This window comes from Aythya fuligula, chromosome 2, assembly GCF_009819795.1.
Source record: "Aythya fuligula isolate bAytFul2 chromosome 2, bAytFul2.pri, whole genome shotgun sequence".
NCBI lineage: Eukaryota > Metazoa > Chordata > Aves > Anseriformes > Anatidae > Aythya > Aythya fuligula.
The window spans coordinates 36,316,449-36,604,806 of NC_045560.1; the positions used below are offsets into that span (position 1 = coordinate 36,316,449).

Here is a 288,358-nt window from a genome sequence, read left to right on the forward strand (position 1 = left end):
TTTTTGCCTTGTGCAGCTAGAGCTAGGGTCTTCCTTGGCTCCTAACTGTATTTGGTGCAATGAATCACCGTTCTAAGCCAGGTTTTGGTAGAGGTGTCTATACCAAGAACATCAGATGGTGCTAACTAGCAAGCACCTTTAGGGGTAGGGTCCTTGAGGAGATTAAAGGTGAAATAAAAATCGGAGGGGATTCTACACTGGGAGTCAGTGGAGATGGCAAAGGATGTTCTGCTGCCTTTCTTTCCTTTGCCTGGTCATAAGTAGGAAAATTATTCTCTGTCTAATGCTATCCACCAGAATAAGTTATAATTAAAAGGAAAAAGAAAAGTTATCACCCAAAAGTTTTGTTTCTTTGGAAAACTTAAATACTGAAAATACTGGGCTGATGTTCAGGTTAAGAGGGGAATGCTTACTGGAGATGGTGGCAACTCTTGGGAAAAAAAAAGTGTATCTAACAACAAAAATAAGTGTGGGAAAGACATTCCTGGTAACTGGAAGTGATAAACTGTGGTTTAAAAAAAATTAGATGTTCAGATTAGGTTTATAAAAAATAGCAGAATGGAGTGATTTCATCACTTGTCCTGCAAATTTTTGTAGCTTCAGAATTAAATTCTTCTCCACCAGGATATTTGTTTTTGTTCATGACAGATTCACACAAACACTTCTCAGGTATTTGTCTAAGTGGGGTTGTGGTCAGACTGAATTTTAAGGGATTTAAAGTGTACTGTCATACATCGTGCTTTAAGGTGGGTCACCTATTATTTTCCAAATTATAATGCCAATTGTAGCAACAGGCTCAAAAGTCTCAGAAAGAAGTGACTTATTTAAGTCCTAGGCTGTTACTAACAAATGATTTTTGCTCATGCTGGTCGGGGACACTGCTGTAATGTTGACCCAAATCACACAGAATCACAGAATCACAGAATTTCTAGGTTGGAAGAGACCTCAAGATCATCGAGTCCAACCTCTGACCTAACGCTAGCTGCATTACTGCAGTCTGAGGGCAAATGCTTTCCTCTTGCTATGTTTGTTCAAGACCCAGGGGCTCTTCCCCTGGCTTTAGGGCAAAATTGCAGGGCTGTAACTGCTATGGGGAAGCTGCAGTTTTAGGTAAAACTTCTCTTCTTGAGCTCCTTAGGATCTAGTCTGTGACTCTGTTATTTTAAATAGTGTTGTTTTATTTAAGACACAGCTATAGTAAATTAATTATAGTAAATTAGTCAGTCTTTTAAAGGCTGTTGATGCACATTTGTATGGTGCATATACAGAGCCTGTATGTAATGTATTTAAGTTATTAATATTGAACAATAAGGCTGAAGAACTTCAAAAAGTGGGCTCTTTCTCAGAAATAACCTAGACGTCTGGTTTTAATGTGATTCAGCGGGAACCAAAGAAAAAGAGGTAAAAACCCTTAATTCAAAATATTTCTGAACAGACACGGTCTTATCTAATAACAACACTGAACATATGCTTTTTTTCCGAGGCAGGATTTCTGCTGTGAAAGCCTAATGGGGTTTTTTCTTCCATCAGAGTAAATATGTACTCAGGAAGGAGTAATAAGAGCTTAAACTGTAGGGAGCCTGCTGAATATTAGCAAATTTAGTACTTTGAGGATGAAACTTTGCCCTGGTCTGTTTTGGGAGTTTGAAATAAAAGTAAAAACTATGAAGACTGCATGTTGCATGTGTGTGTGAAGTTCAGAATGTGTATATTCATAGGTTCCCTTTCTTTCCCCCTCCCCTTTTAACATGTAGATTTATGAGGAATCAAAGATGAACTTGGAGCAGGAGAGGCCTTTTGTCTGCAGTGCCCCAGGCTGCTCACAGGTGAGTGGAGTCAGCGGAGATATTAATTGAGTCCTCAGCACTAGCTCTGGCTTGTATAATGCCTCCCGATATATTAACACATGTCTAATAATAATGTGGGTGGGTTGTTTTTTTTTTGTTATTTCTTTAAGTCTTTTCCCACCCCCCAATTCCCTCCTTGCCCTACAAGATATTACTACAAAATATTTAAAACAGACATAACAGCCATTCAACAGTGAGTTGGTAGAAGAGCTTCTCATGCTGCTTCTTCCTCATTCCTAATGCTAATGTTTCAAACCAGGTATTGCAAATTCATTAATAGCTAGCAAGAGAGGCCACACTAGGCAAGATGCATTTGTATTTTTTTCTGCTCGTACGTACAAAGCAATGTCTTACATTTCTCACTAGGTACAGAAAATCTCCTGATGATTTTTAATACGTAAATAAATGCCACCTTATTAGCTATTAAAAACAAAACAAAGCAAACAAACAAACAAACAAAAAAAAACACAAAACACACACACGCACAAAAACCACAAAATCTTTGAGAGAAATCTCTACAAAATATTCTATATTGAAAATGCAGCCTGTAGATAAATTCTGCTCCTGTTGGAGATTCCTTTTGACTGGCAATCTGCCATGTGCCTCTGAGGATATGATCTGACCTGTAACGTGGTGTTTTATATTGAAAAAAAAAGAAGTTTTAAAAGCCTGAAGTGACAAGTATTTTACCTGCTGAGATTTTTGATTGGGACTCATGTGTTTCTTCTAAAAAAAAAAAAAAAAAGCAAAAAAAACACACTGTGATCTCTTCCAGTGGCGAGGGAAGTTCTGTGTGTGGCACCTCCCACCCTAATTTGTTTTAGTGACAAGCATTTGCAAGTAAAATCTTCGGGCAAGGACATCTTTAGGGCTTTTGCCACAGGCTTCCTGTATGCATCTGTTTTAAGTGATCTAGCTTACCTATTTCTCAGATTCCCCATCTCTTAATGAGGATATTTCCCTCTATGTTGAAAATTTTCAACTGGCTCATATTTTCACAAATCTTTATGTTCCCATGGTGGAACAATGGGGAAAAAAATATTGTGTGATTATCACAAGAGCGTAGATGTCGTTTTTGTTAGGAACTAAAATAAGAAAAAGAAGAATTCTAAAATCCTGTTAACAAAAGGCCATGAGCAGCTTTGCTGTTTTACTAAGTGGGAGCCTTTCTATAGATGCTGGAGTGCATCTTTCTGATTGCCTCTCTGACCAAGGACTTGTGCCTTCAGACGTCCACAGGCAGAGTTAAAACCCTCACTGGACTACTCTATCACAGAGGTAGTATAAAATGAAAATATCCGAGTCTTATAGTCAAAGTTTGTTTAACTTTTGTTAAATTCTAGAACAAACTTCCACTCATGTCAGTGGACTTAAGTGTTCTCACTCAGTGGAGGGAAGCTGATCCAAATAAGTTCACTTAGGTGCTCAGAGATTTTACTTTGTTGTATGTTGTTACAGTTTGGGAAGGTGATAAGCGTAGATGTAACTTCATCATAAAAGGCATTTAATTTCTCATTCCAAAACATGATCTCTTTTTATTATAAAAGAGGAATTGACAGGAATCCACCTCAGCTGCCTGGGGAGTTGCTTGTCCATCAGCCAGTGCAGATGTGTGTTCGAGGCTGAGAATGTTGGTATTCTGCGTGAGGAAGAAAGTAATTTACAATAAAACACACAGAAGCTTGAACTGAAGGAACAGCTTCTCCTCAGTCACACAAGGCCCTCTTTAAGCCTGGCTGATTTCACCCTGAAGACAAAGTATGGGGTTACATGAAGGAAAATCCATTTCCATGAGAAGAAACATGTTTTCTGTCTCACAATTCCGTTGAGCGAGGTCTTTCACAAATTCCGTTTGTTCTTAACTTAAATTTCTAGTGCTGCATTTCTTCCAGATGAGTAAGCAATGAACCAGGATTTGACAGTGAGGAAAAGTTTTTTGGGATACACATATTTATTTATTTATTTCCAGAAAACTCATTCCTATTATTTATGCTGCCTTGTCTATGGGCTTAGAAGTCTTAGAAGGTGTAACCTATTGCAGCTATTTATACCATAGCCACAAGCAAAGTCACTTAGCCAAGAATATGCTGTGTTGAAAGCCTTATGTCGCTTTAACTCTGTCATTGCCAGTTTTTGACAGTTTTGTCCTATTGTACCTGTTGCTTAAAAAAAAAAAAAAAGTAAAATAATATTTATTTATCTTTCCCAAAGGCATGGTAAACATCTCTTGGTGTTCGCTAGTCCTGAAATAACCCTGTTAAAACTACTACAGTAGTTTGTAATAAAGGTCTGTATATGCACCTTCTGGTGAAGAAAACAATTTTGCTCTTAGAGCACAGGTATTCAAGAATTTCAGCATTTTTTTCAAGCATCTCTCTTCTCTGTCTTGTTTTAAAGAAACTATTTGTTGTAAAATTATGTTATCAGATTGTAAAAAACAAAAACAAACAAAAACTTTTAGCACACCCGTTAGTTTCTTCCAAAGCAGGACTCCATCTTCCCCGTTTGACAAAGGGAAGAAAGTTAATTTAGTATCGTAAAGGATCGTAAACAGTTGTTAGCTACTGAACACCATTGCACTGGCAGTTTTAATCAAGTTTTCTGCAAATAAAAATGATTTTTTTTTATGAATACTTTTGGGTAGGGGAAGGCTGGCTTCTCTGATTATTTTTATTGCTGTTCAGCAGATAGAGGTTGCAGAAATACTCAAAAGCAGAAAAATACAGTGAAGTGATTTAAGATATGCTGTATTACTTTGCATTTGCCGTGGGCTAAGAGTGTACACAATAGCAGTTATCACAGTTCCTCAGACACGTGGTGACCTGTGAGGTGGTGGTAATAGAGCATGTGTCCATGACCCTTAAAAACTAAAACTTGGTCTTGCAACTTTTTTAAGCAAATGCATAACCCCTTTCCGTTTGTAACCCCAAAAAGCACTGCAGCAAATATATTTCTGAGTACAGATATTAGTTACTCATATTCACTTGCTGTTCCTGTGCCATTTGAACACATTTCTGGCAGGATACATTTCTTTCTCTCTCTCATTTTTGAAATTCTGTCTAATGCCAAAAGTTTATTAGAGAATTAATTTTTTTTTTCTCTCTCTCTTTTTTTTTTTTTTTTCCTTTCTCTCTCTCTCTGTGTTTGCCTGACAGCGTTTTCCAACAGAGGATCATCTGATGATTCACAGGCACAAACATGAAATGACTTTGAAGTTTCCTTCAATAAAAACAGATAATATGTTATCAGGTAAGAAGACACAAATTCAAGAGTCAAGATAACTATTCAGATGATGTTGAAAGCATGACTCCTACTGGAAAGCTACTGGCAAAATACCTCCAAGATTGGTTTAAAAAAATCCAGCTCCAGTTCAATAACAAGTAGAGGTAGAATAAGCTAGAATGTGTATCTTTGGACAAAAAGACAGCTGCCATTCTTATGCCTTCCCACAGGTTTGGCATAAGAGGGAAGGAAATTGTTGAACCTCAGCCATGCTGGCAGCTCTATCACTGACTCCCTTGTCAACATGCAAGTGAAATACAGGCACTTAAGCGCATGTCACCTGGGAGCCCAGCAGTGAGCGTGTTAATGAAGTGCCTTTGTACCATTCTTGTAAGACTCACTATTTTAAGTATGACAGGCTCACTTCAGCAGCTGTAACAGGCCACCTTTATGTGAGCCACCTTCATAAAGGCCTGGCCACTGTAAATAGCTGTAAATCCTCCAGTTGAAGAAAGGTAAACCTTTACCAGTGGGTAATATCCAGTACGCTTTCTCCCTAGAATTAACCATTTATCTCCACACTCCCCACCCCCCACCCCCCACCCCACTCCCAAATCACACAAAGTTATTGGATACAGAACTATCCTTATGTGCAATTGCGGCCTTTAGTTTATGTGGTTTTCTCATACTCTTGTTGGAGTAACAACACATTGGTGGCTTGCTGGCATTCAGCAACTGCCGGGTAAAGTCAAACTAACCCTAATTTTACCATTTCTCTCCTCTACTATAAGCAGAAATTCTTCCACCTCTGGCTGTTTTAGATGCCCACATATCACAGTTAAGAGGTTCTCCAACAGGCTAACTCTTATGTATTGACCACTTCCATTTTTTATGAAAAACACGGTTCAGTAGCAATTGCTTGCAGATACTTGATTTGGCTTTTGTTTTGTTGGTCTTTGTATTTGGGACTTTAGTTACCAGTAAGAAATCAGGTAGACCTCACCCCAAATTGAATTTCTTTTCCTCTTAGTTTCGCAGGTGCCATAGTGGACTAAGATTAGAAAGAACCAGTATGCAGTATATTGAGCAGGGCTTATAAAGTGTGTGTGTGCTGGCTATGCCCACAGAATCCTGTGTTTGCAAGCACAAATGAGAAAGTGCTGCTCTTGCACTTGGCAGTTACCTCTGGCAGTGAAACTGCTTGAAGACATCTGTAATGTGAACCCTGCAAAAGTGCTCAATTTTGTTAGAACTTTCTGTTTGGCAAGAGTTTGGCTCTAGGGTGGTTTCTAAGGAGTATATTTGGTCATCAAGGGTCCCATGAGTAGATTAGCTCCGTTTATGTTTGGTAACTTCTATGATACAGCTGTCCTATTCCTTCTGATTGATTACTTTTTGCAGCAAAATGGACTGGCTTCCACCACTGCTGCTGGTAGCAGGGCCCCTAGATCTGCAGATAGCCAGCTAAGTGTGTAGAAGTGCAGATTTTTGTGTTAATAGGGTTACACATTGTTTCTGATGGATGTATTATTTGCACTTTGTGTATGAATATCCTCTGTAATAATGAGAGTGAAAAGCTGTACGTGTTCTCAAAGACTGTGGCAAGCATGTCTGAGCAAAATGGCCTGGCAACCTGATGCTGTAGTGTATGTTTTTTTGTTTTTATGTTCATTTGGTGGATGTGTTTGTCATTTTGCAGCATCATAGATCTTCCCCTCACTGAAGGGAGACAAATGGTTGTTTCATTACCCAACTAAACCCTGGGGAAATCTAAATACCTTAAAGTTTAAGATGCTTTATTCTTAGATTTTGTAATGAAAAATTAATGATATATGGGAAAAAGAGACAGAGTTTTTTCTTAGACATTTGTCTTCATGTCTTCCTTTTTTTTTTTTTCTTTCATTTTTGCTCATTTGATTTTTTTTTTAATTATTTCTGTCATCAGTAGTTTCAAAGAATTGCAGCAGCAATTGCCCTATAATAAGCCAGGTGCAATGTTACTGAGTGGTGTTGTTTTTCTTATTTTTTTTTAAGCTGTCAAGAAGTCAGTCTGTCCGTTTTTTTCCAGTATGTTGTGTTCTATCTTTTAATGTGTCATTTTGTGTTTGAATCCATTCATTATTCCAAAAAGAAAGTGAAAAACTTGTAACTAGTGTGTGCAAAATAATGGGTCGTATGTTTTCAGGTAGCCATTAGTATTATCGTCTGTGTTTTAAGACATAACTAAGCCCCAGTCTGGGGTCAATATAACATCAGTAATATTTAGTATGCGTTAAGCACATCTTACATGAATGATTATTGGAGGTAGACACTAAAATTAATGGGGTTTGGGTCTTGTACCAATATAATATCTTAGAAACTGACCAAAATATTATTTAGGAAGTAGAAATATGTTTTTCATGTGAAATCTGTGATGAGATCTGAAATATCAATTTGCCTGTGGGAGGTAAAATTATGTGCTATATATAAAGGTATATGTTGTTATGTAGCCAGGGTCAATATTTAATAAACAAGGTTCCATGACCCAACTGAAATTATTGGTGTTATGCTGATTAATATGGTATGTCTGGCCAAGAGCTTTCATTGTTATCAACTAGCTCCACTATATTTACTTCAATTCTCTGATGCTGACTGAAGAACAAGTTCTATTGTATCTGGCAAATCTTGAACTAATTCAGAAACTTCAGGTAGGTTCACTATACAGGTTTATGTTCTCTGATGAAAGTCCACAAGGGTCATTTCATTAAAACATAAGTGTTTGCTTTGTTGAATAAAATGATGTTCATTTAAAAAGAGAGAAAAAGGTTAGTAATATTATTTGTTCCTTTTCATGTGTGTATTTTGTTTTTGTTTTAAAGCCTCCCTGTGAGTATGGGGAGAGAGTCATTGACAATTTCCATTTCAGCCTTTCTTAGCCAAAGGAGAGCCATTCAAGTTAACACAGAGTATCTTGTGAAACTTCTGTGACTTAGTCATCCTTGTAGGAAACTTTATAGTTATGTTGACTGAAATAAATGTCATTTCTGCTGTTGTAATGTTCTAACTGAACATTACATTGCTTTGAAACTCAGTAGTTTGTTAAGCACGTCAAAGCTTTTTGTTGTTGTTTTCACAACACTGAAATATTAAAGTCTGTGGGACAGATTGTTCCCTCCAGGTAAGTACTAAAAAGCTGTATGGAACTGAACTTTGGAAGGGAGGGACACCGAGATTCCTTATATATTAGATTTAGAAGGGAAGAAGTGAAACCTTACCATCTTTGAGAGGGGAAAAAGAAGTGCCCTTCCAAAACTGCTGAGAGCAGAGGAAAAGGACACTAGGATTATTCGTATGGAACCCTTGTTTCTTCCTCATTCTACTTACCAAAATCCTATCCTCTATTTTATTTTATTTTATTTTATTTTATTTTATTTTATTTTATTTTATTTTATTTTATTTTATTTTATTTTATTTATTTATTTTGTAGCAAAATGCACTGTAGAGACAGAAAATCTTTAGATGTAAAAGAGTATCTGCAAAAGTGCAAACGCATTACTTATCCAGGTACCACCTGTGTCAGTGAGGTGACATGTCATCCTTGGTTGACTCATTTTCTGTCTTGTTGTGACTTATACAGGGAGGTTTATCTAGAAAAAAATTTTGTAGATTTCAAAATGATTGGATATAATAGTTTTTGATTTCTTTTTCCCTTCTGTATCTTTCTCTTTACCAAATAATGAAGTTTCAGTTGCACTCTTTTCTTCTAAAATTTGAGCAAACAATTTCCAAGCAACCAAAAGAGATTGAAGATGTGTTGCACCCGGTACGTATACCCTCACAGAAAGCCCAATCAGTACATTAGGCAGTGAGTCTTCTGGAAGTAAAGTTCTTGGGAGCACACAGTTGTGAGCCCCTTTGTGAGAGCAGTTCCACTAGGTGCACTTCTTTCTTCTTTACTCCTCTGTCACCTACCTGAGGTCTCATGACCTTGAACTTCTTGATACACTTGGGTGGTATCCTGCTGAATCAACGAAGAAACTTTCTTGACTTTCTCAGGACATTCCTCTTCTCTTGTGGCTGTTTGATGGGCAGCCCTTCAAATTTCAGTCCTAGTCCTGTTATTCTGACTTTGTTATCATTGCCTGAAAGTATAACATGGGTAAGTATATAACTTCAACAGAGCCCACAGCTGAACAAGCCAAACGGCTGTTATTACTGCACATCAGACTAAACATTTTAAAGATGAAGAATCAAGTTACACTTTGGAACTGTGCTGTTAGATAGCTTTTATTAAGGATGAATAATGTTTGCAGTAGTTTAATGGTCAATACAAACTCTAAGAATATGGAAGGTTTTTTTTGTTGTTGTTGTTCTATTTTTTTTCTTAACTGGTATCATCTTTTAAAGTTTTCATTCATGCTTTGACGGATGAAGTTTAGGGATCTGAGGTAGTTTTACAAAATAGATTCAGGATGATTCATATAAAATCTCTATACAGCAAGCTAATGTTGCATTTGATGGTATTGTACTTAGTAAGGCTGTTGGTTTGAAAGCAGTATATTGAGACTTAGTGTCCTTTCAGAGGCTGTTTCTCTTTTTCTTTATTGAGGACTTCAGATTTCCCATAGCCTTACAGCATATTTTCAATATGCCTGGAGAAGCAAGATGCCTCACTTCAGACGCTGAGGGCAGATTTTCAAAATAGTCACCAGCCAAAATATATTCCGTGTATCAGGTTCCACTCAAAATCTGATTGCTGACTTTCCTCCTTTAATACACAATAGGTTGAGTTGGGATCTGCACAAGATTATACCTTCTGATCTTGCTCTGGGGCTTTTATGTTGTCCATTTACATTTTTGAGGTTTATTTGAACTTAATGTTTCTTGCAGCCTTTCTGGCTATGACTATGTAATTAGAGAGTCAGATTATTCATCTAAGTAACAGGCTGAACAAAATATTTATTGCCCAGTCTGAAACTTGGTGGGTTCTGTCTTCAACCTAATGGTAAAGGTCAGATAGAAATAACTTCTTAAGTAATTGTCAGATGGAACAGGTTAGCTGGAGCGAGTTCCCTGAAAACACAGGAAACTAGTGCTGGTGGCAGCTTGAGATGGAAAGATCTTTATTTGTTGAACAATAGGATTGGATTGGGATGGCTGGTAAACATAACAAACAGCCAGATACCTACAGTTAACCCAAACTGAGCCAAATCCCGAACTGCCCAGTTCAAAATGCAGCTTAGGTCATTGAAGTCCTGGGCTGCATGCTTAACAGTGTGCATGCAGGACAGTTTCCTGCAGTAACTCATGTCCTCAGCAGGAATGCTGAGAGTGGTGCTAGCTCTGTCTGAGTTTTGGTCCAGATGGGTCTGGCACATCCACTTGCTGAAGTACAACAAACCAGAGCCCTGTTCTCAGTGAGCCTGCAATAGTTGTGGGCGCTAGTGATAGCAACAAAAGGTTTGTTTGTACCAAACAGGGAACAGTGAGGTCAGGCACAAGCTGTTGGAACTATTAATGCATTTTTAAGTGCTGAGAATTAGGAATATTTTGTTAATTCTAGGAGACCTGAATGTGTAACTTATGCTAGGGTCTCCTTTGTGATACTGTTCCCAATTAAAACATAAGAGCTTGCCTAATTTAGGTTAAAAAATTACTGTGATGTTGAAAGTAATCTCTTCTAAAAAATTTCCCTCCTTCTGAGGGAGAACTTGTTTTCTAGGGGCAAAATAGTTACCTCAGGAGCAAAGTCCACTGGGTTTGGTAACCCTGAAGTCCTGGAATCAGTGGATGCAGTGTAATTACTATACTATGTATAAAGTCTCAACATTTTAAAGTTGGGATCTTTATCAGTTCTGCTCTCATATAAACACAGAGGTTTCATGGACTTCTGGTTTCTATGAATGTTGAAGGATGAAGTATTGCAAGGCAGAAAGAGCTCTTGGTTTACATCTGGCTGAGCTGGCTTCCAGAAGGTTTGTGGATGGAGTTCAGGGCATTTGGTTGGTGTTTTTTTTTTTTTTTTTTTTTTCCTCTCTGCCTCTCTGCCTTGACTGGGAGGAGAGGAGGGAAGGGAGGACTCTGTTGTAATAAAACCTTGCTCTGAATTCTTGCTGGTTAGATTCTTGGATCATAGAAACTACACCAACTGTATGGGGAGATTGATGTAGTCATTTATGATCACTGTGTCGATATGTAGGTAATGTAAATAGTGTCATTAATCTACCAGCTTTGATACTTTTAGATAATAAAGCAGTTAATTGGAAAGACTGACCACAGCTCGGTGTGTTTCAATGTAGGTAACACAATGCATTTCATTATTTCAGTCTGCTTATGGCACAGAAGATACACTTTTGGTACACATAGAAAAAGCAGTATGAAACCTTTGTACACTTCCTCTGGATTGTTTGTTTTCACTGTTAAAGTGGATTTATTTCACTGAGATTTTTTTCTGTCTTACATTCATGGAGTAGATTCTGAGCAGATAAGGAGCAATCATACTGACTTCAGTTACACCTATCTTATAATTGCTTTGTTACCCATCAAGTTGCCTCTGACCTGATGTATTCTGTTGTCGTAATGCCTGATTTCTTGATGGGCTGTGTGCCTTAATGAGAAATAACACAAATAACAAGACTTCTTCTATGTTAGTGTATTCTTGTCCACCCTGTTCCCTACCTCCCCCCATGTCCCCCTGAAGAAAATTTAGGACTTTTGGTTTTGGTTAAAGTGGTGCTATCTGCTTGCTTATTATGAAACCCTAGTTTCTCATCTTGGTCAAGAAAATGATAACTTTCTCATTTGATATGGATATACCACTTCTAAAAAAAAGATGTTTTGTGTATTTGCCTCACATTCAAATACCAACATACCCTTTATGACATACTTGGCAATGATTAACTTTCTGTTTTTCTACAAAGCCATTGTGGTGTTTGCTATAGTAGTATTTAATCCTTTTTGGATATAAAATCCTTTGCTCCTGCTTTTTAGTGCACTGAATTTCCAGTGCAAATTCCAGTCCATGGTCCAAAGACAACTCTGGTGAGAATCTACTGAGTTCAGTGAGGTTACCCCAGAGATCAGTTTGGCAGCCCTTGTTTAGGGTATGGACCTGTGAAGTGCTGAGTGCCCTCGGTCCCCATCAACGTCAGCACTTCGTTGACTTGGTTCCTTATGCTGAGTTTTTGCGAGAGTCTTGGAAAGTCTTGTATTTCTGACTCTGGTAATACAGTAGTCAGCTGTGAAAACTAATAGATAAATATGTGTGCATTCCCAAATGCTTGAGATTTGTTTCCCTTACGCTCACAAGTATAATGCTCAAGCCAAAAGAAATAAACCAGAACTTTAACATTAAGGACTTGCTTTCAATGTTACATCAATATATTTCTGATGGAACATAAATTCAAACCAGTGTATTATCCCTTAGATTACTTAAGAAGGTCAAACCTTTAGTATCATGCCTTCTACAGGTAGAAGTCAGCTTCACTTTGATTTCGCAAGGGAGGAGACTGATCCCTCCCACTCAGTTTCCAAGTGGAAACTGCATTTTCTCTTGTGTACATTCTTTTTGTGCTACCTTTTGTTTATTGTTTGCTTTGTTTTTCTATCCTGATCATGTAATGCTCATTGTGTCTCCCTGTACTGGAAATTGACCAAGATTAGGTGCAAAAAACTACTCTTTTTTTCCTTCCAGAACTCACTGAGGTGTGAAGCTCTCTTCTGAGGTCAGAATTGGCCAAGTATGGGCAACTGGGATTAGTTAGAGTTTTAATTCTTTAAAGAATTAATTTCAAACAATAGGATAGTTGTCAATGACTGTGCAGAAGATGAGTTTTGAAGACAGTCCAATTTTTCCATGAAATTAGGTATTACAAAAAATATTGAGCTACAATAAGAAACTAACATGCAGGAGGAGGTTTTGTTAGTATAAGTTTGTTAACATGGTTCTGTACTGTAGTTTTGGGGGAGATGAGGAAGCTGATGTGGAGTAGTGAAGATCTTGCCTCAGAATTAGAGTTGCCTCAGAGCTGGTCTTTGAAGAGTTGCTGGCTCCCAAGTTTAGGCTTGATTTCTCATTTCCTGGAGAAAGACTAGCTGAGGGCATCACTGGAGCAACAGTCCACAGGGCAGTTATGCTCATCTGTCTTGCAGGTTTTTGAAAAGAAGGCCAAAAACCTTGTACCTTGACTCCCTCCAACCTGTGACGTTAAATAGAATCTTATCCTTCCCTAAAATTTTTGAGAGGGCAAAAAATTCCTCAAGATGAAGGCATGCATTAAAAATTGTTTTACTCCAGATCTCACAGTTTATATGTATTATCAACACTTTTAGGTAAAAAGAATACCTGAATGCTTCTTTGTGGTCAAGGTTTAGCTTTACATTCCTTCAAAAATCATATTAGACTCAGACCTTCATCATACCATGGCTAACTCCCCACATGTTGCAGAGTATGTGCATGTTGGAGGTGGTTTCAAGCACTGAAGGCATTAACTACTGCACATCTGCCACATTTACCTGTATGCTGCAGTGGAAACATGCATTGCCATGCAGACTGTGCGTTGTTTTGCATGTGCCTATTTCTGGAGGTTTATGCGTGGTTAAATGACCATTTGCACATGTTAAGGATATATACTTGTGTTACATGCTCTGTGAAAATCTGGCCTGTTTTCTTTCTGGTTGAACGATGACTGCTGCCTGTTTTCAGATGCTGCTGGCAAGCGTTGTCTGTCTGCAGTTCATAGTCAAACTTCAGTACTGTGTGGTTTGTTTTTAATGATGATGTGGTAGGAGTGGGATGGCATGAAGAGGTTAGCTAGCGTCTCTCTTCTTCTGGCAGACAGTTTCTCTTTCTTTTAAATGTTAAATATCAGTGATCATTTCATTTCATATTCTCAGATCAGACTCCTACACCAACGCGCTTTCTGAAGAACTGCGAGGAAGTGGGCCTCTTCAATGATATCGATTGCTCCTTAGAGCACGAGTTCAGGAAGGCACAAGAAGAAGAGAACAACAAAAGGGTGAGTGTTAGCAGACTGAACCTTTCCTTCCCCTTAAGGACACCGTGAAAGCAGATTGAGCTCTATTACCTGGTAGTAACCTTTTGGTTAGAAACTAGGTGGCACTCTAAGTTGTGACATGCTTTTCAAACTATTGAAACAGTTGACAAAAGAAACCCCAGACCAACAAAAAAAACAGCATTAAACTTCTAAAAGTGTGTAACTGTGTTTGCCAGGGTTTGATTCCAAGTCTCTGCTTTTAAGTAAACTATAATAAAAACCACACACCTCTTGAGGGAGAGGCTTGGGAAAATTATATCACCTTTGAAGTGAGGATTGCAAACTTGCTGAAATACAGTACAGGGAAATGTGGATTATGAGGAGGCATTTACTTCAAAAAGTTGTTTTTCTCTTACCTCTGCAACAGAGTGTCTTTATTTGTCACCAAGAATTCGTGTTGAAGGGACAAACTTTAACTTGCAATTCCTAGTAGATAATGTATCCCGTTTCCAATTAGTATTACATTACTCTCAGTATCTCTATGTTTAGGTTGAATTCTATAGGCCACTTTGAATGGGGTTAAGTAAGATCACATGGCCAAAGATTGTTACGGTGTTTTGAGGGATCCTAATGAGCTGTTAAAACTTTCAGAGAATTGTGAAATAGCTTAATGCACTATAGATGTCAGTGAGAGGTAATGTGTGAAACTTCAGCTTTTCAAGTAAGCATCCAAAGTTCTGGTTGCTTCTGAGAACTAAAACATGTAAGTCATGTGGGGCTTCCTAAAGGAGCATACTGCTTCCTTCTTCCTCCTTGCCATTCCTGAATAACCTGAAAAATGCCTCCCCTTCACAGTGTTCCCTTTTGTGCCTTTGTTTTCCCCTTTCCCATTTCTGCAACTCCTGGGAAATCTTGTGTGACATGTCCCCTACCATAGGAGTTCTCCAAGTATTGGACATTGTGTTATTTGGGTTAGTTCTCCCAGTAAGCTCTATTTGTCTATCTTGAGCATTAACCAGTACCATAGGCTAAAAGAAAGAAAAGAAGGCCACAAAGCAGCTATGGTGCTAAAGCCAGAGGGCACTTCTTAGCTTGCCTCAGCATTATTTTGCCTTTCAAAGTGCTGCTGCCTCCAATTGCAAGTGCTTTCCATGTAGGTGCTGTTTCTTATGTCTGCTGCATTGTCTTTTGCTTTGTTTGTTAATGATCGCTGTCCAATTAAAAACTCATACAAGTGAAATGTGTGAGTGTGGCTGCTGTGGCTGGTGAAATCTGGAGATAGCAGCATTTTGGGATCTTGGAGGTACTCTGATGTCTACAAAGTGAAGGCACTAGAGGGCTTTTTGGAAAAAAGTGGTGAGACTGATTGCTGAAATGCAGAAAGGGAGAGGCGACGTGTAAGAAAAAAGATGAGAAGGGAGTCTAGGAATAATTTGTGGCTTATAAGGAGGGAGATTGGGACAGATACGGAAGAGGAGAGAGACTGTGACGTAGCATTCTAAGTAAGGGAAAAGAGAGTCCAAATATGAGAGTCCAAGTTTTGGTCAAGGGTGGGGAAAATATCCAAGACCAACCTTTGCAGCTTTACATGCAAGATGAATGTTGGGAAACACTGATGTAATGAGATAAATATATCTAATTTTAGATTTAATTTGTCAATACTTTTGCTTCTTGTGTGCTGCCAGGGGGATAATTGGCCAAAATTAAGGAGAACATTTTTCTGTTTTCCTATGTCTTCAGTACTGATAATTTACAAAGAGGATTCCTAAGTGGTTCTTGCTGCTTTGTTTTTAGGAGTAGGAGATGAGCAGAAATTTACAGATGTGGACTTCTGTGCAACTAGCCATAAATTGCAAGGTTTGAAGTTGCAGAGTCCATTTCAGTTCACTAGAGGGTAGCTGCGCAATCTGATTGAAGTCTAGTCAAGGGTATCAAGTTACCTGATAATACCAGGTGTTGAGTGGCCTCTGGATGTCTTATTCTGCCCTCCTTCTACTAACCCCTGCAACTGCCATTAGTGATCTCCAGGGAGCATGATGGGAAGAGGGAGAAATTATATATATACAAAGCTAAAGTCATACTGTCTTGTTAACCTGTAATGTTTTTCTGTGTTTCCAACTATTCTGCTGTCTGTTCATTCGTATATTACTGACTAAAAGATAGGAATCTGAAACAGGCCCCAGAAGGGCTTTACACAAATGCAAGAAACAAAGGCCACAACAGAATGGGACTCCTCTGTAACTACTGCTAACAAAATACTTCTAACAGCCTGTACCTGGAATAAGTGCAAAGTAGCGTTCTTGTAACAGATCTACCAGCACTGAGAGACCAATATTAGCAGCATGAAAGTCTTACTCATGTCTCAGAAAATTCTTCCAAAAATATTTTTGGTCAGGTTAATTTCTTTGGACTCTGAAAGAAAGCTTTGTTTATTTTAGTATATCACTGTGGCTTAGCACACAGCTTGACATTGAAATCTTATAATAGAAAAACATTTTTTCCCCCCTCTTTGAGAGTCATCACTTGAAAACTGAAAGAATACAATCCAATTAGCTTTTATTTCCCTCATCTTTCCCTCTTCTTTTTCTTTCCCTCCTGGGAAGTGGGAACCCACAGGTGATCCATGAGAATTTGTTGTGATTAAGCTGGTTATGCAGACTGGTAACATTTCAAATTAGGTGTGACTTGCTGCGTGCATATTTCTAGGAACACTGTATGTACCCTTTTTGGAAAGGTAGTATTGAGGGGAAAGCACTTACATTATTATCCTAGCTGTTTAACCTGGAACAAATCATTATCATTCTGTCATGGTTGCTCATGTGTAAAGTGGGAGTAATGTCTCTTTCTGCTTCCCATACTTGATATATCTTATCTGTGAAGATTATAAGTTCATCCATCAAAGACCATCTCTTAAATTATATTTGGGTTAGCCTTTTTCCTGGGGACTGAATAGACTCAAGTAATAGTAATGATGAGGATCTCCAGGCCTTGAACTGAAATGAGAAAAGGAAAGTTATAAATGGAAATGAGATTGTCTATACCAGCAAATATTAGCAAGAAGTCTCTTCTGAAGAAAGGCCCACTCCCTGAAGGCAAAGGATGCTGTAGATCAGAAATAAGCATATCGGTAATCATATGAAAGAGGCTTTTTGCATCCTCTTGATGGCACTCTTCCTGACACAAGCATAATCTCAAATTCACCACCAAAATTAATACAGATAAAAGCATACCTATACTATCCTTCCACATTCAGAAGTGTAAATATTAAACCTCTCAAGAGCTCTCAAGTTGACAGCTCTGCCTCAGACAAAATTTGCAACCCAAGTCAGCAAGGCAGGAAATGCTAGCACCTTAACCTGCTAGCTGTAGGTTTTAAGTTTGCACTGCTCTGAGCATTAAGTACCCAAAGCACTTGCGATGCATTTTACTTGCAAACACATGACCTTTGCTGCTACTGGATAGGCCCTCCTGTCACATCTTGTTTTTAGCATTAAGGTTGGGTCTGATGGAGTATTGTCAAGGATGGGAAGAGTCAGGATTCATTTGTGAACTAATTGGACCTGATTCATTAAAATGTTTCTTCTGACCTCCCTGCATGAAACAAGAATGTAAATGCACTCAGCATACCATGTAGAATAGAATAGTACATACAGTAACATTTAGAAGCAGTGAGTTGAATATTTTCAATATGAAGGCATTTTAAAAATCACATTCTGCTCATGTTAGAATTTGGATACATCATTTCCTCAGACTTATCCTGCCATTTTGAAATCTTCTAATCAGCACTCAATGTTGCAAGATAATAAGTAAACTATGCAAATGAGGCTGGGAAACAACTATTAACAACTAGAGCTTGCTTATATTGTAGGTAGTTCACTGTCAGTCCAGGAAGCTTGTAGCCAGCAAGTCTTCAACATGGCTTAATGTTCCAGTTCTAATAGACTGTCTCACTGTAGGCACCTTACTGCTAGAAAAGCATCAGCAAAGTGAAGTAGTCCACTGAAGAAAAAAAGACAAATATGATGGTTGCATAGGTTCACACGATTAATGTGCAGCACGGAGTCATGTTTCAAGAATATGTTTTATTTTATTTTTTGTCTATTTTTATAGTAATGCAGGATAGGAGATCTGCAGATTGATTTCCTTCGAAGCATGATCTTGTGGGAGGTGGTGTCAATGCTGCAGTGTGCCAATGTAAAATGGTATAACATTTGAGTGTGTGCCCTTCCTCTACAGCAACCCTGTTAGCTCCATTCTTCCCTTATAAATACACTGAAACCCCAGTGGGCTGTTTGAGATGAAACAGAAGAATATTGTTCTGGTACTACACAATTCAGAGGCAAGTGTTGAGAAACAGCTGTATTTCACTCATGAAGTGATACAAACCAACAAACTCATAAGTCTGCTCCCAGAGTACTTTTGATTCTCATTGACTGATATTTTGTACAGCAGAAAATGGCAAAGGCCTAGGTTTAAATACCTTTTATTTCAATTATTTTTAATTATGCAATCATTAATGCACATGCATGCATTTATCTAAACATGTAAGAATGTTTATACTCTTTTTTTCAAGTCAAAGTTCCCTCTGACTTCTTATTTTGTTCCTGAGATTATGTGGTGGGTATGTTGTAGCAGAAGAAAAATATGTGTAGAATTGATTTATGTTAATACAGTAGCTAAATGACAGGGTACCGTGGCTGCACTTGTTTTAATAGCTTCAACCTGTTACTTTATCAATCACTTAAGCTGTGGTCAAGGTGATAGCTCAAACTTAGTAACATAGAATAGCCAAGTTGGAAGGAACCAAGTCCAATCAGGTCCAACTCTGGGACCTCAAAGTACCACCCAAAAAATCAAACTGTGTATCTGAGAGCATTGTCCAAACGCGTCTTGAACTCCAGCAGGCTTGGTGCCATGACCACTGCCCTAGGGAGCCTGTCCCAGTGCCTGACCACCCTCTTGGTGAAGAACCTTTCCCTAACATCCAGTCTGAACCTGCCCTATCCCAGCTCCATGCTATTCCCTTGGGTCCTGTTGCTGTCCGCGGAGAGTAGAGTTCAGCGCCTGCCCCTCTGTTCCCCTCATGAGGAAGTTGTAGACTGTGATGAGGCCTCCGCTCAGCCTGCTCTTCTCCAGGCTGAAAAATCCAAGTGACCTTAGCCAATACTCATACATCTTCCATATAGTGCTTTATAGTCCTTTACCATTTTTGTTGCTCTCCTTTGGACACTCTTTAACAGCTTTATGTTTTTCTTATACTGGGGTGCCCAAAACTGCACATAGTACTCAAGGTGAGGCCACACCAGCGCAGAGTAGAGTGAGGCAGTCACTCCCCTTGACCAGCCAGCAATTCATTCATTCTTAATTCTTAAGTTCAAAGTCCAAAATATTACCCCATATTGAAAGATGGAAATATAATAGTTCCCATACTTTACATATAACATATGTTTTTTTGCAGATGTGAGCATCTTCATATCATTTCTTCTGGGTGACACAATTGTATTGAGTTTTCAAATGTTCTAATTTTGTCAAATTAAATAGACTTACTGATCTGCTTTATGGGCTCACTGTTGGATTATAAAATCCCTTTTTTTCTTAATTATTAACTTTTGCAACATTTCTGTGGAGAATGGGAATTCTTTCTCTTATTTTCTAAGGAAGAAGAGATTTCAAAGAATGTTGTTTTCCAGAGCTCCTTTGTAGTGGGACACCAAGCTCCTGAAGAAATTGCAGACATGGAGTGATATTTCCATGGAGATATTTCCCCTTCACAGTTCTGCCAAGCAAGCAGTTTTCTGTGTCTTTTGGATCCTAAATATCTTTAGCAGTGTGGCCCCAAAAGATTGATAGAGATCTTCAAAGGCATTTTGGTGTCTTGCTCTCACTGAAATAAAGCAGGAGTGAATCACTGAGCTACCATAAAGGATATGGACTCAAGTGACTTGCTAAAAATTACACAGGAAGTCTGTGGCAGAGCCTCGGATTGATTCCATATCTCCTCAGCCTCAGCACAGGGCATCGCACAAACCATGTGTGTTAAAGATTTATCAGCTGTTGTTCAGTGTTGCTAAAGACAGGAAGAATGCTCTCCTCCTCTCTCCAGATGGGTAGGCCTGCTGTATTTTAACTGCTTTTCTTAACTTGTGGAGCTCTCCTGGTAGCCACGTGGTGATACATTACTTTTTACATGGGAATTCTGCAGTTGGTACTTTGGTCCATTGACTTTGAGAGTCTTGTTTTGAGTATATATCTGCAGTTGAGGCACTTATTCCAGGCACTTTGTTATGTTGAACTGCTACAAAAGGGACTGCTTCTGCATAACTGTGCAGAAAAAAAAACAACTGTCAAGAGTTCATAACATGACCTTGCAAAAATATTCAGAGGAATGGGCTTTAACTTGGGCTTGTTGCTCAGTACATCTTGTCTTCTGCTGGCAGGCAGGTCTGTCTTACCTTCTTCTGATGCAATGGACTGTGCTTGAATGGATTTATGTATATAGATTCTCATAGTCTGAGGGAAGACCTGAATGCTTTTCCATCAGTAAGTGACTATAGCATGCAGAAAGGCAATATTGGAGGGCATACGGTTTTGATTGAGCTAAACCTCCCTAACCATAATCCTTCCATGTTCTTCTAAATTCCAGCTGATGAATCATCTTGCACAGCTCAGTCAGGACAGTCCACTTTCCTTCTGCTTTATATTGTCTCTGTCCCAAAGAAGTTGAGTCATCCTTCTGTAATGTTTGGGTTTTTGTTGTGTTTTGTATATTTTGGCTATGCCCAAAAAGGAAGTCTGCCTGATTTCATTCTGACATTTCCTTCACAACAACATTGAATAGTTGTTGTGCATTTTGCCTTGGTCTTCCTACGAGTGTTTTTAATGGCACAGCTTTCTTGTTACCTGCTCAGATTTCAGCAGCATGGACTGGATGGCACATGACGAAGGGATAAACCTTCCTTGTAGTAGTGTTTTCGGTAAGTCTATCTCTTAGGTAAAGCCCCTAATTCTTGGCAATCTCTCTAGAGTGTACGCTCTGCCATTAAACACAAACTCTGCTTCCCAGAGCTGAATTTTAAGTGGACTGCAGCATATATGGTTGGGTGGGTAATAAGATACTGCTGATATACTTCAGAGCAAGGTGCACTTTTACTTTATTTATGAAGATAGACATGCTGGTTGAGGGCTTAATCACAGCTGATAAATCATTTTAAGAAAGCCTATTAGAACCATATGCTTATTCTTTGTATTAATATGGTGTGTCTGTTTCTAGTCTAATAAGCCAGAGTCTCTTCCCCTTTCCCTTCCCCCTGCCTGGTGTGTGAACTATTTATCTGTTTAACTGATATCACTTGCCTAGGGGCATTTCTCTCTTTAAGAGGTATCATTAATAAAACAGGTGAGCAGAGGAGAGAGGAATTCTCACTCTCCAGAGCAAGTAAAGCTTCACGATTTTGGTCATCTGTGTTTAGATGGAATTCAAGAGCAAAGGTCCAAAAGCTGAGAACAGGAAACCTATCAATTAAAGGGTGGAGAACCACGGTATGGCCTTTACTCAGCATAAGGTTGTCATTTTGGCCCAGGTGGTTACAATCCTGGAGCCTGAGAGCTGAGAGGGGGTGGGTACACTGACATTTTGGTTACCTCACCTTCCCCTCCCTCAGCAAGGACTGCTGCAGGAACAGGTTCCATGGCCATCTAATGAGATCCACATTGGTGAAGTTATTCTGTGCCAAGTTCTATTTATCATTAATTGGTGGGTTCACTTGCAGATCTTTCCTATTATTTGCTGATTATACCCCTAAACATTTTATTATCTTGCCAAAATTTGGATGCTAATAATTTCTTGATTTATTGTTTGTTTATAACTGTCTACTGTCTAAGTGAAATGGACATAGTTAGAAGATTTCAAAACAGCAGCGAGCTCTTATGCTGACTGGGTTTCTTTCACATTTTGCACATGGCAGTCGTCTATTTATAAACCTCCGTAGGGACTCCTAAACCTTTACAGTTGGGTTCCTCCCACCACTTCAGCCCCTTTTCTCCCTTGCTCCCCCAAGGCAAGTCTTGTTTTTTTGGCATAAAGACAATGATGGTGATTGTTATATGGAGAAAATCCACACGCTATGAACTGTGGGTAAGGTTTTTTAATTTGTACCTCAAGCAAAATAAATTGGAAATTAAAGACATCCAGGAGAGTAAGGGTATTTTAACCATAAGAGATCTTGATCTGAGTTACTAGTAGTCCACAGTGTTACAAAATGAGAAACTGAAAATTTGCTGTACACCAGTTGTGAGCACTCTCTGTAGCAGAACCATTTTCAAATACTGTATGAAATTAATGTATTTCTAAAAGCCACTGAACCAGACTGTTAAATCTGAAGTACTTCAAAGTAACAAAAGGAATAGTGGAGAAGAGAAAAGTCAGAACAACCAAGCATGTGCCATAGTAGTTAATGAATGCTACAGTTGGATGTTACAACCTCATACATCTCCGGGGCAGTTCCATCAACTATAATGGAAGTAAAATTTCTAGCCTATTGCAGCTAGGCAAAAATTTGAAGGAAAAAAGCCTGTGCTCAAAGGCGAGAAAAAAAATCTCACGTCATGAAGAGATGTGAAGAATCTGGCTACTAGCTGATATCCTAATAATACATAAGGGTCTTTTAAAAAGCCTAATAGGGTCCAAAAATGTACATTTTCACTATTTCCTTATTCTGTTTTCTCTAAGATGTTTCTTTACAGAAGTTTCCAAGTCCTGTCTGATCAGATAAATATCAATTTACTTTCTTCCCTAATATGCGAGTAAATTGTTTGTGGCTTGGTTTGGTTCCTGGGAGGAGAACAGACATCGGTTTGCCATCTGAATGTACGTGTCAAAGTGCAGACCTGCCAGCGAGTCTGGGGCTGGGTGGGGAGAGACACAGGGAGAATGAACTCAGTGTTACAAACAGTCTCTTTTGAATTTCTACAACCTATTAGTCACAGCAAGCTGCCCTTATTGATTTTGGTAAGAGAGGTCACTTTTAATCCTCTAAAGTGGAGAGAGCTGCATGCACTCTCTATAGCATGACATTAAAATTGACACAGCTCTGCATCACTTCTATGAAAATGCCCTAAACCTAGATGGATTATGGCCTTGCCTTTCAATGGTTACAAGCTGCTAGGCAGAACATGCTAACCTAAAATTGGTATAAAATCTTCAAAATACTTGATAAGGAAAGCACAACCAAAAAAAAAAATAAAATAAAAAAAAAATCTGAGAAAATACAAGCAGCCCAAAAATCTGCCCTGCAGTAATAGGCCATTTGTCCTAAGAAAGTTTAATTTCTTTTTTTAAAAAATACAGAGGAGTCGAGATTATCGTATTAAAGAATAAACAAAATTGATCTTATTCTATGATTATGAGGAAAACTTACTCTGGTTGATGGCCCTTGCTAGTTTTGTTTATGTTCTTTAACTAACTAAATCTTTGAATACAATCAGAGTAGTCCCACTTGAATCTTAAGTGTGCTTCAAAACAAATAGCAGAGGTGAACTCTCAGCAGTTTTCTTTTCATCTTTGTTATTCCTGTCCTGACCCTTTTTTCCTGCCTAGTGATCATTTGTGACATACCGTTATTAAGAGAAATCTTCTTGAGGGAAAAATGTGCTCAGTGAGGACAGGAAAACTGTTGTGATCCCAGAGAAGTATTTTTTTTTCCTTTGGAATTCTGGAAAAGGACCAGTGTCCAGAATAATTTTATGCCAGATGTTATTTGGAAATCTTTTTTTTTTTTTTTTTTTTTTTTTTTTAAGTGGTCATTGATTTTTTGAGTCTCAGTAAAGGTGTGCAGGAAAATATGTTTCCCTAAAGGTGTTTAGGGAAACACGTTGCCTGGTCATGTAAGCCTTATATTCTCCCTTTTCATTAGATATGACTTTTATTTATTTATTTTTTTTCTTTAATCCATTTCACCATAACAGGGGAAACTTATGATTTTATTCATATTCTCCAACATCTGACTGCAGTTGGTATTTTGTGCTGTGCCTCATTTTTCTAAAGGCAACCATTATTGACGCCAGCTGAAAAAAGCTGGAGTTCAGATAAAACTACTGAAGTTACAATTACAAAACCAATCATATTCTGCATCTGTCTCTACCTCCCTCTCCCTCCAAAAAACCTATGAGGTGGGTTAAGGCTGATGAAAACAGCAAGCTCAAGACCCTGTTCACCAACGAAGAAGAAAAAAGCACAAGATCAAGACTTCTTGCTTCTTATTAATAGTTAGAAATATTCTTTATAAACAAGAGATATCTATAAGAGGAACTGCTATAAAATAATAAATAAGGGACAATGGCACACTTTAAACCATATAGTCTGTAAGTGTAATGCATGTGATGACTAAGGTGCTTGACTTCCATGCCACAGCACCTTTCACTAGGCTAACAGTACTCTACAGTTGTTAGCTAAGTAGGTCTCTCATCTCCTTTTCAACAGAGATTAAAGTAAGTATGTGTGTGTCTATGTGTGCGGTGTGCCTTCCCCTCCTACATTGAGAGAGATTTGCTTTTTTCCTCTTCTTTCCTCATTTGAGGGGGGTGGGGGGTGGTATTTTCTCCCTGCTGTACACGCAGAAAGGGAACTGGCTTTTGGCTTCACCACTCTCACTGAGAAGTGGCACAGCAGCAGCACAGCAGGATTAAAGGTGAATACTGCTTATCTTGTTTGCTTTGATCTGGCAGTTTTTATTTTTATTTTTATTTATTTTTATTTATTTTTATTTTTATTTTTGACCCAGTCCTAATTTTTCTCTTCCTAGCAATGGAGAAATTAAAATAAAAAATGTTGCCAGTTCCTCCTCCTTTGTGTTGAAAGAGTCTGATCTTGGGGTCCTCCCTAATGTCCTAACACTGTACAGAGTAAGGGAGGAACATTCACACTGAAGAAGAGGAAAAGCAATGCCAGTCAGGCAAGGAGAGAGCTGGAGATGTTATGAGGCTGTACGGAAAAGCAATGCCAGTCAGGCAAGGAGAGAGCTGGAGATGTTATGAGGCTGTACGGGGAAAAGAGAAAGATGAATGAATAAAAGAAGGAAGGAATAGCACTAGGCAGAAACTAAAAAGGCAGTTCTTAGTTTTCAGAGGAGTGAAGTATTAAAATAATGCTGTGATTTTGGATAAGCAGAGAGAGAAGAATGTGAAAAAGTATAATTCTCCTCTTCCCCATTGAAATAATATATTTAAGGATGAATTTGGTGAAATAAATTTTGCTTCATGGAAACTGAGTCAGTGTATCCTCTTAATGTTGAATTTAGATGTCAAAAGATGCAGCTGTACAAGAAGAGAGATGGAGATGCTCAATTGATGATTGGTATTATAATATTTTCCTCCTGGAAAGGAGGAGGGGGTTGGGACTGAGCCTGGATGCTATTGTTTCTGTTTTCAGTCGTCTTTATAAAATATTTTCCTTTCCTCACAGTCTTGTTTTGTGTCTGAAATCTTTGTCCCATGGGATGTATGTATCTATGTAAGGCCCATTTCTCTAATGAAAAGTAGTTACCGTAGTTCTCTCCCATTTATATTATATTTTTGTTCCAATACTGTAAACTCATGCAAACGTGAATGCCAACATACACATTTTAGGACAACTAGAAAAACTATTAAGTTTGTTACGCCTCCACACATAAGTTCTTATTTTGTGGATTATTGTTTGTCCTGAATCTTTTTCAGGTACACTTCTCCTACCCTAGTTTCTTCGCTTTGCTTTATCCATCTCAGCCAGTTAAGTATGTATATAAATGCTTTTCTGAAATGGGGCCAAAGACCACGTACTTCAATAGTTCTTAATCATGTGTTTAACTTCAAGCATGTGTGTATTCAAGCTTGTTGAATAGAGATAGTTTGCGAAACCAGGGCTTCCCAACATTAGGATTTCAATCGTCTGTTTTAATGTATCTTTATTATTGCCTCCCATGGACTATAGGTAGCTATTGTTACTTGAGTCCTGCAGATGAAGAAAGTTACAGTTTGGATGACAACCATTTAAGGGTAAAAACAATCTTTTGGCTACCCTGCTATTACAACTATTTTTTTTACTTTCTCCTAATAACTAACTAGATTATGTTCCATGAATGGAAATAATGATTGGAATTTCAAGTTATGTTTAGAAACTTACTCATTTCTCTGGAGGAATAAAAATGACCTGCCACTTAAAAACAAACAAACAAATGAAAAACTATAAGAATTTTTTGAGATTTGTGTATTTTCTAACAAAACTTGGTAACAAGGTGGTAGTGTGTATATATATATATATATACACTATATATATATATATATATATATATATAATATATATGCACCATTATTGACAAAATTAATGCAAAGCACATATCCAGTCTTCTGGATACATAATTTTTTGTGATTTCTTGAGAAAGTACTTTTAAATTACAGTAAAATTAAATTAAAATCCCAATGACTTTTTCATTTACTTGTATCCTTCTGTGTGCAAATGGGGTAAGCAAACTGCACTATGTTGTTTTGGTTTTTCTCCATCCAGGATCACAGGTAACATGGGATGGAAAGTAGATTCCATGGAGCAGGTGATGTCTCTGTTGGAAGATGCAGGGGAGGAGAGAAAGGCAGTGAGGGAAATGTTCCTTTCAAAATAATTCTTAGTAAACTGTTAGTGATGAGGTAGTCAAATGGGCTTCCTGATGACAGTCTAAGTCATCAAAAAACAACAACAACAAACAAACAAACAAACACAATCATTTTACTATTGTAGTTGAATTGCTTAGTAGTGTTTCACAACAAAGTGCACTTCCCTTGTTTTTATGTAAGGTGGTAAGACTTAAAAATATAATTGGGCTTTCTCTCTCTTTTCTTGCTGCTTTTCAGTATATTCACTTCCTCGCATTCCATCTTCAAAACAGCTAATCCGTATCCCCTTCTTCTTGAATAGCATTATCCTGACAACACAGCAGTGAAAAGAACCAAGACTGCAGGACTTCTAACAATGCCGGAGGGCCCCAGGAACAGGAATGCCCTGAAAAAAATGTGCTCCCATCCAGCTGCCCTTCATATTGTTGTCTCCCTATCCAATTTACTAGAGAATTTCCCACTGGCTCTTGGCTCGTTCCCAAATGAGAATGTAATCTTTTAAAGATTACACTGCATAATGGAGGGACAAGGAGCTCTTTATTAACTGGGATGGGGAGTCACTTGCTATTAGGAAAGGGAGAGGGATGGACTGTAGCAGTGTTTTGTGAGCTCTGCTTTCTGCCCCTTCTTGTCTCCTCAGTGGTAGGATGGCAGGTTGGGAGGGGGAAACCACTGCAGCTGCATTGTAAGGAAAAATAATTGAATGTAGGTTATGATTATGGCAATTACTTTTATAACGTGAGGGATTATGCCATAACTATTCTGTTGCCAACAAGATTAAATAACGAACTGAATGCCACAGCATTTTTTAATAATAATGAAAAAATCTCTGCTTGTTTTGAAGTTGATGTATTCAAAGACTATTAATACAGTGTGAAAGAACTGAGAAACTAAGGAAACGGAAGTGCTGCCTGTATAGATATTGTTTGTCTCAGATTCTTGTCACTGTGACTTCAATGAGCTGTGCCAGCTAGACACCCTCACCTCCCTTTCACCATGTAAAGCCATGTGATACTCTGATAATTTTCAACGCTCCCTCTCCTATCAAGCAGAGAAGCTTCCACTACTTATAATCAATGAAGAGTTAATAAAAAGTTATATTTGCAATGGAAAAATTTAAAAACTATACAGGGGCACCACATTCTGCTCATTTAAAACTTCTGAACAGATTGGAAAGCTTCAACAGAAAAGTATTTTCATACCGTGCTCTCCATTTACTATATACTATATATGTATATAAGATAAGGTAATGTTAAGCCACTTCTAATATGAGCTGAGTATTGATGAAGTAGGTGGAGTCTGCACAGTGTGATTTCTGCTTGTATCCATAGAAAGGTCATAGATGAGACACAGTACACAGTCACATAGTACAGATATAGCCTCATATAGACTGTTCATGGTAGGAATATAAGCTAAGTTAATTATGCAGGAAGAGCAGTTTCCTTTTGTTCATCATCTGGAAAATGAGTAGAAAATTAAATTTTGTAGAGTTCAGAAATATATCACGTGTTGATCATTACCAGAAAATTAACTGGCTTCATGGAGGAACCAGCATTCTGACTCTGAGGAGAAATGCAGGTGAACAATATAATTCTATAATTACTTGTGATAATTTGTTATTAATTTTTATATATTATGCACTGAATGGTATCTTTCACTGCATGTACACTTAAGTCTTATCACACTATTGTGCTGTATGAAAATACCTACGACTACAAAAAGCTATTGGATATGTTGGGAAAGACTATGTTTGCATTTGTAAGTCAACCATTCCTTCTTCCTTTTCTTCTGAAGAACTGGAGTCATGGATAACAAATTGAAGTCCAACAGAAACAGTTTGCTTTTTTTTTGAAACCCCGGAATGGCAGACTATACCTTATTTTTTCTCCTCTCCCTCTCCCCTCCATCTTTAGCATACAGAAAAAGAATCAAATCTGATTTCAGAATGCTCGTATGTTGAATCTTTGTCCCATAGGTTGTAGATCTGACTAGTACCACATGCAAATTGTTTGACTCCATGACACAGACTATTTGTTTTCTGGCCTTGCTATTCATACAAGGTTAAAAAATTTATTTTAGGCAAAAGATGCTCTCAGTTACCTTCTGTGAGGTACCAAAGTTACTCAGTTACCAAAGTGTACTGGGCACTTTGCAAATGTTAAGAAGTTGATATTTACAGTTGGATTCATAATTTCTCTGTGGTCTCTGAATAGGCTTGCAAAGTTATACCTCTATTCCCTAACTGCAAAACATGTTTTATGCTATCTTTCCATTTCTTCCATTGGCTTATATCACTTCTGGATACAGTTCACAGAATCACAGAATTTCTAGGTTGGAAGAGACCTCAAGATCATCGAGTCCAGCCTCTGACCTAACGCTAACAGTCCCCACTAAACCATATCCCTAAGCTCTACATCTAAGCGTCTTTTAAAAACTTCCAGGGATGGTGACTCCACCACTTCCCTGGGCAGCCTGTTCCAAGTTCTTACATTTCAAGTGAAACATCCTGTATTAATCTCCTATAAGGGATTTTTAAGTTCATCACTTTTGCACTAGGTCCTCGCTGATAGGAACAGTTGCACAAGGAATCTACTTTTCCTATGTCTTATTAATTCTTTGGTTGCTCTCTTCTTTTAGAATGAAGATGAAGAGCCAGAGGTCAGTATGGGCTTCATGTGTATCTGACAGTATGTTGCAAAAAGCTAAATCCACATAGCAACATATGGGCCCAACAGGCAAGTGTTACATTTCACAGACTGTGCAGAGGGAATCATAACCCATGAAAAAGGGCAGACCAGATGCCTGAGGGCTACACTTCAAGCTGTCAAAGTAGTTTCACCAGTTCTTGCTCTTCATCGGCTTTCCTGACCTCTGTGTACCATGTGCTTAAGCATCTTAAAATTCCCTACCAGAATAGGGCTCAGGGCATTAAATTCAGGCTGTAGTGCAATGTGATCTGCTTGAAATTTCTGAAGTCAATGATGCAGATTTGTATGTACTTCTGTATGTGCCCTCTCACTGTTAATAGGTAATAAAACACTAACATTTTATCATGGTGGGGGCTTATTTGTGTGTGTGTGACCTTATATTTGACTGTCATAAAGACACAGGTGTAACATTTTTCAAGTTATATGAGAAGTACTGTAATACCACCTAGATACCGGTGTGTTCAGGAGCTCTTACAGAACAGTTTGGGTGATTTTCTTGATGATGTGAATGCTAGAATGTTAAAAGGATTGAAAATAGTTATTTTTTTATTTCTTTTCTGTAAACACCTTGCTGGAATTTTTGCTGGAAATTTCTGTAAGAACTTCTCATAAACTAGGTTTGGAGGCTTTTTTGTTTTTCTATTAACTGTAACTTAACTATAACCATTTTTTTTTTAACACTTCCATTATTTTTCCTTTTTGCATATAAGTTTTTATGTAAATTGATGTTGAAATCAGTTTTAAAACCACAAATGGAACCTCTATTTACTAAGTTATTTAGCTTTCAGCTTAACCTGGCAAAAGACTGTATACACAAGACTGTATACATATAAGATAAAGTAGCCCAAAAAGATAACTTTTTTTGCCTTCTCTGATGTTCAGCTGGTAACACAAATACTCAGCTTGCCCTAAATATGAAGGAGAAGGTGTTTCCTTAAACCATCTTTACAGAGGAAGGGGAGAAAAACATGTTAAGGTCAGTTACTATGGATTACTCAATGGACAGGTAGCATATTAAACTGCTGTGAGTCAATGTTTTTTGATAATCTGTTTATCATGTCTCAACTGAAACATGTTAGGGAAGCTTCTGATCTTGCTAGCAGTTAGCAGAACCAGATCTCATGAGTTTTTGTCATGATGCAATATGGACTGTAAACTGCTTGCATGAAGTATGGTATTTGCCATGTGTCGGTAGAAGACCAATATTTTGATTCCATCTTTAAATAATAGTGTGGTGTATGTAACTACTAACTGATGAGCTTTATTTTTACACTGAATTGTTTCAGCTGGATGACATTTTTTGTTGCTTTAAAACAATATGTATTTCTGTAATACATGACTATAACATAGAAAACGTATTTCAGTTCCTTTCATTATTTTGTTGCTTGATATAGTGATATGGCACTGGTGTCTAGCAAGCAAATACATTCCTGCGGTGTTTTCAAAAGCATATGAGAAACCATATGTCTTCATAGGAAAGCAGCTGTTAGCAAGCATATGCTTTGTTAGATAGAGTGACAGTTATTAAAACAGCAAGGTATGACCATGGCTTGTCTTTTTAAGTTGAATAAAACTGGCATTAAGTGTTGCTTTGAATGTGTGCAGTCGTGCTGCATGTAGATATTGCCATGTAGAGTTGTAACTGGAAGGAGAAAGAGATTAACGTTCATAGTCTGTAGCTTGGAAGAGACAATATAAATCTCTGTCCTGCTTTGAGCTGTGAATGCCTCTGTAGGAGTTATAGTAACAGACAAATTAGCATAATGTAATTGCCTGGCAAGGTCAGCCCCTCTCCAGGAGCATTAGCAATGTTTACTGCAAGAAGAGACAGACCAAGTATTGTAGGGTAGTACGTTGTCTGTCCTTTTTGAAGGAAGAATAATCATTTGGACTCCTACATCACAGACTGTTTAACCATATCTTATTAAAATTCAAGCTATCATATTTCTGCCTTAAAGCAAATCATCTAGAGGAACAACAAAGAATATTCTGTACTATCACACAAATCTTCATTCTTTTTTTAAATTATTTTATTTTTACTTTGAACTTTGTTGAGTTTACATCTCTTTCTCTTTTTTTTTTTTTTTTTTCTCTCTCTAATGAATAGTTTGTCTCTGAATGATAAACTAACATATGTATCCCTGCCAATACTTAATAAATCTTGTTGGTAGGATTAAAGTTTCTGGTCTTACTGTATAGGGCATAACTAGTAAATTCAGACAAACTCATCAGCTTTATTATTTGGATTTTTTGGAAGCATGAAACTAGGCAAAATTCTGGGCCAGCACAAGCAATCCAGCCTTATTGGCTTCAGCTTTGCAAACCCTTTCACAACTGTGTGTCAGACACAGGAGTCAGTGCCCAATGTTTTAATGGAGACCTTGTGCTGAGTCACAAACAGCACTGGCTTTTTAGCTTTTGATCTCAAATCTGGTAATTTGCGCCAAGTATTTGAAAAGAGTTCAGGCATTCTGTTTTGAGATATTTGGGAAATGGCTCTTAAAATGTCACTTAGAGGTTATACTGCATTTTACTATATGCTAATTATCAGGAATGCTGAAGGCTATTCTATTTGGTACCTATCTTCAGGTTAAGTTTTTAAAATACTGTCTGTGACCAGGAGTTGCCACAGTAATTTTCCTAGAGAGCTGGCAGACAGTATGAACATACATAGAATCACCTTCGGACTGCTATCTTACTGGAAAACCTATTTCCTTGTGCTTAGGCAGTCTGATCTAACGGATTTCCAGAGCACAGTCCTTTCCATGGTCTTCTGATGATGAAGAAAAACCCGGCAACAAATCCTGTACTCCACAACAGTTGTGCTTTTTGTCCTGTGTAGTAATAACTTCCAACCTTACATTGGTTAGGTGGGTTTACAATGAGTAGGATTGTTACTGTGTTCTGGAGTAAGATACTCTTTTCTAATGCCAGTACCCTGTTAGCTAGCCACTTTTTGGAACGGGGACGTGGTGTTACTCATTCCACTGTGGCCTTCCTGACTCTTTCCTCTGTTTCTTGACTTTCAGGTATTGAGTCTCTTTGAGTGTAAACATCACATTGACGTTCTCTTTGAAGGCAAAAGCTGCTGTGTGGAGGAGAGCATTCAGGGAAAATAACGTTTCTCCACGTGCACCAAGCTTGCTCCTCAAGGATGCATTCTTGCCCAATTTCTTTCATGGCTCAGCTGCAACTCTTGCTTTCCATTACCTATGTTTTGCCTCCTTGTATAATGCTGTCCATTCAGCTGGATTACATCATTACAGGGGGACCGGTTGTATTTTACTTAGGAAAGTAAAGGAAAATGAACATTATGGCTCCTCAGGTGGAGTGAGGCCTTGCCCAAGCATTTCAGAAGTGTGTGGTTCTCTAAAGGAACTGTATGTAATTTCCCCAGGATGGCTCCACACAGCATTTAATTAGTGTGACTGGAAGCGTGTACATCTGGATGATTGTCTGGTAGCATTATCCAATATAGTGCAGATTGTTTGCTGTTCTCTCCATCACTCCAGTCAGAAAAGAAGATGAGCAAAACATGTCCTACTTTGAGAATTCAGCCCCTCCACAACCACTGCCATATAATCTCAGTATGTTTTTTAGCTTAACTCCTAAAAGGACTTTTGATTTTTAGCACACAGATTTGGTTGTACAATCAGAAGTGATTTAATTAGATACAGTTTTCTGTAGATGATCTCTCCTTGTCTGAAGATTAGATCCTGCAATGCTCTATGGACTTGACCACGCAGCATTGCTTTTACTAATTTATGTCACTCTCTGCTTTCTTGTTTCTGGTCACCAAAGAGCTGTTCTTTTGCCTTGATATTTTGCTTAGGTATTCATAATATACTTCTTTTATGAATTAGTTACAAGTATCTGAGTTATGATCTTGTCATTTCTATGAAGCTGGAATTCAAATGCATGCTACTCTAAAGTCCTGTGGAGGTGTGTGTTTTGTTGGGTGTTTTATTATTATTATTATTTTTCATCTCTTAAAAACCCTTTCTGTTCTGCAACTTTGCTGTATTATATTGCCTTTCTAGGTATATTGTGTTGTCGCTAAAAGCTGTTCTCTTCTTGTCACTTCCAAATGCTCTGTAGTTGTTGAAGATTCTCATCCTGTTTTAGATGTAAGACAGAAGAGTGTAAAACAATTTGCTCAAAGTTATGCAGTAGATCTTTACTAGAATGAGAATGAGGAGAAGGGTGGCTCTGCAGTTCTCAGCGTATCTGACCTGCACAGCATCTTTGGAACCCAGAGTTATATTTCTGACCTCTTTCTGTTGTCCTAAGAAACTGTATGTCCAACCCCACACCACTTTGCTTACCAAGCTTATTTCTTGTTTTCAGTAGCTCTTCTCTTAGCAATCCCAGCAAGCTGTGCCTTAAGATCAAAGCTGCATGCCTGTCTGTGGACAATCAACCCTGTTGTTTGCAGGACTCTTCTGTTGGTGTCTTGTTCTTCTGCTCTTCTCAGTTGTTTTTCTTGCCTGTCTGTGGCTGCAGAAGGTAACTGCTGAATCTGTCCATCTCTGCTCAGTGGCAGAGATGGACAAGGACAGCTTATTTTTCCTTAACCAGGCTGCGAAAAGTCAGAAACCTCTTTGAGGAGAAAACAAAAAACATAACAGTTTCTTGTAATACCTATTGCACTGTCTGTGGCCTTTGCTGTACTTACTGGAAGTGAACTTTTCTTAGCTAGAAGAATGTTTAACTTTTTAACATTCTACATAGGCAGTCTGATTGCCTACAGAGAATATTAATTTTGTCTGACTGTTTATAACTGATGAACCTAGTTCTCTAAGTTCTTTCAGTCCAAAATCTAGACTACACTAGTTCTCATCTCCTGAAACATCAGCCTAAGGTTGATTGAAACAATTATGGATGCTGCAAACTGCATGCTTGCCTTTGTGATTGCTTCCTAGGAGGTTTGAGGAATTTGAATTTGGGGAAATTTGGGGAAACTTGATCCCAGCTTGATGCTTTTACTTTCCTTGTATGATTTGCACTGATCAAAACTACTTGTTTCCCACCAGTTTACTTGCCAACCCAATCCACTGGTTAGACCTACGATCCCTTTCATGGGGCAGATGGCCCATCTACGTGTTTTTTTTTTTTGTTTTTTTTTTTAACATTGGCCTTGACTGCTGAGCCTTTCCCAGTATTTTGTTTTAGTCTCTATCCAGTACTAGCCAGCCAGGCCCAACATAGCTGAGTGGGTTAGGATTAAAAGAATATTTTGGAGGTGTATTTTATTACCAGGGTAGCGGCATTTCCACTTGACTTCTTAGCAGAAAAGTTAAACCTGCTGGTTTTCTGCTTGAAACTGCCTGAATGGAAAATCACTGGTTGTTTTGTTGCTACCATCCTTGCTCTCCTTTACCAACTGCTCTGTCTAAAAAAATGTTCTGGTTATTAAATGCAGTCAAGCAGCCACTGCTGTAACTCATGCATGATGCCAATAACTTACGCCAGTGAAATCAATGATGAGAATTTCAAAGAAGCTTTAAATAAAATATAGCAAATTTAAATGCCAAAGTGCTGTCTATGTGAATTTGCTATTAACAGATTATAAATGGTTTGAATAATGTTGAAAAGCCTAGTGCCTTCAGTTAGTGGTATCAAAGGCTTGTTTAAAGCAGTTCCTGGAGGATTGCCCCCCCCCCCTTCCCTCCAGCTTTCTGTTTCATGATGGATAAAAACAAAACTCCTTACAATAAAGAAAGGAAAGCCAGGTTTTCAGCTACCCTCTGACTGGCCTCCAGATCTGGCAGCTGCTTTTGGATGTCTAATTGCCTGTCCTGCAAAAGTTGACACGCACCTACTTTGAGAAGGTTCTTTGAGTACCCACTTTGTATGTACATTCTCCGATTTACAGAAATAAAATGATAATGCTGGGAAAAAAAATCAAAGTTGAGCATATAATACTGTTTTTTATTTTTTGTTAACAACAACAAAATGTTTTCCTTCTTTTCTGAGTCCATAGTCCATTTACCATTAGATATGGTAAAACAGTGCAAAATAGCAGCTATGACACTGGGTTGGAAGGAAAGAGCCCTTCCATTGAGTCCTGATTTTTGGCTGCACAAATCACTTTCTCTCTTTCCTCATTCCTCTTTCCTTGCTTTGTGTCTGGACTCTAAGTTTTGTGAGCAAGTGTAGTCCATCAATGTGTCTATACAGATTTCAGCACAATAAGGCCTTGATTTCAACTGAGGCCTCTAGGAATTACACCTACTAAGTGTACTAGCAAACCTCTTTCTTCCTTTTAAAGTTTCTTAGTTGCCCTTCCCCATTTGAAATTCATGGCAAGCTCTCTTGTTTACAGCAATCTAATGAGAGCATAATTGGGTCCCCAAGATAACATTACAGATATAAGCGAGTTTTTCCTTAGAAAAGTCCTATAGAGAATGTATTTTCTTATAAACATGCTCTTTATAAAAGGGCTTGCTGTTTCGTGTTTATTGGTGTTCCATCTGCTCTAGAGAATACATTTGAGAAAAACTAGCTCCAGCATGGCATATAATGTTTCATTAGCAGGCATAACCTTGTTTATTTGCTTTTTAAAATTGTATTTAGAAAAGGAAATCAGTTTGCACCATTGACATGCTGCCAGGTTCCTGTTTATAAATGTCACAATAGGCAACTTGGAAGAAACGAAATAGTCAGTTTATGGATTTTGCATAAAGTATGACAGAAACTGTGTAGAGCCAAACAGCCAGTTGTGCTTCGCCTATTTTGCAGCCTCCCAATTAGCGGGATGGGGCATAGTGTTAGCAGTACAAAACACCCTGAGTGACCCGAACTGGGCTATGGACACTTAGTGTTACTGACGCTTATTTGAACAGAAGAAGCTCTTTGTGCTATGTTGCTTAAATGGCTATCTTGGGCAAGTAATTGTGTATGAAACAAGCAACCCTGAGGAAAATGCGAGATATCTGAAGGAAACTTCAAGACATAAGCATGCAATCTGATGTCATCTTTTCCCTCAGAGAAGCTATTTCCTTTCAAATTCTGTTGAGACCAGTCTTCCAAAATTTCCTTCTCCTTCAAAATACATTCATTGGATTTCCTTTATATCACTTTTTTCCTTTCCTATAGTAAATGGTTTATCATGGATACTTCTGGTACACGCCATATATTACTTACTGTGTATGTAAAGAAGGCCTCGTGTCAGAAGGCCTCTTGACAGACATGATGAAGAGGGCATGAGGAGGGTAGTGGGGGAAGAGGGGAGGGAATCCTGGAAGACAAGGGTAATCTTTCAGTATTCATTTCTACTGGTAATTAGAGGGCACCACTGAATGTCTGTAATTAGATCATGTCACAAAAATTAAGATAAAAGACCGAAAATTCTAAATCTCCTGCATTTTGTTCATAATACCAGAGGAGTCAGAGCATTTGCTTAAACCACCAGCCAAAGTGGAGGACAGGCACAGAGGCTTAACATGCCCCTGGAAGAAATTCATATGCATTTCCCTCAGAAGGTGCAAGGAAGAGACCAGAGGAGGTAACTGTGCACTTCAGTGACCTTACTTCATTCAACTGTGCCTCTGCCCATAGGGCAGAGTTAAAGTGGAAAGGCACATCAGAGGTTAGTTGTGCTGTGGTCACTCTGTGCGGGGCTATCACCCGTAAGGCAGTGGCCTTAAGAGGATTTGTAGTGCTTAAATGGGCCCTTCGGGCTTCAAGCTATAGTGGTGACTGCTGCAGCCTTAAGATGGCTTATACGTGGCTTAGCACTTTGTAGCCTGTCCTGCGTCTTGTGCCATGACTTTTAACAGCACTATGTGGTTTGCTGGGGATTAACAGGCTGAGATTTCATCTGAATCACTCAGGGTATCTTGGAAAGGCTTGCTGATCACATAATAACAGCTACTAAAAGAAATAAGAATAACAAGAATAAAAATGTTATTTATGAAGTTTTTTTTTTTTTTTTTTTTGGTGCTTTTTTAGTAGCAGCCATCATGTCTACATTAAAAATAATTCCTCCTAACTTAAAAGAAAAAAGAAGTTTCCCTGCATTTTCCAGCATAGATATTTAAGACAGAATTTTACAAAGCTCCTGCCAGTGCCTGTACACAAGCCTGACCTATTAATTAGCGTTAATTATCCACTAAAGCTACAAAATACTGAAAAAATATATATATATTAAAAGGACAGGCTGCTTAATTCCACAGACACTTATAGAATTGTTATCTTTATTGTCAAGATATTCTAGTCACGGTGCTCTAAAGCAGTATGCGGGCAGCGGTTAAACTCTGGTCTGCGAACTGCTGGTGGTCGAAAGGCTGTGCTAAGTCATCTGCAGCTGGTCTGTGGAACCATCTTGCCTTAATTACACAATTTATGATAAGAGTGCAGGCTGCTCTGTGAGAAATTCAGAGGGTTGACAGAGGTCTGTGATCCAAAAAATTGGAAACCAGTGGCCGAGACTGATAAGTACAGATTCAAAGCTTTATGATTTCAGTGAGAGCAATGTTTCCCTTCTTTCCCCATCTGCCTATCATTACCTGTCATTTTTGAGTAAAGAGTTTAACTTTTCTTTAAATTTTTACCCCTAAGGAGATCAGTGTGATAACATTTGACTGAGCAGTGGTGCCTGGGGTTCAAGAAGTCAGAGCTGCTCTCACCACTGCTGGCCTTTGAGTCTCCAGCATCGTGGGGGTAGCTGGCTGTATGTAGTGTGGGGGCAGCAGCTGAGAGGGACTTGAAGGCAGGGAAGACGCCTTCTTCTGCATCCTGGGATATATCATACCTCCTTTTTTTTTTTTTTTTTTTTTTTTTTTTTTTTTTTTTTAATGTGTGTGTATGCCATTTTTATCAGGTAGCTGTTAAGTGAACATTTGCCCACCTTTAAAATGTTTTGAGAAATAGATCCTTTGGCATCACTTTATATTTTTGTGTGTCAGCCTTGTTCAGTGACTTCATACCTCTCACTAAGTAAGAGAGTTAAATGGATTCTGAGTCTGCAATAAGATCTTCCTAATGCTTTGTCCCTGTGCTTAATGTTTCTACACAGCATTTTCCGACAGTTCTTTTGTCCTTTTTCCTGCCTTAGTGCTTTTTCTCATTCAAGCTATACAGATGTTACAGTTTAAAACAAGAAAAAAGTATTGCATTTCACTCTCCAGCAAGTTTACTCTCTCCTATCTCTTGCATAATGACCTCCCTCCCCCTTATTTTTTTGTTAAATTTAAATCTTTGTAATACACCTTCTTATAATCCTTCAACTGTTTTTGTAATCTGACTGATTTTTTAATCTCTGTTTTCTTCCCTAGTTACTCTGCTATGTTTACTGGCATTGTGTGGGCAATGAGCTTAGTTCTGTGCTTATTGCAGTTTAGCAGGAGATGAAATAGTTCTGATGGACTGGTGTGAGGGTGTTTTCCGTGCACACTGATTTGAATAATGTGAAAATAAATTGGTTAATGCCATTTTGGGGGAGTTTGATAACTTTTGTTTTGAAATGATTTTTCTCTTTTGTCAGGGCAGAATTCATTGAGGCTCAATAATTTTGATACAGATTGTATACGATTAAAATATGTTAGAGGTATGCTATTATTTGCCATATTTATCCTATAAATTTCTTTATGGTAATGACCTCCAAGTTTTTAAGCCAACAGGTTCTTCAATTGTGTGAGCAGCATGTGCAGCGGAGGAGTATATCACCACTGGTTGTTACTATATTGATTTTAAATTATTGCTATATATTAGATTTCTATCTTTAAATGTTTTTTCAACTTTTTTTTTTTTTTTTAATATGTAAATTAATTGTTTGGGAAAATAGGTTTTTTTTTTTTTTTTCAGAAAATTAAAAAAAGTGCAAAAAAGTGCTTTTGTTTTTGTTTAGACAAACTGGATTTTTTCTCTCATTTTTTAATGGCAAATACCTTCTGACTTTAGAATTTATATAATAGTCTGCAAAATGGTTTTTATGTGCAATTGGTTTTAGGTCACAGCTCTATTGATCTAAAAGCTCTCAGAACAATCCCGAATGAGTCATCAGTTTATATAGAACTGGTATTTGCAATTTTCATTAAACCTCAGTTAAAAAAGAATAGTAGGAGAACATAAGCTGGCTTCAGTTCAGAAACCAGCTCTGACAGTTTGAAAACAAAAACAGTACGAAACTCAGAAAAGCTACAATGGATAGGAAATGGTAGATCCATTTTCTTCATCCTTTGCCTTCAGTTGATGGGGATGTGTGATCCAGGTGGTGCCGTGTGGTATGGACGGGTGTTTCTCTGGAAGAGACAGGGTTCAGCAGAAATGGTGACTGCCTAGAGTCATGGGGTGTATTTTGCCTGTGTCTACAGAGCTGTCATTGCTTGGCTCTGCTTGCCAACAGGGTGTGTGTTCTTGTGGAGTGATGTGTAATTCTCTCCACGAGCACATGGAAGCATGACTTCAAGAAGATTTTAGCCTTAAAAAAAAAAAGTGTGTTGCCTATGTACAGTTAAATAGTTGCATGTGGGAGAAAATGCTTAAATGTTCTCTTGGAAGTCTCTTGACTGAAGCTAAAAGGAGAAATATTCTGAAACCAGGGCGAGGTTAAGCTGATGATGATCTATTCCCTTTCCTCTTGCAGTTGGAATGGTTGAGAATGAATACCTTGAAGCAGTCTGTGGTTATGTCTTTATTATTATTATTATTATTATTTTTAACATTATTTTAATCTGAACACTAAAGACTGTTGGGAATATAATATGGGCACATGAGTAAAGGAACATTCCTGTAAAAGCTCTTTAGCGTCATAATCCTAGTTTCAGTTTAAGTGGGAGTGGCTGGGAACTTTGGTGAGGTATAAAACTTAGTCCTAGAGGAAATAAATTCCCATGTATGGATCTTGAGGGTGGTGGATACCTCTCTTGTCTCTACATCTCCTGTCGTGTGGGTGGCCTGTTCCCTGTGTGAATATTTGGGTCCAGTTGTAATAGAGTGAGTGAAAATAAGCCCACATGACCTCTTCAAGGAGAGTTGTGAAGGTCTCTGAGAAAATTCTGTATCTTGTATTATGGTCAGGTCTCAAGAGTGTTAAGGCAGGGGGAGAGCTCTGTATCATGGCTCCTGTTGACTCCTCCCACCTGGTGTGCTGGGAGCTGTCCACCTTGTAGGAATTCGTCTTAACCATTGTCTCATTGGAGGAGGATGAAAAGGGGAGATAATGTGAGATATTCTTCATGGATCCCTGGTGGAAGAGCACACAGAACTCCTTAAAAGTAGAACTGGAAGTAGCCTAGTCAAATAACAATTCAGCTGTGATGGGGTAGGGGTGTCTCTGTTTCACTCAATGTTAACGAATTTTACCTTTTTTAATAAAAGCCCAAAGTCATGTCTCTGAGGAGCCCTTTAGTATCATGTCCAGTTCCTCTAAGAGCACATGCAATGCAACAAGGCCATTTCAGGAGTTCTGAAGACCATCTGCAACGAGCCTAGTCTTGCTGTGCCGGTGACGTAGTGCCATTCTGCATGTCATGATGCATATGGCTGGATCAGATAGGCTTAGTGTCAGTGCTGTTGTACATTATCTTTCTGCCATCTTTCAAAGCACAGGCCTTGCCATTTAGGTATGAACTTGCTTGAACTTTTCTGCAAATTCATAAGCATCACACCAATGTAAATTGTTCTGAGATTGCCAAATCCCTTTCTTGTGAACGTGGGAATCATACCGAGTTAGATATTTTGTTGGGAAATCTTGGGCTTTCTCTTGGCAATTCTGTAGATACTAAGTATAGTTCCTGCCCAACAATGGCACTGGCATTACTGAGAAGAATGGACATCGGGATGCATTGAGAGGTTTTCACTTTGTTTTTGCTTTCCATGCATCTGAAGTTCAGCCTACTCTCTGAAGAAATAAAGTGTATTGGAAATAGTTAAATTTTTGAGACAGCATTAGAAATTTGTACATGTATGCTAGCAATTACAACATCTTATGTGCTATCAACATTTTTCATACCCACATAACTCAAACCCTTTACACCTTAGGGAGGTCTGGAATTATAGAAGAAAAAGGAAAAGAGAAGGGGAAGAAAATGAAAACACTGAATGTAGGAGCACAAGAATCTGATGTTAAATCTTTAAATTCTGCCTTCTGTGTTCCACCAAAATCCAGCCAAAATTTGGAAAAATGCTGGGGTACTGCTCATGTAAAGTTCACCTCAGATTTGCATCCTGTCCCTTTCCAGTCATCATTGACTTATGACACCTTCCATGTTTCCTGTAAAGATCCTCCTGTGTGGCAGATCACTGCTCTGTGGCTCTTGGAAATCTGTGGTCTGGAGTCTTTAATCTAGAGGAAGGCTTTCTGAATCCTAAACATCTTCACACCAATACTCTATCTTCATGCAGACTTTGGAAGGAAGTTGTGTGCAGGCAGAAGGTGTGTGCCGTCAATGGCAAGGGACAGCTGTGCAGCACTGCCGGGTAAACTCATTGTGGGCAACTGATGCTTTTCTTCTTTGTTGTTCCCCTATGCACCCAGAGGTACAAGACCTGTGAACCTCCTTTGCAATTTAATATTTGCTCTAGTAAGCATACTACTTAAAACAAATAGGCAATACAGAAATATTTGGAAGAATTCAGAAACTGTGGAGGCATTGTAAAGGAGAAGTTAAGAGGGTCAACTTTGTAACAAGTAAATATCACATATAGATAGGTTATTAATTAACATGCATTTAATATAAGGCATAAGCTCTAGGAAGTAAGAATACTAAAATATTTACTTGAAGTTCAATACATATTAGACCTGTTTTTGCAAAATTGTGTAATGGTCAAAAAAGTCAGTCCAATTTTCAATCATGAACTAGATTTGGCTGTGGTTATTTATTTATTTATTTCAACAGAACCCTTTTCATCAGAAAACTCTAATCCACTGGAGAAGGGACCTTTAGAGGAATGTGCCAGGTTGGGAAGAACTTATTTTGGAAAAGACTCCATTTATCTCAGGTTATTCTCTCTTACCACATCACGGTAACGATATACTACTGGGCTATGAAAAACTGTGGTCAAAGTCCTTGATCTAGATTCCTCTTGAAGTCCATGCTTCTAAGTGAATACTGGCAATTCTCCTGCTGGACCTGATACATATTATGTGAATTGTTTACTAGAACAAGAACTCAGCTGGGTGAACAGTCTGACCATGTGGCTGTAGGCAGCCCCTCTGCGTTTTTTAAAATCTGTCTACCTATCTTTTCTATTAAAAAAAAAAAGAAAAAGAAAAAGAAAAAAGAAAATTGGAGACAGGGAGATGGCCGCTATACTTCCGTATTGTTCCTTTATTTATTGTCTCCTTTTCCATGGAGAAAGTCATCCAAAGTCATCCAAAGAATTTATTCTTATTTTGGTTTGGAATCTAATCTTTTGTTTAGATCAGGGATTCTATATGTTGTCTAGCTTATGTATCCTCCACATTTCAGCAGAGCTTTGACTTTTCTTTCTCACCAGCTTTTCTGTCATTATCCTAAGTTTTGTGTGTTTCCTAAGCAAAGGGGTCCTAAACTGGAATTTTGAATGAAATTTAATTGTAGTTTTAAATTTTGAGTATCGCAGTGGTCAAGATGTTTTCCCTGAATCTTGGTGGCAAAGTGTGGGTGCAAAGGTGTTTTTCTTTACTTTTCCTTAGACTAGCATTAGGTTGGAATGGAAAGTTTATTTTCCCTTTGCTGCTAACAATCCACAGATTAATGCCTGATAGGAAAAAATGCTCCTAAGGTTACCGTATTTTTCATATGTATACATTATGGGTTATCTCTGGCTTGAGATTTTTGTTTGTTTTTAAATGCAGGCCAAGTCAAACTCTGTGGTTTAGCAACAGTGTGTATTGTGGATATAGGGATAATAGAAGTTTTATTCCAGAGTTCCTTCCTAAGTAGCATCCTGGGCTCCCGTGGCTTGTTCACTTCATGGATATGAATTATCTGTGATATTTGTTTCCATAAGAACTTTTGAAGCGCTCCAAGTTACCTGCAGCTGAGGTTATATATGTGAAAATACAGTGCAATTATTCTAGGCCCCTGGGATATTATTGCTGTACAAAATATATAGAGGCTAATAGAAATGGCTGTTTCATGACGTGCTACGTACTGTTTGTTACTTTAGGCCTATAAAGCTTGATTTGCTTGTCAGTCTAAGCAGACCTAGTACACAGTAAACAAGCTACGTAGTAAATCAAAGTGCCATGCACTCACCACAAAAGTCATTTTCAAACAAAATATATATCACGTTCAGTCAGAAGAATGTGTGTTAAATGTCCTCATTATAAATCACAAGTCTCAATCACAGAAGAGTGATTAGTCAACTTGCAGGTATTCTTCCATTTATATTGCCCAGTAAAAGTAAATATTTATTTATTTATTTATTTATAGTGGTTGATTATAAAAAGATATGTTGATTTAGGATTTGCCAGAAGTCAGTAACTTTTCATATTGTTGGTGCTTTCATATTTCTAATTGTAGTCCTATAGATCTCAAAAAGGAGATTTGGGATAGATAGATATATATATATCCCATATATATATATACATATATATATTTAATTTCCTCCACCATCCCTCTTTTTCCTTCCTTTCACAGAATATCTCCATGCATAACACAGTTGGAGGAGCAATGGCAGGACCTGGATCTCACCAGCTGACCAATACACGGATGCCAAACCATGACACCAGCGTTGTGATACAACAAGCCATGCCATCTCCGCAGTCCAGTTCTGTCATTACACAAGCACCTTCCACAAATCGACAGATTGGGTAAGTCTACTTCAATTTTTCCCTTTTTCTGGCTCCAGCAGCTGCATGCAGGACCAGATGTTGTCCTTGTGGTTTCTAAGGAGCTTGTACTTGATCCTGTTAGAATGGAGCAAGAAACTCTGTAATGTGCATTGCTGTCTGTGGGGAAATGGCCAGCATACTCCATCTACTCCAGACCTGTCACTTTGGTTTAACAGGGACAGAGTGCTGTACTTACAGGAAAGTCCTGCTTTCTCCTTCCAATTTTTTGTTTTTATCTGCTTACATTCAAAGTTCCAGTTGTTTCTATAAATGTTCTGGGAAGGCAGACGTAGAATTTCTGAAGCTGATCTTTCCAATTCCTTCTGGGTGCTCAGGGGAATTAGGCTATTTCCTAGGTACTCTGTACATCTGAGGAAGGCTACAAGACAAAATAAAAAGGTTGTTAAGTTAAATGGAGTTTGGCAAAAAGACCTATGTGAACAGTTGCTCAGTTTGTGATGGATCTGTATTTATTCCAACAGATTGACAGTATGGATGCTTATTGTATTGGCTTGAATGTCAATTGTGTGCTCATGTTTGGAGAACCGTGTGTATAAAACCATACATGTTTTGTATAATCGGTTACTTCCAGCAGACGTGAGGTCTTCATAAATCATGCTAACTTGCTTTTAATTATACAGAAACTACATGGATAGTTTGAGGGTACAGTTTTTAATCACACAACTCTGAGAAATTGCACTTTTTTATGTACGAAAACATATGGATAAAAAGATAAATCAGTGGACTGAAAATGAAGCAGCAGTCTAGATTAATTATCTGTCATTTGTAACTTGGTCACATCCATTATATGATAAGTGCAAAATCAGTCTCTGGCCCCGGTCATTGTCTAAATAATTGATGAGCAACTTGCAGTCTCTTCAGATTAAGACTGAAAAGTGAAACCCTGGCATTGAAATCTCAAAATACACTTGTTTTTGAGTTGTTTCTCTTTTCTGATTCCCTGTGGTGGGGGCAGAATATAGACCACAGGCTCTCCATGTCCCAACACCCTGGCGGCAGGGATGATTTGTGACACTGACTGCTCCAGAAACGTTATCCAGCCACACACTCAACAAGGTTTTCATCTGCAGCCTGTTTTGTGCTCTTAGCAAAGCTCCTTTACTTCCCTTTTTCCTGATGTTTCATGCTGTGATTATTAATATAGAAATCTGATAGTATGGGTAAGGTAAACATGTCTGATAGGTGTGTCTTTGCATGTGTTACATATTGACAGAATAGTGTTCATGGAGATTTCACATGCAATGTTGTTCACTTGTGAATCCAAGAAAACTGTTGTCTTCTGTATGTCCCAGTCTGTCTGAAGTTGGGCTGAGATGGAGCAAGGAACAAACAGTTTTTGTTTGTTTCTTTGTTTGTTTGTTTTTAGTTTTAAAAAGAAAACCAGCTAATTCCATTATTTGGATTAAGGATGATAAAACTCCTGTTCATGTTGTGAGTTAATAGGTTTAGGGGTAATTATAATCCTAATTGAAAATAACAACAAAAATAACCAAATTTTAATACTCAGTGGTGAGGTGCTTTATATGGGACTGTACTTGGCTTCCAAACAATTGTTTCTATATAATGAGAAAAAAACTGCATGTGGTTTTGCAAGACCCTGCCAGTCAGGTTTTAGGTTTGCGTTGGTTCGGGGCCATGGTGATTAGAATCTCCAGAGCTGGAAGGATTGAGGATAAAAAGGCCTATTTCCTAGTCAGTGGTGAGTGCCTCATTTGGGAAACTTTGTCATGACATATCTTAATTCTCCCATGTGACCGATTCCCACAAATGTTTCCTATGTCTAAATCTAAAGCTGCTCTATTGGGAGGCAATTGTCAGCATTTTAGTCTCTGTGTGAGCTGGTGTGTGAATGAGACTTATGGTGTGACCTCCAGCATACTCTCTTCCCCATTCTTGCCTCTTCCTAGGAGGTTTTGTTTTTTTTTTCATGGTGTGTCCTAGGAGATAATTGCCGCATTTTGGACTTCTTCTACTTGCCAAAGTGTTGAGCATCCTTGTTGTTTGTCATCTTTTCCTTCGGTCTTTTCCCTGTGGTGCCTGCTCTGTTTATTCAAGGAACATATTTTATCATTTCCATTTATCTTCATCTTATTCTTCTAAACATGCTAAGAATTGTATCCAAGAATCATTCATGAGGAATATGGGCTCGACAATGGTATTGATATTAGGCAATTGAAAACAAATTCAGATGGATTCAGAAAATGTTTGTAAGTTCTGCAAAGTTCGGTGGTTTTGCTTTGGCCTTACAAAATTGAGATATTTCAGCTTTTTAACAAGCCTAAATTCTGAGGTGCTCAAATAAGTGGTTTTGGGTTGGGTTCCCCCTCTTTTTTTAAAACATCTGATGTTGCCCCAAAGGGTAGATGAGTCTTTACCATGGAGAGTTGTGCCAGGGCATATGCCTTTTTAATGAGCAATAAAAACAGCAGAGAGCAACTGGAGCACCGAGTTCTGTAAGAGCAGGATCAAGCCCTAAAGGTTATATAGAACCATCTTGTAGCAATATTCTGATTTTTATCACAACCACAAATATTTTAGAGTCAGACTATGGCCAAGCCACCTGCAAATGTTTGTGATGGCCTTACTCCAATGAAAACAGAGAGCAGCAATGAAAGTCTTCATTGAGACCCTGCTTGTAGGCTGTGCTCCAGCAATAGAGAATGGGACCACCTGTGCCCCCACACAGCCTGCTTCATGGGAAGCAGTGGGTGAGTTCAGAGCAGCTGATGTTCCTGAGGGATGTCATTTTCCCTTCTTTTCTCTCCATACCTCTCTCTCTCTCTCTTTTTTTTTTTTCCCCGTCCCTTACCCTGGCTCTGGGGAATTGCATATTAAATGAGATATTGACACAAGGCATGGGAAAACATGACAGAATGAGCACTGTTGGGCAAGCCTTACTGGCACACCGTATATACACACATTGTTTCAGGTATTAAGCTTCAGCTACTACTGAACAGGCATCCAGCCAGATTAATCAGAGAAAGGGAAGACCATGAAGGGTATAACTTAAAAAACAAGACAGGATGCAGTCCCACTTTCCTCTCACCATGCTCCTCGTTGAGAGAAAACAGCAACATTATCATTACAGCAAACTGGCAGGTTGGTATAAAAGTCCTAGATAGTATTTATGTGGCGAGGCAGTCTCTTAACCTCCTTGCCATCCTGCGTCCCTCCCCCCTTAAGATTTTAGCATGTGGGAGGAATGCTGTAACTAGTAACTACTTGTGCTGATGACAAATCAGTTGAGGAACACTTAGCAGTGAAGGGTGTCTCTGGCTGATTAATAGCACATCATTTGGAGATAAGATACACAGAGGAAAAGCAGTAAGACATATGAAGGAGAGGGAGAAAAAATGATATAAGGCATATATTTGTCAAAGGTATAGAAAGGCAGATAAGCTGAATCAGCTCAAGATATGGGACTCTGAATTAGTGTGTACAATAGCTGTGTTTGTCTCTCTAAATAATTCAATTTCTTTTCAGTGGCAGAGCATTCAGCAATGGATGCGAAAATTATGGTCAGAAAAATTAGTGACAACACAGCACACCGGTTGCTTTACCTGTGTGCCTTTTGCTAGGTAAGATGCTTTTTTAGACCAGCAAAGACTTTCTAGGTGGTGGCAGCCTAACAGCTCAGCTTTCCTGGAGAAAGTGAACTGCTGCTGTTTTTCAAGCTAGTAGCAGACACAACAACTGATAATCATTCCAGCTTAAAACTCACTGGTACAGCTTTGTAGCTGAATGGGAACACAGGAGGATTCACAGTTGTCACAGGTCCAGCAAGTTGTTAACAGTGTACTAAATGCAGAGGGAGATGTGAGTCCAGTTTCAGTGAACTCAGACTCCGAAGTGGACATAGAGCATTAACCATGTGATGTAGATTATCTGTTTTCAAAGTGTTGTAGAGCATTTTAATCAAGATAAGATGGTCTTTTGGCACAGCATCAGAAAGAAAAAATTGCAACCACATTTGGTGAAATACAAGCAGGTAGGAGAAGGCAACAAGAGGAACCTGGGAGATGTTTCTGGTTCCTTTATATACTGAAGAATCATGGTACTGATGGTAGGGCAGCCTTGCAGTCCTCACATGCAGCACTGATTTTAACACCTATGCACTTCCTTCTTGTTTCTCTCTCTTCCCCCTCATGCTGCCATATATCTTTCTTCATTTCCAGTTCATAATCCCAGGGAACCTGGGATTATGAGCCTCCATTCCAGCTCATGTATTTGAACTGAAGCACCACAGTATGTTGTGAGATGAGCAGAAATACAGTGAGAGATGAGGTATTGAATGTTCTCTTGGTTACTTGACCAGGTCCATTCTGTAGCCTTGGTTGTGCAAGATGTAAGAACATCCAGCGGATAACTGAAAGGAGAGGAAAAGTGAGAGGTGGGGAGGGAGGGCATCTGACAGTGTCATTCTTTACAAGTATATATATTTTTTCTGTCTTTGTACTCAATGTTGAGCTATGTTTCATATTTAATGCTCCTGCTTGTTTTTATTCTGCTTATTTATGCTAAGATACATTTTTTCTAATTCCTTCTACTACACCGACCTCATTCAACCTTAATGTGGAATCCCATCCCACCACATACGCACAATAGCCACAAAATTGTGAAGCTCGGGTGAATTGCTTCGGAAGTTATTGCAAGTAAGCCATTCACAAAAACAAGTTGTCTCATTGCTCAAGGCTAGTCAACAGTGATGTGAGAGAAAACGTAGTCTGATGGATGGATCCTTTCCAGTCATTTCTTCCCTTTTAGCCAGCCACTGCCCTGGTCCACACATTTACCTGCATGCTGAACTGTGTTGGTCTGTGTGTGATGTTTGGAAGCTCTGTCTGCTCATCAGCTTATCCTGCTGCTGTTTGCATCAACATGTTCAGGATCTGCTGACTCAGTCTCTCCTGACGTTGCTGAGTCAGGTAAAAAAAAAAAAAAAAAAGAAGAAACAGCACCAGCCTGTGTTTGAGACACAGCACAAAGGGGCGATTGTTAATGACATCTCTCTTGTATCCCAAACCACATTCCCCCATGCCCTCCCCAAAACTGTTTCTTGCTATAAGGCCCAGCAGAGGTTGGAAGTACTGACATATATCAAGATGACTTTCAGGGGACTGAAAGGAGGATCATTAACTGTTAATAAATAGCCTGCCAACCAGGAGTGGAGACAGTTCAGTATGTTTGTTATCTGGCTTTTGAAGTCAACAGTTATCCGAAAAGTCACATGCTTGTTATACATGTTGTTTAAGTTTATTAATGAATGAAGGATTACATGCTTCATGCTTTCTATTTAACAAAAGGTCTAAGCTTATTAGAAATGTTGCTTGTTCACAGCAACAACTACAACAACTTTGCCAGGGATATTGTGTGACTCCCTGGCTACTGACTCAGTATTGTCATCTGTTGTGAAGAGAAGTTAGCCAACTCCCACTCCCAATAGTTTTTTCAGACAGGTAGTGATGGCACACTCCAGACTAATCTCATATAATCATTGTATAAGAAATAGATCATGAAGGTTTGTCCCATACAATAACTATAGGAGAACAAGGTCAAAAAAACCTACTGCGCCAGTAACTGTGTCTGAACAGAAATGCCCAGCGTTCATAGGCATAGTTTGGCTCTCACCTCAGAATAAATCATAAATAGGACTTAAATATGATATACAGAATTTGCAGAATACAGCACTGATTGCTTAATTTTAGTGGTTAGTATCTGTTACGTACCTCCACTGTGTATATATATATTATAGACAGTGTATAAATCTTCTTTAAAGGTGTCATCAAAATTTATAGCCTGAGCTTCTGATTTATATGACTCTTTGAACTGAAACAGATGTAAAATCATTTTCGGATGGAAGAGGATCTCAGAGTTGCAGTGGGTTTGGTGCAACAGATCAAGCTTTGCTAGAACAGAAATGATCATTAGAGTTCTGCACAGCTGAATCATAGCTCTGCTCTTTATCACAGGTTTGCACTTAACATGCCCTGATGCGTGGTTCCATTATGTGTTTTATCCAAGTGTCAGCCTGTTTGACAGGTAACTAAGCTGCAATAAAACATTAACTCAAACAATATAGATCTTGTTTGGTGTAAGGTTTTCTCTTCTTTTTATTTAAGAGAATAATTTGCAGGTTCCAGAGGAAGAACTGACTTCAGAGATGCTGCCTTGTGCCATGTCATTTCAGAGAAAGGGCTTGAATGTTTGGCATGGTGGCACAATGGCTGTAATAAGTGATTAAAAAGTGAATAGCTTAGTGTGTGAAGAACTGCAATAGAAATGTCACTGCTCACTAACAGGTTATAGTTGTATCTGTTTCAGTAAGGGACTTGGCATCAGTCTGGTGAACAGAATCCACCTCTTTTTTGCATGGTTTGTCTTGTCAGTATATTTTTGAATGCTTTCAAAGAATGTAAAAACAGTCAGTAAAGCATTAGTAATTCTTTTTTTCTTTGATTTTTAAGCTGGTACTTGGCTGAAAAGCAATGACAATACTTCTGAGAAAATTACCTGCAGGAAAACCCAGGAATTATAGACTTATGTGTAAAGTATATGCAACCTATTTTACCACTTTGTGAATTTAGACCTCCCTATTAATTGATCAGTTGAGTTTAGAAATCAATGACATGGTATGGTCCTATATAAGGCATACATGTATATACCGTTTTGGCTATACTTGTGGACAAGCCAAATATGCACTTGAAAAAAAAAAAAAACACAAACAAATGTAAATCAAAACCATAGATCTAAGATGACGGTATTACCAAAATGACTTATTTTAAACAAATGAAATAACACTTGATTTAGAGGGAAAAATCATTTAAATCAATCTGTCATTTCAGAGAACTTCTAGAAAAATTCCATGTGATAAATCACACACACACATATATGTTTATCAGTGTTTAGTAACAAACTGTGCAGATCAGCAAAGAACTGGTGATTAGTCAGAACCAGCAGGTAGACTGAGAAGTGCTCACTTTGAGTGCAGGAAGAGTGCTCCTTGGAAGAAGGAACAATTTAGAGAATGTGCTTCAGAAACATTTACTGTTATGAGCATCTGTATTCTGCCAACAGAGACCTTTATTCTGAGCTCATATAAATGAAGTGGAATTTTGCCAGTAAAAGAAGGGAGTTGTGTTAGTCCAGTTGTAGGATCCAGGTCCTAATTGGTTTATGAAATGAAGGGGGCAATCTTTGAGCTATTACCAGTTTCCTCTGCTGCAAGTGAAGTGAATCACAGCTGTTCTGATAGGGTCTATAAAAACTTGGCAAGGTAATAAAATGTTTTCAGTGGACAATTCTCCAAATGAGTGAAATCTAAATCTCTAGCTTATTTGACAGTCTTAAGAGAATTGTATATACTTCCTGGGGAATTCTGATTTATATTTATAGTACTTTTATCTAGTTCATTAACCATAGCATCCAGGCTGACCAGTGCTGTTAAGTGTAAGGATTCAGGACTCTTTTTTTTTTTTTTTTAACCTTACAAATTGAGACACATTGTGTACAAATGAAACATGATATAAAGAAAAAAAATGTGCCTTTTTTTTATTCTAACCTTTCCCTGCTTACGTCTTTCTCTGCTTATGTCTTTGTACTTTGTGACCCCATCTTTTGCCTTTTTTTCTTTTGAAATAAAAACAAAAACAACAACAACAAAAAGACACAGCATGAAATGATCCTAGACATTTTTTTTTTCTAGTGTTTTTAACCCTGTGATTTCTTTTATGTAAATGGTAACTTTTGGGCTTTTTAAAATTTCTCCAAACAACTTCCAGTTTTCTGGAGCTGTTCAGGTATCAGATACATCCGTCCTTACTTCTTAGTAAGGATACTGTTCTGAACCATTTGTTCAGCTCATGGGGGTTTTGAGAATGATTATGTATATCTAATAGTCAAAGACACTATCCCCTAAAGTTGCGTGGCACAGCTTGAAGTTCAAGATGATGCTTTTTGTATTATTGTATAATTATTGTATATGTTGAAGGATTCACAATTTTCCATGAAGACTGTTCAGAGGTTGTTTAGAATTCTGTATTACTTCTCAGTTTTGCCAGCATTAAAATATATACATGTATATTATATATATATATATATATAAAAAACATATATATATATATATATATAAATATTTAGGGAATGTATGCCTTTAAATATATATAAACATGTATTTTATTCCCAGAAATGTCTGTAATTTCCCAGGCAAAGATAAAATGACCCCAGCTTTGAAAGTAGGGTGACCAAAAAAATAACACAAATAGAGAAAATAATTAGAGGTTCCTTAAAGAATAATGAAGTGGGTTTCCATCTTGGTCATATATCACCTGGCTGAGCTTGGAGCTCATGCTTTTGTGAGCATCTGCTTTCATATCTGTAGCTATGCATTTATACAACATATACATTGAAGCTTCTCCCTGTATATCAGTCCTCATATGTTGCTTTCACATCTTGCTGGTGTCTAGAGAGCAACCTTTGCACTGCACTTCAGCTGCAGGGTGCTGTCTGGAGGGGCTTCTGTTCTTAAAGGAATGCAACTGGGAAGTAAGCGAGTATCTGACTTCCCTTTCTGACAGGTGGTTTCTCATAATGGGTGTTCCTGCCCTGGAACATGCTGTAAGGTTGTTTGATGTATTACGTTGGAAGAAACTTTAGACACACACATATTTGAATGGTGCTGTCCTGGTGCATCTGGACAGAGCTGCATGCAGAAAGCTTCCCTGATGTACTTGTGGGCAAAGCTTGTGCTCTCACCAAGTGTTTCTGCACTATTGCTGGCAACTGCCACTGGAGAGATAAACTGCTGACTTAATATGCCTAAAGGAATCTCTCCTTGGATATGCTGGATTTCATTAATTCATTATCACTGCAAGGTGCTGATGTAACTTCTTGGGGCAGCATATATAAATGAGTATTCGGAAAGTGACGAAAGGCAGCGATAGTCTTCAGGTATTTGGTCAAACACGAAACTGTTAAACCCAACAAGCTGTAATGACTGGCTGGCTTGGGTTGAAATAGTGGTAAAACATTTGTAGAAATGAACTGGGACTGATAAAAATTTAGAATACTTTTGATCCAATTTCCTATTATTTCTCTTGCAGAATACTCTCAATCTGTGCTTGTTTCAAGTGGTTCCATTTGCTTGAGGTTACATGGCACAGGCATTAAAATAAGTCTGTACTGAAGATACATGATCAGTACAAGTAAAATTGGAAATGGTTAATATGTATATCAGATTGAAGGGTCTTGTGCAAAACTTTACCTCCTTACAATTAATTTCCTTTTTAGCCTGTTTTAATTTCTTCTTTTCTGTAGTCCATCCCAGGCTCAAAGAGGAAGGAGACCTAAAATGTCTTTGAATTTTTTGTGACCTGTGGGGAAATAAAATAGGAAGCAGAACAATATTTCTACCGTGAAGTAGCAAAGAAAGCTGGAAGAAAGCAGTCAGTGAGTTTGGTTTGTGCCATACTAAATGGATGTGGAGAAAGACATGGATTCTGGGCTCCATGACAGGGAAGAAAATCCATACTTGCTTCCAATTTTTCCCCTGGCCTCTATATAGTTCTATTGTTCCAATAAGAAATTTGTGACTCAACGGATTTATTCAAAATCTATATAAAACATAATAAGCAAAGTTTATTCCAGAAGCCATCAAGTGAAACTATATTTCTCTGTGGAGAGAGCTGGGGTCCCTTCCAGTCTGGTCTTTTTCTGTACACAGCCTAGTAGCATGGATCTTTCTGTTGCATGTTAATGCAACATGAAGGGTTGTGGGGCCCTAACTCCCATAAAGCAAATTCTAGAAACAATACTGGACCCAAGCAGAACCCATAAATGCAGGGAGAAGGAAAAACCTACATATAAAAGAAAATGGGCTGAGAAAAAAAAAAAAAAGAAAAAAAAAAAAAAGGAAGAAAGAAAAAGAAAAAGCAATTTAAACCTCAAGGGGAAAAAGTCAACTTCTGTTTTGAAGGAAATGTCCTTGGAAATGTTTAATTTTCCTTATGACCAAGTTGGGAAGCTGCTAAGATGTGCACTTGAAGACAGTGTAAATAACTTCAAGCCAAAAAACTATTCCATGTTGACAATAAAAACCTACCACTGAGGTATGCATTTCCTTCTTGCTCCTTCTGCTTGCCCATTATATGAACATGAAAATAGAGACACCCCTGACATGTTTACAGGCCCTGCCTTGTTATTTGTATGATGGACAGAGAGCTGAAAGCTGTATTGCCAACACTGCTTATTGGAAAAACCTGGAACTAATTAAGGGACTTCATTTGGTAGTGCTCATGTGTTCGCTGGTGGAAATTACTTGAGAGAACAGTTCTACCAGTGAAGAACAGTGCTCAGTAATAGAACGAGAGAAAAATGACAAAAGCAACAACAGCTTTGGGGCATTAGGATGAAAAATAGTAACTTGAAAGAATTTATGACATTGGTTTTGAAAGATTTTATTTTATTTTATTTTTTTTTGTCTTCCAGTGGGTATAAGAGAATGTAATTCGTCTGAACTAGATGATGACTTGCAATATTTTTACTTGTTAATGGTTTACTTTCTTGAATGAAACTTATGAATTGCAGTGGAAGTTTCAGTTGAGTAATTTTCAGTATTGGGTTATATCATTTTATTACTGGGTCTGCTGAGTGTTCCTTTCTGTGATGTTTTCTTCAAGCAACTATGAGCACTGCGTATCCTTTTCATCCTACTTTTTCAAAATCTATGCTGTGCATTCCAAAAATAAGAAAACAAGCTATGCAGGTGAAGGGACTAGTATTTTTGTTGCTCCTTTTCTCCCTACAGTTCTTTTGAGCTGTCTGTTTAATTTTGAACTCTAGCGGAGCTGCTCCCACCAGCTGGTGTAGGTCTTTGTTTACAAGTTTGGTCACAGGACACGAGGTGAGAATACAAACTCCTATTGTACGGTGCCTTCCTTATTGTTGCTGAGATGTGATATGGTTTGCTGGGAAGTGGCAGTAATGTTGTTTCACTCCAAAAAGGCATATGGCACAATGTGGTGCAACAGAAAGGAGAGTTGATGAGTAAATGATGAGTCATTGTCATTAAGGCAACACAGTGTATTATCACAAAATAAAAATAAAATCTGAAATCAGTTGAAGGTCAGTGTCTGAAGGTTTCAGGCTTTGTTGTAATTTCTGTTTGCAGTTCCTTCTGTGATGTGTAGTGTGTCCTGGGTGCATTCTCTGTTTCGATGTTTGATGTGACAGTGTGAAGTGTATTTACGTACACTTATTCATGCAGGTTTTTTAGGATACATAAATATTTAAGGTTGCTCCTGGATGCTCTCTTCCCCTCCAGTTCTCTAGTTTTGCAGAGTTTCAAGGGGATGTGATCTTCTGTTGCAAGTTGTGACATTTTCTCCTAGTTCAATGGTGGCTCCAGAGTTCAGATTTGCAGCCTCGAAATGAACTAGACTAAAGGGCTGTTACTGTCAAGAATAAAGCCATGCACTGTAACTGAGAGTAATCAGTTTGGATCACATTCGCAGATTCTTTGTATTAGCTTTATCAGGTCGGGCCATCAGAGAGCAGATAGACAGGTAAGACCGAAAGACCTCTGAACCCAATTAAAGTTGTACCACAAAGAAATCAAATTCATGTGGTTTACATTTCAGAAAGTTACATTTGGTGGGCTGTACTTACTTTTATTCTGTAACCTAATGCAGACCATGTGAACATTTGAAACGCTTTTAACAGTTAAACCAGCTCAAATAACACAGAACCAGAGCAGCAATAAAGAATGAATTAAGACTGATTGCAACTACAGCCAATTTTTTTTCCTCTTAAAGAAATATAAATGAGTGATATATTTAAAAACTACCTTATATACAGTAATTTTGTCCTCAGCTTTTAGCACTACAATAGCCATTCTCTTATTGTTTAAAATAAATGTTTTGTTTAAAAAGCAATTCTAAACCCACAGACTTTTATTTGCAGTGTTTCAGGGTGAGTTTGGATGTACTGTGGAACCCCTGATATTCCCACTGATGCACATAGTTTGGGGATTGGTCATACAGCTCTGAGATAATCCTTAGGAGCTGACATTTAAAATACTTGGCACAACAAGAGCACAAGTATGTGAGGATAGGAAAATAGGTGCTTTATTTGCAGTCCCTTTTCTTAAAACCAATAGATGTATGTGCAGCTTTTCATTCATTAACAACACTCTTAGCTTGCTGACAGTAGATAGGCCTGATGTGCGGAGCAAACAGACATTGAGCTGGTGCAGACTGCTGTGTGTTCACTTTCTCTGTTTTCTGAACAAAGAGTTCTGAAGACTTCAGAATATCTGGGTGGAGGTGGACAGTGCCAAATGTGCCTAAATACTGCATCTAACTTCAGGAGAATTATGCGGTTTATGTCCAGAGGGAGCAAAATGACTGGCTTAGTTAGCACCCAGATCATTCAGTGGATCAGTTTTCTCATTGTTTGCTCCGTAACAACAATTTTCCAGGACATTGGGAGGTCTTCCTGGCATTGAGGAAAGAGCTCAAGCCAACAGCTCTTGTCTGTGTTGTATTCTGTCCTGGAGGAAGAACTTTCTAGGGCCCCAACCCTTTCCCTGTGTCTCCAAGAGGCTGAAATGCAACCCCCGTGCCATTCTGCTTTTTGGCACAGAGCCACCTGGCTATCAGCAACCAAACCTGGCTTCCTGCAACTGCTGTCCTGAGTGGATACAGCTCGTTTCCCCCAGCAGCTGTCCTGATGTGTCTATACAGCAGCTTTCCTCACTGCTCCTTGTGCAGAGCTGGCTGCTCTGTTTTCTTTGCTGTCCCCCTTTCCCATAAGCTTTTGGGGCTGTTGTGGCAGAGCATGTTCAGGCATGGGGCTCTCAATTTGGCCTCATTGAAACCTAACTTTGTGCATCACCGAGACTTTTTGTGGCTGGTGTTCTTTCCATGGGACACAGAAAACAATCAGCATTCAAAAGCACTCCTCCCCTCCCTGGGGGTGAACAGCTTGAAGATCTGCTGTCATGCATGTTTTCCAGAAGCAGACAATTAGAGAGGAAAGATCTGTGCTGATTTTTATTATTAAATTATTATTATTATTATTTCAATCTCAACTGAAAGTGTTGCAAAGTATTTTTTTTTCTCTTCTTTAAAGAAATGTCCCTTATATCACCATTCCCAGTCAGTGGCCAATGTGTTGCTCCTGAAAGGCAAGCTATTTCAGAGTGTTAGTGCGGGGAGCTTGGGCTGCTGTTGCTGCTTCTCAGAAGTGATGGGACTGGAAGAAAATCTCCATCTGCGCGGAACAGAAAAACAGACACTGTTCTACTGTATGGGCACCAAAACTGTTAGAGTGGAGGGTGGCCTACTGCTGCTCTCTCACTTTTGTTCAATCCTGGGCTTGGCAGGTAGTTCAGGATGCTTGTGTGGATTCCATGGGAGCAGTATTTCAGTCCCAGAAAATATTCAAATATTATTTTTTTAGTTGCTGTTATTGTTGACTTGTTTGTTTTAATCTTTTTTTTTTTTTTTTTTTTTTTTTTTTTTTTTTCCCTCTTCTGTAGAGAATCGTTGGGTTACGTTGTAAAGATTTTTCTCTGACTGTAAGGATTTCAAAGATATTGAAAATGGGAGATAAACCTTCAGTTAACTAGGAGCTATTCTAATTTTATTCCCTTTAATGGTAACATGAAGAACAACAGGGCTACTTTGAAAGAAAAAAAAAAAGGTGTGTTTTGTAAAGCAGTTTGTGGCAGTTATTTTCTTTCTGAAAATAATGAAATTAATGAAGGGTTCTAAAGACTGTTTTACGCTTGCATTGATACATAAACAAATGACTCTTCGCAGTGTCCATATAAAGCAGATAGAATAGTGGAAGTGAGGCTGGATTCAGGCCCAGAGCATTGAAATGAGAAGGCCACACAACTAGCCATTCAAGTAGCCAACAGCGAAGTGGCACTGCAGCATTGCAGCCTGTATTTATAAGCTCTGCATCTGTTGTCCTATGGCTCTTTCTGAGCATGATCACTTCTCATACACTCACGCTGGTTTACTATTTCTGTACAGCACAGAAATAGACAATGGACCACATTCAATCCCATTGTTTTTTGAGCGAGCTGACTTTGGCTGATTTCGTTGAACTATATTGGCAATTTTACTTATTCAAATATAATAATAAATAGTGAGAACTTAAATGATTGATAGCAGTGCTCATTGAAACACTTACAGTGTTAGGAATTAGTGTGTTTTCTCCCTACTTAAAATGATCCAAAATTCGAGACTGTGACAAAGAACGAGCACGAGGGAGGATCTGGCTCGTGCCTTCCTTTTCAGCAGATGCATCCTTGGGGATAATTTAAATATCATATTTCAGCCTTGTTTTGCAAAGAGAGCATTGGAAAGTAACTGCTGTTTTTGTATTGAAGGCAGGGGGTACGGTGGGAGAATAGTTTTGCTAATCCTTCATTTCAGTCTAGCTGAAGCTTCCTACGTCCATGGGCCCAGAAAGTACTGCTGCCTGGTTCCCACACTGAATGGCTTGGCTCTCTGGGAAATCTTTGAACTGCATCTCTTTCAGCACCTCTCTGACAGTGCCTTCTGGCAAGTTGTCCTGACTGAGACCTAATGCATTAGGAACATTGCAATGGGATGTGCAGGTTCCTATGAAAGAAGGAGGCTTCCTTCTCGCCTGGATGCCTGAGCTCAGCGTCTGACTTTATGTGGAGGGAGTGGTGATAGGGTGGAGGGTGAGAACCGATAAATGCGTTGACTGTGAAACATTTGGAAACACTTGAGCATGAGCACTTTTCCATTCTTGCCCATCTGCTGCGTTCTCTGAGTGCAGAGAAGTGATGGATGAAAGGCTGAGAGCAACTCCTGAAGTTTCCACTTAGCAAAGATGAAGAGACAGCTCCAGGGAAAGCCGAAAGAAAACATTTTTCAGCTTTTTTCCCTTCCTTTTCTCTCCCCTTTTTTGAGCTTGGTTATCACTTTATCTTATGAAAAGAAGTTTGGTCTCATTGTTCTTTCCTTCTGCCAACATAAATCTATTTACTCCAAAGTTAGCATGTCAGTCCCCTATACTTCCAGTACATGGGACCTGTGGCTCCGTGGTACTTGAAGCTGTGCCTCCCCACCATCCTTCCTGAGTGACACAAAGGAAGACCACGCTTTCCTGCTGGGCACCAGTGAAGAGTCAGCCTTGCAGTTTTCCCTTTGCAGGAGCTGGTGCTAGGCAGGGGGTATGGGCTGACTTCTTGCCCTAGTTTGAAAGGAGTGAAGTGCAGCTGTCAATGTCTGGCTTTCATACCCAGTGAATTCATCTTACTGCAAAGGTTATAAGTTCACAGAGTTCAAACAAAGCTGTCAGGTAATGTGTTCATTTCTACTTTGCTACTTTTTTTTTTCCTTTCTTCCCTTTTATTTATTTATTCTTAATTGTCCTTTCACCCATCTTTAAAAAATAAAGTGTGCTTAACAAAGCAAATGCTAGACAGCGATGTTGCATCACTCTGCAGTCTCCTAGTGTTGTAATGTGCAGCAGTCACGGACAGGCAGATACAGGTTTTTAGAGTCTCTCAGGGATGGAGGGAGGGCTGTGCAGAGAACCAGGCCTATACTCCGTGGTACAAAAACAAAGCCCCCAGAAACCTTAATGTAGAAGGGGTTCAGTAATTTCTACTTGGGGTGTATTTGGAGTAGACAGAAGATAGAAGACTTCACTTCAATGTCTTACTGAAATCCAGGGCTTGTACCACTGCAACATATTCCATCTGTCCCAAGCCTAATGTGCACAGTCAGCAGTGAGATTCACTCCAAGCATGGGTGGGGAACTTGAACCCCTTGACCTGCTGGCCCAGAGAGAAGAGTGCAACCAAGTCACTCTGACAATAAACAGAGAAACTATTAATAAGATTAAGTCTCTGGCACAAGCAATCCCAGCATCTGTTTTAGACAGAAAGAGGGTGCCTGGTGAGAAGAGCATAGTGGTGACAAAGGGTTAAACAAATGTGGACTGGGCAGGATCCTGATACGTGATTCTTTTCCATTGTTTGCTGATGAGGTGCAGACGCTTGGCTGTGTGGAGGGAGAAGTCTTTAAGCGGACCCAGAATCTGGGAATACACTGCTTTTAAATGGGGAAAGCTGATCTTTACAGATACCTTTCTCTACCACTTCATTTTTGAATACTTCGAAGTATCCATATTTTATGTAATATCAATTTTAATGTCAGCAAAAGCTTGATCACAGAATTTCCAAAGTGAATCTGCAGTAAGAGAAGGAGTAGGGGACAGCGCAATCTGCTTAGACTACTAAAGTAGTCCCCAAGAAATCAGGTGTGGGAGGGACTGGCAGCCACAGAGCTAGAGGCTGGCAAGGAAAATTGCTGCTAAAGAAGGTTCTCAAGGTAGTGTAAATACTGTGCAGACTGTGTGACCTATCTGACTGAGGGCATCTTTGAAAGGGTGCCTGCTAGGAGGGCATTGGGACAATACCTATTGTCACAGAGTGCTTGGCTTTGTTCCCAGGATAAGCAGCCTGCTATTCCACGTCTAATATTGGAAGCTGTGAAGGGCATAGCATTAAAGCTTGTTCCTCAGAGGTGAAATCTGCTCTCTCCTTATATTGTTACGCTTTCCTAGAGGGACACCCAGTAAAATGGACTGGGTGACCAGCAAAGGCACTCTGACAGTCAGCATGTCTGAAAGGTCAGATTAGATTGAACACTTAGTCTTTATCCATTAGCAGAAGCTAATAAATCAGAGAGACCCGCAATGGCCAAGGAATAGCTATGTCTTTGTAATATAACCACATCTTAAACCAGATTGAAAGGGCTCCAGGAAATCTGAGGGCTCTAGATAATACTCTAGATAATTTGAGAGCTGCTTCTCAACGACCTATTTGATAACCTTCCCCACATAAGGATGTTTACAGGCTGGGTGGCAGCTAAGATGTTTAGTTATGCTGAGATGACAACTTTATGAGGTAAGAAAAATAGCGCAGCGTTTTATTGTTGTTGTCGGATGTGGGTGCAGCTTTGAAAGGTTGCTGCAGCCCTTCTGTCAATAGGATTTTTTGGAAATAATGATTTTCTGGTTAGGCCCCAGGCTGAATTAATCTTTCGGAGGGTGTTATTCTTCATTTGTTGTTAATAGCTTGTTAAAAAAGAAAAAGACATGAAGTGTTCTTGGAGTACTCTGTTCTAATAGCCTAGAAAGTACACCAGGTGGAAGTTATTTTAGAAAGGTTTTACTTTGAAGGGCTACAGGAGAATCCAGTGTTTGTGTTTAGTTTGTCCTGCTTGTTGAAGCTGGATATTTTCCGGATATGGCATAATGGATTTACTCTCCTTTGTCTTGAGATTAGTATTCTTGTATTCTAATTAGAACCTCAAGTTGGCTGATACGAGAGCATATGCAGTGCTTTTCTGTAGTCTCTAAACATCTTTTCAGCTGCACTTTGAGGCCATTACAGCTATCCATTAAAGGCCATGGAATTCAGTGGACTCTTTCCATTAAGGGGAAGTAGAAGGGAGTTCCTGTTGATCTAGGGGAAAACCTAATCCTCTTCCTTTTCAAAACACTTAATCTAAACTGAGTAGTCTGCATGGATATACCTCCAATGTTTGCAACAGTAGTGTCACAATCATATACAACAAATCTGACTTGCCTCATGGAAGGAGAGTGGTTAAGGGAGTGTATTTGATTTTACTTCTGTTATACAGGCAGTGTGCACACAAGCAGTATTTCATAACTGTTATTAATAGAATTAGGATGGAAAGCTTTCTCAGAGTGTATCTAGCCTAGTCTAGAGAAAACAAGGAAAATACACACAAAAAGAATGAATGAATAGATACCTTCTAAAAAGATAGAAGAAAGCATGTGATAGAGAGATTGAAGACAAGGGAGAGAATTGTAGGCTTGTACTTTTCTTGATAGGAAACTCAGTTTTCGAGTATTTTGCAAAGAATGGAGTCTTGATTTAAAGTCTTTTAGGGCTACTGTAATAGAAATAATTAAACGGAACAAGAAAAGAAAAGTGAAACATAATACTTCAAAAGAAAAATCAGTGTTTGCAGCATTTGTGAATATCTGATTCAACAGGATGTTAATGACTTTATTTTAGCTGAAAAAGAAAAAAGAGAAATAAAATGAAAATCTTCCTGTACTTGAATGTGTTCAACTCCTTTGAAATAAATCTAATGTTTATTAGCTCTTGTTACATTTTGATTTTGGAAAGTTAAAGGAAATGTCTTTTAGTTATGTTTCTTTTGTGTATTAGAATTCTGTTGCCTTTACAAAAGGCAACTATTTCTGATAGTTAACTCCCATTTCAATTTCTTTTTCTGCAAATTATCATGTCTGGAGAAAGTCTAGTATAAGCATCCTGATTTTTCTCACTCTGTCTGAAGCACTTTCTGCAGTACATTTTAGCTTTCAGCAAATTCATAGTACATTATCTTAGACATGTTTATATACTACTATCATTCTTTATTTCTGTGGCAAAGAACTCTATATTCAGAAAAAAAAAAAAATCTGATGTTTAATTACATCAAATGTTCAAGACATTGTATCAGGGGAACCTATGTACTTTCTGCTCCTGTATTACCCAAATTCCTTTTAAAATTCCTGTAATGTGAGGGAGTATTACTTTTCTTGTTTCACAGTTGGTGAACTGAGGCCAAGAAAGGCTGAGAAATTTCCCAAAGATCATAAAGAAATCAGTGGTGAACAAGAAACCAAAGAGAACTTTCCTTGGTCCCAGGCTGGCACTTTAATAATTTCTAACATTGCTTTCTGTCTGACGTCCAGTATCCACTTGAGTTGTTCTATTCTTTGATAGATTTTCTGTACTTTTAGAGAGAAGTTAAATATTTTCCATGTTTTCAGTGTCTTGTCTCTAAAGTACTTGATGAAGTCTTCTGTTTTTATTCATCAGTGAGTGATAGAGGGCAGTGTTAGAAGTAGCAGCCATTTTCCCATTTTAACCTTCTTATCTTGAGGACATCTGTTTATCAAAAACAGGAGGTTTCTGGAATATGCTTTTCAGTGTTCAGACTTAAGATCAGCTTTTGGAGGATTAAGCTATTAGACGATTGAAATCCACTTGACCAGAAGCATTTTTGTCTCTTGTTGTTATAACTGGACATAGATACTGTTATATATTCTAGAGAAGCCCAGCTGTGGAAGTATACCTGTAGCCCAAAAGAAATTCAATTTGGCTCCAAAGAGGATCTGGCTCATTAACTGGATTGGTTGTTTGTGCATATCTGGAGCTGATTCTGGCCTTATATCTTTTTCTAATCCCCCCCCTTTTTTTTTTTTTATGCTTCCAAAATACATAGACTATGACGTTGACCAGCACCTGATGTATGTCCATCCCATGGTGGATAGCTTTTGAATGCAAACCCAAAGATCCCACGTCTTTATTCCATCATCTTTTCTTTCTTGTAGTCTTCAATCTTAGCCTAAAAATCTGTATTTGTTCTTCCAAGCATGTTCTCTATATCCTCTACTTTGTCTGTGACTTAGTCAGACTGTTGCTGAGAATGGAAACTCTATCTCAGATTGCATTTTCTTCTGTAGTGCTGTGGCAGGACCTAGAATTTGTTGCGTTGGTAATTTTTTTTAAACTCAACATGTTTAGGTTTCTTTAGTGTCCATTTTTATTTCTTTAGTCTTCTCTGTCAGTTTAGAGGCAAATCTATTAAAATCTATTGTAGCAAATCTATTAAATTAGGATGAATATTTTACATCGGAAGACTCAGATTTACGGCTCTAATCTACAGTAAGGCACAAATATTAATAAAATTGGTAATAAAATAGGTGCTTCTTTTTGTTTGATATCTGTCTTTTGATACTGTGCGGATATGTTGAGACATGCTTTCAAGTCATGCTTCTAAGGTTTTCTCTGTGTCTGTGAGGGCTAGTAATGTAAGTTTTCTTTTTAAATAGAGCATTAAAGTCACTTGCTTCCAGAACCAGTATTTTAAGAACTAAAAACACTGTGAGGTTCATGGTCATTCAACCTGAATAGATAATAATGGGAGGATAGAAAAGGTCTCTTGCCGTCTTGGCAGCACACAGTTCTCTCTTTTCTCAACACCTGTCTTGCTACTGTAGTTACTTTCCAGCTCTGCTTGTATGGCTACTCACATCTTTTGAGCAACTGGCAGGACTAAATGATCTATTGCAGATAAGTGACAGAGAAAAATAGATTGAACGATTTGACCTAACTCAGATGTCAGAGTATCAGTCTACAGTTTTGGGGTGGGCCTTCCAGAGAAGTCTCTGGGTTTGCTTTCCCTGTGGTGGCAGCTGCCTCTATTAAGCAAGCTGTGCCTGGGTGAAGGGCTGCTGCCAGGATGTCTGGTTTCACCAGCAATTACTTATGCATAAAAGAAAGCAAGGAAACTTCTGCTTGTGTTGCAAATGCTGGTGTCACTTAACTGCTGATATGGCTGTAAGTACAGGATGTATATTTTTTTTTCTTTGTCTCTCACAGTGGTAACAGTTGTGTATGGGGTAAAAGTAAGTAATGGTAGCTATTGTCAGGTACCTGTCTGTATCAGCATGGAAGGTAGCTCACACTGAAACTGGGCACTTCTTCTTGTTGCAGTTGCCTACCCCAATTAAGCAGCTTTCCACCCACAGGAGATGACAGAATGGAAAAGATGGTGACCCTTCTTGAAAACGTGCTCTTTCAAAGAAAAAAAATAAAAAGCTGGTAACTAATCCTTGCCCTGGCGCGGTGAGTGCTGCAGCGTGAGCACACTCTGCCCCTTTGGGCAGGGAGGGACTCAGTCTGGCCGACATGCTGGCACTGGCAGGCTGCCGAGGAACCTGCGTCCAGCCCTCCTGGGCTGGAGGGGAGTGTTCTGTGAGAGTCATAAGGCCTTTGGGGATGGGTGGGAGAGAGGAACAGCCTGCTAGTGAACACATGGTAAAAGACTTCCACCTCTCAGCTTTGGAAAAGTCTTGGAAAGCAAAGTCCCATGTGTTCGCATAGTAATGCATTAAGAAAGTACAACAGATTTGGCTGGGATATAAATTAATATGTCTTTTAATGAATATTTGTGTTGTTAAAACTTGTATGGAGAGTTTGGATGATAACTAATGTAGACCTAATAAATATCTCAACATTGTCTTGAAGAAATGATTTGGAAGTAGTCTTCTTCAGCTCGTTCTTAGTCGCAGTTAGGCAAAAGCTTTTATTCATTTCAGCATAGCTAAGACTTCTCTGTTGCATACCACATCCTTGAAACCTTTTTTGCAGAGCAAGCCACAATAGTCAAATTTACCCAGACTGTCCATTTTCACTAGACCTGAGCACTGACACATTAACTATAAAATAAAGTGCACCTTTTCTTTGCTGAATATATATATTTTTTTAATATTTGCTTCCTTTTGTAGAGTCTAGTAGAGTGATATTCTCACCAGTCTCTTTTTGGTCTTGAATTCAGAATATATTTTGTGAAAAAAACAACGTAGCACAGGATTTTCTGGGCTATGTCACTGGTCAAGAGCAGTATTTATCAATTCTGACACAGAGGCATAGAGTTTTTCTTAAATTTCTTCATCTTGTCCTAGGCAGATTTCTCTGAACCCCTCTCTGCTTTTCTTCTCCATTCTGGTCTGATCTTCCTCTTTAGCTGTAATCAGGATGTGGATTTCTTCCAAGTGGCTTTAATTTTTGTTTTCTTTTTCCCTTTTTTTTTTTTTTTTTTTTTCTTTGTTTTGTTCTTGTTGCTCCTTAAAAGGCTGGTAAATCTGAAAGTTAGAAAAGATGAGAATATTGGTATTAAACCATATTATCCCAAGCAGAATGAAGGTAAATTATTTGGTTTATTTTTTCAAAAATGGAAGGTGAATTCTGGAAAATTCATTAAATGATTTTGATGCTAACAGATTTGGGAACAGAATAAGAAAGTCTTAAAAACCAGCCAACCAAACACAAACAATGCATTAAGTTCCTCTAAAGAATTACTTCAGAACTGTGACTGGGTTTACTGTAGCTGATTTCTTCCTCTCATGTCATACTTCAGACCTACTCTCTCCCTTCCTCGGAGCTCAGGTCAGGGACTGGCACGTATGCTGCTCACCAGGACCTATGTCTGAAGATTGAGACTAAACCACCACATCACTTCATTCTCCCTTGTTCACTACTGCTGCTGAGTTAACAGCACTCCTCTGACCTTAACTGTGCCCGCTGTTTTTGCCTTGAAATCTATAACTGAATGTACGCTTTTTAGTGTTTGTTTCTTGCCTGTCAAAACATTAGTGAAGACTTCAAAATAATTTTTTCATGGGCTGAAACTTGTCAAAAAAGGGGAGCAAGCATGAAATGTTGTAAGTTTTAAACTTAAGTTATAAGTTTTAAAGCCTATTTTTGAGACCATAGCAAACTTTCAGTCTTATTGGGGCTTTCTCTTTCCAGGCTTTCCCAGAGCTAAGTCTGTGTGCAGGTCTTATGCAGCCGAAATAGGCTGTTTTAGTTTCAGGACACTGCAAATACTTTGGGATGTGCAAACTTCACATGTTTGGTAGTTCTGCTGACTATGCAGCACTACGTACGTGCTTTTAGTGAAGCACAAGCTGAACTAACTTATGCCTCAAAGCTACATCCTACTGTTTTGCAAGAACTTAAGATGTGCAGACTTACTTGTGAGTAGTCTCATTGCCTCAGGTCTTTCAAAACACTGAATTGAAGGATGTTCTTAAGAGATGCTTGACAATTTTAAGATTTTTAATTTCACTGAAAATTAATTATGTTCCTAAATAGCTTTTGAAAAGGAGTTTACTTATGCCTTCCGTAATGCTAATCATGCATATGCCTGATCTGATGTGTATGTAGTCAAGTCTACTTCCACGCGAACAAATCCAATGCAGTTGAAATTACTAGAACTAGAGAACTCAATTTAAGTCAGGCGGCTGCTTAACCACCTTCCTTTCCACAGCAATGAAGAAAGCAAACCCTCCTGCCCCTGACATGTCTGTGGGTTGTGTACCTAGGTGTCTGAGATGACAGACAGCTGCTGTAGAGCCCATCACCCTGTGCTGGGAGTGCTTTCCTCCCCTCTGCTGTCCTTGCTTTCGTGATAGCTAGGGCAAGCTCTTGCTGTGCAACATGCCTTATCTTGCTCTGTCAGTGCCAGCTCTGTAGTGGTCTCTGACCTTTTCCAGACCTGATGGTTCTGAGCCGACAGCAGCCTAGGCCTAGCTTGTGCCAGACAGGTTTGGTTTTTTTTTTTTTGGTTTGGCTCAGTGATGATGGACGAAACACGATGCGGTTCAGCCTTGCTCCATGCTCCTCTGATCTGTGCAGTGAGTGACACTGAGCTTGTCAGAGGTCTGAGAGCGTTGAATTGATTTGCAAATAATGGGAACAGTTATTAATAGATATTAAGTACTGTCTTTACTACAGTTCCCCCTGCTCCACTCAAAACCAGAAACTGGTAAATAAGTAAAGCTGCAGGTTTCTGCAATACCACTTTGGTCAAAAGCATCCTGTACCTGAAGTCAGCTATCTTTAAGACATTGGTTGCCTTATGAAACAGTCAAGTTTATAGCATCTATTGACATAACCTGTGCCCAATGTGAGCTTCCTCCTCTTGCTCTGTAATCTGCCATGGGGGCACAGTGGTGCATCGGGGATGCCTTACTCCTGCAGGCAGCTCTTGGCATTGAGCTGTAAAACCCCATGTCCATGGGACACGAGTGCCCAGGTGGGCGCTGGCAGTGGTGGCCGGGGGCCGAGAGCAGTGATGCGGTGGGGCGACGCTGGTGCTGGCTGCGGCCATGCTCCGTCATACTGCAGGAATCTCTGCCCTGGGTGACAGGCAGCACCGATTAGGAAAAGGCTAAATGTCAACATTGTTCTGAACTGCTAACTGGAAATATTCCAAGAGCATTTTAGACACAAGACTTTGGAGGTTTTCTCCTACCAGGCTGCTTTCCCTCCTCCTCCTCCTTCCCCCACCAATGGCAGTAACTCATTCTGTCAAGGTCTGAGTGCTGTCCCTTCAGACCTTCAGATAAATCCTTTACAGCAACGACTTTAAAAGCTGCCGTAGTGTCTCTTTCTGTCTGTCTGTCTTTCTGTCTTGCCTTCCTCCTCACTAATTTATACGGTGGAGAGTGTCAGCCTGGCAAGGGGATGTTGGCCTTTTGTGCAAGGTGGGGGGGACCAGAGAGGATGGGTGAAAGCCATGTTTTGACACATGTGGCTTTCCATTTTTGCAGAAGTCATTAGCGCTCTGCTTGGTGACCACAGCTTGATTGCAAACACCATGGAGCGGTGTTGCTGTGCCAAAACGTTTGGAGAGGAGGCCTGCATTTTTGCTCTCCTTGTTTGATTCATTTTAAAATATATTAGTACCAAAAAAGATTTAAAGAAAAATTTATTGCTTGCAAAGAGGGACCAAAATCCCCAGGGTAGAATAAATAAAATAAAAACATGAGAAGTGCATTTATAGTCCTCCTGAAAATAAGAGTGCAGTCTTAAAAAGGTTTCCTTAAAATGAAAAATGAATGACTGAGTCGCCAACTGCTACTAATCTAAAAGTTAGTGCTTTTGATAAAGATGGCTGTGCTGCTAACTCTTCGTTAGCAAGGGTATTTAGTTGTAGGATAAGAGGTTTTTATAAAACATTTGCTCCCCTGTGGTTTAGAAGTTAGCTCGTGTGTGGAATAAGTGAGCGAAGATGGAACGTATTTTCCATTGCCCTAGTTATTCCGATGCGTGTGTATGTGTGTTGGTGTGCGTTTGCATGTGTGCACACTAATAGCTTTGTGGTGATGATGGAGATGATCAAGATGATATAGAATGGAAATAGTGTGTGATTTTCTGGAGTCAGTCTTTTAGGGCGCCCTTTAAATGGGAAAGGCAATGATTTCTGGAAAGCAGGTTTGCCAGCAGGCTGCAGTTAAGATCCTCAGATGGTATTTACTACAGAAATGTATGTTACTATGATGTGTTTGAATCTGGAAATAATTTTTCCCAGAAGGGAGAAAACACCTTGTCATAAAATGTCTTGTATTTTACTTGTTTATTCAGTGTTATGTCTTTCTAATAAATTGTGGACTTAGTCTTGTTTGCATTTATGTTAGTGGAAGATTTTCACTTGACTGCAGTCTAGTAAAATCAACTGTATATAGCTCAGATGCCCAGTGTGAGACTTGCCTTACAAAGCTCATACTGGTATCTCTGAAAGTCAGAAGCTGCAGCTGTTTATCAGGCGATCAGCAGCATTGTGAGTCCCAGCAGCAAACGTGTAAAACAGTTTCTCCAACCTTAATTGCTGCTTTTTTGGCCTGCATCGTATTTTGCCTGAGGGATATATCTACTCTCAGTGGTCTCTAGAGAGCAGGAGCAAAGACACCGAGGTAGGATTACACGAGAGCTTTCCTTCAAGTCTTGCAGAGAAGTAATGCACACCAGTGGGGTGAAGAGCCAGGAGAACCCCATGGGCAGGACTTTGCAGCTCAGCTGCCAACTTTTTTTTTTTTTTAAAAAAAAAAAAAAAAAAAAAAAGAGTGGCTGGCAATGGGGAAATGAGGCTTTCAAGGGTCTGGCTTATACTCTAGATGATGGGGCTATTTGCTTCTAACTGTGGCCTTCTGAAGGGAGTATTGTTTCCTGCTCTTCCCTGGAAAAACATCTAGGATAAACCTTTTTTTTTTTTTTAATTTTTTTTTTCCCCATATTGATTGTTGAGCTGTTCTCTCTGTAGGTGAAGTCCTTCCCTGTGACACTGTACACTTAACTCACTTCACCCCCTTTTTGTCAGTTGTTTACACAGTGTTGGACCGATTAATGGCTTGTGCTCCTGAGCAATTTCTTAATGCTATTAATAAGAATCCTTTATGCAAAATTTATATTTTTAAAACTGAGAGTGCTGGTAGCAATTAAGCAAACCACTCATTAGGAACCGCGGCAGCGTAAAGCCTCAGGAAGTACAGGAGGAAGTCTCTTGGAGTGGAGAGTGTACAATTTTAGGCAGGCACCATTTGCTGATTTCAGTTATTTTGTCTCAGAGTAATGCTGGACATCCTTGGCAGAATGACAGTACCAGCCTTACTCGTTGAAACCCTTCCCAGCACCCCGGCCACGAGAACACCCCAAGTATTTTAAGTTAGCTACGTAGGTCCTATTCTTAACTTTTCATCTCATCAGATACTTTTCTTATTAGAGCTCGAGAGCCTTCCCTCTAAGGTAATGACGATGTATGTTAAGCTTCAGCGTTCAAGTCCTAGCTTGTGCATTTCTAATGTGTTATGACTGTGATCCGTGCAATAGCTGTGCTCGAATCTTGTTGGGCCATGTGACTTAATGGTGGTTTTAATTTCCTTCATCCAGTCCCATAGTCTGTTCGTATGTAGGAAATTACTTTGTTTTTCATGTTAATTGATAGCACGACCTGTTTCAGCAATTCACCATCTCAAAGGTATGTCTGAGATCTCCAAATGACTCACTGACATAAATGCATATGAGCTAAAGCCACTTGTGTTACAGAAGGGCTGAAAGCCAAAGCAGAGTATCTTGATATCCAAGATAGCCTTTTAGCCTGTAGGACCGCGAGCCCGTGGCCCTCTTTGTTAATGACCGCACTGAAGTCTGGTGGCAAATGGTAGGTTGTAAGAGGCGGCCTGCAGGAATAGTCATGTTAAATTCATGGCCTCTAGCTCACTTGATCAATTGCAAGCTGGTAGACGTTTATTTAAAATTTATACCACATGAATGTCTGAGGTAATAGGTGAATACTGTAAAGGGTTTATTTTAAAAAAATATTTTACCAGTAGGGTCTTTGGAGATCAAATATTTTATTTTCAAGGGTGTCCTGAGTATTTGAAGAAGAGGAGGGAGAAGTAAAGAGGGATTTGGATAATGCGAAATACCACATAAAGCAAGATTTTCCAAGGAAAACACCAGGAAGCTTGGTATGAGCGTTTAATGTATGCTGGAGTTTTTAAAAGGAAACATTAATGGTGAAACATGCCCTCAAAGGACAAGCCAGCAATAAATTTTGTGTCACAAAATTACCTGTCAGTGAGATTATGTTTAAATAAAGTAGAATTGTTCCTGCTTCTTGAGGGGTTGGGAGAAACTTCACGGGAGAGTGTTCAAAGTATTCAGAATTATGTGCACAAATCCCATTAACAATAATGGGATTTGTGTGTTCAGCCCTGCTCAAATGGCATTGAAAAATGTGGCTGTTGCTTGTTCTTCCCCAAAGCATAGATATAGCAAGGGAGCAATGAAATCCAAAATATTTTTTCTCAAGTTTTTTTTTTATTTTTTTTTATTTTTTTTTTATTACCTTCCAGACACAGGGTATCTCACTAGCAGCCTATGTGTACTGCATCATGGTTAAAGCCTACAGGCACTTCTCTTATTTTCCCTTGGTCAGGAGTGGGGTGGAAATAAGAGCAAAAAAAGAATAAAAATAATATATATTAAAAAATTGACGTGTCGGTGTTCCCATTGTCGGTGACAATGGGGAATGTTATTGCCTACAAATTTAATGCGATGGTGAGCATTTTGAACTTCTGGACTCCAGTAAAAGAGTTTTCTTTTTTTTTTCTTTTTCTTTTTTTTCTTTTTTTTTTTTTTTCTTTTTTCTATCACCCTAAAGTCTTTGTTCTGGACCTGCTGAAAAAAATCAGGTTCTATGTTTTGATGTATTGTAGATGAGACTTGAGTCCTTATAAATTAGCAAACAGAATAGGGAAGAGAATGCTCCAAAGGTGGAAGGCAGAGGAAGAAAGGAGAAAAATGCTCAATTAAGACTTAAATATGACTGAACATGTTGCCATGGGATTTGATCTTATCCTATTTACAAGAGAAAACTTATGACTCATGGGTGCTAAATGATCTAGCCATTACTCATTTATGGAATAAAAAAAAATGGATACCTTTTATGGGATTTTTAAAAATAGTGATTACTTCCCCATATTTGTGAATACTGAGCAAGACATACTGCAGTCATAAAGCTCATTGCATGCTCAGCTTCTGTGTAGACCTTTTGAAAAACATCGAGCATTAACTGATTGTTTCTCTCTTCAGAGCTTAATTCTGTCTTGTTTTGCTCATTGCCCGTGCTGGTTTGTAACCCTTATTTCACCAAATCACAGAGAGAAAGCAGGATAAGATTAGTGAAAGTCCAGGTAGGATATATCTGAAGACCCTATAGGACAGTTCGGGACAGACATGTAAAAGGTACTTTTGAGCTATTTTCTTCCTATCTAAGCCTGGGGAGGGCTCTGCAGGATTCCAGCAAGTAACCAGTGGTCTCCTGTGGTGGTCATGGTGCTGCTCACCACTTTTCCTGGTGAAGACTTTTCAGCTGTGCCTTAGGAGCTTAAAAGACATTAGCCTGGCCCTGCACCCTTTCCGGACACTCTTGACTTGTGGGTTATCACCCTGTGGCTATCTGGTCAGGCCACTTTCCCCTGCTTGTCAGTGCTAGGTACAGTTAACATTCTGTTTTATCACTATCACTTTGCTTGCTTACAGGGTTATTAAAGGTTAAAAACTTCAATCTGTTTCTGAACTTTGGCTTTCTGCACTGGGAGGGATCCATGCTTTTATCATGGTTTATGTAAAGTGTTAGCTTTCTGTACTACTAACCTTCTTATATGGGTTTTAAGAAGTGCATGCAATCATTAACAGGAAAGAGATATCTGTATATGAAATTATAATCTGTTTCAGTGACAGAGAAATCTGAGAACTTAGATAGTGTAGACAGTCTCAGAAAAAAACTATTGAGTTTTGTTGTATGGCAGCTGGGCATATGCACTAGGAAGACTGATTTTTTGAATGGACTATTTTTTATTTTATTGTTTGAGGCAGACCCTCTGAAGTAGCATGTCTCCTTGAGTAGTTACTGATGTTGTGATGGCCCAACCCAGCTTCTGATTGAACTCAGGATCCAGAGTGCTTGAGGTCCTAGAGGTCAAGCCAAACTATAAACTCTGCATTAGAAGTAATGCATGCTAACCTGGGGGTTACAAATCTTGGGGTTACAAATCTTGGGTTACAGTCTACTTATAATACCTTTCCATTTGCATATCTATTTTCTTCATATCTATGAAAGTATCTCTCTGAAAATCAGACTCTACAAGAAATTTGAGGATGTGAATTCCTGAAGCAGCTGGCCATAATATGGAGATATATTTCTATGGCTGTACTTAGTGCTCTGGAGAGATGAAACATTTGGAAGAGAGGTATAAAATCAGTCTGTTCATTCAACAAAGATGTCCCATAGATGTGGACATGAGAAAACCCTTGGTCTCATTAATTCCCACCACCAGTCTAGTTGTACAGAAATGCCCAAGATGTATTTTTAGGTCCAAATTGACACTGGATGCCAGAAGAAAGTGGCCTCTACTTTCTTGTTAATTCTGCTCCTATGCCAAACTGTGTAAGCGTGTGGGGGAGATTATGGCTTTTAACATGCTAGGCAATAAAACCTAGTGTTTCACTTGGTATAATTCTAGCTGGCCTATGACATCCTAAGTGTTACAATAATATTCACACATTTTAGTGGTTGCTCCAAGTCATACAACCAGGCAAGGAGAGCTACATGCTGCACAGTGAGGCTGTTTCTTCTTAAAATGAGAATTAGACATTTATGTTTTCTCTCCTTTTCTGTCCATATACCTGTATCACATTGGATTGCAAGCTGTATTTGCAACCTCCTTTGAAGTAAATGGAGATCATGAAAAACAACACAAAATATGATACATTTGTAGAGAAGGAGGGAGAGAATACTCGCAGCCTGACTTGAATAGAAGATATATGAGACATTCATGCAGACTTTGCTGCAATTTTACTATCAAAAGCCTGTCAACACAGTGTTCTCTTCCATGGACACATCTATTGTCAGTTCTATGATTTTTGCTGTGCTAGGTCATAAAACCAACTGGAGCTTGTTGCACTTAACACTTGTAGCACTTACACAGTGTATTGTTCGTACAGCTGTTGATGCTGCTGATAGCTCCCTGTCAGAGATGCCATCCTGCTCTGTCACTGTGGCAGGTCTGACCGATTTACCTAGAGAGCTGTCCTGGCTGGTGGACATCGCCTTTCTGAATGCAGAAGTCTCCAGCAGCTGCATAATCTCCATTAACAGTTAGGTGAGAGGAACACATGAAATTCTCTACAGGAAACAATATGGGAATTGGTTGCAATGTGGGAGTAGAGGGGGCCCACCATTTCCATGAAGGAGCTTCACGTTGTGGGAACTGTGGTGTGACTTGGAGATGTTATCCAAAATTCATTTGAGCTCAAGGGGTTTTATCTGGACAGAAAATATTGAGGAAGCTCCTTGTTCAGTGTTGGCAGGACATCATTATAGTCATGTCATCTGTAGATCAGAGGCCCTGAGAAATTATTCCTTAGCAAATGCTTTTTAGTTCTAGTATTCTTTTGCTGGCACTACCCAGTACTCAAAGAGCCTTTTTGTAAGTAAAAGAAGCATTAAAACTTCACACATGCTTTAACTTGAAGATGTGGAGGGAATTCTGGATAGCCACATTGTTCCAGTGAATGAAGCCAATAAACTATTATCCAAACTATTCTTCACTTCAGTGTCATACAAGGAAATCAGCCAAACTGCTGGACTTATCTGGTCTGTATTTAGTATCAGATATGAACAAAAACTTGATGCCAGCTACCAGAGTCCCAGAATCATATCTCATATCTGCTTTCAACAAGTTAGATCAAGAAAGCTTTTTTTTTTTTTTTTTTTTTTTTTTTAATCATTCTACTCTGTGCAAGTGAACTAATGTTAATTGCATTCTGGATGGCTGTTGGATGTTACAGCTGTAACAACAAAAAGTAAGATTTTCTTTTTAACATCATACTTCAAAAGTTAAATTAAAAATTCTCTTGCAAAAATAAGGCTGTAATAAATAGAGTGTGCATCAATAAATGTACCAAAGAAGGGCAATCTGCACCTGATATAATAAAAGTATTTCTCATGAAACCTTGGTTCAAAGAAGTTTAGCATTTAATATAGTGATGGGTGACATTTCTACAGAATTTTAGAATTCACCTACAGGGGTGAAATTTCTGTTATGTTAATGTCTCATTGACATCATTTTGCCTCCATAAAAGGTGGTCACATATACATGAAAATCTGGCCTATAGAACATTTTGTGTTCTTAGATAAAGTCTTTATTAAGTTTTGCAGGTTACTATATTTTTACCTCTTTCTGTAGAATTTAGAAGTTTTAATAATAGTTTGTGTAAATATGACACCTGTTGCTTAAATTCACAACAAAGCATTTAGCTCTCCCAGTTGTATAATTATATTTAGATTTATGCTTACAACAGTACAGAAAGATGCTGAATTACCCTGCAAATGCTTGGCAACATCCGAACTATTTTAAACAAAATCCTGCTGGCCCATCTGACAGAGGGCAAGAAGTTTTCTTCTGACAAACTTCTTCTTGGTTGTAATAACTTAACAGGGCAGTAAAATGACTACCTGGTTTAGAACTGCACTTGTGATAAAGGTATCTGACTTTGAACCTAGTTGGTGTTGTAAGCTAACTTTTGTTTTCTCTCTGTCTCTTTTGGTCTCCCCTCCTTTTGGTTTTCTAAATGCTTGTATGTAGCTCAACAATCATATACAATAATATACCAGTTTATGTCTTTTATAAACACTTTGGATTTAAACCTATAGGTTGTGTATATGAATGACTGTCTATTTTACATGAGGTTTCCAACACCCTTATTTATAGAGAAATTATATATTTCCTTATAAATGAATGCATTTTGTTATTGTAATTTTAAGATACTAATATATTAGCTACTGCACCACAGTCTGCTGTGAACAAACTGCAGGTGTTCATGTTATGTGATCTGAAAAATGTCTTTGTAGAGTTAATGGGGTGTTTTGGATTTTGAAACTACACGTGATTCTGCAAAGTGAACAAGAATGATCTAGCACCTTTTAAGCAAGAGTCACAGAGCAGTCATATGCAATAATCACTCTTTTCTGGTAATTATCAGGTGTGCTGTGTTGTCTCCTGTAACAGCATTAAATACTGTATCATGAAAAGCAAAGAAAATTTTGATGTGTTATTGGAACAAGACATGCCTTAATAACAGAAATGACTTCTCAAGTGTCATGAGATTTGGGTTCTATTTATTGAACTAATAAAGCTGGAGAACTATTGCTTTTTAATAGCGCTATTGCCCGTTTATGTGGAAATGCCTTACTTGTGCTCCTTAGACTGGAGCCATTGCTACAGTAAAGGTGCAAAAAAGCATGATGTTCTGCAAGCCCAAACCAGATCATACATCATCTGCTCACCCCTTGATGTGCTTGCAATCTTGCTTGCACTCATTATTGCCCATTTTGAAGAGGGGTTTTCTGAGACAGGAGAGGCAAAACTTTCTCAGTCTATCAGCCAAGGTAAAAGGTAACAAGAAGACATAGGCTACTGTTAGAATCAAAGAGATTACCCCCCCAGGCTTCTGCCTCATACATACATCCCTGTGTCTGTTATGCCTCAACTCCTGCCACAGTATTGCCTCTGTTCATCTCTATAACTTCAGTTCTAACTGAATTTAAAGAACTTCTAATTTATTAGTTATTATTACTATTAATCATTATTATTCTTTTTCTAATATTGCTGCATCTTCATCACAGAAGAGCAAAACATTGCTCAGAAGATGCTGGTTTTCCTCCCTTCACTTCATGATTTCTCTGTCCTTCCTCCTTTTCTTGTGTCCCCAAATTATTGTGCTTAGAAAACTTCTCTCTTATGTCTACAGAGAGAGTCTTTAATGCAGGGTAAGGTTTACTTCATAGCCTAAAAATGGCTCTTACTCCTTGATCTGACTCACTGTGTTACAGTGCAGTCACTTATAGATCAATTTATTTTTAGAATCTTGAAGACAGATTCTACGGGCAGCATTTGTTTCTGATCAAGAGAGGGCTCCAAACTGAAGCATGCTGCTGGAGGGAAAAGCCTTTCAACTTGACCCATGATATAAGGACTCTCTGACAGTGGTTTTGTGCCTTTTGAATGTCTGTTGCACTCTTATACAAACTTTTTGTGATCGGCTTAAATACTAAAGGGGCAAAAGTAGACACTACCATATCTGAAACATGACTTTTGTGCTTGCTGTTTTTCCCCCCTGTATACAGGGGAATTTCATCAAGGGTGGAAGATCTTGTTCCTACCTCTGAATTTTCTTTTACTGAGAGGGGAGCTGGGTGTATGGGGAAAGAATCTGAATTAAGAACCATGTTTTCATCAAGTCTTTACTCAATAGTTAGCAGCTACTGTTTGTTTTGAAGGTGGTTTTCTTTGCTTTTCTGCTCAGAAGTGGAATGGTTGGGAGCACTGCAGTGTACTCTGTGCTCACTCAGTCCTACTTAACAGAAGTGATGAATTAATGCTTCGTTGTACATTATCTGACATTTATTGGTTTCTGGATGGGCAGTAAATACTGCAAAGAGTTTGTATTGATGTATCATCACTACTGCCTTAACATGTTAACTCTATGTTCCCCTTAATGTTCTATTCCTTTTTGCTTTATTTTATTTTTATTTTTCCACATTTTAGAAAAGTTAATAATTAGGAAAGGTTAGCATGCAGGTTAGTAAGGTAACAATCCAGATTAGTAAAGTAACAGTAAAGTCACAGATTAGTAGTGAAGGTTAGTAAAGTAACAATCCAGATGCTAATAGAAATACCCCATCCAGATGACAATCAAATGTTTCTGTCTGATGGAGTCCGTACAGCCAATGAAACTCCCATGCCAGGCAGTAGAACCACTGAGGAGAAAAGATACGTGTACATCTATTAAAACAAAACAAAACAAAACAAACAAAAAAACACAAAGCAAAACAAATAAACAAAACCCAACTAAACGTGAGTAACAGCCCTGTGACACTTAGTTTTAGCTGAGAGATTTGTGCTGTTGGAGTTTGTAAGGCGTGTTGAGCAGTATTTGTATTACTGTTCCTCTGGATGGGCATATGCTGTGCTTGCTGCAGGTGATGTTGTTGTTACCCTAGGCTGTATTAATGACAAAGAGAATTACTACAAAAGTGAAATGTAAGAATAACTTCTTATGACCTGGCAGCATATCTAATTATTATTCTCACACATTAACATTATTTTTAAAATGTTATTCACAGTATGGTATGGGGCTAACAGCAAGACAAGCAAATTTTGCCTCTTGTGGAAACTATTGCTTCAGTGACCTGTGAATACTTTTTTTTTTTTTTAATAACAGGGAGACATTCAGACAACAACAGCCTAAGCTGGTTGTAGCTGATTGAAAAATAAATAAGTAAATAAAATAAAGGGAAGAAAAACTAAAGGGGATGGGGGGAGAGAATGGGACCATCTAATCTACAAATGTAATCTGCACAGGAAACTCTTCCTCCAGATCTTCCAAGTGAATGCCCATGAGTTGTGCTTCTGTCAGGGAACACCCAAAAAAATGAAGCTCTTTTCAGTTCAACAGCTTCTATAGATGGGTTCAGTCTTCAGGAAATAACCTAAAAGGCAGCATTTTGGTTTAGCTAGAAGTTAGCTTTGGAATGTGCTCTAATTGTTGCTAGGCATAGCCAGTAAATAATGAGTAAATCTGGCATGTCCTTTAAAACTTACCATCCTTCAAATGGAGATTAAAGTTTTACTTGTTATAGGGCACTGCTTTGCTTGGCCTTGAATCTAAGTCATTCATAAGTGATCTCTGCACTACTGAAGATTAAGAATATGAGATGCTAATGTTATTTCTAGAATTGCCTGGTTAAACTGTAGTAGCTCTCTCAAAACATTATCTTATAAAGACAGAATTAATCCTTGTGTGATAGTATATCAATCTTCATCAATAGTTAATCGATTCCTCACTGTATTAAATTTTAATCTCAATAAGAATATCAGTGATTCTGTAGATCTTTTGACCACTTTTTAAGTGACCAGAGAATGTAAACTTGAGATTTTAAGCAAGTAAAATTCTTCTAACTACTGTACTTACAGTAGTACAAGGAGTATTTTACTGCCATTTAGTTTGATTGACTAATAAAATTTTGAATGAAAACCTAAATTGCTCTGAGAAGTGTGCAATGCCGGTAGTAGTCTTTCTTTTCTGTTTTTTAGCTATGCACTGTGGGGTATCGTCTCTTAGTTTATGAGTGGGATTACTTATTATATGTACACATTATATGTACTTGTCATATGTATGTACTTATTATATGTACTATGTACTTATATGTACATATATATACATATTATATATGTCTGCTTTATTATTATTATTCTTATTAAAGAAAGAACTAGAAAGGGAAGGAAAAGAGGGAAACAAAACCAGCCATGCCTTTTCCTCATGAACACAACTGCAGAGACACATTAGTCTGATATATAGAACTTAGCGTTTGTTTTTCATATAAAGGAAAAGGAACAAAACACCTACATAATGCTGAGTATGTAAGGGATAGTACATGTGGATTTACGTTCTTGTATGCGGTCCTTCTGCATCCCTCTAGCCTTCCTGGCTAATGCAGGAATTACACCCTCTTAGTTGACCTGGTATTGAGTACCCAAATGTTTGGATGGATGACCGTGCTGGGGCTGATCGTGCTGACAAGCAGTCAGTGATGTTAGAATGGAGCATCGTGCAACACGTGCACCACAGATAACCCAGGAGGAATTTTGGCTGAGTTAGGGGTGTCCTTAGGCTATCCCTGCAGTTTACTCCCTTGCTCTTTTCAGCTAATCGTAAGAGATAATGCTCTCTCCAGGCTTTTAGTCTTTTTGTGTATCCCCACAAGAGAATCTAATTAATACCTATTACAGCATTGCCTCTGTGAGAAGTCATTTAAATTAGGCTATCAATCTGCTGTCCAGCTGTTACTGATCCAAGCTGAATGTGAATTGACAGCATAGCTTGAGAGGAGCTGTTTATCCCTTTACCAGCTTCTTATGCATTACTTTAAAAGTGTGCGTGACAATACATAGGGTTCCCAAATCTGTATGTAAGGACTTGACTTCCAAAGGAGGCAAACATCTGCAGCTCTATTGAGTTGTGTTGAAATTGCAGATGATGTCTCTGCAGATCAAGACCATTTGAATTCTTGAAACAGGATTTCAGATGTATGCTCTGTGGGCAACTACTTCCAGGAATCCTTCTTGATCACCATTGCCTCTCACGTACAGCAGCAGGCCTACCACAACCACCTCCTTCCTTCCCTGCAATTAAAAATGGGAACTGATATCCCCCAACAAGCAATTCAGCTTCCCCTTCAGATGACTAAAGCTTCTGTGATGCAATGGTTACATACTCAGAGAGTAGTGTGACCACCTTCCTTCCTTGCCACACTTCATTAAGGACTCCTGCCACATACTGTGCTAATTTTTGAGTTAAAAGGAAACTCACAGAGGTTTAGGGAGGTCAAGGCTGTAAGCCAACAACTGTAGTAAATATAACTCCAACCAGGGGCAGTGGAAAGGAGATCCAGTAGGATGTGAGAAATAACTCGGCAATGGAAAGCTCTTGGAAGTTTGAAACAAGTTAATGCAGTTACAAGGTTGCCTGTATTTTGAGCAGTAGGCAGTGGGAGATAGGAATGGAGGAGATGGAAGGGTAGGCAGAATGTAAATCCTTTAAAGAAGATTTTATTCATTCCAAGACTATGGTACTTTTCAGTCGTTGTAATTCAGCTACCATCCATGTGCTAGTGCTTCAAGTATACGGCATTTATCCTTGTCTATTCTAGTGATCCATTTTTTAATATCCATGATTCTTTTCTGCCTGTGATGTACTTCTAGGGTAACAATAATAGGCTGTGGGAATTGCTTAGGAAAAAAGAAAAGAAAAGAAAACAAAACAAAATTTTAATATCTTCAAACTATGGACAGCTTTTGAAGTGGTGGCGGTGGTGGTTGAGTCTTGCTACTCTAGTTGTGATATAAAGCATACTGAAGTGAATGGGAGTCTTTCCACTTACTTCAGTACTCTTTAGATCTTTATCCCTCTGTAAGTTGAACTAAGTCTAAAACATGGAGTATTTGGAAGAAGATAGCAACACAGCTTACATTTTCTGGCTCTGGAGTTTCCTTTATGCTATCCTTGGGTCAAAACTTGTCTTCAAATTCTGTCTCTGCAGTGTTTATTCCCACAAAAGGAGATAAAGCTCTTTGTTCCTCTAGAAGTCCCTAGATGACTAGATTGAACAAACAGAGCAGTAATGTTCTCACTGTTTTCCATCACCTACTAAAGCGCAGAACCTTCTGCCTCCCCCAGCGTTTCCATTTCCTCTACTTCCTGTCTTTGCAGATTGAGTAACAAATGCTGAATATTTCCTGAAGTTGACTAATGACAGGACATTGATGTCTGCAGCTGAGCAGTCTGGTTAATGCTGGAGTGAATTCTTGACTGAAAGGAGGTGCTACAGCTGTGTTTACAGAGGCCAGGAAAAACAAATACACAAATAAACAATCAAAAACAACAAAACAAACAAACAAACAAAAAAAAACACAACCCAATCATATGCATCTGTGATTTTTACCTTTAGGGTATTGTATCAGCCTCTGCAGCACTCTAAGCACTCTGCAGCAAATGGACTTAAAATGTCATTTCATTTAGTGTGACATTACTATTGCCTAAACAAAAACAACATCATAGGCCAACTCAAGATAAGGTACTGTGACTATAATTTATTTTCCCCATGTTCTGCTCAATGAATACCGTTAATGATTGGGAAAATCCATTATTTGACATGAATGGCCTTTGAAATTAAGAGGATAAGATTCTCTACAGGTGGTAATTAGTTTGGGTTCAATTTACACAAAGTTAGGATATGCACCCGCCCCAACTGAGAATATTTAGCACTGTGTTTCCTCAGTCTCCCAGCTATCATTTATATTGAGGGTATAACTGCCAAGAGAGTAAAGGAATTTCATGAATTTTAGTTTATAGCTTAGGCTTTTCCTCTGAAATGGCTAGACTATATCTCCTCTTGGCTGGGGGATTTCTTTCTCATTATGTCATTAAAACTTCAATTGCCTTCATTCCTTTTGTGTTGACTGAGATGAACAGATCTGTGTTTCTGTATGTATCAAATTATAATGATGTTCTATAACAAAAAGTCAAATATCCATGTATGGTCACTATACATCCCTCAAACTGATTAGTAAGGGTATTGATGTGAGCAGAAAGAGTACGGTACCAAAGAAAAACAGACTTACAAGTTGCTTCCTTAGATGATATGCAATGGCTGTTGATTCTAATGCCCTAGAGTGCTGTTGTTTTTTCTTGCTTTGGAGTTAGAAGCATCTTGTCAAAGCTGGACAAAGATCAGACCCACCCCACCCCCCCCAAAAAAAAAAAAAAAAAGTATATATATATATGTATGTATATATTTGTGGGCAACACAAAAATTTAAGCATCTGAATAAGGAAGATGACAAGATGGAAGAGAAATTAATTGTGTAGTGACATAAGGGTTAAGAGGAACAAGGAATCACTCCCATGTGGTAGCAATGCTATATGGATCTTCAATACAAAATCACATTATTGCTTTGTGTGTGAATCTAGTTGATGTAATCCATACCCAAATAAAGAAATATGCTCCTGAAAAAGAAAAAAATCTTAAGTGGGCTCAACTACTGAAGCTGTTTCTTTAACACATATGCTTAGTTTGGTGACATTGGCTTGTTTTTGACTACAATGGGGTCTTAAACTTGTTTGGTAAATGAAAGTAGAAGACAGATGTGGGTTTTTGTATAAATACTGAAAGATGAAAGCCCTCTGACTTTGTGATACATATTAGAACCCTTATGACTACTTCTGGCTGCTTCTGGGGCATGTTTTTACTTGTTAAAACCACACGTTATTTTTAAAGTTGAATATTATCTTTGATTTCAAAGAAATGAAATTTTTATGTGTCGAATATTGCAAAACTAGGAAAAATGGGCAGTTCAAAAAAAATAAAAAATAAAAAAGGGAAACCAAAAAAAGCAACATGCCACATAATCCACAGTTCTTCCTTTTCTCCATCTCTTCCATTACTGTTATTATTTTTTTCCTTTGCTGTTCTGATTCTCCAGTGTGGAGACTTTCAAATGAAAGTTAACAGATGCTATTCCACATAATCTGACTGCTCCTGAGGGGAGCTTGTTCCCACCAGACATTTTACAACATCTGTTTGAAGCTGACTTCTCGCTCCTTCTGTTCCATCTCAAATTGGAAGCCCCGATGAGAAGAGATGAGAAGGTACATGTACCGAGGCAGGGCTTTGATCCGCGATGCCACACACTGACTGACATTTCCACTTACATTGAAACATGCTGCTCTCGGATACATGGTAATAAACAGGACTGTTCAGCTGTCTAACAGAGATGCTGTTGAGACAGCAGGAAAAAGGCTTCACCTTTGTTAGTAGAAAAGTCTTGGTTTTTATCTAAAACTCAGAAATACGTTATATTATTTATACAGACTTTTGAATCTTCTGTATTTTATTCACCTACAGCATAAAACTTCATGATTTTATTAATATGCTAGCACCTTTTTTTTTTTTTTTTCTTTTCCCCATGGGACTTAATGGAGTTCTGGGCAGAGCTTCAGGAATTTTCTGTATACCTGGATTCGTCACTTCAAATTTATGCTATTATCATTGTAAATATAAATTTTTATTCATTAGAGAAATGCAAACCTCTCTGTTCATATTAAACTTCATCATCCTGACAATTCTTTCTGTTTTTAATTAAAAACTCTTGCCTTTGAAATGAGGCTATTCAATGCTGTCCCTTTAAAAAGAAAATAGGGAAACAGATTTGTATTTTACAGAGGGGGGAGGATATTGCAAAATTCCTTTCCCAGTTGTTCAATAAGTCTAAAAATAAAAAACTGCAGAAACAAAGAAATGATTTCATTTCAGTGACATAATACTAACAGATCTGAAGTTAACTCATCTTTATCTGCTAATACTGATGTACAGTCCTCTAGAGCTCTCTCTCTCCCTTTTTTAGTGTGTTATCTTTCGAATGCTGACTTGAGAGAACAGTCTTTTTATGCAGCAGTTATAAAGCTTTAATAAGATGTAACTTCTTTTCCTTTACCCCCCCCCAAAAAAAAATAAAAAAAAATGTATAGATTGTTATTTTAATCTGTAGGCTGAATGGTGAGAAACTTTTGTGCTATACATATTAAGTCAAGATGCCACAGTTACATGAAAGCTTATATAATTTGAAAATCTTTAGGAAATGTACCTAAAGATTTCTCCCTGGCTAGTGATTGTGCAGTCTTATTCTGTTCTGGTTCCTCAAGGTCTCATACATTGTTGAATCTCTAGTTCTCTGAGATAGGACTTTAGGAATAAATTGGGTCATCTTTCAAAGTAGTAGTGTTGACCAAGTAATAATTTTGACAGGATTTCAATAATCCCTCATGAGAGTCTCTAAAACTATGTTGAAAATGTGGATTGCATTCAGATTTGGTTTGTATTGCTTTAGATAAGATGTCCACACTCTGCGGGATAAGAAAAAGTAATTGGAAGAACAAGAGTATCGTTTTTTCAGAGTCTAAGTTTCAATGAAATGTCATAGCCAGCTCAAGCATTTTAGCTTTTTATGAGACATTGAAAGGGAAACACAATCAGAGAGTTTTTTCCTTTCTTGCTGAACTTGAAATATCTTACTGGAATACAATTTGGGTTTTTCACTGAACATGCAGAAAATAATAATGTTCTATGTTGGTCTATTGTACTCTTTATTCTTTTCTAATATCAGTCATCTTCCTAGTTTATAATCTACTTCATCGTACTGTGTTAGTGGCTGATGGAAACAGGGCTTCCCACAAGATTGGTAGTGCCAAATCACTGAGCTAGTCAACTGGGGAGATTTCTCCCAGTTGAGAGATCCCGGTACAAGAACTCCTCTTTAAAATTTTATGCTATTTGCATTTATTTTCCACCTTTTTGGAAAGAGTCTGAAGCTGGGTTTTGAAGGCACCTAGCACCTTTGTGGAAATTTCCTACAAATTGAGGCCTGAGTGAATTTCCCCATCATCCCCCAGGCATCTTGTGAAGCATCATATCATGACAGAGAGAAAGTACTTTCTCCTCAAGACTCAGCCTCTGGAAGCCACAGCTCCTTCCCTTCCTCGATGGCTGACTCCAAGAAAGCTTGGAGGTTTAGACAGTCTGGTCACATCACTTCAGATTCATGGTGGTAGGTCTAGCATCAGTGACATGGATGAATGACTTCAATAAAAAAGTACAGTGGAATAGCATCTTCCACAAACCTATTTGTACCATATGTTATGCCCCCAAATGCTCTTTTAGTAGAACCCCCAACCTTGGGGCCTTCTGTTTGTTATTAGTAACATTTGCTTTCAGTTCCTCATCATTTTTTCTTGAAGGGGGGGTGGGTGGAATATCTGAAAACAATAACTCTTGTTCATTGACATAAACCGGCTGTCAGTTCCTTGTGGGACCCGGGCTGATAAAAAACAGGGAAAAACTATTTTATTTGCAATGTAAGGAATTTTAGCCTGTGGAGGTTTTTAGTTCAACAGCAGTAAAGGTAGGGACAGCAACCAGTGAGGCTGTTAAAGGTTACATTCCCTCCTGCCCTCTCTTTTTCCCAGTCCCTTGAGTCATAATTAAAACTGCAGAAAGTGAGAAGCTGTTACTAATACTAACATACAGTTTGGCACAACAGAATCATGCATTTACTGACTTGTGTTTTTTATTTCATTTCATTTTTTATGGGTCATGCTTAAATTTTACTTTACTATTTGGTTTACAAAGGGCTTTTCTGAATCTGAAACTTTTAATTTGATTTGAGAGTTTCCCAGGTATAACAATTATGGAAACAAACACCTTGTTCAGCAGCCTGACAATAATTATCTCCTAATGGAACAATTAGGCACTTTAATCAGATGTGAATTTAGTGCTCTCAAGTTGAAAATGCTGGTCTCAAGTTGAAAATGCTGGAGATGGTCTCTTGTGCTTTGTACTGCTTAGGATTTCTCCTAAGAGATTAGCTGGACGCAGAGCTGAGCTAATTACTCTTCATATATTTCTGAGAGCTGTCCAGATTTGAGGGAGCAGTTACATAATAATGATACTTATACACCATCTTTCCTGGGACTGAAACAGCATACAGGGTTACTTAGAAGACCCCTACGCAGATAAGACTTAGTGAATTTGGTGGATAAAGACTAAGGAATTTAGGATTTTGTAGTACTGCCATCAGTCATGTCCTTTATGCTCAAAAATGTTTTGTGTGATTCATTTGTAAGAAGGACACTCAGAAAGCATGGGGCTCCTTTGAGTACCTATCGTGGAGGTTTATTTACAAGTCCACATCCAATCATATCTTAAGTAACTACTCACAGGTCTTTGAAAGCCATTCCTTATCAGAAGATTATTTTATTTTTAAGACAAGTTTAGTTGGAAGGGTTTTGATTAGTCCTGGGGCTCTAGTGTATGAGCTTATACTTCCCTTGTACACATACCAGTGAGGCAATTTAAACTAGCCAGTGAAATCCTTGGAAAATCCCTCAGTGAAGGAAAAAGAATTATTGGCACCTGTTGGATTGCCATTGCCATTTCTTAAAATACATAGCCCCTTTTAAGGTCATCTGTTTAACTACTGGCCACCCCTGACCTCGCAGTCTGGTATTATTTCAGCCTAAGGTAATATGAACTGATAGATTAAAAAAGAAGTCTCCCTCCTTCTGCAGATACATTTCAGTGCTTAATAGCCATTTGTGTTATCTTTTTTTTTTCCTTTCTTGTCTATGGGGTAACAGCAGTCAGTCTCAGCAAGCCTGGAAAGCTTTGGGTCTTAGTTCATATGAGGTTATACTGTACACCACAGTTCTCAATTCTTCCTGAGTGTAGAGATCACAACGTTTAGATCAGCCATCCCCCCTTCCCTGGTGTGATGTTGGTGTGCAAGATGTGGCTTACTGTGAGGCAACAGTTTTTTTGACTTACTGCAAGACCCCTTGCCCATGCAAGAGCTCAGATTTGTAGACAAAACAAACAAACAAACAAAAAAACCAAACCAAACCAAAACAAAAAATAAACAAACAAACCAAAAAAACAGTGTCTCTTGAAACACAGCTATAATCCTCAGACAGTACTTCATCAGCTGCTGTCCTCACAATATTTCTTGGCACTACTATCTGTCCAGCACAACACCAGAAATGCAAATTGTGGAGAAAGCTTGCCTTGTTTTCAATCAAAGAATAGCACAGAAGTGCTAAGTCTTCTCTGTAAATTGCAAGTAACTGAAGACTATTAGATCAAACTGCTTGCAGAGAACAAAATGTTGCAAATTGTCAAATCCAAGAGTACTTCCCCTCTAGATAACATAACAGAGTGTATCTGTTGCCATATTTAATAAGGTAGAACTGAAATTTTGCATTCAATTATAAGACAGAAGCCTGAATATAAGTGCTTTTTATTAGCTTAGCCACTAAAATTGGAAAAGAGAATAGAATTACTTGAGAAATTTACCTGTGCTGTTGCTTCTTGAAGTAGTATTTTTTATGCTCATTTTCTACAAATATCCTTCCATCCATTTTTAATAAGAACAAAATGCAGACTGAGATACCAACTTCCAGATGCATTTTTGCTATCCTGGGGAATGTTTATTTTCATTTTGCAACAAAGTGAACTTTACTATCTCAGAATATTTTAAAATAAAACAAAAAACTCTTGAATAGTGTATTGACACAGTGCACTTGTTTCTAAAACCTCAGAATAAGTCAAATAAGTATCCAGACTGAGTAAACAGCTTATTTACTTTTTAAGTATTTTTAGCTGCTGGTACTGCCCCCAGTTTGATCTCTGGCTTCTTGATTATTGAATCCTGAGGGTAGGGTCAGAGAACCAGATGTTCTCTCTCTTGCTTTAGGTCAGGAGTTGGGAATACCTCTTTTATGTCTTCATGGTTTGTGACCTGTAGACATCACCATAATTTAAGTAATAATAAACACACTGGTGTGAGCCTGGTAGAACTCCTCTGAAGACAGTGGGGTTATGTTATTATACGGTGAAAACAAGGCTGATTATTTGCCTAGAGGCATCCTGCATTCTACATATATGTAAATATTACTAATAATTAATATATAAGTAGTATTCAGAGTTTCTCCTAGGATGTAGCTGCACAAGCTTTTTCTAATGGTTTTCATCTTTGTCTGTGTCAAAATGATATGTAAACGTATGCCATTGTGGAGGAGTATTAATGCACCCGTGGTATTGCTGAGCACCCTCTTGTTTTCTAATGCAGCAGCACTATAGATGGCAGACTTCAGTGCCATTTACAGTAGTGCATCCTAAGTTCCCAGGGCTGTTAGTCTACATGCTGTGATGGGAGATGATTGACATTCCAACACCTTTCTTGTCCACACAGCAAAGCTCCAGCACTGCCAGCTGACACTTTCTTTTCACACTGGAATTCAGTAGTTATAACTCAGTCTCTTTGCACGTCTCAGCTTCTATTTTTAAGCACCACTAATCCTCAGCTAAGGGCCAGCCTCCATCTAGCCTTACAAGGGTGCGCAGTGCACAGAGGGAGGTGTAAGTAGCCTTCCCAGGCCTTGCACAGCCTGCCCCAGGGCCAGGAGCAATCCCTGCCTTAAAAGCAGGGACATCTTGCTTGGTTTCTCCCTTGAACACAGAGACAGCAAGTGTCTCCCACAGCATTCTCCTCAAGAAACTGGCTGCTCTTGGCTTGGACTGGCGCACGCTTCGTTGGGTTAGAAACTGGCTGGATAGCCGGGCCCAAAGAGTCGTGGTGAATGGAGCTAAGTCCAGTTGGAGGCCAGTCACTAGTGGCGTCCCCCAGGGCTCGGTGCTGGGGCCGGTCCTCTTTAATATCTTCATCGATGATCTGGACGAGGGCATCGAGTGCACCCTCAGTAAGTTTGCAGATGACACCAAGTTAGGTGCGTGTGTCGATCTGCTTGAGGGTAGGAAAGCTCTGCAGGAGGATCTGGATAGGCTCGACCGATGGGCTGAGGTCAACTGCATGAAGTTTAACAAGGCCAAGTGCCGGGTCCTGCACCTGGGGCGCAATAACCCCAAGCAGAGCTACAGGCTGGGAGAGGAATGGTTGGAGAGCTGCCAGGCAGAGAAGGACCTGGGAGTGATGGTGGACAGTCGGCTGAATATGAGCCAGCAGTGTGCTCAGGTGGCCAAGAAGGCCAACGGCATCCTGGCTTGTATTAGGAACAGCGTGACCAGCAGGGCTAGGGAGGTGATCGTCCCCCTGTACTCAGCTCTGGTGAGGCCGCACCTCGAGTACTGTGTTCAGTTTTGGGCCCCTCGCTACAAGAAGGACATCGAGGTGCTTGAGCGGGTGCAGAGAAGGGCGACGAAGCTGGTGAGGGGCCTGGAGAACAAGTCCTACGAGGAGCGGCTGAGGGAGCTGGGCTTGTTCAGCCTGGAGAAGAGGAGGCTCAGGGGCGACCTTATCGCTCTTTTTAGGTACCTCAAGGGAGGCTGTAGCGAGGTGGGGGTTGGCCTGTTCTCCCACGTGCCTGGTGACAGGACGAGGGGGAATGGGTTTAAGTTGAGCCAGGGGAGTTTTAGGCTAGATGTTAGGAAGAACTTCTTCACTGAAAGGGTTGTGAGGCATTGGAACAGGCTGCCCAGGGAAGTGGTGGAGTCACCATCCTTGGAAGTCTTCAAAAGACGTTTAGATGTAGAGCTTAGGGATATGGTTTAGTGGAGGGCTGTTAGCGTTAGGTTGGAGGTTGGACTCGATGACCTTGAGGTCTCTTCCAACCTAGAAAATTCTGTGATTCTGTGATTACATCCTACCATGTCCCATGTGCATGGGAGGTAGCATGTTCCCTCTCTGAAGGATGCTCCACAAATGGCAGTGTGCATCTAGCTCACTCTCCCACCAAGCTTTGTGTGAAGTGTGCAGCTGAACTCTTAGTTTTTTTAAAAAACTAGGAAGGCCCTCACTTCATATGCTTTTCCTCAAGTTAATAGTTGACAGCTCACTCAAGGAAATTAGGGCTGTAGTCACTGCAGACCTAGCCTTGCGTTTCCCTAAACAACAGGAAAGTAGTGATAATAGAGTGGAAGTCCTGGTGCAAGGCTGAGCGGTGCCGGAATGGGTAAGGAAACAGACTTCGGCCTGTCAGAGGAACACTGTTTCTGCTTGAACACTGTCGGGAAGGAGCCAGGGCACCAAGATGGGGACATGTTTTTCTCTTGTTTTTCTTCTGTGTGGTTTTGCAATCCGTCTCCTCTACCGGCTCAGTGAGGAAGTGGAAAGAGGCTTTCCTGCCGCAGATTGCTCTGGCTGCCCAGCTGCTGTTGCATCCAAATAGACCGTGGAGACTGGAGGGCTGGTTTTACAGTCTTTTGAAATAGCTGGCTTATTGAAGCAAGGCAGAATCACGCCTGCTCTATACTTGCTCCTGGGAATGTTGAAGACCATCCGGAGAGCAACTACAGATAGGGAATTATGTTACATTTTCCGAAGAAAAGAGGGTTAGCACGCGTAATCGCTTCCTGTTGAAGGCTATTGTCTGTTAAATAGCCAGCAGAAATATGACCATTACAGCTTGGAGAGGACATGGCTTCAGTGTGCTTTTACAATCAAAGTAGCTGAGAATAATGTGGTCTTTTGGGATTTTTATTCACCTTCTATTTACTTGATATCCTTTGCTCAGGTGTTGAGTAAAGAGTTGGCAGCTGAATCTGACTCCCGTGTTTTTAAGCAGCCCAGCTAGGCCTTGAGCAGCGTGATTCTAGGAGGGCAAGGTCTTTGGTTAATAGCAGTTGGAAAAAGGATGGTGGCTTGGAGGGCATGCACAAGGAAGTTCTAACTAATAGTAATACCAAAGAATGTCAGTGGCTGTAAGGCATCAGGCTCACTGTGCTGAAAAGGCCTCACACAGTTGCTGTGCCTCTAGGTTTAAAAGCTTCCATCCACTGCCATTAACCTTTTGCACCAAAGTAAAACAAGTCTGGTTAACTTTTTCTTTAATGTTAGGATTCACGATGAAATGGATTCTCATTGCTCTTTTTATTTATATATGCTAGGGCCCACTTTACATCTTGTGCCTGGATCCACAATATCTTTTAACACCAGCTGGGGAAGTGTGCCCCAATGCACACTTACCTATCATGTGTTACACCTGATGTCAAAGAAAGAGGGGCACTACATCCTGTGCAAATTAACCCAAGTTGGTTTTCCAATAAATACCTTCTAGCATGCACCAAGCAAATATCTTGAGAAATTCTGATTCTTCATTTACTCACTTCCACAAAAAATTCAGCAGGAAGGTAAAAGTTGTGGTACTGCACTTGTATTGCTGCTCTTTTGTTTTACTCATTAGCTTCAGTTATGTTACTTCCTTGAGTATTTTCGAAGCTGGTATGAAACTTTCCAAGTTGAATCCTTAATGAGACATGCTTATTAGTATCTGCACCAAACCAGTCTAAGCAGTGAGTTGCGCACAGTGTTCTGAAACCACCAAGTATTTTAACTTCATTCGTTCAATGTTAATAATACAAATGAGAAAAATAAATAGTTGGCACTCTGTGTGTGAAGAAGCTATTAACATTTTTTTGTTGTTTATTATTTTACTTAATTATTAGAGAAACAATATATACTATATATTTTGCTTTGACTAAAATTATATAGGCAGTAAAAGTTTGTGAACAAAGAAACATACATGCATTTTGCACTAATTCCACAGCACTTCTATTTCATTTTATGATATATATATATATCATTTTATGAGATATATATATATATATACATGTATATGTTTATTTTGCTTCTGAGAGTATTCTGTTGAATTCAGGGAACAGTAGGAAACCCACCCACCAGCTAATTTAACCTGTAAAAATTGTTTTTCTGCTAGTGAAAAAAAAAAAAAAAAGAGAGAGAGAGAGAATTAGCCTACTGTCTATTTTATATATATCATTTCTGTTTCCAAGATTGTTCATTCAAACCCTGTTGAATTATTTTTTTATTTGTTAATTTCGTAATGTATTTCTGCTACTACTCTAAACTAGGAGAAAAGAGCAAAATGATATATGTGCTTAGAAAATCAATCAACAACTTTATAAAAATAAAAAGAGGTATACCTACAGATGTGGGATCTTTAAAACAAACAAACAAACAAACAAAATCCCCCCCACCCCCCCCCCCCCACCCCCCAGACGTGAGGGGGGATGCTATAAACCAAAGCATTCTAAAATAAAGGTATTTAACCCTATTTTTGTATGGTCGGTCTTGATGTTTATATAGTGAGCCTTTACTGGCCTGCCTGCTTATCTGGGTAAGACATCTTTATATGGCTTAATTGCCCTTTTATCAGTTGTCTTTGAAACCCCTACACGTTGACATATTTTTGATCAAATTTGTCTCTTCTGTTACAATCCTGTTCAATGCTTATCTGAAAATGTTTCTTCTTCTCACTTGGAAAGTCTAACTGGAAGGTGTCTGCAGTCTTCTGTTTTACTTCACGATGATTTTACACAAATGTTCGGGTTACTTCTTCAGAGCTGTTTTCTTCATTCAGTCACTGTAGATTACGATAATCAGACAGTCACGGTTAAGGAGTTAGAGAGCAAAAGGATGTTTTATTTGAATCCAAAAGAGAGTAAGGACTTGAGTTTTGCATCTATTTGACATCTTTACACATTCCTTTTCTATTACTGTGCTTTAGTCCATGATTCCAATTCATTTAATTTATCATAAGAAAAAAAGTACTTTTCGTCCTTGTTCTGCTCCTCTTAGACACATGCATTTTTAAGGCTCTGAGCCATCCTGTCTCTTCACATTATTTATGATCTGAAGAAAACATGCTTATTTAGAAAGAATAGTTATGTGACTTAGACAGAAAACACTGTACAGTATCCAAATAATAAGTTGTAGAGGCAAAAGCATTCTGATTTAAGAAAGAACATATTTGAAAGAATATTTCATTCTTGAAAAATATCTTTTCATTCTTTTCATTCCTGAAAAATTCTTGTTGTTGGGTTAAATTAAAGGAGAGTTTGTGACAGCATGTGGATGAAATGTATGTGAAAATATACAAGTCATTTACATATGCAGTTACTTCGACCCTGCCAACTGACTTCCATCTATGCTTGCATTGAAATGGAGAGTTAGATCCTGTATTTATTAGTGCATGCGCAACAGGTGGACGATTGACCCAATCAATTGCACGTGTGATATTAATACAAGTTGGGCTCTGCACCGAACTTTTTACAGGAGTAGGGAATTTATTCTTGTGACAAAGATGTATTTCAGGGTGAATTATGGCATGTCCCTGCCTAAGTTTTATTCTTTGTTTTTATTGTGTGTCAGGTTTCTTCTCTTGACACTATAGGACAGCCGTGGAGCTGGCTCTGCTACTTTGACTGTTCTTGTTTTCAGCCCCACAGGTAATAGTTCATGTTTTGTTGATGCTTAAGTGTCTGGCCTGGCAGACATGGCACAGAAAGGAATGGTATTTCTCCTTTATCCTGGCTGTCTGCCCTGGGCTTGGGTCAAGGTAAGCTTAGGGTAATAGCAAAGGAGCCTTGCAGAAAAAAAAGAGTCCTCTGCTTTTCCATACAAATGCTGCAGAGCAGTGGTAGATTTCATGTGTAAGTTTTGGCTATCCACTCCATCTGATGTATATAACTTATTTTGTTCCCCATCCCTCACCTTCAGTCCCTTCTGTTTAGTGTTGTACAGAGCATGCCTTGTGTGCCTACTCTTTGGCACAGCAGATAGTAGGTCACTCAACATCAACAGTTTAAAATCTGGGATTAAGGGCAATGTTGTACCTAATTAATCTACAGAAGGATTGTGTGAATGGAAAAAGTTATGTAAACTGATTCTTAACATTGAGAATAAAGTCATAATTCTTAGTCTTATGAAAAATGATGGAGGAAGAGCTTAATTTCCACTCTGAGTGGTGTGGACTTCAAATGTAATCTTGCAGAGCCCTGCCAAAGAACTAATACCAGTACAAGGATTGGACTTGTAGTCAGTTGACATTCAGCCAGTTTTGACTCAGAGGGTAGAGTGCTACTGACTGAATTGTTAACACTGAGCAGTTGGGTTTTCCTAGGAGGCCACTAAGCCAAAAATGTGATCTTGCACAGCAATGCAGTACCTAATGAAACATGATGAAATCATAATTTTATATGCTGTGATTTCCTCGTGCCTGATCACTTTTACTACTTAGTTGGCCATCAGATCTGGGCTAATTAACTAAGCTTTCTAGGCTATGAATTGTGATGATTGCAACATTTGTTTTCCCACTATTTGCAGCTGTTGTCCAACTATGACTGTTATCTGTGGGCTGGGAACATCCATTCTGTAGTTCATGTCACTTTCAACAGGCTGGCTGAGCTCCTGTTATCCCTGCAGTCTGCAAAGCATGGAGGTCGAGCAAGTACTCCAAACTAACCTCTTTCTGTTACGACTATGTTGCTTCCAGAGCTTGACCTACGTAGCATGAAACCAGCTTGGCATACTTGGGAACTATAGTCAGTGCAGTACAGATTTAATCCATGGCTATGGTATGAACTGCTTGGATGAATCCCAAACCCAAAAGAATCCAACACTGGGATCAGTGTAGCTTGTTACCTTGACATACTCACTTTTAAAACCAAGTGTAGTGGCTTTGCCATGTTTAAGCTCTTTCTTTAGTGCCATTTTATGGCATGCCTTTTCAGCCATCAGTGCAAATGAAGGCCATGTATATGTATTATATACTGACATATATTCAATACCTCTTCCTTTATATGGATTCCCTGTCGTTGCAGTGCAACCTGTTTGGCAGCGTACACATTTTTCTACACACTGCAGAATAAATAAGTAATATTCAGGATCAGCTGAACATTGATCTTCAACTACAGCTTGCCAGATCCATAAGTAAATGATCTAAAATAGCGCCTAAACTCCTGTCTCCTACTACTTTACCCTTAGTACCCAGAGGTCTGCTTTGGGATGTGCATCTGTCTCATGTTATGGTGATGGTGGGATAGTTGTTATTTGAGGCTTTCAGTTTTTGCTTGAATAATTCATTTTGCAAAATTCTGGCTGGTCAGTCTCCTTTGTAATATAGTGGAACCAATCAGCCATCTTAAACCGGCTGGTTAGATACATGCTGGCATAGCTATTAGTGCAGCCACACACTCATTCACTGAAATATGCTGCGAGATGTTTTTATTGCTTTATTATGTTTGTAAATCTCTTTGTTTGTGCACACTGAACACTGATTGAGCAGAATGATCAACTGCTAGTTATAATTTCCTGGCCGTTTACTGAGCAGGTATAATAGCCTGGCTTATGACTCTCTCAAGCTTTTAAATCAGCTCCTGCTGACATCATTCACTCTGCACCTATCTTTTCTGTAATGAATAGACACAAAATAAGGGACGGGGACAAGACCGTGTCATGTGCAGCTTGAGCACTGCCAGTAGTTCCTGCTAATGAAATAATACATGATGCCAATTTTCTGGCTTGCCACCAACTCTGTGGGCAGCTTTCCAACTGCATGCTTCCCTGGGCCCAGATACATTGATTATCTCATGTACTAGGAGTCCAAAAGTAAGTTTGATTTCAAAGGCTGAACATTTTGCAGCCATGGATAACAGTGGCTGCCAATTTCTGTATGTAACATTTTTGAAAATACTTCTCAAATGTGACCCGTTGTCATGTGTGACCCCTGATTGCCTTTTGCTCTGCACCTAGTGTGTGTGTGTGTGTGTGTATCTTTTAATGAATCTTTTCTTTTCTACCCACTCTGTATTTTCTTTATAAAAGATCATTCAGATCTCACAGCTGTGCTGAAGGGCTCTGGCATGCACCAAAAAAAGCACGTCTGCACTGATTCACACAGAAATGTAGAAGACAGTATCAGATAGACAGCTAGAGGAGGTCTAGCCCACTGGCCCACAAGCAGCTCACAGTGCTCCCAGGAGGACTTAGGCTGGGTTTCTCAGGCTCCAAGCTGATTAAAACAAGAGGTAATGTGAAGGCCATATCAAGTCTTGATTCTGGGGTTAGGGGAAGAAGCTGACAGCTGTCTTGCAACTGGAGGTAAAAGGGGCACAGATAGCAGCCGCAAGTATGGGAAAATCAGCTTTAGGGAGAGATAGTAAAGAACAAATTAAATCCTAGTATGCCTGTGTTTTTCTTCAGGGTATGCATATATTCACAAAATAGACATTAAAGTCCTGAGTAGACTTAGAAAGCAAAAATTAGGCACCAGAGTGCGGTGCTTACTGTCTCTTAAAACACGGCATTTCAAGCTAGCTAACTTTAAGTATAAAAATTACTTATATTGTGAACACCATGAGTGCTCACTGCTGAAGAAAGCACATGATTTAGACAGCCCCTGTACTAAAGGCCCATTAACATATGCAGCCTCTGACCAAAACAGGTGGAACTCAGTGGGAATTACTAGGATACATACTTACGTGTGGCACTGTTTATGTACTTGTGTAGTTGTGATTAGGATTGTCACAAGAGATCCTTTTGAAAAAAGTTGTCTCTGTGGCCTGTCCTTGGCTGCCATGTGAAAGAATCACTTTGTGAGCGATATGGGTAAAGATAGCCAATGAGTTAGGAAGTGGAAAGGATGTACTGCTACAGGGAAACACAGAGATGCTAGCAGGACAGCTAGGCTTGGATCTTGGTGCTGTTGGTATACCATAAAAAATAGAGATAAATGTCACTGTAGAAATAAATGCACATTATCACAATACAAATCTAAGTCTCATCTCTTCAGGCTGTGAAATTCCTATTTGAGATTTGTTAAGGTCTTTTTGACTTCAAAACATAAAAGCCACAGAAAGCTTAGGTCTGAAAGTTTACTGAGTATGATGTGATTTTTTTTATAATACCATTTCATTTTCTGACGTCATTGTTACATTGCAAAGTGCCTGAGAGCAGTTTTAAAACTCTGGGCAGAATTTTAAACCTGGTACTGAAGCTTGTTGAGAATGTATGAATGAGATGTTATGTCCAGCTCAGGTTAAACCCTGCAAGGTCAGAATCTTTTTGAGAATTTGTAATGTGGAATCTGAGGAATATAGGAAGTTCAGAGACTTTCAGAGAGGATGTTGATTCTATAATGTTTAGGATGCAAAACTAGTAAATCCTGTTTTTCAAACTTTGCAATTATATACTTTATGAAAGTATCATCACTGACTTTAGCCAACAGGATTTAGACAGTTAAGCAACTCTGAATTTGACTCGCTCACCTGCCCTCCCCCGCCCCCCCCTTTTTTGTAGTAGTAGTTGTTGTTGTTACCAAAAAGTTGGCATCTTGAGGGACATTATATAGGTGTATAGGTCCTCCAAAAGCACAGTGTTAAGTGTAGTGATTAACAGCTTGCCAGAGATATTACTTTTCTGAGTGTATTGTTTACTAACTCTATGACATTAATTTGCCAGTGTCCTTTATATTCTCTGCTCTGAATAGAATCTTTTGGTGTTAATATGGGGACTGTATGGCTTCAGTGACTTTATTGCACAGTTTGAAGTTAACTCATCACCCATATAGTCCAAGTTTAACTAGATGAAAATTAAGAAATGCATTGTATACTTTATCATCTTCCTTAATTATCTTACCTGGTCCTTTAGCTGACTATATAAGAGAAAAAAAAAGGAAAGATACTGACTGCCACCTCTTTCCACTAACCTGTTGGTCTTTTACTATTTATTCTTTGTAAAATTACGTGCTTTAAGTTAGTGAAAATGAATACAATACCTTGAATGTCTTTTGTAGTAATGCAGATCAGTAGCTGTTCCATCAAGTTACAGGGACTTGGAAGGGTCCATAAAACACTTCTTTCTCCATCACCACATAAATTATACTGAACTCCAGAATCACTCCACTGGCAATTAAGCTAGCTTCATGTCAGTTTTTTTAAAAATAAATATATTTTACCAAAAACAAAATCCATAATCAACCCATTAGACTTAAAGATCAGTTGCTAGTGTAATGGAATGCTGATATTAAAAGACAAAAATTATGTTTTGGTAGATTTGGGTGGAAATTTCTACTGTACTCTCCATGTATTTGTATTACATACTTCAGGTTCCAAAACTCTTTTCAAACTGCAGCTGAGATTTACATGTCTAATTTAAGATCTTTCTGATATTGAAACAGAAAAAAAAATGGTGCTGCAAGCTTTGTGGTAAGATCACTATTAGCATCACTGATGCATCAAAGTAGCATACATGACAGATAGTAACAAACTCAAGTAATAACTTGGAAATTTTAGAAGAATTTATTTCAGGAGGTTTAGTTTCCTTAGCTGGAACTGAGCTATGTTATCAACCATGGTGTTCCAGAAAAGTGGGGTAACAGTGGGGGCTATTTCTAAAAAATGCTGATTTTTCTCAGGAATAAAATCAAGCCAAAAATTCTAGCGGAAAATATTAGACTTCTCATTTAACACCCCACAATATTCCAGTGTGGATTTTCTGTTGGACTGGGGAAATAAATCAGGACATTATTGTGGGAAGCAATTTTTTCCTGTGAAAATGAGTAATCACAAAAATTCTAATTTCTCAAAGGCCTCCTCTTCCACCCAAGTTTAAATATTTGTAACCACCCCTCACCTGCTTTTATTAATATTGGCATGGATTATTTAGAAACCACAGACAGACCACAACGACTAATGGACAACGTGGATGAAATACATTTTTGTTTTTGTTTTTGCTTTTTTTTTTTTTTTTTTCCTAATTAGTCTCTTTTCTGGTAACTTAGTATATTTTCTGATGCTCTGTTATGAAAGCACACTGAATGTTTCTGCCCAGTCTGTGCATGTATGAGGCTGATTGATGTAGCTGAGATTTCTCTCAGAAGCAGATTTGAGGAATGGGAACTATTGCTGATGAGAACTGTTGCCGGCAGGGATGGGATGTACATATTCTGGGGATAAAGGAGTGGCTAAGTTGCTTGCTTAAAAAGGAAACTGTACCCCAGAGTGATTTTTACAAGCTGTCATTCTGAAAGGAGTCATGCCTCATTTAGGAAATCAGTCTTTAATAAAAAGCAAGAAACCTGGGGGAAAGACTACACCTTAGACTTCACTTTTTATTGAAGAAGCCGAAACAGAGCTGAGAGGCTGAATGCTGTTTTGAAGAGCTTGGGATTTTTTGCTATCAGGGGAACTTTTCTAGAGGCTGAAATAAATCTTTCTGTGAAAGCCCTTCATAATTCTGTCAAATAGTAGGATCCAGAAGTCTGCTGAAGCCCTGTGAAAATGTGGTTCTACAAATATGGTCTTATTTAATCAGCAGGTCCTTGGGAATAAGAAAGACATTTTCCAAGTTGCACATTGACATGGGATATATCTGGGAGAAAGTAATTACAGTCATGCCTTCCTGGGGGTGTAACTTCACTGCTAAGTTGAAGGAATAAAGGGTAGTCCCTATTTCTTTAAAAAACAGGAAGTACTAGAATACTTGGAGTTTTTTTAAAAAGATGCTTATTTTAACTGAGGCATCATATGTTGAAGTGTGGAAGTATGGTCAACGATTTTTCAGTATATAGTCAGTCTTGTACAGCTGTGTTAGCTGCTCCTACATGTGCAAGCATTTTAGGCATGCTGTCCTGTTTGCTTTTGCAGAGGGAGCAGGCGGTGGCATTCCCACACATGAACTCCATCCCTATGAGCATGATTGATTGTCCACAAAACTGCAGAAAAGACACGAGCATGCATGCTTACCTGGCTGATTTGGTGTCTTTAATAATATCTGCAGAGGATTTAGCCAGTATGTTGAGATTAGTCCTCCTCTGACTTCCCACAAGGTGCTTCCCAAAGTGTAATATTGATGTTCTCAGGTGATCTTTGTGCTTATTTTTAGGGTTTCCCCTCACCACCAACAATAGAAGGGTAACACTATCCTACAGGGCAAATTGCATACATGTTGGGAGGGAGAAAATCAGTTCAAGGGCTCATAAAAATCAGAATATTATTGAAGTGAGTTTGAGTTACAAATTGTAAGAACTTGCCTTACACCTTTTTGAGTATTTTATTTATATTAGTACCCAACTAATTGATTTATATTTATGATAACATTTTATGCTGACTGGACTCAACTCTGTTTTTCTCACTAGCCTGGCAGCCCAGGCCATATCTTTCTTTTGTCATTTTTGAATTGCTACCCATTGTAAGCTACAAGCTTTCCATGGCACACTGTAAGATAAACCCTTTATAATAAAAACCAAGCAAGGATCCCACATGCATATATGTGCATATAAAATGCACTGAAAAAAGGAAAGTTATGAGCACATGATAGTTGCTGCTGAAACAACAGGCAAACCAGCCAGCTGTGAAGGAAACTAACATGATGTACTAAAGCAGAAACACAATATAATGGGGAAATGCGGTTCTTTGTTCAGATCCGTTTCCTATTAACACTTATAATGTTATGCTTGTGCATGCCATCCCCTGAGGACCACTTGGTCAGCCTTAAATGAATAACAGTGGAATATGTAAAAACTGCTAGATGCATAAAACTTCTGTGCACCCATAGCCTGTTGTGTGTATGTGTTCCTTTAAAGGAAATCTGAGCTATTTATTGCATGGAAGTTTGAGTTAAAATACTGTTGTGTTGCCAGGGGCCAGCCACTAACAGTGGTTTTAAAAGGTGAGAGCAGAGTGAGATGAGGGCAATTTGAGCATGATGCTTAAGGTCTCTCTAGCTATTAATGAAGGAGGAAATTTTTTAGTATCAAAGGAGGGGAAACAGAATTTAAACTGGCACTCAATGGGGCTGGTAGCAGTGAGCCAGTCTTCTGCAAGAGGGGCTGCAAATGGGATGCCCTGCTGAAGTCATGCTGAAGAGGATGCTAGGTAGGTGCATGATGGAGGTTCATGGGGAAGGTTGCTGTGAAACACTTTTTCCTGCTGATAAGAAGCAAAGGTGGAAGATTTAAAACAACAGTACATACGTCAGATCTTATATCCTTTGCCTAATTTGGGGATAGTTGTTGAAGCCAGAGGAGAAAACATGTCTGATTTAGGAAGATGCATGCAGTTGAGGGAGTGAGGGCATGCACACAAAGAGAAAATAATGTGGATAGTATGTTGGGACTTGATCTTGAAGGTCTTTTCCAACCCAGTTGATTCTATGATTCTAGTGAACACTTTAGGTGCAGAACTTCCCTCTGTATAAAGAGATCATTGTTTCAGGCATTTAAGCATCTAGCATACATTACAAAAGTAATATGGTATACAGTAAGATTGCAAAATAATTATGATTGAAGCTGTATGTAACAACCCAGACTGTCATTGGCACAGGAGCTGGCATTTATATTCCTGAGAAGTAACTGAGTTTGTTAATTAGCACATGGGTGCTGAACAGTGAGGACATCTCTCTGGCTGTGGACTACTTCCCAAGCTCATTCAGAGTTTTTTGGACTGGCCCACTCAGGGCATGACAACCACTCTTGATCCAGAGCTGTAGGCTTCCCTAAAGGCCTCACTGATCAGCACAAGAGGATATGGCACCCATGGTCTGGATGCAAATTGGTATTAAAAGGAGAAGCTTTTTCTTGCGTTAGACAGCTGTATGGCTTACTCAAAAGAATAACTGCTGGCCTTTCCACCTGGGATACAATGAATTCATAACATATTAAAATAATAAAATCTCATTTTGCTGTTCTGTCCTATTCTAGTGAGGGAGAGAACTGGGAAAGGAAGCGAGACACTAAACAAAACAACGCCCCCTTTGAAGTGTAATGAAGCAGACATCTCAGAGTCTTTAAGGCTAAAAGAAATGCATTTTGTGTCTCAGCTTGTTAGCCACCTTATTTATATTTCTCCCAAAAGCACAACTTCGATGTGGCTATAAGTAAGCAGAACTACTCCCCTAAAACTCTCCACTACAAGACGTTGTCTCAGTGTCTCCCTGTATAATATTTCTGAACACTCATCATGTCCGTTTTCCCCACCCTGAGGTCTGACTGGTGGAGACTGATGAAATCTGAGTGCAGACTTCGAAGGATTTCTACCGGGATGATCAGGAGGAGGGTGTTGAGCTTCAGCACATAAGTCATTTCAAGGCTTCAGTTATTTTAAATCCTAAGGGGCATCTTAAGGATTCCTAAAAGATTAGTGAGCAGGGCCTCCCAAATCTGTGCTAATGCTCTTTTTTGACAAAATTGACAGCAGCATCAAGAACCTGTTGGGCAAGAGAGATAAATACAATGGAAGAGCAAACACGGGGAGAAAAGAGAACTTTTGTGATAACATATTCCCCCTAGATGTCATAGACCATGTACAAATAATGAGCACACTGAAAGAAAGACAGAACCTGGTTAAGTATTGTGTCAGAAAAGCCTGTGATCTCAGGCTATTAAATACTACAGCGCTCTTTCAGAGCATCATAATTCAAAAGGAAGGTGACAGTGTGGTAGCTGTGGGCTGCTGCCTAGCAAGAGGCTGGAAGGGAGGGGGGACACACTCAGAGCATGCTTTGGGATGAAAGGAGGTTATCTCATTTTCATAAGGAAGATCGCTCAAATACCTGCCATGACCTCTTGTGCTGGAGCATGAATTTCAATGAAGGGATAAATGGTGACATCTCACCCGTTCTCCAGTTCTAAGGATTGGGTTGTGTTCCATTAAATCGTGCTTGGAAATCTCTGGTTAATACATTTAGAGAAACAGCTCTCAGGAACATCTACCTCCCTTCCTTCCTCCTTAAAACAGTAATGAATCTAAATTGCTAATAAAACATAAGAGCTCAAAGATGTTGTACACAGACCATGTTTCTGGGCTGGTTATTTTTTTAATGTCAGTTTTCCCACAGCTGTTAGCGTGTTACAGTCATTAAGGTATCAAAACTGTCTAGCCAAGAAGAGGAGAGACTTTTCTTTCTTTAGGCTGTTGAATTGTTTGAATATTTGTTTAGCAGGGCTCCATTCTTTTTTTCTTTCTGTGGAGAAAGTAAAGCTTGTAATCTGTCTGTACTGTAAATCTCAGTTAAGAGCCATTCATTGAAGAATAAACTGTGCCTTCTCCTGTGAGGCTATTTTTCTAGCAAATCTGATTATGTGCCTGCAAACTAACAAAGGCAATTAGCAGATATACGTAGTCCTAGCTACAATTTGAAACTCTTCCTAAATTGTAGAAAAGATGCATTTTAAAGTTCATAAGAAATTTAATTTACTAACATTCATGGCTTCTTCTGGTTTGACACAGGTTGCCAAGCAAAAATGTAGGGACTGTATTGTTGTTCTGAATTAGAAAGGGAATTGTGGAAGGGATCAGGAATATTTTGTACAAATACTTACTGCAGGAAATGAGGTCCTTTTCTCCTGAGCACGGGGAGCAATCAAAAGACCAAGGATGGCTTCCCCTCCGCAGCCCCAGCCCCCTGTGCTCAGCATCCTGACCCAAAAGCATGTTTTTTCTCAGGGCCACATGCCAGTACTGCTCAGGCTGTGTTAAACTTTCTTCTTATATATGCGGCTTCTTCATCTCTTGCCAATATGACAATGGTCATATGCACACGGTCTTCCCAAAAAATAACTTGGCAAAACTTTTCCACCCATATCATCCAAATTACTGAGTAGTTTCATACTTTTTTGCCCTTGTTCAAAAGAGAGAGAAAAAATAAAGAAGGGGGCTGGGGGGAAAGAAGGGAAGTTTCAGGGATGTTTAAGCTGGACTTTAGCAATATATTCTCTGGAGTTATGTTTATCCTTAGTTTTCTACATGCAGGTTGCAAGAGGCCCTGTCAGCTAAAAGGGTTATGAATTAATACCACACTGCAACGTTTGTGTAGGGGGGAGCCTCAAACTGTCTAGAACTCGGCTGCTCAACAGGTATGCAACAGATGAGGAACCTCCAGGAAAGATGGTGTGCTTGTTGAGGTCATGCTTATGCTTCAGGGAAGGTCTCTCTCCTTCTCCCTTTTCTTTCTAAAATAAAAAAATTATCTGACACTTCTTCAAGCTTTAGTAGAATCTCCATAGTTCGTGACACTGCTTGTTAACTCAGATGTGAAACTCAGCTTTTCTCTGTAACTTTTCAAGGAAAAAACTGTTCACATTTTCTGAAGTGTGTAATTTTAGCTGTAATTCCCCTAAAATCACAGGCACAGTTTTCTAAGGATATCAAATGTGATATGTTTTAAGCTTCTTTTTTTATTATTATTATTTTTGTGGGGTAGAAATGTTATTATTTTAAACTTGATACAAATAGGAAGAAATCTGTAATGTCAAAGTTATAAATCTTTTGCTTTCATAAAAATTATGGAATCATTGAACTATATGGCTGGAGGGGACTTCAAGTGTTCATCCAATCCTCTTCCCAAAGTAGGATTAAGTAACATCTACATCATTTCTGACAGAAATATCTCTAATGTGTTTTTGACAACCTCCAGAAATGCAGAGCACACATCTTAACTGTTCAATTGCAGTGCTTAGCTGTATTTACTTTGAGACAAGTTTTTCTTTATGTCTAATGTAAACTTTCCTTGATGCAAATTTAAGTTCCTTTTATTTTTGTTCTCCTCAGTACAGACAGAGAGAAATATGTTATTTCTTTTTTTTCTGTCCTCAGGAGCCTCTTGTATTGTCCACACTCTTCTGGTCTTCTGTAGACTAACTAACATGCTCAGTCTGTCCTTACTCCTCTTTTGTGGACTTTCAAGTGTTTCTCTAGCTCTCCAGAGGGTTATCTCTGGCTGCCTAAAAGTGGATGTGGTGCTTCAGATGGGAGCTAGTAGCACTGAGGCGAAGCAAAGGATTCGCACGCCGAAGGAACTCTTATAAGCATTATGTTTAACAATGTGGGTGGGAGGTAAAAAATTCACTCCTTATTGGTGAGGACCAAGAAGCACAGCAGCATTTACACATGGTTCCCATTTGAAGTGAAACATTTTCAACTGAAAAAAAATAGAAATAAATTCTTTCCATTTCTCCAAACTAAAGAAGCTCTGTAGTGAAAGGGCTGCTCAGCAGCAATGACTCCTTATCTTTTTTCCTTTCTCTCTCTCTCTCTCTTTTTTTTTTTTTTTTTTTTTTTTTTTTTTTTTAATTGCAGAATCCATAGCATCACTAATAAATCATGACAGTGTGACAAATGACCAGTCTCTGCCCAAAATCCCATTTGGTTAATTGTATTGCACCTACCAGCATTTCCTTTGCAGTTGTTGCTTTGGTGCTGACTCCAGGGGAAGTGTGCCACCTACTGAATTACCAGCTCTGCTTCCTGAAGCACCCTGGGATTTCCTTGGAGGGCTCCCAAATGCATTTGGCCAAGACCAACCCTGCTTAGCTTATGAGAGCAGACCAGATCACAGCCTGAGGCTGTTATGGCTGCTAGCCATATTACTCATTGGGGATGTTTAGTCATGTATCTCTACGAAGGGAGACCATATTGCATTAAATGTCTCAAGTTAGTTCTGCATATATTGTTTGTAAATTGCTTTGTGACCCTTTCTGAGTGGAAAGAGCTGCATATGTATAAAATATTAAGACTTAATGGAGTGTATATAACATGTATGGATACTTTCAGGTCATTTTTGTAATAACCTTTCGTGTTATAGCTATATGATTGAAAATGTAATAAAACAGACTGAGAAGGCAACCTCTTTTAAGTCTGGCTGTTCTGGTACTGAATTATTCTGATTTCATTGTTGTAAGTCTATTTTTGGTACTTAAATATTGGTAAATTGTCACCAACATGGTTGTTTAAACTTAACAGAAGTGAGCACTAGTATCAACACTATTCAGCCATCGTGAATTGAGAAATGATTTCATTTGCCTACAATAAGTCCTAATGGACATTTTATTATTAATACATTTACAAATGGCAGATAGCTTTGCATAACACACCTCATTTTCTCATTTGAGGTCAGATCCCCCAATATGTAGTTATGCAGCCATATTGTGTAAGTCTCCCAACATTGGGAAGGGTTATAATCCAAAGAGAGTGGTTGTAGCTAAATTGTATAAGGTATTTGCTCTAATTTTTGTAGGGGATAAGATCTAGGTAAAACAGGCATTAGTAGCTGTGCATCCTGACTGTAGTCTGGGCTAGTATAATTGGTCTGGTTTCAAGAGTACAAACAAAATCCAAATGACCACAAACTGGCACGCTTCATACCTTTGCACAAATGACTCAACTCAATCTTTGTCTTCTTTTTTCTTTTGAGGGTACTGTTATGTGCCTGGGATCTTGTTCTCTGTCAATAGTCTCTGATCCTGGCATTAATACTCCTGTGACTTTCCTCCCTGCAGTCTTTGCCACATTGTACCACTGTTTGAATATATACAACAAGAATTGAAAATAAAAAAAGCATTAAAGAACTGCTGGCACCTTGTGGTAAATGTTTGAAAAACATTTTTAGCAACAGTTTATATTGTAAAACATATGAATTCTGAATTTTCTCCGTCATTGAGACTATTTTGATAAAAAATGGATCTTTGTTATTTTATTCTATTTATATCGCTTTGACCTGCTAGTCTATTTTCAGCCTGCTGCCTGCAGTGCTATCTGGCACGTGCTAAATACATGTTTCCTAAAGCAGTTTGTAAAGATACATTGGAACTGGTTATTTCCAAATGGGATAATTTTGTTAGCAAGACTCCTGAGTAAGAGGCATGACTCCTGAGCAGGAGAACATTTGTGCACAGGTGAGATAACTTATCTCAATATTTACATGTAGACAGAGGAGATAACTCACATGGTCACTTGTGCTGGTTCTGCTGCTTATTAGCTCAGTGCAGGTAGGCACTATGAAGTATATGAGCTGGTGGGATTTGAAAAAAGATGAATAATAATTTGGTGAACTGCATTGATATCTTCTTCTCAGGGAAAGAGAGAGAGAGAGGAAAAAAAAAAAGAGAAAAAAAAAAAAGAGAGAGAGAGAGAGAGAGAGAGAGACTTCGAGACCTCAAGGACCTGGTATTTTTACTAGAAGGGAAGAGATGAGTTGGGGGGGAGCAGAAAGACCAGGGAGGTCACAGATGTAGCCTGGAGTATGTTGAGTAAGTGAGAACAGGAAGAATAAAATTGGTATCGTAGACTGGGAGAGCCAGCAGATTAGATCAAATATATGTGTGAAGAAGACAAAACAGAAAGCTCTTGTATGAAAACATTTCTTGTGAATTAGCTGAGCTGAGCTCCAGACTGCATATCAGACTGTCTCTCTCATCTGTGCTTCTTTTTAAATTCACTAACACTGCAGTTTACAGCAGTTTACAGACCTTTTTCGTAGTCCCTATAAATATTTTATAGAAGCCAGGTTAGCTGAAATGAAAAATAGAGTTGTTTTTCTTAGGTGCATGATTTAAAAGCTTAGCAAGAAAACTTGTGGAAAACATAATTGCCCTAAACAAAACAGAACTCTGAAGAGTTTTGCCAAATGAAAACTAACTTTTATCAATACCCTCTAAAATATTTTTTTTTCTTTAGTGAACTGTTTTCATGGCAAAGTTCAACTTTCAGTTCCCAGGGTTTCTAACTGAAGAACTCTTTACACTTTTCACTGTCCTTATAAAAGACAGACAAAGTGGTTTAAGGAAATATTTTTTAAAATATTCATTATCTGGCAAAGACCAGGCCTGCAGTATTTCAGCCTAAAAAGGGATAGTTTTGGAAGGTTTTAAAAGTATATGAAAAAAAAAAGGGGGGGGGGGATAGAATGAAAATGAAAATGCAACTATAAACATAAGTTTTAATGTCATTCATCCTGCAATAGTTGTTTAAGCCATCTTCTTCTTTTTTACATAGTTACATTTATAATAAATATATAATGTCTTCTGTGTGATACTATCTATTATCTCAGTGTGCGTTTGCAAGATACATGCCCCTACATATGTGTATTATGAACATAGCAGTAAGGCAGATGAAATCACACCAGACACATCCTGGAATTAACTCTGAGTTTGCATTGTGTTTACCTGGCCAGCTACCATTTGTTTAAATCCCTGAAGATGCTTCTGGGTATCTGCAACTTCCTTTTCTTTTAATCGTAATTACAAATATTTAATACCTTTTGTTTGAACACTGTGAAAACATTGACCAGCTAGGAAATCAGGTGAAACTAAATAGAGGTTTCATGAACTGGTCTCTAAAATATAGACGAACAAGATTATTACTAGCCAACCTGGGGAACAGTTAGATGACAATTGTGGTGGCTGCCCCTGGCCCATCCTTACCTTGCTTCAGGCTGGAGATACACACTAGGCAACGCTGACAACTAAAGCAGAATTAAGATACAACAAAGTGGAAACATATTAACTGAACCAATAAAAATAAAAATATTAATAATAATCAAGCAACCCAACTGCAGATTGTGCTCTGAACTTTGCCAAATTTGGGGCTGCTGGCAGGCCACCAAGAATAGTAAATACAACAGACAAGGGCCCCTCATCTGAGAAAGCCTTGCCACAGTCCCCAGAGAGCTTTGCCCTACGAACCAACAGCAAGAGCATCCCAGCCGGTCTGAACAGCCACCGTGGAATTACAGCATGAGATTTCTGTGAAGTGAGATTAAGCTAAACTTGCATCTTGTGTGAATTCAGATTAAATGAAGGGACTCAGTTGTTATTTAGCAAAAACAGTTCCCTTGGTTACATTGGAGTCATTTTTACTGTGTTGGTATGATGTAATCGGCTGGTTTAACATTTAGAGCTAGTAAAACATGTGCGTATAATTTTTTTTTTTAAAGTATGTGCCTAATCACTTTCATTTTGCACTCACTTAGCTCAATATTAATAGTTTGCATTGGCTGAGAATTTACAAACAGGCTTAGGAGCGAAACAGTCTAGATTTCTACATGTGATGGCCTGAAAGTTACAGGGAGTAAAGAGTCTTGTCAGACTCCTAGATCTTTCCTCCCACACATGCTGGCCACCAGATAAATCATGTGTGTGAGTTTATAGTGGAGTCGGTACTGGATGTTAAGCAACACCCAGAAGTGAAGTTCTTGAAATAATTTCCTGTGAAAGCTACAGTAGACAGATTTGTAATCATAGATCGTGGCATTAATCAAGTAAACAAACCATCCATTTTTGCTGTGGCATTCCTGAAATCTCTTTTAGGAATGCCAAAAGTTCTGCATAATGATACTTCCCAGTAATGAGTGTGGTAAGCACAGGATAGCATGACACAGAGGGCTTCTCGGTTCTTTGGGGCACGGATGTAAAATTCCTCTGATGCAGCAGTGAGAGTCAGAAGACATCTGAAATGTGACTTAAACACTTCGGTAGTATTCATGCTACTTATTTACATTGTAATTAATACATTTCTCCTCTTAAAACCTTTCCGAAAGGTTGCTTATCCCATTGTGTCAGCTAAGAGAAATTTCAGGCATGGCTGCTCTTGAAGTAAAGGATGAATTGATAAACAGAGGCAAACTCTTTGTCCTGCATTGTTACTCATGCTGACAAATGTGCATTCAGTAAAAGCTGTTGACAGCTGTGGGCTGCTCAAGAACCACAGCTAATGTGGGAGAATCTTCTCTAGGAAACAGGGCAGGTATGCTTCATATAGCTTGTGTAAAAATGGGGTTTGCTGAAGGGGAAAGAACCAGGATGGTTTGAAGAGGAAGGCATTAGTTTGGAGGAGGTTCTGTTTGGAACTATGTGGTGTGCAGTACAGACCTGATTTTGTTTCACATTTTCTTTAATGACTGTAATGTAAGTATAACAAGTACTGCTGGTGACGCAGGGTTTGGAGACATTGGCAATACAGAGAAGGACCTGGATATCATACAAAAAAGGAGGGAAAAAAAATCCAACAAGAAAAAACCTGGATGAGCTTTGAGTACTGAACTAATGGCGATGGAATGAAATTCAATATTAAAAAATGCAAGACTGTGCCTGGGGGGACTAATAAAAATTTCTAGAAGCGGCAGCAGTTCATCAGCCCAATACGGCAACGTAGAAGGAAGGCTTGAGAATAGTGGTAAGTGGTCACAGGCTGACAGCAAGCTTCTGCAGTGGTCTGCTTGATTTCAAGGTGCAAGCACTCTTAAATAATGATGCGTCAGGAAGGTGTCTGGCTATCCAGAAGCACTGAGAGGCATTAGGATGGCGTGGTGGACTGATATGGAGCTGACTTTTAATATTAATGAAAACAGGTTAGGGAAGGTGTGGGGAGGATGGTTACCACAGGTCATGAAAATGAAAGTAGCTTCTCAGGAGGAGAGATTGAGTTAATTAAGGGACATTGAGACAGCTGGCATGTTCAAGGCAAAGGGTTAGCAAAAAGGTCTTTGCAGCAGCAATCTGGACAAATATGAAAGAGGTAAAATTGTATTGGTAAAAGCCAGAAAAAAAAAGATGTTGCAACTATTGACGTGCAGGGTGGTGAGACATATGTTCCAGTTATGAAGCAATTACAACAATATATAAGCCCTGAAGTGGTTTCAAGCTGAATTCAGATTTGCATCTCTGTGCAGAATAATTAACACACAGAATCATGAACATGGAGGACAAAAACAGTAGAAAACTTCAAAATCCTAGAAACTAAATTCACTTTGAATGGAAGGAAGAAACAAAGGGAAAGTTTGGGGGAGAAAGGAGAGAAATGGTAAAATCCCAGGGTTTGAAACATAAAGAATGCAAGTAACATCCCAGTCAAGTTGGGAAACTGATCCAGGTGCTGCTTCTTTTGCATTAAAGCTATTCAGCGGAATTCACAGTTGTTTCCACTCAGGTTAGAGGGAATCTTGGGCTATAAAGTGAACTCTGCAGGTTCTCAGATGAGTTAGTCATCATTGTTTTAATTTGTTTATCCTGTTTCCATAATAAATCCCTTTTTTTTTTTTTTTTCTCATTTAAATATATTAAAATCTATTTTGTTGGGATTTTTTAAAATTGAGCTTACTGTTGTTCATTTTTCAACAAAAAGTTTGTCTTCTACCCTTATGTGAAAAGTCAGCAGGGATGCTAGCATGGCAGTGGTATTTTTCAGTAAAGAATTCACAGAAGTGCCTCATTGACATGGGCTATAGTCAGTGAGGACAAGCATGAACCCTTTGGTTTTGCATAGTGGAAGGAGCAGGCTCTACACGTTAGAGGGTGTCCCAGAAAATGACTGCTGCCAAGTGTAAATCCAGCAGGCACAATTCGTGTAGAATATGTTCTTACTGCAATGTATTTTCAAGCACATGAATGTTTTCTAGGTGGATTTGATTCTGCATTTGATGTCAGATTAGAAAAGCTGTGCATTTCAATTCTTAGAAACTAGTCTTGAAAGTAATGCAGTATCCTGCACCACAGAATGTGGAAGTGAAGTTAGAAATATTTTCTCTTTCGTTTATCATCACAGCAAAACTGATGGTGTAACTATGGCTTTAATGTCAGTAAAAGGCAGATATTTTCCTCTTAGAGTCCTGAAAGATCTGAATGAGTGTGTGAGAGGTCTGTTTGTTTTGAGTATGTTTAGAGATAATAGATAGTCATTCTTTTCCAGAAGAAAAGCATTGGAGGACTAAACATAGTATGTAAATCCTAAAAACATAAGTGAGTACAGATGGACCTCACTTGGTTTCAGAAAGGATCTCTCAGATAATGAGTCTGTGGCTGGAGAAGTTACTCTGAAGGAAATCGACCTAGGATTTCCTGTTGAACTCCCATCACAAAACAAACAAGAAAAAAAAAAAAACAGTAGTTTTTTTGTTTGTTTGTTTGTTTTCAATTTTAAAATAATATATCAAATAAAGTAATAGCTTTATGTCATTAACAACAGAGTTCTAATTCTTATGGCTGACTTGTTACACTATAAACATTATGTTGTATTTGTATGGGAGTCTGCAAATCAGGGAATCACATGCTGGCCATGAGTTGTGGCTACATCTCAGTCTCCTTGCTGTAGCCTCCATTGTTTTGTAAGAAACATAGAAAAATTCTAATCTATAATAAAAGAGGCTGTAGTTTCAGTGTCAAGGTGTTGGATGTTGATTAAATTCAGACCTTTGGATAGAGCCAAGTTAAAATGGTACCAATTGGGTAATGAATTCTCATCATCCTGCTAGTGATTTAATGGTGTAAATTGTGTGCCTGAGGATGAGCTGGGACCCATAGAATTGCTTGGCTACCTGTGCTCCTTCATGGAGTTTCAAAGCTAAAGCTAATTTATCCAGCAAATGTTTTATTTCATTTAATTTTCATGGAGGAAATATTACTAGCTGGATTACTAACAAATGTGGACACATCTTTAAAAGCAAGTGACCGCGTGTGTGCGTTTATCAAATAGCACTGTGAATTGATGCTGCTGTATTGAGTGTGATCCGAGTTCCAGAAATCTTCTCTTCCACATGGAGCTGAGTCCCAGAGCTTTGCTTATTTTTTAAAAGTTTCATTTGACTATTAATTATTCTTATTGTGCTGGAAAAAATAAAGATGAGGGCTAACAAAACTGCATGATGTTGACAATTTAAGAGAAGACTAAAATTTGTTTTAGAGTTTGTGTACCATTATTCAGTGCTTACCATACTGTGCTCCACAGCACATATTTCATTTCAGCATATGAGTTTGTTCTTTTAATCCAGATTTTGCAATTTCAGCCTACTTTTCTGTCTGTTAGAAACACAATGGAGAAAGAACATCAAAACCAGACCCTCTGTCCTGTTATAAGAGTCAAGATGCAAGTATATATAATGCAAGTTTTAAGCTGGGTCCAAGATAAAACTTACGGACTTTCGCATTGAAGTGTAAGATATCTGGGATGCGGGATCAAAATATTTAGGGTATACAACTGAATGGCAAAGCTTCTTCATGCAACACTAAAAATAGAGGTGGCTCCAGCCTTAAACAAGCCTGTGCTAATTATCCATTAGAGTAATCAGAGTCACAATGAGGGAAGGGAATCTCCTGATCGTTATGGATGAACATTAAAGATTACACAGCATTTTAAAAATAATTGCAGCTGTTTACTTTTGTCCTTAGTCAACATCTCCCCTCTGCACTCCTGTGCAGTTGGCTGGCAGGCTGCCATCGCCCATGTCAAGGGTGATTGCATTGTGTTGCTTTTTATGGCTAGCCCTAGAGGTGCATTGGGATCTTTCAGGGCAAAAGGTTCTGTAGAAATGTAAAGCATTATTTATTATTTTGCATAAATTGCTGCATTATTTGTCTTCAGTATTTGTGGTTTACAGCTGTAATAAAATAGCTGGCTCCTCAGACTGGATGACTCAGTGATATGTAATTGGGTATAGAGCTCTTCACTTCCAGGTCAGCCGCTCACTGCTGGCCCACAGCTATTTGGCGAGGGTATAGTAAGTAGGCAATGCTTCATTCCATTTCCTAGTGGTTTAGTGTCCCCAGCACAAAAAATGTGATTGCAAGGGGCATTAACCTGCTTTGGAGCATCAGCTGAGAAGGTGTCTTGTCATGAGATCATTCCTGAAGTGGTTTTTATTTATTTATTTATTTATTTTCAAGATTCATTGTAACAATGTGGGGAAATCTCACTGCCATCATGCCCATTGCACATCTGTATGGTTTGTTGCAGAGCACCCATCTCCAAAACTTTTTGACCCAAACTTCTGCAAGTTCTTTTTCCCTGTCAAAAAATATCTATCAAAAATATTGAGTTCTTTTTCCCTTGATATTTTTGATAGTGCCATTCTAACTTAGCAGCACATTTTGGGCGTATGACTGAGAGGAGATTTTTGTTCCAGAAATCATTTATACTTAGCTCAACGCAGTTTCATATAGAGTTCATGTACGAGAAATCTGGGGCAGTTCTCACAAAGGACATTTCTATATATTCTATTTCATAACAATTTGGAGAGCTCATGGAAAAACCTGCTCTACCTCTGCTAGAGCTCAATGCTGAGCACTTGGATCTGAGTAGTTTTATCCGAAGCACCCAAATGACTTGGGAACTTGTGTTCCACTCTCTCATTAATAACTGGAAAAATGCACTGTTAGTACTGGCATACTTTAGTTCTGATGAACTTGGTGGATCTACACGTTCTTATGTCCTTACTTGTGACAGCTAGTATGGTCAGGTCCCACAGCCTCCCCATGCAGGCACTTGTACAGATGGTCCCTCTGTCCACTGCAGGAACACGGGACACCCAAGTTGAACTGAAAACTGAATAACACCACATGGGTTTGCAGTGGTCTGTAACTGAAAAGGTTCACTGGAAGCAATTTGCAAAGAAATCCTTAGGAAACCACCTGGATGGTTATTTTAAATTAAAAAAGGAAGAGATGCCACTTTAAAAAAATAATTTTTAATACGAGGTTTAAGGTTCCATACATGTGATAGTCATTAAAGCTTATTTAACCCTGAAATTATCTGGCCTCTTTAATTCCACAGGGACTGTAAGGCTCTTGGGTTAGAAATGAAAAATAATGTCTGAATGAAAATGAGACTTTCCTGAGTGTAGGACCATTATTGCAGAATATTTTCTTAATCAAGCCTCTTTAAGAGCCAAGTAGTGGAGAAAAAACTAATCAGGCAACAGTGCTTTCATCCACAGGCAGCATCTTATCCGGTGCTTTGGGCCACTGATCGAAATAGACACAGGTCAGTCCCAACGGCTGCATGCGACACACTCACCTAATGTGCAGGCAGAACTGATGATTTGTCTACCAGCAACCTCAGCTGCAGTACACCCAGTTCCTTGCTGCAATACACTTGTGAGATAATCCCAGTGTGCTCTGACATTTGGGCTCTCGAACATCAGAGCTTTCTGGTTGATTGGACTGGAAACTTTCAGCAGGAGCAGTGATTTTGTGGAGTTTCTGTTACACCAAACATCTGTGGTGTGCCCCACCACCCTTTCCCTAAGGATGAAACATGCTGCAGGGAGGGTGTTGCAAGCATTCCTGAACAAGACAGCTAAGCTGGAGTCATAACTGTGCTGGCCAGGGCGCTACTTTGAAGAAGGCTCCCATTAGAATTAAAACATCCCACAACTCCCATCACAACAGCCCTATTCTTGAGTGTGGCTGAGCATGGAAATTTAAGGATGGGGGGTGGAGAGGGGGGGAGAAAGAAAGGACAGACAAGTAAACAGATAAAGAGGGAGCTCTTGCATGCAAGTGGAATTTCCTCTGAGCACAGGACATTCTTTATCATTAACTGGTCTGTCACAGGAAGGAAAATGGGAAAACAGTGCTTCCTGTTAGAGGGAAGAAAAATCAATAGGCCTTGGAAATACCTGCCTGGAAAGAACCTCTTGTATTCCCACCAGCAAGCACAAACAAAAATTTAACTCCTTTGGAGCATGGGCTCTGCTATAAAGCAGTTTACTTCTTGAAATGGGGCTTTGGTGTAAATACGTTGTTTAAAAATGATGGGCATTTCGGGCTGCTTTGATCTTTCTCCTTCATTTCAGAAAATCCTCCAATTCCCAAAAATATGTTCTATAACACAAAGTCTGTTTTCAAGGCACTTAAATTCTTTTGTGGTTGTGTCTATGTAAATGTAACTAATAATAACTAAATTCATTACAAATACATTCACTCCTCTAATATTTTGATTGAGATGCTCACAGAAGGACAATGGCTCTGCTCTTCATAATGGTAAACAAAGTTTTCTTTTGGGAAGGGAACACTTGCCAGGCAAGTGCTTGAAGCCTCAGGAGGACAGTGAACTACCATACAGCTCCTGAACCGTCTTTTGGGTTGCATTTTTCTCTCAGTACAGCAGGGTGGTGGATATGTGGGTCTTTCAGAGGAGTGGAAGAGGCCAGTTCATTAACAAGGGCTGCAGGAGTGGATGTATATGGACAAGCAGCCCCAGGATAACCTCAATTTTTCAGGGCAATAGTTTTTCTCTGTGGTGGCAGCTTCCTTCCTTCCAGAGGTGGGTGATGTGATCTATGTTTGTGCGTAGGCTGTAGCCACATTTCCCATCAGTTTCAAGCTGTTCTGAGCCAGGGATCTGTCCTGGGCTGATGAAAAACTTTATAGCAATGCTTATGGCATAAATGGAGGGTGAACAGTGAGCTGAAGCTGTGTACTCCAGCAGTGTAAATGTAAGAAGACAAAATAAAAAGAAGATGAGAGGGAAGTTGATCTCTTAGACATGCCCAGAAAAAGGGTAGGAAGTCACTTTTTTTTTTCTTTAATGGAGAGGGAGAAGTGGGCTGAGCTTAAAAAGGAACTATCAGCAAAGCTAGAATTAAAAGAAAGCTTTACGAATGATCTAACTTTTATTTTATTACATTACAGAAGACAAAAAATCAATAGCTGGTAATTCAGACATAAATGAGTTATACGGGCCATTGACACAATGGACCAAACTTTATAACAACCACATCTGATGCTGTCAAGCCACAGGCTTCAGTGGCGCCAGTAATAATTATGGCCGATCACCTCTAATTCAGAGCTGCCTTGCTTGATAAAGGTGTCACTCTGAGTGGCTGCAGCATCAATATCAATTGAGGATGTCATCCAGCAGGTCAGTCTGCTGTGGAGATCTGCTGTTTTTTTAATCAAATAGGATAAACCCTTCGTTTTTCTCCTCCTCGATCTATCTTTGAAAATCATGAATACCTTAAAGAAAAATCGTTTGAATTCAGTACTGAGCCTACTTGAATTCAAGATTGAAACATTACTGAAGCTAACTGTGTTGATCCACAGAAATACATTCTAAAGACAATTTACAATTGTCAGAGCATCCTGGGGAGAAAACTTTGCTACTTTACAATAATCTCTGTTGCTTTGCTGTGTAAGGAGCATTAAAATCACTGCTGTGATCAATTAACGAATCCCTCTCCAAAAACTTGTCGGTGAAATGCTGATAGGCAATAGAAATTACTTTTCTGTAAACTCACATCTTTATAAGGAAGAAAAGAATAGAAAATGCATTGTTTTATATGTTTTCCTTTTTTTTTTCTTTTTTCTTTCTTTTCTTTTTTTTCTTTTTTTTTCCTGAATTTGGAGATTAGATGTATTCATTGACTATCCAAAAAATGAATTTCACCGTGTGACACTGTGTGAGGTGACTTTGTAAAATCTGCTGAAATTCTGAATCTGAAATTCTTGAAGAAAGGAGTCACTTTTAAATACCTTTCCAGTGTTTCAGGTACCATTAATGCTTAATTCTCCACAGTTTGGTAATGCAAACTGAAATACTTATCAGTATGTATATGTGTATTGAGATATTTTCATGAATTATTGTTATTGCTTAGGCTTTGCATTCTTTTGTGGAGCGATTGTTTTCTACTGTGTTGACTACAGTTAATTGTAGGTAATGAACAATGCAAAAAAGCTTCTTTGGGGGAGGACACGTGAGGTATTTCAGCCACAGTTACAGCAGCTTTTAACGTTAGCAGGACTTATGATCTGTGATATGCTTTAGTGCGGTCCGCACCAGGATAGCTGATGTTTGTGCACCTGAAAAGCTTCTGTTTTGAAAAAATTTTCACTGGTTCTACTTAGAAACATTCTCTACCCCTAAAGAAAACTCATGATTGTCAGACTTGTGAAATAAACACCAGAGAGGAATTGTTTTAAAAGCAGGGTAAACAATAGCAGCACCGCAGCGTGTTGGTTCATAAGCTTACAGCGCTGTATGGCTTGGGGCTTTTCTGCTACTTCTGAAACAGCAGAGAAAGAAAGCGCCTTGCACCTGTAAGTTTGCAGACGCACCAAGAAAGAACCCCACAGTTCTCATTTAAAAACACAGGGCTCGATTCCAGCCATGCGTATGCCAGTTCTGTGTGGTTAAGGGGGAGAAAGCTCAGCGCAGTGGCATAACCTGTGAAATCAGTGCTGTTCATTCTCCCCAGACCCAAACAAACACACTGCGTACACCTCGGAGCTTCTCTGCCGCATCTCTGCCTTTCCCAATCGCTGGATCTCCTAGAAGCCCGGAACATGTGGGCATTCGAGCGCGGGTGCGTTTGTGTGTAGTATCTTCTGATCAGCCCCCGTCAATCATGTCAGCCCAGTCCCTGGGCTTTCCTGTGATCCTGCAGGCAGCTGCGCAGGCCGTTCAGAGGCGGCACTGTTTCTTTCTCTGTTTACTCGTTTCCAATGGCAATTGCACCACCAAGTCTCAGTACGTCTGGAACTTGGCCTGGGGCTGTTTTGGTTACATTGAAGTTTTTGCTTCAGCTCTGCCAGATTTAAATGGTGACTTCACCAGCACTGAGCTAAAAAGGAGAAAAGGGGAGGAGGGAGGTAGTGCAGCGAGCGGGAGCGAGCGAGGGAGAGGGCCAGCGCATTACATCATCATTTGGACAGGAATCAAATGGGAAGGATATGACTCACTCGGGCTAGTTAAGCTTTGGCTCAAGTTCTACATACACTCATTCCAGGGCTCTCATGTTCTGCACCTCAGCAGGGAATTCAGGCTCAGTGATGTCCATGAGGTTTGTTTTTAATTTTCTTTTCCTTTTCTGATTCCTATATACTTTTTTCCCCCCGTCGCCTTCCTCCATCTCTTCTCCTCCCTCCTCCTCGTCCCCCTTTCCCACTCTCTTCCACTTCGACAGAGTTTGTTTTCTGGTGCGTGTAAACTCGACCGTTAGCAGCAGAAGCTGATTCTTAAACCAAACCAAACCCAAACAAGGAGCACAGCAAACTTGAGAGAAGTTTTTTTTTTTTTTTTTTTTTTTCCCTCCTTTCCCCCCCCCCCCATCATTGTGTCGCTCCTAATCGGAGGAGACAGGGAGAGAGTTAAAATGCAGGAACCAATCGCTTCGATGGTGATGTAATGCTGGAACTGCAGGGTTGTTAAGTAATGTGAGAGGAAGGGGGTCAGGGTTGCAAAGCATTTACCTGCTGTCAAGGGGGTTTAAGTTTATTATCAATTGCAGTGACTGTAACTGGCTTCAGACTGCACTCTCTAATTATTCACAGACTCCCCTTTTTTATCTTTTATTATTAAAAGTAAAACTATATTACGGTATTTTTAAAAATGTGATATTATCACAGCTGCAAATTATTTTCCAGCAGGGTTTTTTGATATTTTTTAAATGGTTTGAAACTGGGTGTCTCTTTCACAAAAATCCCAGAGAAAGCAGAAAGAAGAGAGAAAGGCAAAGAGAAAAAGGGGTGGTTCTCCGAGCGTAGCTGGCGAATTTGAAACTGCATGAAGAGAGCAGTTCAGTCTCTGCCTAACAGTGTGAGTAAAAGTTCCCACTGCCGGGGGTTCACTGTAGAAAATACAACATGAAAGGAGGCGATTTGTAGAGCTCATCCCGAGGAGCCCCAGCTCTAACACTTGTCAGCAGCCTTCTGCTCGTTAGCTCACCCCGGGCTCACAGCTTGTTTGATGGGCTGCTTTCTCACCATGTCCGGGACCGCTGAGGTCCCGATCCCGTATGGCAGATCAGGATGTAATGAGGCTGCCCTCCAGAAGTACCTGGGAGTTGGGACATATGCACACAGGGGTTTCCTTTGTAGGACAGAGCACGGTGCTTGTCTTATTAAATCTTTCTGTCTCCCTACAGACTTTTAAGCCTCCTTTTCCACATTTCTAACAGCCTCTGGGTTTGGGGGAGGGAAAAAGTTGCCTCCTCTCCAAGCTCACTGTGAGTACATTAGCATTAGAGTGGGCAATGTGGAGTGTAACACTGACACCCCTCTCGGATGGTGCTTGTGTTTAGATGTGGGATGAATGGGAGATGCCAGGTGGCTGTTGGTGTCCTCAGGACACCCATTCTGTCTGAATCAGGTTTCTGTGTCAAGAGCTGTCTGCTTATAAGATTCTGGTCTCGGAAGTGCCCCCTTCAGGGAATTTCTGTCACAGAGCAAAGTGCAGTATTGGTGTCCACTGGATCAGCAGAGGACCAAAGACTTGCTTGAGTAACTAAAGATAGTCTTAATCATGCTCCTGAGGGTTTGGTGATTTTTTTTTATTATTATTTTTATTTTTATTTTTTAAAAACTGTGTTGGTCCTAGAGTAAGCAAAGTATCCTAAAGTGTTGTTCTGCTGGGATCACAAAACCTCACCATCTCAGTCTGACCAGGACAAGAGCCCCTGCCCAGCCCCTGCCCTCCCTTCCCTCTGCAAACCACCTTGTGTCTAGCTGTTAGCGCCCTGCACATTACTCACAGGTTTTCCTAAATGCCCTGATTTCCAGGCTCCTCAGTCAACTGCTCAAGCACAAACAATTGCTCATCTGCCAAACTTTTATCATTCGAGAGCCGAACGTAAGGCCGCACCCGGCTCTGGCCCACGTTTCAGTGCAGATATACCATATGGGTTAGATTGCGCAGTGCTCTGCTGAGGATGTGTGGGTTGTGGAGGGAGCTGCGTTGCTGCAGGAGTTCCCGTAGGATTTCTGACTCATATTTTCTCCTAGAAATGTTAGGAAGTGCAGCTCCATGAACCATCAGAGTAAAGCAGTGTAGATTCTTCCCTTTGCCTGCTTTCCGATGGTGAGGTGGACTGGTCTTCACTCTTTCCCTTCCTGCCTTTTCTGGTGGGAGACTTTGTGCAGGAAAAGCCTGTCAGTGTTTTCCTAGGGTAGGTCGGGCAAAAGATGACAGGCCTTGTCATGCTCCGTCTCTGGATACACAGAAATACATCTTTTCTACTTCTCTTATCAAGATGCGCACAAAATATGCTGTGCAGCATGGCCTGTGGGCATCAGGTTGCATTTCACAGGGGATCTGAGACTACCTTGTCTGGTTCTCATGGTATTCATGTTTCACCTGGCTGGGAGGGCAGCAGAGGAGAACATCTGGGTGCTTCAGACAGTTTGGACTGACTGATGACCCTGCCTTGAGCTCATGACCTTCACAAAGCAGCTACATTTTCTCCACCTGTCTGATTCGCGCTTTGTGAAGTTAGGTAGAGGGTGTAAAGAGTTAAGTCCTTCTTCCCTTCCAAAAGCGCATTGCATCTCTAACTTACAATTCACTTCTGCTACTTAACTGATTTCAACACAGTACCGAAGAAAGAACAGATTTAAAGACTTCTTTCAAAAAGTTGCAGTTGCAAATGCTGTATGCATACATATGCATGTGTGTATATATATATATATATAAAATTCTCCTGTGTCTATTAAAGCAACAAAGCATAGAATTAATGAGGTATAACTGTCCTGAAGAGAACCAGGCAGCTCTGACAGGTGTTTTTGAAATGCACATTCATCTTGGAGAAATATATATATATAAATATATACACAGTTGTTGCCCGTTTCATATTCTTCTATATACGCTTTCATATATGCTAGCTGCCTGTCTTGCACCACCTTTGAGCCAAGATGTAGGTACGCCTGTGGACTTACAGTGCTGTGTTCAGAGGTCAACAGCTCCGACTGTTGGCCTCGACGTGTTTGAAGCTAGGCCTTGTGGCAAGAGGATTTTCTTATTGAAGGATGATATCTTCAGGGACCTAATTTTTAAACAGTAGCCAAGAGAAATGTTAACAGCACTCAGTAAATGAGCATCAGAAGATATATCCAGAAGCACATGTAACCTGTCAAACAAACCAGAGGCCAAATGCACCAATGTCTGTAAGCGATGTTTGCACTGGAGGCTGACCACGCGTGGTCAGCCTCTGAAGAAAGGCATTTTGCTCAAAGCAGGGCCCGGCTGGAAAAGTCCCAGTAAACTTTCCCCACCATGATCCCAAGTAACATTTCCGCCTGCGTCGTTTAATGTGTGCATTGGCAGACTATCCTCTCTATAAGCTGTGTGATTTTAAGCAGTAATTTGGTGCTCCTTAGCTGGTCTCTGCATGCACAAAGGAATTGACTCTGTAGTTGCTGTACAAAAGCATGAGGTAAAAGTTAGAGGATGTATTTAGTTCACTGACTGTGATTCCTCTGTCCCTGTGCTCTTCAATTTTCCTGGCTGTGCAGTGGGACTATTTCCCTTAAATAGTTTAGGAAGGCTTAGCTGATATTTGTGAAGCAGTGAAATTTTCAAACACAGGGTACTGAAGAAAACATGTCACCATCAAAGGTATTGCTGGGCGTTTTCACTGTATATCATACGTGTTCAACAGGAATCATAAGGAGTGGCGGACAGCCTTCCCCTGGTGCAGTCCAGTCATAAGGTCTGTGTGCTTTATATGCTGCCTTGCTTGGAGTTGAGTTAGGTGTGCCACCCCCTTGCCCCACAGTGGGCCTTCTTCCAAGCTTTGTGCCTCCAAAGGGAATTTCATGCAGCTGCCAGCTCTGGTTTAAAAACGTGCACCAGGACCTGCTCTTTGCCAGGTGTGGTGGTGTGGTGAGTGTTTAGGTCAGAGCAGGACATTTTCTGGGGAGAGGTAGTGGCCCTGGCAGTGCTGGCCTCATGGCATGAAGACCGAGCTGTCCTGTGCTCCGCTGAGGGTGCTGGGGCAGGAACGGGCCTGGCCTGCCCTTCCCTGTCTCTCTCTGTTCTCCTTCCCACCCGTCCTTTGTTCGTCCTGCACATGCCCGGGCCACGTTCAGCCCAAACTGTTGAGATCAGCTTTGCTGAAAATTACACTTCAGATCAAAATGTGAGTTAGGTTCCTCCAGTATGAAGTGAATGCTGGGTCTTTCTCTGCAGCTATAGATAAAGCAGATATGAAGGTAATTACATCTCATTCCTATCTGACTCTCTTATTTGCCATAATCTCTTTTAATCCCTTTGATACTCATCATAATAATGTTAATCTTAATGAACTCATTTGGTATTAATGCGGATGTGATTTGTAAGTTCAGAGCAGGCTTGCCATCCTTGTTTAGTGTTCATTAATATCCACTTAACTGTGTTTATGCTCTCTTTCTCCTGCAAATGGACTTGTGTATCTTTGTCTTCCACCTAGCTGATGTGGCAATTCCCTTAGTGGAACTCTGTTTCCACACTCACGTTTTTGTTTCCTTTCTATTTCTCTTCCTATTTGTACAATCCCAAAGAAAGGAGCTGTTGGAAACACTGCATCCATCTGCTAATGACTTTCTGTACCCCTTTGCTTACTCAGTTCTTCCACTTGCAACACAAAATTGAAGGAATCCTTATCCTCTTGGTTCTTATTCATGTGGCATTCCTTCTCAGATTGCCTCAGAGATATTACCTTACTATAGCCTTCATTTTATTGTCTCAGAGGGTGAACAAGGAGGAGACACAACCCCTACTCTTGGCAAAGAGACAAATTATTTGTTGCTTACTACCATTTTCTCCCCAAGTGCTCTGTTTATGGGTGGGGTGCCTTGCCCAAACGGTTTCCGATGTGACCAGCCAATTCTAGTGAGGGAGGACGACGTTTGGATTTTGAGCCTGATCCAAAGTTTATTGCAGTGAATGGGAGTGCTGCTTTGACAGGCTCTGGATTAAGTCTTTAAAACTATACTTTTTTCACTCCTTCGAGCACCCACCTACTTTTCAATGTCTCTAGCTTTACCCTGCTGAAAAACTGCCTTTTCTGCCACAGTGATCCCAGGGACTGATTAATCTTGGATCCTTTTTAAGGGGTGACTTCTTCCTTATGTGGGTGTTCAAGTGTTTTTTAAATGTGGTGTGGAATTTCTGTGTTATGGTGCTTGCTGTCTTGTACCTCCGCTTCCTTCATACACATTTTTATGGCCTCAATAGTCAAATAGCATTAATTGCTTTTCAGCTCCAGTGACACACATTTTGCTCTTTAGGGCTTTTGGATTCTGAAACAGCCAGGAAAGTATCATTTACTTAACAGAACATTGTGTATTCCATGCCTGCCTCCATTCTGTATTTAATGTCCTGATATTTCCTTGTAGCATGAGGTTTCTATGTTAAAATGATTAACTCTACTGGAAACATCTAAATTCCAATTTATCAGAAGATTTCTGCATGATATAATAAAACCAGCCATTGACTTGGTAAACTTACTAGTCAAGCGTGAGAATTGTAGTCTCTCAGATCAACACAAGCTGTATGTGTGTGGTGGTCTTTATTTTAGCATATTATCCTTCATTCAAGGGCATCACAGGATCGTTTTAAAATTGCAGCCATTACTCAAACATTAAGTCAAACATATTAAAGCACTTTATTAGTAAGAATACAAGATGTGCTCATATAAATAACAAGGTGGAGGGTTTTATTACAGGTATCTACAGCTCTTGAGCTGCAACATGACCATAAAGAATACAGACCAATTTGGTTCACAGGGGCACTGCTTTCTACAGATCAATAAATCTTTGCCCACTAGCAGTAGCAAAATAATAATAATAAAAGTTCATTACATTTTCTCTAAATGTCAACTAATTATCATAAGGCCTGTCAAAAATAATACTGGTAGAATATTTTACCACACTGGAAAAGCCTATCAGCACCAGTAATTTTATATGTCAGTTTTAACATGAGGTAGTTTTTTCCAAACTAAGTCTTATAAACCAGAACAGAAAAAACTTACTGGACCAGATCCTCTCTTGACCTCAGTTTGAGCGCACTCAGTATCATATTTAAAAAAAAAAAAAAAAAAAAAAGTTCCAGTACTCTTTTCTTTGTTGTCATTCAGTTTCCAGATCTAAGTGAACTTTCTTTCACTGCAGCTTAGGACGTGAACCATATTTCTCTTGTAATGTCACTGCAGGATTTCTCATTTCTCTGAAAGCTATTTAGTTTTCTGGCATAGTTTTTATAGGCGAGTTTCTTTTTAAATTCACATCAAAATAAGATTGACTGAAAAATCAAAATAGAGGACTAAATTAAGGTTCAGTTTACAGATTGACTGAACAAACAGATTCCTTGCCACTGGAATCCTGTGTTGACAGATATCTCCTGTGGCCATTTGTATGAAACAGTCATGTGTTGCACAAAGCACAGATTAGTACAGAAATCTCTGTGTATGTGGATCTGTGTATATGCATATATAAACACACACTCACACAACTGTATTTGAGGATGGAAAGTAAAATTGATTTCCGTTATTCCTAAGCAATCCTATTAGAAACAATTTATCACATGAATAAGATTCCGAGTTGAGTGCCTTAATGCAGTGATATACGTATATTCTTTTTGAAATTGAAACTGTATTAACACCCTTCAACTCTACCTTCCACTTTAAGTTTATGCAGAATGAGAAATCAGGTCTTAGGCAAATATTTAAGCAGCTAAAGGGGGGGCTTCTTTTTTTTTTTTTTTTTTTTTTTTTTTTTTTTTTTTTTAATCAGTAAGTGTTTTGTTTGGGTTTTACTTGTTAATTTTGTGTAGAATGAAACTTCCTCAATTCAGAGCAAAATCTGATACATCTACTGCAAATCAGTAGATGTTGTAACATATTGAATGAACAAAGAGATTATGCAGCAAATTCCCTTTTAGTAATTAATTTTTTCATTTTCTAGTTCAGTTTACTATCTTGACAAGACTTTGTAGTGCCCTATGAAAGTACTGCAGAATACTTAAGGAAAGATTCAGAACCTTACCAGCACCAGTTATAAAATTATAATTAGAAAATAAATTAATATTAGGGGGGGGGGGAGGGAAGAGTTGGAAAAGCATGGATTAATAAAGATCTATTTAGAAAAGTGAAATGTGGTTGATTGAAATGTTTCCATTTAAGTTCAACATTGTTTAAATTTGGGCTTTTGACAAATAACAATTGTTTCAGGGGAAAATTTTCTCTCTTTGCTAATTGGGAATTGTTATTGCTGAAAAAAATATATATTTCGCTTTAAAAAGATCTTGAAAAAAAGTACCGTTCAGATTCTCACTTGCTGTACACTGAAAGAAGATTAAGCTTTGTACATTTTATTTTCTGCTTGGTTGCCAAGGTCTCTTCTAAATATTTCTATTACTTCTGTTTTATTTATTTATTTATTAATTATAATTATTTTTTCATGTCTCTATGGGTAAATGCCCGGGAAGTGTGAAGAGTAACAATGATAAAATAAGCAATACTATTCTGTCAGTTGCATGTGTTACATTCTAGAGTTTTAAACTTCAATCTCAAACTGTTCACCTTGTGCCCGGGGACAAGCTCCTGACTGATAGCACAGCCAGCAACAGCACTATCTAGTGTCTCCTTTTCTCCCCTTAAATGACAGTTCTTTATCTCAGGGAGACTTGACTTAAGGAAACAATGCTCTGATAAGGGGACTTTTTTTGAGTGAAAATCTGATTGAGTTGAGTTTGCTGCTTCCCCACACAGCTCCATGCGCATGGATGCTGGATATCAGCAACACATCTGCATTGGCATGTGTCTCTCGTGCACAGTAATTTTCAAATAGGACAAACATTAGATATAATAATTAACTGATTGGCTCAGGGTCAGATATTTAAGTTGGCCCAAGCAATCCCCAGAGGATTAGGAAGATCTCAGTTGTGGTGAGAATAAAAACACTGCACTCAGCCAAAATCTTGTTAGTTTGAAATGAAGTCTGCTTTGACAGTTGAATAGCTCCAAGCAGGTGGGTACCCCCAAATGGTGCACATGCCCCTGAGTGAGCCTGCAAGGGCTTGTGGCACTGCAGCAGAGGTAGGCTGGAGAGTTGTGTGGAGGACAGATGATGTTACTGACATCTTCCCTAGGCTGAAGGAAGAGAGCATTGGGAGATCATTGCTTAGCATGGGGAAGAGACAGATAAAGCAGGATCTAAGTGCAACCTTCAGCTACTTACAGAGTAGGTACAGAAGGGACAGGGTCTTCCTGACCTTGCAGCATAAACACAAAAGATAACAGACACAAGTCTTAGCAAGAGTAGTTCCCATAGGACCTAGGAAAGGAAAGGCACCCACGAGAGGATTGTGGCAAAGCACAGCAGCAGGCTGCAGAGAGCTGGTGCAATCTCCATGGCTGAAGGTTTTCAAAATTTGACTAGAGAAGGCTCCAGGCAATCTGCTGCAATATTGCAGTTAGCTCTGCTTTGAGCAGAAGATTGGACAAGGAGATGTTCAGAGATTCCTTTTGACTGTAACCCTTCTCTGATCCTGTGCTAGGCAGAGATGGCAGAACCGATTATCTGTACGGGGTGGGGAAATGGGAAGGATTTTGGTGTGAAATTAGGAAATAAAAGCAAATGGTGAGACAGGAAAATAATCCTGCTTGTGCTTGCTTGTGTCCACCTTTTTTTGAGAATTTCAGAGTATATGCACCCAACAGGAGTGCTGTAACTGTGGACGTGGCATATCTTTCCAGTTTGCAAATGGAAATTGTTCTTTATTTCACTAGGCATCTGTATTTTCTGTTTGTAGTCAAGATTTGCAAAAACAAAATCTAAAATACTATCAGAAAAAAAAAAATCTTTAAGGTACTTTCAAACCAATCAGCTGTTTAAAGTACCTTTATTATATTTTATTTTTTCTCACAAAAATAGGGCACCTAAAACACAGCAAATGAAACTCCGGGCCCCTGTGGTATTTTTAAGCATGTTTTGCAAAACGAAGAGACAAGGATAATTTTTCAACCTTTTGAGCTTTGTCCATGTCTATGTGGGGGATGCATTTGCTAAAATCACTGTAAGCTCAAAGGTATGTTTTACAGGAACTTAGCTAGCAAAAGCTGTTCCCACTTTAAAAATAATGGCACATTAGTGCCTTTTTGCAGTGAACTCCCTGTATACCTTATCCTCTGTTCATATTTATCCATTAACTAATGACTATCCAATATGCTGTCACTAATACCACAGTAAAATCATGTCTTGCCCTCCTGAACGCTCCGTTACTTTATTATTGCAAAATTAATTATTTATTATGGAATATAATGTAAAGACTGAGGAACAGTCACTGGACATGAGTGTTTGCTGACAAGCCTGTGCAGTCATGCTGCCTCAACCTCCTATTAATCTTGAGCTAAAAGGCTTAGAGAAAGATATTGTTCATATTTATGAAAATCCAAAATGTGCAGCCCTACAGCATGCAGCCTGGCTCCCAGTACACCTCTGTCCAATGTTTTACTTCCAGGCATTCACCTTGTTTGCATCCTTTTTTTTCCTGTGATTGGGGCAAGCTTTGCTCTTTTAAAGTAAATGTCAAAGATGGTTTTGTACCGCTGTTGGAGTGAGGCTGTCGGACCGAGAGCAAATTGGTCAGTCTGGATGTGTGGTTAAAAACTTCCTGGCTGGAGGAGCTAATCGCTGCGGAAAACAAAACAGAAAGTCCCATACTTTCCTTTAGAATATACTATTTCCCCTATTCACTGAAAATTAAATTCCTGCTCAGTTAATTTATTGAGGAACCTACTCAGTCTTTAAGTAAGATAGTTTTGAAAATATCACATTAGATACATTTTGATTAATGCATAAGTATTGATGTTCATGTTTTTCACTAGCTGTTTGAATCATTTAGAAAAATCTGGGGGAGAAGACAACAAAAAAAAAGAATATTAGCTTGTTTTTTGTAGAACAGGAAATGGAGGAGAATTGATTTAAGTGTTCTTTTGTGTCTTGGGTGTGCTTGTGGCAGGTGAACTGTAATGGTAGTTAGCTCTCTGTCAATAATGAAGTTGTTAACTTAGTGATGGAAATTAAAAATTATAATTTAGTTTAACTCAAAATGACTTAATTTTGTATTTACTTTTATTTTTTTTTTTCAAATAAAATAGAGGAAAAATAATTCAGCTTAACAAAAACATTAACTGTATGAAATGATTTAGAGAATTTTCAAAATTTCCTTCACTTCAAAATGGAACATTGAGAAACGTTTTAAACCCTTGATTTTCCGAATATAAATTCCTCTCCATGTATAAGATTTACTAAGTAGTATTTTTGTAGTGAATTTAATGATTTTGGTTATTCTGAAAGTGCTGTATTTGGCAAATTTTGCATTTGACAGAGAAAAAGAAAAATCCTACTATATCTTTTGAGCTTTGCTTTGTAAATCACATTTTTACAATGCAAGTGAATTCATAATGATAGAGTATGTTTCATTTGCACGTACTCTACAGATAACTGATGTCTCTGTTCTAATATAACTTTGAGTTGACACCAGCAGCCTGTAGAAAATCTTTTTGTTATTTCTAACGCAAGCACAGCACCATACATGCTAGCAAAAGTAAGGAGGTTAGTGCAGAAAAGGCTTTGCAAATTATTTTTTTCCATCAGATCTTTGTCCTCATCCAGTGTGGGGCTGTAGAGCCAGCAATGCTATACTGTGCTGTACTTTGTCGTCTTTTCTGTCGGTAGGACTGAGTTACGATGGTTGAAGAAATGTTGCAAGGTTTGTAAGATTCAAGAATATTAAAGGAGGGCATGTAAATTCATGTAGCTAACTGCTTGCGGGATTGGAGACTAGATGTCCACAGAAGATGACTGAAAAAACTTGTTTTCTTGCCAGTGACAGGTTAAAAATAACTCTCTGCTTTAAGCTGACGGTAATCATGCAGGACCTCTGGGAAAGAGCTTCTTTTTGCTGCAGCAGAAACCTTGTGCATAGTGACCTAAAGAGTTAAATCTTCTGTTTGGTGCCAGTATTCCCTGGAGTTTTGGTGACTTATGATTTTGTCTGTCTGAGTTTTTGATGATTTGAAATACCAAAGGGAGTTGGAAGTGGTTTCATTGAAACATAGTCTGAAGGACTGGTGGTCAGTAGGGCAGGTATGACTGGATGCCCAAAACGTTCATCACATTTGAAAATCATGTTTCTGTTCTGGTGGGAAAATTCTCAATTATTTTTTCTTCTATTTTTCATCAGGGAAGGGTCAGCAGTTAATAAAAAAGCCCATAAAACCCAATTTTAAGGTTGCATTCTTTAAGTCATAAAATGAAGGTCCTTATGGGTGAGAGAGATGAAATGTATTAAATATCAAACACAGCATTCAGGGTGGATTTTTTTTAATGGACATTTTCCTTGGAAAAGAACACAACTGAAAAATATGTAACCCTAAGTCTAAGAGGAAATCTGTCAAAACTTGTCAAATTTGTAGTGGTTTTCTTGTTTCATGAGTAGCATGTTTCTGGCTGTGATACACTTTGAATTGCTATCATTTTTTTCCAGTAATGTGGTGTTCTCATGTGGTTATTTCTCCTTGCACTGATCCTTGATATGTTGCTTAAAAAAAAAAAAAAAAAAAAAAAGAAGTTTGAGTAGTTGAACCATATGTTTATATCATAGCCCCTAATGTCAAAATTTTAATTGATTTTCCCATATTCGGGGTTAGGAGGGGGCTGTATCATGTTCCACGACGTCATAAAAACAAAAATATCTAAAATATGTTTCAAATAAAATGAGGGGGGAGAAGAAAAAATGCTTAACTTAGAAAAGATGTGGGATTCATTAACAAAGGAAAATACTGGCCACGGACCAACGGCAAGCCAAATGTTTTGCCAGCAGTTTGCAGTTCACAGTCATCATTGCATGTCACTCTGCCTCCTGCACCAGCCCCTCCAACCATATATGCCTTCCTTTTAAAGAGAAACCTGTCTGGTTTGAGTTGAATAAATTAATTTGGGTTTACTTAGTTTAAAAACAAAAATATAGAGGGTCCAATTTTATTTCATTATGCCCGTGGGTAAAGCAGTCCAAGGTAATTACAACCACAGTACTGGTTGCTCTATCTTAATTAAAGAGGGGTTTTTTTGCACATAGGTTTTTGCACAACATAATAAAATAGTTTGTGGTCTGGCTAGCCTCAGTGTCACAAGAGCGTACTCACTTGAGAAATTGTCCAGCTTTTCTAAAAGCTGAGGCCCTTCCATGCAAGAGGAAGCGTGGAGCTGCTCAGCAGAGTACAGGTAGTTTTCAGTCCTTCCTATTTAATGTAAGGGCACAATCATAAATCATGCAGTGAACTACGTTTCATATACTCTCTTGCACTAAGTAGCCTGCTTGTCAGCAGCAATGAATGTAGGCTTCAGTGAGTCTTTAAGCAATTGTGTACTCTAGGAATGTGCAACATTGGTTACACACCTGTGACCAAACCTCTAATTTCTGTAAACTTTTCTAGTAATGTTTTGGGTTGCTTGGGATTTTTTTTTTTGTCTCCTTTGCAAATAAATATGATTTATTGCTTAGTGAATCCATTTACAGAAAAGGCATCAAAGACTTTTAAATAATGCACTTGGGATGATGATTAAAAAAAAATAAAACACAACTCAAATCCCAACAAGCATGTCTAAGATGCCCTGTTATTAGAAAAGTCAAAGGAGGCATGTTTGCTAGTTGAATAAATCAAATAGTGTTGTAAAAACACTGTCTCAGGGATGATTAAGGGTAAGTGATTTTCATTACTACATTAAGTTCTTGTTTCTGTTGTGGTGCTTTTTATATCACATCAAGCTTTGCTATTTACTTACACTGCTTTAAAAAACTCCAACGTCTCAATTACTTAAATCATGACCCAGTGCATTGATTCTGGAAGATGGCAACATAAGCTAGCTTTATTTAATGGTCATGAATCTGATTGACTTGTTCTTTCTTTGGATGCTCTAGCTTATGCAGTTGGTAAAACTGATTTAGTTCAATTTTGTAAATAGCAGTGGACCATATTCTTGGGTTGCTCAAGTCAGTAGGATTCCATTGCCTCCAACAAGTTCCCTCTCCTCGCCTGGTGCTGATGCTGTCATACAAGTTGCATGACTTTCCCTTTTCCTGGATGCACATACTCATTGTTTACTTGACAGCCCTGTCTGACTTGACTGAGTGTAACTCCAGCTAGATAGTTAGAGCCACTGGTTGTCCTTGACCCAGGTCACAATTGTACTACCTTGCTCATTTGCAAGGGCAAGGTTAACAAATATGTCTGAACCTTGCAGGAAGGGTCCCAAGGCTGTAATAACAAACATCCAAAGGGGCATAGATTTTATGCTCAGTGACCAGGCAGTGGATTTTGTTTCTTTCTGTTGGGTGATCTGAATTCTCCCATGGAGAGGCAGACTAGTTTAGCTTCAGCTGCTTAAAATGACAGTTTCACCTGAGCTTGCATTTATGGAGGAGAAAGTGCCAGCAGGCTGTGCGTTGTACCCTGTACCAGGACTCCAGCCAGGGGGAGGGCAGCCCTCGGCCATGTCTGGGCTGCTCAGAAGCAATGCTAGCAGTGGCTGCCCACAGGACAAAGGGAACTGGAACACAAGATGCTTGACAAAGCTGAAGTCTCTCCCAGCCTCCCTAGGCATGGCCCAGGTCCTTGGCATCACAGGGTGCATAGGGCTAGGAGTATGATTATAGATGTCTGGGCTTTCTAGAGGTCTTCAAACCTAGAATTAAGCATGTGTAAATGGGAAGAATTAGCCTAGAGGTGGACCAGAGGAACTTCCACCCCCATCACATAAGTTGAGAACATGAAAAAACTGATTTACTTCCCACTCTGTGAGGTGCTACTGAAGCAACAATATTCAAGTATCCTTCTAGGGTGCAGCTGCCAAAGAAGTGTTTCACAATGAACACAGAGGGGCATCCCTGTGGCAGCCTCAGCTGAGGTGCTAATGATTTCATAACCTGCTCTTTTATTATGCAAGCTATAAAACCTGCTGAGACTGTTCAGCACGGTGGTTCCTGCTGCCAGGGCAGTAGTCAGGGCGCAATGGTGGATCGATAACGGGTTTCCATGTGGAACAGATCTGTACTGGATGTTTTACATACGTGGCTTTGAAAATACAAGAAAACAGCCACTTTCTATTTCCATTTGCATTAGAGACTTCTCATGAATATCTGAAATAGACATTTATTGTGACCATAACCCTACCACAAATTAAAATCAGACCTTGAGTCCCCTGTGAAAAAGAAGCTCATTATAATGTATGGAGATGTCAGAAATGATACTAAATGACACTTAACTCTAAACCCCAAACACTATGCTTATCCATGGCTTAGGGTTAAATTTACAGTGGAAATAAGACCGGGAGCTAAGCAAAGTTACAGGGGTGTTGGGGGGTGGGGGGTGTCCCGATAGATGTACAGCCACAAGTTAAAGAACAAACAGCTGGTTGTATGTGTCTGCCAAATGCAAAGTGTCTTGCATATATATACTGCTGCATTTTCTTCTCTTAAGACATAGATTACCTTTGTTGCATATCCCACACAATCTGGGCCAGATTTATACGATGTGTGATGTTGTTGATTCAGACAGTTGATTTGTTGCTATAGAGAGAGAGATAAAGACAGATTTCTGTGTTGGTCTAAAAGATACACATCTGAATTATTATGCTTAAACTCTACATTTCTCATCAAATTTTATGTGGGAGACATTCTAAGGACTTGTTATCTGCTAGGCTGATATCAGGGCTAAGTCGGGTGTTTAAAAAATAGGGAGAGACCAGGGGAAAAAAAATACAAACCAAACCAAAACATGCAGACCTGAAATCTGACTTTGCCACTATTCTTTGCACTCATCATATTTGCCTTTCCTATTAAAAAAAAAAAAAGGAGAGAGAGAGAACAACAAAAAATGCACAGTGGAGCAAGTAAGCCATGCTTCCGACACCTGGACGTCAGCCATGCTCACTGCTGTGCAAATTCCTGCTGCTCTCTGAGCTGAGATCATATTGTTGGAGATGGCAAGTGTATAGAGCACAGATCTGTATCTTTCTTCCATTGCTAAATATTAACAGTAAAAAATAAATGCAAGTGATGCAACAGGCTTTGACCAGACCTATTTATGTGACTGCTGAGATATTTTAACCAAATCAGTCAAAAGTCTGGTTCCCTGAGGGCCAAACCAAATAGATTTGATATTACTATAAACTGAGTGGAGCAGCCACTTTGTTGTTTAGGTAAAGTTGACAGTTTTCACACATTTACCTGCATTGTATCAGCATGTCTTGGGCTGTGTGTGTGACCAACACTTTGCTTATTTTTAGGAGACCTATAGAGAATGGCATGACTTTTCCTTCCTGTTCTACCCCTGCTGGTTCTTTCTCTTCCTAAGCTAACAAATAATCCTTTTCCCGTGCCCTTCCAACAACTCTGAGCAAACAGGTTTTTTGTTTTATTTTGTTAAAACAAACAAACAAACAAAAAAAACTACTAATGTTTCTTGAATGTCAACATGTTCTGAGTTTGTCAGGCCATCAGGACAAACAAATTACATTGTCAGAGGACTTCCACTGACAACTCCAGGGTACCAATTCCCACAGTTTAACTCTGGAAACTCTTAATGCAAATGCTGCAGTTGATCTCAGTGATTATGGTGGCACTTCACTGGAAAGCAGCACTTGAGTTTGGTTTCACAGCATTGGCCAGCCAGCTACACTTGTGTTCCTGGAAGGGTTTGATCTTTTTAAAGCATTGTGTACAAAGGTAGTTCCTCCTTGCCTTGCAATGCTGAATTATGATGCTGAAAACTGTGAGATGAACTACAGAAATGTGCAAAATCTTAAGGTTATCCAGTATACTCAGAGTTTCAAATTCATCTAATTCAGTGTTTGACTTACCATTGATGTATTTACTTCCCTAGTATAGGAGTTTTTTTATCTAAAGCACTGTTTCGGCGGTAGTCCTCAACAGGAAAAGTGAGGGAAAAAAGAAACAGTGCAAACCCAAACTCTTCATGGACTTAGTGAATATTCACTGTTCATGTTAAAAACACATGAAATAAAAAATCAGGAAGGACACTTCCCCCAACAAAACAGTGCATTCATACTTCAGGCTCTTGGAAGTTGACAGGATGACCTAAACTTGTTGTATGATTGACTGTTGACCATTAAGCCCTTTACTTTAAACTCATGCAATATACGTTATCTTAGTCTTCCACACAACATTCTCTTTTGGGAGACTGTTTCTTCTTATCATCAAGTTTTCCTCGAGACGACAACAACAACAACAACAAAGACTGCAAAACACCAAACCATACAAATTGGAAAGCGAAGATATAAAATGAACTTCCATTTGCTCATTTGTTTTTCTTAATGCGATGTAATGTAGTGTAGTGGTTAACGTGTAAGTCAACACTGTAGGGTATAATTTAGGAAGATATCTTCATAGGTGTCATACAATTTTATGGTTCTGACTATTCTAAATGACTGCAACAGCAGCACTTCAACAAATGAACTTCAACAGCAAGATCATCACGCCCAAAGGAATATCTGCCATAATGGGATCAACTTCTCCTTGTCTTTCTCTACTGTATGGGCTGTACAAACCAAAGAAGGCGGCAAAGAATAGTGGAAGGATGGACTGCAGGCCAGCATGTTTGCTTCAGTAACAGTATCAATAAGAGCAGAGAGGGTAGAATTTGGCCAGTATGTTCAGGAGAAACACCGTGTGTATTGTGGTGATCCTCCTGCTTCACTTCATAAACTAATCACCACCAGAGGTCAGGAGAAATTACTTAGTAGTAGTACACAGATGTAAGTCAAGGTGTAAGGTGGGGATTTCTGTTTTCTGCTGAAGCATAAAGCATTGATCACTGTCAAAGCTTGTTTCACAACTAGATGTAATGCATGTTATATGCTGTGTGTTTATGGAGTGTGCGTGCATGTGTGTATATGAGTGAGATTCCCAGTTGGTTTAAATCCATTGTCTTTGGCAAAGCTACATTTTACACCATTGAGAATTGGCTCTATTGCTGTTGATGGATTCATGCTTTTCCTATTGTTTTCTCAAATTATTTTGTTAACTGGGTTACAGCTTGTGAGCTGTCTTTATTTTCAGGTCTTTATTTCCTCAGTGATATTTTGCTCATAAACAAAAATATTTTGAAGGTCAACAGGTAGACTAAAACACAAAGGTCTTTAGGAGAAACATTTTGAACATTCTAACTGAAAAGAAAAAAAGGTTGAAATGATTCTGAATCTCTTATTTTCATTCTAAAAAACTAGTCAAGAGAAACAGTAAATTCCATATAAATATACAAAAGAGGCATCATATGTTTGTCTTTTCTTATTTATCCCATTTTCAATCACTTTTATTTAAAATAATTCATAATAGTAACTATCCTGTCTGCTTTAAGCTGGAGATTAGAAAAAAAAATATGCTCGCTATCTGACATTATGGACCATTTAGAATTGCTGCTTTTTATTACAAGTATTGGCTGGTTTGTACGCATATTTTTAAAACTAAGATTTAAGATTTACATGTTATCTGGAACTTGATCTATAGCTTGAAAGGCTACTGTAGCCACAATAAGAATGAAAATAACCCTGAACTGTTGAAAATTCAACTCTGAGCACCCAAAGTGGTAACGACTGCAATAGTAGTTTTGTCGATATTTATAAATCAATGCAAACCAGAAACTGGATGTTTTAATTTACTACAGTTTCAGTGTAACTGATACCCTCAAGTTTGGAGCTTTAAGCTTTGTGAAGTGCAATGTTATTGCAGGGCATGCATCCAATTTTTAAAACATTATATAGATTGGAGACAGATGAGCTTTTCAGAATTATTTTAGGCCTATTTTGATTGAATGCCTGAGATGCAGTTTCCAGTGGAAATTAATTGCATTGATGTGAAAACAAATGAACTCCAACCTCAAAATTAGCTGCAGGTTCATGCTTAAACCAGTGCTTAAAAGGGAAGGAGAGGGCTCAGATAGTGACTGGAAATCACAATGGCAACATACATTTTGTTACAAGAATAAAATAACTTTCTTCTATGCCTGCTCTCTGTTGCTGTCTCAGTGTGCATACATGCAGAAGGAGAGAAATTTCTCCATGAATTTGTGGTTGCGTGTGTGGACAACAGGTTCAGCGTGCTAGCACTTCTCCCCCTTGCACACACTGGAAACCAGGGCCCATCTTTGCTGGCCTCTGGTATCATCTGAGTGTGGGTGAAATCCACATCAGCCCCTACCTGGAGAGCTTCTGTCATTGTTATCGGGCATTTCTGGAGCATGCAGTTCAGTAATATATGCTGCTCTGGGAGACTACTACTACATAGCAGCTAATGGGATTTCTAGACTTTAGTGAAGTTTCCCTGAGCTATGTAAAAAATGCAGCAGATGAGTTTTGGATTCCTGCTTGCTCAAATGATGCTCTCAGTCTGTGCCAACACTGATTGGCATGCAGGCTGAGAAGGCAGTATGTCCTCTTTGGATAATGAGAGCGCTCAGTGTTGGCTTGGAGCTGATCTCCACTGAAGGACAGCTGAAGCAGCTCTCAACAGCTTTGTTCCTTCTGCCTTAAGGCTCACCTCTCTCCTGTGCTTCTCATCATATGTACTAATACAGCTGGAGGTTGGGAATTTTAGCATGTTTAATAGATGAAGCATGTGCAAAGGTTCCTTCTAGGACGTGGCATATATTCATTTTGATATTTATGAAAGTTTGAAAGGAATCAGTGGAGCGGGTTGGGGGTGTGAAGAAGGTCACTGAAGATATAGAACTACTTGGCAGCAGCACAATATTTTTACACCTGGAAGTGACTTGCTAAACAGATAATTGAGAGTCCCCCATCACGTACGTACGTCTCTCGCTTCTTGACGACTGCCACCCCCTGAAACAACCTACAGCATACTCTGAATGAGTATGGGGCTGTGACAGCGGTGGGCTACTCACAACTGCTTTCAGCACAACTCTGTGCTGTAGTGAAATCTTGACAATCCAGGAGCATGTGCTAGTGACTGAAGTGTTGGGGAAGCCATGAGTATTAGAAAGGGCAGAGTGAGCTGTTTCTGTGATATTCTTGTTAAAGCATGGGGTTAATGACTGGATTTTGGTCATTCATCTTGGGCTTTTCAAAGCTCCTCATTTTCTATTTTGCCTGTTTGGTATTTTGATTAAGAACTCAAGAATGTGTTTTCTTAAATAATGCCTTCTTAAAAATGTCTAACAGATATGTTAATTTTGTACTATTTTTAGTGTTATGAGTTTAAATATCATTTCATAAGTATGCACCTTCTTGTTTTTCCTCACTAGTTACTGTGGGCAAACTACAGTTCCATATTGCATACAGCACAGTTGTGTCTTGTCAGTTTAAAAACAGACTGAGTCTGCCAGTGGCAGATTGCTGGCACATTTTTCTCTCACAGACACTGTTTTCATTAGTTAGGCTTTTTCTGGCAACATAGTGGCCAGGGAGATCCTACAGGTCCTTCAATAGCATTATGACGATGTGTGCTACCAGTTTTATTGCCGCATGGTCTTCAGACCCAGCAAAGTTTGGAGCCCCTACCTTTGGCTTTGTACAAGTTCTAGACTGACAAAAATAAATGAGAAGCTGAAGGATAAACTTTTATTCAGTTTCATGGATATGTAGCTAAAAAATTGTAAAGATCTACAGAATCACAGAGTGTTTGAGGTTGGAAAGGACCCCTGGAGGTCCTCTGGCCCAACTTCTCTGCTCAAGCAGGGTCACCTAGAGCAGCTTGCCTAGGACTATGTCCAGGCAGCTTTTGATTACCTCCAATATTTGTCCCATTTAAATAAATAAATAAATAAATAAATGCTGGATGCTCCTTTTTGGGTGCCCTAGGTCTTTCTGTTCACTATTCAGGGCAACTCTGTTTCTGTGGGGACTTCATTTAGGTGCCTGAATTGCCCAGGATCAGAAACCTGCCTGAGATTTCAGGCTTGTCACTTGAGCAGCAATCCAGTGTTTTACATTTAGTTCAGGACTTTCTCCAGCCTCCTTGGGCACAACGAACTTTCTGCTCTAACTTTTGCAACACTGGATGTGGGGGCACATGAGGGGATTTCGAGGAAGAGAAAGCCATGAGATATTAAGCCATCCAAAGCATAATGTTTTTATAGTAGTCCTTTCTGCCCACAGGCATATGAGAAGATCAGCAAGTACATCTTTCTTAGACACCCGGGCAGGCAAACATCTCTGAAACACAGGGGCATGAAACTGCTGCTGCAGCATCCATCATTCTGTTGAGGACAGTGAAAACATGTGCTGTCATCTTTGACATTTTAATTGAAAAGAAAGCTTACATAGATTTCGACCTTAAGCAGTGTGTTTATACAAGTGTATACAGAGAAATAATCTGTCAGTTCAGAGCAGGCTCATTGCTATAGGAGTTGGTTTAGTAACCGAACAATCCAACATTAGCTCACACACCTTGCCTTGTTCCATGCCTCAATAATTTTTAGTAGAAATACTTTGCCTAGAGGCATGCAGTTATTAAAAAAAGAGGCTCAGCTTGCTTAAAGTCTGGAATTATTAGCTCATGGTAACAAGCCTGCACTGGAGAAACTGTTGGTTCTTTGTTTTCATGACTTTGCTGTAATTCACCGTCTTATTTTCAGAGACAAACTTCTGCTTTGTTTGGGAAGTTAAAAAAAATGAACAAAAAAAAAGGAAAAATAAATCACTTCAAAAAGATTTTTTTTTTCTTTTTCTTTTTTTTTTTTTTCATTTTTATTATAAAGCAGAGTTTACAAAGCTCTTTTATCTTAACATCTCTATTAAATTTCACTGGTCCAAATAATAAGGGTGAATAGAAACAGAATTTTAATTGAGAAATTTGTTTTGCCGTATTTCCACTACAAGGATTTTTTGGTACTGGGTACTCACTGAGAGTTCTCCAAATACTCTCTCAGCCCTTCAAGAGTAAAGAGGACTTTTTCTCTGTCTTTTTTGTGATCTATTATTCTTTCCATACACAGATCTATGAAAGTCAAATAAATGCCATTTGCCTTGCTACAAAGCGTTTGCAAATGTCCAGCTGCTGTAGTCACTTGAGCAAATGAAGGCTCCAACACCTTAACATAGCACAAACCTGTCTGAACAGTTGCTTGGTGTTGTCACTTTCGTCTGAATGCTGGGATTAGGATTATTTCCAGTTGTTTAACCTGTTGATGTTTTTCCTTGATGAGCCTTAAATTCTCAAATTTTTATGAATTTGCCAGGCTGGAGCCTTAAGCCTGACCCTTAAAAAGAATGGGCATTTTAGAAAGAATCTGTGTAAGTTTTATTGCTGTTATGATTCCTGGTTTTGAGTCAGCTGCCATTAGGTGTGCTTGATTATTGTTGTCACCTTTTTTCTTCAGTGGAAACTGGTTCGCTTTTATTTGCGGTGATGCCAGATCATGTGTTTTCCTGAAGAACTAGGCTTTTGGTCCTGTTTGAGCTGGGAGAACGTGACAGTGGGATCAGTTTGACATTGTTGCTTGCTTTCATGATTAAGTGTTCTGTCATGTTTATGCTGCAGATTTTTTGTTTTTAACCCACTTTTTTTTTTTTATTTTTATTACAAGAATGTGTTTTTATATGATCTAGTTCTTTATAATCCCTTGAACCTGCCTTTCACTGTGTTTCCTTGTTTTGCTTTAACTATGCCATTATCCTCCACGTATCATTTGTGAGTTCCAGCTGTGTGCATAACACTGTGCAGAACATAAACTTCTCTGAGGAGGCTGTAGTCTAAGAAACCATTCTAGCTTTTCTTATTTTTCTTGTAATGGGTCAGGCAATAAGACCTAGTGAAATATTTAGAGGGAAGGGAAGATTGAAACCAGCAGTTTCTAAGACCTGTGAGAGCCAAAAGGCAAATGTTAATGGGTTCTCTGAGGCTTCCAAGGACCTGCTGGTCCTTGTACTTATGCTTAATTTGCAGAGGTTCCTTGAACATGTGTTCAGGAAATATAGGTGGCATTAACACAATTGGAATTTCTAAAGGCAAAATTTATCATTGACTAAATCTTTAAATAGAATTTGGCCCACTAAGTACATTACAGCAGTGGGGCTGCTGACTTGTGGGGCTTTTCTCCTACAAGCTCAGCATTCTTAACATATATTAGAGTAATTTTTATATATGTTCCTAGTATTTTCCTGCATGTACACCCATTCCCTGTCCATCTTCTGTTTTCCTTACTCTTTCCCTTCAGTTAGATGTTCTGTTCCTGTGAATTAAAACATATGAGCAAGAATATGTTTCTGATGGAGTTGCTTTGTTCCCACTGAACACCTCACATGATATCAAAGGATACATGAATTGAGAAGTAACATCTTGTTGCTTGCTTTTGACTATGTCCATATCATTTCATGTCTGCTGTATCTTGCTCCTTATGCAATGACCGTTACCGAATTCTTTCTACCTCTGTGCTTGTTATCTTAATTGTGCCAGCTCTCCTCACTTAAACCGGCTTTCTCTTCACTTCTGAATCAAGCTTCTTGTCTTTAAGACTTTTCTCAGCTTAGTCTTATCTTATCTCATTCCTCCAGTTTCTCATTACAGTGTCAAGCATCACTTTCCCTTTGCCAGTGTCTGTACCATCGGCTAGTTTCTCTTTCCCAGGCTGATCTCCTCTTGTACAACAAAAAATCCTTAAGTTAACACATGTATAAAACATATGCACACTCTATTTAAAAATCTCTGCAGAAAGCATAGCAAAGTCTTCTAAATTATGAGCCACAATTTTTCCTCTCTAGAGTATTGCCCTTCCTGTGTCTCAATCTTAGTTACTCCCTTCCTCTTGCAAACTTCCTCAGTCCTGTCATTTCTGAGCTTGTATGAGTTCAATAAAAAATATACAAAGAAACAAAAAAGCAACCAGAGGAGTGCCACTAAGCTGCCTCCAACTCTCTAGCATATTTATTTGCTTGTGTGTTCTGTCTCCATCTTCTACTTTTCATCTGTTTTGTGTCTCTACATTGTAAACACACTGTGTAAGAATTGTCTCTTATCTGTGTTTGTACAGTGCCAGGCTCAATGGGGTCCCGGTCCAGACTGGGACCTTTGGGCACCACTACAGTACAAATGTCTGCTACTGATAATAACAATCTACCCACATCGTGCAGATGTCTGAATTGTCTGAGAAATACAAACAAGGATCTTTACTAGGTTGGCAAAGATCCATTAATTTTAGGTGCCAGTCTTCTTTCCCTCTGAATATGATTTGGCTTTCTGAAAAAAACTGGCGACATAATGCTCCCATTTCTTGGAAAGTTTGGCTCTCTGATGATGCCGTGATTAAAAAGTTGTTAAATGTGGGGTATGGCAGGACAGGTGAGGTCCCTTGAATTTTGTGAGGTATTCCAAGTACTTGTCTGATGCCTTGTTGCTTTCCATTGTGTTTGTTTTTGCGTTCCTCCTCTGAATGACAAATGAATAAATTGAAACTAGAGAAAACTGTCCTATTTTTCTGGCGGAGGGTGCATCTCAAGTAATGGTCCACAAAGGAGGAAAACCATAGCTGGCTTATTAGGCTAAAGTACGGGCACTGTGGATCAAGCAACAGCAGGCCCTGCAAGTGAGACAACCCCTCCAGTCAGTACACTTTTCTCAGGTTAAAACATCCAATTCTTAGCCCTCCGACTGAATATTTCAATTATGGAAGGCCAATGACAGCACTCAGATCAGGTACTCTGGCCTCAGTAGCTGCTGTGCAAGTGGTTTGTAGTTTGTCTGAAGAACCACATGCTCCAGTGAACTATATCAAAACCATTTATCAATAAAAAGTTTTATTATGATGGTACTTAGTGGCCCATGAGACATTCAGAGGCTTGACAGTTGCCAGCTGTTCTCCTTCTTAGCATGATAGCCCACTTGGGTGCTTCTGCCTGCAAGCAGACCAAACCACATCACCTACTGACATTCCATGAAAGTGTCTAGGATGTAGATATGTAGTGATTGTTCATCATTGCATTGATCATAGGGGTGCCATCGCTGCCTTAGTCACCTGTGTTTCCCTTTTTCTCTCCCTCATTTTATCCTTGGTCTATAAGTTTCCGAGGCAGGACCTCACCCACAGTTTTTAAACCAAGGCTTGTAGGTGCTGTGGTAATAAGTATACACGTATATATATACATATATAAATATACATATGTATATATATAAAGAGATCAAAGTCTGGGCAAGTCTGTGTTGCATAACTGGAGTGTGGTACAGAAATCCCTGAGCCAGTGCTGACCCAACATGGCGAATTGCCACCGCACAGCCAGCCACCTGTGGGCTCTTCTGTGTGAGCAGGCTGGGTCTGGAGGCCATAGAAAATCACGAGATGAATGAGATCCTTTGCTCAAATGCAACTCCATAGACATGTGGCTTTACATTTTCCAGAACAGCTAAAGTAGAACAAACTGTGTTGTGGTGGAGCTATTCTTTCTGACCTTTCACAGATCCTACATGCCGGAGAGTAAGGAGCAGGACAGGGGTTGTGGTAAGACTCACTGACCTGGGGTGCTTTGCCATTAGAAATATGCTACAGTAATGCTTTAAACAGCATTAGGCCTTCTGCACACAAGCCTGAATGATCTGGGTTAATATTGACCTAATCTCATGAGACCTCAGCATGAAATTGTCATCTGCAGAAACTATCATTGAAGAGTACAAGTTAAGGGAGGCCTGGTCTTTTAATAGACAAATGTAGCGTTTAGTCATCAGACAGTCTAGAAAACTGGGTCAGATCGGAGTTGCATCATAGCAGACAGAATATTTGGTATTAATCAAGAAGGCACATAGCAAAGTATATATCATAGATATTTGATTACATTAGTGGATTTATCTTTAATCGTTGGGTAGAGTCATATGATGGAAAATGATCGAGTCACCATGGCTTAGCAGGGTACCGCCCATCTGCCTAAATGTTAGTAACGATGACTCATGGTGTTAGCACAACCCTACAGAGGGAGGAGAGCCAACTCTCTCAGTTGGAGCAGCCCAGCTAACACGTGGTATTTTACTAAGCCACCGTAAAGGCTATCCATCCAGGCTCTGTATGCCCAGCGAGATGGTGTGCAAATCCTGACTGAGATCACATAGTGTCCGGCAGCATTCTTCTGTGGGAACAAGAGGAAAATTCTTAAAGTTGGGAAAAACCCTACAGATAGCCAGATTTCCAGTGAGGTTGAGCACTTGCCAGTTCTCTATCTTATCCGTCCTTTATTTATGGGCTGTTTGCCCAACAACCCTGTTTATTTAGCAGCACAGGTGCCAAGGAATTAAAATCCTTCGGTCAGCAATATTGACTGACTGGCTACAGGCTGTACCTCCTCAGCATTTGTAAAGCGAGGAGCAGAGTCAACGTGTCCAACATCAAAAATAACAATTATAAACTCTTACTGGCTTTCTTTGCTGCGGGTTAAAAAGCAACAACAAAAGAGATTGTGTTGTCCTTGGAAGAAGAAGAAATGCCTTAGAAGTAGACAAGCTGAGCATCTCAGCCTATGTATACATATGTTCTTTGCCATAAATATCCCCTGAGCTGGCTGTGCATGTGCATGTGAGTGCATGATAATCAATGACCTGCCTTCAATGTGGAAGCAATAGAAGTATCCACGAGTACTGGCCAATGTCAGACTGCCCCGATGGTGAGCTGAGTCTGGTGTGCGTTATGTAGCACTTTTATTGGTGGCAGGAGCAGTGCAGACTTTTCAACAGAGGGTCAACCTGGAAGCACAAGGTTTCTCTGCCTGTTCTGCAGCTCTTTGCAGAAACGCACTTGGGAGTAGACTTGCAGGAGTTTAGCAAGAAGAAATACCTGAAGTACTGAGGATTTTTTTTTTTCTCTAGCTAAGTGTAAAGCATATGCAGACCTCCAAAGTGAAGCAGCTTTAAAGGTGAAACTGGGGACAGCAAGGAAGCTTCTTTGCCATTTTAATAAATACCAATAATTCCCTTTTGCCCAAGTCCCATATTCCCAAACTCATTAAAGCAATTTTGGAAATGTTTTTGGCTCTGGAACATATAAGCAAAACTCAAACCTTGCAGTCCCTTGAGAATCACGTGCACAAATTGCCTAGGTCAGGCCAAAATAAGTTTCTGTCAAACAGCCTAACACCTAAGGTTATTATGAAACCGGTGAATTGTACAAAGGGTCTATATATGGGACAGTCTCCAAATGACTAAGTGGGGAGGGGGCTGTTGTCATGGCATTTGTTTTACTTTGGTCACACTGCAAACTCAAGTGATATTTTTATTGAACACATTCCTCCCGTTAGCCAGAACAGGAACTGTAGACTGTGTCTCAGCTGGTGGACCCCCATGAGAGTGCACCAACGCTTTCCCCTTCCCTTCCCTTCCCTTCCCTTCCCTTCCCTTCCCTTCCCTTCCCTTCCCTTCCCTTCCCTTCCCTTCCCTTCCCTTCCCTTCCCTTCCCTTCCCTTCCCTTCCCTTCCCTTCCCTTCCCTTCCCTTCCCTTCCCTTCCCCTGAATCTACGTTTCCTGCTTTTTTGGCCCTGTCCTAATGACTTCTCAGCCCTTTTGCTGGAACGAGTGCTGGTACAAGGAGCAGCTGCACTTTAGGTGGAAATAGGATGGTCAGGGACTGTGTACTTTATTTTCTGAGATCTTTTTTCCTGCAGAACTTTCATCCCACTTACATCATCTCCACAGTGCCCCAGGCTCACCATAGTGCTGCGTAGACCATTTGTCCCCTCTCCCAGAAATGGATTCATGTTTGATCAATCACACTGCTTTTTGCACCCTCTCAGGAGGTTATGTTGTGTATTTGGGAGACATTACCTTGAGTTTCTTTGGGAGGAGTGAAGATGTAAAGTACATCATGTTCCTCCATCAGCAGATAACCAGAGAGGCATAGGAAGAGCTTCTTGTCTTTATGTAAGCTACATTTGTTGTTGCTGGATTTTTTTTTTGTTTGTTTCTTCTGAATAAGTACTATATGTGTCTGGGAGGATTTTTTAAACATCCTTGAAAACACAGGCTTTTTTTCTTCATGGAGAACCAAGACAAAAGGATGGGTTCAGTCATCTGCAGCTGCCAAGAAGAGGGCAGCTGAGGGCAGGGGGTGGGAGCAGCAGGAGTGTCTGCGGCGAAGGTCAGGCAGGGCAAAGACTTTGAGATGGCTTTGTTGGAATAAAATGTTTCTGGAGGGGAGTGGGCTTTTAGAGAGGAGGATTGAAGGACTGAAAGTACAAGGATGGGAAATACTGGGGAGATTTGGAGAAGTGGGAATTGGGAGGTCCTGCTCTTGAGAGTGTCCTGCTCTATGAAACGTTAACACGTCAGATTGCTTCAAAGAGTAGTCCAAGCTTCATTTAATCCATTAATTTTATGATGATTTTTCTTTGTTAGTGGCCCTACTTCCTCAACATTACTTTTTCCTCTGGTTTACTTAGAAAAATCCTTCTAAATCTACTAGAACTCTTTTGCCAAAATATTTCTCTGCTTCTTTATATTCTTTACCTTTTACCTTTAACAGCTACTTGATCTCAATGTAATATATGTAATTTTGATATTTTTTTTCCATTTTCTGTGTCCTGGTTACATTCAAACTGGCAATATTAGAGACCTTACTTTGTAACAAAGGCTTGGTAGAATTTCAGGACAAAATGTCAAGAGTAGAGCTGAAATCCTCATTTGAGAGTAGTTTATTTACAGGTGGTAAAACTTCAGAATTAATATAAATGTGTTTAATTTTCTGTCATAGTCTGCAAAACTATTATCCAAATATTTTTGTTCCTGAAGGCAGAATTTACAGCAACTCACTCATATAGCATGCCAGGAAATTTTCCTGCTTTGTCGGTAGAAATCTTTTGCTGGCCGTTGTAAGATGCAGAGGTGCATAGACTCAGACCTGCTGTTGTGTTTACTTTCATGTTCTCTCAGATGAACTCTATTGGTGCTTTAAACAATAACTACTACTAGGGGGAATGTGAGTCATCTGTTTCTTGAAAACCTTCTGTCCTGTGGATTTGTGCAGGAGATGACAAATGCTAGATTGGCTTATTTGTGCCTGCTTGCCTAAAATTGTCAGTGCCTAGCAATGGCTGCCGCTGTAAGGCTTGGTTTGGTCTCTAAAGCCCATGACAACTTCCTTTCCTTTCCTCCTAGGCCTGTTCCAGGTTCTCTGTCTTCACTACTGCACCTACACAACCGACAAAGACAGCCTATGCCTGCCTCTATGCCTGGCACCCTGCCCAACCCTACAATGCCTGGATCTTCTGCTGTACTCATGCCTGTAAGTTTTTTGTGTTTTGCTGTTGTTGTTGCTTTAAATTTTTTTTTTTTTTTTTTTTTTTAAGGCGGGAAGGCAAGGGAGGAGAGGCAGGGGGGCATTATTTATTCATTTATTTTTGTCTCTGGATTCAGCCTATGCAGAGGTGAGAGTCCGTTGGATTGTCCAAAAAAAAAAGATCAAGGTGTAATGAGCTAGGGAAGCTGGACATTTTTCTCTGCTTTGTCTTGCACAAGAGTATTTCTGGTGCGGTTAATGGAATGTTAATTAGTGTGAGAGTGATTAGAAACAGTTTACATGAGACTACAGTTTCTGGTTCTCACACTTGGTCATGTCAGTGAGATCAGTATGTCTGCACTGGAACAAAAAGAAATTCCTGAAGTCAGATAAAACTGGAAAAGTTATGTACGTATGTTATGGCAGTGAACTCAGAAGTAATCCTCTTCCTTCTGGGAGATAACTAGCTAACAAGAAGGAAATATAGCTTACTTTCCAGGCCTAGTAACTTGCACTTAACTAAAATTTGGTCATGATCACTGCTCATCTTCAACTGCCACTAATTTCTGCAGAGTTGGGAATATTCTTCATTTTCTGGGAGATGAAGGGTGCTTTGCCATTGTATCTTCAAAATATTAAATGATTTTAACAACTCGCAGTATAAGACAACTGGGCAGATAAGGGGTAGAAAGGAGTCTAGATAGCATGGGGAAGAGGGGAGTGTGAAAGGAGAAGTTTCTGTTTCATCACATGGTGTTCAGTTGGGAAGGCAACCTGAGGGCGATCAGATATGGATGAGAGGAAAGTACTTTTTGTTCTGGCACTGCTGGGGCAAGGGGGACAGTCTGGGGCTAAGAAGATTCAGGTCGGCTGCTATCTGAGCAGTCATTAATAAGTTGTTAATTAGTAACTTACCAATAAGGTTCTCCTGGAGTATCGACCAGGAAGGTCAACAAAAAAATGTAAGAAATGCCACTGTGGACAGTTCTGGTTTTTATTTTTATTTATTTAATTTTTTTTTTTTTTCTGGCATGATTACTAAGGAACCTGAAATGGAGCAAACATCCTGCTTCAGTGTAAGCTCAGGGGCTTCAGGTTGCTGCTGGGGAGCCCTTTGGGCAGCTCTGCTTGCAGAGAAGCAGGTGTGCTTCTGCTGACAACCCCACAGATGTGAGTCTTCCTGCCCCACAGTCTTCCTGAATGGACTGTGGAGAAGATCACTGTGGGAGCCGCTCCTATCCCGCAGATAGAGCCGTTCCTATCCTGCAGCAGAGCTGCTGCTTTCTTGTATGAGCCAAAGATTCAGGGACTAACCTCAGTTGAGGCAGGATGCTCAGCTGTGGCTGAAAGCAGCACCATAACACTACTTATCACCCTGACCCTTCTGAGCGAACACTAGCAGTGTAACAGCACTTGCCTCTTTTCAGGGAAAGCACCACAGGAAATTATTATATCTAGTCTTTTCTGCCATTAGGTTGTGTCCCTCACTCACAACATGGTGAGTTTAGCTTGCAAAAAGTGCTCTACATAGCCAGGAGTCCTGCTTTGTATTTTGTGCTGCATCAGCAGTACATGAAAGCTTCCCGTACAAGACATATGGAAAACTCCTCTCAGCTGAGCAAGCTGAGTGAAGAAAAAAGAGCCAATTCGTTTTCCATATACTCAAGATTGGGGATTTTTATTTATGTTTTTAACTAGCTAAGTTGGGCTGCACTGACAGGAGAAGCCATAGCTTTATACAGTGATGCTTTTAAAACCACTTAACTCCGAGTGTTGTTATACTGAAAGGGAGAAAATCATTACAAAAAAGTGCAAACCTGGGTGGCTGCTAAATTTGTTTAGTAAAGAATCCTTTTCTTTATAATTGGCTGTGAGTTTTCAGGGCCGACTCTGATGAAACACACGCCTGCGTGCACACACGCATGCACTTCATGACACAGATTGTTATTTTTCCCGTCATGACTTGAAGAAATAAAGCTGAGTCCATTTACCTAGAAACCAGGCATAAATACTTTCAAATGTCTCTAGACACTTTGAAACCGTGTTCTTTCTTTTTCTTTTAAAAGATGGAGCGACAAATGTCAATGAACTCCAACATCATGGGAATGCAAGGGCCGAACCTCAATAATCCTTGTGCTTCACCTCAAGTCCCTCCAATGCATTCGGAAGCCAAAATGGTAAAATGGAAAATTTAAAAATATATAGTTTACTTTCTTATATTGCTCTTGCATACTGGCTACCCAGACAGTGGGGGATGTAGCCAGACACTGCTTACTTCATTCTTAGTCATATGTTACACTCTTTTTAATATGCTGCAGTAAATTGCCTTTGTGTCAGTTTAGTCTATGAACTTTCAAGATGTTACTAGTCCTAGCCGAGCTCTCAGTGAGAGGGAACTGAACTGAAGTGTCGGCTATGTGATCCGAACCGTGTTAAATAGGACTTTTGGTGCAGATTAGCAGTGTTTAAACAAATGGTCTGGCTGGTTCTCTGATGGTGTCTGTGCTCCACAACTTGGCTTGAAGAAATTGTCAGTTAATCATCAGTGAAGTAAAAAGTGTCTGATGAGGAGGGAGTGTACATAGTCCGTGTTTTTTTCCGGATAGGCACATGGTGTGTCAGTGTAACGCCAGTGTTAGAGAAGTAGACTGAATGACATATATACAGCCAGGGTATTTTCTTTTGCTTAAGTGCAACAAAGGTGCGGCCATCAGAAAGATGTTCCAAAATTCAGACAAAAACAATTTATTGATAGGAGTCAAATGTCATGGTGTTTTTGAAGTTGTTACATGTCTTACAAGGTCAAGGCTTCCTCAGGCATTTGCACTGTTATATGATTAGTGTCGGTAAACTAAGCTACATGTGGGCAGCTTTCCCCAGTTTTATATGCACTCTCATAGAGGTGTTCAGCACTAATGCCTTGGAACAAAGTTCATCAGTGTTGAAACACTTAGGCTTTTCCAGTTTCAGAGCTGCCATTTGCTGGCAAGTAGAAATATGAGGACAGAAGTTTGCAGTTTAACTCTGTAGGGTTTTTATCCTCTCAAGATATCTCATCATAGTGGAAAACAGGAGTAACTTCATTTAACTTCTTTCAGTGGCATTATGCCAAGGTAAAATTGTCATAAGTGAGAGAATGAAATCAAGCCGACAAAGATTAAGCAACCACATGTTTTTATATATTTCTACTTTGCATGACTGGTACAGCTTTTACAGTTGTTGTCATCTATCCTGAGGCAAAGAAAAATATCTTCTTGTCTATAGGCACGCTGCATGCAAGAAGCTCTTGGTTAAGAGCAGCAAAATATACAATCTCTGTTTTCTTAGATTGGATAGGTCATGCCTTCACCTTACTGTTGGTCTGGGTTAGGCTATTAACCCTACCTCTGTTAACACCCCGTCTAAAACCACATTCCGTAAACATGCAGCCAGTTGGTCAGAAGAGCAGCAATAGCCAAAAACTCTGGCTCCCCTGGCCAAGGAAAACCTGTGGTCAAGAGTTCTCTCTCCTCTGTACCACACAATGACGGTGACATGCCAAATGGCAACAGCATCTGCAGCAGAGCTTGTTAAAAACTTTTTGGAATAGGCAAGTGTTTTTTCAACTCAAGTGAGGCTGAGCCAAGCTAAATACTCCTTGGCTAAATAAATCCCAAGCTGGCATCTGTTTTGGGGACTAAAGGTTCTGGAGTTTACTCCCCCCACCCCACACCCCCTGCCTTTTTTTTTTTTTTTTTTTTTTTTTTACTGGAAATGTGAGGCTACTTAAGAACAAGATTAAAATATTAGTGCATATTGTGAGAATTCTGCAGTTTAATATCCAAAACTGTATATTAATACAAACTACTTTTAAATTTGGATAAGCAGGTTTTGTCCCTAAACCTAACATGTAAAGGTATGGCTCTTTCAGAGAAATTACTATCAGTTCCAAAACATAGTGTAGTGAACACACAGCACCTTCACTTACAAGGGGTTTTCTGCCACACTTCTAGGGGTGGAAAAAGTCCACACATATTCACCCTTAAGAGGTGTAATTCAGAGCTCCAGGACCGTTCTTTTCAAATGCAGGGTTATTTATTTATTTATGAATATTCTATATTCGAGTTTTGTACTTTGTTTTTCTTTGAATGCACATGCAGTGTAAAAAGCCTCCTCATTTAGCCACTGCTTGAACAATATGAATCTATTAGCAATACCCTGCATGAACACAAAGTGGAAAAAATGTAGGATATCCAGTGCAAAATTATTTCTTACATGTAAGTTCATGAATTATAAATCTGAATCATCTGTATTACAGGCATGTTTGTACTTCTTATTAACTGTTTCACTTCGCTTCATGCTCAAAGCATGAGACTTTACATACTCCGGTGATTTTTTTAAACAAGTGGAAAATGAGGGTGCTTAGTACCTTACTGGTTTGTGTCCTGCATTAGGAAGGAATTTCAGATTTCTTTAGATTCTGCTAATGCCATTACTGATAGCAGATCCAGTACTGCATGTGGCTGGCTGCATGCGGCAAAGAATGTATGTGCTGAGCGCTAAACAAAGTCATCGAAGCTGCTTGCAGCTAATGACTGTGGTAACTGGAGAAGTTTGGGGGACTTTGGGCTTGGTTCATCAGCCGTACAAATCCATGGCAGATGGATCCGTGTTTTCTCTGCGCCCACATGAAAGAATGCAGGACAGGCTCATCTAGATGGGAGACCCAGATGTGATGCCGAATCCTTCTGGCCTTGTGCACATCAAAATGTGTACCTGAGCAATGCAAGTATGATTTGGTATGCAGAAGTAATACTGTTTGGTGATTTAATTTTCTTCTTTAAAATAAATATGGATAAATAATATCAGTATGGATACTGTATGATGCCAGGTTTTCCAGAGACAGCAGATAGATGGCAAAAGATTTGTTCCCTTGATTGGTACACAGTCATTTTGTAGAGGGAAATAGAAGTCTGTCAGAAACATACATATACAAACACATATACACAAACATACCGAATGGGTTACATTAATTTTATGTTTCTATAATAAACAATTTATTTAATTTGTATTACCTTGCATTTCTAGAAAGCCTTTTCACTGCTACCAAAGTTGCTCATTTACCATTTTTTTTTTATTTTTTTTTCTGGAGTGTGTAACTTCACATATTAAATTATTGTGGATGACATCCCAGAACTGATTTAAATTATCACAACAATCTCAGTTTCTCGCGTGGTGTGCCTCTCAATTAGGTTATCACCTAATGCTTTAAAACTGTCCTATAAAATGAATGAGTGAACATCTAAATCAATATCACTTTCTTCTTAGACTCAGAGCTGAAGGGATAAAACCCTTATGCTGCCTACTAAAAACACCCATTGAATTTGTATTAAAATATATTGCATTGGAAAGTGGAGGAAACATTCAGCTGTAAGTGTACATGGCAAAAATATGCAGAATAGCACGTGTAGCATATTAACATGTGGTTCAGTAGGCTATTAGGAATATTAGGAATTTGGAATTGTTGGCTGTGCCTTTCTCTTCATATACTGATTATGTGCAGTTTGGTTTGCAGTTTCAGAGTATCCAGGGTTTTATAACTGGGAAGTGCAATACCATGTGGGCTACCTGACTGAAAGATAAACAGTGTGTGAAGGACCACTGGAAAGCTGTGTGACCACGATTCTTTCTGTGGAGCTGATGCTTTTCCATCTGAATATTGTGAGGCATTGATCTTTAGCTGTAGAGATTTTTGAGCTATGAAAGGAGCAGACTGGCAGTGAAAATAATCTGACTTTAAAATGCAGTTTTTGATTTGACCTGTTCATTTCTTCTTTTTCACTGTCCCTTTGCCCCTTGCCAGATACATAGTTTTATAAAATTTGAATAAAATGTAATATGTGTTCTTTGGCTGTGCCTGCCTTCCTGACAGAATCTGTGCTTTTTTTTTTTTTTTTTTTTTTTTCTCTCTCTTTTTTTTTTTAAGAAGTTATTTTCATATCAGAAGTATATAGAGTTGTGGGTTAGTGTATTTGCCTTCTATGTGTTACTAGGTCGAACAGTAATGATAAGAAAATTAATTTGAAATTCAGGTATAAGAGTAAAAACATAACAGGAAAAGAAAAGTAATAAGCCAGTAATGAGTATGTTCACAATTACAGTGGTGAATATTCATATTAATTGAACCTTGTAATTTACCTTAGAATGCTGAATAGCTTTGGAGGAGGAGGAAGCAAAAAGTGGAAGAAACTGTGGTTAGACAGTTGTCATCAGAACTAATTTTCATTTGGGTCAAGATCCTGCTGGTGGCTGTGAAAATCCCAGTCCATGTTCAGTCAGCCACCCATCCCAGCAGAAAGGCAGACCTGGTTCAGGTGCCCTTTGTATTTTAGAAATAACTTTAATTTTTGTGTCCATGAGTCATGGTGGTGCAAATGATGCAAAGGGAGAAATCACTGGGGTGTGCTGTTATCCCTGCCCCAGTAAGATGCTCAGCTGAAATATTTTAGCAGCTGCTACATGTGGAAACAAGAGCTCTGTTACAATAGCAGTGGCATACTGGGACAGCTCCTGTGGCTTCTTGGGAAGGAAATTTCAGCTGGTTACAATGAGTGGGCCCAGGGCTGTGGGGTTTCCATACTGGCTGCAGACAGGAGATGCAGGCAGGATCAAAGCCACTGAGGTTCTAGGTTCAGCTGCTTAACATTTCATGACTGCAAGTATTTTGTTATGTATAATAATGGTTTGAAGCCAGTGTTTTCATATCAAGATGAAAGGGAAAGGAATCACTTTAATTGAGTGATACACACTGCTTCAGGGCCATAAAACTTTTCTTAGCATGGGTTCTGGACCACTGAGCTGAAGGAAAAGTGTCACATCTCTGTAGAGCTTTCAGAAGCAATTTCTCATATTGTCCTTAATAAGAAAGCAATGAAAGCTACATAAGGGAAAAAATGGAAAAGGAAGCTTTCCAAATGATTAATAATAATAATAATAATAATAATAATAATAATGACACAATTTCCTCTATCAGTAACTAAGAAATGTTTTCAAGGAAGAAGAGAGAGTTGAATAGTTAAACTGTTGACAAAATTCACTGTTCTGAAATTGTATCTCCTGTTATGTTGGTGCTTATGTTTTAGAGTTACCAAAGCCAAGCTTTCAGTGTGCTCCTGATCTGCACTTTGAAATCCTCCCTGAGCAGTAGCTTTGCCTGCAGACAGTATGCCTTGCTGTGGATTAAGGTATTAACGTTATGGGTGAAGCTAATCATATTTTGTTTTGTTTACTGAAACAGGACCTCACAGCCGTCATGCCTAAATGCTGGATTATGGACTAGACTCAGTAGAAACTAATTCTTCTTAAGCTGCCAGTGGCTCAGGCAGTGAAATAGAGAAGAGAGCTGGTTCAGTTGCTCATAGCTGCTGCAAATATGTGTTGAATATTTGATCTCACTTCCAGTGAGTGCATACAAATCACGTTGCTTGTTGCAGCCACAAGTTGTAACAATTCCTTGCATTTTTCTTTCTTTGTGTCACTTTATCCTGCAGTGATCTTATCAGCACTATCTCTCTAGAAGAACTTGAATTTTTATTATTTTGTTTGCCTTTATTCAGCTGGGTGTTAGAATGACCTCTCCTTCCCCCACCCAGCATCCCTCACCAACTGTCCACCCTTTCTCCTTCATCCCTTTCTCCACCACCCTCTCTTTCCTCATAGGATTTGCTGGCTTTGTAAATTTGTTTCTCTTTCTCCTTTTTCCTCCAGTGTCCACCCTGATTTTGTAACCATGGCAATAATTGAAATACAATCCTAATGTTTGCTTGCTGTAGCTATCAACTAGCCCAACACATGAACTGCTGGATCTGGTTCTTGTGTGTTTGTTGTAAGGTTTTGAAACTTAAGTCAGATGCATCTGTATACGTGAGGGTGACTTGTTTGGTGCCGAGCTGTCCCTTCCAGGAAAGGTTTTGTTTGTGTAAACTTGTGTGTCAGGGAGAGCTGGTAAAAATAAAAGTAAATTCTTATGGCATTGAAGCCAGGGAAAAGGGAAATTATAAAACTAAAAGCAAGGTTGTCTTACAGGGAAGTTCTGCTTCGTAGAGATAGATTTCAGTCTTTTGCTTGGAATTTGTACAGCTTTCACTTTCCAAGATTTTTGCAAGAGCTATGAATAATGGAAGTTGTTTTGCACTTCGGGCCGCTGCGTGTTCAGTCTGGCATTCGCTTGGGATGTACAAGTGCACCTCATTATGAGCGATAGGCTCCAGGGCGGAGGGGATGGTGTGAGACCCTTTACCAGCTCCATATTTTAACCACTGAGGACACGAGAGCTGGAAGCAAAATCTCGTGACAATAAATCTCTTCTTTATGGACATGCTTAAAAGGCATTTTCAAAAAGCTGTGCAGTAGCTAATGAAGCAGTTTATTAATTATGATAACATTCCTGGGAGATAAATAATTTTAGACCGTTGAAGAACTGAAAGAGAAAAGTGAAGTGGCTTGCTAGAGGCCATGCAATTTGTCAGAAAAAGAACTGAAATGACACAGAAGAATTTCTGCCTGCCGCTTCCAGAAAACACAGCTTCTGTCCGAGTTGAATTTATATATATATAATTAGTATATGTTATTGTTAATTATTAATATTGCTATATTAGTATCATTATTGAAATGCAGTATTTTACAGGACTAGTGAAAGAATGGGAAGGATTTAAACACCTCATGCTTCAAGTGGGTGCAAACTCAAATTCGGAACTCAAATCCACATAGAGATGATGGTTTATGTTTGGATTTAATGCCCCTGAAATTTCCTGAACTTTACTGATGAGATTTTGGCTCAGAATGACAAAAATTAACTGATCTTCTGAGACTTCTGTCATCTGAGATGATGGAAGCCTTGTGAGATCAGCTTCCCTGGCATTGTGGCTTTCACTGAAATCTCAGGAGAGCACTTACTTTTGCATAATGTCAACCATATCCAAACCAGGACTAACGGATACCCCTTTAGAGCTCTTTCTAAGATCACAGGCATATTTGAAATACTGCTACAAGCTGTGTTCAGTCTGAGGAAATGCTCGCAGCATTTGTTGTTTCTTCTGTCAAATATGGCTAGTGACACTTTTCAGCGGTGGGAGGGTTATATACTGTCTTCCAGATGTTCATTAGTACAACTTTTCTGATTTATGTCTGGAGAGTTATCAAAGCGCTAATTTAAAAACTGGGGCAGACTGGGTCTCCCACCCTGGAAACACTTAGGCTGCAAACTTTGCTCCGCTTGTGTTTTTTGCTAGCAAATTGCTGGCCAATAATGTTTATCTGGGATTTTAGTGCATGAAATGTCATGAATAATTGTCCCAAGTGTGCTCTGTAGTGAGACAGCATGGGATGTAGTGTAGTTGGTCATGTCCTCTGTGCTTTGTACCTGCTTATACTACGACTCCCGCATAGCTCACCTATGGGATCAGAGCATCTTTACTATGGACATTTTGCTCATGTGCTGAGGACTATTTGCAATTTCTCTGGCAATGTGGGCACCTCTGCATTAGTCTGCTTTAGATAATTTACCTTATTTTAATTGACTTAAACTACAAAGAGGACAGCAAAGCAAAGTACTTGATATAACTGGAATCATCTCCTGTGAGTATGGCAGAGGCACAGGGAACATGGACTTTGACCAGCTAAAAGTGAACTTCAAAGATTTGGCTAAAAGGCTATCAGTCTTTTAAGAATGGAACTTAGTTTATGCAAAACCTCCCTCTTCTAGTCATGGGTGCGTTTTTTTTCTCCTATTTAATATATTGAGGTCACACTGATACCCACTCACAGTGTCATATGGAAAAATGTTCTAAAAATCTTGTTTTAATATAGCATCAAATTGTTCATTTAATAACAATGTATGTGTGGAAGTACTTTAATTTAGGACTGTTACCTCCATTATATTGCATTCTCATTTATAAAAGCTTGGCTTTAAAACAATTAAAAAAAAAAAAGTCTCTATAAAATAGCAAGCCATGATTCTAGTAGTTTTATTTTATTTTTCAGTCTACTAGAAATCATTAAAAACAAAATATCAGCTTTACCCTGCAGCTCAACCTTTTCTCTCCTCTGCTTTCCTCTCTTCTTTACATTTTAATTTTCCAAAATAGGTATTCAGAAAGGAAAAAAGCACCATAAGCAGCTTATAATAGAATTTCTCATTCCTCTGGTTTTAAAAATCAGAGGCAATACTTTTATTATCATCAAAGAATACTTTTAAAATTTAGTTCCAATCCTGATATTCTTTTATTTAGGATACAGTTCATATTTGTCTCTTCTTTTTGCACACTGGTGTTTGCACATTTCCAGCATCTTATAGGAAATTTTTCCAACTTAATTTTTCAGCTCTGCTTCCTGCAGGCATTTATTACGTAATATTTAAAGATAAATTACTTTCTATAATTATCAAAGTAATACCAGGAGATGTTTATAATTGATTTGTCATACCAAGCATTCACCAGGTGTTTTTGACTCTTCAGTATCAGTGAAAGGTATTGGTACCTGTCCCTAGTGATTCATAATGAAAAATTGCCAGATATTTCCTTGAAACTGATGGATGATTCATGTTGTTATATTTAGGCCACATTATTCTGGAATGTTTAAATGAGACTAAAAGCCACCTCTGAGTATACATGTGCAAACATAGAGTACATTTTTAGTTTCCCATCTGGAAATAAATACAAAGTCCAGTGTTGTTTTCAAGTCACGAGAAATATTGTTATATTTTTATTATGGTATTTCAGTTCACACTCATGCTAATATGAAAAGTTTAGTAATGGCATATCCTCAATACTGCCCTCAAATGCCAAGGTTACACATGAAGTCCAATGGGATCTAGCAAATGTTTAAACTTTTATTAAAGCTCAAAGCCCAAAATAGACTTTACTAGACCTGTACAAATTATTTTAAATTATGTAAATATTTTTAATATGTCTGGCTTCTGACAGAACACTACTATACACCAAAGTATGACATTTGCCTTACTGTGCCAACTTTTGCCTTTTTTTTTTTTTTTCTTCTTCCCAAAATACCTAGCATCATTACTGGATTTGACTAGAGTTTGCTTTATGTGCTGCTTGTGGTTCAGGAGAAATATATGTTAAGCTGATGGACTGTGTTCCCTGACTGTTAACAGAGGCTCTTTAGGATGAGGTTAAGCATGAACTTTGTTTTGGCTGCCAACACCATAGCCAGGAGATACTCAAGATAAGGTGGGGGGTGAAATCTTGATCTGCTTTTGATCTGATGGACATATACAGCTGCTCTGAAGGCTGGTGCTTGTGTTCATTGGGTGTGTGTCAGAAAAAAATGTGCCTTTGTGGCAGATACTGCTATATTTTGTGGCAGATACTGCTATAACTTCATTGCTAGAGTGAACATTCTTCTTGGAATCCTCTTAAATAAAACAAATTCTGCCAAAGCATTAATATCTGGATGTGTATGAATTCTGGTCTTTCTGGGAAATTCATTTAAACAAGAGGCAGTGGTAGGAGGTACTAACAGCTGACGATCTGAAGAGCTCCAGCTTTGTTGGTCAAATGTCTGCAGTTGTGCATGTTTGTAACACATGTGCTTGTGTATATTTTTTTTTTCTGTTGTTTTTTTTTTTTTTTTCTTTTTCTTCATTCCATGCACTTTTACTGTGCGAGCATAATTTTACCTACCCTATTTGCCTAACTTTGTTCATCTCTTTATTTGTGCACTACCTTATCTTTTGTCAAGAAACTACTTTTCCTGAAGTACTTTAAAATGTTGAAGAATAATGAGTAACTGAAAATTCACATATATTGCCCAGAAATCCCTTAATAACATTAATTTAGGATGACTGCCATTTGCAAGAGTAATGGGAAATATGTTCTGCTACTTCAATTTGCAGAGAGTTGTTGGTCTCCTAAATGATATTAGTGGTGGATTAGTTTGATTGGAAACTTGATCGGAAACTTGATCCAAGCAATGTTTGAATTAGTTGAGTAAAGAGGTCCCAGAGATAATCTAGGGTCTATGCTAAAATTTGTACATAACTACATTGCTGCTTGAGCATTGAAATTGGAATAAATTTCCCTTGGTGAAATTTGTGGTTACTGGGATTATCCAAGGATACCCAAATCCTTCATTTCAAAAAATAAGTTAGCTTGATCTCATTTTAAAGATTTTAGAAAGTAAACACTTCTGTTTCTACTACACTTAAAATTCAGGATATGTTTATGCTGGTCTTAATAAAACTGGTAAATATGAGGCTAGCTCAATACCTCCCACAAGAATCCAAATAAAGTAGCTGTGACTCGCTGTGCTTGTCCGGCATTTGCTCCTCTCCAGGGCCAGCCTCAGGGCTCTTGACCACCGCAACCTGGGCAATGACCAGCTGGATGAAGTCGCTTTTTCCTCACTTTACTAGTCCACCTTTTGGTTTGTCCCCTCCGCAATGAAAACAATAGACACTGGGAATATGCATTTATCTGGTGCAATCAGTTCTGGGCAGCCATGTCCCAGATGGGGGAGAGCATCTGCAGTCCTGGTGCTCCTGTGGTGAGGGAACATGCGTGCCCTCTCTGCAGGGCGTACGGCAGGACCCTTCCTTGGGCACTTCCCTGGCATCATCAGGGGTTGGCTGCAATGGCTTTTTGTTTCAGTGACATTTTAGGTGTTTGTTAAGCACTGTGAGAGCCTGTTTCTCACTGGCAGAGGGCTTCTGTCCCTTCTCCAGTCCTGGTGAAGGGTAGGCACTGGCACTGGGCTTTGATTTCTGTTCTTTGAAGGTAAAAAAAAAAAAAACTCAACAGACGAGCCCCTAAGCCCCTCTCCTCTTCATTTACACACTCTAAAGGTAATGTTGGCATGATATCAGTGAACACTGTACCTGCCTGCTTGACTCTCACGTGCCATGTGATCTCCCACAATAAATTATGTACTTAACGGAGCAATAGCGATAGCTGAGATTCTTGCGACGAGAAGAATCACGTTACCAGAAGTACCAAAAAGGCTGATTAAAATTAAATTGTAGCAGACAACAGTTGTGTTACAAAGGAAAGCTCTATTACAGCCAAGTCACTTTCTTTGCTAACCTCTGACTTATTTATTTCTCCTGCATGCTGCAGTCTGCATGCTCTTTCTGGTTGTAATGAGCATTAATTGATTAGCTGGATCTATGAAGAGCTTGAGCACTCGTAAGTACTATCCCAGTGGGTACACAACTAAATAGTTTATGAGGTAATTAGTATTTTAATGCCTTTTCTAATGAGCCTTTTCAGTAATGAAATCTCATGAGGACATTATTGGTTCATATATATTTCTTCAGACACAACAGAAGGTAAGCTAATGCTATTAAGAGATTTTAAAGCTAGTTTATAAAATGGTTTTTAGTAACTTATTTTGAATACATGCCTTGGTACATTTGGCTTTATTAAAACAAAACAAACAAAAAAAAAGTCTTAATTTTTCCCACTACTCTGTCCCTTGCACTCCTCTCTCCTGACAGAATTCTTACAATATACTGCAATTTCAAATAATTGGGATAATTTCTGAGGCTGCTACCCGATCTCAGCTCAGCTGTAAGTAAATAATACCATACTGTCTGAGCGTGTTGTTTCAGATGTGTTCTCATCCTGGAAAAAAAAACAACTCTGTGCCTGGCTGCACAGCGCCTTGGATTTATGAGTGTGTCAAGTTTGAGAGAATGACCAACCTCTACAAAGCTTTTCAATGTCAAGCTGAGCTCTATTCTGGAGGCTAGAAAGCAGCAGAGAGCTTGCAATCCTACAGGCAGTCTTACTTAACCTCCTCCTTCAGGTTCATTGGATGTATGCTGTTTTACCCTGAATTAACCCATAGTTTGAAGGACAAGTGCTGTGCCTTGCATTTTGTTTCTCTGGTACCTGATGGAGATGGCTTCAGAGGGCTTTGCTGGGAAGAGTTTTTTGGCATGTGAATGGCTTATTTTATAGTTGACCCTGGGGACAGTACTTGCTTTTTGTTCTCTGGAGATTGCAAGGTATCAGCAGCTTTTTATGTAATAGAAAATAAAAATATTCTTTTTATGTATTTTTTTTCTCTTGTGTTAGGGCTCACTTCTTCCACCCAGGAAATGTATCCCTGTCCTGAGTGGGAGTACAGCAGCAATTTAACAGCACATAGCAATGCTGTGAAACAGCCTAGGCCAAAGACCAAAGCATGTATATTTTGGAAATCTCTTTCACAAATTAGTTTTACACAGTTTAAGTGATATATGCCTCAAAATACTTTACAAACTTAATTTGAAGGTACAGATGTACAAATCCTATTTAACACTAGGAACTGTGGCAGTAAAGCTGTAGAGAAATTCCCCTATATGGATCTCATTATGTAATGTAAGATGTAATGGGTCTAATTCACCCTTGGGGTGTCTTTAATGGTGTCAGCACAGTTTTGTAAAGGATAGATTTGGCCTAAGGACACCAACACTATAAAATCTTACTGTCTTCCACTGGTATTTCTGTCTCCGTTTCCAAATCTTTACTGAGATGTGTCACTGTGATATATTAATATCCTAGCACTTTTTGATGTCTCTAATTTATTAAGAGTATGCATATTGTTTTCATCAAGTGAATCTGTTAGGCTAGACTTTCATTAGGGTAGCTGTAAAAGCCACCTCCAAAACATATAGAAATGTGTCAGTTCTCTTCCTATATTTGATCTTGTTTGCAATACCATGAAGAGTGAGCAACACATAGGAGATGAAGAACGCCCAAGGCTGACCACTGCTTTCCACATTGCTTGCCATCTCCACACCCTTTTGCAACATGATCCTGAGGGCCCAACAGCACAGGAGAGGCTAGCAACTCCTACGTCAGCTTATAGTGGCACCTGCAGTCTTGGGTTTATGGTGCTCACCCCTACGGCATGCTGGAGCCCTCTTGTTAAGGCACAGTCAGATGTGCACTTGGGTTGGAAGCTGAGCAGCCTAATCCATTCCTTCAGCTGAGGTGTGGTAGCCTGCTGCATTCGTGTTCGTGGTCTGTTGAAAATGCAAAATAAATCAGATTTGACTGCATTGCCTTCAGGGGTCAGCCAGCCACCCCTGCTGCTCTGAGACCCTCTGAAGGGTCAGCTGTCTGCCAGCACCCAGAGAAGAAAGTTCAAGAGAGAAGGTGCACATCAGGTTACCAGCCCAAGAGCAGAGGAAAAATATCCTCAGAGAAATATTTTGGTTTCCATTCTGGAAACTTCATAGAGGGTGTTTCTGCTCTATATTCAGAAGCTTCCTTAGGGGAGAAATGACCCGTAAGTTGTCTGGGAGTATGAACTGTGAGCTGTTTTCCTTTGATGGCCTTTGAGTTTTGCTAAAGCCATCTTTGAACTTTAATGGAGCACAGTCAGAATTAAACTGGCGGAAAGGGAAACCAGTTGTCAGACCTTGCTTTTGATTTTGTTAATACGTTTAAACTTGAAGTAGGCTGGAATTGTTTTGCTTACTTTTTCAGAGACTTTATGGTTTTGTTTGGTACTTCCTGGGTCTTTGACAAAACTTTTTTGTATCTAGCAAGAGGTATATTATTGATATATTGTGGAATGCACAAAGCCTTTGTATCAGCTGCACTGGACTTGTGGTCCTCCCAGCTTCATTTTTCTCCCTGTATCTGCTCCTGAGCAGGTTCATGCTCCATGCTCTGTTCTGAGAGTGTGTAAGCACTGGTCTTTGACACCTTATCAGCTTAAAAGCTAAGCTTTCTCTAATTCAGATACTTTTAGATTTGTCCTTTTACCCTTTAGTCTGGAGAAGAGGAGGCTCAGGGGAGACATTATTGCTCTCTACAACTACCTGAAAGAAAGGTGTGAGGAACTGGGGGTCAGTCTCCTCTCTCAGATAACTATCAATAGGACAAGAGTGAGTGGCTTCAAGTTGTGCCAGAGAGGTTCAGATACAAAATTAAGAGAAATTTTTTCTCAGAAAGAGTGGTCAGGCACTGAAATGCGTTGCCTAAGGAGGTGGTGGTGGAGTCATCATCCCTGGGGGTGTTCAAGGCAAGGCTGGATGTGGTACTTAGGGATATGGTTTAGTGGGTGACATTGGTGGTCTTGGGATGGTTGGACCACATGATCTTGGAGGCCTTTTCCAACCTTAATGATTCTATGATTCTGTGATAATAACACATATTTGTGATATATATATGTACATATACATGTATGTCTGTATAAACAGTCTCTTCGGTGATTGCTATAAGAATAGTGGAGAGAGAAGTAGACATGGATGAAATGTCTTGCCTCGGTGAGAAATACTTGAAAGAGCAAGAGGCATTTAAAAGAAAGTTTGGCACTTTCTATTTCTTTCTTCTCCTTGTGTACTCCATGAGGTCATGATTAATGGCTTCTGTGATGTTTAGAGGGCAGAAATCATGTGTATGTTCAATTCAGAAAGACCTCTGAATTGGCTGGACCCAGGGGAACCTGCAGCTCAGGTCTGGAAGGACCCGTGATGTCATTTTGTGTAGCCAGGGGGGACACGGCTATTACTTTTTTAGGCATTATTCTTGGATAGTACTAAGGTGTGTGGGATTTTTTTTTGGCCTCCAAAACACATTTGAAAGATTCATTCTGTCCTGAGCAATGGAAAGATCCCCCATTCCTCGAGGGAGGCTCTTTAGAACTGGAGAGGGGGGGGGGGGGTGTCTCGATTTGCTGTTGAGGCTGTGCATGCAGTCGTACAACTAGAATGACTCTAGTCTTCACAGATACACTTCTAGTGATGCAAACTGAGTTCAAAGGAATGGAAAACTGTAAATGAATTTTACTTGAAATAAAGCTACTGTGAGACAGAGAAACTTGCACAGTGGAGAAATAGAATATTTTGACATTTATTTGTGGTTTTCCTAGGGTGTCTTGGACTGTATAAACTCACTGTTATTGTGTTAGTGAAATCTTACATTCCCAGAAGACCTAACTGGGACTGGGATTTAACTTCTATTGCTTTGAAGAAGGAAGAGAAAAAGTAAATTTATTACACTAATGTAGCCCCCATCAATTCCACGCATAAAGGAGTTATGAACAAGCATGATAAACTGTGGACAAACTCAGAATTTCCTGACAATTTCTTTCCAAATGATGTGCATTTTAAGAATATATTTTTGTAAATAGAAGGGGGAGTGGGGTTTAATGCTTTCATTTTCTTCAGTCCTTTTGCTTCAGTAAAAGAAGGTGCTATTGAAGACGCTGCATAGTCTGTCTGGTGTCACTGATGAGCAGTGCAAGAGATATATTATCTCTGTTTTGCTTTTAAGCTAGATGAATGCATTTAAAATGCAAGAATAGTTTAAGCAGTGTATTCTTAGGATATCTTACTTTCTTGCAAGCTACTAAACTTTAATTCAGAATATTTTTGTGTTGTATTTATAATTCAAATTAGATAATGTTTATATTTACATATTATGCCTGGCTAATAACTGGCAGATATAGAGTGAAATTAAAACGGAGGGAACCCAGACAATAAACACCCTAGTTCGCAGTTAGACTATGAGTCTTTGTGCTTCCTTATAGTGTGATTTCAGCATCTAATTAAGCAGATGCTCAAGTAGTTTGGGGACTCAAGCCTTAAATTACTAGATTAAATTACTGTTCCCTATCAGCACAAATTTCGGTGCCAAAAGATAAATTTACAACAAGAAGCAAATATTTAGGATAAAAAGTATGACATAAATTAAACCATCTCAAAAACCCAGGAATAAACTGTTAGCTAATAACACACACAACAAGCTGGAAAATGTAAGAAATTAGTGTACATCTTACTGCAGGGCTGCCTATTTCAGAGGAGATAGAGCAAAGGGCATTCATGAATTTCATCATCAGTGCTGAATTGTTTTCTGGGAATAAGCTACTATTTTGCATTTAGGTTTTATTTTCATTACTAAATTTGATTACTAAATCTAATTTTACTAATTTTTACTATTTTTCTAATTTTCTACATTTTCTAATTTTACTAATTACTAAAGGAGATTACAAAATCTCCTTTCTCATCACTGTCAGTCACATTCCAATGAAAAGTTTGTTCCAGTGCATTTTTGGGTATGAGAAACAGCTCATTGCATATAATCAAGTAAGACGAAGATCCTACTTTAACTGTAAATAATGTAAAAATCAGAGGTGTCTTATATGTGAAATTTCTTTACACATATCACTGTCTTAGTTCACTAACAGTTTTACTCCTGAGCAAAGAAAAAAGATTTCTGGGTTTGTAAATGAAGCTGAAACTATTGGGTTCGCAGTATGAGGGCCACCCTGAGTACAATGTTCGCATTAATCTTTGCTCCTTACACAGACCGCTGGAGCTGCCTGCCAGGGCTAATGAATGGATTCTGACTCCACCATGTTAGGCTATTACTAAATACAAAGGCTGGTCACAAATTATAGTTTGTCTGATGGCTTCAGATATAAGCATTAGAAAAACATTTGCTTAACAGTAATAATTAGTCTGCTATAAAGGCAAGTTTTACAGATTGCTTTGGACTTCGGAGCACTGAGGCAAGTGTGGCTTTCTGTGGGAAAAGCCTGTTGCCTACCTAGTAATTCATAAAATTAAAAAAAAAAAAAAAAAAAAAAAAGAAAGGTATTTTAGTTACATCTCTTCTAAATGCAAGACCAAACTACAGCACTTCTAAAAAAAACCAAACAACCTGTCTTTACTGCATACACTGTCCTGTTTTAGGAGCACTACTTTTCCTTAACTAAACAACAAAAAAAGATCTCAGTTAAGAGATATTCCTGGCTTTGATCATGCTTGAACAGATACAGTGCTTAAGTAAGTGGATTCTTTTTTAGCTTAAACCTTAATAGTTAAATTAGAAGAAAACTCACAACTGGCGCAGAGGAGTTCAGCAAATCACCAGGCAGCCTCGGCTGCTGAGATGCTTTCGTTCTTTAGCAATGAACTCATACCTTGTGCTTTTGTATTCTCGGGGAGAAGAATCCGTAGTTCAGAGAACTGCTAGAAACAGCATGGTTAAATGAAGCCCAACAGTAAGCAATTCGTGTTACTGAAGCATGTCATTGAAACTTGGCACAAGTGCTGGCTCTGAGCTTGTGCTGTAGAATTGTTTTAAGTGCTTGTCATCCCGTAGATATTGCTGCAAATGTTCTGTACTGTCTCTCCTTTCCTGCGCTGTCCGGGAGAGTGAGTAAAAGAATAAGTCTCTGCGTTTTCATTTGTTTTACTTTGAGTTTTCTGTGCTTTGGTTTCAGTAGCATGGCTATCAGATGAATGAAGTTGTCTCCATGCCAGGGTAGATGCAAAACAGCCCATTACTTCATTGTGTGGTTGGTTTGCTTGTTTGTTTTAAAAGTTTGCATGTACTCGTGAATGCAAGGGGATGATAGCATCTAATAATTGTAGCGCTGGCAGGAGCGATACAAGCTCACCCTCACAGCCTGCCAAGGTGCCTCTACTCGGGCTTGTAGCTCCTTCCCCCCCCCCCCCCCCCCCCCCCACATTTGTCCTGCTGCTGCAGCACAGAGCTAGAGAGCAGCTTTAAGGGGCTCAAAACTGGCAGTGAGACCACCAAATTAATCTTCCTTTTCGATGTGATTAGTTTTTGATTGCTATGTTGACATCTCTTGTGCCGAGGCATTGAGCTGAGGGTTCCTGCTGTGGAAGTCCCTAACTCTGCTTCTACAGTGGTGCAAATAGAGGGATTTTATTCTTTTCCAAGCTGATCATTCTGGGAAAGGTTTTGAGAGGAAATTGCCAAGAGCAGAAAGTATGAATAGATTAACAAATGCTGGTAATCCCTGCTTTGCAGAAAGATGGGCTTGATTGCTTTATATTTAGAAGCTTGTGTAAATAGTGCAGAGGAATGTAAGAATATCCTAGAAAGCTGGTAATAGTTTCAGAGCATATAGTTTGCTTCAGTAACTGTCATTCAGCTGCAGTCCCAGGTGTTAATTAAAGGTATCTTGATGAGGGTTCATCCAGTGCCCATATCTGCTGTGCATGGAATCAGACATTGTACAGGACTTCTGCAGAGTAGCCTGTTACTGTGACTTCTGTGACCTGGAACAACAGAGGCTGGTTGGTTATCAAACAATCCATTTTTAATGGGTGTCTTTACCAATGATAATTAGGATACCTGCAATTACTAAATTATCTCATTAATTAAGATAAACCTCAAGGTTATTTTCTGTTTACTGGGTTGCTAAGGATACCTAATACATCAATATGTGTAGAAGTGTTCAATGAGATTGCCAGATTTTTTGAAAGATAAATAGTTTTACATGCTTCAGAAGTAGAATCCAATTGGCTTAGGAACTGGCCAAAGACTAAAAAAGTGACATCATTCTTGGCAACTGATAAAGATATATTTTTGTTAACAGACACTATATAAAAAGTGCACTATACTACCTCTAAGCAAAAAATGTGTCTAAGAATAATGAAATGCCTTTTAATCAAGAATAGCTTTTAAAAGGAATGGAGTTTGCTAACCAAACTGTGTGAGCCTGCTTAACGCTATACATTTGTGTTCTTCTACATCCTTTTTTTATAGAAATATATTTAATACATGCAATGTATGAATACTTTTAAATCAATACTCTTATTTAGTAGATAAATATAATTATTGCCTATTAATAATTCTCCCATCAAATCCATGTTTGTGTAATAGACGTACTGTAATTGTCTTCTTGAGTCCAATGACATACTTCAACTTTCAGCAATTATGTTTTAACTTAATTCCGATGACTGATTAAAACCATGTGTATTCAGGTTTAGATAGATGTGCTTACTAGAGGATTGTTAAACCTGCAGAAAATATGTTTTTAATAATCCATTAGTATTTAATTAGCATGCAATAACTGTCTTATTAAATCTAAATTAAATCCTTATTTGAGGCATGTAATTGAAAGTGCCACTGGGTAAAATCTAATCTGTCAGGGACGAATTTACTTGGAATAACAACTCCAAATTTTTCTTTTCTGCAGTTTTCAGGGTCGTCTCAAACATTTGCTTAATCATCGCAGTGGAATCTTGCAACAATCAGTTTTCTGCAACTGCAGCATTTGAAATGCTTTTTGGGTCAGAGTTGTCATCTTCTGAGAGTTCATCTTGATTTGAAAGATGATTCTGTGTGTGGAAGATGAGGAATTCCTAAACCTTTACCAGATGCCAAAATGTGTGTAGGGACCAAGCGAATATTCCCCACAAGTCAGGGAAGAAGGGGAGCTTGTTCGCAATGCACATCATGTGGTTAGGTGTCTTTCCATGCCTGAGCATACACTCACAAACATTAAAGAGTTGTGTTTTTTATGGTGACTGTACCTCTTCATAATAGCAGTTATTAGCACATTTTGCTATGTATGAGCAATCACACAGCACAGCTGGTAGGAACAAAATGTAGCAAAACGGGACTATTTAGTTTACAGAAATTATGACACTTCTTGCTGTTCAGCAGTAAAAGCTGAAAAGAATCCATGCAGAAATTTGAATTCATAACTACTACTGGTGGATATGCTTCCTCGAGACAGCTGTAGGCGTCTGTGTAAATTATCAAACCGAACTGCTTGTAAAATTCTAAACATCATTGGTTTGAGATTAATAGCTACTCAGATCCCTGTAAAGATGTGTTTAATTAACTGGCTAGCAAATTTATAGCAAAAATCTCCTCTCAGATCTGCTTCACAGAGTCCAAGTCTGCTATTCCCTGTTCTCATTACAACCCCATCCCTCCTTGACAGTAAGTGGGAAAACTGCAAACACAGCAAGCACAAGATATAAGATCTGTAAATCACCATGTGAATCACAGGAGATATTTTTTTTTCTGTGACAGTATGTATCAGTGTTTTTACACTCTTAGCTTTAGTTTGTTCTGAGTGCTAGTCTCCATGGATGTCAAGGTCCCATGTGGGAGCTAGCCTTTATCTTGTTCATGTCATTTTTGTTGTCTTGATATAGTCAATGTTCTTGTGAACCTGAGGAGGTTCAGCAGATTGGGATTTGGCTGCAAGGGATGGGGGAGATTCCAGATGTCGATGGGGCTGTCTGGGGAGAGCAGTGGATGCAAGACTGTGGTTAGGAAGGGAATGAAAGATTAACACGGCTGGAGGGCAGGGAGGAGCAGCAAAATATTTTGCTGATTCCCTAGCCAGTGTTGGCCAGCAACACCTAAACTGTTGACAGACCTCAGTTCCTGAGCTGTGGTGGACAGTCTGACTATGGGGGTGGGGGTCAGCTCTCTCCCTTCTCTAGCTGCCTGCAGGACAGAAATTCAATTCACTCTTCTATTTTTATGAACAAGCTGAGGAGTATGAAGTATGAAGGAGTATGACCATCAGAGAAGGGTGGAAAGAAGAAAACTTTCAAGGGTAAGGAAGAAGCTTAAGAGCAATCTCAGCTACAGGCAGAAATGTGAGCTTTGAAGAAAGATGGAAATTTGTGAAGGGTAGTAAAGAGCCACAAGGAGAGGTGAGCACAGAAAAGCATCAGGGCTCACTTGACTAGGGCTAAAGAAAATCATGCATCAGTGATGATAACAACTCCTAGGACTACCAAGGTCAAATTAAATGGTTCCTTTTATTTGTAATACATTTATGATTAGGTCATGGTGAATGCACTGTGAGTATAAATTGGGATCTCTTTGTCTGAACTTAGACTCTGTTACTAAACACCCATGCAAAACTGGACCACTCTTACTCTGCAGCAGTGAAAAGTCAAACAATTTCTGTAAGTAGTACTATTTTGCTGTAATTTGCTCCCACCAGCTGTGTTATATGATCGCTTATACAGAGCAGCATGCGATAGAAACTCTTTTTACTGTGAAGAGATACATCAAAACCATGGGTAGCAGAATTCAGTAAGACCACCTAAGCCCTGTAGTAGTAACCACCCAAGTACATGAGATGTAGTTGACACAAATGACTGTACCCCATGGGGTTGTTCAGAATCAACACTGAAATGTTGACATGGCAGGGAGGTAGCTAAGGCTGAGAACTGTGAGCTGAGGAAATAGGGTGCAAAATTATTTAATTGCTCATCTTCTTCATTTGAAATTGGTAGGATGTCAGGTCTGGCAATGCAAACAATCAAGGATTTATTTACATAGCTCGATTTGAGACACCTGTCTAAATCAGGAGCCAAAGCTCCTAACAGAGTTAATGGAGCACTTAGGTTAAGAGCTAATTACAGTCTAGGTTCGCTGAATAGCTCTCTGGTGGCACCACAGGACTGGGGGAAGCTGAGACTCCCCAGCCAGGTGACTGATACAGGTGGTATGAGTACAGGAACACACACCAGCTTCTGAAAGTTTAACGGTGGCATGTTCTGTCATGTTCATCACTATGGGTATGTGTGGTTAAAAACATGGCGAGTCACTGAGAGGGATGCAGTGACTGCTTAATGAAATAACAATTTCATATTGCAAAATAACAATTACACCTTACTAGTAGCTAGGGGTTAGATCTTCAACATGGAATAAATTAAGAATCTGTAGAGATATGTTGACTTCAGTTTACCCTTGCTGAGAATCAGACTCATGGTCGGCTTTTCTTTTAATGAATCTTCTGTATTCTCTCAGTGCATGTTTGCATGTGCTCTTTCCCACTCTTATTTTTAAGCAAAAGAAGCTGCTGTAGGATAACTGAGGGCAAGGATATTAACACAGTTATCAAAAAAAAAAACACTACATGTGGTTCATTATATTGTTTTTCAGTATTGGCCTATAAAATCAGGAATATTGAAAAATAAAGAAGTATCTTACAGATTGCAAAAAGTAGAAGTATTTGGCTTTCATTTCTAATCAAACAGGCTAAATATTCATGTTTATGTGCCTAAATGAAACTTTTGTATGCAGTCTTCCACCCCATCTGCATGAATAGTAGCATTGTAACAGGATGAGGTCACTGCAGAAGGGAAAGTGAGGTAAGAACACAGCTGAATCTACAGCCTCTCTGCTACATGGTGCACCAGCTTGTGCTTAAAGGAATATAGCATTTTTGCCCAAACTGCTGTGGGCACTGCCTGCAGAGCTGAATACCTCTCACAGGGCTCTAGATGCATTCCTGACTCTACTGTATGGTCTGATGCACAGTATACAGTTTCCTCTGCTTTTACAAACTGCTCTTCAGAGACCTCTTTACACATCTAATGTGAGCGAAAATCCATATGGTTTATTTTAAAGCCTTCATTTAAAAAAAAATAAACAGTTATCAGGCCTCATTCTGCTCTGACTTATGTGGCATAAATCCTGAGCAGTCCCTTTGTAATATTCACTGATGTTCAGGATTTATGCCAGCATCAGGGGGAGCAGAGTTTGGCCCGTCAAAGGTTTTTTTCCCCCTCACTCTTTTAAAAAGAAATGACTCAACTCTATAAAGACTGATGGCTTCCTATTCGCGTCACCTTTGTACCTAGTGGGAACTCTTACAAATATACAGTATGGCACATCCTGGTGCGCACGTCTGAGAGCCAGGCAGTGGAAGGGTGACATAGCAAAGCAGCGCTTGAAAGAGTGCAAGATTTGCTAAATCCTTGTGTCAGTTCATATTTTACCTATTCCTTGTATTAACTTTAAAGGCCATATAAACAAGTTGCCAAGGGTACACTGGCAAATCGCCTCTCCTCACCCACCATCATAATTAGAGCTCTGAGAGCTTGGAAAAAACCTGCCTAGTGAGCAAGCCCTTCTCGCCCTTTTTCCACAAGTCTCTCCAAGCTCACAAACCTGGGTAGACTTGGAGCAGCTGCTATTTCAAACAAGACTGTCCATCCCTGCTTCACCACCCAGCGCGGGAGCCAAAGGGGCTCTGTTTTCATCCCACGCTGCCTGTTGGTGTTTCAGCTTCCCAGTGCAGCTCCATGGGTTCCCTACGGATTTGTCTGGAATAGAAATAACTTGTTCGTGCTCTCCTCTGCCTCTCTGTGCGGCATTGAATCCACTGCTCTTCTTGACCTTACAGGCTTCTTGGACTTACAGGAGCTGCCTCTTTCTATCTCACATATCTAACTTTTCCACCCAGGCAGCCACTGATAACCTCGAGGTCAGACTGACAGACCATTTACTGTGTCCAAGAGCACGGCACTCCATATTATATTCCTGGTGCAGGGGGTTTCTGATTGAGCTCTTCACCCATTTTGGCTCTTTTTCTTTGCTTTTGCTTCCATGTTTTTTGTTGTTGTTGTTGTTTGTTTGTTGGTTTTGATTGTTTTATTTGTTTTGTTTTGTTTTGTTTACCCTCATCTCACAGACACTGCGTTGAGACACTTTAAAAGGTTTTCAAAGTAAAATCAGGGAAGTTTTAGAAAGACTTTGTTGCTCATTTGTTATCCTCACCTTTGCCAGCATAGGAAAACTAAGTTGGAGATGATAAGGCAGACTGAGAAATGTTGAGGGTGCAATTCCTTTTCCCTAGCCATTTTTTAGTTATCTGAGCCCACACCTTCCTCAGCCTGGGTTACCAGGCAGGACTGGTGTGTGCAGGTACCCCCTGGACAGGGCTATTTTATCTCAGGTCCATGTAGTACCAAAAACATTTCTGCTTTTCCTGCCCCCAAAATGTCCAACTTACTCATCAGTGTTGGTGCCAGCCCTCTCTCACATGCAGTTTTAGACCCACGTGGGGTCAGAAAACCTGACTGTGAGTCAGTTGCAAATGGATGTCTGTGAATAATCTCATCTTCACCACCACTAAAAAGCTGTCTCTGACTGCTCTGGTGTGGCCTGACTGCCATCAGCTCTTCTCTTCTTGGAGGAGACTTGTTGAGAGTTTGGGATCATGGTGGTACATGAGAGGGAGAGCAAGGTATGAGCCAGGTGATGGACAGAACGTCAGTGAATGAGGGAGTGATGGTGGGATGAGAAATGCCTAGATGTATGGATGTAAGTGAAGCTGAAATTAGAGAAGAAGAAAGCGTAATTGTATAAGACCCTGCAGAAGGAAAAGAGGGTCCAGAAGGATCTGGGCAAAACCAAAGCATCTGGGTAGTGTTTCAAATAGCTCCATTCACAATCTGAAAGCTGGACGTGCAGCACAAGATGTTTTTAGTGGCTGAAAACTGTAAGAGCAACACGAAAGAGTAAATGTTCTTGCTTCTTTCCAGTTCTGCCCTTTGGTGTAACTTGCCTCTGACTTCATTCGAGGAAAGGAAAGGTTATGGGGCAGAAGGGAGAGGAAACTTGCACGGCTGACGGAAGGAGTGGGTGCTTTGCTCTCCTCCCTGTCCTTCCTCTTCCTGCCCTTGGCCACCTGTTAGCTTCCCCTTGCACCCAGCGCTCATCCTCGCTCGCTCCAAAACCTCCTTTTGTCCTCATGTGCATTTTCAAGCCCAGTCTTTTTTATACTTGAATTGTGTTTTCTGGTGGCTGTTGCTTCTTTCCCGACTGCCTGTGTCCTGTTTTTGTCTGAGTTTGGCACGGCTGGGAGGAATTCAGACACTTGCAGCCTGAGCACAAATGAGCCTTTTGCTTCCAGGTCAGTAGTTCAACGCCAGCCCACAGACATCGAGCTGGAAAGCGATAGCTGCCCCGGAGCCCGTGTCCGAAGCTCAAGTTGGTGGTCTCGCTGTGGTTCGGAGCAGACAGGTGTCCAAGTGGCCTCCGGCTCTAATTGGCATCCTTGCTGGCGGCTTCAGAACCGAGGCCAAGGGCTGCATGGGCACCAAGCCGGCGGTACCCGCGCCTGGGTGGTCCTCCTAAGCCAGCGTTACAGCCGGCTGGCAAGGTACGAGGCAGGGCTTAGGCTGCTCTTCTCTGTGTTGTGCCCGCTCCATAAATAAACAGAGAAATTCAGCTTTGAGCTGCTATTCCCACAGCTTTGGTTTCACTTTTAAGAAGGTTCTTTTTTTTTTTTTTTTTTTTCCTCTTCTCCCCTCCCCCCCCCCCTTTTTTTTTTTACTGTGAATTCATTAAGCTTGGAGGAAAGTAGCGGGTTAGAAATGCAGAATTACACTTACAAACAGGCAGTTCAGGGAGTGGGGGACCAATTCTGGGGGGCAGATGGAGATGGGGCAAACTGGTGTTACTGGGAGCAGCCTCTGACCAGGGGACTCCAAACTGTCAAATTTAAATATATATTTTTTTTAATTATCCCAGATGAGTGACCTGCCTGTCCTGTGTGTAGTCCCCCTTGTGTTAGTACAGGATCAGTGACTGTAACTTGGAGTAGGATTATGTCTTGGTCTGTGATGTTTCTGCACCATCTATCTGTTCCTACCTGCATGATAGCAATTTCCAACGAGTAAAGCTCTGCAGGATTTTTACATGCATCTCTGGAAAAATCAAGGGATCTTATTTAAATAATCTTATTTTATCTTTGCACCCTTTTTAGCAGCTTCCCCCTCTCTATGTGCTTTTGTTTTCATGTAGCCCTCTGAAGTCGCTGGAAGCTGGGTGCATGAAGCTCTGTTATGCCAGTACGTGATGCAAGCTGTGTGATGGCATGCTCTAGGCATGCTAATTCTGTGTCAGGAGGGGGTCCCAGGCTGCTGCTGAGGATTAATGTGCCTTTTTGTGGTTGCTGCCTAACCTTTCGGTCCCTCTCCTGCTCCAAACCCCTGCATGTCACCTGCATCAGTTCACATTACCTGCTGCAGGTGAGACCTCAGAGCCTGAGATGCAGCAGTGCTGAGTGCACCTCCGTGCTCACAAAAGCAGCTGGAGTAGATCTGCAGGCATTACAGAAATCAGGAGCGCTTGGAAAAGTCCAGCCTGATATGCTTAAAATCTTCAGCCACTCTCGCAAGTTGTCTGCGTTTTCGTACTCTCGAGGCAAATATAAATTGTCACTGCCCAGTTGGCTTCAGTACACTTTTGTCCACTTGCCCCAGCTGCGGTTCTGCCCCATAATCTTTGAAACAGTAAAAACAAACTCACAAAACGTTCCCCACCTTTGTTCTGCTTTTGTGAAGCTGTTAATCCAAATTCTGCCGAGGCCTCCCTGGGTCCAGCTGCTGCTGTTGAATTATTTAACTGTTACAGTGGTGCTGTCATTGCAGGATATTGTAAAATTTACTTTTTGCCTTAGTCCGGGTTATTGTTGCTAATTGTACGTTTTAATCTGCAAGTGCCAAATGCTTGTTTTAAAAAACAAAAACATACACCCTCCTCCTCCCCCCCACCCCCCGCAACCATATGCTAAATTCCTAGCTGCGTAGTAAAGATTGATTGCATGTGTTTATGTGTAATTTAAAAATGGTTCTTTCAGGAAGTGTATGGTCTCTTAAAGGCAAGTTTAAAACCCTTCAATTTTATATAAGTTTATTTATATTAGGGAAAAGAGCCTGGAGTACTAAGCAAAACCCCATGATATATAGGGTTCACCCTGAGAATGCTAAGAACTATTTTATATAATTTTATTCTATCAATATGCTCTTTCACAGCTACTAATTAGCTTTGTTAGTTGACTTACAGAAAAGCATATATAAAATGAGGAGTGAGTAATTCCACAGCACTAATAGTATTAATGAAAAGCACGAAGTCTGGAGGCAATTGTAAAAACACTGGTTCAACCAAAAAGTAATTCTCATTTGAATTAGCATGATTAATTACATAGCTTTTCCTTGTCACAGTGCACTGAAATTGGAACAGTCAGGAGGTTTTAAAGCTTTCAGTGTACAATTCTAGTATATGTTAGGTAAATAAAAAAAAAAAAAAAAAAAGATGTACACACTGGGTACACGTACATAAAATAAAACTGTAAATAAACAAGAAACAGTAAAATTCAATTCTACCTTTAGTTGGATTTTTTTACTTAAGAGCCTGTTTCCTTTAATTGCCTAGGAAACAAAACGTGAATGCGAATTGGCTTTGGTTGCTTATATGTCATGTAGAGGGCTATTAGGATACCACAGCTTTCGCACTACGTGCCTAATTGGTTTACATGCCGTATGCATTCATGCGGCTTGAGCTATTTTGCCTGGAGGGGCAAAAGAGGAATCACTTTGGTTGTTTCTTTTGCAATACTAACTATAGTATTTGCTTACTAAATACTCTGACTCTACGTACATCTCTCTTTGCTGTTGCTGAATGTGGGCCGAGGGAGTGCTTGCCGATATGTACAGGGCGTTAAGAGGATGGCAAAGGGTGTCATCGCTTCTTGCCCGTGCGTGTGCAGACCTGGAGCATGAATTGTTCTGCCTTAAAATACCATGCATCCTTTCAGTTTTCCTGACATGCCCAGGTTTCTGTAGGCCTGCGGTATGCCATGGGTGTTTATTATGTGGAAAAAAAGGAAATCCTGCCAATCCACATCACTAATGCAAGTTTGTCAAATGACATCAGCAGCGGAGGAGAATTTAGTTCCTAACCACATGCAAATGGGTCCCAGACTGTTGGTTATGCCATGATGTCAGCTCTGATTCCTCATCCATTATTTGATGGGCTTCAATGCGTAAATGCCAGATATGTTCCCCCTCCCTTTTCCTCCCCTCCCACACAGAACTTCTGGGTTTGTTTTGATTTTATTTGTGGAAAATGTGTTTTGAAAAACAAACATACCTCCTCAGGAGAAGGTTATTTCTAGAGTGATTTCCTATGCAAGGTCTCCTAGTCTTTGTTTTAAGTTTGCATTATATAGAACAGTTAATTACTAAAACAGTTCAGACGATATTTTCCCAAGGGACTCAACTACATATGGGTAACAGTTTCAATGTTCTTTGTCATGAGTTGGCATTATCTCTATATAAAAGCTACTGTATCATTTTGGCCATATAAAGCATTCAGGAACATCAGCCTGCAGGTACACTATGGCACAAAGGCAAATCAGGTCGTCACACAGGTTAATATCCGGTTAGATTTTACAGCATGTCTGTCTGTTTAAAACAGTACAGGCCTCCAGACTGTGTAATTTGGGGTGCTGGGACATGAAATCTATCACTGCCAGGTCTAGGGGTCATGGCCAGCAGAGCTATTAAAGGAGTGACCCTTGTCACCTGACAGTAGGTTTCTAGCTTAGCCTGCACTAAACTCTTTTAGTAACCCCTGATCACCTACAGTCGACAATTCATCCCTGAGACGTGGGATGCTTTGCCCTGTACAGAAATAATCCTAGGTATGTATTTTAGACTACTGACCCTGATTTTAGATTAATTTTGACCTCCATGAGCAGCTAATGTTACTTCCTAATTGGTGTTCACTGCCATTTAAAAAACATTTCATTCCAGATTCCTTTTCACTAGCATCTTTCTCACAGGCACAAGGAAGGCACTGGCACCTGATGCCCTTCTGAGCATGGACTGAATCACTGTGCCTGCCCTAAGAGGGCACTACATTAGTTGCACTTTCAATGACAAGACTGAGATTTAGACCTGGGACTTCTTCATGACTTCTAGATGTAGCCTGGGTCAGGATTTTTCAGTTGGCAGCTCAGAAAAGGTGGGGAAGGGGGAAACTTTTGCTGATGTTATCAGCAATTTAATTTATTTTTTCAACCAGAGGTCTCTGGGTCTCTTAATTTCACACAGTTCTGCATACATCAGTTCAAACTGTTTCCTTATAAGGTATTATGTAAATAATATTTCCAATGCAAGGAAATTTAAGCATATTTGCAAAGCTACTGAATAAATATACAATGCCAGCATAAAAATCAAATTACAGGGATTGATGTCTTTCTAACGATGCTCAATTTAAGTAACTGAGGTATTATGAACAAGTGAGAGATTCCCCCCACCCCACCCCCCCACTGGCCCCAAATCACACAGATGTAATTAATTAATGTCTACATTGCCAAAAAAAGGAAAGTATTTTGACAACAGTTATTTGGAACAATTATGAATTGTTCTTTCTTACAGCCCCAAAAGGCAAAAGCAGGAATGTAACTACAATACATGGCACTTTTTTCCCTTATTTTTTCTTTCTGATCAAGTCATAGCATTCACATATTGAGTAACTGGGAGAGAAGCCAGAAACATTCCCTTTACAAGTGACTTTAAACTATGCATGAGGTGTGTTTTTTCCTTTTGTTTCATGGAAACATCTCTGTGCTGGCAGAGGGTTTAAGCTGGAGGAGTTGGTCTATAATACTGTGTTGCCAAGGTTTCAAGACCAGGCCTAGATGGTCCATAAAATGATTTCCTCTTAAGCAAGAGTTCTGCCTTATTAAAAACAGAGGCTGTGGCCATCCCTTGTGTTTCCATGATGGCAAGCTCTCCCCTTGGGGGTGCATGGAAGGTGGGGGGGGATTGGCCACCCTGCGGCTGCCCCTTCCCCTTACTGGAGCTGCAGCACATCGGTGAGGTTGGTGCTCAGCGCTGCCTTGTGGGTAGCATAGGGGTGTGTGGGGATGAGTTTTGGGGATATTTAGGGAGGTCCTGAAACAGCGGGCGTCTCCTGCATCTGCTGTTGTGCAGTCATGATGGGGACAGTTCCAAGGGCAGTGTGCTTTTTGGGAGGGAGCTGCTAAAAGAGCTGTTGGGGGACAAATCCACGGTGGGCCCTTCCCTTCACTCCCCATGGCAGCTCAGGCGGGAGCACTTGCACCTACAGCCTCCCCTCGGGAAGAGTTTTGAGGGAAAAATCAAATGTAAGAGGCAAAAGTCAGCAAGAAGCAGGGCGTACCCCGAGCAGGACTTGGCCTTTAGCTGCAATTGGCAGATACCTGGAGTCGTTCTGAGAGCTCAGTGCAAGCCCTGGCTGGAGAGCCACGCGTTCCTCACTGCCTGACAGGCTCGTGGTGAACTTGGCACCCAGCGTGCAGGTCATTGTGATTGTGGGGATGGATGGACATGCAAATTTGTGAAATCATGGTCAACCTGACTGGGTTGAGCTGTCTTTTAGCGAAGCAGATGCTTCTTTATAAACCAGACCCTGCAGGGGACTGCAGCCCCCTTTCCCTTTGCACGTGGAATTGAGAGAAGGGCTCTCGTCTCTGTTTACATATCCCCTCCTCCTTTTCTTCTCCTCCCTCCCTTCCCCCCCACAAACTTCTTTGCAAATTGATAAATAATTGCTGGACTTGAATAAACCTCTGCAGATTATTGGTTTGAGTAATTCAATAAAAACAATCCGCATGATTAAATGAGCAAGGCTTTGTTTATATAAGTTCCAGAGCAGTGAATGGGGGAGTTGGATGTTTATTTCACAAACTTTATATGGTAAAGATACAGATTGCTGGAGGCTAAAAGGAGAATGCAATTAACCCAGGGAAGGAATTCAGTTTAAGAATTGCTCTTGTGCCTGTTTCAAAACTACCTGGAAGAGCTTGTTGGGCACTTTAATTGAATGCAACCTTCTCATGGGTATTTACTCTGATTTTGATGAATCAACTCGGTGTGGCCACGTGTAATGTAGGTTGAGGTTGCTCAGTGCATCTGTTAGGCAGCTGTCTTGTATTTTAAGTTCTCAGGTATATAGGAGCTGATTACACTTACATAACACTGAGACAAATTTCCATCTCACCCCAGTTCTACATGCTCAGAGCCTTGCTGCAATTCTTCTGGATTTGTTTTACTATATATAAAATCCACATCCTATTTTTGACATAATCTGAGATGAAAATATCCCTTCTTTCTTTACTTTGAGGAAGGGAAATGCTAATGCACACTGGGCTTGATCCAGACTGAAGCCTAATAGCGTTGTTCCTCTATATTTTATACCAAAGGAACATCAAAAACTCATCTGTTCCCACCCTCACGTAAATGTCTTTCCTTTTTCTTTCAATTTGTCATCTTCAGAAGACATTTTGATACCTAAAGGAGTAGAAAAAAAAATAGGCTAGACAACAGCACAGAACTGTTCAAAGTGCTCGCAAATGCAGGCAAATTATAGCTGACCGAAGTAGTTGCCAATTCCTCCTCCTTAGTCCTCTCTCTGCTGTAGGGCTGGGCTCACCTTGTGACTTGCCGCACTTCAACAGCAAATGTCCTACCCACGATGAAAGACATGTTAGAAATAGGGGGATTAATCACTCTCTGAAAGTGCCTGTCTCTTTCATGGGCTATGAATGATGCTTAGGTGACAAGTTTAGACACATTTTTTGGTTATAGAAGTCAAGCAAGCCCATTTTTACATGATTGCTGATGAGTAAAATGGGCCGAACTGGTGCATTTTACCTCTGTGTGGATTGTTAATATGGAGGATGTCTGCGCAAGAAATTATTCCTGCTTGAGTCTGTTTTAGAGCTATAGTGTGATTGCATGTTAATTTTCATTGGAGTTCGAGGTATATCACCAGAATTTAAAGAAAGTGAATGCTGTACATTTATATTAAAATGTTGAACTTTTTCTTTTTTTTTCTGCCTGTGTATGCACATTCATACAGGAGAATATGCATCTTTAATAGTCACTCTGTCTGTGTTAAGAGTCTTAACAGTAATTCAGCTAGTACTTCTCAGCACCTCAGAAAGGCTGAGTTAGTAAATATATTTTTAGAGTAATTTATTTCATGTGTTATTTGACTTGTTCCATTCACACGAAGGTTGGAGGCAAAATGTGAGCTGATGTCAATGGGAACAAAGTCAAGTTTATTATACAGAGTTCAGACCCGGATTTCACTTCCTGTTAATATGAAAAGAAGTTCAAAGCAGTAGATTATAAAGTCTTTACCTACCATATTACTCACTATTTTCTCCAATGCTTTTGTCATTTAATAAAAAAATCTTTCATACTTTACCTAGAGTAATTGTAGACTGGAGATCCATAATGCTCCTGCTATTTCCACATTTTGGTTGTCACCTAGGAATTTATATCTATACTTAAGATAATGAGATTTAGTGGGGTCATTTGCACTCAGTGAGCTTTATATAAATCATGATTACCCATTTGTGTGTTATGTGTCTTTTACCTTTTCTTTCAAAGATAAATATTTTATATAGTATGTTACTATTCATATTCTTTTTATAAAATTCTGCATATACTATTCATTTAGACAATGGCAACAGCATGAGATAATGTCATTTTTTTGCTATTCCTGTATTACTCATTGGAGTGCCGTTTGGGGTTGTTAAATCAAAAAGAGCTGAAAGTATAGGTTGCATTTCAGTGCTGTATTTATTGTTTTCAGATGTTAAAAGGGCTCTTGCTACAATACAAACAATGGCAGTAAGCACTTGCTATCACAAGAGACAGTTAAAGCAATTGCATTGTCAAAATTACACTTTAAAATTCAAAGCAATATAATAAGTTGCAGTATGTGTGGTCATTCCCTGAATGTCTTTGTTAAATATCCATTGCAATGCACTTGATTAAGTTCTGCACTTTTTATTTTTTTTTTTCCTTCAAATGTAAGGAATTAGAAACTTTATTTTCTAATAGAAATTTTATATAGACATTAGAATTAAAATTAGAAACTTTTATAATATGCTTAGGTGAATTCAGCAAGTACCTTCTAAGCTGCTTTCCCATCTCTCTTGTAAGTCTGATCCTAGTAGAACAAGCAGATAAATAGATTGGTGCTTGCACCAACTGCATTCTATGCATTTGTCCTTTTTGGCCTGGGATCTAATTTATAGATGAGCTGTGCTTTACTGCCATTTGCCCAGACACTGTAGCACATAGGATACTAATTTTGATTGGGGCTATGTAGACTCATACAGGAAAACTTGTTTGCTGGTAGGAGAGATGAATCCTGCAGTCTTCCCAGATCTGAGCACAGTCATTATTAGAAATTTCAGTTTTGGTCAGCCTCCCAGTGAAGCACGTAAGACCCTGCAGCTGGGCAGCTCAAGGGATTTTGACATTGCTCTTTTATTTGTAACTTGAAACTTTATCCTCCCCTACATGTTCTTGACACTACACGAAAGGATCCGAGTTAGGCGCTCAAACGTCACTGGGAATCCAGGGCACAGAAGAACATTCTCTGCTTGCCCAATGCAATTAAAGGAGGGTCTGTGTTGGCGTCACTGCAGATACTAACTACTTGTATAATTTTCTTTAATATCCTCTCTTAAAGCCAGCCTGATAACTAGGGTCCTGAGTATGGCGATGAAGAGTGCTGATATAGCTCCAGCCCTGATATGGGGGTGGCTTCTGTACAGATGGCCCCAGAGGATTTTCCCTCTAACTTGAGAGGACCAGATTGTACCAGATGGGGAGGTGTTATATCTGCAATGTACCGACCAGAACAGTTGTGTCTGACTACAATGCCTACACATGTCCTGTTCAGCCTCCCTGTGTCGGCAAAACCCTCCTTGGACAAAGGAAGGAGCATCAGCTTTACCTCTGGGTTTTGTCACGGTTGCTGATTAGTGGAGCTTTGAGCCAGGTTCTTGCTCTAACTTTGCCATCTAGTTTGCAGTAACAAATAAAGAGAAAGTATTGTGCAAAAAAAGCATGCACTGACAAACATTCAAAGGAGCCGAAATTCCTGCTTGCATTGTATTTTGACAATAGCCCTATTAAATGTGAATCATTCTGTGTATTATTCTTATTACTCATTCACCTCATATAACAGGCTTGGTCCAGGCTCCGCTGAAGTCTTTCCACTGACTTTATTGGGAGTGGGATCAGGTCCGCAACGCCACATTAACTGCGTGCTTTCATGGCCAGTTGTAAAGTCGTTGTTCCACATAGCATGGAACAAAAACACTGAAAACTCATCCCTCAATATGAGCTAGGTTCTTTTTACCTTCTTTAGCTTGGCACTTTTGTCCAATGAAGATAAATTCATATTGCTAATAATAAAGTAATGTATCTTCATAATGATCTAATTGTTTAAGTATTATAAAGTATACAAAAAAATCTAATGATATTCAGAAGGGAAATGGGCACTTTTGGTTTTTTACCATAATAAAAAAGGCTCTGGATGAATGCTCTCAAACTTTGAAAATGTTATACTGGAATAAATCTATTGAAATTATATATTTGGAAATATTCAAACACAGTTGTTAAGTTGAAATGGTGCAAGTCTCTACACAATAAAAATACCACATTCAAGAATAAAGCTATATAAATGCAAATCGATGTATAGTTTAGCAACATCTCTATGAGACAGCTCTGCATGTAATATCCTTCCCTGAATATGTGTCTTTCTTTTTATAAAATATGGCCAAGGAATTGTGCCCATTAAATGCTAAATTTACTAGCTGGTGTTTGCTGAATCTGGCCCTTATTAAATGTCCAGACAAGCTTGTTGTAGTTTATTTTGTAGGACGTCTGGTTAGAACATTAAATACAACAAGGAAAAATAAACTTAAAAGTAAAATGGTTCAACCCTTGCCCTACTGGGAATTTTTTTTCTTGATTGGATGGAAGCAGAAACAGGTCACTGTTTCCAAATGAATTAAACCAAATTTAAAAATTGGATAAAATCATTTTCGCAAAGGTAAACCTTACCAAGAAACGCTACTGTTAATATTTTGGTGGTTCTTGTTCATGTGGAGTGATCAAATTAACACATCACCTCTGTGTTTTTTTTTCCTTATTTTCTTCAAAAAGGCAGGATTTTTCTATAATCAGCAACATTTACCATTTGCATGTTATAACAAATATTTATTTCCCTTAACTGTGTATTGTAGTTATAGTTCTCCAAGGATAGAGTAAAAATTTTAGCCTATAAAAGGCAATATTGCATTGTAGAGTGTACCAACCCCTGACAGTCTGTGCATGTTCCATTAAAAAAAAAAAGTTTCTTTAATTTTTTTTCTCTTTTTCTCATGGTCTGATGCCCTCAGCAAATTTTTAACTTATCATCGGAGTCAGCAGTGTTAGCATGGAGATTCTTTATTTCTTAAACAGCCCTGAGTCTAGCAGAAATCTTCACATTAATGTTAATTACTCACAGATTTTTAACAATCTGAGATCACTGAAAGACAGTATTTTCCCCTGTTACTACATAGTAACAGTGATAATATCATGATAATTCACAAGCTTAGCATTTCTCCGTATTAGGATGAAGGCAATTGGGTTGTCTTTGGTGCCCTCATATCTGAAATAAGTAGGTTATTGGCAATATGTCTGTAACACAAGCTCTGCCATGAAATTTTAGAGAAGTCCACAGGAATAGAGAGTTACTATAAACTTCATATGTACTAGGACGCTCAGCACGCTGTTATGTTTTCAATAATGAGGTTCTGGTACATTGTGTGCTAAGATTCACTATATCCTAAAGCAAAAGCTGTCAGAGCAGTTGTGGGGAGGGGTCGCCTGCTTTGCCACCTCCCTCCCCTTCCCAGTTTGGATTCTGATTCTGAGGACTTGTTTGATTTTGGTTGTTTTGAAGTGGCAGGTTTTGTTAACTTACTGCTCCATCCAGTAATAAACATCAGCTGTCAGCCACCATCCTGCCAGGCTGTTCCCATCTTTCCCTTGCTAATCTTCACGATATTTTTAATGCTCTGCCTACAGTTGCAAACACTTTCACATGATGTTGAGCAAATTGGGTGAAATGTAAGTGTTCCATGGTTTTGATTAGACAAAAGCAAAATTAAATTCTCCTTTCTAACGAGAAGTGGGCTTCTGAGTCACGCTCTACTGAAAATGAAACGTTTCCCCCTCTAATGGAAATGAAAACATATGTAACGATAGCAGTGCTAGGTTCTTCTGTACATGCTTGCCCTGTGCACCACCAGGAGAAAGGTAGCATCCTCAGTTGGACACAGTGCAGCTCTCTTGATAGAGCTCAAAGCTGTTACTGTCTCAGCTTAGGAGTTACTTGGAGAAGGCAGGATGGGTATGCAAATGTATAGTAATGTAATTATTATGTATCAGTATTGTCACAGTGCCTGAAGAGCCCAATGTATTGTTCAGAGAGCCTGTGGGTGGATGCTGAAGTAATAGGAAATTACAGTGACTGTGGGTGGTATAACAGAAACCTAGAGGTGCAAATCCCATACAATGGGAGATGTTCGTACTGGCAAGAACCAGTAGCACAAATCCTTACTAAAGCATCCCCAGAATTTGTCTGTAGTGCAGTGATTCTTCACATGTTTAAATGGGAAGGACAACTTATGGTTATGAACAAACTCTGCAGATAATGTTGCATCCCATTACTGTTTAGCTGTTGGGTAGGGAAGGCAGTGGTGGTGGTGCTGTGATAGGTGAGATGTGCAGCGTTTATTATAAACTAAATAGTACTTTGTGAAATTATAATTTTGCATCTCTAATAACAGTCATGTTAGTTAGACACTAAAATGAATCGGGTACTGATTCCCAGGTAGAGCCCTGCCTACAGACACAGACCTCCTAGCTGCACAGGAACATGTGTGTGTGTTTCCAGGCATTTCAAGGACCACATTCTCATGTCTTGCAGACCACTGATTGAGTAACAATGCTTCAGGACATACTGGGTCTCATTCTGTGGGCATTTGGAAATTACTTTTTATACTTACATAAAATGAAATCTTAATTTCTCAGGTGGTAGTGTGAAGCTTTTTACTCAAGTACAAATGACTACATGAGATGCAAAGGGAGTTAGATGTGCTGTATTTCATGCCAAAACCTTTAGTGAACTTCAGTTACTTTTTGTACTAAGACCCTTTGAGGTGAAATGTAGTTTCTTACAGAGATTACCAAATCCACTTGATACCTTAAAACTGGAAAGAGGGGGTGTTTGGAAGTTTCAGTCATAATTTTAAGGAGGTAGGATACAAATCAGGTTAGATTTTCACCTGTATAATCTCTTCTGGGTGACTGTTCTAGGTGAATTCTTACTCAGTGATCATAAGTGATAGGGGTTTCGGTTTGAAAGAATAAAGGGAAAAGTGCTTTCTACCACAGAATTCCTGCCCCCTCACCCACTGTGCAGTGCTGGGTGACTGTTTTTTGCTAAAAAAGAAAGAAGCGTGCCAGCTGGATATATTCCTGCAGTAGCTAGGTTTTCCTTGGAGATTTCCCATCTATATACTAACTAGGCTTGACTATGCTTGGCTTATGAGCTTTTGCAAACATCCTTGCCAAGGTGGGATGACTGTAGGCAAAATGAGTGCAGCAGGGAGACAGAGGCAAATAAGTAGGAGTGATCAAAGTCTAGAGATTTTCTGGCAGACTCACCTCCTTCCTACGCTCTACATCCAGTGGGTCCAGTGCTTTCCCCTTCTCCTACGTATGAATCAACACATCGAAGCACGCGGTGCCAAAGCAGGGGGTGGATAGGAGACAGCCTCAACACTGTAGGACAGCTGTTGTTTTGCCAATACATTCAGTAGGAAATTCAGGAGAAAACTCACCTTTTGGACCATGAATCTCATTAAAGTTCACTGATGGCACTGGAAAAGAGAGAACTTTAAAGGTTTTCCTGTACTGCCATTTTATTATTATTATTATTTTTTACTTTTAATGCTGTTACAATAGAAGACACTATGTAGACATTATAAAAGGCTGGCTTTAAGGTTTGGAGAAGTTGTCTGCCGCCAGTCCTAGTGAGACGCTAGAGGTGGTAAAAAAGTGAATTTGCCAGCAAGAAACATTTATTACTCCATAGAAGAAACTGCTTCCTGTTGAAATGATAGATTGGCAGAAACTCTGAATATAATGCTCTTTGGTTTCTTCACCAGGGCTTTACAGGAAGGTACCGATGGAAGCTAATAGAAGGTAGAATAATGCTGCCGTTCTCTTAGAGGTTCTTTATTCTTGTTCTCCTCTCCTGAAGTCAGCAGCACGTACACATATTTTTAAGGTTTTTATTTTGTGGCAAAAGCCTTAAAAAACAAAGTTAACCCAAAACATACAAGGAGGCCTTTAGTTGGCACCACACGTAACATTACAGTGCCAGCTGCCAATTTGCTGGGTGGTTGGTGTTTGATTTACAGTTTCACATATGTGCTTGAGTGGGTGGGTCACAGATTTTTGGTGCCTTATTTTCCCTGTTTTGTAACTTTGGTTAATCATTTCACTAACTACTCACCACGTCCAGCAGCAGCTCCAGCCCCTGATGGGCTGCAGGTTGGTAACTCTTCAGGCGCCAAGCTCCACTGCAGTGGTGGATCCCCGCCTTTTCCCCCTGTTTCCGTAATGTCTTTTCCTTGCTATGCTGGAGGAGGAGATCCTGTGCCAACTCTTTGAGCTTTCCCTCAGCTGCTGCCTTCACAACAACTATAAACGTTACCAAGCGCCCCCGTTGTTTTCATACTCTATCCGTATACTCTATACTTGCTTGGAAGTGAACCTTATGGAAATTTCAGGCTTGTGAAGGACCTCGCAGATATTTCCATTCGAACTGCCATGGTAGCAATAACACAGTGTGCTTGCAGCCTGCCATCCACCTAGTGACCTTGAACTGCTTCATAGCAGCTGTGGCGCAAAATGCTGAGATCCCGACCTAGGGAGCAGTGAGGGGAGGCTGCCAGGTTTGACGGGGAACAATTTGGGGTGCACAGGGGGATTTTGCAGGCATGCTGGTCCGATTAAGGCACATGTGGGTGCTTGCACAAATGTAAAGTTTTGAGCCCAGTTGATAAAAGCATGAAAAGAAAGATGGAGGAAGAGACTGGATTCAATGAATGTCAGACACACATGCAGCAATTCACCCCTGTAATCTCTGTGCACTGTCACTGACAACACAAATCACCCATTCTCCTTCACTGTCCTAAATGCCGCAATCAACATTTGCAATCTAATATCGTATCTCATTGTCCTTCCATTGCTGATGCAAAACTACACCCAAGCAATGTGCAAGGTGACCTGCACAATGCATATAAACTCTGTGTTACACTAATATGAACAGTCAAATTTCTGGGAGGCTTGCTGGCAGTGTGGGCTCCTTGGACTTGCACAGGACATCTGTATTAGAGAAACATAACCCAGCTGAAAACATTGTTTTTGTGGGAATAACACATACAAGGGCATTCATAAGTCTGTTCAGTTTGCTGCACGTCTTGCATATAATCTATACAATTCAGAGCATAAAGATATCACTTTTGTGAAATAAGCACAATAATGCTCAAATTCTGTGTACTACGTAAAGCCTATTACCCAGATTGCTCATGTTATCTAGTTCATTCCTGTTTCTTGGTCCAGGATCCTGCTTTAGCACAGTATTTTGAGGAAGAAATTGAAATAAGGGAAGATAAAAGGTGTTCTGTGGTTTCTTTTTAATTGGAGACTGGAGGCAAAGTGCCTCCAGATAATTTCTCAAAGAAAAGTCATTGTCTTCTCCCACTCTTGTCATTAATCTCTAAAATTATTGCACAATTTCTGTTTAATGTGTTAAGATTTCTTAATATGTTAAGACAATGTGGAAAGACAAATTTGAACAGGAGAGAGCATGTTTCTTTGAATGCATAATTTTTGAATCTTTGTCTGAAATCCTCATTTGTCTTGCCAGGCCTTTTGCAGTTAAAAACTTAATCAAACTCAGTACAATTTAATTTTATTATTTTTTTTTATAAGGACAATTCATCAGAAGAATGCAGAATGGAAATGGCTACAAATATTGAGAGAGATGGTCATTCAGATTTTTTTGAAACGTGGATGACTTGCGCTGTAGCTGTCTTAACCAACAGTGATATCAGGGATTCCCAACATATGGCTCACATGATATTTGAGGTTCCTCAACCTTTCATGTGTTACAAAGGACTTAACACATTCACAGCAGTGAATGAAAATGTATTGTAATGCAATATGTGCTTAAATGTAATGCAATGCCTAAATTTATTGCAGTACATGTGATTTGCTTCATTGCTTGATAGTCATCATATGGTTTCCACAAGCAAAATTTGGGATCCTTTGGCCTATATGATTTTTGGTTCTATAATTCTGTGTTAAGTTGCATTAGTGTAGCCCCTTTCAGCGAGGTGAGTCAATAGCCCTAAGATAGAAATACATGAATCTGTTGAGTCCTCATGCAATCTCTTTTGCTTGGTTTGATTCATGATGCTTTAAAGGAAGAATAGAAAATAAACTGAAACATAAAAACCTTATAAAGCCATCACTTCAATTTGTAAAATTACTCAAGCCGATCCATATTTCCCAGGTATTTCTTTTGTATTTAGAGATTATTTCAATTGACTGAATGACATGCATAACGAAGTTTCCTTCTTTACTATCAAAGGCTTTTGTCAGCTCTTTTGCTGTGCTTTGTGCATTACAGTCACCAGGTAGAGCCACTAATGTTGATTTGTGGCCATATTTTGACCCTCACATTAGTAAGAAATAACTCACTTGGGTAGTCTCAGTGAGTGACTTCCAGATTCCCAGTAGGAGTGTCACCAGTAAGCTGTGATTTTCCATTCCAGTTCTGGTGTCAGAGCCCAAGCAGTCTTCTGTTTTTTGTCAGCACGTCACTCTGAAGTTTTGTAAGTCTGTGCAGATATACACATTGATGATCTGGCATCGAGTGCTGCATCAGAAACTCCGGCTATTTGAATGCGACGGTGGCATTCTTTGTAAAAACGTTTTTTCAGATCACTCTTTCTTTTCCCAGACCATTCTACATCCAGCTCAGAAGGACATATTTATAAGACTTGTTATTCTGACTCACTTAGCTGAACAGTATTACATAACTATTTTCTGTCAGTCATGGGATAATATTGCCAAAGTCTCTCTGTATCTTTTCCTATACATTTGCTGATTTTGATGGATAGTCTACTAATCAGCAAGGTGGGAAGTATTGAACTGGTATCAAAATACAGCCCCTACTGCTGCTGAGGGTTACTCAAGCAACACTCCGTAATTTAGATGCTTGGTAATCATCTCGGGGCATTGCGACAGTTTGAGTTGTTTTTGTTAATAGAGATGAAATTATGGGTGTAACTAGCTGGCAGTCTTCAAACAGACTTTTGCAAGTTGTTTACTCAGCTGTCCCAGGGCAACAACTTCATACGTGAAGTGAATTCTTCCAGTATCTCTGCTGTGGTATATTTAATTTATCTTATTTTGCTTCAGTGTGAGAGAAATACATTTTGAAGAAAGAATTCATGTCAGATATTACACTGCAGATAAGCTGTGTCATTAGCTGTGTGGATTGACATCATGGGTGAAAATTTTGTTACTTAAAATTACATGTTTATTTATTTTCAAAAAAATTATACTTCCAGAATCAACAGGAGGAAAAGGCTAGATAAATAAATAAATAGCAGTGTCCCTAGTATAAGAACGAAGACAAGTTTCATTTTTAAATCAACATGCATAACAATAAATACTCTCTTGGAAGTAGCTTCTACAATTTGTCTAAATCTAGTTAAAACTAATATATGTGTAATTTCAGTGGGTAGAATTTGGTTGACAAGAGCATGCACAAGTTCACAAAACAGTTTTAAAGTAAATCATCATTATTCCTTTTGTGTTCAAATCCTGTTAGATGTATGTTCCTCCTGATAACATTATTTCTAACTCAAAATTATAACAATTTGAAGGTCAACATGACACATCTGTGCCTCAATGGTTTTTAGCTGGGAGAAGATCATGGAAAAGATAGCCTTTGCAAAGTATGGACTTTGAAGACAAGTGGAATGGTACAGAACCCTCCTTTAAAAATTGAGGATGTTAAGCAAGTGAGTGAGGTCATCTTAGAGTCTCACTAAAATATTACAGAACGCTATTGTACCAGGAAAAAAAAATGCTGATAAAATTAATGGGGAAGAATTAGGTAGAATTTTAAACAACTCGCAGGCAGTTTTAGCTGTCACTGAATCCTGTTATGTTTTCCTCTCCATCTCAAATGTAACATGAAATAAAATGATAATGCAGTTCATTAAGCAACTTTAACAGAGAAGGAAATAATTTTGTGACCTGATTTAGAGCTGTACAAAACTGACTGTAGCACTTGAGTACAGAGTGAGCACGAAGCAAGTTTTCTGTCCCAAGAAGCAGGAGGCATTGCTGCTGGCTAAAATTGTGTATCTGACTTGATGACTAGAGTGGTCTGATCTATTTGTAGGGCAGTGAGAGAGGAGAAAAGAAGAGAAGGATGGAGGAGAAGGTGAGGCAGTTGCAAGATGTGAGGTGAGGGGAGAGACCAATCAATCACTCCTATTAGCTGCACAGCATAATAACTGCTTTACAATTCACTGGTGTATGTAGTACCTCACATCCCTTAGCTCTAGAATAAGAAGGTGTAGTACTGCCACAGTTAGGGCTGAGAGTAGCCTACTGTCTTTGTCTCGTGATCAAGTTCATTTGAGCATGTGGAGTTACTTTTGATTAAAAAAAAAAAAATCAAAAAAGTTTTAGTGGGTTGCTTTTAATATTGTTTTTTAAAAGTTGGTAATGTCTAGACTGATTTCTTGCATTGCAAAACATGCTGAGTGTCCCTCTCGCTGCGAAATGTGTCTTGTGATTCATAGGTCCCGGACACCCACTTTAAGAACTGGAGCACTCAAGCTATAGATTTTCGCTGTCATAAAAGTGATAAAATGTATTAACCTAAACAAAACCGCCTCTGGCTGGCTTCTGAGAGCTGAAACGCAACCAGATGCTTTGCTAACCAGCAGCGCTGGCATGGCAGTGGGGGAGTGGGGGCCAGATTCCGGGCTGACACACATCAGCAGAGCTCCCCTGCAGCAGGCCGGGGCAGCGAGCATCCAGTGGGCAGGGAGGGGAGGAGAGGGGGCTGCCTGCCTGCCGAAATTCATCTGCCAGCACCAGCTCTGGAGAAGAAAACAAATCGGCAGCAAAAGATACAGGCTCCTTGCCTTAGCTTTGCTTTTCTTTGAGAACAATTTATGAACTGCGTTTTGACTGCTGAGCAGTTGTTTATAAACCAGCGAGAGAGGAGAGACAAACAAAATGAAAAGAAACAACAAAAAAAATTGAATAGTCACACACTCAAATTCAGAATAACTCTATCTTGCCAGGTGATGACAGAGTTGCTTCAGACTTTCTCTTTGAAGGTGTGCAGCTTGCTGCTCTGGCCAGTGAAGCAGTGAATTTATTAGCTGCTGAGAAGCAGGGGTACATAATTCAGAAGAGATAAATTGGCAATCAGATGGTAAAGATGTGAGAGATCTCTTTTCTGCCTCAAAAAATAAGCTCCTTATCAAGTCCATCTTAGTCAGAACTTTGGGGAAACAGCTGCTGAACTAAGAGGAAAAGTTCCTGCTTGTAGCAGGGAAAGAGAAATAATTTATTGAACTGTAGGACATGGTACGTCCCTAAGTACACCCCCATGTCCATATCTACATCCTTATGTGCATAACCTACTTACCTGAGAAATTTAAGTCTGTGGGATATTATGCGAGAAGAAGTATATATCCACTGATTTGTTAGATGAGTTGCACTAGTAGATTATTATTTGTTTGACGTTAACTTCCAAAACCTAACCACATCATTAAAGCTTATATATATATATATATATATATATATATATTTTTTTTTTTTTTTTTTCCTGTTGTCTGTTCATAGAAGTAAGAAAAGCTACTGCCTCTACTAAGGCACAAGGACGCAAATCTTTACTGCATCCTGGGGATGCACAATGCCATAGGCAGGAGAGAGTTAAAGGGACCAGGGCTATTCCCTGTTTGTAAGCAAGTCAACTCTTGGACTGTGTTTCTGGCTCTGCCACTAAGGGTTTATATAATGTTGGGGCAATCTTGGAGCTTTAGTTCACCAATCTATAACTGGGTCTGACATCGCATTCAGTGACACCATGGGAGATGCCCATAGGTTTCATCTTTACACCAGCACAAGGTTTCTGCGGCATGGACCCATGCAAAAGGACCAGTCAGCCTCCACAGTCAGGTCGTGTGTTTACAAAATGCTCTGGATTTCCTGGAAAGTGTGAAGTATTATTGTTTAATCACAACAGATTGTGTCACTAATTCCCAGGCTGGTTGCCTCATAGACCTGAATTGACAAACCAAGCGCTCAGGATATAGAATATTTGGAGTGGCCTGAAATTGTGCCTACTGTTGGCAGAAGCTGAGAAACCTTCCAACAGGGACTCAGGCTCTGGGATTCCAAGAGGTTCCCTTTTGCTTTTTACAAAACAAAACATTCATATCTGAAGACTGTGACTGCTGCCTTCCTCACATAGGTTAGGTCTTTGCTAGATAGCTCTTTATTTTAATCTGTTGATTGCCTGATGTTCGATGGAGCTATAGGATTGCACATGAGTTTATTGAAAACCCAGGCTCCTGCTCTATTGAATAAAACCAACACAGGCCCAGAATTACACAGGACAGCTTTGCATTGAAGTTTAATAGTTTAATTTCACATTACACTGACACACACAGCAGATTTTCTGCAACATGACAGTAAGTGCTTGTTTCTAGTCTTTCTGCTGTTGGCAATGCAATACCTGCAAACTTACGGCTTCTTTTTTTTGTGACGGTTGCTTATATTTATGATGGCAAGGAGTAAAACATATTGAAACAGTCGTGGTTACAATATTTATAGATTCTGAATGCATATTAAATTAGAAGCAAAGGAGAAACGGAATCACATTCGTTTTGTAACATTGTACAGTTAAGGCCAGGACCATTCCTGCCAACACATCTGCAAATGTTTTAGCTTGTAACTGAGGTTCAGAGCAGCATTGCTAAACATGGGTGGATGGTATAGTACAGCTGAAGTGTCACCCATCGAATGAAGAACCCCACAGAGAATCTGGCTGGAGTAATTAATGAATCCATTTGGAAAAGTCAGTGCCCTTCAATTAGCCTGAATGTAGTGAAGCAGATGGGATCCCATCCTCCAGGGAGAAAATTGAGAAAGATCCTAAGAAATACTGCATTGGACTGATTTATCTCGGTAATTATAAGCCTCATTTGCACAAAACTGTTCAATATGGCTGCAGTGAGAAAATTAAGAATTTATAAAATGTTGATATGTGGTCTAAACTATCAGTGGGAGTGGAGTCATCTGTCAGGCAGGATCTCAGTTCAGAATATCAAGCCGATCATCAAGCAAGAGGGGCTGAAAGGCAAACTTCGCCGTGGAGCTGGGGGTTGGGGAGTATGCATTTCTAGGGAACCCTTTGTTAAAGAATCCCGTGAGTTCATCTGCAGTTGAAACATTTGCTGCCATCCTGATTTGATAGGGAATCCTTCCTTGAAATATCCTGTTGCCTTTTAGAAAGTGAAAGAGCATCTTTAAAGAAGTTTAAAGGAAAAAAAAATCTTTAAACATCTGTTAATGGAGAAGCAAAAGAAGAGAAGTTGGAGTGTCTGTGTCCTGTCCTTACTCCAAGGAGACCCTCTAGCCTTGTGAGCAGTCTCGTGTTTAATCTGAAGCATAGCAGGACTCATCTGTGTGAATGGGAAGCTGCACAGTGTCTTTTAAGGGCTAAGCTGGAAGCCAGCACGTCTCTATTTTAACTGTGTTTATGTGTAATAGAGAAGGAAGCCTGACATTTTATAGAAGCAGCAAGAGAAAAATAAACGCTATTTATGACAGCACTGAAAACATGTAGAAATCATGCTCTACAGTTTCTAGGGCTGAGGGAGTTTTTGGCTTATAGGGAAATGGCACTCCCTCGACCTGGATTTTTTGTGTATTTGGCGTTGTTAGAAACACCTCGGCCCAGGTATTTCCAAGCAGCATTTTGCACAACGTCTTCTAAATGTGAAGTTTCCATAGAGTCAGAAGTCTCAGCCCTCCCATGTAGGCAGCCCCATGGAGCAGAGGTGTGGAGTGTGGTTGGAGCGGGGAAGGCTGAAGACGACTCAGGGAGATGGAGTGGAGATGCCTGGTACTAGACTAAGCCAAGGCAGCATGAAACCTGCCTGCAGCCAGGGAGCAGGGAGGCCTTGCTGTGGCCTTGCTGCTATCAAACCCTCTGAAATGTTTTCCTCACTCAGTGCGTTTCTGTGCCAGTCCAAGTCCAGCCTCTTTTGTCCCCTCTCTTTTCCTCCTTTCTCACAGACGTCCCCTTTTCAAAGAATATAAACATTGGTGGCTACCTGGGAAGCACCCTTCTGTCCCCCTCCTGCCTCTGCCATCCACTCCGTGCTGCATCAACGGGTTGGCTTGAACACTTCCCCATTGAAGCTGAAATTCAAAGTGCATTCATTGGTTTTAATCAAATGAAAATCTGGGCAGAATGTCAGACACAGCAAACACTTTGAGAGTGCTGAGCTGAGGGTACAGCTCTGCTTGTAAGCCTGCTCTGTGCATTCACTGTCGGGTGAGATGCATGCTGTCAAATTTTGTGTTTTGCTTTTTATTTTCTTACCTCAGGAGGCCCAAGTCGACGTGGTGATGAGCGCTGGCCGGAGCCATCGGGCTGGGATGCTCCCACGCGTGGGCGTCCGCTCAGCCCGACAGCCCACAGTCTGAGGCTGGCACAGTGCAGCCTGTGACTGCACCTTCTGGCCTTCTGCTGATAAATAAGCAAGCTAATTGAATTAATAAACAGATAGCTCTTTTTCCTGCCAGCTGGAGCACCATCAAAATGTGTGATAAATTATCTGTCAGTGCTTTAACCGCAGGGAAAAAAAAATGAAAAAAATCAGCTACCTCAACCTTTCCTCTCCGACCCTCCTCCCCCTTTCCTCTCTCCCAGTCCCCCCAAGTCCCCGGTTTGGTTGGCCTCCACCCTCCCCTCCCCTCATCTTTCACCCTTTGGCAGGTTTCCAAGGAGAAGTAGCTGCGAGACAGGAGCTTACGTGGCCGTGCCGCTAATGGGTTATTAAGGCTGCGGGCGGTGGCGGGATGCTGGCGATGCCTCTGCTCCATGGGAAGGCAAGATGGGTGCTGTGGGACACAGGGATGTGCTAGAGGAGCAGGGGGTGATGCGGTTCGCAGGCTTCGTGATGTTGTGGTAACTTCTCTGTCTCTGTGAATACTGGAGTCTGGGGTATGAAACATCCCCAAGTCAGGGCAGGGCAGGGATGGTGTGGAGTAAGTGCATCATCACCAAACATTTGTGGCCCTCTGTGTGTTTTCATATCACAAAGACCCTGAATCTGAAGCAAGCTTGGATACAGCTACGTGTGGGTATGCCTGTCCCTGTCAACCCCATCAGAGAATGCAGGGTGCCCCAGCTCTCTCCTCCCTCTGTGCAGACCACAGGCATCCCACCTGCCAGCACACAGCGGTTTCCAGCCAACCTGAAGTATAACCTCCCACAGCCGAGACAGAAGTTACACACCAAATGTAGTGAGAGGTGTGTACCCATGAGAAGACTAGGCAGCAATGCCTTAAACTGACTTGCTGGTGTGCCAGCTGAAAAGGAGAGCTTAGCCATAATGCTTATCCTGAATTTTACGAAGGTGAGGAGAGCATGATTTTTGTTGTGGTTTTTGTTTTGTTTTGTTTTTTAATTTCAAAAGAGAGGGAAATGATGGGACAGGTGGGCTCAGTGATTTCTGTAATACATAATATAGCCAGGAGGACTTTGGTCGCTGCCATCGCCTCTGAAAGTGCTGTTCCCTTTTGGAAATAACAAATAACCCATGCAGAGCCCCTAAGCAGCTCTAAGTAATGGGAGACAAGAAAGACCTTGCTGCTTCAAACCCCAGGCAGGAGACAAATCGTTGAAGTGTCTACTGCATTACCTTGATATCCAACATACGTGTGTAAGTGCTTGTGATCCTTTGCTGGCCTGGTTTCCTTCACTGCACCTCTTCTATAAACTTTGTAGTGAGCGAGCTGGAAAAGCTCCCTGTTTCTAAAAGCCCCTCTCTTCCTAAAGCAGTGAGAACGGGAGGTGCCGAGAAGTGCAGTCACTGAGGAGACTGAAATGCGAATGAGATCACAGCGCTATGATCTTGTTCGGAACATGACTTTTTTTTTTTTTCTAGTGCATATGTCAAATGAATCAGACAATGGTGGTGTCAGGAAGATGGATAATGCTGTCGGCAAGGCTGGCAGAGGAGACAGGAAGATGTGTAAAGCACCAAAACAAGGCGGTATTTATGCCTTTCTCCCACGCTCATTAGAAGTACACAAGAAATATTAAAAAAGGAAGGTAGGGCAGCAGCAGGAGCAGCCTGACGTGCTTTTCAAAAGACTCAGTTCTGCGGGGAAGGACAGTGAGCAGGGACAGGTAACCAGTCTGCAGGGACCCTGCCCTGTGAGCACATGTTGTCCCTCTGCTCCTGGCCACTACTTCTGGCAGGCAGCTGGTGCGTGGGAAGGTGTCTGGGTCCCTGAGGACTCTCACCAGGGAACAAACACCCACAGTGCCACAGTCAAGCGAGGCAGGATGCTCTCCGTACCTGTCGCTCAGTGCTGGAAAGGAAATCCTGCTCCTGTGTCAGCCACCACAGCTGTGGGTCTAGCCAGGCCCCTGACCCGTGGATATTTGTTCTGCGTCCTGTGGTACGTGCTGCGGGACAGCCCAGTGCAGCTGTCCAGAAATGGCAGGATGAGTCAATGGCTTACCCAGCAGACAGCATCCTTCCCTTCCCTGGGGATGGCTGTTTTCTGGTTTGCTCTGACACATCGCCGTGAAAAGCACTAGTGCCAAAGAGTAAGCATACTGCGCAGAAGAGAGTGAGCAGCTGAAATACTGCATTTTAGTAAGTCAGTGCTTGTCCGCTAAGCCATGGTAAGAGTGTTGGGATGCATTCCTAGCCCCTTCAAACACAAAGTGGAGCCTATTACCATAAATCACTGTCACGGTTTCTTTTTCCCAATGAAAAAAAGAGTATTTCTGGGTTTGGTTCTTTTTGTTTCTCTTGTAACTATAATACTGTAACTATCATAAAGTGTTAAAAAAACTCAAGGAACTTCTAGAGTAGCTAGCTGGGAGAGGGTTGAGATCTTGCTGTTCCTAGAGCCTCAGGTAGCCTTGAAATTCAATGCGTCTGACCCCAGATCCCCCTGTTTGAAAGCAGCTGATACATGCCGGGCGGTGAAAAACAAGGCAGCAACTTGAGCTGCGTATGGATGAAGGGGGACGGTGTGCAGGTGCAGGACAAATGGGGCACGATGGAGGCAGCAGCCTGATGGGTAAAGTCAGGGGAAGACTAGCGGAAAAGCTGGGAGGGCGTGCAAGACCTTGCAAGGTGGTGTGAAAGGACAGTATTTATCAACACTGATATCTTGAATGCTGAATATTTGTGATGTCCTGGCAGATAACTGTCAGCGTAGATTATATTTATTTTATTACAGGCAAAATTGACACAAAATGAATGTGTTTACACTCTTCACAGTTTGTATCTATGTACTACACGTGATACACGAGTGCACAAAATTAAAAAGTCACTAATGACTAGGTTATCTTAGGCAGATAATTGAAAACTGTCTGCTGAATTAAAAAGATTTTTTGTTTGCTTGATTTTGTTTTGTTTTGTTTTGGGGGGAGGGGGTGTCAAATGCTGTTATTCAGCTTTATGAATGTGTGAAATAACCCATAAGAATATTCTAATTTTATATGTCTCTGTACTGTACCTTAAATTCTAGTCTTCAGAAGAAAAAGAAAAGGAAAAAAAAAAAAAAAAAAAAAAAAAAAGGATGAATGCTTGAAAAATATTTCAGGAATCACTTAAATTTAGAAATTAAGGGGGAAAATAACTTCACCTGAAACTATGTGGTGGTGAGACAAAGTCTAATTACCTGCATTGAATTCTCCAGTCAGGCCAATAGGGTAATGATCATCAATACTCTTTCACAAAGAGCCCTGGGATCCCTAATGGCTGTAAGTGGTCAGGGCTTTGGTTTTACATTTCAGAGTCTGGTTGGTATAATCTTGAAACAAAATCTGCAGATCAGATCGTAGCCTATACACAGTCAATGGGTTTGTGTGAGTGTGTGTGTGTGTGTGTGTACGCCCTTGAGCAGTGCACATCTGGGATGAAATCAAAGCACTTTTAACTGCACATGTATCCCATTTCTGGCTTTCTAGTAGCCCTTTAAATGTGCTGGGTTTAATCCAGGAAAAACGAGTATTCAAAATCACACCAGTGAAGGAAAAAAAAAAAAAGAACAGCAACAACAAAAAACCCAAGTTTTATATACTTGGATGGCATTTTTCTTTGAATATGAATGACTTAATCATAATCAGCCCTAGTGAGAGGTGGGCGATGAAAGTTCAGAAATCTTCAGACAGAGAAGGACTTTGAACCGGCCTTTCTCATGTCCTTAGTGTATATATTATGCTTGTGAGAGGGAAAAAGAAAGAAAGCAGCTTGCATCTTCTGTAAGAAACTGAAGTCACTCTTCAAGGGGTCTGGAGACTTCAGAGCAGTATTCTGCTGAGAGAAATTTGTACGGTGCTAATCCAGTCTGATCTTTGAGTACAGATTAAAATACTCAGACCTACAACATTGTTCTCAGTGTTAAAAAGTCCTCTGATGTGAGGCTTTGCTATGTATCTGGCTTGTATATTCAAATCCCAACCTTCCTCTGAACTCAATTCCCACTTTTCTCATTTAATACATTCAGAAGTGTTCATTATGTGCTCAAGAAGTTATATATAGCAATAGGAGCACTGTGCAAACACTTCCTGCTTTCACTGTACTAGAAGATGGGAACGTGGTTTCAGAAGCCTTTGCTTGCCAGGGCAAGGAAGACCGGAGCTTCAGCCCCTTGTCAGAATTTCATGTCCAACGTGCTGTCTTTCAGCTCTGGAGTAGGCTGTAATATGGGCATTAGAGGACACATCTGGAAAATGAGCACTGCAGGCTCAGGTTTCCTCAAGCCCAACTTTTGCCACTTCTTTGCAGGGTGTAATACTGAGCACTTTTATTGCCACCTCCTTTTTTTTTTTTTTTTTTTTTTTTTTCTTTTCTGTGTTTTCCACAGGTGATAACCTGGCAGGCATGATATGAAAATATACCAATGATAAATCTTGCAGAGTAACTAAGCAAAACACTGTCTATTTGGAGAATGAGGATGAAGATATGTGCCTGCCCACTGACTGCAGGCACAAGCAATTAATCCCCAAATTGTCAGGCCTTTTGCTGTCAGAAACCTGCCTCTCCAGGGGTAGGTAGCTGCTAAGTAGCAGCTTCGCTTTTGGACTCTGGCACATAGAGGGGAAATGAGACAGAAGCTGGTTGTATTTTTTGGATCCTTCTATTGGTATTGTATGTTGAAATTATGTGACACTATTTGCCAGTAATAAATCATTTCTCTGTCTGTTGTGTGATTACATAATTAAATATCCCTTGTCAAGGATACAAATGCAGGGATTGACTTAGACTTTGTGGGAATTAGGGGTTTGATTTTTTGAACTTTACATTTCCTGACTCCTGTGCAAATCAAACCCAGTTGTTTAATACTGCATTGAGAAATGATTCATGCAAGAAACAGTATATATAGAGAGAAGCATAAACCATATTTTCAGTGTATTTTCTGTCTCGCCTATAATTTATTTCTTCAGTACAATGCATGTAGAATAGTCACGAAGAATTCAGTATTTTTCTACTCATCACCCTGAAAAAAGATGGTGCATTGCACAAGGATAATGATGCGTGTGTCCTTGGTAAGGTGCTTTGAGATGAAGAGAAGGAAATTGCTAGGTGGGAATGGGATGTGAACTCATTCGTGCTTTCTGCTCTTCCTGGAGTCGCCATTCTCAATGACATGCCATCACCGGAAAATGGCAGTTCTGGCCATGTTCCCTTGGGCCACCCTGGCTGCCACCTGCATTGTATAATTTAAGACTGGCACTAGTCCGGAAAGGTGTCACTTGTCTTGATGTCCCTGGGAAGCCAGGCTTCTCCGTGCCCTGAGTTTGGAGATACTGCAGCAGCTATTACAGCTGACCCGTCCTTGAGCAGCATGGTGTCTATTAGTTTTATTGTTGGTTTGATTGTCTGCAGTTGATTCTCACTACTTTCTGCTGAAGTTCAATTCAGTTTGTGTTTGGAAGGACAAGGGAGCAAATTTGTTGTTTTTATTAGAAACTAAGCTCTACTGAAGGCTTGATGACGATCCATTGTTACTGGTGTTACAAAATCCGACTAAGTGGGCAAGAAAGCACAAAGAAAAGGAAAAGTATAATTCAGATTTGCCAAACAGCCTGAGAATAATTAGAAGATTAGCAGTTTGGCACTGTTTACAGGCAAGTCGTGAATTAAATTCATCCCCCTTTTCACTTTACATTAGTGCATGTCACTTTGGTTCTGGATTTCACATCCTTCACACACCTTTTGCTCTTCCTGCAGTCAATATGCAGGACTGTCTTTTATTGCATGAGAAATGAAGGAGAAAACATTTAATGTGGCATCAGAGACTTTCTAATCGCCAGTCTCTGAAATGTAGTCATAAGTATCTGCAGTTCACTTATTGGTTGGAGATGAATCGCCTCCAATTTGCTTTTATGAATGTGAGTGGAACATTTGCAAACAGTGGTTTCTGTTATTGACACTGAAATGCTTGTAAGAAGCCAGCTATAAAAGACTAAAGTGGCATTTGTGCTTAAGTTTTCTCACCACTATCACACTTTGAGGAAAGGACTGAATTCAGTGTGATGACATGCCGTATGCTGAGTGACGCTCTGTTCTTGGCTTTAGCTGCCACCAGCTCAACTCTGTGTATTCATCTTGGGTTTGCAGTTTGGATGAGAACTAGTGTAAAAGGATTTGACCATCACAGATGAGAAAGCAATATTGGTGCCACTGAAGTCAATGGGATGTTTGCCATGAAGTTTGACTAATCAAGATTTTCACCTTGTGGTTGTTACCTATTTGCAGACGTGTGGGGTTGTTTGATGTCTATATATTTCTGATTTCCCATCTCACTTTAGTCTCTTCTATCCCCTGCATGGAATTTATTCCATTCCTGTGTAATAGGGACTAGAATCACAGTCACTGGTACAAGAAAATATCTTTGAGATCACATTCCATCTGCCTGCAGGAACCTGATAAAATCTCCTGACAAGAATATACCAGACATTAAACTGATACTACAGCTAGTCTTGTCCCTTCTCTACTTCAGTGGGATTTGGGCTAGCAGACCAGAAAGGGAAGAAACACTTTAATGAGCACAGTAATGCATCCTTATTCAGAAGAGCTCAATCCCATTCAAAATCATGGCTCCATGTCTGTCCCAACCTAAAATTCATCTGGATGACATAATAGCTTATTGCCTGGTACAGTCACAGACCACTCAGGTAGTAACATCTGTAAAATTGTAGGGGATGTTTTCATTTCTCCACAACGGAATAAATGGGAGGAAATTGTAGTTTATTTTCATGTATATATTATGGCATATAATATAGTATAATATTTATAGCCTGTTAAATTGTAAATATAACATTATAAATATTACAAATATTTATATAAATATGAAAGCCCCAAAATGATTTGGGTTTTTAGTTGTGGAAAAGCAACCTCCAAAATGACGGTTTTATTATCTTTTTTTTTTTCCCTTCTAATAAACAGAAAAAATCCCGGTGATTTTTGACTAGCAATTTCTGAGAAAGAAAAGTGGGACAAAAAACAAGAACACGCTGAAATAGATGTCATGATGAAGAAATATTACAAAGTGAAACAATCTTGAACTGCAGAAGTGTTCAGGGAGCTGATATTCTTTTTCATTCATGATCTGAAATGCTTGCAGCCCATTTTTGGCAGACAGCAAATAAATTGTGGTCTATGTTGATACAGAGAGAGACATCAGGCAATTCACTACTCTATAACGTCAGGCTTAAGATGGTAGAAACACTTTCAGAACCAACTGTTTCCTGAAAACCATATTCTGGGTACAATTATAGCTTATTTGAGATGTTAACTTATATGATATCCAGTGGGGTGGCTTCGGAGTAGATGTGTCAGTTAAGTGCATAACCATGAGCAATAGCACAGGGAACACAATACATGTACCTGTGGAGCAATAATATCCATTGTTTCTGTTTCCTCCTAAACATTAAACATGAGAATTTATGTACTTCTGGCTTCCTGTAGGATCAAAAGGGAGTTTTCTTTATTTACTCGATCAGAGGCAAAACAGACTGTGCTCTGTCAAATGGTTGCTCATCTCATCTGCGTCAGCGGCTGCCATGAATGGAAATGCCATGATGGAGTGGAAATCAGCTGTAACTGATGTTGGTTGATGTGTTAGTTTGATCAAATAATAATTAAAAATAAAAATAAAAATCAGTAAGGGCCAAAAGATTGATAAGATTAGTACCTGCATTTCTTGTTGGCTTGAGTGGTATCTCCAGGTTGGGGTGAATTTTTTTGAAAATTGTAGTATAAAAAGAATGAACTTGAGGACTGGTCTCTAAGAAACATTATCACTAAGGTTAGCACAAATTTTGATTTTTGGTGAGAGCAGCTCTGAGTGGTGAGTCCTCTGTTTCGACCCCATCTGGGGAGCTGCTGAGTGCCCCCAGGCTCTGGTGTGGTCAATGACACAGTTCCTGAAAACCTGAATGGCTGCAGGATTGGGTCCTGGGTTATAATTTCATTCTAGATTTGATTTGCTAATGAAGTCAGTGCAGTAAGCTCAATTTTGATGCCATCTCATTTTATTTGACACTAAAATAAAGCAGCTGTTTGCAATTAGCACACATAAAAAGAACAATAACAAAAATGCAGCCTCCCTTCCAGCTCTACACATACACAATGCAAAGAGTTCACAAAGTTCTGGTGATTTTTTCCCCCTGTGCTCTAAACTAAAACATCAAAACCAATTGATCTCATTGAAGACTGAAAAAAAAAAAAAAAAGTTTATAGTTCCCCAAATGTGTCTGATTGGCAGCGGTAACTCGTTAATGAAAGATAAATGCTGCCCTGGGTGCATGAGCATGCAGGGCTCTTGCTGCTGCAGAGCTGATCTAAGCATGAAGTTAAAGAGATGCGAGGGCCGGGCGATCGCTGCTGCTGCGTTGGGATGGGATGAGGTAGATAGCTGGTTTCTTACCAGGACTCGGATCCAGGGCAGCTGGCCCACCCTCCCATTGGGAACAGTGAACAAGGAGCTTGTAAAATACACAGACCAAATGGAAATGACCCCTATTGACTGAAACCAGCTGCACGTCAGACCTCTCGCTGTCTCTCTTGATTTGCTATCTCAAATAAATGGATGTGGTAGAAGGGGCTACGGAAAGAAAACAAAATAATTTATTCTCCTTGAAGTCGTGCCATACTAATAAGCCACAGTTTTTACAGCTGAAAAAAAAAATGTTTATTCGCACATTAAGTTTTTCCCTCTTTTTTTTTTTTTTTTGGCTTTGAAACTCTGCAGTTTAGAATACAACTTGCTGCAGTTCAGTTCCAAAGATTTTTGACAAATATAGCATTGATAGATTATGTTAGGTATTCATCGGTCATAAAACTGCTGTCCAGTGAGAACCTATTTTTGCATTGTGATTCAGAAAACAAAGTTACAATAGCTTTTGTTGGTGATTTGGTTTAGTGTTGTGTGGTGGCTCAGCTCCGTGAAAAAGGTTTTAACCAGTTTTGAAGAAGAATGATGTGCTGACTGACTCAGATGATTCATGTGGTGTTTTCTGTATTTTTCTGAATACACTCCTGGCTAACACCAGTTACTCTGAGCATTGTAAAGAGCTGCTTGCAATTACCAGGGTAGCACTTGAACTCAGAAATGTTAAGGATGACAGCTGCTGAAGTCCTCCATTTTATACCCAGGACAGGTTACTGCTGTTGATGGCAGATTGAGCTCATTTTGGACTTTAGAAGTAAATACTCAGCAGTAGGGTAAGAGGTATTTAACCTTGCTGCTATGGTTGCCTCGTTCTCTGTTTGAAAAGATTGTCAGGTTGTGACATGTGCTATAGTGTAGTAATAATTTGATAGGCTTTATGTGAGGAAATTTCTTAAGTCGGCAGTCTAGTTTTCCTTAATACAAACTGAAGCATGGATACGTCTTACCAAAGTATCTTTTCTTTTTTAAAGTCTTCTTCAGCCAATTGATCATTAGTGAAATGAGCTACCAGACTTGGATTAATGGATCTATTAGTATGCCTCACTGGAATGACCTTCATAAAGTCTGCAAAAACGTATGGGATACAAAAATTATGGGATTATATTTTGGATCAATCCTGTTTCCTTTTTTTTTTTTTTTTCCTTCTAAAATGTTTTCTATGATACCTTCATTTTCTTTCCTTTTTGTTGTTGTTGTTGTTGTTAAGAATTTGTTTCTTCCTCACTCACAGATGCACAAGTAGAACAGGGCAGCAGCTTTGAACGTAGGATCATCTACCCATGGCCTTGCAGGGGTATTGCACAGACAGATGTTATTTCAATACAAATTAGATTGAAATTCTTGTATATAGGTTCTGAGTGTTCTGCCAGGTTCATTTTGCTTTAAAGACGAAATCAAAATGCAATTTGATCTGGTCATCACTCCTCCAACTGGCAAGACTTAGACACACGGGCTGTAGGATTTTCTGAGTGTCGTCTGTGACCCACAACACTTGCTATAGGGAAAAGCACACCTCTGTTTCTCATACTTTTTCTCGCTGGCTCTCCTGTAGAAGGCATCTCTTACTGATGAGCTGTCTGCTCGTCATTATATTGTCTGGTTGGATAATGAATTATGAGCTAGTTCATGGGTTATTCAAATCATGCTAGTCTGGCATCAAGTGATGCTGTGAACCTCCTTCCTTCCATTTTCTTCCTACCATTTTCTGCTGACTAATTGCTTGGACTGGTGAGAGTAAAGCAAGTGCATGTTGATTTCTTCAAAGTGAAAAGAAGTCTTGGGTAACTGCCTGGAAAGAATGAGCTACATTCAGCAAGACAGAGAATTATGGATGTGAAGGAGGTTTCTACAGACTTGAAAGAAGCCCTTCTCTTAGCTGACACCTATCAGGCACTAACTTTGGCACACTCCCCAAAAACACTGGTGATTTCAGTAATTTGAAGGGTAGGACTACATCAGCAAGGTGGCTGTATTCCAGTGTAATTCACAGCTTTGGGGTGGCTGTGCAAATGTGCTGAAAGGGAACTTTTTTTTTTCTTTTTTCTGTATTTCAGTTATCTATCACACAAGGACCCTATCCTGCAGTTCAGAACCTACCAACCTCCCCATTGCCCTTTGGTGGTGTTTTGGTAAAAGTGAAAGAATCCCATCAGTATTAAGGAGAAAATTGCCCTAGTCAGGGCTCCAGGGCCCAACCGAGTACAAAACACGAGAACAGGGGTTGGCATGCAATAACACAGCAGATATTTGACCCTTTCAGCAAAGAAAGTGGATCAATTTGAGATAACCCTTACTATTTTCTTGTCTTTCTGATTTAAAACAACAACAGCAGCAAAAACAACCAAGCAGATTGGGTGCTAATACAACTGTAGAGCACTTTGAATTGGAAAACCACTTGTCAGTGCAATATATTTATCAATGTTTATTAAAATAAAATCTGTTGTAACAAGGAGGGGAACTAAGTATCAGACTTTGTTTCATCTTTATTTTCATCAGACCTTTCTTGGTCTGATACAAGCTTGATAAAGCTACTAAGCTGGACAAACAGAAAAGAATGAAAGCCAGTTATTTCTCCTCAGCAGCACAGTAGGAAAAGTGCAACTGTTAAGTTTCAATTCAGATGTTTACATCTGTACATATTTACAGTGGAAAACTAGATTAAAGCCCAAGAATATGTTCTTTCTCAAACTGAAATAAGATGCTTTTCATCAAGGGAACAACAGGAAAAAAAATAAATAAATCTCAAAACACAAGAGAAGGGACCATTTCCACACAGCAGAAATCTTCTGAATGCTCAGAACTTTGTGCATAAATGTTTAATTTTCTTCCTTGCTCTCTTCCAGAGATTGAAGGCAGCACTGACTCACCACCCTGCCGCCATGTCGAACGGGAATATGAACACCATGGGCCACATGATGGAAATGATGAGCTCGCGGCAGGACCAGACGCCACACCATCATATGCACTCACATCCTCATCAGCACCAGACACTGCCACCTCACCACTCCTACCCACACCAGCACCAGCATCCAGCACACCATCCTCATCCTCAGCCTCATCACCAGCAGAACCATCCCCACCACCACTCCCACTCGCACCTTCACGCACACCCGGCACATCACCAGACCTCGCCGCACCCACCCCTGCACTCGGGCGGACAAGCACAGGTAGACCTTCATGTCATGCTGCATCGCTGAGTTTTGCTGTTATGTGGAGTTAGAGCCTGCTGCCTCCATTGTTTCTTCTTGTACGCATGTCTTAATAGATACTAGCCCCTCCAGCTGCTCGTAAGTGCCTGCTACCGGTGGCAGGGAAGCACTATTCAGAAAACAGAGTGAAGCAACAGTTTATTCTGGTGCTTAATTTCCTATATATTTCTAATATTTTACTTAATAAGGAGCTACATGTTTTTTCTGTGCTCTGATCTCTGAAAATTGCCACGCATCCTTTTATGGATGAAGTACGTTATGAAGATTAATGTATTATATATGTTGCTTAACGTGCTTGAACCTAAACTTCTCGGGCTAAGATTTAAAGAGCTGTATGTGTGTTCCATCTACAGAAATGCATAGCACAATATTTAGTGAAGTAAACTGGCCCTGTGTATGCATACTCAAAGTAAGGAATGTGTGTGTGTGGTATGTAAAGAAATAACCTCACTGAACTCAATGACATATTTATTTCCTGTCAAAGTGGAGATAGCGATGATAGATTGTTTTAAGGTAAGATACACTGGCTTAGAGGAAAAGAAAAAGGGTTCCAGATCTTGTGAAGGGGATGGCAGCCCCCAGCTGTGGAATATGAGAGCAAGTCAGAATTAGGTAAGAGTGCAGGCAATAGTGGATACTGTGTCAGGAGAAAGAGACAATGAAGCCAGTCCAAGGAGAGAGATTTAAATCAGGAAGGGAAATCTGAATTGGATTCAGATGATAAGAGCTCAGTGAATGTCTCCATTGAATGAGATGGAGGTCTCCGTTTTTAGACCAGGTACATTGGCTTCAGCAATTTGGGAAATTCAGTATCTGAACTGAATGTTTCTTGAACTAACGAACTAGTGAACAAGGACTTCAGCGAGCATTTTTTAAGAGGAATTCTACTGATATTTAAAGTTTCTGCATCAGAGAGATCACACAAGAAAAACAGAACTCAGTGGCCAGTGAATGTAATGTGTCAGGTCTGGGGAGCAAATTTAAGGAGGACAAATAGGTAGTGCACAGAATGAGGACAAAGAGCCAGCCGTAAGAAGTTCAGCCTGTGAAGTATTGTGTTGCTTGCAAATACCTTTCAGACAAGCTCTTAGAAAACATTAAAGAAAATGAGAGGATTTGGCTGACATCCCAGTGTCCCACAACATTAACTATTTACTAACATCTAGCTTTATTATTGCAGAGGCTGCAAGCACATGGGATTTCCCTAAAGCATTTGCTAATGTAAAATGAATTGTCAGCTTTAGAGAAACAGTCTAAATAAGAGAGCAGCAGACTCCCCTGTGAGAAGATGTCCAGAGCTTTCCTAAGTTTAGTTCAGTTTTTACTTTGTGAATTCAATTATTTTCCCATCTGTTAATGAGTTATTTTCCTTGGAGTTGTTTAAAAACTCCAATAAAAAGACATTATCTCATAACAGTGAAACCAAAAGTAAGCTGACGGCTGTCTAGGAGATCCATGAGAGAGTAAGGGTGAAGTTGTGCTTAGCACTTTGTGCGTGCAGTAGAGGAAGTCACTCAACCTCTCTGAGGCTTTTAAAATGAGGGTAATAGCAGTGACACCTCACCAAGGAGCTGGGAGGGTAAACATGTTAATGCATGTGGTGGAGTCCAATACCACAGTGTGGGGCACCACTGCTAAAACGTCCATATTTTCACTTACAGCAGGTGAGGAGAAAAAAAAACTCCCAGTTTTAAGAATGAGCCAATGACCTACAGCTGCCTTTCCTTCTTAATGTAGGTGTTGCTGAAGCTGTTTTTGAGTCGTTTTGGTTAGAACAGCCTAGGCTCCTTGTGCTTTGCATTCCCTGTTAGCTAGGTACCCCCAAAAGGCTTGCAGGCAGACACCAGGGCAGGTGGACTGACTGGCAGCCACAAAGCTATGCCAGATGCATCCTGGCGCCACGGAGTCTCTGGAGCAAGGCCCACACAGTAACATGAGCTTTTCAGGGCACACAGTGTCACTGGAGGCAATGGGCCCCACCAGGGATCAAGGAGGTCTTCACCTTGACCATAGGTGTAAGTGTCACCAAAAGGTTGTGAACAGGGGGTGATGGCTGATGAGGCTTAGTAGGACTCATAGGATCATCTGTTCCTTGTTGCATGTCTACTCCCATGGTGCAAAGACAATAATGATTTCTGAACAGATGCGTTAGTGGGGAGAGTGGAAGGGTTTGCTGCAAGAGGGAAACACAATAAATACATGCTTATTACTTTTTAAGCGCATCCATATTCTTCATGGTATTGACAGACTCCTCCAGAAGACATTAATTTCATGGTGCATTTTACTAGTTATTAACCTCCTTATTCTCCTAAGCCAGATTCTTTGGTTCCAAGCTGCCTGCCAAGAGGCAGCATGGTCCACACTGCTGTGGGCCATTCGCTCCCGTGTCACAACTTTGTGTTATTTTACACCACACCCTTTTGTAATGTCAGTATTCATTTCACGCATTTCACATACCATTTCGGTACATGGGGAGACCAGTGCTTTGCCAGAATGAGTGAATGGGTATTAATTTTATGGTAAGTTGCAAAGAACAGAGAGGAACATTAGATCAAGGATAAAACTAGAAATGGCCTTCTAATACATTCTGTTCTGAGAAAGAGCTATTTTACCAAGTTGTAGTAGTGTTGCCTCAGCTACTATAGTCATTGTTGTGTTGGTCCCATTACTGTTTCTTCATATCAGACTTATCTATTAAAAATCAGCTAATCGTCCCATGTGACATTATTAGTGATGTAATGCCAGCCTTTCTAATTAATATCTGCCAGGGATGGAGGGAAGATTTTGTCATTGTTCTGAAAACACATGCTGACTGCCCAAACACTGACTGGTACCTTCTGAAAACAAACCGACTCACTACTTATACAGGAGAAAATGACCATAAGGAGGAAAAAAAATATATAATAATTCTATAGTCACCTTCTGCTGTCTGTGTAGCAGACAGGGAGAATTAAGAAACAAGACTTTTTAATGCTAGATGAAAAAGGAGAGAAATGGGATAAGGAAAGCTTTTGGTGTCCAGAAACATAAATAACAGATCTTTGAAGTCTGGAAAGGTGTTGTATGTGAGAAAATGAAAGCCCTTTGATGCTCTGTTGACATTAAAAGGGATCTCTGAGGCCTCTGCACTCAGACATATTGCTAAGGAGGTGGCGTGCTTGGCCCCAGTGGACAGGGAGCAGCTGGCATCCCTCGGCGGTGATCTCCTGCGGGCAGCCAGGGCATTGTGGCAGGGAAGGGAGCAGGCGGCTGCAGTGGAGGGACAACCCCAGTGTGGGCAGAAGACTGGAGACTTTACCTGCAAACATAAGAACTTAATACACACAGAAATTTTAAGAATCAGGCAGAAAGCGTGGGGTGGCTAATTTATTTTTAGAAGCTTTTTAAAATTTTATTTCTTTCTTCTGCTCCTGCAAGGGAGATTCCCTGACTGTGCAACTGAAAGCTGAGAATAAATCTGGCTTCATGCAAAAAGCATTATCAGATGCACGGAATAATTACACATGAAATTGCCACTGTAATTGACACAAGTCAGCTGGGGGAGGGAACAAACAGTTCTCTTCTTCACAGCTTGTGTGGTGATTCTAGACAGAAAAGCGACCTTGCAAGACGATAGTATCATTTCAATTGAGACAGACAGATGTGTTAGGCAAACACGTGTTAATTGCTGCAGTTGAAATTCAGAACTCAGCCTGACAAAGCACTGAGTACGTCCACTCCCTATAGTCAAAAGGAAGCACCTTGAAGGTTTGGGCCTTTGCCAGAACAACAGCATTAATTTTGAGTCAACAATTTTGGTTTCCAGACTGTTCCAGACTCCGCTGAAGCAAAAGCGGCATGAGCAGCACCAGCTTCTCCAGCTGTGTGCCAGCAATCTGTCCTGAGCCCCAAGCAAAATCCAGAGCCCGGGGTCCCATGGCATGTGCACCATCGCAAGGCAGGAAAGTGGTCCAAAAGCTGGTGACTCCCCAGCACCATTTGCTTCAGAAACACCGAGCGTTACGTCTGAGGCTCATTCCTGACTGGGATGCAGACATGTATTCCACCCACGGGGAGTCAGCTCAGACTGTTGGCTGTTGTCCCCATCATGAGCCTCTTCTGTAAGGCCAGTTGCTCTCAGCAGCAGGACTGATAATTTCCTTCACATGAAAAAGCATAAACACATATTTTTCCATATTTTCATAGCAGAGGGGATAGGACTGTTTTTTCACGTCTGCTGTCAAATAAATAATAAAATAATAAAAAGGAGTATAGCATCAAAAAGAGGTCAAAGGGAAATGGCTGAAAAGGGGGATATGGCAGTACCTACATGTACTGCAGGGATACCAGCCACCCTTCAAAACCCAAGTTTGAATTTAGCTCCCTAAATCCTTTCTTCTGACTCCATCTCATGGACACCAAGGTCTCCTGGCTCCACCATCCACTCCTGTAGCCTCCAGAGTGCCCTCAGACATGAAAAGTGTTTGTAGCTCCCATCTCCAGAGGTTTTGAAGTATGAGAATGGAGGTGGAAGAGCATGTGAAATAGAAATGTCCCAAAATTTTGGAAGCAATTACAAAAAAACAGAGAGAGAGAGAGAAAAAAAAAAAAAAAAAAAAAAAAAAAAAAAAAGAGAGAGACAGAAATAAGGCCCCTACAGTCTTCTGCTTTGATTAAAAGAGCTGCTGAGAGAAACTTGACGTTTCAGCTTTGAAATAGGTGGTGGCAGAGAAAGTACCTAAGTGACATGTTTTTAATAACTAACCGTAAGGGGAAAAATATTTTCCCTACTAATATGCAGAGAATCATTTCAAAAAATCTCCCCTTTGGCCGGTGCAACTCGTTGCCAGCAGCTAACAGCGGTGGCATCTGGCGGCGTCTTTCAAGGCATGCCTTTCCCAGCCCTTGCCAGGAAGCCCGCCGTCCCACATGGGAGATGCCTCTCTTCCCTCCAGCATCGCTCCCTCCACCTCTCCCCACACCTCAGCACCGTGTCCGACCTCTCCCCCGCCAGGTTTCGCCAGCGGCGCAGCAGATGCAGCCCACGCAGACGATACAGCCGCCGCAGCCCACCGGAGGCCGCCGGAGGAGGGTGGTGGATGAAGACCCAGATGAAAGGAGGCGGAAATTTCTGGAGAGGAACCGAGCCGCTGCCACGCGCTGCAGACAGAAGAGGAAGGTCTGGGTGATGTCACTGGAAAAGAAAGCAGAAGAACTCACCCAGACAAACATGCAGCTTCAGGTGCGAGCTACTGTCTGCGCCCCCGAGGACACAGAGGCCCTCTTTATGCTCGGTGCTACCCCGGCACAGCCAGCGCAGCGCGGGGCTGCAGGCACAATCAGAGTCGGTTAACGGAGGTGTCTGTGCTTCAATTAGGGGAGTAATTTCATTTTAGCAGGATAAGCCAGGAAAAGCTGTCTTGGGACTTAGAAGCCTTCACTAGACAGAGTTGTATTTATTTTCTTTTCTTGTCACTGCATTTTTTTTTTATTTTTTTTTATTTTTTTTTAATTTTTTTAAGTGCCATTAACTCAGCTGTAAAAGACTTCTTCAGAGCAGGGCATGTAGTTAAGCCCTAACTCCAAGGTGGTGAGATGGGAGTGTAAATAGATGGGAAGGGGATGGATGTAACTATGACAATAAAAGCACGCTGAGCAGGAATGGTGCCCTTCTGATAATGGGCACAGAAGTTAGTTCACATGTCAGCTTACGGCTTCAAGTCTGGAAGCCAAGCTGCCCTCAGAAGGAGTTCTAAAATATTGTCAAGGGTAAACATTACCATAAGCCCAGCTACGGGCACTGATTATGTCAGTGCCATTTTTGCCCCATTCTTACAATGTTGTAGAGTAGTTTCTGTGTTCTTGGATTTCAACTTTGCTTAACAGCGTATTTTAAGCTTTGTGGCAAACCCAACTCTCTATTTCTTTTCTAGAACGAGGTCTCCATGCTGAAAAATGAGGTAGCACAGCTGAAACAGTTGTTGTTAACGCATAAAGACTGTCCGATAACAGCCATGCAGAAAGAATCACAAGGATATCTAAGTAAGTAGCTGGTATGTTTGCACTGTCTCCACACCACGCGCAGGAAAACACAGTTTCTAGCTCTTCCCTCCAGAACCCCTTCTTGGCCATATATTATCACTTGAGCCTCTCTTCTCAAACATCATCCGAGCCGTCCCATCTCCTGCCCCTATTTAATCAGCCCTGCTTAAAAACCAAAAAGCCGTGGTTTGCATCCAGCACAGCACCGCTGGTCCCCCCCCGTCCCTCCACCCTGCACGGCGATGCGCATGGATGGACGCTGGCTCCCATGCGGAGGATCCCCGTTGAACCCAGAGCTCCAGACCTGCAAGAGTCCTCCTGGGCACAGCGCTGCCAGCACATTAAAATAACTCTCCAAAGGAAGGTTGTAAAGGAAAGCATTACAGCCCCCTCCAGCGAAAATGGTACTGTGCTCTGACAGTGGCGCAGACCAGGCTCGGCGCAGGTTTTCAAGGTTTGTTCTTTTTTGACTCTTAACTTGTGTATTTTTTTTTTAATCGCGCCTAATGGAGACATTGAACTGATTATGTCTAGCTGATGCATTTTACAAGTATGGTAATTTATGGACAAATTCTTTGCTTGGCTCTGGAGTGGCTCAGAAGAGCCTTGGGGTTAATATTTGCTAGATTGCAACATTTTCTTAAAATAGAGCCCTTTTCTATCTCCTCTACATCACTACGCATCTGGCTTTTTAACAGTACTCAAAGAAAAAATATGTAATTGCATTACATGCCTATCAACTGTTGCTTGAATTAGATTTTCTGTGATGCAGTGCACTGCACTGCAATTTTGATTTCTGCTGGAGCGAATAAAGCATTTAAGCATCCCAACACTAGTTTTATAAATCTTAAGATACTGGAATTTTCTCCTGGCATTAGTTTTATAGTCATTAAGGCACTGGAGTTTTTCCAAGGTCCCGGCTCCTGAAGCCAGGTGAATATCAGATCGTTGAACGTGTGTTGTCTCTGTCCCTCACGCCCTGCCCAGGTCCCGAGAGCAGTCCTCCTGCAAGCCCGGTCCCAGCGTGCTCCCAACAGCAAGTCATCCAGCACAACACCATCACGACCTCCTCCTCTGTCAGCGACGTTGTGGGAAGCTCCACTCTCACCCAGCTCGCCAGCCACAGAACAGACATCAACCCAATCCTTTAAAACTGGTTGATCAGAAACTGCTAGGGGAGTGTGGAAGCGTATCAAAGCATCCTCTGTGCTAAGGACATTTTTGACCGTAACACAAGCCTGGAAGATTCCTCAGTTCTTGAAAGACTCTGGCTTTCATTTTTATAGTTATTAAAATGTCTTTTATACTTAGTTACATAAAAGGGAGTTATGCAATTAATATGCTATCAGCTTGAGAAATGCTTTGGTGCTTTCTCCAGTTTTTTTGGTACCAGTTACTTGTTTATAAACCTAACTGTCTATGTACATAGTCACGTTTCCTTCTCACCAATCTAGCCTGAAGCCTCAGAAATACGGAGTTGTGTTAAACTGCAGCTTGTTAGCCAATGTGAGGCATGAAAAGTATTAAACAGAGTCATATGTAGGTAACTAGGAGTAATTAGGCTATAAATATAGAGAGAGGGCATCTGCTGACAGCATCATAAAAAATGAGTTAGCGTTGTGCTATCACCAGAACCCTGTCTTGTATTCAGAGCCTTTTTCAATGCGGTTACGTAGCTATGTGGCTATCAGAACAAAACCAAGCCCAAATACTGTGCCCTTTTGTCCAGCTTTCCTCCCCACCTCTCTCTCTCACCCTGCCCTTTTTGTCCTTACATTATTCTCACATCTTCCTCCTCCCTTCCCAAGCCCTCTGTCCTTCTCTTTACCAAACTTTTTCCTGCTTTTTTTTTCTCTCCAAGACATCCTCACTTCCACCTCTTCCCCTTCTCTCCCCCCACCCCCGGAGAACAGGAATGAACAAGCAAAAACTTGAAGCCCCCTAAAAACCGCCAGCAAGGCTGCTGCTTTCACTAGCTCTTCACCCGCAGCTGGGCTGTGCTGAGCATTTCTTTTTTAAAAAATACAAATGCTCCTGATTTAGTGCTTTTAATAAACAGGGAAAGGCGAAAGCAGTGCAGTCACAGGTGAAGCAGGATTGAGAGCCAGCTGTGTTGACGCTAGGAGCCGTGTAAGTTGCTGAGGTAAATGGCTGTGGCACAGTGCAGGCATAGCAAGTAACACCTGAGAATTACAGCAAGTTGTTGTTTTTTTTTTTTTTTTTGCACTGCCAGTCGTTAACATAGTAAATCTGTGTAGTATATAATAATTCAGGAAAGTTCTGTTCCCTAACTTGCTTACATTGTTCTAGCACCAAAAGCTAACAGCCTCAGATTTCATGGGCTATAAATGAAAAATAAATCAGTGTAACCATTCTGACCAGTTGGAAAAATGCCATTTTTAATTACCAGGGAAAGTCCCGCTCTCTGCAGGCATCCCTTTAGATGTACATGGACTTGTCCTGAGCTGGCAGACATCAGTGGAGCTTCACTGACTTTAATGGCACTTATGCCAGTTTATAGCGGGTAAGGAATTGTCTCATAATGACGCTAAATTTTTTTTTTTTTTAAAGCACGCAGCCGCTAAGAAGTGCTGCAAGAACGGCAAATTCCACTGTGCTGGCTGGATAAAATTCAGTCCTGCAAAGAGGGTCTGTAAAGGGGCTTTATGCCACAATTAAGGGTTTTGTTTGGACTATGCGCTTGCCCCTCAGCACAACGGATTTGCATCCCAGAGTAGTAGCAGTGATTGATGGGAAAATCAGAGGGAGATGATGCCAGTTAATTATGCTGCCTTTCAATATCCTGGGACCTGGTTTTGCTCTCATGGCTGGCAGCGGCAACACCTCCTTCGTCTGCCTTGGGGAGCGGGCTCTGAGTTGGCGATGAGCGTTCAAACATTTCAAACTGCATCTTTAATAGCAAAAGCTAATTCATGCTATTCCTGGCAAATGTTCCAGTCCTGAACACGCTTTGTTCTGAAGCGAGGTTCTTGTCCTCAGCCGCTGTTTCTTGGGTTTGAGAGGAGTCGTGGGTTTTATGTAGCGGGGTGACTCTTCTCCGTGTGGGAAGGAGAGCTCAACAAGTGAAGTGGGAGGCACTGTCAGAATCAGGGCCCTCGTGGAAGGAAAGGCAAAATTCTGAGGATCATATGTTTCTGAATTAGTTCTTCTCTTGGTAACTGACTTTTTATCAGTATTCTTGAACAGCTCTCTTTCCATTTATGCAAATACATTCAAAAGAAGATTTTTAATGTACAGTGTAAATCTTGACTTGATTATATAGTCTAAGAACCAAAAAAAAAGTTACGAAAAAATACAAATGTAAAGGATTTTCTATTATATTTTAGACAAACATATACTTTTAAAGTGTTTTAAATACTGAATCTATAATTTTTTTTAACCTCCAGTTGTAATAGCTAAATGGTCTTGCTTCATCATGGCTCCCAAAGGAACTTTTTTCAAATATGCAGTTGAGCAAAATGTTCCAGCTGAGTATCCACGATGTAAAAACAACAAAATAAGCCTTTCCCCTGTGTCTGAATTTCATCATTCGCTGTGAAAAATAAATGCTATCACAGGGTTAATTTAAAAAAACTTTCCCTCTATATGGGTAGCACTTAAGTACATTAAAAAGTAAAAATCAAAGTTGTTGATAATATTAGAATACCCAGTTGAGCTACACTGCACTAGAATTACAGTTTAGCTTCATTTTATTCACTCTCCTCAATTAAAATATTTAGCTGTTAAACTGAAAGCCTCTACATTAAAAAGGGAAAAAAAAGGAAAAAAAAAAAAGAAAAAAAAAAGAAAAATACAAAAACCTTGCCTAAGTTTTGTTAAATTCAGCAACTTGACAGTTTGACTGATGTGTATTATATATAGCTCAATTATTTCTTTTTTTAATGCTAACTAGGCAAGCCAACCACACATGTTGGCCTAAATGTGTAATTACAATGAAATGTCTCCTCTCTATACTATTGGCCTTTAGGTATAATCATTGCTAGTGATGTGGAAATAAGTAAAGGATGAAAAGCTATTTGCTATTGCTTCTTGTAACTCTGTCGCAGGTTCACAGGCCAAGACAACATGCAGCATATTTATATTAGCTCTATCAGTAAAAGGACCAACCCTGCCAGGCACCTTATATCGCTCACCAGATTCACTTCCACGTGAAAATACTCTTGTTTTCCAGGGGAGGGGTCTTGCAGCCTTTCCTCAAGCCGCCGGTCCGGCCGTGGACCGAGCAAAGGCCGCAGGAGAAGCCCCTGCCCCTCGGCCCCCCGGGACCGGCCTTCTGCAGGCGCTGGTGGAAGCGGCCTGCTTCTGAGCACGTCACTCGCCATGCACTTACTGCGATCTTTCATTCGAGGAGAAATCCTGCTTTCCCACCAGCTGCTACTGGAGGCTGACACACTTTTCTCTCAAGTCCAACCCGTTGGTGGGCTCCGTGCCCCGTCCCAACGCCGGTGGACTTCTTGCAGAGCTTCCCTGGCCGGCTTTGCTCAGCGCTGTCAGGGCTTTGCCAGGAGGAAGCCTCCCCATGTCACAGATAACTCCTCTGGAGGGCATCTCTCGTTGCGTGACAGCCGAAGTATGTTGGAAATCTCAGCCACGGACAATTGCAATACTTGTATCAGAAAGAAACTATGCTGTGATCCGGCTCCTTCTCCCCCAGCCCCTTCCCCGGGTCAACTTATGCAAGCCATATTCATAACACTGCCTGTGGGAGACAAGTAGTTTGTGTGCTATCATGGTGTGTTTTATAAGGACGATGAGGATGATTTGTGGAGAATTTTGTGCTGTTTGAAGTTAATTCCTGCTACGAAGCTAAATGTATGCTGCCCATGTTCTGAATAGTGGAAAGTCAATGGTTCAGTGCCTCAGTGCGTGTGGATTTCGTGTGTTAACTGACTCCGTCCTGTTAACTAACAAGCCAGCTATAACTGTTGTTAAATGCCCAACTTTTGAGGATTCATATTTTTTTAAGCAACAATATTTAGTGTTTAAAACTAGCCTTTTAGTTTAGGCAAAATGTGCTTTTTAGCAGCTAATACCTTTTTTAAAAAAAAAGCGTATAGAGTGAATTTATGAAAATTCATGAGGACCAAAGCAATTTTAAAACAGGAATCTATTAATTTAGTAATCACATAGAATTTTATAAAGTATTTATTAATAAATGTTATTTTAACACATTCCATTTGAACAGTATTCTTGTACAGAATCTGTTTCCTTTCTTTCTTTTTTTTTCTTTTTTTTTTTTTTTTAAGTTACAATATTAGTTTTGCAATAAACTACTCTAGGTGTGTGTGCATCTTAATCCTTCAGGGTCTCAAGCAGAAGTCATCCATCTAAGATGGAAAAGTTTGCTGAGGTCAGTTGTACAGAAATTCCTAGAATTAAATGTTTTCCTTAAAGCAGCATCTGCTTTTTTTTTTTTTTTTTAGTAGAAACAAAACAAATTATGAACCTTTAGTTGTTTCCTTTGTATTGGAAAATGTGCTCTCTCATTTTAGAAAGCATGGGTCAACATATATATAACTGGAAAGCTTGTCTTTTTTCTCTCTCTCTCTTTTTTTTTTTTTTTTTTTTTTTTTTTTAGGCTGATTACATACATCACCACAGAAGATCTAACCCCATTGTTGTTTCTTTTCTAATATCACATAGTGAGTTGCACTATACTGCCTTATCATTGCCTCTTCTGTCCTCTTACTAAACAGTGTTCCTTAGACGTAGACCATTGAAACTCCATTATACATCAGATAAAATTACTGGAGGGGGAAGAAGAAAAAAAGATTGATCTATAGACATAAAAACTAAACTGTGCCTATAAAACAAAACCAGTTACAACTAATTAGTATCTTACTTCTACGTTTCAATTATTTATATTATTTTAAAATTGCACTTTAGCTCTCACTCTCTTTCTTGCTCTCCCTTGTTGAATCATTTATAATTCTCTTGTAAAACATTTGCACCAGATACATTTATATGCTTTCACTGGTGGCATATCTACAACTTGTCTCTCACACCTGCCCGAACGGAGAAGCTGAGAACAGCCAGTCTGCAGTGTGACTTAGACTTTACACCCTCTTCATGATAGCATATAAATGTTTTATTATGCAAAGTGTGTGAGGCAGCATCTAAGCTACATTTATAATCTCTCATCCTGAGAACCAAAGTGTCCTGTATAGCGTAAGGTCAGGAGACTGGCTCTGTTGTGCATGATAATGCACTTTGACTGTTGTCCAACCCACAGTAGCTGCAAAGCTGCAGTGATAACAGTGGCCATACTATGTATTAGAAGTTTAAATCAATAAAATATGTTGCCTTATAACTTGACTAGGGACAGCACCTTTAAAAAAATAAAAAAGAAAGAAAGAAAAGAAAAAGAAAAGAGACTAAAAACTTCTAAGGACAAACAAAAGCAATAAAATTTCAAGCGATCTGATCACCAAATATATATATATATATCACTTTTTCATTTCTGAAATAATCATGTTATTGCAAAGACAAAATAGACTGTTTACATCAATAACCTCTTTTTTTTTTTTTTTTTTTTTTTTTTTTTTCCAGAGCTTCCAGTTATCTCAGTTTTATCAGTGGCTTTACACTAAATTGCTTACTGTTACTGGCTTTCCATAGCTTTCAGAACTACTTTATAGCAAATGTTAAAACTCTGTGAGGCCAAAAATGTCAGTGTTCACACACACTCACAAAAAAGATTGATTCTCTAAATGGAAATGTGATCCTTTCCCAGGCTCTCCTTGGAGTGGAATCAATAATTGCAGCCCGCTATATTTAGACTGATGTGTAATACCTGGTATTCAGGATATCCAGTTCTATATTTATGCAAAATAAATGCTACTTATGCTGTTTCCCTGGGTGGAACTGTTCCCGACCCCCACACACATAACAGCATGCCAGCTTGTAAGACTATTAGACCCAAATCTCTTTTTGACTAAAATCTGTGCAACAGCCTTCTGAATGAAGACTGGAAACTCATTCTGCCTGTACAGCAACTGCAGCAGTGTCAGGAAACAAGGGAGGGGGGGTGATAGGGCATCTGAAGGGAAATGTTTTCCTTGCTGGAATCTAGGAAATTCTAGATACATTTTTCCCCCCACCCATAGGAGCTGAGGTTGCAAAGAGATCCCTGTCAGAGACAACCTTTGCCATGCTTCCAAAAGACAACACATTTTGCATGAGAGGTGTGCTCGCTCTTCAGAGTAAGAATAATCGCCACTGAGAGTTTTGCCAAGGACTTTATAATCTGGACTCAAGTGTTTCCCAGCCCATGTTCGTGAGCTCTGTACTTTTCTCTATAACAGCTCATTTTAAACACTGGGTAGCAATCATCCATGAAAATTGCTTTTTTGGAATATTGTCATTGTCCTGGTTTTAAGAAACTTTTAGCACTGCTTGGAGTAAGCCTAAACTATCGAAGTTTATATATAAATATATATATATTATATTAAAAAAGGTGCTGTCACAGTAAGTTTTGGGCTTGAGGTTGTTTGTATTGTATGCAAAGGTTTTGTGTTTGTTTGTCTGTTTGTTTTATTCTGTAAAGCAACCACCTTCCTTACTGGAGGGAGATAATTTTTTTTTATTATTTTTTTTTTGGTACATAAGTGTAAATACTTGCTGCAGCATTTAATATGTTTAATTTTATGTTAAGCTTTTTGTTGCATTGTGAACCCATTATTGTTGCAAATGGACAATGAGTTCATTGAGACTGTTCAACTAGGTCAGATTTTTACATCTCTTTCTAGCTAGAAGAGACAGGATTTTTGTGCATTTGTACAAATGTTAATAATATCACCGCAATTCCAATATAATAAAGCACTCAAATACATATAATTCCAGTAGTTTGACTGTGTCTATACCCCAGACATTTTACAGGACAGATGACTCCTACAAGCTGCTCATCCGTGATTTCTTTTCTTAGATGGTATCCGGCAGCTCGTACCTGCTTTGTGCTTGGCTGGCTGCATGTGGACCTGAAAACCCTCATCTCCCCCCAAAATGGTGGAGATGAGCCCATGGTGCTGGGCAGAAACCCGTGTGACTGCAGGACCAAGCTGACCTTGCAGACCACCCCTGCACGGGTCCACCATGTGCCCACCAAGGAGACCCAGTGCTTTGCAGGAGCGAGGTCTCTGAAGGTCTTCCAAGCATGGAGGCTGCGAAGCCTCAAACTAAAAGGCTTACGTGGTGGATCCTAACCCGGGGCCTCCGCGTAAGGATGAGACAAGCTGTTATTTTACTTTTCCTTGCAGCTGGAGTGTGCTTATATCAAAATACACTCTATGCTTGTTATCCCGCCAACCTCGCTTCTTGCCAAAAGCTGCCTGGAAATGGATTTCCTGCTGGGCTAATTAGCTCTAATTGTGATGCCCCTGTTATCTTGCCAGCCTCATTTCTCACTATAAATTGGTCCAATACAGACCTTGGCACAACAATGTATAAACCGCAGTCTCGAGCTCATCAGGATGAACCCATCCTTAGGTTCATGTGATGGTGCTGGAGGTCCCGGGGTGATGGCCCGACCTGGCGAGGCTCACAGCCTGTGAGGTACAGCCTGGCCATGGGGACAATCCCACTGTGAGTGTTGGGTCACGGTGTCACCCAGCGGGAGGTGGCCCCAGGCAGCACGGCAGGGCTGCTCCCTTGGAGGCCCTGGCACGGGCACAGCTCCTGCTGCTCTCCCCCTGGTTTTCAAAAGGCTGAATCTGGCCAAGAGCGTTCGCCCTCCTAAAATGGGTAGGAAAAAGGCAGAGTCATTTTGCTGTTCCCATTCTCCCTTTGTAAGAGCTGGGAGATGGGGCCGTAGATGTACATGGCTCACTCTCTAAGGGGGTACAGCAGCTGTTTCCCCAAACATTAAGGCACAGCATTATCTAGAGTCATTTCTGAGGCCTTATGCATCTGAATTGCCTTTAAAGCAAGGCTATCACACCACGGCTTAACCTGTAATTTTACAGCAGGGCTCTTGCTCTGTGACCAAATACTGGAAGAGGATCATCATCTCTATAAAAATAAATGCCTCCCATGAAGGCGTATCACAGGACTATGTTATTGTCCACACAGTTATATTTACACCTGACCGTATGAGCTAAGCAAGATGGATTCAAGCTGAGGTAACACTGCCCTTTACAGCTGATTCATGGTTTCCCAAACCTGAACGCAACATTTGTTGCTCCTCCAAGCAGTCTGCTGTTACCACCGCTCTCCCTGGGCTGCTCTGGACAGCAGATGTCATAACAAAGTTATTATTAGAAGAAAGTGGATCAGTGTGAGAGCACGCTCCTGCCCTGTCCTGTGTGGGGAAGCAGCCAGATCTAACCTGAGCAGAGGATGCATGGGGTTGGCGAGAGGGAAGTTCTAACTTGCATCAGCCAGATGTCATCTTTCAGCATGGGGAGGGAGGATCAGGCAGATATTAGTGTTTTTTTTGGCGTTTTTTTTTTTTTTTTTTTTTTTTTTTTTTTTGGTGGTGCTGGGGTGATTTTTATAAATGCTAGGATAGAGGGAACACTGAACATGCTCTCAGCTGCAAAGCTCTCCAATTCCGCGCTGACTCTCGCTGACTCTCAGAGAACAGTAAAAGGGCCAAGGCCAGTCAGGTCATCCCTCTGGGGATCCCCCTGCACGCAGCATTGGGGAACAGGCTAAGAAATGGCATGGCTGTGTGTGCTCCCCAATCAGCAACCCTTGCCACCCAGAGCTTCAGCGCTGCACTACAGACCCACCTTTAGACTTCTCCTGTCTATGCTGGAGCAGTGCTGCCCAGCTGAAGGCAGTTAATGGGCCTGTTTAAAGCAGAAAAAAAAACATTCCTCTCCACCACAGCTACTGGCCACTGAGGCCCCACTACAGCTCGGGGCCTACCCCCAGAATTACCCTGCTGTACTCGTTTTTGTTGTGGAACGGCTTTATTCCCACTCATTGGAAAGCTGGGCACATGGGAAATGATCACAAGGTTAAAACAAAAACTTCCTGAGAAGGACTTTCAAGGGATTAAAAAAAAAAAAAAAAAAGTTAAGCAAGGGAGAGTGGGAAAGGAGGGATCAAAGTTAAAACAGGACAGCTAGCACCCTTCAGATCAGAGCTAGCAAGGGAGGGATTGGGGCTGCGTGCTTCATTCTTTGGTCTTTGTTATTGCAAGGGGCCTAACTTCTTCTTGTGCCTGACTGCAACAGGGACATCAGTTTTAGCAGTGATAAGCAGGGCATTAGTGCTTGTCATTTGCTGACACCCTCCCCCCGCCCCCCCCCCCCAGCTCCTGCAGCACTCTGCATGTTTTTTCCTCCAGCCCACTCTATCCTCCAGCACAACACAAAGCCATGTTACACGGCTGACCCTCAGAGCTGATAAAATATTGAAGACGTGTGTGCTGATCATGTTAGGTAAGCAAATACCCCGTGAGCCCTGCCATTAGCGAACCTGATCAGCCCATTCCCTGGGGACATGCCGCTGCACAACCCAAAGCACAGCCACAAGCAGGCGGGTAGCTCCCTTCCCAAAGAGGGGGGCGTGAGGGGCTGCTCTGCAGAGGGCTGAGGAATTTGCAGTCCATGTTCCCTGCTGTAAACAATAAAGATGTAGGTATATGTGAGGTGATACAGACAGCTATGGATGGTACAGCTACATGGTATAGATATACAGATGGTACGTGTGTGTGTGTGTAGCAGGTCAGCAGGTGTTTTCATAGGGCATTGCATTCAGCTGACAGCACGTCAAGTTAAAAGAAACACAAATACTTGACATAACTGGCCAGTTCATGTAGGAAATTAAGTCAAGAAAAAATAAATAAAGGCAGAAACAGATTAGTTTGAATCTGGGGCCCCCTGGATTACGATGGATTGCATAAAAAGGTAGGTGGCTTCATGCGGAAGGGCACTTCATCCTCCCCTCGCCTCTCCTTGGTTTCACTAATCATTTTTGTTCTGGGCTGTAAGGCAGCAGAGCCAGTTCTCGCTCATTAAAAGTTGTTGTTAGCTTCAAGAAGCAATGTGGAGAAGACAACACAGAGCTGTGCATGAGAAGGAACTACCCACAGCAAAGACGTGACTGTGACACGGGCTATGCTGGGCTGTGCCTCATACCATAACATGGGCTGTTGTTCCAGCTGTGTCTTTTTCTCCTTGTTGCTTTGCTGTAGCTGTTCCCTGCTCTTCAATTTAGAAGGGAAGCTGTCAGGATTGAAGTTAAAGGCAGGCAGTTTTCACAAGCCAAACTCGTAGGCTGAGGCAGGGAGAGCTTTGCTTTTGTTTTGCCCCAGGGTTGGCTTGCCTTTAGCAGCAAGGTTTTTATCATTCAGCGGGAGTGCATGCAAACTGAAATGACTGACACCTCCTTTGCGCCTAATTCCCCAAATCCTCCTAAATCCACACCCGAAATAGCTGAGGGGCTCCTAACCCTCTGCAAAGGAGTTCCTGCCACCTCTTTTCACTAGTATTTATTTGGCTGCTGGGCCAGTGAGCTGCTGTGCCTAACCAGTCACACCAGCTGGCAGGCGGCCATGGGGCAAGCAGAGCATGGGGAAGCTGGTGGAGGTGGCAGGGATGTTCATGAGCTGCTGTGTGGTCCAGGAGAGGAGAACTGGAGCATGACAGTATTCACAGCTTGTTCCATCACTGGTGGTGGTGATGCCCCACTGTCCCCATGGGCTGTCTTTCTTTTTACAGCTGCCTTCCAGAGCACAGCCCACATTTTAAGTGGGAGGAGGAGCTTCAGACATGTGTCTTCATGACGGCCATTTTCTCTGCCACATTAAGCCAGGTGTCACTCAAGGAGGAGTGTATGAAGTCCCTGCAGCAGCCGCGTCCTGACTAGTGCTGCAGTAACACGCTGCCCTGCTGTACCATTTCGGTGCCACCCATCGCAATGCCACTGCTTCCCCCGCTGAGGGATGGCACCCAGTCACTCACAGCTCACTTCTGAGATGGGAAAATAAATTTCCTTTGAGTCCCTTTGCTAATGAAGTCTCCTCAGCCTCCAAAAACCTCAGAAGACCTCAGGAAGAGGGTGGCCCCTCCTTCAGGACCTCTCCGCCCCCAAGGCCCCAGGGGAGCGGTGGCAGCCCAGCAGCAGTGGCACCGCACGCAGCTCCTCCAGCCTAGTTGAAGACAGCAGCTGGCAGAGGAGGGCTTCTAAACGCTAAACGACACAGAGAGGAATGAACAATATTAATTTTAAATGGCTCAAGGCCGGCCTTGGAATGAGGCAGGCAAACGTCCAAGCCTGTCAATAATGAGAGCTTTTCAATTAGATGCCATCACTCTCTGCGGCTGAGCAGAGCTTGCTGCGTATCCTCGGCACCTCAGGGAGAGGCCAGGATGCATGAGGTGATGCCTGCGTTGCCCATGCATGGCCCCTTTCACTGCCTGCTTCGTGGGCCTTAATTCAGTGCCACAATTACCAGGGACGTATGTAAATATAACTGTGTATTTGTCCCCGGCAGCACACAGAGAGGAATAGACTGGCAGAACGAGGGACAGAAACCAGAAAACAGGAGCAAGGCCCTGCTTCCCTGCCCCCATTTCCTGCTGTTGCTCACAGGCCGTCCATCAGTGCCCGGCCACCAGACTCCAGGCCCGGGGCGCCTCACCTGCTGAAGGCCCAGCCATTCAGTCCTAGCTACACACCACAGTCCCTGCTCTGAAGGAAAAATGAGCTGGTTCGCTTTCCATTTGTCTTCTTCAAAGCTCTGGCCAAGCTCGTCCTCATTATGAGGCTGTTAAAACACCAATGTTCTTCGCATTACGATTTCCTCTTGGAATAGACGGGGATATTTTTTACGCACTGTAAAAAGATTCTCTGGTTCTGACACATCTTTGTTACTTGTCCAGCCCGAGAGCTTGAGAGATGCATCACAGCAACGCGAAGCCGCATCAACCTTCAAATAAAATGTCCCAACCGTGCACGGAGGCGAGGGGAAAGCCCTGCAGTCTCATTACCCAAACTTGCACATGGTTATAATCAAACGGGTGGGAGGGAAACATTCCCTTGGCCACGGATACCACCGATTTTCTCCTTAGGTTCCAATTCTGTAACTCTTATTCATCCGAAGATAAACGGGCTTTTCAGGCAGGGAAAGAGTGCTTTGGGAGCGGGCTCTAAGGCTTTTCATGTATTCAGTTGTCACTTGCCTTTTACATTCAAATTCTGATGGGTCAGGCTTCCTAGACGGTGTCTTTCAACACCTAATAACTCACCCTGCAAGCTCCAGCGCTAATACACACGTCTTCTTATCAAGCCTGAAACAGCTTTTGGGGGATTATTTTAAAGACACTGGTGCTCTCTCCCTCTGCGTTCATACTGACTACTTCACAAGGATTATTTATGTGGAATTTCTTTCCCATTACACAGCTGAAAACATCACCTGTTTCGGCAGCAGATTACTGGGGTGAGCACAGAAATATTTTGAGGAATTTGGTCATTGACATTTGTTGATGGAAAATCTCGTAACCAAAGCGTGGTTTTTTTTTTTTTTTTTTTTTTTTTTTTTTTTTTTGTAACCACAATAAATTTTATATTTGTTACTGCTATATTCCCATTAAATGCATTAATTACAGGAGTGTTTAATGAAGCAAATTAAAAAAAAAAAAAGAAAAAAAAAAAACACCATTATGTATACAGCACTGTGAAAAACAAGGTATTCAGCAGAGTGTGCTCTTATATACTCTTAATAAAAGGCCTTACCTTAAGGTAAAAACCCAATAAAACATACCATAATGTGCTATGGGACCCACCATTGATTTACAATGCATTACTCCTACAGCAGTAAGCAACTTTTGCACAATACACAGCAAGTTTTTATATATTTATATATAAGACCTTTTTTTCTTCTAACAAAGATTTATTGAATTTCCCCAGAGCATATTCATTTTCTAAAAAGTTCTTTGTTTTATTCTACTATGCTAGTTGTAATAAAGGCAAGGATTTCATTGCTTATTGACACTTGTAATATTAAAATTACAAAAAATGTGAGAGTCAGTATCACAATATTTTCCATAGAAATACATGTATTGCTATGCATGTTCCACAATACTGAATGCAAACGGAGTTTTGACAGTATCTGCTGTTTCGCAAAGCCATAGCACATTGGGCGAGGTCTAGAAATACACGGTCAAATTATTGTAAAGTCCCAGTTTTTAATTCCTCCAAGGAACTATAAATGAGTAACTTTCAACATAAGTTCCTACACCTTCCTCTGTTCCCCCCAATTTAAATGACGAATATGCAAAACCCATACCAGCAATTTCAACCTAACCACTGAGAAAGTTAAATTATGCGTAACACGATGAACATGATTTTAAATCCTTTAAGAAATAAAAGAGGATTCCCCAAAACACGCTTGCCAATCCTTCACGTGTCACCAAAGGCTGTTTTTCAAGCGCGATGTAATGTCTCATGATATAATGGAACAGTTCTTGGCGCCCTGTGTTAGTCACCCCGACTATTATAGTTGGCACAGGGGCCTCTCCGTATTCGTTCCTCAGAAGTATTGAAAAGTTTCTGTTTGCTCTCCAATCCCCATTCACTCGACTATAAAATCCCTCAAGACCCAAGCCTGGTTTTGAAAGGGCCCCCTTTTACTCCAGCCTCACCTGTAATAACGGGAGGGAAGTATGCAAGACCCTCGTCCTGCAAATCCATGCAAACACGTGCGGGGAGATCATCAGGATGAGGCCCTGTGGTTTACCGCCTATGTGTGTGCAGGACTGTGGCCTCAGATCAGAATAAGTGCAAGAGATTTCTGGGGATCAAATGCTTCTCTGCTTGCTTTGGTCACCTGAGAAGTGTCTGCCTGGCAGGGAGTGCAGTTAGTCTGCATTTACATGTCTTGGGACAGCAGAGCAGGGAAGAGACAGCTCCTTCACCTGCAGAGCCAAGGCTGGCCGAGGCACATGGAGGCGTGTGGGCACACTAGTGCCTGCACCCCAGGGATGGGATTTCTGCAGTGTCATTTCCACTGCTGCTTTCTGGTGTTTGAAAAGGCAAACGCTCTTCCCGTGACTGGCCACATGCGCTTTGTTTGTGTGAAGAAGATCAGGGTCCATACACAAAATCGGGTTTACATTAAATGGTTACCACAGCTTTTCAACACCCCGGATCAACTCCAGCAATGTGAAACAAGCCAAAAGGGAAGGGAAGGGAAGGGAAGGGAAGGGAAGGGAAGGGAAGGGAAGGGAAGGGAAGGGAAGGGAAGGGAAGGGAAGGGAAGGGAAGGGAAGGGAAGGGAAGGGAAGGGAAGGGAAGGGAAGGGAAGGGAAGGGAAGGGAAGGGAAGGGAAGGGAAGGGAAGGGAAGGGAAGGGAAGGGAAGGGAAGGGAAGGGAAGGGAAGGGAAGGGAAGGGGACGACTTTGCCTTCCATGATTTCCACATCTTCCATCTTCACCTGCAGACACTGCAAGGGGCTCTGCCACCCGTTCCCAAGCCTGCACCCTTACAACAGGTTGTCACTGCGTGTGCACCCGACAAGGCCCCACGCTCCCAGTCCCGGCGAGCACAAGCCCCGCTCGTGGTCGGGCCAAACAGGGGGCTGGCAGGGGACAGCACCGGTACCGATTGCGGCGCGGGGCCAAACCCGTGCGAACCTCGGGCACCGATCTCGGGCCTCGGTGCTGCTGGCTCGTCATGGCTCGGCCTGGACCCGCTTGGCACGGCTCGGCACAGCACGGCACGGCTCGGCATGGCATGGCACGGCGCGGCGTGTTCCCTGGCCGGCCGTGCCCCCCTGCGGCGTGCCCGGGAAGCTCAGCCGTCGGTCCCCGCTCGGCCCCGGGCAGCCCGGTGCCGTTTCTCCCTCCTGCTCCTCCAGCTCGGCGGGCTGCCGGGCCAAGTGGCCCCTTAAGCTGAGCTGATGCAAAAGTGAGGCATCGAAACCCGGAGAAGGAGAAAAAGACCATCGAAACGTCTCCCTTGGGGGCTTTGGGCAGGGACAGTGCAAGGCTCTTCTGCAGGGGCAGGGAAAGGTATTACAGGTTTGGTGGCAACCCCACGGGGCAACGGGGTTAGCGGCAATGCGGGAAGGATGCCCTGATTTACACAAAAACGTTATTTATTTATTTAATTATCTATCTATCTATCTATCTATCTATCTATCTATCTATCTATTTATTTATTTTTCCTCAGGACCTCTCTTTAATCTGTGGGAGGGTACTGAAAAGCCTCATGGGCTGGCATCTTGCTCCTCCTGCAGTGCTACCCAAAGAGATGGGGTACCCAAAGAGATGGGTTGTCATTATTAGTAGTATCCATATATATATATGGAGTATCCATATATATATAGCATGTATCTCAGCCGCTTTCTCTGTCATTTCTCTGCTGTTTCTGGTATCAACTTCAACCAGTGGAGAAACAACAAACTGAAAATTTGACACGAAAAGGCTCACTTGGGGTAAAGCTCCAGAGCTTATAAAGAGCATACACAGCCATGTGCTATGAGTAATGAATTTTTCCTTTCTCTACAGCAAGGACAGTCTTCAGCTTTCTGAAGCTTTTCCTGTTAAAAGGCCAAACCTGAAATAAACTAAACAAGCAGCTCTCTCTCTGCAGAGGGACTTTGTGGATTGGGCATAAATGGCAGGGTTTTGGTAGCCTGGGCTGGGGGGATGGCCAGTGCAGAAAGAGGACATGGGTGGCTCCCACTGAAACATGTGAAATCTGCCAAAATTTCTGCCCGTTAGAAGAGCACATGGTGCCCTGGCTCAGACATATTCAAGAAAGCAAACAGCACAGGGGACAAAGCGATGCTCTTTTTAGACATGGGGCTGGAGATGCTGTGGAGGGGACAGCTGGGGACATGGCTAGAGTGATGGGGGCTTTGGGCAGGAGGTGCTCCCTGCCCCAGGGGAGACATCTCTGAGGGACCAAGGCTCACTGGTGGCCCAGCCCTGAGAACTGTGGCTGAGGAAGAGCAGCAAAGCGAAACAGAAAAAAAAAAGGATGGGAATGAAAGAAACCAGTACACCCAGCATGGCTCACCAAAGGGACTGGGATGAACCAAGTGTAGCCTGCATGGGAAATAGGGAAAGTTTTGATGAGACAGAGATAGGAGAGGTGTTTGACCTAAACTGAGTACTGGGGAGAGGAAAATTGGGAAGAAGGATGGAGTCCTGGGAGAGGAAAGCTGCTTAATTCAGCGTTTAATTGTACTTTATTTTGCTCACTACTTTATTCAGTAGTGAGAAATTTGTGTTAATTGGCAGTAAATAATAAAGTAAAAATTCCACAAATTGAGACTCTTTCACCCATGACACCCTGAACACATTATGTTGGCTGACATGAATAAGGAGGCCACAACCCCTTATCACCCCTTCACACCATAAATCTACCCCAGTACAACATGCTCTGCACTCACCATCTTGAAAACTACATTATTCATCGCAAAAGTTACTCATGCATTTGCAATGATATAATTCACCTTTGGACCAACATCTTATGGTGATCTGGCAAATTATCATTTAGGTTATAGATGCTTGAGGCATCAGTGAGAAGAAATACAAATCTTCTTGTCACGTGGGACTTCTCAAAGAAAACAGAGTTTTGAATAAAAATATTTGCAGGTTTTCAGGCCACATGCAAATTTTTCAGTCCAAAGTGTTCCTTTCGGGAAAACCACTAAAATAAGGCTTTAAAATGCAACAGAAGTCTCAGATTTATGAAAAAAAAAATCTGTGTTGCACACATCTTACAGTTAAATCATCAAAGCAAATAGGAAAGACAAATATTGTTATTATTCAGCAGTTAATTGGCTTTCTCCATTTCGGTGGGTTCCAGCAATTCCCTTTTACTGAAGGGATCCTTCTTAACAAAACAACACAGATATCCTTATTAATACCCTTGTTTAGAGTGAATGTCTGAGGCAGACAACCCAAACAAATAAAGCAGCTCCTTGAATCACGCTACTGGAAGTGGGTTCTGCTGAAAACTACTTCTGAAAAAAATAGTGATTAGACCAAAAGCAAGGCTGAAACTCCTCTTCTTTGCACTGGTACTCCAATATGATATAAAAACTACCTGTGCACAGTGCTGATTTTTATGCCTATGCTTAACTTTTACTCCTGTTGGACTAGTTGTGGTAGTCAAGATAAGCACAAGCATAAGTGTTTGCAGAAACTGAGCTTATCTCAAGCCTGAATTAGCAGGATTCGGGGTACTCAAGCAGACACGGATTGCTCTCTCTCAGGAACCACAGGGTGAATAGCCTCCAAGCTTCAGATCTCCCTTTCCACTCTAACTTTAAAGTTAAAACTTCAAAAGTCTCCAGTAAGAACCTTCGGGGATTAATGTAATTCATTCTTTCCTGTCCAAGTTTTACATTGTGAGGCTGTTACGCTGCTCACCACAACTGCAAGCTCTTGGCCAGAGACAACTGTTTCAGTTTATTTTAACAGGGTGTTTACCTTATTAAAGGAATAACAAAGAAGGATGATTGCATTAATTACTACATCAGACTAGCTGCCATGGCACTCCCCCGCCAACCCTCAAATCAATTAGTTACATCTGTAAGTCAAGTGACTGAAGGGTTTTTTATTGTTATTCCTTATCCCCCTTTTTGAAAAAAAATCCATTTTGCCATTAACAGTGTCTCTTGAAGTGAAAGCTATTGTTCTTCATTGAAAGGAGGGAAAGATTTAGATGGTTTCCTAACATGTGGTAAGAGGTTCAAGGCTTGATTCATGGTTACGCAGAACCTTCTGAAGTGATATATACCCCACAAAGTGATTTTAAAATACTACTATTTTCAACTGATAGCAGTTTAAACTCACTTTCCCCTGGTGTAATTGGTTACAGGGGTGCCAACAATGATAAACCTTGGGGGTTGTCATATCTCCATGAACGAGTGATACTACTAGTGTCATGCTGATATAAATCCAGCATTAAAAACATGACCAAAAATAGCTACATTTCTTCTTTTTATTTTTAGGTCTAGCTTCCCACAGAAACTATGGTTATGTATTGTATGCAAAGGAGTGAATATACATCTTTATTTTCCACATAATAACTTTGAATTCATTGGACAATTTCAAAATGATGGATAGGCAGCCATCACAAAGTTCCCACAAGCTTCATGACAGGCTGGATAAATGAGAGAGAGAATGCTTGATGGTCAGGGAGAAGACAAAGATGTGAGCACAGTCTGCTTCATTCAGACCTGGGGCTCAAGTCCCCAGTTCTACCACTCCGAGGGCAGCATGGACTTAGCACATAGTTTGATGGGTTTGGGGACGCCGACTCCTTGCTTCCTCACAGACAGACCAGTGTAGACAAGCACCTAGGGTGTTTCTTTGCCATTGAGACTCTGAACAGACATAGGCAAATGGTATTTTTTAAGGGCAGGAGTTCATTTTTACATCAGAGAAGGAGGGAGTGCCTGCAGAGATGGCAGCATGCACAGCACAGCCTCCTGCATCTCTACCCTACATCTGCCAGTCGCAGCGACAAGGTAGGAGGGTGGTAGTAGAGCTGGCTGCTGCTTCCCAATTTTATCCGAACCAGATCATGAGCAGTTCAAAAAAAGCCTTGAGGCATCTCTAAGCTAAACCAGCTGTTTATCAAGAGCTTACAAGGGCAAGGGACAGCAGTACTAATCCTGTCATCTCCTGTCTTCAGCATTCTGTCTAACACCAGCTGCAGCAGCCACTGGGGCTAAAGATTTCCCAACAACGGAATAAATTGCATAGTGGGAAGATCCATCTCACTCTGGCCCTATTGTTTGCACGGTACAAAATGTCTCAGTGCAGCAGAGAAATCTGGCTCTTCCCATCTCTCCCAGCTTCTAATAGGTCTCAGCAAGAAAATGTGTTGCTTGTCCCATTTTCTTGAGAGTACATAATCCCAGTCAGAGACATTTAATCAGGTTTTGGGGAGCAGAGAATGTTGTACATTGGACGTGTCAACTTAGGTTGCTTGAGATGGGAATAGGGAGAAATAAAGGACAGGCCTCTGTCCTGTGCCAGATGGAAGATTGTTGCGAAGCACGGACGAAAGCATGACAGACACCAGCAGAGTCAGATCATGCTTCACCATTTTATTGCCCGAATAGCCCAACTTTTATAGTGAATTTTACAGGGGTGGACAGTGTTTCACACAAGATTATTGGTCAAAAGCACCCAGACAAACTGTTAAGAAAATAACACCACCTGCAAGAAAAGAACCCCCCTTTTGATTAGAAGTTAGGAAAACAACCCCCTTTGTGCTTAACGGTCACGTAGGCCTAGTCCTTGAGGCCAGCTGCTGATAACAATATTTTCTGAGTTCCTTAATTGGGTGATGTGGGAGTCATTGCCGTGGGAGCTTCTCACAGTTACTCTGGCAGCCTGGTTTGCTCAGCTACAGCAGGCCCTGAGATTTCTAAGGCCTACCCTGGTTGCTTAAAGCAAGCTTAGATCGAACAATTATGCCAATTCCCAACAATTCCCCCGTTTTCTTTTTGTACAAGCAGTACTTGGTTTTACAGCAGATGTCAAATACATAACATAACACAACTATATAACTTAATCCTAATAACACTACAATTACTGTAAGCACTTAATGGTAACACAATCTAATAGTAACACACTTAAACCTAATCACTTGATGGTGATCAAAGGGTGTCACAGCCCACGTCATTGTCAGAATGATTATCAGGAACCTCTTCATGGTCGTCTTCAGCGTGTGCAGATTCTAAAACTGCTTCAGTCCACTTTGCAGTGATCCACTGGGTACCTGTTCCCGGCACCACTTCAAAATCCCTATAACATTTTGCAAGTAACCCTTTAACCACATTTAACATAATACTATGTGTAATGATGATTGACACCACAATGAACAGAATCCTTAATCCCCCTTTGACTAATCCCAGTAACCATCTATGCATTGTTTCAAACAAATCAGTGAACCATTGATTGAAAGGATTGATACCATATTGACTCTTTCTCATGTGCTCTTTCAGGAAAGTAATGAATTTGTGAGTTGAAAAGGTCTAAACAGTACATTCCCTTAAATTTCTCCAAGTGGCTACTTCAAACAATGACTCCGTACTAGTGAAACTTGATTTTGCTCAACCGATCACAACTAGCCCTGCTAGTTGCTTAAAATTGACTCCCCGTTTTTCTAACAGCGTTGTAATAAATCCATTTCTTCTGATTTTTGCCGGCACCAATTTCCTATGCTTTTAGCCTGCCCTATGGTTATATCCCGGGATCCTGCACTGTGGCAACAATAACCTGTACTAAGGCTATATTCCGGAATCCTGCACTATGGCAACAATAACCTGTACTATGGTTATATTCCGGAATCCTGCACTGTGGCAACAATAACTATGGCTATATTCCGGAATCCTGCACTATGGCAATGATAACCTGTACTAGGGCCATATTCCGGAATCCTGCACTATGGCAATAACCTGCACTAAGGCAATAACCTGCACTGTGGCAAACCTGCACTAAGGCAATAACCTGCACTATGGCAAACCTGCACTAAGGCAAACCTGCACTATGGCAAAAGCGCTCTCTCACTCACACAGTACACAGCACAATCACACATACAGAGCACAATCGCACACCCAGAGGCCTCTGGCACATCTCACTCTCAATCATACCACAAGAACATAATTTAGAATGATAAGCAAACAAACAAGTATTGTCTCTCATTGTGTTCCTCGTGAAATGAGTTGCAACACTTTGTTTTAAAACCTTACCCTTACACAAATACTTTCAACACAAAATACCTGGACATTTAAGAATAACACACACAATTATTAACACTCCAGTTAGTATCCCTCCAGCAGCTGAAAACATACTGTTTGTCTGCAGCTTCAGGAGATCTTTGTCTGCTCCTGCGGTGAGCAGCTGAGAGTGGAGTCCCCTCCGAACAAAACGCTCAGGGTGCACCTAGGGGCGTCCACACCACAGCCGATCCCCACAGCCAAGCAGTTGTTACGTGCGGCTGCAGATGCCACTCCAGGCACTAAAATTGCCAATGCCGCTCTAGCTGCAACCCCACACAATTCAACATTATCATTGCAATCCGGTGCAAGCAATGCCCATTTATGTCTGGTGATCTCACGCAACTGTAACAAGCTAGGAGCAAATACAATGAGTTTATCTAAGTAACATGGACATCTGATAGCATTTGCAGCAATACCTTGCCAGGCCCTATCACCACAAATCAGAAAAGCATCAGGAGGTAAGGCCAAAGCTGTACAATTGTTCCAAACACTGTAGTTGTTACCGCTTGTCTCCATGCTATAAACCCCTAAACCCTGCTTAGCAGTGTCATTGTAATCACAGGTGTTATTTGTATTTCTGTACCCGTATGGCCCTTTCCAGGTTCCTGTAGCAGGATCCATCTGATAGCCATGGCTACATTCACATTTGTAGCCACCTTTCAGGTTGATACAGATTTGACTACAGCTACCAGGGTTTTGGCATTCATCAATGGAAGATCTTCACAGCAAAGTAACCAAGGTGAGGGAGACCACTTTCTGATGTAAGTAACAACCTCAGTGTCACTATTACATTCAAGTAACAGGACTAGGAATTTTGCTGGTATTGCTGGGTCAAATTCAGCTAGCAGATGCTTCCATTTGGCTTCCATTTCCCTCAAATATGCATCTAAGAGTAGCATTTGGCCCCAAAAGAGGAATCAGCACTTCTGTTATAAGCAGGAGCATTTGGTACACCTCACATGGGATTTCATTCCTGGATGGAAAAGTCTGGGCAGATCAACAGGTTTCTTTTGTTGCCTAGTGATTTAAGGTGTGTTGATTTGCATGTCTGCATCTTCATCTTCTACCTTCCAACACGATTTTCTCGTCCTTATCTCAATCCTTGAGCCCTTTTCACATATTTTCTCCCCATTCCTCTTTGAGGAGGGGGAGTGAGAGAGCGGCTGTGGTGGAGCTCGGCTGCCCACTCGAGCGGAACCACGACAGAGGCTTTACTGAATTAACCCAAGGAAAGGAGAAGCAGCAGAGAAGTGGAAGAATGGGACCATCCCACATTGGTTGTTCATGTATGCTGGTATTTGCAACATTAGAGAATTTGCATTTTAAGCAAGAAAAAGAAAAGAGCCCACACACCACTGCTGCACCCTGGTGCTTATGGTATTACGCCATGCAAGTAGTAGAGGGTATGTTTGTATTTAAAAGAGTGTTTCAAAGCCAAGTGTGGTAAAGAAAATACCTAGTATGATAATAAATCACTAAAGATGTTTGCAATCTTACAAAACAGGGATTGCTGAGAATTTTCATGGTTCACTCCAAATTTTCTTTCAAACGGATGGGAGTAAAGTTTTCAATTTGTCTTACAGACGTGTGATTTTCTTTAAAATGGGTGGGAGTAAAATTTTCAATTTGTCTTACAGACGTGATTTTCGTGTTCACATTATGTCTTTAGTTATGTCATTGAGAAGCACTTATAAGAATTTGCTTCCATTGCAATACCTTCTGAACTGAAGAATTAGATTCCATGCTAGTTCTAATGATAGGAACATTTTCACCTTTGTAAGAAAATATGTGTTCATAGCCAAGGCATTTAACTGGGACTTGGGACATGTGAGACACGACTCAAGTGCCTAAGCACAGGCACTTAATACAACAGGCACAAAGTAGCTGCTGATGCCCTGCAGTTTTAAGAAACCTGCTTGAGGCTGATGAGTGACATAAGACCCTACAACACATCAGCACTGCTTACCATTGCCTAGGCACTGGAATTGCTGCACGCTATATTAATACATTCTGCACAGGACTGAAATTCTTCTGGTTCTGTAGTCAACAGTAAACACATAGGAATACATGTATGCATGCCTGCTTTACTTATTTTATCCTAGTGTGTCACTTAATATAAAGTAAGTTCTGGTGTAGACTAGTGTCTCTTCTGTAGTATAATACAATAATTACCTATTGTAACAATCTTAAACTCAATAATTCATCACAAAGTCAAAGACTTCATCTTTTAATACAGGCAGGTAATCTTGTACAGTATTATATACTACTTATCTATTCTGATGTTTCTTCCCCAGTTCTGCATGGTACACAATACCGATGACTGTGATTAACAAGTGTTTATTTAAAAGCTGCAAAAGCATAACCCTTTGAAAGTAGGGATGAACAGCAGACTGATCAAAGCAAAGGTTAAATTTGAACTGGGATGTATTTAGTAACATGAATATACACTCTGAGAAGATGAATGTACTAAAGAATTTATGAAAGAATATTGAGGAATGGAAAGAAATAGGCAACATGTACAGCTGGCCAGCCATGAGTTGGAGTGATGGTGGTTGGAGAGAATACAAGTTGATGTAAACTAATAGAGGAGGTGTCATGTCGATGAAGAAGTAGATAGCAAGTAGACTGGGTAGAGTATTTTTACACTGTAGTGACTCATGTATGTGAGCATGAGATGCATTGAAAAGATGCTATTGTGCTTGTTGGGCTTCTCCTTTTATCTCTCTGACAAGATGAAGATTCATTAGGAGTTAACTGCAGGTGGGAAATTCAGAGCAAAGCCAAGGAAGGAAAAGGTGCTCAAAGGCATAAAGATAAATTCAGCAGCATTGGCTTCATCTAGGTTCCTTTATGTAACCAGGATATTCCAATTGACAAGAGTCGTTCACCTTCACTGTGATCTGGGGAAATAAAAAATCTCTGTCCTTTTTTTTTTTTACTGTTGAGAATTTATAGACTTAGCTACTCCAAATTGTTTCCTTAGTGACAGTTACCCAAAATGAACTGGGCTGAAATCAGAGTTGTACAGAATAAGATTGGACTTACAGCAAAATAATGGTTCTAGAATAGCTATCCCAGACAAACCCAAGATTAATCAAACCTATGGCCTTGCAAAGAAAATAAAAAGGACTTAAAAAAAAAATCCACTGAGGTAGTGATTCTAAGATTTACCTCATTTTATTTTTATTTTTTAATTTTTTTGGCCAAGGAATTACATTTCAATTGGAGCTTTACTTCTCTTGAAGGTCACAAAGAAGACTCAATTTTACAAAATCACGGAAATTAAACCTCCTTTGGCAGACTGGTGTGGTACCATTCCCCATGGTCTTATTTGGGGAAGAACTGCCCAAAGGCCAAATTGTACCTGTGAATGGGAGCACACAGTTCTCACCAGTGTCGATAGAAATTCAATATACAGACATAGGTAGCAAATTACGCTGCATAGTTACAGTAAAAATGTGTAGTAAGGAGAAACATAGGAGATTTTTCAGGAGCTTGTGCTTTGTGAGAATGATTGATACTGTCATGCATAAAGTGTTGAATATTTAAATGGGTTGGGGAATCTCATCTGCTGATTAGTTGATGTTAAAATATGTAATTTCAGAACTCTGAATACCCTTTCAAAGAATTTTCTAACTTTCTCACTCTCTCTGGAGTCATTAATTATACGGTTTTGAGAATCAGTCAAGGGACATACTCAGTATTTTCTCCAATAGGCAGCTAAATCCAGTTCAAAGTATTCTACCTAGTCTCTCAGCAAATTAATAGACTGTCATATGGGCTTCCTTGCCTAACACTTTTCACCTGTGACAACTGCAGGTAATTATTTTGCCCAAGTCAAGCTGATTCTGGGCATTCTCAATGAGAAAGCCTTTCTTTCCAGGTTCAATAAAATTTGGTATACTTTTCACCCTTGGAACTTAGATCTTTCATTAAAAAGTTGTATGGCAGTAAGAGCTGACTCTTTGCATTTGAATGTTGGTCTCCAAAGAGACAGTGATAGTGGGAGCAAGAGGGCCAATGTTATTCTTTAAAGATGAGGTAAGGCACACCCTGCCCAAACTTCAGAGAGAAATGAATTTGTGACAGTTATTTTTATTATAACAGGACTCCTTGCAATCACTGGCGGGGGAAAAAAAAAAAAAAAAGGCAGCTGCACCAAGAGATTTTTTAGGATAAAAGTTGGAAAAGTTGAGCAATTCTCCTATTTCAGGTAGAACTGGCTATAAACTGTCACTGAAATCTAAAGGCCAACAGAGATTTGGCTGAACCCACTATTTTAAAACTACTGATTTGTAGCTCAAATGCTAACAGAAAGCCTATCAGAGCAACAGCAAATGAAATCTCATGTTTTTCAGGTAGACCTGTGTAAAAAAAAAAAAAATGTTTTCCACTGCAAACATCATTAAAAATGAACAAGAAAAATCCTCAGATTCAGAACTGATTCATAACCCATCCAGAAGACTGCGTAGGGAATGCCTCCCTCCCAGTGCCACACTTTCCAGACTGAAGCCAACATGTGTGATGCTGATGCCGCACCTCAAGCCCCATTGAGTTTTCCTGTTTGGGTTCAGCCGTACTTTCTGACTCATATGGCTGTTTCAGCATCACACTGTAGACTAGCTCATTGCATTCAAAGAAGTGTTAGGAGCAAGGAGACGATGACTGCTCAACTTCTCTTATGTTTTAAGCCATTAACTTCGCCTCTTCGCTTTAATGATCTGAGAGGTAATAAACAGTCTAGAAGACAACATAGTAAAGCTTGTGCAGTCATGGTATTCTGCTAATTTGTTTGTGAAGTACTTTCATTTATTTAAATGCAAGATGGTGGAGGCTGGGTTATCATTAGTGAAAATCCAAGCAACTTACTGAAGTATTCATGAGGTGAGTGCAAGAGTTACATCATTAGTCCTCTAAAAACTTTTCACAACTGGATTGTACAAATCAGCAAACAATGAAATTACTCCATTGGTTATTGGGTGCGGTAATATTTACTTCACCACTACAAGTTGCTTTTATTGGGCATTGTTTTATCGGCTAATCATTAGCAGGTCTGCCCTAAGGAAATTTTGTTTAGCAAACCAAAAATATATCTCTTTTTAATGTGAAACAGTTGACATGAAGGATTATGGATATTAGATGGGGGCTTGAATTTTGAAAGGGGGAGCTGGAATGTGAGAGGCCCCAAAGCACGTATATTTGTGAGCCATCTGTTGTGCCAGCTACACAAAAGCCAAAGAGGGCCAGAGACTGCTTAAGCATGGGAGTGCTGCCATGAATACCAAGGGCAGAAGGACCCACAGTCCAGACCCTAACAGCCTAGACCTTAGGGCAGGGAGGGAAGAGGAACATCTCAAACAAACTGGATCCAAACTGCTTCCACTTTGCTTTTCAGGCTCCAGCACTCCCACCATCCACTTGCTAGAAACAATCACAGCCTTTAGAGCAACGAGTGCTTCAGAAACCTTTCAGGGCAGTGCTGCAATGTGGATGCTGGGGAGAAATTAATTTGTCCTATTTCACGTTGAGAGTCTCTAATATTTATGTATTTATTTATTTTGTGAATACCCAGCCACCCTCTACCCTGGAAAAAATCTGATATTGATAAAGACTGAGAAGCAATTCAGAAACAAGAAAGAGAAAAAAGCTCCAGCCTTACATCCTAGGTGGAGAGGAAATCAGCCCACTTTCCTTAACTTTGTCAGGAACACCAGGGTGGTTTCTTTTCTTTATTCAATAACACTGGACTTAGTTTTTTTTTGTTTTGTTTTGTTTTGTTTTGTTTTGTTTTATCTTTAAAAGCTGGATTCTGTTGTAAGCTTTTAGAAAGCAAGTATTAACTTATTGAAAGGTCAAAAACTACTATAAGACTGATTGAGAATTAAAGTGTAACAAAACAGATATGCAAAATAAGATAAAATCATAGAAATACTTGATAAAAACTTCTGCTGTAGCAGAAACGTATGGTAAACACTCCCTGGCAAGTGGAAACAAATAAGCAGTGGTTACTTCAAAACCCGCATTTTTGTTCCCAATACCCAAACATTTCTGAATGCCACAGGGATTGCTCACAAGAGTAAATGCATATTCAGTAGAGTTCTCAGGACTGGAGTCCCTGAGTCAGAAGCTCCTTTTCCAAATGCAAGAAGATTTATACATCAGTGTTATCACTGTATGAAAAATGGTGCAACTGCTGCTTACCAAATGCATTTTTTAAAAGGAAAAACAAACAAACAAACAAAAAAAATTAAGAATTTTGAATGACTGTCCTAAAATCTGAAGATATTTATGGGAGCTCCTGTCTAGAAAATAATAGGAAGATAATAGGAAAAAAGTGTCCCACCAAAGTGCCTTGATGGATGCTGGTGGCTCTGTCCACTTCTGCTGTGAGCCATTGCAACCAGCACCAGGTGAAAGTTCACATTATAACCTGCAGCAAGCAAAAAGAGGAGTGGAATGCATCTCGTCTGTATTCATTTCACATGGAAGTAGATGGCTAGGTACAATTCAGGATAAATGTAAATTTTCTACTAAATCCAGGATACAAAAAGACTTGTTCAGTCTTCCTGCCCACCACATGAGGTGTCTCTACCATGTCCATGGATATCTGTCCATGGATATCTGTTGTGGCAGTGGTCTGCTGGCATGTAAACATAAAACTCATACACTCATATACTCAAAACACTCATAAAACAAACAAAAAAAAATCACTGAGTTTTTTTGCACCACTTGAAAGAGGTGACAATTTTCAATCCCTGGTTGACTGAGATTTAGTCTTAAATCCTATTTGTGGGGAAAAAAAAAAAAAAAAAACCTTCCTCAAACATTCTGTGTCTGACTTTCAGCTTCTAGATTTTCCAACTGGCATGTGTAGTTTAAGAGTGCTTTTCTGTTCTTGTCACCTTTCACTGGCACAATAGCTATGAAAATTAAGTGTGCAGTGCCAGTAAACCATAGGATATCAACCACAAAAACTCTCCTTCTATTCACATTCTTTCTATGTCATATAGAAAGGCATAAATACAGAGTTCCCCCATTTTGAATTTGGGCAATAAAATGTTTATTTCTCACTTGAGTAATGAACTTTTTGTTGTTTTTTACACAAATCCACTTGTTTATTTTGGTGCATATTTACTGCCATATCACTAATGTCTCCCTTCCTTTCACATATGTGCCACCACAGCTCCCCTCTGTTCCCAGAACCACATCACCAAGATATTCCCCAAAACAGCATGTGACTGCAGCTCAGTTGGGTGCCCAGACTTTCTGGAGCTATTACCTTGATATGGATGGCTTACAGCGGCCGGCACCTTGCAGGTGGACGAGGCAGATTCAAAAGGCAGTCTTTTTCCTTTCCATGTGTAGTTCATGAGGCAGAAGTTGGCTGCTGCTGCCAGCTGGGATATACTTCAACTACCCACATGGAAATCTGTATCTAAAACCATGGAAGAGAGACAGCTTGCCTCTCAGGGTGTCCACTGCGGCACTGCCATTGATTTCAGAGAGGCTGTGAGGTCACTTCATACCTTTTATGTGAGCTAAGTACATTGCATGAAACCTCTGCTCCCTACAGACAATTTGCTGTGTATGTTTCTAAGTCTTGAAAAAGAACCTGATTTTCATTAATTTGGCAAGCAAAGAAGGTGAGATTTGCAAAAGAAATTTGTCAATGCAATTAAAACACAAAAGTAAAAAAAAAAAAAAAAAAAAAAAAAAAAAAAAAACCTACAAAAAGAAACCTACAATGTTTTGGGAAGTTAGATAAGGTGTCTAGATAAGATAATTCTCCATATGGAATCACCAAGATTCCACTGTAAACGCCTTCAGTTTTACTGGACCATACTGTGTTTAATATCATTTTAATAAATAACATACATGATGTAATTGCTTTCCATCAAGCAAAAGACAGATAAATGTTATTGGAATGCACCATGATTTTTTATTTACTCTGTCTTATCAGCAATACACACTTACATATCAATGTTCTTTAACACTGAGGTTTGATGTCTGAAGATGAGTTTAATCATGAAGCTTCAAAGGCAACAGAGGGAAAAGAAATTAAGAAAAATCTATCACTTTTAAAGAAACCATTAAATGTGCTCTAACAATTTGTATCACATCAAACCTTGACTAGATGCTTACAAGATCTCACCTTTGGTACAGTATTATGAGGCTGGTTGCAATTTCAATAAAAGAAATGCTCAAGAAACCTCAAGACAAGACACACTGTCTCAGTGGTACATTTTTAAAACAACCCAGACCCATTATAATCATTTTGTTTCGTAAGGACATTGTATAACTGAAGAGAGTGTTTTGAATTTATCATATGCACAGAGGATTTGTGGATATGAAGTATTCCACTGAGTTTTTGCAAAGCATATAAATTATGTTAATTCTAATATCTAGCCAAATTATATTTGGGGTAATTATTTATTATTTCTTTGAAGTGCAACAATGGTTTAGAACCAAAAATAACAGCAAATGATAACACAACCATTCAGTGTCCATCCAGAAGATTTCACAGTTCCTGCCTAGAACTGCTACCATGGAATACATAAATTTTTCTACTTTTCAAATAAAAGTTTCAAGTAACACCTCAGTTTTAGAATAACCTAAATCCTGGTGATTTCCAGGATTCATATGTTGTGAAATCAGATTTCCAAACTAAAACATGATCACACTTGAAGAAAGCTAAAAACCAGAAATATTATTTGGTGGTCCAAGCTTTGGTGTGGTTCCTGTGATGAGAAGCAATAGCTCCTAAAAAAAAATTCATGTGGCATGTTTAGCTGGCATTTTAGAGAATCTGCTGAAGAATGTCAGTTTATTTATTCAAAATTACATTTTTATGATGCTTTGCTAAATACCTATACTATTCCTAACAACACTGTTCCTCAGTAGGGGTCCAACTCATAAGAATCTTCTATTGGACTCACAGAGTTTTTAAGGCAAACCCAAGGATAAATTTATCAAAAGACCATGGTTAAAATAAGAGCTTTGTTTAGTAAATAGAAATTCAAAGAGGCTTCTGATTCTGGGTGCACCATGCTGGCCTACTTTTCAAAAATGCTCAGCACCTGCAGTTCCCCTTGCAAAGGAGACTGGAGAATGAGACATTCCACACCTCAATTAGTGTACTGAGAGCACAAAAGCTTTAATTAACATAAAATCCAATGCAGTGATTTATGCAGATTAACCTTATTTACAGAGTTGAGCTTTAACAGGTGTTTTGTTGCCCTCCCTTCCAATCTAACAATGTTTAAGTTTTTCACTTAAGCAATTAAACTAAACAGAAACTAAGTTAAATAAATACATTACTCTGCTTTTGCCACTCTCACTTCACAAGTATCATTAAATCAGAGAAGACTGGACATCATCATAAGAAAAAAGAGTGTCTTAAAACAAAGGAGAAAAGAATTATGAACGATCATGCTTGGTAATAGTGCCTTCCAAGAGGGAGTGAATACTGAACAAATCCTTGCAGTCCACACAGGAAAGCTTCATGTATTGTACCTTCACTCTTGGATTGTCAGCATTATGCCTTGCCAATTCATAATTAACATCTGCTGTAGCTAAAGCACCCAATGCCAGACGCGAACCACTAAGGTCCTTTTAAAGTGTTGCACCATAAGTACAAGAACCAATTTTCCAGTGAGGGAGAGGTTCAGGACATGCTCTACAGAATGATTCACTTAGAACTTGTATAAAAGCATTATTTAGCTCTGTTGTTTCTGTAGTTATCTGAATGAAATAATCGCCTGGTGGGAACAGGCCAGGACTGTGTCCCCATCACCACAGTGACCTGGCTTTGCATCTTCATTTTCACCTGGCACCTTAAATTGGAGAGGATGTTCTGCCTATGTCTCACCCTGAAAAAAGGCTTCATGTCCATTTGGCCTGTTTGGCCATTCATGAAGGGTTTTTGTTAGGACCACCTAAAAACACTTTAGATGGTGACAGATAAACCCAAGAAACAGATGTAGGAAAATAACCTGAAGATGTCTGGTCAAAAATAATCCTCATATCCAGTGAATGGAAAGGTGAATTTAAAGGTGACAAGAACCAGAGCCTCCTCCAAAATTAAAATTCACTGTGGTATCAGCAAGCAAAGCTGTGTGTGTGCATACAAAATTAACACTGTCTGTGAAAATAAATAGCCTTGGCAGCAACACTCCAGAACTAGAGCATAATTGGCCTGCATTTTACTCCCTTCTTTTTCCTTGTAATTTCTTTGTGCTGCTTTTCTTTGTGTAAAGAAACCCTCATTCAAGGGATTTATAGCCTTTCAGGGAGGAAATTAAAGATTCAATGTCTCTCTGTCAGTCACAAAGAGAGAGATTTGATTTTTAAAATAAATTATGGTTGTTACTTGTGAACGCAGTTTATCTGCATATCTTCAGACAATTCTAGCTGTTCTTGCATGAGAGCCTGAAATACAGCCACTAGTCAGTCTGACAGGATGGAGGTTAAAATAGGAAGCCTTTTTCTTTTTCCTCCAAGGCATATTCAGCACATGGGGTTCATCTGAACAACAAGGAGACAGCATGTTTTTGTACCTTCCCCCTCACGCTTGCATGGATCAGACTGATGCAGGAACCAGATCTGGGTTCATAGCATTCCTTTCTCTGCTCCTCCCAACACTTGATAAAAATAAAACATGGGCAACTGATTATAGATACTTATTTTTTCCCTGCAGACACTGAAACTTCAGAAAAAGTGTATTCTAAAGGGGGCCTTAAAAAGCAGGATGAGAGGTTATTCATTACCTCCTGCAAACCGGACTGCATTGAGTGCCTGGTCTTCAAATAGAAAGAGATCCTGAAAGAGAGAGAAGGCCTGGGTCCCACAATGGGCTCTGTGTGGCAGCCCCCCTAGCTGGCACAAAATCCCATTGACGGCAGTCAAACAATCTCCTCCACTGATGGACATGTAGAGGCCTACCCTGTACTGGCTGTGCCACAAGGTTTTTCCAAGAATAGCTACAGTTATTCATCCTTAATGGCCCAGAAAGTCTGGAAACTGCTCACATATTCTTGTTGAACATTATATGCGCAAACATACACTCAGAGCTAGCTGCGGGCTGAAGAAAGAAAAACGCGAAGTTGATTCTGCCCGTTTAGATCCATTTTCTCTGAAAAGTGTGAGAATTAGCCTGGTGGTATAGCCGTTGTCTCTCTTCTGAAGGTTGCAGCAAATGGAAACAATGAGAAGTGCTAAAGCTAAATCCGACCCCTGGGTAAATTACATAAGCCTCCCTAGTGCCAAAATGTTGTCTGAGGAATTCCTTAGTTTTACACTAACCTGCTGTAATTCTTTTAGATGTCCCTTAGCTCTAATACCCCTCCCACAGGCATGTGAGACCTGGCCATTTTACAGAGCTCAAGTGTTGGGACTGCACAGAAAGCAAAAAAGAATTTCACAGGGAAAAGGAGCAGATATGTCTTGATACCAAACCAGGACTATTTTTCAATACAAACTGCTTAGAGGATGTCACTGTCTCATTTGTTGTACAGGCCTCATGCAGAATAAAAATAGCTGCTCTCCTGACCTTGTTGACCATGGTCAAATTTCATTTCTGTTTCATCTTGCCTCATTAGTCCAGGACAGCTACCCATTATTTCACCAATAGGCCTTTCTCTTTTCATTCAAAAAATCTAATTAACAGAAAAAGCTCTCTTTGGTTTAAATTCAACTAAATACCGATCTGATTGGCATTGCCTTATGTTTTAAACTAATATGCCCCTTTGGGCATATACATGTATATCTATTTCATATAGCAACATTACAAGTGCTACAGTCATAGGGAATTATATTAAGAGGACACTTACAAGTTGAATCCAAAGGCAGTTTTCCCGAAAAAGCACTGAAGAAGACCTGAGCAAGGCTCGGAAGTACAGAAGGCCAAGCAAGGAAGGGAACTCATCACTTCTAAAGGAGAGGGAGAAACCTGACTCTCCCAACTAACAGAAGAACAAAGTCCCTGACATATTCCATGTATTGTCAAGGTTTGTCACCAGTGAAGCCACAAAAGGCTTCAGAGGTAGATAAAGTTATAACAATAAAGTATTTATTTATATATATATAAAGTATATAACAATAAAGTTATGTGTAAGGAGCATTATAATCAGATTAATAATTCCCAGGGGAGTAGGGAAGTCCCTCATGAATATATTAGAGTTTGTTAAACAAGCCAGTCAGCCTAAAGTCAAGGAAGGTACATTTGACTATTTGATTTCTGAAAGGCATTAGACAAGGTGTCTCGTCAAGACTGGAGAAGCTAAGCTGGCACGGATAAAGAGATAAGTTTTTTTGTTTTGTTTTGTTTTGTTTTGTTTTCCGACAGTATCAATGAATACTTGGCCTTCTCTGTAGAAGGAGACTATCAAACACTCTGGTAGAGTCTGTTGCTGAGAGCCATGCTGTCCAACAAATTCTTAAAATGTAGAAAGGGTGGTAGACAGTGAAGCAAGAAAGCTGTTGAGGATAGTAAGGATAGGGAGCAACTGGGTAGAGATGCAGAAATATCAAAGGATACTAACTAGATGAAGAAATTGTCCACATGAAATTCACGGGGAATGTAGTAAGGAAAACCAGACTTTGCTTGTATGTTACATACACAATAGAGGCTTCTGAACAATTCATGACCACTCAGGGAAGTTTTTAAAGTTAAAATAGCTCTATGAAAATGTTCCAGTTAAGAAAGGCAAATCCTTTTACATAAAATAGTGCCAAAGGAGGAAAGAATAAAATAGAGAACATTTCAGAGTTGTACCTACAAACTGGAAATATTTGTGCAGTTCTGATTCCGTCCCACCTGAGAAAATACAAAAGACCTAATAAAGGCATGGAGAAAGCAACACTGATGATCAATGATAAGGTACAGCTGTCACATGAGGGATGATCAGAGAAATAGATTCCCCGGACCTGACCACAGTATGGTATCCTACAGACTAACAAAATCATAAGGGAAATCAAAAGGAACGATCGTTCATTAATTTCCAGTCCAAGAACTAAAAGTTATCTCCAGCTACAAACAGCAGGTTAAGATATACAAGAGGAAATACTTTTTCATTCAATGTATTGTTAAGCCACAGAACTGTGCCACAGGGCACTGTTGAGTTCAGATTTATGGAGAAAAACCTACAGACACCATCTTAGGTTCAGGCAGTCCTTGAGCATGAACAGCTGCAAACTGGGAGAGTCTGTCAGGGAAACATCACTATATGTTTTCCTCAACTGAAACTTGCCCAGACATCTACTGTTGACCAATGTCAGAGACTAATAGAATTGCAATCTATATGTGAAGTAAAACAAACAACAACAACAAAACAACCTCATGTACTAGAGTTGCAGAAAAGTCAGGAGTTAATGCTGTGAGCGAGCATCTTAGAAGACAATTAAAGAAGGAAACTGGAGACATATATAAAATAAAGCATTATTCACAAAGCAGAGTCCAAAAGAGAAGTCCCTAATCTCTTTTATAACATGAACTCAGGGAAGAATTCTGTCAAAGTCAAGTGTTGACAAAACTATGAGCTGACTGAAGAAAACACCTTTCCACACTATGTGCAAGCGGGCTTCAGAATTCACTGCAATGGGAAGCTGTCAAGGCCATGAACTCAGCAAGAGTCGGAAACGAACTAAACATTCATGTGGATAACTCATCATTAATGATGATAACTTTGGATGAGATATTAAAATTCACACTTCTGAGGTTAAGCCTATCCTTAGAGGCTAAGCTAAAAATCTAATGAGGGAGGGAAGTAAGTCATCAAATGCCTGTATAGGCAGGATTCTCACACATCCCCTTCTTGTCAGGCAGGACATAGACATATTTAGCCCCTCAGATCAAATAACAGCCTCTATGTGTCTTTTCCTTTTTTGTACCACCTGCAATTTCAAAACTGAATTATTATGTGTTTCTTCCTCTTTTAATAACAATTAGTAAGGATATTGTACAATGTCTTTATGTTCTTTCTGTTCTTTGGGGAACTAGGAATGCGAAAAGACATGGAGGCTCCAAATGTACTGTCTGTGACCATTTGCTTTGGCCTGTAACTTGATTTATTGGCCATGTCACCACATCCTTGGTAATAATCATTACAACCAACCTGTGAGAAAGGGAAAGAAATGCCCGGCCATGTCAAAAAGGAAAACAGAAAGGGTCAAAGTGATAAAGCATAGAGTTATTACCCAGAGTCTGTAAAGCAAATGCAGTTATGGTGGTGCTTAAAGCAGGGACTGTAGTGGTAACAACAACCAGCTCCAAATGAATCCATCCAATTAACAAAAATCACCATAAAATATAAACTACTGGGAAAGACAGAGAGAAAGAGAAAGAGAGAGAGAGAGAGAGAAAGAGAGAGAGAGAGAAAGAGAGAAAGAGAGAAAGAGAGAAAGAGAGGAAGGAAGGAAGGAAGGAAGGAAGGAAGGAAGGAAGGAAGGAAGGAAGGAAGGAAGGAAGGAAGGAAGGAAGGAAGGAAGGAAGGAAGGAAGGAAGGAAGGAAGGAAATGACAACATAATTAGCCTACCAAGTATGTCACTTATAAGCACAAGACTGGATTGTGATTCCTGGACTATCAGTAATACCCCTTCTCTCGCTCTCCTCTCCCAAAGTTTCTTCAGGCTGGGAATGGTGAAAATTATTTTAAAGCAAAGCAAACAGGTTAAATTTACCCACAAAACCTTTATTTTCATAAAAGTGAAGCCAAGCTAAACCCATACCCCACAGAAATATTTCCAAGTTAAAACCTGAAAAAAAAAAGATCTCTCCAGAAAGTAGTGTGTGAAAAGTATTTTGCATCCCAACAATTCTGAATCATTCTGAATCATTAACTGCAAAAGTATTTCAAATAAATTCAATTAATATATTCATATGTGTAAAACAAACAAACAAACAAACAAACAAAAACCTACAGTAAACCTAAGTGATTAAACTGTTTTCATATTTTGAAGTGTTCAAAAATCAGTTACTGATACAACATGAATAATACACTTTTTTTTTTTTTTTTTTTTTTTTTTTCCATGCAAGTGTAGCATTTATGACTACTAATTTAGTCAGCTGCATGACCCGCTGACCTAAAGCTATCAGATTTCATTATTCACATACTGGGGAAAGCTTGAATCTGTGGCAGAAGACACCTGCATCACTCACACTGCTACCAGCCACTCCCAGGGCAGAGCTCATGAGCAGGGCTGGGAGCAACTGGATGAGGGAAGTGGAAGGTGAAGGACATGGCTAATCCAGACAGGACACAGCAAAAGCAGGGAGGTGACTTCCTACAGAAAGAGACTTCAGTGGTGGTGTTGGAGTCATAAACTTCAGTCCTGGTCCTCGTTCTCCACCCTTTCCCAAGTTATCACACCCATTAACTTCATAAAGGTGGCAGGAGGCTTCACTAACATCTGTGAAGTGCCTTAAAATTATGTCATATTATTAAATGTGTGTTGTGCATGCCAAAAGGACTCTAATACTGCAGCTCTGGCTTGCCCAGAATGGTTCAGCTAAGGCCAGGGGGAATAATAATATCTGGGTGAGCAGGAAAAAAATTGTTAAGGAAAAACACAGATTGAACCCCAGGGCATTTATTGCGAGAAGAAGGGAAAATGCTTATTTTATGCATTTTATGATAGCTGTTGCACAAAGCTGCCCTCACTTGCTTAGCCCCAAGGGCTTATACCCTTCCCAGTGACAGCAGCCTTTGCCATTTTTATCAGCCATTTATCAGCCATCATCCCAAGCTCTGTTCTCATGGAAGTTAAAAGAAATTTTACAGGGGCATCCCACAGCAGCCTCCTCAGGCTAGCCATCGTTGTTGACATTTAGTGTAATCAATCTTATTTCCATCACTGAAGTAAGGAACTGGGTAACCTTCTGTGCACATAGCTACCAAAATAAGCATTTATAATGAATATACAAAGGACTTATTTAAAAGCAACACAAAGAGGACTTAAGAGGGTACTGGACTTTATGACCCCAGTATGCAGTTAAAGTGGATAGACAAAGGGGTGGGGGTAGACATGAAAGAGTTAAGGAGTTGTAAGGATGTACTTTTAACATGAAAGTGAGACTCAAAAGATTTCTTTGCTTCCTCATCATTAGATGTAGGCCATTGCTACACAGAACAGAGAAATGAAGACCTGTCATGCATATGTTTGAAGGCAAGGTTGTGATTCAATATTCTCCTTAGTCTGCCCCGCTGTGGAAAAAGATGTTTCCACCTTCTCAAACCATTTTGTGCTGCTTGTTCTCACCACCTCTCTCATGTCAAGGTGCCTTTGTGGAACTGACCCAGGTGGAAGGTATACAGGTCTTACTTCTTAGGTCTTACTTGGGTTACTCAAGAACCAGCTCAGTTCCCAGATCTGGCTTCCTGAATGGGTATTTGTGGCCCATGGTGGTGCAGGCAAGGAAACAGTTAAGCCACAAGTAAACAATGAAGGAACAGACAGTGGGAAGGACTGATTTATGGTAACAGGTGAAATGACTTACTAGGAATTGCAAGACAGAGATTTTTCCTGCTCAGACAAAAAAAAACCACCACCACCAACAACAACAACAAAAACACACACAAACAATAATAATAATAAAAATCCAGCTGTGGATTATTGTGATCTAGCAATCTTAAAGGGGAAAAACCATACCCAAACTCCAAAACTATGAAATTTCATGACCTGTCTGACTGAAATGAGCATCTTTATCTACAGCACAAAATTGTGAATACACAAGCAAAACCAAAGATTATTGACTTTCTTAGAAAAATCAATAGATTTTGTGAGGTTGAAAGGAAGGGGTTACTGTAAATTACATTCTTAAGTGAAGATAAAATATAATTTACAGCATGCAATATTTTCAACAGAACTGTTGGAAAAAAAAAAAAGTTATTATCTTCTGTTGTGGCACAGTGGGTGAATCTCTCCATCTCCCCAGCTTGTCTGTTTGTTTTTTAATTTTCCAGACTATCAAGCTAAAATATTACAACACAATGGATCATGTTAAAATATCGCAGCATCATGGATCATGTTAAAATATTGCAGGATGAGGCTTGGTATTGAAATCTGGACTAAAAAGCTACTGAAAAGCACAGTGTCTTCCAGAGCCCTGTGTGTCAACATATACTGTTACTGACAGGTTGGGGCCATCAATGAGTTCTGAAAGTAAAAAGAATGAAATAAATCATAAAGCTGTTGAAAGTTATAGGTGGAAAAAACATACTGGATCATATAATCCACCACCATGCTGCTGCACAAAGATCTTAAGTGCCTTCTTTAGCACTCTCCACACATCGCATCTTCAACAGTCTCAGATGTTTTAGACTGCAGAAAATACCTTGCTGAAGTCAAACAATTTTAATTGACCCTTTTTCTGTGTGTCTAGGAATATTTTTATACCCTACAAAATTAAGATACAAAAGGGGAGAAAAAGCCACTATGTTAAGTATTTTTTACTATCTATGGTACATTTAACTTTTAATTTAACTTTGTTCCTGGTTTCATATTCATAGTTCACACACACAAACTAATCATTCAATGAGTACTTTAGGTTGAAGAATGTGTGTTTTTTTAGTAATTTTTGCTGCCTTTTTTTAGGAGTTTCATGACCCCCCCCTGTGGTGTTCAAGAAGACTTTATTTTCACAATCTGTTTATGAATTGAAAAAATATACTTTTAATACATTTTCTTTGGTCTGGTGCATTGAAAAAAAAAAAAAAGGTGAAAGAGCTACAGACTTAAGGTCTTCCTGTAAACCTGTTACAGAATTCAACTCTGAGAATTCAGTAACAGAATAATATAGTTAACGATGACGTGGTAAATACAACATATGAACTTTTACATCCATTACTTTTGCAATATTTAATAATCATTCTATTTATTTTTTTTTATTATTATTATTTTTTAATTCAATGGGGGAAAGATGATTAAGGGCTTTTTACAGAATTCAAACAGTCTTTGAAATATTAAATAGATCTATACATTAAATAGTGTTCTCATTTAATGTTTACAGAGAAGCTATGATCACTGGCAGGATAAAACTTTTTGGTTGCTTTTTTTTTTTTTTTTGGTTGCTTTTTTTTTGTTTGTTTGTTTTAAGTTGAGAGAATAAAATGTTGGTGTTCAGACACCTGAGGCTTGCAGGTTAGTACACACATGACGTTTTGTGGAAATAGGGGTGGAAACAAACTAAAGCAGCTTGGACCACCTCAAATCCAAGCAACTTATTTGCATCTGAAGGAGGTAATGCTACATAGTTTTGTGTCTCCCTACTCCAGTTTTCTTGCCTCCAGCACTGGCAAGAACATTTAGCAGCAGAGAACTTAGATCACTTCGTTGTAGCTGTTATTGGCCTCGTTTCTCACTACTTCTTTCACTACCAAGGAAAACATCACACTTTACAAAACATGAGCCAAACTACATGAAATAAAGCTGTCTGCACGGGCCGGTTCCCACCGATGCAATAATCCACAGCACCACAGGGTGGTACTAGCTTTCTGCAGGTGGAAAGCGAGGCCGAGCGGTCGGGACCAGAAGCAAGGGAGTGAGGCTGGAGAGCAGCGGCAGCGAGGGACTCCGCCAGAGGCCAGCCTCGGCATGAGGACGGGGCGCCGAGCACTGCTTCTCATCGCGCGCAGACCGCACGGGTTTTATAAGAGCCACAATTTACTGCAATCACGGCTCATTCAGAGGGCTTGGGTTGCTCTCTTGCCATCTGCCGGCGCTCTGGTTCCTCTCGAGAGGGCAGAGCATGGCAATACGCAGATATTGCTGCTTTCACACATGCTTGGTGGTTCCAGCACTGCAGAGAAAATCCTCTTCTAACCAAAATTAGAGGTTTTGTTTTGTTTTGTTTTGTTTTCTGGACACAAATACCACTTGGAAACCCATGAACAAAGACGTTCTTACATGGTAGTCCCAGTAAAAGATGCAGCAATATTAGGCCGATATGCTTTTATTCACACTTGTGCAACCTCAGTGTCTTCACATAAACAATTAGCACTACTCTCTAATCCCAGAGAAACTCTTCTTAAGGAAGTACATCTCTTACCAGGCCAAATAGCAACGCTTTCAGTTACTTTATCCACTGCTGAGCGTGGACAGACCACTCACCAGCACCTGTAAGCAGATGGTGTCAATGTTATCTTCACAAGCAGAAATACTGATTAAGTTGCACTTGTCCCCAGTAGAGTCAATAGGGCTCCACAGGTATCTTTCAGCTTGTAGAAATCTTATTACTAGTGATAGATGAGCTGGAAAAACACAGCTTCCATCTCAAACTCAGCTGGAGGATGGGACCAGATGTTAGCAAAAGCATCTTTATAACTTCTGAACTGAAGAAACATGTTACAGAGTGATTGGAGAAAGCTGATCATGAGAGTAATGATCACCCTTTTAAGCTCTCCAGAATAGGCCAATGGTCTTGCTGCAGCTTATAAAGAAGTGCTGAGTGTTGTTAATTCTAATAAAAAGTTGGTGATGTTAAAATCTTAAAAGTCTGAGGAGATCTGTCTCAAGATCACATGCAGTTCTTTCACACTGCTGGAGTGCTGAGCAAGTTCTAGAAGCCTGACTACACTGTGTCTCAAGTGAGGCACATATTTTTTCTTCCAGGAACAACAGGCTGTGGGGAAAAAAATAATGCATAAGGAGTGATTTGTTTAGCAATAGGGAAATGCTGTATTAGTAGTCAGTGAGTTGTTGTAATGATCTACTGCAGTAGCTCCCTGGCCTCACTGTCTTGATCCATTAACTACACCAAAATTTTCAGCATCCTCTCCAGCATAGATCAGTTAACCTGATGCTTTAAGTACCATCTACTTGTGCTTTGGGACTAAAACTGAGTGTTGCAGTTGAAAACAATCAGGTCAGACTTTAGAAGGCTCCATTTTTTTGTTCTACGGCTGAAAGGATCAGAGAAACTCTGTGACCATCTCACTGATTTTGGCTTCCCCTTCATCTCTGGACATTGTGTGTTGCACTCCAGGGAAGCTAACTGTCTGAAAGCCAAGTTGTCTCCTACAGGCCTTGCCTGCAATTCAAGATTGCTCCAAGGAGTTTTTTTTTCAAGTTCCTCTGCCTGCAGTGCCTGGGGTCAGCAGCAGACTTTCCCTCTTGAGCTTGTAGCAGAGCTGGAGCTGGTCGAGTTCCAGCATGTATACTTAAAACGTGTTTGTGTGATTTGGCTTCTGTGCCATCCCCCCATCCTCTCCACACACCCCCCACACACACACTCTCTTTGCAAAAAGGGCTGTAATTAATGGTACTCTGTGCTCTGTGGATATCTTTATTTAATTAGTGTTGTTAAAATAGATGGCAAAAAGCAATCCCTCCTCTCCTTTCATGTGCACAAAGGGTCCCACAGACAGCAGAACCAGCATCTTCCTGGGAAGCAAACTTTTATGACATGAGACAGGAATTGTACATTCCTCAACACACCACAGACAGTCTCTGCAGAGACTGTGTGTGACTGTAGACAGAAGCAAGAGTCTGAACAGCATTAAATTGCTGCTCCTCTCGGAGCAAGGTCTAGTATGCTGTTGATTTCTTTCAGCCCTGTTGCTGGATTACTACTGTATTGAACAAGGATTACTTCTTGCTCTTTTTTTTTTTTTTTTTTTTTTTCCTTTACTGAATTTATTTCCAAATCATACTATTAGTTTGGACAATGTACAGAGGAGTCATTGTCAAGTGTCCAATTAGAATGGCAACAGGAGACCTATCATTCAAAACAATGAGGAGGAAATAACTTCTGGACACGTTTTAAGATTCTGTGATCTTAAAACATGATCTCACAAACACATTCCCCTTTCCAGGAATGGAGATTTCAGTACTGCATCAATGTTATCAGCTTGCTTGGTACCTGAATAAACTAACTTTCCTGTAAACGTTTAACTACTGGAGCTGGATGTTTTATTACCTTTGTTTCCTTTACATCAAACTGATCTTCTCTAAGATCCATATATCATTTCCTGGTTAAAAGTACTGGTTCTTCTCCAGCACATCAAGCAATTTTATTCTGTAACACAGTTGTACAATGCAAGGAAATGAGAGGGGGGACTTCTCCATCTGGCAGATGATCCTCAGAAGTGGAAAAGAAGATGTGCAGGCTTATGCTATTAAACTTTTTGAGCTCAAATGGAATCCAGCTGTTTAGGATCCACAGCATTCTTGCAGTTTAACTGCTCACAGTATGTATATTTTCAATCCCTTTATTTTTGTTTTCTTTAATTGTTGGGGCCTGAGATCATAAACGCCTCAGTGTTTCAAACGTGAAGGGCAGCTCTTGGTAATTTGTTCTAATCAACTGTTGTAAGAAATGTCTGCTCCATAACCTTGAATGCTTTTTCTCTTCCCTGACAACAGAATATACTTCTTGCAAAAAATAAACATCTGGTTTGAATTGAACATCAAATTGCAGTTACTTTAAGTGCCAACTATTAAATTACCTCAAATGTTTTATGTTTGAACATGATTTTTCAAGACAGCTAAATTTTTTAACTGTAGCACAAATGTATATGTAAAATTACTTTAGGAGATTAATTCCCTTGAAAACACTTTTTTTTTTTTTTTTTTTAATTGTGTGTGGCTTGGTCACTTTTTGTGGTTTCTGTTTTCAGAAATTGCTATTCACAAAGGTTTTTTTGTACCCAAATATGCCTCCTTGGATGTTAAGAGAAAGAAAAGCTCTATCTAGAACTCAGGGCCTTAATTCTGAACTATACAACATATGGAGGGATTGTCACGGCTGTCCAGAATCCATTAAGTCAAGCCAGAAAGTCACATGTAGCAAGATTACATTCTGCATTTTGAACAGGAAGCTAAACATTAAAATTCATATCTAAAACTTCCTTCATCTAAAACAACCCCTTTTCTTTATCTAACAATATTTTCTGGGGATGAATCCTACAATCTGATTTGCATGATGAAATTTCAATCTTAAAGCTTTACACTAATTTTGCTTTTTTTCCTTAAACTATCAAACTCCTCGAGTCATTTTTGTAAGAGAGATTTCTCATTTTTTTCTTTTCTTTATTTTTTGAAATGTGTTTCCAGCCCTCTCAGTCACAGATATATTTTTATGGTAGAAAACATGACAATTTGAACAATTGAAAACAAATTAAAATGAAGACCAACTATACTGTTTTGCTAATGCTCATAATTTCTGTATGATTGGGAAACATACAGTGTTGCTGTGGCTTCTCTATGCTCTAGGTAGGAGAAAAAAAGTGAATATTTTACTCACTGCAAGAGGGCTCTAAAAGGGCACAGGAGAAGTGTAAATGAAAACCATTTCTGCATAACCCTCCTCCAAACCAAATAGAGTAACTGCAAGTGCAGACCAATACTGTCATTGTTTACTTCTTCCCAGACACCGATCAAAGTGAAAAACTACAAGGAGAATTGAAGAAAAAAAAAAATTAAAAGCATAGATGACTGCATCTGGGCAAATTGCTGGCAATTACTCTAGTGATTTCTAAATTGGACATGACCTGGTGTCAGTTATTGTCTATGCCTGTATTTTCACAGAAGGTGATTGTAATTGCTGTGATGATAAAATAAAATTACTCCAAAGAGGAACCAGCAATTACAAAGGTGGGGCCACCTGATCAGAAGTTTCAATGTTATTTAGATATCTATTGATAACACTGACTGGATTTAGCTACAAAATTTGAATACTAAAACACAGATAAGTTCTCAAAGACACTGATAAATGAGAGGAAAGCTTGATCATAACAAAAATCTACTAAATTGTTCCAAGGTACTACAAGGGAAGAACTCTGATGGTTTATGGACACAGATAGATAGCAAGAATGACTTAATTTGCCACCTTTGCTGGAAGTGATTTGAACAGGCTTAAGAGTCACAAGCTGAAATCTAATACCAAGATGACACTTTCATTCTGGGGAAAACGAACAAACAAACAAAAACTCTTGCCAAACAACCCCACCATTACTAGACATTTAAAGCATCTAGGCAATGGACATACTTGATTTTCAGCAGCACGTATACTCCATTTTATGTGACTAGGAGAGAAAAAACATCTTCAATTAGCGATTCTGTTTGCATGACTTTTCCTAAACCATCCCTTAGATACGACATCAGATTATAGTTCAAGGTAAAATACTTTAATTACTACTTAAAAAATACAAATGTCTATGTTTGAACCATGGCTACAGTTGACTTAGGTGAACTCCTAAGTCTGAAAGAAGTGACACTCATACATGTATTTGAATTCTTGAGGAAAACTGGATCAAGAAGTGACATGAAAATAACTGCCACAGAAAGAGCATGATTGCAAAGAAAACATTCAGTGGGGAGGTAAGTCCTGGAGGCAGTGCCCCTTCTCATCAGAAGGGCCACAGGGCAGCTTGGCCTGAACCAAGGGGTGAAGAAGCATTCTGGGACCAGATGTGGTGACTAGGTTGTGGCTACTCATACAGACATGCAGTCAATACTGCTTGCAATTACTTGCCTCAACATGTAGAAAGTGCATTCCCAAACACCTATTCAGCTACTGAGGACAGTTTTAAAACCAATATTAATTACTTTCCTTCTGTTTTTTCCCCAACTTCACCTGTCTGATTAATGTTAACAATAAAAAAATGGAGGAACCAACAACACTAAACTAGTTTTCATCTCAGGTGTGTTATGATTCATTGAAATCTGTGCTGAAGCAATTTCCAGGTTTCAGGGAAGCCTGTCTACTGCAGCTTCCTATACCAGCTTCTTCTCAACACAACTTATGAGTGTATGCTGGCCCTAAGGAGCTAAGGTATGTTAACACGTTAAGATGTTTTCTTGTTGAAATAATTTGCGGAAATCTATTCCAGTTGAAGTTATGACATAATTATGGAATAGAATTCAGTGTCTGATCAGGATTATTTCCCGACTTTGCCACACAGGAGTCCACAGTCATTCTTTAAACCTAACGTCATGTACTGAACTGGATATGCCTTGAGCAACACAGAGGTTAAAATCTAATAAAGCAACTATTTTTTTATGTCTATAAAAGTTGCTGGAGACTGCAAATTACTAATTTCAGAATAAATATACTTCCAAATTTTATGAAGGAGAAATATAAACTCATTCACCAAGTCAAACAAGGATGTTTGGACAAGGGAAAGAAAAAGATAAGCATGCTTTTGCCTTGGGGGAGGGAATCCAAGTAAAACAGGGAGAAAAGGGTCAATGAAAACTGTCTTCCCTAGAAATGCTCCACAATTTTCTGCAGGAACCATGTACAATGGGAAAAGGCCTAGAGTCATGGATATTGCAGACTGCCAGGGAAACTCAGGCAGAGAATACACATGCAGAGGCTTTCTGTGTCATCTAGCTTTGTATATACATTGTTGGATCAAAGGCTACTTTGTTTATAATCTTAATATATCAGTTTTGTGATCATGTGCCACATCATCAAAATTCAGAAGAGGTAAGTTGTGCATCTCCAAGGATGACCTTGTGAGGCAACATTTTTGAACTAAGACTTTTCAAGGGGTTTAAATGAGTTGATTAGTAAGCCTCTCATTTTTACAAAGCAAGAAGAGAGAAGCTGTGCTCAGGAAATATTTCAAAGTTACCATGAGAAAATCAGTCAGTACAGCTGCTGCAGTCTTCAAAATATACATATATATTTTTAATACAATACAAAAGTTAATGAACATCTGGACAGAAAGAATGTTGTGAGGGTTCTAATATATGTGCAGGGACAATGACAGTAGCGGGTAGTTAGAGAAAAGGTACAAGGAAGATACAGAAAGGCAGGTGAAAATAAAAAAAGTGAAGAGAGAGAAAATTTCATATTGAGCACAATAAAATAAGACAATAATGATAAAAAGACAAAAATCACGTAAGGGTTACACTTTAAGAAATATATATATATGTTTGTGCATGTGTTTTTGGTTTTCTCCTGAAAATGAGTAGGGCTCCCTTCTCTCTATCCCTAGTTTCCAAACTGCCAAAAGTTCAGCTACTATTTTGGACATCTAGTAGTGCTTTCTCTCTCAGTCAGCTTCACCAGCTTTAGAGTCTATAGGGGTTTTGGCTTTTACTGGTCTCTGACTGTTAGGGGCAAAACAGGATGTTCAAAGCAGAATGGACTTGCAGTGAGTAGTCAGGCTGTGTAAAACACCTGTGTGCCGTGAGCCCTTCTCAAAGCTGAGCCTGCCAGGTTCGCAAGGGGTACATCACCACCGGTTGAATGCTCATTTCAGGAAATGCCTTCTCCAACACCAAAAATTATCCCACCACATCCTGACAGCACAATCATTACCCTTTGGGAACTTACACATACACCTCATTCAGTAGTGCAAGTTTCCCATGACTTTCAGCAGCTTATAAAGAAATTACTTCTACCTCCAAGAAATGAGATTTTTGCCATTGTTTGTGATTTAACAGCACCAACTCTCAGCCATAAGCCTCGTGCCAGGTGCCTGTCCTGATGCGATGTCCTGAAACATGTGCAGGGAGAAAGGGACAAGCAGTGATGCTGTTTGGAACAGGCAGAAATTTGGCTGTGATGCCTCTCCTTACAGCTGCTCCAGAGCCAGGAAGAGCCTGGGATCCTGCTGGAGGCAGCAATCTATTGTGCAGATGGGCCAATTTTTCCAATAATTTTTTACCATCAGAGATCTCTGACTACTTTACCAATAGAAGAGGGGGATGGGGGGGAGGAAGGAAGGAAGGAAGGAAGGAAGGAAGGAAGGAAGGAAGGAAGGAAGGAAGGAAGGAAGGAAGGAAGGAAGGAAGGAAGGAAGGAAGGAAGGAAGGAAGGAGGGAAGGAGGGAGGGAGGGAAGGAGGGAGGGAGGGAGGGAGGGAGGGAGGGAAGGAAGGAAGGAAGGAAGGAAGGAAGGAAGGAAGGAAGGAAGGAAGGAAGGAAGGAAGGAAGGAAGGAAGGAAGGAAGGAAGGAAGGAGGGAAGGAGGGAGGGAGGGAGGAAGGAGGGAGGGAGGGAGGGAGGGAGGGAAGGAAGGAAGGAAGGAAGGAAGGAAGGAAGGAAGGAAGGAAGGAAGGAAGGAAGGAAGGAAGGAAGGAAGGAAGGAAGGAAGGAAGGAAGGAAGGAAGGAAGGAAGGAGGGAAGGAGGGAGGGAAGGAAGGAAGGAAGGAAGGAAGGAAGGAAGGAAGGAAGGAAGGAAGGAAGGAAGGAAGGAAGGAAGGAAGGAAGGAGGGAAGGAGGGAGGGAGGGAAGGAGGGAGGGAGGGAGGGAGGGAGGGAGGGAGGGAGGGAGGGAGGGAAGGAAGGAAGGAAGGAAGGAAGGAAGGAAGGAAGGAAGGAAGGAAGGAAGGAGGGAGGGAGGGAGGGAGGGAGGGAGGGAGGGAGGAAGGAAGGAAGGAAGGAAGGAAGGAAGGAAGGAAGGAAGGAAGGAAGGAAGGAAGGAAGGAAGGAAGGAAGGAAGGGAAAGAGAAAGAGAGAGAGAAAGAGAAAGAGAGAGAGAGAGAAAGAGAGAGAGAGAAAGAAAGAGAAAGAAAGAGAAAGAAAGAGAAAGAGAAAGAAAGAGAAAGAGAAAGAGAGAGAGAGAGAGAGAGAGAGAGAGAGAAAGAAAGAAAGAAAGAAAGAAAGAAAGAAAGAAAGAAAGAAAGAAAGAAAGAAAGAAAGAAAGAAAGAAAGCTCCATCTCCTGCCTGTCAGACAGGGATATAGAGGTGGTATCATTCAGCTGGACAAAACAATCTTACAAGCACTTCTGGCCTCAAATTTTCATAACCCGGTCAAAGGTTCTGCATGCTGTAACCCTGTTCCTTCACCAAGCCCTTCTTGGCTGTCCTCCCTGTTCTCACTGCAGTTTTGTCTCCAGGCAAAATCTCCTTCTGTTTTTTTCCCATCCCTGCCTACTGGCTACACAACAGGTCTCAACAATAGTTTGTCCTCTGGGCTTCTTGCCCACATGGCTGTGGTGAAAACCTTGGGGTCCCCATGCTTTCCCACTCTCACTGCAGCTGCTCCTTCCAGGAAGACAGAGGGAGGCTGTCCTTTGCATCCCGTCCAGTTAGGAGAAGCCTGCAGGGACTGAGGACTCGCATGCAGGGAAGGACTCCAAGATCCAAGCATGAGCAACTGCAGTGGATGAGAAGCAGCAGTAGCAAGGAGTAAGGCACATTGGAGGCAGGCTGTGACAATCACTTGTGGTACTAAACAGCCATTGGCAAACCAAGCCAACATACCTCTTGTGCACTGAAAGTCTAAAGCTGAACCTTCTTAGCTAGGGCTTTGGTGTATACACCTATAGCACAACACCCGCAGTCATTGTGAAAACTAAACATTTATCTTTCCTTCCCTGATGGCTGCTTTATCTGTTAACCTTTTAGAGGGGGATGCCATCTGATCATAGACCTATAATTTGCTCAGTAGAGCTGACTGTTTCTATTATCTGTTTATTGTCATTCATATACGCAAATAAGCCATCCAGTGATCTTGCCAAGGAGAGGCATGGAGCAGCAGTGCATACCACCAGTATTGCTATTACCCAATGCATGCCTTATGGTAAGACAGAAAGAATGAGCATCCATCAGCAGCAGGACTATTACATTAACAGGGTCCTGGCTTGTGCTAGCCTAAATTGAGTGTGAAAGCCAGTTTGTTTTCCTCCCCCATCTTTGCTCAGCACACCAACAAGTAAGGGAGTTGCAGGTTTACACAAGCACAGGGACCCCTGAAATCCAGTGTTTTAAAGAAATGTCACAAAAATAGTCAAAGCCAGTGTGTGTTAACATGCAGCAGGAACGCTTATACAAAATTGAAGTCCACCAACAATATGTTTTTTCCTAAGAAATAGTTTTGAAAGAAAAACATTTCCCCCATAATACCTTCTAGTCGTTTGTTTTTCTTCATCTTCTTCCATTTTTCTGCTACTTGAGATAACCCTAGTTGGGAGAATCTAGACAGACTTCAAGAGGTGCCAAATTACAGAGTTTAGGTTTTTCAGTTAGTTGCTCTTTTCACTGCTGGATTCTTCTAAAGTAAATGGGATTGAGTTAATATGTTTTTACTGTATCTGTTCCTTTGCTCTTCTGTTTCCCATGGCCTAGCAGAGGAAGTCTGATTGCCAAGTGTTTTCTCATTTTGTTTAATCTGATACAAAAGGTCACCTCAAGTGTCCTTTTGGTATTTGCTCTAGAGCTGAGTATAATAGGTGGCAGCCCCAAGAAGAATGCATGTTGCTAAACTTCAGAAATGTTTGGGGTTTTAGATACAAACAGATGTTTCCTTTTGGTAGCTTCATTTTCCGTGTAATATTCCAAGAAGTATAATGGGCGTAGCTGAATCACAGATGAACATTTTCCAGAGATTAATTAGTTTCACACAGTGTGTCAGAAATAATGAGAATATAACTACCCAGTTGGAAGAAAATCAATAATTGATCTGCTTAATCTGACTCCCGTTTAAATAGACCGCTAATTCTTCTTGATATCCAGAACTAATTTTTGCAATGAAAGCAGGAAAAGAGAAACACTGGCTCACATTCAGGTCTGATGTAGATCCACTGGAATTAGAACAAATTGGACTGTTTTGGGATCCACTGTGCTACACTACATGTATTTTAGTATACCATATTTACACTGATAAACTAAACATTATAGGAAAAAACAACTTAATCTGGAGAACTAGTAAACTGTGTTTTTATGCTGTAAAGCTATAGTCCAAATTTGTTAGTAACATACAATAAACACAGTTTTAACTCCATCCCCACTTTTCTACACAGTAATCCCCTTTCCAAAGTGAATCCCCTTTCCAAACTTTATGTAATTTTAAATGGATGGTTGATAAAAGACTTCCTGGATATACTGAGGAGGTTTCTATCCCTTCAGGAAAATATATACCATTCTGACCTTTCCAGATGCAAAGTGCTTGATCTTAAGAAGTTTATATTTATGGGTTAGGCTTAGTGACTTCCATGGAAAAGATGAGTCAGCCCTACCCAGGAAAAGTCCACTTATTTTTCTGGAAGAGTAAATTGAGAATGCAAGAACACAACAAGATCAGAGGAAGTATTAAACAAAAATTATTTTAAATGCTTCAGCTTTATGTTTAAGCACAAAAGGCATTTATTTTAACTGCTGACTTCAAAACACACAGAGCTTTGGAGTTCGGCTGTAAGGACCCTGTTGCTCTGGTCATGACATTTAAAAACCTGATAAGTCAATGGAAAAGGGGGCATGGATAGGGCATATTACACAGCAGGAACCAAACAAAATAAGAAACAAAAAAAAACAACAAAGAAAACAAAAACAAAAGCAAAAACCAACCCCCAAAGGGTTCTGAGAAATGCAGGCTAAAGCCAGCTGTGCAAAATAAGAGTAGTGTCTCTGAGTAGAAGTATGTTGGATTTGGAGATCCTCTGTAGGATGTATGAATTACTTTTGACTATTCAGATTTATGAACAAAATTCAGTTTCTGACTGTTTCTGTCTGATTCTGAATATTTCAGGTCAAAAAGGCACTGTCTGAAAAACAAACAGCTACCCAATCTCTTTGATGTGAAAACTCATGCAGGTGATAAAAGCCCTAATGCTGTCCTGGATGTCAGAATTTTACCTCCTTCTGTAAAGAAACTTAGGAAACGAGTTTCATCCAAAACGGAAAGATCAGAAACACAGAACAGGAGAGCTCTGACAGCTATTCCCCTCTCAAGAGAGACAGCAGCCTTTCAGAAGAATCAGACCAAATTAGAGATCACTCGGTCTGTCTGCCTGGATTATTGTCAGCTGACTGGTAAAGCTTTAGGCATGAAACACATTTTCTGAATTCATAATCCTTTCCCTCTTGTACTTTGTTCGTATGACATAAAAACAACATACAGTACATGTACTGGCTGCTCTGGACAGAAAAGCAATCTGAGTGACTACAGTATTCAGGGTCTGGTCAAAACACAAGACCTTGTCACCTCATTACAGGTCACACAGAAACAAAATGCAGCTACCCATGATAAGGGAATAAATGGTGATGGTCACACCTGAATTTGGACAGCTATCCATATAATGCTCCAGATGTTGAATTTGAATCTCTCCATAAGCCTTTACTTTGCATATTTTCTAAGACATCATATTTTCTAAGCACCTGCATCTTCTCAGACACTGAACATAGATGTTCATGATTCACAGATGCTGAACATAGACGTATTTCAGATGCTTTTGCTGTATTAATCCAAAAACCTCTAGCCAGATAGAGGAGGTAATAGAACAGGAGAGAAGAAAGAGAATATTTTGGAAAAACAAACCAAACAAATGAACAAAATGGTCCTACAGGTATAAAATCAGTGCTAGTGATGTCTTGCACATGTTCAAATTTGTTTGAGTTCCTAAACTGAACAGCCAAATGATTGCTGTTCTAAATAATCATGACCCCAGGACCCCAGGATGATGGTTGTATCCTGCCATGGTTGTACTATGTTTGTAAAACTCTAATCCAGCAGTTACTTACTACAGAGGAAAAAAAAAAAAAAAAAAAAAAAAGTAGGAAAAAAAATAATGCATATTCGGGTGTTAGAGTTTAGTTCTGTTCAGGACACTGGGAAAACTGGTAATTCTCCTGCTTCATAAGCTACTGCATAACACATCCTAGCAGCTTGTGGATTAAGATGATTTTCTATCATGATAAGCAAAAAGCCTAACAGTAAAAAGCTGTAAGTGAGAATATCAGCAGTTTTCTAGGTACATTGTGCTAATTGGAATGCTTTGCAGTTTTAGCAGGTTGCATAAAAACACAATTGGACTGAAGTCCAGGAAAGCCTCATTGGCAAGTGTACATTTAAACAACAAATGCCTCCAAAATCCAAGGAGGTCTGTATCATTACAAGCTAACAGCTTGGAATTCATTACTATTTTCTGGCTGGGACATATTCTAAACACCTCTAAATAAAATATATTAGAAACAATTTTAACTGAATAAAGCATACCCAGTTGCGTATTACAGACACCTCAATGAGCTGTTAACACCTTCAGCAAACTGCCTGCTACTGAAGTCTGTACTGGCTTTTAAAGGAAAAGTTAGGAGGGGGAGGGAGGGGTTGTCTCTCAAATATGTCATCTTTTTGATGATGCCTTTAGTGCAAAGCCTTAGTATCAACAGCTCTAAACTCAGCTTAGGTCAATATACCTAGTGTTATAGAATAAATACAGCTCCTAGCCATCCCAGAGAAAAAGATGTTGATCCTGAATGTCTTTTCCATTTGAGCCACAGAAGTGGAAGGAAGAGATGTCTTCAGTTCCCACTGGACCTCTACAGTCTCAGGTTCTTGGTGATACATCCGGGCAGGAAAAACAGAAGCCTCTGCCAGCAGAATCCTATCAGTGAGATCACAGTGAATCATTCCAATCACAAATCATTCCTGAATAAAGTAACTTCCTTTTAAACAGGAATTATCTAAAATTCATGTATTCCCTCTTCCTCTTTCTCAGAGCAGACTCTACTTTAGACAGACATTATCTCTACTTCAAATCAGATAAAACAAATAAAAATATCTCAAAAGAATCCTTTTGCTTACTTGTTCCTTACTCAGGGCCTGGTCTCCATCCCCTTCTATATGCTACAAAATACCATCCCCATGCCTGCAATCAGAATTTATGATAGAATTATGTGGGCTAATCAGAGAGGGAAAAAAAAAATAAAAAAAATAAAAAAATAAAATAAAATAAAATAAACCCCGCTGCAGAATTAAAAAAAAAAAAAAAAAGCTAAGAAAAAACAAATAACTGAATGGATACCAGGCTGAACAGAATGTCCCTAATCTGGTCTACTGAAGAAGAAAACCTTATGCCAATTAGTGAGGTGTTAGAAGTTTCTGCTGCAGCAGTAAGAGCACTTGGGCACAAGCCATAAGCAGCACTGAGGAACTGCCAAATATTTTAAATAATAAGTAGGTCTTGTTAGGCAACAGAAGGAGATGCAGGAGTTTGGTTTCACAGAATCACAGAATATCCCAGGTTGGAAGGGACCCATATGGATCATCGAGTCCAAATCCTATTTTCTCACAAAAAACCTCGACATTTGGAGCAAAATGAGTTGCTGTGTGCTTATGATAATGTCATAAGCAATGAAACAGTTTGGTTTGGCATATTTGGGGTTCAGAATTAGCAATCTACCACAGTGATCATGAAAGATGCCCCCTCTTACATAATAATCACCCACGAATGATGTCTCTGTGCCAGTTAACACTCAAGTTCTTCTCACCAAGCTGTATTTTTTTTCTTTGTTTTCTTTTTTTTTTTTTTTTTTTTTTTAAGACAAACACTGTGTTTTAGAGCACATCTCTGCAATACAATCAATTCTATTGCCACAGACCTGCTGATGGTTACCCACGTTAGGAGTCTTAAAATCTTGTCACTCTCACAGAGTGAAAGCAGGAGCGTGATCAAGCTGTTCCTGAAAAAAAATAATACTAATACACCTGCCATATGTGCTGAATGACACTCCAAATTATCTCATAAGTCTAACAGATGAGACATGTCTTTTATTATTCTCATTCAATATTTAGAGTGGGACATAGTAATGGCAAATAAACCATGTTATTCTTTACGTACAGCAAAATATTTTTTTTCTGAAAGTATACTTTTCCTGAGTATATTCCTCTAGAATAAAATTATTTCTGACCTTTGATGTGATAGATATTACTACTGAGTGTTTTCCCTTATTTCAAATAATTTTGTAGTAGTCAGATAAGGGGTGCTACTGTGCTAAGTAACTTCAGTGTTTAAACTGAATTTTAATTTCAATATTTAAATACAAAGCAAGATTGAAGGAAAATTAATACCATTGGCAGGATGGTAGATATGTCAATGGTAAAACAACAGATTAAGCTAATAGTTGTACTAAAACATGAATTTGGATGTTTGAAAAGAAGTCTTTCTCACTACCAAGATGAACTACAGAAATTTAAAAGTGTATCTCTTAGTTTAAAAGTGATAGCACTGACACCATTTCAGTGAACTTTCCTGTATGCAAATGGGATATGTTAATATCCCCATGTAACACAATTTGTTAACAAAATTCCAGTCTTTAATTGGCAACATATTGAATAAAATATTCGTATAATTATTTACAACCTTCCTACCTTCTTCATGTTGCAATGAAAGAGAATGCCTTTCTTGATACAAATCTAGCATTCAGGTTTATTTTAAAGCCAACATCTCTGAAATATTTGTCCCTTAAGAGGAAAAACAGTTTATTGTTGAGAACATTAGTTTCGTTATCTTTCTGTGTATGATTTTTATCTATGATACATATCTACATCTTCTCCAAATATTCAAATGACTTATAAACATTCACTACAACTAAACAAACGTATACTAGACTAATGACAATGAAACAAACTTCATACAAGTTAATTAAATGAACCATGAAAAAGTCCGGTTAAAGTCTGGCCAAAGTCTTGCCAAACAACTTATCTACTGTATTTCCTTAAAATTATTGATTCAGGTCTCATAATCAGGTCTTTTTTTTTCCAGACTGGTGTGACAAAATAAAATGAACTATACCAGACTAGACTGATGCATAAGAAGCTATATATTACAGTAATATATTTTCAATAGCTAGAAAGCACACCCAGGGCCCTGTGTGTACATTTCATTGGTCAATCATTCTCACACAATTACAAAAACAAAACCCTAACTTTACAACCTCTGAACACTTGCTACACTACAAAGTGGTATACATGACTGACAGATTGACCTAAGGTTTGTTCAGAGTCTCTCTTTGTATAGGAACCACATGGATGGATCTCTGAAGAGATATGAAATATTTTGGAATATTAAATATACAAAAAAAAAAAAAAAAAAAAAAAAGAGCTGTATTGAAAAAACATTAATGATTTGAGAATATGTTTGTCTGAGCATTAAAAACATTTTGGTAAAGTAAGGAATAGGATGACACCTATTTATCTGAATTCAAAAGACACCATTTATTGTATTAGCTAAGCAGCAACTTCAAATGAGCTTTGAAATGAACAAAAAACAAACAAACAAACAAACAAACAAACAAAACAGGTAACATTTTAGTAAGCATTAGTGCTTTTAACTGTACTACATTTTTTTGGTAGCACTGAATAGGTTCTAAAATTTATGTACTTGGGGACCTTCTATCTCTCGCTTAATAACTTATTTCTGTGATATGAAGTTATTACAAATAGATTATCAAAATAAAAATAAATGTACTTTGAAAATCCAACAGCAAGAAGATACACATCAGATTATAAACAATCATAAATTCTCTTTAAATTGTCAGATTTTTTTTGTTAATAAATATCTTTATTATGTTTTTTAGGCAAGTTTTATTCAGCTATATATTCCTACTGTGTTATTCATTTTAATTCTTATGGCCTTGTTTGTAAAAACAAATGATATATAGAATTATTTATAAAAACATATCAGGGAGTTTTTATATAAATAAATTCATCTACAATTATATTAAAATAAATATTTGTGTTCAAAGACAATTGACTATTTTTCTATGGGAAGTTAATTTCTATGGGAATTAAAGCATGCTCTTGAGAAAAGTCAACTTTTTATGGAGAAAAACACAACAGCAGTATTTGGATAGGCTGCCAAATCTATGCTATATTTAGAATGGAGCAAAATGAACAAATCCAGCATCCAACACACACGTGGTTTTCTTACATTTAGTCCCAATTTCTATGTAACATATATCAGATTATAGATAACATGTATAGCAACTCCTCTAGAAAGAGTAGCCCAGATGAAAAATGAAGTACATCACTGTATATACATAATTTGGGTAATTTGATTTTAAAACTTTTTTAAAGCAAAGTTTTGCTTGTAGACCTCACACAATATATGTACATCATTGGTGGCCAAATAAATATGAATTAGTGGGAGTAGCCAGGCTTTTGGAATTGAGATCGTATCTCTCTTACTCACTGAAGTAGTTTACTGCAAGTACACAGTACTATGAAAACAACTGACTTTTTTTTTTTTTTTTTTTTTTTTCTGTGGGCCCATTCACTGCAATTTAAATGCAGGTTTACTAGTTACATAAATATCCCAATGAAATTGCAGTAGACTTTTTTTTTTTTTTTTTTTTTTTTTTTCCCCAGTTCCTCACTTCCTAAATCTCTCCCAGGAAACAGCAAGAAGGAAAAGGCAGAAGAGACGTATAAAGAATTTAGCAGGTTCCTTCTTGTAAGAGTAATAACATGGTTTAAATGATCATATTCCAAAAAGTGGCATTCACAGTGTACTGTGAAAACTGAAGATAGCACTGCATAAAGAAATCAATATTTTTATGAAACCAACCGTGTTACCACAGACTCTGATAGTCAAGCAGAGTTATTTTCAGTATCAAGGGGTTTTCATGCACATCGAGACCTTCACCGACACAATGATAACCTTGCTCTCTTCAGGTTAGAATTATAGAACAGCTTGGGTTGGAAGGGGCATTATTTCTCTCTAGCTACATGTCATGATGCCAATGTTTTTAGGATCTTTTACAGATGTTTTAAGTGTTTTCAGTTTACAGATCGTTAATGATTTTCCAGTAAAGGTATGGCCTCCTCCACACAGGATGTTAGTCTACTGAAAATAGGGTGCCAAGACTACCTGAGACTGTTTAAGCAGCTTCATGTCTTTGCTTTTTCCTGCTTCTGCACTACACCCCCGCATTTTGTCACTACCAATACTTGTGTAAGTTGAACAGGATCAAAGAAACCAAGCTGGCTTAAAAATAAAGAAACAAAAAAATAATAATAAAAAATAAAATCAGGGAGAGAGAAGGTACTAGGAAAGGTTATTTTCCAGGAGGATTAACTTCAGAGTTCACCTTCCAGCTGCACAAACAGCTCCGCTAGCTGATGGCAGAGAAGGGTCAGGGATTGCGGTTGGGACCAGGTGGGCAGAGGCTGCCAAACCAGCCAAGGCTGCCAGCAGAGAAGCTGTGGTACCTTTGGAGACTTCCCAGTAGTAGCTCACTGAATTTGACAGGACAATATGTGTGTGATTTTCAGTCTTTGATACATAACATGCCTGGTAATTACTAAGTGGGAGAACAACACTCGGTTCACACAGCCCCAGACTGCATGGACTCCTGGAGGGAACAGGGCAGTAAAACTCTGTTTCTGATCAAAAAAGAAACACTCTGAGCACAAACTGATGGCAATCTCATCATTCAGAAAGAGCTGTTTTTACAGTCGTTCTTTAAAAAGGACCATACTTAAAAAATGATACAAATATATATATAAATACTACTGGTAAAAATAGAGCCATGCAACATTACTAACATCCAGTTATTGAATGTCACTGACATTCCTCCTTCCTCAACCACTCTCTAGTGCAGGCCTCCCTGAAAAAATAAATAAATAAATAAATAAATAAATAAATAAATAATTGTAACATCTGTACACACAGCCTAAGTATTCCTAGAGTTACAGTACCTGTGACTTTTAAGAAGTCACCGGCTTCATTCTGTTAGCCAACATTTTGTTGTTATGTAGATCTATGTATTTACTTCTCTTGTTCTGGAAAAAAGAGTCACTTCATTCTAGCAACTCTTGAGAGGTCTGCATGAATTCAAAAAGACAGTGAATTCTTAATTAAACAGCAGGTGTATGCTCAGTATGATATTTGTATCATCAGTCTGATAATACTGAAAAACTCTTAGGAATGTAACTCCAAATGAGTATAAAAAAATTGATACTATCTCAAAGAATCTTCATTTCCTATTTAGTTTAGAAAGGATTGTTAGTTCACTGATGTAACAGCATCTTATTAGTCCATCTTAAGCCAGTGGTCTGTCTGTCTCAGAACTGAACATTTTAATTCTTTTAATGTTTGCACTACCCTAACATAATACAAGAAAAATAGAAAACACGGTGTATGGCAAAAAGGCATGAAAAAGTGAACTAAGTGCACTCTGAAGAGCTTCAGCCCTAAGAAATATCAGTCCTAGTAATATCAAGAAGTTACAACTAGTCTATACATCTCATAATGTATCACTCTTCAGTCAATGTAAGACATCAGTTTTCTTTCAGCAAATGGATTTATTGACATAACTGATTATAACCGTATACAGCATCTATGCATCTCCCATTGGAAGAATATCCAGTGATAATGTTAGTGTGACACACAGCTTTACTCAGTAATTCCCATTACATTTCTAACAACAAACAGTGGTGTAATTCCATAGATTGTCACAAATGGCCAAAAGCACCCAGGTGTCCAAAAGAACAGAAATGTAAGATTCTTACAGAAAAATAACACCTGATTCTGGATTCCTTAAGTTGAATGAAATTTAAACACTGTATCTATGAATTTTAATCTACACACTGGCAATTGAGTTTGGCCCTTGATATTCATGAAAACTGCTGCCTGTCAAAAATGAAAACCCAAAGGGTTTTTTTGCTACTGACTCAAGAATTAAGACTTAACTCAGAAATATCTCCATTTAAAAGGCAAAGATTAAGGCAAACTATTCCTACTCCCTCTCCGCTCCTCCTGATTGAATAAAAATCCCTCAGAACTTTAAAGTTTTGTCCTCTCTATTCAGTCACTGAACTCCAATTGAAGGGAACAGTTACTATGGTGTCTTTTGTAAATACTTGTAAATCTCAAAGGAAAAAAAAAAAGAAAAAGAAAAAAAAAAAAGAAAGAAAATAAAAGAAAAATAAAACTCAAAATCATCTACTTGCAATTATGGTAATAAACAACTTGTAGTCACGAACATCTCATGTCAGCAATGAATGCATGATATTGAGATGAATGTCTCCATAGTCCACTAATCACTCCCTTCAAGCCATTCAGTTGCACAAGAGTTCATCTGAGGTTGCACATTAAATTCAAAGGAGCACAAGTAGTATCAATGGTCTCAACAATTTACCAAACTCCACCTAAAACATTTGCATTTAAAGTGTAACCACAGTTTGGACCTTTCTTAATTAGCCCATTTCTAGACCACACAGAGAGAATTATTTATGTAAACTAAACCACCATATTTAATAGTAACAGAACCACATTCTGTAAATATTTAGAAAAGTAAAAGTCCAAGAAAGTACAGAGCAATTGATCATAAAATGATTAGCATTGCTCAAAAAGAAAGGCAAAAGTCCAATTAAAACAAAACAACAACAACAAAAAAAAACAACACACAACTCAAACATCATATACTACTGCATGAGGGTTTAACTTTAGCACTACTCACTCAGCTACACAAACCACAGAATCTAGATTAAGATACAAAAATGTTTTATTTCACAGTGAGGTACATAAAGCTTCTAACTTTAGTAGGCTAAGGCTAAGAGAAAATTGCCTTTTAGGATAAAAACAGTTTCACATTTCTGAAATATCCTCACCTATTACTGTATGTGAAGAAAGGCACCAATATTATTTAACCATCAACAGTTTACTTTATCCACTCATTTAGAAATGAAGATGGATTATTTGAGGGTCAGTGATCTACTGACCATCATGGACCCAGAGAACTAAAGCACACATTCATGTGTACAAGTACCAAGCAGTATTTATTCAAAAACAATCGAAAAAATAGCTCATTTGTAAACATATTACAAAACTCTGTTAGTTTTTCCTAGTGGTGTCAGCAATATATTCCTGTAAAACTAACCAGCTGCATTATTGTTTCCCGTTTACAAAAAAGTACGAAAACACACTCGCGCACATTAAATTGCCTCACATTCGATTTAAAATGGCACAGCATTCAAACCGTCCAGCACAAAACATACATTTCCATCATCCCTCTGACTGACTTCCAGCTTACACAGTTCACGAGTAGCAATGTTAAAAGACACTTAGTCCACATTTTTTATTAGGTGCCTTGAAAACGTCAGTTCAGACCACCCTTGCGTGGGGGCCAGGCTGCTCATTGTTAACTGCCATCCCAATTGCAGTCTGGAAAAACCACCTGTAAAAGATGACACTTAGACGTATGGCTCTGAGTTGGCACAAGGGCGGCACCAGCTGCTGTTCGCAGCAGCTCCCGATGGTTTGCCCTCCTCACCAAAGAACAGTTACACTCATGGTCAGGGCTTTTGTTTGGGTTAGTGACGATTTTTGAGGAAATGGAGACCTCTGAGGCAACCGAGGAAGCACGTCTCACAGTTGGCCCCTGTCCCTGCCTGCGGTAAGGGCCAGGTGGTGGCTGAAGGCAGCAGAAGCACCAGAGTTCTCCCTCTTGCAGGCCGCGACCTGCGGGACCCGCACCATCCCCTCACGAACCAACTATTGCCTTGCCATGCTGCATACAGCTCCCAGCAAGTTTTGCCACATGGCAGCGCCCAACTGCTGCCCTCCTCCCTCACGGGGCATGCCGGGAGCTGTAGTTGGGCGGGCTCAGTCTGCGAAGCGCTGCAGCAGGTGGTCATCGCCGTGCCGGGTGCCGCCGCTGCTGTCCATGAAGCGCTCGCAGGGGAACTCGATGAGGTCGGCCTCGCTAAGGGCACAGGCAGCACCGCGGGGCGGCCGGTGAGACTGGAAGCCCGAGAAGTCAGCAGAGACACCCGTGCCCATGGAGCGGAGTGGCCGGCGAGTGGAGTAGAGCTGCCGGACATGGACGGGGGCTGCCTTCCGCCGCCTCCGCCCCAGCACCTTCTTCCGCAGCAGGCGGGAGGCCCAGGCTGCCAGAGCCGCAAAGAGCAGCAGCGCATTCACCGCCAGCAGCACCAGTGTCAGCAGCTGCTGGTCGGGGCCACGGGGACCACCCGATGCTGCACTGCCCTCGGGCAGGGTGACCAGCCCTGCGCAGTGGTCCCGTGGCGCCACCGGGCACACGCGGCCACCAAGGATGCCCTCGACACAGACGAGGTAGGGGGTGTCTGGGTGGAGCTCCCGCAGGGTGGCAGCTGGCTCCCCGCGCTCCGGCAGGTAGACGAAGCGCTGGAACTTGACAGCGGCACCAAAACGATCAAAGAGCAGGCGGAACCGCGCCGGGCCCAGCAGGCGGGGGCTGCGGTGTGGCCGCACAGCCCAGCGCACCGTCACTGAGCTGGAGCCCACCGCCTCCACCGACAGGTTGCAGAGGAATAGCTTGTTGAAGTCGCATGGGTCGGACACCAGTGGTGGGCTCCCGGCAGACGACGCAGAGCGGGGCTTGCCGGCACGACGGGGCCAGGCTGCGCTGGGCAGCGCCGGCCTGGAGGCTGCTGGGCGGGCAGGCAGCGGTGGCGTGGGGCTTGGTGCAGCTGTCGCACCTATTGGCACCGCCACCTTGCCCTCAGGGGCACCCAGCAAGCGGGCAGTGGAGGCAGACGGCGGTGCCCCTGGGGGACCGTGGGGTAGCACCATGCCACTGCTGTTGCTGCCAAGTCCCTCAGCGGCTGCAGGGGGGGATGCAGAGGAGGGGTAGGCACCATCAAGGCAGGGGCTGCCATCAGGCGGCAGCAGCAGCTGGGCGTCCTGCAGGTAGTCGAGGTACTTGCCGGCCAGGGTGGGTGGCTGGCTGCACTGCACGAAGACGGTGAGCAGGCGGCCCTGGGAGTGCCAGGCCCCCAGCCAGTGCTTGAGGCCACGGAGGCGGCAGTCGCAGCTCCAGGCGTTCCCCTCCAGCTCCAGGCGGTAGAGAGCTGGGCTGGAGGCAAAGATGTCTCCGGGAAGGGTGGCCAGCGCGTTGTCTCGGAGGCTGAGCTCCCGCAAGTGGCCAAGGGGGCCAAAAGTGGCTGGGTGCAGGGCAGTCAGCGCGTTGCGGCTCAGATCCAGTGCCTCTAGGCTGCTCAGCGGCTCTAGGAGGGCAGCGGGCAGGTGGCTCAGCAGGTTTCCCTCCAGGCGCAGCTCCTTCAGCGAGCCCAGCCCCGTAAAGGCATCTGGTGCCAGGTGAGACAGTCGGTTGCCACTGAGCGAGAGCTTTGCCAAGCTGGGCAGGTGCTGGAAGAGTCCCCCCGTCAGCTGCTGCAGGCTGTTGCTGGCCAGCAGCAGGGTGTGGAGGGAGCGCAGCGGTCCGAAGATGTCCGGGTGGCGAAGGGAACTCTGCTTGTTCCCAGACAGGTCAAGGAAGCGCAGCTTGGCCAGGCCAGTGAACGCACCGCGGCTCAGCCAGCGAATGCGGTTGGACTCCAGGTGCAGGTAGAGTAAGTTCGGCAGCCCCGAGAAAGTGGAGTCGCCCAGCGAGCCCAGCTCATTGCCGTCCAGGCGCAGCTTGACGAGGCTGCCGAGGCCGGAGAAGGAGGCAGCGCTGAGGCGGCCGATCTCGTTGGCGTTCACGTAGAGGATGCGCAGCTTGGCCAGGGCGCTGAGGGTGCCGGGGGCCAGCGCCGGCAGCAGGTTGTTGCCCAGGTAGAGCTCCTCCAGCCGCCCCAGGCGCTCAAAGGCCTTGGGGTGCAGCGAGCGGATCCGGTTGTACTGCAGGTCCAGGCGCTGGAGCCCTGCCAGGCGGTGGAAGTCGAAGGCGGAGATGTTGGCGATGAAGTTGCCCCCGAGGCTGTAGGTGAGGATATCCTGGGGCTCGGCAGCCTTGGGCACGGAGCGCAGGCCCCGGTTGGTGCAGAGGAGGTGCTGGTGCTGCTGGCAGTCGCATGGCTCGGGGCAGATGGGCTCGGCCGCGGGCAGCAGCAGGAGGAAGAGGGGGACGGAGCCCCACAGCACCCGCCGCAGCACCATCAGGCGGACCCGGCGCGGCGCCCCCATCCCGGGACGAGCCGTGGGCAGCTTCCCCCAGCGGCTCTGGCTCTCTCCGGCATCCCACCGCTCCTGGGCGGCTGCTAATCGGCCCCTCCTCGGCTCCGCGCCGGGCCGAGCTCCCCGCCGGGCAGGCAGGCGCCGGGGCGGCCGCGGCTCGCCGTGCCCGGCACCATGGGCTCCCGTCGCCCGAGCCGGCCGGGGGCAAGGGGCGGCGGGGAGGGCTGCAGGCTGCCTGGAGGAGCGGAGAGGAGCCGAGGAGAGGCTGCCCGCTGCTCCGCCGGCTCTCCCGGGGGGCGGAGAGGGCGGGCGGAGCGCGGTGGCTGCAGGGGGGGAGAGGCGGGCGGAGCGGGGAGCTGGAGAAAGACGAGCTCCGAAAGTCGCCGAGAAAACTCAGCGGAAATTCGTACTTCCCACACTGCGTGCCCTGGGGGAGCGGGGGATCGGATGGAGCGGGGGAGAGGGAGGACGGCGCGGCGGGGAGCGGGGCGGGGGGGGGGGGGGGGAAGCCCGCGGCCGGTCCTGGCTCTGCTCAGCCCCGGCAGCGAGCAGGGGCGCAAAGTGGGAAAGCAGGAATTGGAACCGGCTGTGGCTGCCTCCCAGCCACATGGGCTGCAGATAGAGCCGCTCATCGGGGAGGGGGAAGGGAAGAGAAGGCAACCAGCCCCTTCCCTCCCCCACCCCCACCCCCCCCCCCGCCTCCTATTTTTTTTTTCTTTTTGGTTGTGTTTAGAAACCTGACAAAAGCAATAGCTCCGGTTTACCCCAGATTAAGGACTACGTTTTGTTTTAAGCAGATGGCGATCTGAGGACTAAACCGCCTATAGTACATCATAGTATGAATTTTCGTTCTTCTTCTGCGCTAGCCTGCCTGGTAGGTTCCTGACAAAGCTGCCAGTGAAGGTGCAGTTGAGCTCCAGCTCCATGAGAGGCTCTTCAGAGTGATTAAGATGCTCTTTGGAAATAATTCCCATTTTAAAGAATCTTCTCTCTCAACAGCATACAAATTCGGAGGGAAAGGAAGGTGTTGGAAAGCATACAGAAAACAAAGTAGGTTGTGTACCCATCCATTCACTGCCTTGCCTTTTTTTCCTATTGGCGCTTTTTTGTTTCCTGAGATGCTGCCAAGGGTGTAAATGAGTGCGTAAGGGCAGGAGGAAATGAGTAGATATGAAAACTATATAGGGTTCTCAAAGATGATGAGAGAAAGAAGATAATGCCCAAAATATAATGTTGCAAATCTAATAAATACTTTGGAAACTCTGTCATCACGTTAGCTTGTATCCAACTGCATACACTTTGAATACACATCTACAGTAACGCACTGTACAAGCAAGCCATGCTCCTTCCTCTCCCCAGAAAGAAGACTTCAGATAGCTTTCATGGAAGCTGTGTTTATAGTGGCAGGGTCAACATGAGCAAATAGCATGGTACAGTAGTTTGTGCTGAGGCTCTGTTACCCACTTGTACAGAGAGGCATTTCTTTGAGATGGCTCTGATTTAGTCCGGCTTTCTTCTTGTTGGAGAATATGATGCATGCTCCAACTCTGCTTGGAGCATGAAACAAAGTATTCTACATGGAAGTGATCAGCAGATTTGGTTCAAAAACACACTGTCAGGCAGAAGAAACCTTGAAGAGATGGAGCAAGTCAAAGGGACATCATTATCAGCATATTGATTCTTAGCTTTTATGGTTAGTTGACACTGAGCCATATTGAAGAGGAATCATTTTGTAGTGGTAACTGCATTGTACTGCTGTGGGAAGTCACATTTGGGGTAGGGGAGTGTCATTCTAGATAGTCTGGATGAATTTTACAGCCATCTTCTGAAATCAAGTGAGTAGTTCTGAATTGTAACTTGCTCCTTGGGAAAACCCAGTGTACTGGAATACAGTTGTTGCAAGGTGAGTTGGCTAAAGGGCATTATGAATTTAAAGCTATATGTATTATTTTTTTTGGTGAGAAATGACAGTTACAGTAGGAAGTCTTGATATGATAGAAGACTAACTGAAATATTAGCTCATTATACCCAAAAATCTACATAGAAGGAAAGGCATCATAGTATAAAATCAACAAATAAAAATTTCAAAGCAAAAATGGTGGAAGTTATAGTTGTCAGTTTCCAAAACTTGCTGACTTCTGAAGATTTGTGCTGCCATCTTGTCATCAAACATGCATGTTCTCAGGTTAACTTTATTTAGAATTGTGTAGTAAATTGTAGCCGCATAGTTTTCTGAGGACGAACAAAAGTTTGTTTGTTGAGTAAAGTGGAAAGTTTGTGGTTTAACTATTTGTAAAAGCTTTATTTTGAGCAGTACTTGCTTAATTAGTAAGGCATTTTTTTTCCTGAAATAAATCTAAGAAAGTTTAACATGAACTTTTTGCTGTCCTTTTTCCTTCTTTTTCTGCATTACAAAAGGATCCCATCCAGCATCTGTGCAGGATTCTAATGCCCATGGACTATGAATCCAGATCTTTTAGCTCATTCTCTTCCTTATTGAATGTGTGTTCACTTGCCAGGTTTTTCTTTTCAGTATCTATCACATCATGTCTAATATTCAAGACAAAGTAGAGTGTTTTCTCTGCTACAAAGACTGTTTCTTTCCTCATTCTCAAAGCCATTACAGTACAAGAGAGTACATCCTGTCTCTCAAAGTTTTGTTTAATTGCAAGTAAAGCCTAATCAAGTAATGATTTTTTCCTCCAACAAATTTGGTTCACTGTGAAGTACTGTAAATAATGAAATTTGAGAACACCATTCTGTATAATGGTATGCTTATTTTTGGTTCCTTTGGGTTTCTCTTTGAAACATGCTCAAACTTTTAAGGGCAATTTATGAACTGTCCTTCCTGTAGAAGCACTGTAGATCTTTTTCCAGTCATGCGTCATTGCAAATACTAAAGGTTTCAGTCAAATTATGTCTCCTGCAGTGATATTGCTTACAATTTAGGCATTCTGACACTTGACCAACACTATTGTTTTCACTGGGTTTGGGGAATTATAAGTGACAGAAATTTAATTAAAAAAAAAAAAAAAAAGAAACACTAGTTTATAAAAAAATAAACACTAGAGATTTCATCATGCTCTTGGTCTTTCTCTGGAAATATCTTTTGCCAGAAAGAGAATAAACAAATACACTGTTTTTTGCTGATTTTTTTTTTTCAATTCAAGTAGGAAGTTATTATTCAAAATACATTAGGAACACATCTGTTCAGAAATAAATAAATAAATAAATAATAATAAAAAAAGGATGCCACATTTGTTTTCCTGCTTTGGAATAGAAAGTCCAGCTGCAGTAGTTCTTATTTCCTTATGCAAGCACACAATAACATTTTTAATTCATGATTGAAAAAAAAAATAGCTTTGAGGTCTTTTCCAACCTTAACAATTCTATGATTCTATGATTGTATGATTCTATTATTCTGTATTTTACTGCAAACTGAAAAATAAACCTAACTGTGTAAAAATGTTTGGGGAGGTAATTAGAAAGCAGTATATATATATATTTGGTAAGGTTACCTTAATATACCCTCATGATTAAGATTTGAAGTATGAGGGCCAAAAACAAATAGCAAAAACAAAAGTGCTGTCTTTCAACTGTTACATATCTATTCCTGTGATGATTATAAGGGAAGTGATCTTAAATCATGTTTTGTTTCATAGCTAAACAGTATCCATATGGTTGTTATACCTAAGACCTCACTTGGACTATTATGTCAGTTTTTGATTTTGGGGGGAGATGTTATCTATGCACTGATTAGAGGGCTGGTGGTTAAAAGTAGTGAATACATATTTGTGGGCAGAATGCAACATGGAGTAAAAGGAGCAGTCTGCTAAGTGTGATGTATCCCAAGATATCCTGGGACTATGGCAATATCTCTGTGAGAAGCTTCCATTAAACAAGGAAGAATTACTATTTCTTGATTCCAGAATAGCAGAATACTCGGTGCCAAACGGGTAAGTTTAAGGACTAATACCCTAAATTAGCTTTATGTAGTTACCTGGAATGTTAACTAGTTATGCAGAACTGGAACTTTATCTCTCAAAAGAGGAATTTTCCATTGGTCTGTATAATTCCTCTACCCACTAAACATTACAAGGTGTTCTCATCTGAATTTCTACAAAACGTTTCTTGAAGTGATAGCTTATAACCTTTATTTCTGACTGAGCCAACTGGCTTCATAACAACTCTAAATGATTTGACTTTAGTGTCAGAATTCTCATTTAAAACAAGATAAAAAGCCTTTGTAAATTGATATATGGGATGCATGTGTTTTCTTGGTTATAACAAAAAAGCTTAATTTGCAGTTGACTTCCAGTCTCTGGAGGTTGTGGTATACTTCATAACTTCATGAGTCACACTAAGTTGCTCCAAAGTATAAAGAAAAAGCAGACTGAACACTACGCCTTTGCTGTTTTCTAACTGATAAAGTCTTACCATAGGAATTTATACTTTTTAAGGTATCTTTGTTTTTCAAGAGAGAAAAACATCATGGAGCACTGCAAAATATTAACAAAACAGTTTACACCATCAATGCAATTTGTTAGCTGCTCCTGCAGCTCATGAATTAAAGCATCTTTTAAGTGGTAATCATTTTTTGTGCTATTCTATATGTTAGTGCCAGTAATGCAAATACCATAGTGTAGGAAAATATAGGAATTCTAGTGCCAAATGTGCTATTCTATTCTTTTTTCCTTTAAAATTGCACAGACAGTTCATCTGTGTTGTACAATTTATGCTGGTTGCACTTACAGTGGTAAATCATGTTTTATATAAAACTTTTTTCCTGATATGGTGGTTTGTGTTCATTTATAATGAAATGTCACTTGTGACATCCAGTTCTTCAGAAATAAAGCATGGCTCCCAGGCCAACAGTTAATATTATGTACTTGTTCTTCTCCATGGAAAGAAAGCTACCAGATGTTTAATAGATATCTGGTCCTATTATCCACAGAGGCATTGTGGGCTACAAGGCTCTGATGATTGCAGATATCTTTAAATCTTTTCAGCTGAACATCTGAGTTAAGTATTGGGTTTTTTTGACAAAATGCTAGTCTAGACGTGCTTTCAGCATTGTGTGCATGTTTTGTCAAACAACCCAAATCTACAGAATTTCACAAAGAATAGGCTGTGTTTCTTAGACTTCCTCTGGGCAAGTAGTTCTTTTTTAATGGTACTTACAGCAATTGATGTATATTAGTTTACTGACCAAACAGTTTCAAATCTTTTTTTTTTTTTCTTTTTTTCTTTTTTTTCCTTGTGTAGGCAGTGTAAAAGAAATTACAGCTGAGTGCCCCGGCAGCAATGTATTCACATGTTCTGTTTGCAAGTGAAAATAACCTATCTCAAGCTATACAGTTAAATGCAAATTGAGGAATGAATGTTGTTGCTAATATTAGTAGTTCATAACAATAAATACAGGTAGGTATCTGAATTCTGATGTGAATTCTGCCAGCATGGGTCATTTATAAATTAGTTTTCATGAGTTAGATTGGCTGAATCATACTTACAAAGGTCTAACTGATTGTTTAGCTAATATATTTTGCATTAGCCAACACTTACTTCCTGAAGGAGAAACTCTTTAACAGAAGTACATACTTTTCATGTTGTTCTGCATCTGTGACAGGAAGAAAGGAGAGAACCCTACTTGTGCCAGGATAAGTATGGTGTAATTTATGTAAAACAAATGCTTATGTAGCTTTTGTAGGGCCAATTAGCTGTTGCAGTGTCTGCAATTCTTTCGCATGATTATCTGTTTATACACTGAATCTTTGCAGTATTGTTAGGCTAGTTTTTCCATAACTGGGTAACAAATCAGGCAAATGTTCTTGCAAACATTTTCTTCTTCTCTTTCTCCATAAAAGGATATGTGTACTTAATGGCAATCTCTTTTATATTGGGTAATGCGCTCTTGCCATATTTTAGTGTGATAGATGCTCTTTTCTATTCCTATCATCCCATAATTTGGCGAGTCTGTAGGAAAAAAAAATAAAATAAAAAAAATAACACTTGGATCAGAGCTCCTTTTGCTAACTGGTAAAACGTGTTCTGATATGTATGCAGAGAAACAGAAAACATTCACTGGTTGGTGTAGTTGACCTGTATGGATCAGGTTAGAAAGGTTCTCTGTGTCATTCAGTCCAGCTTCCCAGCTAGATCAGGTTGCTCCAAGCTCTGACAAGTCTTCAAGAAAGGAGGTATCAAAGTGTCTCTGTTCCAGCTTACTATAAAAATGTTCATCACCATGTGGTCAGTGTTTTCCATGTTACAACTTTTGTTGATTGCCCCTGTAACCTCTAAGAACAGTCTAACTTAGTCTTCTTTATACCCTTCTATTAGGTAGTTGAAGACAGCAAAGATGTCCTACCGCTAAGAAAATCCTCTTTTTTTCAGCCCCTCCTCATATACTGACATGTTTCAGTACCCTGATCATCTTTGTGGCCCTACACTGGACTTGCTTTAATATGTCAATGTATTTCTTATTGGGGTAGACAAAACCAAGGGGCCAGTAAGGTGATGAAGCGAGAGGAGTACCTCTCTTCTGAGGAGATACCAAGAGAACTGGGACCGTTTAGCCTGGAGAAGAGAATGCTCAGGGGGATCTCATCAATGTGCATAAATATCTGAAGGGTGGGTGTAAAGAAGAAGGAGCCAGGCTCTTTTCTGTAGTGCCCAGTGACAGGTCAAGAGACGACGCGCAAAAAATGAAATATAGGAGGTTCTGTCTGAATATCAGGAAACACTTCTTTTATCATGAGGGTGATGGAGCACTGGCACAGGTGTCCCAGAGGATAGAGTCTCCCTTCTTAGAGATACTCAAAAGCCACCTGTACATGGTCCTAGGCAGCCTGTTCTACATGACCTTGCAGGGGGTTGGACCAGATGACCTCCAGAGGTCTCTTCCAATCTCAATCATACAAAAATTGGGTCCAGTACTTCCATATGCTCATTAAAGTTTAATAAAGGGGAGTATGCACTTTCCTTGACTTGCTGCCTGCACTCTTGCTAATCCAGTCTGGTATGTAGTTGGCCTTCTTTGCTGTAAGGACACACTGCCAACTCATTCATGGTGTTCATTCTGTTGTTTGTTGAGGACTCTCATGTCATTTTCAGCAAAGCTGCTTTTTAGTCAGCCTAGATTGTACTACCATGTGATGGTTATACTGTCCTATGTGTGGGAATTTACACTTGTCTCTGTTCAATTTCACGAGGTTTCTATCGTCTTTTTTTCTCCAGCCAGATGAAGTCCCACTGAAGAGCAGCCTTGTCCTCCAGCATATCACATGCTTCCCCATATGTTATTATCCATGAAGCTGCAGAGTGTGCACTTTTTTCCATTGTTCAGGTTATTAATAAGGGTGATAAAGAGTGTTAAAAGATGTTAAAGAGTGGATAAATATCCAGTATTGGTACTTGAGGGATGCCCATAGTCACTGTCTGCTAGTTGGACTTCATAGCAGTGAATACAGCCCAGTCTGTCTGAGAGTCTAATTTTTCATCTGTTGTATCATCAGTTATCTAACCTGTGTCTCACCAACTTTTCTATAGTGTTATTACAGGTGACCGTGTTAAACGTTTTACTAAAGTCAAAGTATTTTGCTCTCATTTGTCCATTGATCCAGTCATGTTATAAATCAAAGACATTTAGGTTGCTTAGATACAGTTTTCCTTGATGAATACATACTAGATGTTTTCAGTAACATTTTGGTCCTTTATATGTTCAGAAATGACATGCAGGAGGACTTATTCCATAATCCTCCTGGGACCAGAGTTGAGGCTGAGTGCCATGTAGTGGTCTGGATTCTTAATGCCTTCCTTGAAGATGGCTTTTCTCTAGTCATCAGGAACTTCTCTCAGTTCCCACAGTCTTTTGAAGGTAGTAGAGAGCAGTCTTGTGATGAAGTCAAACAACTCAGATGTAGTTTGTCTGGGTCCACGGACTTGCATATGTGCCATTAGCTTCAGTGGCCCCTGATTTGATCATCTTGTTATGGGTAATATTTCACTTCCACAGACTGCTACTAAGGTGAAGGAGCTGGGAGACCTAAAGAAAACCCTTACCAATAAAATGGTAAAATAAAAATGGAGGCACAAAGGCACTGAATACCTTAGACTCTTCCATTTCCTTTATTATTATGTCCCCTGCCCCGTTAAACATTGGTCTCACTTTTTATTTAGGTGGTTTTTTTTGCTTGGTTTGTTTGTTTTTGTGTTGGTATTGAAGCCTTTCTCATTTTTGCTTTTCTTAACCGTTGTGGTGGTTTTACTAGCTAGTTTTGGCTCCAGCTGTTCTTTGACTTTTCATGTCTGTATTCTCGTATACTCAGGCAATGTCTCCCTTTCTCTAGGTAGTCTGATTCTGCAACCATCTTCTCTCATTCCTGCCATACTTGCTTGGCTTCCTGAATGTTAGAAATGACCATTCTTGTGCTTTGAAGAGGCTGCCCTTGAAAATCTGCTGGTTTTTCTGGGTTCCTTTGTCCTTTATGCCAAACAGATCCCTGAACAAGGCAAGGTCTGCTTTCCTGAAGACCAGGATTGTAACTGTTGTAACTTGTCTTGCTCATTTGACTGAGGCTTTAAAACTCCATGTATTCTGGTTGCTGCAGCTAAGGTTCCCTTCAGCATTGATATCCTCAACTCATTCTTGTTTGTTCATGGAAGCACATCTAACAGAGTACTCAGCTTGTCAGTAATACGTATCAAAAAATTGTCATCAACACTTCATCAAAATGTGCTCTCAATGCCTGTTTCATAACTAGTGTGCATGAGTCTTAAGTAATTGAAATCTACATGCTGGACCCTGAACTGGAATGACTTAACATAGCTTTGATGTTAATAGAGCTATAACTCTTGTGTTTTCACCCAAAGATCTGTCCTCAAGTCCTAGATGTTTTTAGAAAAAGAAAAAAAAAATCAAGAAAACAACTAAGAAATCATTTAAGCATTTAAGCACATGACTAAGTTATGATGAGAAATACTGTCTGGATCATCAGATTAAGTCATCTGCTATGAGAGTAAAGTGTCATATGAGTCCTTTCACATCTTTTCAATAAATTTTCTGTTTTGTTTTGTTTTGTTTTGTTTTTGTTTGATTCTTTTTGCTCCTTTTGCTGCTACTGAAAACATTCTGACAATAGTAGGCAACCTTCCAACTTCTGACATAACTACTTCCTGGTTAGTATGCATTTCTTCTTGGGGATCTAAATTATCATTTAATATAAAAATATTTACTTTTCTCCTGGCATTTTAGTATTCTGATATTTAAAGAGAGCCCAGTCTTATCCCTTCTGGCTGTTTTGCTGTGATCTGGTTAAAGCTGATTTAACCAGTCTGATCTGGTTAAAGCTGCCTTGGGCAGATAGACTCTTGATTCCCCTGCAGGTGCCAGTGTGTCTTGTCCCTGTTTGAATTACTCCGTCTTGGATATAAATGATAGAAATCTACACGCAGCTCCAGATGAAGTCTTTGTAGTGCCTGAAAAGTATTTCATGTGCTTAAAATTGTGTTTGGTTTGATATCACTTAAGGCCATTTCATTCTGCCCTCTTCTCTAACTTGTCCATTCGTGGTCATATGTCAACAATGACACCTCTAGATTTAATTGAAAACCAGCAACTTTTTTCTTAGTGCTTGTTAATACCACATTTTTGCTATATATGGCAGCATGTGGCACTATATATAATATTTTTAAGTGAAAATTAAGGCAGTAAGGCAGCATTACACAATCATTCAGTCTTAAACACTGAACATTTCTATATAAATTGACCTGTGGAATATACATGTATTTAGGGTAGCAGACATAAACATTCTGTCTTTCTCATAACCCTGAAGGTAATAAACCTTGTGAGCAAAGAAAAACCTATTTTTAATCTTGTATTGCAAATAGTTCTGTGCACACACTACATTTGTTTGTAGACTTTTTCAAAACATTTACAAATTAAAATTAGAGGACCTAGAAAAACACAATACAAGCAAAAGCACTGCAGCCCTTGCATTCTTTTATTTTTATAAATATTTGTTCTGATTACAACGTACTTAATACCACATGATGAAATGTCGTATTGGATCAAAACTGTTGCTCATGCTGTAGCTGAGACTCATTTAAAATGGATGATTTATTGGTAGTATTTGATTATACAGTCACAGTACTGAGTTAAAAATTACTGCTGAATATGTTTCAGTTAGCTGAAAAAAAAAGGAGTAAGTGATACCACACAGCATTGAAAACAGAAAAGATGTTTGCTATGACACATAACTTAATGTGTAGAGCTGGTGAGGAAAGATTTATAGGAATACCTAACATAAATAATAAGGTGCTCTGATATTCTCAAAGTCTAGGAATATGTAAGCTAGATGATAACGGTGTAAGGTGGAGCTAAAAGTGGCTGGAAAAATTCACCTGACCTGCACTGAAAATTACTCTCAAACCTGCTAGGCTTATCAGCCTTGGTTCTGCAAGGATTTATGCTGTGTCTGCTATGCAATATTATCTCTCATTAAAAATCTAGGTAGTGGAATAGAATATCCTCATTTGAATTGCTGGCAATGCTACATAGAGGGGGAGCTACAGATATTGGAGGATACGGTCAGAGTTCAAAATTTACTTGACAATTAACTGGTTTATGGAAAAAAGTATTTTGGAATGCCAAAAAGAATAGTGAAGGGGAAAATGTAGATGGGGAGGGCAGCATGGGTGATGAGGGTTATAGCAGTTTTGATAGTATAGGAGGATACGTAGCCTGGGTGTCTGTAACTTAGAGATGAGACAGCTGAGGAGATCATGAATGGTACAGAGAGAAAGAATAGTAAACAATTCCTGGTCACAGTAGAGTCATGGAGCACTGCCTGCCAAAAGCTGAGAGGGCATTTGAGGGGGAAAAATCCCCTGCTGCTACTAGCTATGACTTTTGGGTTAGCTTGTTGGTTTGTTTAAAACATGCTAATGATCATTCTTGGGAGCAGGTTATTAGGATGTATAAAACTTTGGTTTTAGGTTTTCAGTGGTAAATGCGATAGTACTAATTTTGTAATGTACATGCCTGTTTTATTCACCACATTAAATAATAAGTCTTATCTTAAAAACATACTGGTGGGACAGGGTGATATTCCTTTTATTTTTGGCATGATTAACTGAGGAACTGAGCTCAATCATTTTTGAATTTGAGAGGCTCACCACCTGTTTTGTAGTCATTAAAATGTATGTAGTATTTAAATATTTAACATACAGCTTCTGCTAACTGAAGTTGCACTTTTAATTTAGAGGTCACTTCTTTTGAAAAGCAGACTTCACAGATGTTTCAGATTAGACAGACATGAAATAAAGGACTCCAAAATTGTGGGAGCTTGTGGCTTGATCTGTGATAAAGACAAAGATAGAGTCTGGTTCTCTATGGTAGCATTTAAGTATGTGAACTAAAGAAACTCTTTTTCTCCTTAACCCTTCCAGTTCCTGTCTCCTGTACAGTTTGACTCTCGCGTCCTGCTGCTAACAACCTCCTTAAGCCTTTGCATTTCCTTGCCACTACTCCAAGATCCCTGCCAATTTGCAAAGAGTTCTACAGTACTTAATATCAGAGGGTATGTTAAATATATGTACCTAAATGCTGGTAAATTTTCATGGCAACCTAAATTCTGGAATTTCCTGATCTTTATCTTTTTGAAACATGGTATATTTTAATGTCATTCTTACATACTTTTAACATTAAGTTCTTAGCATTTAAAATGTTCTAATACTACTGTGAACTGCAATGGCACTGCTTTTTTCTTATATAAAGAATATATCTAAATATTAGATGTTTTTCTTTTCTATATCCTCATCCTTTCCCAGGTATCACCTGATGCTCCTGCTTGAAAATTACTCTCTTCTGGGAGTTCTGGAGTTACTTGGACAGTAGGTACTGGTTTGTATTCTAAACTAGATGTTTTCTCTCTTTAAGTTTTATGTAATTCTCATGTAGCACATTGGTTTTAGAATATAAATTTCTGTAGCTGTATGCAATATAGTTTTTATTTCTGTAGACTTCTATAATATGAGTAAAAAAACACACAAAAAAAAAAAAAAAAAAAAAAAAAAAAAACAGAGTCTTGAGAAGTCTTATGCACCAAGTCTGTTCAATTAGTCATTGTAAAACTACGTGTCAGGAAAAAACTAATTCAGATTAATGCTGGGTTATGTAGATATCCATCAGCACTGTTCTGTTGGGGTTGTTTTAACTCATTTTTATTTTTTTGTTCCCTTCCCAGCTCTGCTTTTTATCATGATGAATAGTATTTGTGCACAAAATCAGGAAAATGAGCATGTACCAAAATTAACATTCTGAAAGTAATAAAACTTAATGGAAGCCACATCTGTGATGGACTGCTTCTTAACAGCAATCTGTAGGATCAGTGCAAATATATCATGTTACAGATATCTTTGTTCTTAATCAACATAGGTTTCAGAGGCAGAGCAAGGGAACAGGAACAAAAGAGAGAACTGCAGACATAGGAAAAGAATCTTTTTGATTTATATATTTTCTGATATTTTCAGTTTACTTACATTCATTCTGATCTTACGTTTTTATACCATAGTTTATTACTTTTATTGGCTTATTTGATGGTCCTTATTGTTTTATCAATTAATTTTATATTACAGGACATACTGTTGATTGTAGAGTACATATGAGAAAAGGATGAGATATAGGTAAC

The 288,358-nt window shown here is 40.0% G+C and overlaps 2 protein-coding genes across 4 annotated transcripts; one reads left to right on the top strand and one right to left on the bottom strand.

The window, feature by feature from the left end:
* Nucleotides 1-1,759: 1,759 nt before the first annotated feature.
* CREB5 (cAMP responsive element binding protein 5) lies at nt 1,760-214,575 on the top strand. 3 transcript variants are annotated; one of them, XM_032183330.1, is made up of 10 exons: nt 1,760-1,826; nt 5,003-5,096; nt 13,944-14,065; nt 43,962-44,134; nt 146,502-146,628; nt 148,689-148,799; nt 206,011-206,334; nt 211,370-211,597; nt 212,289-212,397; nt 213,385-214,575. In XM_032183330.1, the coding sequence occupies exons 1-10, from the start codon at nt 1,773-1,775 to the stop codon at nt 213,546-213,548; spliced, it is 1,506 nt and encodes a 501-aa protein (XP_032039221.1). In that variant the 5' UTR covers nt 1,760-1,772; the 3' UTR covers nt 213,549-214,575. The 3 variants fall into 3 exon arrangements, with proteins under 3 accessions (XP_032039221.1, XP_032039222.1, XP_032039223.1); XM_032183331.1 differs by lacking the exons at nt 1,760-1,826; nt 5,003-5,096; nt 13,944-14,065; nt 43,962-44,134 and adding an exon at nt 118,383-118,428; XM_032183332.1 differs by lacking the exons at nt 1,760-1,826; nt 5,003-5,096; nt 13,944-14,065; nt 43,962-44,134 and adding an exon at nt 145,251-145,268.
* A 57,699-nt stretch (nt 214,576-272,274) lies between these two features.
* On the bottom strand, nt 272,275-275,940 carry TRIL (TLR4 interactor with leucine rich repeats). Its single transcript, XM_032183112.1, has one exon. It carries the CDS (start codon nt 275,676-275,678, stop codon nt 273,393-273,395), a length of 2,286 nt encoding a protein of 761 aa, XP_032039003.1. The 5' UTR covers nt 275,679-275,940; the 3' UTR covers nt 272,275-273,392.
* Nucleotides 275,941-288,358: the final 12,418 nt, after the last annotated feature.

What these genes read in the sequence shown, in the direction of transcription:
- CREB5 (XM_032183330.1), top strand. Translation starts at nt 1,773, where the DNA reads ATGAACTTGGAGCAGGAGAGGCCTTTTGTCTGCAGTGCCCCAGGCTGC. An exon ending in CTTCTGCTGTACTCATGCCT is followed by an intron (nt 146,629 to 148,688) that starts GTAAGTTTTTTG and finishes TTCTTTTAAAAG; the next exon opens with ATGGAGCGACAAATGTCAAT. An exon ending in AGACAAACATGCAGCTTCAG is followed by an intron (nt 211,598 to 212,288) that starts GTGCGAGCTACT and finishes TTTCTTTTCTAG; the next exon opens with AACGAGGTCTCCATGCTGAA.
- TRIL (XM_032183112.1), bottom strand. Translation starts at nt 275,678, where the DNA reads ATGGGGGCGCCGCGCCGGGTCCGCCTGATGGTGCTGCGGCGGGTGCTG.